This window comes from Leuresthes tenuis, unplaced genomic scaffold (assembly GCF_036924035.1).
Source record: "Leuresthes tenuis unplaced genomic scaffold, fLeuTen1.0.hap1 SCAF_9, whole genome shotgun sequence".
NCBI classification, from domain to species: Eukaryota; Metazoa; Chordata; class Actinopteri; order Atheriniformes; family Atherinopsidae; genus Leuresthes; species Leuresthes tenuis.
Window position 1 is genome coordinate 33,616,599 of NW_027325363.1, and position 288,358 is coordinate 33,904,956.

Genomic DNA, 288,358 nt, shown 5'->3' on the forward strand with positions numbered 1-288,358 from the left:
ATTTCATGTTCAGTACTTGTATAGTTGCGTTTCTTTAGTTGCACTGGCACTGACTGATTGATTTGATTTTTTTTTTTTTGAGACAGTGAAAGTGGTGATATGATAGCCACAATTTTTTTGTTTTGTTTTTTATACAAGACGTGAGTTGTGGGAGCTTTCGGGAGTCTGTTTCAGCCGGTCGGACATTCTTTGAGACACAGCTGAGCTAAGTTTGAATGTTAGTTTCAGCAGCATAAACTACCATGGTTACTCAGTTGGCATTCAAATAAGCCATGTTGGTGAAACGGAACTCTCTCTTTAATGAGCCAGACTTATCGATATAAGCGAGGCTTTCTCTTAATCCAGCTTTGTGGAACACCTTACTGATTCCTGCTCCACCTGTCCACCTTAGCCTTACAATCACTCTCATGCTACTCACCTGCCTCGCTCTGCATTTAAACCTCCTCATGTCATCCCTCCAGTGCCAGATTGTCTGTTTGTGTTTACTCAGGATCCAGTGTTTATCACAGCCTTTGAACCACAGAGTGTTTTGCCCTTGTTTCTGCCTCACAGATTTCTGCCTCAGCCAAGACCCCTTCGGATTTTGGACTTCTGTCTTCTCGATGACTAACCTTGCCTGTCCTTGGACCTAGCCTCCTTGCCTGCCCCATACTGTAAGTCTGGATTTCAGTTATTTCTTCAAAGGAAGTACTGATCATTGTTTATGGACCAGCTGGTTCCCAGTCCTGGAGTTCATATCGCATTACAGATCCCGTTACTCAGCCTGTCGCTTAATTGTGACGTCATCACTAACCTCTCTGTTTACCTTCAGTGAAAGCAAGCTAACCACTAGCCTTTCCAAGCTCATCTACTCTTCCGATACTCACCTCATCCTCCGTTGGATGACACCTCTGGAAATCATTACCTCAGGAGTCACATCCCCAGCTGTGTGTCAGGGACCTCGGGACTCAGGACACAGATGCAGGGTCTTTTCAAATTCAAAAAGGTTTATTTTGATAAACACAGCACAGCAAGGCAGGGCAGGATCTCCAAGCAGAGCAAAATAATCATGCTGTGGAATACCTAAGCTCTCTCCTCAGTAACTATGGCGGAGGACGAGCGCAGCTATGAAAGTTACAAACATAAAAACTCTCTGCGCTGGGAGGAAAACAAAAGGTTATGAATGATTTAACAAAACAAAGCCACGCTCTCCTAACGAGGCGGATTTAAACAAAGGACGCTCTCGAAAAACAGAGGCACTATGAAACTAAACAATGACTATAGGCATACCTTTAACAGCAGCACAAAGATCTTTACGAACAAACACAAATCGGTCCACTAATGGAGGTTTCTATGAAACATTAACCAAACCAAAAATCTCTCCAAACGGGAGGAACAAAACAAGGCTATGAAACTTACCGTAATAACAAATAAACTATGGCTATGAATAAGAATGAATTACAAAACAAGATGGCTCTGCAGGAGGATCGCTTCACTGCAGGCTCGTGGAAACTGTGGCTGTGAAAATTATGGCTCAAGACAAAGGCTGGTAGTGAAGCTGTGACAGAGACAACATACTGGCACAATACAAGGGAAACGCAGACTATCTGAACACATGGGGGACCAAGTGGAAACACTTGGGAATCAGGGAAGACAATTAGACGCTTGACAAGGGAGGAAAGGCAAGATACCTGAAATGAGAGGGGAAAGTCAGTGATTTTTCAAAATAAAACAGGAAATGACGAGACAAGACATGAAACAGAACGTAAATCGTGACACTGTGGTTTTACCACAGAGCGAGAGGACGAGATCCAGGAAACTGAAATGCAAATTACCCCTTGTTGGAAATAAAACCGTTAAGACTTTTCATTCTGTGTGGCGTAATTCCAGTCTGAGGTCACTGGTCATTTCAGTACAATCTGGCCTCAATGGACTCGACATCCACTCAGGATTGTCATATCAAGGTTGAGGCTACAATTATGAAACTAGAAACAAATGTCCAAGAGATGATGTCTTGACTCCAAGCCATGTCTAAAGCTTGTTTTATAGTTGATGCATCGCCCACGGCGCGTGACGTCAAAATGACATATTTCCGCCTGGCGCGCGCCATAAAAAGGCGGCACGGCCCGTAGTTTGCGCCACTCAAAAGTTGTAACTTGGCACACAGAGAACAACAAACTGGATGGACCAATTCAAAAACAGGCTCAGCGAGGAAGTGCGTCTGTACAGGCACCTGTACGACACTGCATTGAAACAGCGTAAGCAAGTAAAACAGCAAACTGATCTATTATATTGTCATGATCCCCGAACACTTATTTTTGTACCTCGTCTTGTCACTTCCGGTTTTATTTTGAATGTTAACTTCTCTTGTTTCAGATAACTTGCCCTTCCTTCCGTGTTATGTGTCTGCGTGTCTCCCCTGATTACCCAAGTGTTTCCACCTGTTCCTGTCACGATCCGTGAAAGCACAGGAGGCAGATGCAGGGTCGTATCAATAATATGGTTTTATTTAACAATGATCACTGATAATCTCTTTGCAGAGCAAAACAATGGGCTATAAATTCCTAACACACTCTCCTCAATATCTATGGAGAGGAGAGTGCGACTATAAAACTTAACAAAAGCTCTCTCCCCGCTAGGAGGACAAAAACAAAAGCTATATAAATGTTACAAGTTAAACTTTCTCCTCTCCGAACCGTCAGAGGCACTATTGAAATCTAATAAAGCAAAAAACTCCTAATGGAGTTACTATGAACCTTAAGGGTATAAACAAAGAAACACTCCACTAATGGAGATACTACAAACAAGGATACTACATCACTCGGATTAAATCTATGACTATGGCAAACTTTACAACAGAAAATCACTCTCAAAGAGGATCGCATAAATTAACAAGATCTTAGTACTCAGCCTGTGGTCGCTGTGGAGACTAGAGTGAGCACGCTTAGAAAGACAAATTCAACACACTGGCAACGAGACAAGGGGAAGACACAGATTAAATACACATGAGGATCCCAGGGAAGCAGGTGGAAACATTTAGGGTGATCAGGGAAGACACTCAGACACATGACACGGAAGGAAGGGCAAGTTATCTGAAACGAGAGGGCTGGTTAATACTTCAAAATAAAACAGGAAGTGACAAGACAAGGTACCAAAAAACTAAGGGTGTTTACGAGACCTGACAGTTCCCCTTGGATCCTCATGTGTTTATAGTCTTCGTCTTCCCTTGTCTCGTTGCCAGTGTGTTGTACCTTACAGTCTTCATCCGAGCCTCTGAAACCTCTAGATTCTTGACCATTGCGGTACTCAGTATTTTGATCCTTTGTTTGATCACTGAAGTCGAGCGTATCTCCTTCAGAGTTTTCATTTGGTAAATGTTTGTGTAGATTCTCAGCTTAGCTTTGACTAATTTTCATAGTCGATTTTGGTTTCCTCCTTTTGAGTGATTTCTGTTATGTTTCATAGCTCCTCTGTTATAGGAGTGGATGCTTGATTTTTGTTCTTTGTTGAATTCTGTTGTTCCTCCATTAGAAGGAGAGTTTTTCTTTTTTCCCCTCTTTAGAAGAGTGTTATCAAATTTAAATATTAATGTTTTCATAGACCTTTCGTTTTCCTCATAGAGTGGAGAGACTGTTTTTTTTTATTAAGTTTTATACCAGCATCTGTCACTGCGATAGTAATGGTGATCAGTGCCTTAGTAATTTTCATGTTTATTTCTCTGTCCGGAGACCTGCTAAGAAAGTTTATTTAATAAACTATCTTATTCTGAAATTGATCCTGCGCCTGTGTCCTGCCAGTTTCTGACATGCATCCTGAAAGGCAACAATAATTCCCAAGATTGTCCACTGAAGCACACAATTTCATAACAAACAAACAAAAGGGAACACAATACACTTAAGTCCTATAACAATATTCTAAGTACTATATCAGATTATACTGGTGATAACACACCTATTGAAATTTCAGCTTCTGCAGGATCATCAACTATTATGTAAGTAATGGGTGACAATGCTGATCATTGATGACAGTGTTACTCTTCCTGCTCTTGACTGGAGCATTGGTTTCTTCTCCACTTTCGTCATTATAGAGTAGTTAGCGGTGACCTCCACGTAGCAGCAACACCTCCGTGACGGCCAAGATTGGAACTACTGGCACATCAACTCACGCCACTATATATGGCCGGCACGACACTGTGACGTCATCAACACCGCTTGCGCTGGCCATCACGGCCGACCAATCACAGCGAATTACGGGCAGTGACGCGCTTTCTTACCCGCCTCCTTGTTTGTGTGTGTAGCAGTAGCTGCATGGAGAGCCGTGGCTGAAAGCCAAACAGAGGAGTTGGTCGCTACAAAAAATTCCACCTCCATTATATGGAATTGGTTTGGATTTTCTGCAACTGATCAAGCGCAAGTAAATGTAATTTGCAAAGTTTGCACAGAAACGGTTTGCAGGTCGGGTGGCAACACGACAAACCTGTTCAAACACTTGAAGAATTTATCTGGCAAAAGATATGATACTGTTCAAGAAGGTAGAAAAGGAGGGGTTTGAACGTCTGCTTCAAGTAGTTGACCCGCGGTACGAGCTGCCCAGCCGAAAATACTTCTGCAACACTGTCTGTTTTTCACTTTTCAATTTAAGATTGTGAGAAAATCAAAATCGTGATTTGATAATCGCGATATGATATTTTTGCCATATCGGCCACCCCTACCCTGACTGCCATTAGGTACCTTGATGAGATCCTCAGACCCATTGTGAGACCATGTGCTGGTGCAGTGGGTCCTGGGTTCCTTCTGATGCATGACAATGCTGGGCCTCATGTGGCTGAAGTGTGTCAGCAGTTCCTACATGATGAAGGCATTGATGCTATGGACTGGCCTGAATGTTCCCCATAACTCAATCCAATCGAGCACATCTGGGAGATCATATCTCGTTCCGTCCACCAACGCCACGTTGCACCACAGACTGTCCAGGAGTTGACTGATGCTTTAATCCAGGTCTGGGAGGAGGTCCCTCAGGAGAAGATCTGCCACCTCATCAGGAGCATGCCCAGGTGTTGTAGGGAGGTCATACAGGCTGGTGGAGGCCACACACAGTACTGAGCCTCATTTTGACTAAATTAAATACATAACAATAAATACCTGGTGAAAGGCAGACATCTTCATTCTTGTACTTTGTAAAAGTCATCTCTCCGTACCTCTTTTTAAACTGGTTAATGTTTGGACATTCCTTAAGTTCCATATCCAAACTGTTCCATAGCGTCACTCTACATATAAACACACAGAAACTTCTTCTTGTCGTACGCACGTTAGAGTCTTGTAATTAAATGTTCCCCTTAAATTATAACCCCCTTCCCTTTCAGTGAATATTTTTTTAAATATTTCTTAGCAATAAATCATTTTTATCATTTTTGTAAACATTACTTGTGCAGTCTGTAATTGCACAAGATCTTTCAATTTTAATAGTTTTGATTGTAAGAAAGGATTTGTATGATCCCTATATCCTGCCCCATGAATGATCCGTATAGCTTTCTTTTACAGAATAATTAATGTATACATATAGTACTTGCATAGTTATTTCCCCACACCTCTGCACGGTAATGTAAATATGGAAGAAGAAGTGAAGAATAGAGAAGGCTGAGTGATTTTATGATTTTTATCAAACACCATCTTTGCTTTATTTAATACCGCGATATTTCTTGACACTTTAGTTTGGACATACTTAATATGTGATTTCCAGCAGATTTGTTTGGCTATTGTTGTCACAAGAAATTTAATTTCATTAACTCTTTCCCTGGTAACCCCATCCAACTTAATTTCTATTTGTGTGTTAGTTCTATTTTTCCCAAAAAGTATCATTCTTGTTTTCTTCAGATTTAAAGATCATTTATTTCTATTGAACCATACTCATCTGTATTAACCTCCCTCATCAGAATTTGAACATCAGTGCCAAAACAAAAAATATTGGTGTCATCAGCAAAAACACCACCCTTAGCACTTTTGATACATTGCATAAAAAGTGAAGGCAACAGTGGTGCCAGTGGTAACCGGAGCAGTCGGGTGTGATGCTCAGAGTGGGAGAGGAACAACATCAGAGATCTGTGTCCAGAAAAGCGCAGTGTCGTGTTGTGTTTGTTTCTAAAATATAGATAGGATAGGCTTCAGCAAGCCTGTCGCCAACCCAAATCTGATTAGGTAGGTATAGAAAATGGATGAATGAACGCAGTTTTGTCCGTGTTGTACAAATACGTAAATTGCAACATTTTCTCAAAACAAAAACAGCACACTTGAGATTTGGCGTATACATATCCTGCCGGCGTTGTGAATAAATTTATGTGAATAAATGACACATCATTTTGAAGCACTGCTGTTCTCAAGTAGTGTCCAAATGCATCAGCATCTCTCTGGTCCTACCCAGTTTCGTGAGTGAGTGAGGTAGGGAGTGAGGTAGGGAGTGAGTGAGGGAGGGAGTGAGGTAGGGAGTGAGTGAGGTAGGGAGTGAGTTAGTGAGTGAGGTAGGGAGTGAGTTAGTGAGTGAGGTAGGGAGTGAGTGAGGGAGTGAGTGAGGTAGGGAGTGAGTGAGTGAGGGAGGGAGGGAGGTAGGGAGTGAGTGAGTGAGGGAGGGAGGGAGGTAGGGAGTGAGGTAGGGAGAGTGAACATTTCGAACACAACTGGCTGATGCACCCACGTTTGTTAAGGATATACCGTTTATGTGGCGTAGCAGTGCAGCTTTACTGTATGCCCAACAGGGGTAGCTGGTCGACCTCTCAGCTATTGTAATGATTCTTAGGAGCTGGACAGGGTGGTGGTAGCGGAAAACCCGTTTACGGTTGCCCCTTCTGTTTCGAGCTGCACCATTTTACCAAGGCGCTAACGGTGCTCTGTTTGCTTAGAGAACAGTGAGTATTTGTTCCTTTTAACAACATATGTGCTTCCAGTGAGGCGACACAAATAATCTGAGAGCAACAGTGTCCAGCAGAGAAACATTCAGGCGGGCTCGAAAGGATAATTGTAACAAGACCCCTGTGTCTTGTTACATGATTCGTTCTTCTTCTTCTTAAAAAAAAACGAGAGCATAGAACTAAGGCAGTGTATTGGGCCAGTTATGCTAGTTAGCAATTTAGATCACTTTTTGGAAACCAACACAAAAGCATTAAGAGTCGCTGTAAGCGTTTACTTAAGTAGCCCGAAGAGTGGAACAATAACCCATTGTTTTTTTATGTAACCAGATCCCGACGGTAAAATCATACAGTAGCTTAGCTAGCTAATGTAGCCGAAAAGCGACACCGATTGAAGCCCTGCATTTTGTCATTTTGAGGGATTTCATACATTTCTAGAACGGTTTTGGTATTGTTTTAACATGTGCTGCTAAAATAGAATAACATATTATGAGGTAAATAGCGAACACAGTCTCGTTCTAACCTTCTCTAAACCGGTCCACATTAATGTGAGAGATGCTGTCGTTTTTTAAAAGCTTTGCCAGAACTTCACGATCTCAGTAACGGATTAGAACAAAAACTTAAAAAATCTGAAAAATGTGTCACTGGATCATTTTCTGGACAACAATACTATTTCTGGTGTAAATTATAATGATTTGTGTTTCAGCTATCCGGTCGCCATGGTTTTCCAGTTGACCATAGATTCATCATGTATTCATTTCTGAAACTACTTTAATGAGTTTTTTTACTTTACCATGTTGCAATATTGGTATAATGTGTAATTTGCCATTTTCATTGCAGTTTAAATTTTCAAGTTATAATTAGAACTAGAAAACATTAACATTAGCACTTTTCTGATATATTTATTTAGTAAATTAGTCACAAAGAAGACCCACAACAGATTCTCAGGTGAAATAATTTAAATATTGTACAGATAATTATGCCATGATAAAGGATTTGGTTCATAGTACCCAAATACTTCATGGTATATCTTGGCAGAGTGCTCGTCTTTCAACTGGAAGGTCAGGGCAGCGATCCCTAGCATGTCCATGTGATGAATTGTTCTTGGGCAAGAGATTGAACTCAACATTACCCATAATATGTCAATCATTGTGTGATTGTAGACAAAAAGTTTAGCATAGAAGTGCTGTATGAGTGTTTGTTTGGATGACTGAATAAGAAACGCATGTAAAGCACCATAGAACTTAGACAAGGTTAAAAAAAATGTTTAATGTGAAATGTTTATCAGTTTTATGCAAGAAGAAAGATTATTTAATAGTTTGGGGACTATAAGTTTGACAATAGCTGATGCAATGGTTTAGGTGTTGCTATCACATATATTTGATGTTTTCTCTTATGATTTTATGAAAGAAACTAATTAAACATACTTGATTGTTCCAGCCAAGATAAAAGAAACAACTTTCTCATCATCATCACAGTTACAACAATATTATTGGATGTATACTTACAAAAGAAAAAAAATGAAACCCATGATATTGTCACATCCATTAGATTGAAGTATATTTAGTTATTATTTTATAAGTAGTAGTTATTTTTAACTTTGTTAGTATATATTCCTTTATTGTTAACACTGTCCAGCAATAAGACTTAAAAAGTGTTCAGTTTGATATTGTTTGTTTTTCCTGTCTCCTTCCAAATTTATTTTCCCCATAGGTCACAACAAGCAGACCTGACCATTGACCTTCAAATTGTGTAGGAAAAATAGAACCACGTTAAACGACTCACCATGTTTAATCTGATGAAAAAGGACAAAGAGAGGGAAGGGAACAGGAAGGACAAGAAAGACAAAAAGGTGAGGATGTCTGCAGCAGAGCTGCGCAGCCTGGAGGAGATGAGCATGCGGCGAGGCTTCTTCAACCTGAAGAGGGAGGCCAAGCGTGAGTCCAAGAACAAACTGGAGATATCCAACCCTATTCCCATCAAAGTGGCCAATGAGCTTTCCCTCACTGACATTGAGTCAGATGGCTTGAGTAACCGAAGCAGCATAGTCCAGGAGGACCAACTAAGTGCTGCTAGTTCCACTGATGACTTGAAAGGTGAGGGTGGAGGTGGACACGATGGACTCCGCAGCTCAGTGCGTGATCGTGTGACACACTTTGGTTCACTTGCCAAGCAGAACTCCACACAGGTGGGTCAGATGATTAAACGTTTCTCCTTCTCCCAAAGGAGCAAAGAGGAGAGCCCTTCTGAGGGCTCATCACCATCTGGGCAGAACTCTGCTGCCCCATCCCCACAGATGGAGAGCAAAGTTTTCAGTGTTCTTCACAAGCACAGTCGAAGGCTGACAACAGAATCAACAGAAAACCATAAAGTCTGCATCCCTGAGGTGGTTCACAAGACCTTTCTTGCACAATTGAAGCTGCCAGCTGTGGTTGCACCGAGTGCACCTGAAACGCGTGAGCTAGAACTTCAGCGCCGCAACACTGGTGACTTCGGATTTTCTTTGCGTCGCACGACCATGCTAGATCGTAGCCCTGATGGAGGAGTATACAGGCGTGTGGTCCATTTTGCTGAACCTGGTGCTGGCACGAAGGATCTGGTGTTGGGGCTGGTGCCAGGGGACAGACTGGTGGAGATAAATGGACGAAATGTGGAAAACAAGAGCCGGGATGAAATAGTTGAGATGATTCGTCAGTCAGGAGACTCGGTTAGACTGAAGGTGCAGCCTATCCTGGAGCTGAGTGAGCTGAGCCACTGCTGGCTGAGGAACACTGAGTGGCTGCGTAGGGAGACCAGACATGTAAGCAATTCATTCACTTCTATTCAGAGATAAACTTTGCTCTGTCTTGATATTTTGTTAACTGAGTTTAAATCTAAAACATTTAATTGAACAGCCTAAAAGGGCCATATTGGTTATTAGTCCTTTAGCACCTGTGCTCAAGTTGTACTCAGAACAGTACTGTGGACTTGTACTGGTCAACATCTAAGATTAGGTCTCTTGGGTCGGTTTTTGTGCAGGTACTGATTAGTTTATGATGTTACAGTGTCTCATTATGATGTAGGAGGTGATGCTTCAGGAATGCCGGTAAAGGTGCCAGTTACAATAATTGAAGTGTTTATTAACTTAAAAGATAAGATTGATGACATCATAAATTATAGGAATTGATTTTTGACATGATTTTTCTTACTTCCAGTCTTGCCTTTGTGTTATGAAGCTTTATGCTTTTCTTTGCTGAGATACATTATTTTTCAAGTTTACTGTAAATTCTGTAATAACCTTAAATTGCACAAAGAATTCTGGTGTGGAAACCTTACGGTTCAAACATACACACAAAGTATGAGATGTCATTCTGTGTAGTTGTAGTTAACCATGTGTCTGACCATAATAGGAACGGTGATGAAAATGTTTTCCCCTCAACTGCCTCTTCTTTCATTGTAACATGTCCATTCTTTTGTACAAATTCTCACCTCCGGGATGGCATTTTGAGCGAATATTTTAGTTGTGACATCATCATTAAACTAATGTTAATGTAGAAAAACTTAGTTTTTAGTAAAATTGTCAGATAAATGAAATATTAACCAAATGAATGGAAAAAAACATGTTCACTAGATTACTTCTCTCGCTCTCATTTTGGAACATAATTGAAGATTTCTCTTTATTCACCTTAAACCCAGAAAAGCCACCAAATTCACTCATCAGCTCTAATAGGGATGGTACTATTTTCTCAGACCCGAAAGAAACATGATAGTGTCATCTGCAAATAATGCAATTCGATGTTTAAAGCCACCTGTATTAATACCACGTATTGTCGGATGTGCCCGTATTGCCAATGCCAGTGGCTCCATCGCTATTACAAATGGTATAGGTGAGAGTGGTGACCCATGTCTTGTGCTGCGAGATAACTCGAATGAGTGGGAAGTCACGTAGTTTGTGCAAACGTCTGCAGCAGAATCAGCAAACAGAATGTAAATCCATTTTCAAAAGTAGTCCCCGAATCCAAAACGTCTAAGCACTTCTAAAAGATATGGCCATCCTGTCAAACGCCTTCTCAGCGTCGAATGATAAAATGGCAGTGTCACCCTTTGTTAGCATGAATTATATTAAGTACTCTCCTCACATTATGAAAACGGTTCTTCACAAAACCATTTTGATCTGTATGTATATTGGATGGCAAGAGCTTTTGCTATCATTTTTACATCGGAGTTCATAAGAGAAATTGGTCTTAGGTCCACATTCAGCCGGTGGCTTGCCCGCTTTCAGAATGAGTATGATTAGAGCGCTTCGCAGTGACGGCGGAAGGTGGCCACGCTCAAATGCCTCTACGTTCATTTTTAATAAAGGGGCTATCAGTTTGTCTTTGAATAGTTTATATATCTATTGGCAGCCCATCGGGCCCTGCTGCATTTCCATTTTTCATGTTACAGATGCCATTAATAATATCTGCAGCTTTATCCAACCGAAGCTTTGTGTCTTCCAAATTTCCAATCCATCTTGGAAAATATTCTGATCTTTAGGTTCCGCTGGATATTTCGATTGGCAAAGAGTCTTGTAAAATGAAACAAAAGTTTGGTTATTTTCCAAAGGGTCTGTTGTAATAACCCCTTTTTCATTTCTAATTACATTTATAGCTTTCTCTGTATTTAGTTCTTTGATTTGTCAGGCAAGCAACCTATTGGGTTTTCCCCCTTGCTCATAAAAGGTCTGTTTAAGTCTTAATAGGCTATCTTCCGTTTTTTGTGTGGAGAGTTCTTCATATTCAGCCCTAAGGGCCAAAAGTTTTTGTTTAGTTGGCACCGAATTATCAAGGCACACCGCTCTCTCCATCTCTCTTCTTTCTGTGTCCAACTCGTTAATTTTCTGTTTAAATGTATTCAATTTGGAACCAGTGTTATGGAAGTTTTCAATCGCTTCCTTCCTAATACCTCTTATGAGCAATGAAATAGAGAAACTTACTTTTTCTGCCGGCCGGCTAAGTTTTTATTCTTCGTTGCAAGGAAAAAGATCAGTCCACACCATTCAGCGGCAATGGTATGAAAAAGATACAAACAAAAGAAATACAGAGCATTTATACCTGAGGAGGGGGCTTTGTTCTTTAGATGTGTAACCACACCTCCAGTGGGGGGCAGGATGCAGTCTTGATGATAATTAAGAAACAGGAGGTTAAAACAATTATCTTGTCTGAGTGTTAATTAAGAGGTAAATAGTTTAAAACACTTAGCGTGTCTGGGTGATACAAATGGTTAATGTGGATTGGAGAGTCTGTCAGTCCTGAGACATAAAATTTACCATCACACCAGTGAAACTTATCATTTGGCCTCGGATATACTTTAAAGGCCTCCCACCTAGTGGACGCTGAGGTCTGATCCGTATCAGTTGTAAAATATCCATCTATATGCTCACCCACAAATTTAATGAACTCAGAATTCTGCAGCCACCTCGGGTGCAAGCGCCATGTATTGGCCTTTTTGGGTAACTGGGATCCACTGTAAAACAATGAGGAGGGGGAATGGTCTGACAGAGCCGTGCTATCGTATTGACATCCAGATATATTGGGCAGCAGGGATCTGGAAACAAAAAAAATAATCTATACGAGATTGGGTTTTAAATGATGATGAGAAGCATGAAAATTCTCTTTTTGTCGGGTTTTGCACTCTTCAGGGATCACAGAAATTCAGTTCGTCTATAAAGTGTTGTAACTTCTTCCTACTGTGAGAGTGTGAGGTATCCACCCCAGAGGAGCAATCAAGTTTTGGGGACCAGTGTGCAGTTAAGATCCCCTGCTATCAAAACTGTACCAGGAAGGGTGGTAATTAACAGAAACAGAAGTTCTCAAAAAACGAGGGATTGTCATCATTGTCATCACGTTAACCAAGATAATATTCTCAATCAAAAGTGTACCTTGTACCACCAAATACCTGTGTCTGAAACAGTATTATTTACGTGAAATGGCACCGATTTGTGGATCAAGACCACGACTCCTCTAGAGTGGGATGAAAAACAGGAAGAGAAACCTGGCCTGGCCATCTCCTACACACTTTCAGTAGTTTGTCTTTGAGTAAATGGGTCTCTTGAATTAAAACAATTGAGGATTGTAGTTGTTTAAGCCAAGTGAACCTGCTTCAATTTGATTACCGTAAATTATAGAGCGCACCTGAACATAAGCCGCACCCTCTAATTTAAATTTGATTTTAATTTAGGCTGTACCAGATTATAAACCGTGGGTGTCCACATTGTAATATGAGATATTTACACAGAAAGATGTTACACGTGAGGATTTCCGAACTTTTAATTAAATGTGTATGGTAACATAAACAAATGCCTTTAACAAACAGTGCCTGTAACACCAATGGTTTTAACTTAAATACCTATCAGTACGTGGCGTAAATGCCTTTTTTTTTCGAAAAGTGCCTGCAACACTGCTGGTAAAAAAAAAAATTTAAAAAAAAGACAGTAGCCTACCAGGAAAAGTCATTGATTGCCTTCTTCATCTTCCTCCAGAATTGAACAGCCTCAGAACTTCGTCACTCCCTTCAGTCTCTTCGTTGTCACTCTCACAATCTCATCTCAGATTGATAGCCTTTAATTTAAAGCTGCATCATATGAATTTCTTTGTTTGTTTTCCATGTTGAGGGTGAGTACAAATGACAGATTTACAATAATTCAGTAGTGTAAGTGTGTTTGATTTATCGTACAATTTCATTGGACCACTGTGAACTATTCGTTAATTTTATTGGTCTAATGTTACGAGGCAAAATGTTTTTGGCGGCATTAAAAAAAAAAAAAAAGAAAAAAACATACATTAGCCGCACCGTTTTATAAGCTGCGGTGCTCAAAGCCTGGGAAAAAAGTTGCGGCTTATAGTCTGGAATTTATGGTTCTATGGTTCAGCATTTAATCACTGTTGGAAGAATGTTCAAAATGCTCTTTGTGGCACCATTTCTGTACAGAGATGAAAGAATCCTCCAGTGAGCTGTGATGCTTTTCACTTTTTAGATGAGGAGTGTGTGGAGGAGAAGGGGTGTGAGTCAATGAGTGAAAGTGTGACGTTTGTCCTCCGTTTGACATCTTATTTTATTTACTTTACCATCAAAGTGTAATTGAGTGTGCTCAAGTGCTCTGACAGCCTGGGGGAAATATTGATATCTAAATTTCAAATGCTTTAGATCTGTTAAATGTAGGTTTTTTTTTCTGCGCTGCAGAATCCCATACTTCCTTTGAGAGTGGTAGTACATTTCAGTTTGGCAAAAAATAGTTAAGATTTTAGAAAAGTTATTCATATGTGTGTGTGTGTGTGTGTGTGTAAATACATGAATATATATGTATCTATTGTATCTGTATCTATTGAAACTTATTTAATTTGTTTTATTGTCTGTGGTATTCTGCTTATCTTTTGATTTTTGTCAATATAGTCATGCTCACATCAAGTTCAATCCACTGTTTATCATGCTTGTCATGATAGATACATTTGCTGTACTTGTACTTTCAATTCTATTTATGTCAGGGTTGATAAGTGCGTTAACATGCAGTTTGAAAATATAAAAACATTTACTGGTAAATTTGGTTGGGTTTTATTAAAAACTTACTACAGGAATGACAAATGAGAGAGTGAGAGAGGGGGGTTGAGGTAAAAGCTGTAAGAAGCCATTTTCCCTTTGCTTAACTGGCTTCCTTGAAGCAAATAGAAAACTGACCTCTCCCTTTAAGTTTCATTCTGGTATTTGTGGAATCTGGTCTGGAACAAATAGGCTACTTCCTGACCATGTCCCCCTGACATTTGCTCTTATAGGAAGTGAAATTAAGTCTTGAGGATGAGGAAAATAGGAGGGGTGGGGGGAAACCTTGACTAGATGTGTTTGTATGTGTTTGTAAGTATTTTTCTAAAAGAAATAAATATAATTTTTACATCTATTTGAACTATTGCATAACTTGATCTGAAAGTCTTGTTCCAATAAAGGATTTGACTGGTAGCATTTAAAAGGCAGAGACTTGTATGACAAGAACATTTGGGACATCCAGCCACATTGTATGTATATTTGTCAATGTTTATATAACTTATACACAATTTTGTCAGCTGCATTGTAGATTATGAACCTGAGAGCATGTGGCTTCATCAATTTAACTTCCATCTTTACTTCTGTATTCTTCTTGGACTCTCTGTGGTCTGAATGTGTCAGTCAGGGTATTGCTCTGATTTGTTGTCTGTCAATATTAACATTGCCTTTTAGTGTCATACTGATGTGTTGTGTGACTTATAGGGGAAGTTTTTTTTCTTTCTTTTCTGGACCTTATTTCTGGCATAAAATATGTTCATCCACTCACCGATAACAGTTTGGTGAAAGTCGGTGTCCTTCGGACGCTTTTTAGATCACTCGAGATCTGTGTATATATATAACGGGAGTGAACGGGGCAGAGACAATGCAGCCTCTAAATAAGGCATTATCTGTCTTTATTTCACCAATACTTTAAGACGAATGAATGAATGAATGAATGCGAACTATTGCACTGTTAGTTCAGAGCTGCCATGTTGTTGTTATTGGGGGCTTATCGGGGATGACGTCATTGACATCCACGTCATCAAAATCTGATAAATAGTCTGTCATGTTGCACAGAACTAGCAGTAGCAAACTCAGTGTGAAGATAGCCGACCGTCACAGAGCACGGAGTACATAAGCTGTACTCTTAACACCCCTCTACCCTGCTTTCAGGCCATAAAGGCAGCCGTAGCTCAGGAGTAAGAACAGTTGTCTTCCACTCGGAATGTCCGTGGTTCGACTCATGTCAAAGCGTCCTTGGGCAAGACACTGAACCCCATGTTGCCATACCAATGTGTCCTTTGGTGTATGAATGTATATGATAGAGAAAAAAAGCACTGTGTAGCCTGTAAAACAGCATAGACTAAGACGTGCTATATGAGTGTGAGTGAATGGGTGAATGTGGCATGTAGTGTAAAAGTGCTGTGAGTGGTCAGTGACAGACAAAAGTAAAGATGGAGATTAGGGATGCACTGAAATTAATTTGTTTGACCAAAACCGAAAATGGGGAAACACCAAAAGAAATTATTACGCCAGTTTTTGTACCATTGCTGTAATGGCTGGGACCTTGTGTACTTACCTCACTAAAGTCAAGGCATTGCAACAAAAATGTATATTCATGCTTCAAAGAATAAATCAATGACAAAACTATAAAAATATTTATTTAGCACTGTATGCTGACATTCCAACAATGCACAATATAAAGTAAAATAAAATACAATTCTAAATCAAATGTTTTACTTGGCCCCACTCCTGAATAGCCTTCAGGCCTATTACTGACTGTCAAAAGATGAAATTAAACATGACACAGCAACAATATACACAGAAACAGCACTGGTGAAAGTTACCAATGATCTCCTCTTAGCCTCTGATAGCGGACTTGTGTCTGTGCTTGTCCTGTTGGATCTCAGTGCTGCATTTGATACGATCAATCACAGCATTCTGTTACAGAGACTTGAACATGTTATTGGGATTAAAGGAACTGCATTAGGCTGGTTTAAGTCATATTTATCTGATAGATTCCAGTTTGTTCTTGTAAACAAAGAATCTTCCTCTCACACCAGGGTAAGTCATGGAGTTCCTCAGGGTTCTGTGCTTGGACCAATTCTTTTTACATGCTTCCATTAGGTAACATTATTAGACAGCATGGCATAAATTTCCATTGTTATGCTGATGATACTCAGCTGTACTTATCTATGAAACCAGATGAAACCAATAGGTTGGTCAGACTACAAGCCTGTCTTAAAGACATAAACACCTGGATGACTCAGAACTGTCTGCTTCTAAATTCAGACAAAACTGAAGTCGTTATCTTTGGACTTGAGCGTTTCAGGGAGAAATTGTCTAGTTATATCTAGATTACTCTAGATGGTATTTCCTTGGCTTCTAGTTCTACAGTGAGGAACCTTGGAGTTATTTTTGACCAGAATTTATCATTTGACTCGCGTATAAAACTGGTTTCTCGGACTGCCTTCTTTCACATTCATAATATTGCGAAAATCAGGAACATCTTGTCTCAGGGTGATGCAGAGAAACTAGTTCATGCATTTGTTACTTCAAGATTGGACTACTGTAATTCCTTATTATTGGGCTGTCCCACATATTCTCTGAAAAGCCTCCAGCTGATCCAAAATGCTGCAGCCAGAGTTCTGATGAGAACTAACAGGAGAGATCATGTTTCTCCAGTTTTAGCTTCTCTTCTTTGGCTCCGTGTTAAATTCAGAATAGAATTTAAGATTCTTCTTCTCACATATAAAGCTCTTAATGACTGAGCTCCATCATATCTTAAAGATCTCATTGTAAGATATTTTCCTAACAGAGCACTTCGCTCCCAAACTGCAGGTTTACTTGTTGTTCCCAGAGTTTCTAAAAGTAGAATGGGAGGCAGAGCCTTCAGTTATCAGGCCCCTTTCTTGTGGAATAAGCTGCCAGTAAATGTCCGGGAAGCAGACACCCTCTCTAACTTTAAGATTAGGCTTAAAACTTTCCCTTTTGATAATGCTTATAGTTAGGGATGGTTCAGGTGACCCTACAACATCCCATGGTCAAGCTGCTATAGGCTTAGACTGCTGGGGGGGTCTTATGTCACACCTTTCCTCACTCTGCTCTCTTTTTCCCCCTTTTATTTCGTCATATGACATGATGTACATTTGGCATTATTGTTGTCATTAACTTGTGTTTATCTGTCTAACAGGTATCCTTTAAATAGTGTCATGGTGTTTGTTGTCCCCTCGTTTCTGTCTTCTCAAACCCCAGCTGGTCGAGGCGGATGGCCACCCTTCCCGACTCTGGTTCAGCCAGAGGTTTCTTCCTGTTAAAAGGGAGTTGTTCCTCTCCACAGTTGCCTCAGGCACGCTCAGGACTGGAGAATAGACCGAAGGATTTAATTGGCTTATGATTACAATAAATTGGATTCTTAATTGGCTTGAATTGGACTATGTTATTTAAGTGCCTTGAGATGACATTTGTTGTGATTTGGCGCTATATGAATAAACTGAATTGAATTGAAATATCCTCTCGCATAAAACACAAAGTGCATTAATGCCTACAATAAGAAAAAGTGTGTATAGTGTGCATTCTTCTCAAAATCAGCATGTTGATCAGGATATTGCTTTGCTGATCCACCCCTTCTGGAGATTTCGGCGTTACATACTTTATAAACGGCTATCCGTGGGTCTTTCTCTGAAATATGGAATTATGCTCATGGCATTGAACTATTAGCTGTGAGTTTCTGTCCATGTTATTCATCTGTATCATTTTAGAAGTGGTGTATATTTTATCCTAAGCTGCTGTCTGTGATGTCATCAGCAGTCATAGCCAGGTTACAGACACTATACCCCAATACATTCATGGCAATCTCTGGAGATTTCAGCCACACGTCCTCCTCTACTACACTTTCAACTTTCCAAAACTTTGTCGATAACTGATCTAGAGAAAATAGAACGTTTAATTTATTTTGTGACATGCATACAGTTCCAAAATTATGCCAAAATTTGCTTCTGGAATGCACTCTGTGAGCTGCATAAAGATGACAGCAGTGCCATGACTCACTGTGTGACAGGCCTGTGCATCTGTGTGGAGACCTTTATTCCTACAAGGACAGTGAAGTGCTTCCCCTATAATAAGCTCTGAATATTCATTGACCAGAAAAAGCTGCTGAACATGAAGCAGAAGTACTAGAGCAGGGGTGTCCAAACTTTTTTCATGGAGGGCCACATGCAGAAAAATATATGAAAGGCTGGGCCACTCACTAGAGATGAGGTTTATCGCCTCACCTCTAGTGTATAGTCAGTGTATTAAATTTAACAAAATCCATCAAATTTAGGTAGATTATGCTTGATAACTGAATATGCTTAAAGGAAAAAAACCTACATCACAACTTTACATTAATGGATTTTCATTTATTTTATTTTATTTGTTTCAAAAAGGATTGTCAGCTCATTTGCAGCAGCCTTAGATTGCTTCTTAGTCAGGATGGTGACTCCTCTTCATAGCCCTGTATAATGGGTGAAAATAAGATATTGATGCAGTTATTAAGTTATTATTAATACGTTATTAAAGTTGTTCACACAAACTAAAGTTTGTTAGAAAATGTTAAAAACTTAAATTGTCTGAAGTAATTAAATAATTGAGCTTGTGAACACATGAATACTGTATGATATATTTTAAGTCCCCTTTAATAGGAACAGAGTTGCACTTAGTGGGAGCAGTGATGCTGCGCTTTGGACTGAAGGATGTCTGGCAGGTCAGGAGTGAGTTTGGTGGTTGAGATGCGAAGGACATCACGGAGGTGGCTGTCGGTCATTTTGGTTCTCAATCTGCTTTTGTTCAGAGTTAACAGAGAAAACGTTTGCTCACATATGTATGTCGAGCCGAACAGACTCATCATCCTTTTTGCGTGACGTCGCATCAGAGGAAACTTGTCCTTTTCCAAGCTCTGGTAGAAGTCGGGTAGGGAGAGCAGCTGATGCTGATTCTTCAGAGAATCATCACGCTGCATTTCGATAAGCTCCAATTGCAGACTCTCTTCCACTTCTTCTGCGTCCATTACAAAGGGAGTTGAGAACAGCTTGATTTCTTTCTCAATGGTAGAGAAATCTTGGAAACGCTGACTGAATTCTGTCTTAAGAGATGTGAGCACAGACACATATTTTTCCTTTTTTGCAGAAAGGTGGGCGTTTGGAAAACCACACTTGATTTCGGACAGCGTGGGGAAGTGCGCAACATTGAAGTTACGCAATTGTGTCTCAAAGAGACAGAGCTTCGCGCGGAATGCTTTCATGTGCGCGTACAGCTGTGGCACAAGCTGGTCTTTGCCTTGCAGGCTCTTGTTCAGTGTGTTAAGATGACCAATGAGATCAACTAGAAATGCCAGGTCTGCCAACCACAGAGGGTCACTTAGTTCACGGAGAGGTTTGTCCTTCTCTTTCAAAAATTGATCAATTTCTGATCTCAGGGAATAAAACCGCTGCAGCACGGAGCCGCGGCTGAGCCAGCGCACATCACAATGGTATTCAGCATCAATATCAGTTAAGAAAGCTTGAAATTCTCTGTGATAGAGCCCCCGTGCTCGAATTATGTTCACAGTTTTCACAACTGTATTCATCACATCATCAAGTTGGACTGTCTTGGCACAGAGGGCTTCTTGGTGGATGATTTTAACAGCCTCACCTCCACTGTCCCGCACACCATTGAGGCCACTCCTTTGCGCTCGCCTGTCATAGCCGGAGCCCCATCGGTTGTAACTCCACACAGCTTGTCCCATTTAAGATCCATCTTGTCAATTGCATCTGACACAGCTTCAAACATGTCCTTTCCCGTTGTTGTGCCCTTTAGACTCCTCAGATCAAGCAGCTCTTCCATAACGCCAAAGTTATCATCCACTCCTGGCAGAAAAATCAGCAGCTGCGCGGTGTCTGTAGCATCGGTGCTCTCATCACATGCAATCGAGTAAAAGTCAAAAGTACAAGCTTTATGTGACACTTGGTGTTCTAAGCTAGCTGACAAATCTTCGATTCGCCGCACAACTGTGTTTCTGGACATGCTCACGTTGTTAAATTCCTGCATCTTTTCTGGGCACATCGTTTCTGCGACTGTGGTGAGGCACTGTTTTATGAAGTCACCATCTGAGAAAGGTTTCCCGTGCCGCGCAATGAGTTCAGCTACCTTGTAGCTTGCTAATGTGGCAGTTTCTTGTATTTTGTTAGCACGGAGAAAGCACTGCTGTTGAGCGAGCAGGCTAGCTGCCATCTGCTTAACTTTCTCTTCTCGATCTGCTATCTTGCGTTTCTTTGGTTCTCCCATTTTGGTCACTCGTGGCAAATGTTTTCTTTTATTCATTTTATTTAGTGGAAAACCTGCTGTGTTGAAGACTGGCGCTCCGCCTAGTGTTGAAACTAAGAATTACAACACAGTCCAGTGCAAGTTTTATGTGAGGCCATATTCAATTATATTTTTCAAACTTGCTGCGGGCCAATAAAAAATGGACCACGGGCCGCAGTTGGCCCGCGGGCCGTAGTTTGGACACCCCTGGACTAGAGGAAGGGAGACAGAGAATTACTGAGGACTATTCAGAAACACTTTATAAAGAACATAAGAGAGAGCAAGGAGGTTAAGATTAAAACACGGCACAACAACATGAGGGATGTTTTGTCAGGGATGAAAAGATCAGACTTCAAGGAGAAGGGGAATCGGGTTAAAAAAAAAAAAACTGCACTGAGCCATTGAGCCAACCATGTTTTTTCTATAAGCCAAAAGCTCAAAAATCCCCTCTCCTGTTTGCAGCTACACAGAACTCACATCCTCGCTGTATCCTCAACTTCCCCGTCACACTTCTACAGAGTCACACGGCAATGACTAAATATCAGTTGCCTAAACATCCCACATCGAAAAAATCCTGGAGAAACTTATTGTCTGGTTTGACTAAACATGTTGCAGGACTTCCTACAGTTTGCTTATCATCCTGGGTTGGTGTTGAACATTCTGTCATCTTTTTTCTGCAAGTTTTCTCTTATCTGGACAAAGCAGGCAGCAATGTGAGGATTTTGTTCTTTGATCACTCTTGTGCTTTAATACAATTCAGCCTGCACTGTTATGAGAGAAGCTCCAGAAAATAGTGACTAATTTGTTCACAATCGTCTGGACTGATATACTGAGAAACAGACAATTTGTGAAACTGAAGGCTTGTCTTTCTGAGACGTGGTCAGTGGTATAGGAGCATGACAGCAGATTTTACTCCTACAGTTTCTCTTCACTTTGTCCATCTCCATCTTCCAGTACAACTCAATTTTCTGTCCTCTCCAGAAACACTCTTTTCTGGTGTAAGGTGAATCAGTGATGGTTAATATGTTAATATTCGTCGGTTGCTACGCGCCGGCCATATCGGCAGCAAGTCTGTGTAGCTCTCAATTTTGTTCGTCGTTTATATAATTATATGTCATTTTCAGTTTTTATCTAATCTGATCTTTTTACTTACATTTCATTTTATTTTTTATTTTTTGACAATGTGCACTGCCAGCAATACTAGAGCAGTGTTCACAGGAGAAGAACTGTTGGCACTGTCAAGGATTGGTCGCGGAATGAATCATCCAATTCCGACCGAGCTAAAAAAAAAAAGCTGTACCATGGATGCAGAGCTGGAGCAAAACGAAAAGCAAAGAGGGACAACAGGAGGTGGAGGTACAAGCCTTTTCTGCCCTCGTGATTATGGGAAACACTAACTCGCTACCAAGCAAGTGTGATGAGCTAGAGGCGCTTGTGCGGAACCAACGGCTGTATAAGGAGAGCAGTTTGATCTGATTTGTCCAGACATTGAACTGCTGTCAGTTGGTTTCCGGGTGTTCTGTGTGCCCAGTACATTCCACAGAGGACAGCACCGACAACGGCGTGTCACGCCATCCATAACGCTGTTGCTAGGATACAGACTCAGCATCCTGAGGTATTCATTGCAATGACAGGGGATTTCAACCACGTCTCTCTATCCTCCTGCCTGACTGGGTTTGTACAGTCTGTGGTCTGTCCAACACGTGGAGAAAGGACATTAGATCTGTTTTATGCTAATGTGAAGGAGGCTTACAGGGCAGTGTCTCTTCCACCACTGGGTAGATGTGATCACAGCATGGTCTATCTACAACCCACATACAGACCTTGTGTACAAAGACTTCCTGTTACTACCAGATCTTTCAGGAAGTGGTCACCAGAGGCGAGTGATGCATTGAGAGACTGCTTTGATGTCGCAGAATGGGCTGTACTGAAGGAAGAAGAAATGGACACTGACATGGACAGGAGGGTCACCACCATCACTGACTACATTAACTTCTGTAGGGACACTGTGAATACAGTGAGGACTGTAAGGTGCTATCCTATTAATAAACCGTGGACCACCAGTGACATCAAAGATCTCCTGAACCAGAAAAAGATGGCGTTCCAGAACGGGGATGGAGAAAGGCGGAGGAGTGTAAAATGGGAGCTTAAAAAGACAATACGTCGAGCTAATGTGGAGTACAAGAAAAAGATAGAGAGACAGCTGGAGAACAATAACACCAAGGAGGTGTGGAGGGGCATGACGACCATCACTGGATACAGACTGAAAAACTGTCAGTCTGTGGAAGGTGATGTGGACAGAGCCAATACTTTTAACCAATATTACAACAGGTTTGATAGTGAGGCTTTTTCCACCTCTGCTGCTGCTCCCTCCACCCCCACAGCTGCTTCCTCTATACTGCTTCCACTGCCCAGCTGTACTTCCACCTCAATGGAAACTCGCATCGCCAAGCCTCCTCCTCCGCCTGACTGCACCTCCACCTCTGCAGCAACTCTCACCAACAGGCTTCTTCTGTCCATTTGTACCTCCACCTCTTCGGCAGCTTCCACCACCAGGTCTCCTGAGTCAAGCTGCACCTCCACCTCTGTGGCAGCTTCCAGCACTAGACCTCCTCAGCCCAGCTGCTCCTCCACATCTGTGGCAGCTACCACATCCAGACCTCCTGAGCCCAGCTGCACCTTCACAACTGTGGCTGCTCCCACCGCCTGGCCTCCTCAGTTCAGCTGCTCCTCCACCTCTGCAGCAACTACCACCACTTACCCTCCTCTGTCCAGCTGCACCCCTACCCCCATCTCTAAAATTGATAGCAACATCACTCCTGTCGTCGTCCCTCCGCTACAACCTCTTTGTCTAACGATAGAGGAGGTTGGAGCTGAGCTCAGGAGACTTCAGTCAGGGATGGCTGCAGGCCCAGATGAAGTCTGTCCAAGGCTTCTGAGGGACTGTGCTGGTCAACTAGCAGCCCCTCTTCATAGGCTCTTAAATATGAGCCTTCAGATGGAAAAAGTCCTGGCACTGTGAAAAACGTCTTGTCTCATACCAGGGCCCAAATTAGGGCAACCGGTGGAGCTGAATGACTACAGACTGGTGACTTTGACAGCTCATACCATGAAGACCTTGGAGAGACTCCTTGTTCGTCGCATTAGATTGCAGGTTGCTGCGGATCTTGACCCCCGAACCAGAAACACATAGGAGTGGAAGACGCGATTCTGTACATGCTGCATCGGGCATATGCTTACCTGGATGTGCCTGGTTCATATGTGAGAATCATGTTCTTTGACTTTTCCAGTGCCTTCAACACCATACGGCCTCCCATACTGAAAGACAAGCTTCTAGGTATGGGTGTGGCCCCCTCCCTGACATTGTGGAGTATAGACTTCCAGACCACAGTATGTCAAGATAGGGAGATGTGTTTCTGGAACACAAGAATGCTGTACGGGGGCTCTGCAGAGTACCGTTTTGGCTCCTTTTCTTTCACCCTGTACACATCAGACTTAAGGTACAACTCAGAGTCCTGCCACATACAGAAGTATTCTGATGATACGGCTGTTGTGGCATGTGTGCACGGTGGACAGGAGAAGGTGTACAGGGACCTTGTGGAGTCCTTCAATGGCTGGACCAAAAATAACTTTTTGCTCCTGAACACTACCAAAACCAAAGAGCTGGTGGTGGACTTCAGGAGATCTAAAACTCCATTCCAGTTAGTCTGCATTGATGGAAGGGAGATAAAGACTGTTCAAACATGCAAATACCTGGGGGTGATGCTGGATAATAAACTGGAGTGGTCTGCCAACATAGAAGTAGTGTACAGGAGGGGCCAGAGCTGTCTCTCAATGTCTGGCTCAGGTCCTTCAATGTCTGGAGTGACATGATGTGCATGTTTTATCGCGCCATCATTGAGAGTGCACTGTTCTATGCTGTTGTCTGCTGGGGGAGTTGCACTACACACAAAAACTGTTGGCGCCTGGACAAACAAGAAGGTCACCTTCTTGTTTGTCCAAAAAAAAAGGCCAGGGGCCTCATGTACAAACACTTGCATGAATTTCCTACTGAAACATGGCGTACGCTCCAACCAAAATGCCCTCCAACGTACAAAAATATCCGGATGTATCAATGTGTGCGCTTGCATGAATCCAAGCACATTTTGTTTGTACATCCCAATCCACGTAGAATTGAGCGCACATGTCGGAGTACCCGACTCCTCCCTGTCCACTCCCCTACTTAAATATGCAAATCATATTTAAATGAGCCCTGCACTTGCGATTCCCCTCTCTGCACGATCAGAAAATAAAGAATAAAGAATGCGTAAAACGGCAAAAAGAATAACTTAACGGAAAGTGAGATGGAGCAAACATAAGAGGAGTGGGTGGGAGAGCGTGAGCGAGGCCTTTAATGCTGAGCAGTTGAACAGAGAGTCGACACAACTATGGGTGACACTGCTCTCTCAAGGGTGGTGGGTGTGGGAATGTGGGTGACTCTGATTACCCCAAAGGTAAATACCTATATTTGTATAACTCACAACAAACGTGTTCATACAGTAACCTAGAGCAGAAGTGCGCCATGGAAAAGGTGAGACTCATTGAGACATTTCACAAGCACGGGGTTATTAACATGTGCACACAGAGATGATCAGGGGCTTGTTAGAAAGATCTTAAGCTGTTGTTTAACCAAGTTACTAACAGCAAGTTACTAACTTTAACCACCAACTATGATGCTGTGAAGACGGGATATAAATTTTCTGCGCACATGGTCAATGCATTTCATGAGGAATAATATTAGGACAATTACACGGATAAAGTTACAGTGCCAGCTTGTTCCCAACAATGCTGTTACTCAGAATGTATGAGTTGTGCGTTGAACCAGGACACCCCCACAATGTTAGTTAAGTGCATTTAGGCATCACAAATGATCTGTACATTGATGGAATGGAATTGCTTCCTGTTGACATACACAAATTCATCCTGTGATGGCGCTTTTATAGCAATGTGTGTGCAGTCGATAGCACCGATTACATGAGGAAAACCGGCTATCGCTGCAAATTGCGCGAATTTGATATACCTGGCTGAGATGCGGATAATCCCGTCCCACACGGCTGGCATGGCATGGCTCGGCTCAGGGTCGACTGGCACAGTCCCTTTGAAATGCCCCGGTTGCCAGGAACCCCAACGTGGTTATCTGCTGTATGGGAACAGGCAGCGCATGGCTCCTTGCTGTGTTGCGCTCCAACGCCGGCCGCAGCTCTGCGCATAGCTCCAGAAGGATTGCCCTCAAAGCGGCTGATGAGCCACTTGTCCTCATGTGCCAACAAATCATGTCTGTCTCTAAATACACACTCTCTCCTTATTGCACCATTTGCTATGTCTTCCAACACCGCTAAAGCAGCCATTGTTTTTAATAGTATGCATTGCACCACTTTGCGCATACTTTTATATTCACTCTAACTGTAATTGCAGACACATGGGTGTGTTAATAGTTTATCAGTTATAATTGTTCATGTGTCTCAGATGTGCACATCGCTCATTCTGAGGACAAATTGTGTTTAAATTTATTCATTATAACAGTTTCCCAACATCATCTGTAAGTGCTACTCGACTAATTTGAATTTTCCCCACTGGGGGATGAATAAAGTATTTTTCTATTCTATTCTATTATTAGGGATGGGAGACATGCTGTGCATGTGAGCTCTATCAGCATAGTTTTGCATCATATGAGGCTGTGAATTTGTGTGAAAAAACATTGGTTGCATTATTTTGCTCCTAACTTTCTCTCTGGGACATTATTATACATGTAAGCATATCCAAAATCACTGCATAGACGTAATGTTTTTGCATGTCTGGCACAAGTATCTCTTCTGGAAGGATTAATTGACAGTTCCCCTTGGCTGTTGAGTTTTTGAATAATTGATCATTTCCCCGGATGCTGCTAAGAATAGCTAAAAAATATTTTAAGTTTGATTTGGTGGGCATATTACTCTTAAGTGGCAACGATCCTCAGCTGTCAACAAAGACAAATAAACAGTGTTTGCCTACCATAGTGGCCTATGTTCATTCTTGGTTAAACATGCAAGAGTGTATTAAAGAGTGTATTATAAAAAAAATTATTTTAACATTCCTCTTAGCCTTGGAAATGATTTTTTTGAGTATGTTTGTAATGTAGTGTGTTTACATCCGTCATTTTAGCTTCTAAATAAGCTTTACCCTTGAGACCCAAAAAAGAAGTGTGGTTGCCAGCAGTTGTGGATCATAGTAGCAATGGTGGTCAATTCAGGGACTTGATCAGTGTTTCCTTTCCAAGCAAGTTCTTTCTGTCCCCCTTTCCAAATAGGAAAAAACAATGGATGAAATGTGTTATCCCTTTACAAATGGGACTTTGACATTAACAGTGTCACCATGGCAGCACGGAACTTAAATAAAGATATAAGGGGATACTTTTTTCTTAATGACTCTCTGAAGTTGGAAGTTTTGGATGGCTTGAACGCAAAGTTTTACAGTTTCTGATTGGTGATCTGGCTTCACAGCCGCTCTCTTGCCCATGATATAGTCCTTATTTATTATACTTGTAGTCACTCCCCAACACAACTTCAGCTCACTGCATTTTACACCTCTCCCTTCCAGTCCCACCCTCTTCTTTAAACTACACTGTTTCCCACCCAACAGAATGCCATGGAAGCATTTTGGCTTTGGGTACATTTTTGCAAAGTTTTCTCTGATCTGCTAGCTCCATCTTGTGGTCAAGGAGCAGAGTTGATGGAAAAAGGAGAGGTTCAGAGGTGGTGGATATCCACTGTATAGGCATATGTGGGTGAATAGTCTAATGCTTGTTTGAAAGGATTTACATAAACTTAAGTAGTGACAAACTGACTATTGTATTTACATTTACCAATTATATTGTTTTCATTTACGCTTAACTAATTTAAGTTTTATTGAATTTCCTTCTTATTGGTCACAGTATTTTATACACATATACACATATATACACATATACACTCAAGTCTGCATGTCTCTTGCCTTTCACTTAGGTCATCTACACTTCAGTCAGTCTTGGATTTGACTGGTGACTTCTCAGAGATGTTGTGACAAGGGTGTTGTAGAACTGCTTCACTTCCAGCAAAACATATTGTGTAAACCATTTTTTATGAGTCTTTCTGGGATAGTCTACCATCTTTTTTCTTTTCGCTTGTTTGTTTCATAGTCAGCTTTTATTTATTTATTTTTCTTCCTGAAGGGAGTGTGTCACAATTTCAGGTTTCATGGCATAGTTAGGGTTGACATAACTTGATAAAGTACAGCAAACAGTTTTAAAACTTATTATTTTTACCTAAAAAGTTCAAATGGTCAAATCATACCAGAGATGTTCACAAATTTGTCAAGTTATTCTGCTCATTAAAAGTGTGTTGTATGGAGATTAAGGTTTCAGTAGAATTTATAGAACATTGGCCTCACAGCCCACTTGCAACTGGCCAGCTTCCAGGAGTGTAGAATGTAATGGCAGCCTTCACGTCACTGTAGTTACAGACTTTTGTCCTGATGTGATAGTTTCTGTATTGTCTCCGGATATATATCATAGTCCCCAAACACGGAGAATAACTTGGCTACTACTACTTAAAAAAGATAAATAGAGTATAGCTGATCAGTCTAAGGGAGTTTACACTCAAATCACATCCTCCCATTTACACTCATACAGCATATGATAGAATAGTATGGAATAAACACAATAAAGCCAAGGTGTACCTCTTATGTGAGAGAAAGCCTGGAGGGTATTGAAATCAACATTTTAGTGGACTCAAGATAAACAGAATCATTCATCAGTTCTGATTATCGCATGTATGTTCCCTCTCCACGCACACAACCAATAAAGTGGCGACGGTGACGACTGACCATTTACTAAATCTTAAAGACCAGGACATTCAACTATTTTTGGTATGATGCGTGGGGATTCTGTATGATTGTTTGAACAGTATAATAGTTAGACTCTCACCCACTTCCCAGGGTGGATGACACCTGAGATGCACTAACAGACACCCTCTGGTTTAGCACTTTAGATTTTTCTAATGGATAGATGGATGTTGCAGAGGAAGATGAAGAGAAAACAACATTTCCGACAGGCAGGGGCCTCTATTAGTGAAATGGGTCTCACCTTTTCCCCCTGCAAGGTTTCAACGTATAATGGAGCTAGTGCTTAGAGACTTGCCCTGGCAAGTGTGCATGGTTTACCTGGATGACATTTTGATATACAGCTCCGCATTTCACGAGCACCTTTTCAGTCTATGTGAAGTGTTTTTCCAGATAAAGGCAGCAGGCCTCAGACTGAAATCTACCAAGTGCCACCTGGCATATGACCATGCAGTGTTTCTTGGGCATGTTGTCTCCCACCATGGCCTATAGCCAGACCCCCAAAACACTGGAAAAGCTAGAACCTGGCCCCACAACCCAACAGAAGTAAGAGCGTTTGTAGGCTCGTGCTCTTATATAGATGTCTCGTTAAAGACGTTGCCCAGCGTGTGGTTCCGCTGCATCGGCTTTCTTGTCAAGACATATAATTTGAATGGACAAATAAATGCAATGCTTTACAACGCTTACAAAGCTTTTGAATTGTCAGTCGTCACTATGCCTGACTTCAATAGCCCTATTAAAATATACACAAATTTCTCCTTGGAGTCAGTGGGAGCTGTGCTGGTGCAGGACAAGGAAGAACTGGAGTGAGTGACTGTGTATGTCAGTCAGTCACTCTCCCACCGAAAGGCACTGGTCCACATTAGATAGAGAGTTGTCAGCCATGGTGTGTGCTGCATGTCAGTTCAGACGCTATTCAGTTCAATGCAATTAAATTCGATTTTATTTATATAGCACCAAATTGCAACAGATGTCATCTCAAGGAAATTCAGAGACACAATCCAATTCAAGCCAATTAGAATCCAATTCATTGTAATACAATCAAATCAATGAAATTCCAAATTAGTGCAATTCATACATGAAAAGCCAGTAAAAAAATGGTCAAGCTAAGGTAACCAACTGATTGCACTGAAACTTCTCTTTGATCCAATCCCCTGTCCTGAGCGTGCACGAAGTGACTGTGGAGAGAAAAAACTCTGTTTTAACAGGAAGAAACCTCTGGCAGAACCAGACTCAAGAAAGGGTGGCCATCCACCTCAACCAGCTGGGGTTTGATAGGACAGGAAAGAGGGGACAACAAGCACCATAACACCAGACCAACACAGGTTAATGACAACAACGTCATATGTGAGAAAAAAAAAAACAGAAAAGAGTGAGGAAAGGTGTGTCATGGGAGGTCCCCCAGCAATCTAGGACTATAAGCATAACTGTAGGATGCTTCAGGATCACCTGAGCCACCCCTAACTATAAGCTTTATCAAAAAGAAAAGTTTTAAGCCTAATCTTAAAGTTAGAGAGGGTGTCTGCTTGGGACATTTACTGGTAACTGATTCCAGAAGAGAGGGGCCTGATAACTGAAGGCTCTGCCTCCCATTCTACTTTTAGAAACTCTGGGGACCACAAGTAAACCTGCAGTCAGAGAGCAAAGTGCTCTGTTAGGGGAAAAAAAAGAAGAGATTTTTAAGGTATGATGGAGCTCGGTCATTAAGAGCTTTATATGTGAGGAGAAGAATCTTAAATTCTATTCTGAATTTAACAGGGAGCCAATTAAGAGAAGCTACAGTAGAAGAATTACAGTAATTCAATCTTGAAGTAACAAATGCATGGACTAATTTATCTGCATCACTCTGAGACAGGATGTTCCTGATTTTAACAATATTACGAAGGTGAAAGAAGGCAGTCCTAGAAACCAGTTTTATATGTGCGTCAAATGATAAGTTATGGTAAAAAATAACTACAAGGTTCCTCACTGTAGAACTAGAAGCCAGGGAAATACCATCTAGAGTTTGCTGGACACCATCTAGACAGCCAGCAGTTGAAGGATGACTTGCAGCTAAACATGCCATCACTGGTCCAGAGAAAAGTCCGACATCCAATTACCAGGTTTTTTTTTTAAACCAGGGTGAGTGGGGAAAATGTATCTGAAATGTGAAAAGGTTAGTGGTAAACCACAGGCTTAACTTTAGGCCTAAGCGTCCTCTCCCAGCCTGGGATCCTGGCTGCTCGGGACAAACTGAGGGACAGCTAACATGGTTCGCTACCCTGTAGCCAGTGGCTTGCTATTGGGTGGTTTTCAACGATGCAACGCAGAGATTCCAATTCAGATAACCTTGCCTCAAAAACTACTAAAAGACTACATTTATTACACATACCCTTATCGCTAAAGGAGGCAGAGGAGTGACTCAACATATGATACACTGCACAAGAGAAGACAGGAGATGAAGGGAGAGCGCTTGTAGCCATGCTAAGCTAGAGAACCAGAGACCTCTAGTAAAGTGAAAATGTGTCAGAACATCAAACTGTCTGGTTAGCTGGTAAGGGTCTAAAATACAAGTTGATTGTTTTGAGCATAGATTAAGCTATGATTTTAACCTCAGAGATCTTGACAGGACTGAAACGATCTGAAAACAAATCAGGTTATACAAACACTTGCTTGATGATACATCTGTGACAATATTGGAAAGGTTTTAAAGAATTTTCTCTTTGATAGAATCAGTTTTATTGGTGAGGAAGCTCATTTATTAATCACTACCAAGAGTTAAGAGTCTTATTTTTTTAGATCACACCAGGGTTCAGATCAGGTCACTGTTTTAAGTTTCCACTTTTGAATTTGTGTTGTTTTGATCAAATCCCCTCTAATCCCTTGATTTTGACTTAATCATTATATTAGTTATTGTTTAGCTCAACGTCTTTGTTGCTGTTCATCTCATTTGTGTCTAATCTCAGCATCTATCCTCTCCTTGCTGTATGTTACATTTATCTCTTATTCTCATCTCTTCCATCACAGCCTATGACAGCAGAACAACCAACATGGCATTCTCATCTCCCTTTTTCTTCTGGGAGCAAAAGGGAAGTCTATTTGGAACTTTTTTTAAACCACTCTGACAGTGCATGGTTTTACACTCAAATTTACAGTTCAATTAACATGTAAGCATTTAGATTGTCTGGTTTTTGCTTATATCTCACACACACTCACAAAAAAAATCTAAGGGTTTTTAGGCTGCATTTTGTTTCAATTTTTGCTAGACTTCGTACTAGCAATACTAATGCCTTTGCTTGCCTCAGTATCTTAAGTTTTGAAATAGTTTAAGTGTTTGAATCTAAAAGTAGAGATATTGCATTTAAAAACAGCTTGTGGAGACTTGCATATTTTGACTCCGGACCCATATGTGATCAACAGCTTGATGCCGAGTAAAGGTTTTAATCAGATTATGATATGATTTGCACTTAGATCAAAGAAGAGATCAAGCCAGGCAGAAAAAGTGTAAGTAAATACTGTCCTTTGAGAGATTAAAATCAATTTTCTTTCTTACTAAATTCCCCAAATAATGATTAATTGTTACAAGGTGCTGTAAGCTAACAGCAGGTACATAGTGCTGGAGAATAATCTAAAATGGATTCACACATGAAGAGTGTCTCAGATGTTTGTACACAGTTGCAGGTGTGCTTTTCAAGAATTCTTTCATTGCATGCAATTTTATTAAACACATTTGTCCTGGAACATACCTCTGTGTCAGAGGAGCACTTCATTCTTGCAAAGGCCTTTAATAATAATAAAAGAATAAATTAGAACTTATTTAACTGGATTATCAAAAGTGCATATATGATTTTGATAGCTTTTGTGGAGTGAAGACCCCATCCCCATGCACCTGCTGCAGTCTTTGGTGCATGTTTAGTGTCTTTGGGGATTCCTGGCTGGGAAACCACTGGATTGAACCACTTACTGCATTTTCTTAAATAAGGCTGAGTGGTATTGGTGGTTGGCCCTAATTATGCTTGCACGCTGTCTATTCAACATATTCTGTTTCTGATCAGCTGAGCCTATCAGGACTTGTCAGATTTGTAACACACCTCACTGCTGGGCATTACCTGTGAATGGATTGATGAATGTACACTATATTATCAAAAGTATTCACTCACTCATCCAAATCAAATCAAATCAAATTTTATTTATATGGCACCTCTCATACCTCGCTACTAAATATTCCACAGTCAACTGTCAGTGGTATTATAACAAAGTGGAAGCGACTGGGAACGACAGCAACTCAGCTAAGAAGTGGTAGGCCACATAAAATGGCAGAACAGGTTTAGCGGATGCTGAGGCGCATCGTGCTCAGAGGTCACCAACTTTCTGCTGAGTCAGTCGCTACAGACCTCCAAACTTCATGTGGCCTTCAGTTTAACTCAAGAACAGTGCGCAGAGAGCTTCATGGAATGGATTTCCATGGCCAAGCAGCTGCATCCAAGCCATACATCACCAAGTGCAATGCAAAGCATCGGATGCAGTGGTGTAAAGCACGTCACCACTGGACTCTAGAGCAGTGGAGACGCGTTCTCTGGAGTGACCAATCACGCTTCTCCATCTGGCAATCTGATGGAGGAGTCTGGGTTTGGCGGTTGCCAAGAACGATACTTGCCTGACTGCATTGTGCCAAGTGTAAAGTTTGGTGGAGGGGGATTATAGTGTGGGGTTGTTTTTCAGGAGCTGGGCGTGGCCCCTTGGTTCCAGTGAAAGGAACTCTGAATGCTTCAGCATACCAAGAGATTTTTTTGACAATTTCATGCTCCCAACTTTGTGGAAACAGTTTGGGGACGGCCCCTTCCTGTTCCAACATGACTGACACCAGTGCACAAAGCAAGGTCCATAAAGACATGGATGAGCCAGTTTGGTGTGGAAGAACTTGACTGTCCTGCACAGAGTCCTGACCTCAACCTGATAGAACACCTTTGAGGTGAATGAGAGCGGAGACTGTGAGCCAACATCTGTCCAACATCAGTGTCTGACCTCACAAATGCGCTACTAGAAGAATGGTTGAAAATTCCCACAAACACACTGCTAAACCTTGTGGAAAAGTTGTCCTGAGGTGCTGAAGCTGTTATAGCTGCAATAGGTGGGCCGACGTCATATTAAACCCTATGGATTAAGAATGTCACTTAAGTTCATATGTGTGTAAAGGCAGAAACTAGCTCAGTTTAAATCACAAAAGTACTAAATAAGTGTATAAAAGCCATCACATTAATTTTTTTATCCATGTTGCAACATTCTAGATAGACAGCAGGCTAATAGCAGCAGAATCAAATTTACCAAATAAAAACACTTTAGAATTTTTAAATGCTTTTTAAATTAGCGGAATATGTGGGCACTTTGAAACTTTGTGGTCTTATAGATTTGAATTCTTAATCAGATAATATTTTCAGATAGTACTGTGTTTCAGCCCAATCCTGCAAGCATCCTTCTGCCTTTCTGCTACTGGCACATTGCTTATACATTACACATTATTTGTGTCCCTTTGACAGTTTAAAGTAACTGAATTTGTAAACGGACCTAAAATCCCAAGAACCCTTTTTGTCACGAGGTTCTACATTGCAAAGCCGTTTAAACTTTTATATTACTTTTAGTGACCATGCTGCTTTTTTGTGACCTTTATTTCTCTTTTTTTCTTCCCTCTTGCCATGCATTACTCATCCTGCTTTTGCTTGCTGTTACTATCTATGTGCCAAGGCTGGAGCCAGCAGTCAGTATTTCGTCTCCTGTCTCAGCCCCTTTCACTGCGGCCCTGCAGCCTCAGGGCCTCCCAACCCTCTTCTGGGCCTCCTGGCTATAAGTTGTTCTTGTGTGATTCGTCAGAGTGTAAGAGTCAGAGTCACAGACTCCCTTGAACATTCAACCTTTTTCTCTGACTGAAATCTTTACAAAATGTGTAGTGGGCTGCAACACGGTTTCCTGTCACTAATGTCATAGACAAGATCTGTCGATTTTATATGAACTTTGATTGAACCCTACTTAGGGCTGGGTATCAATCAAAATTTTTTCGATACCGATACCAATACCAGTACCTTCACTTCGATACCGGTTCCTGAACAACACTTTTTTCGATACCAATTTTATAATATCTATTCTAACAAAAAGGAAATTACAATTAAAATAACAGTACAAATCTTCTGTCTGTCCGTCTGTGGGCGTAACCACATTTTCCTGCATGCGGCAAAGTGTAACGTTAATACAACCAATCGAGGGTCGCATCATCACTTCTTGATCACGTGATTAATCTCTGGGTACCGAAACTTGGCACCGAAAGACGAGGCATGTTTTGATACTCTGTACTACCAAAGCATTTCAGTCGATGCCTTAAAAGAACGGAAGTAGGTACCCAGCCCTAGCCCTACTTTGTATCACATCAGATTGCAGGTACTTTTTAGAGAAGCATTTCATTATCATGGCTTTCTCCATTAAAAAAAAAATGGTCCAAACTTATTTATTTTCTTATTGATAATTGAAATGTGTCTAACTATTATTGGAGATAATTGTGATTATGCTTTTTTTTTTTAAATCACTTACATTCACCTGTAATAACTGGGAGTAAATGATAAAAAAAGAGTAATTTTTCCACATTGTTTTCCATCCTTTGATCGAGCTGCCTGACTGATAGAGTTCAGGCCCTTCTGATGATATTTTTTTTGTTTAGCCCACCTTTCTGCTGTGTACATTGCATCATTTTTTTGTTTAGAGAACCTGCAAGGCAAGCGGCCATGTGTTCAGTGTTGGCTATTCCTCACAAAGCTTACGCAAAGGATGAAATGACTAAAAGCAGCTCAAATCAAGCAGCAACGCAGACCTGACTTATGGATGAGCTGATGAAACACTTACTTTTGCTGAATTTTCCTCACAGTTTTCTTTTTTGCTTATAGTATCTTTATTTAGGTCAAACTGTTTCCCTGAAGTTATATGTTTGAGCACAGAAATTAAATACTGTTCACATTGTGTTTCTTTGCCTCATATTTACATCTTTAACTCACAAATTCAAGTGTCAGCTTTCAAAAGTTTTTTTTAGCTATTTGTTACTTATCATGCTTTTAAAAGTGAACAACACAACAAAACAAGCTTTTTTTCTGCTTACGATCTTGGTGATTATGTTATGTTGCATTCCTGTGTGATAGTGACTTTCTTCATCTGGTATCTCTGTAGGAGTTATGTGGCTGAAGATTATGTTTAGATATTCCCAGTTAGGGCTGTACACTAATCATACGATATGATACACGGCATTCAGGCAATGATTCAATACGATTTTATACGATTGAATACTATTTAATACACATCATTTTCTGAAAGATTTTAAAGGGACAGTGTGATTTGACTTGAAATGTCGCTGTGGGACTGGAGCACCAAACATCGGCAGACAAACAGAAACAAACAAACATGCCCCAAACGTGTCTTCAGTGTACGCAGACTCATGTTTATGTTGTGAATGTTACATCATCAACCTGCTTGTTTTACTTGCTAAATACCATAAACACAAATCCAAACTCTTTAATCACAAACCATCTTTTTAAACTTTTGAGAAGGAGCTCAAACAATACATTACAACAATCTTACATTCTGTAAATAGAAAAGCCATCAAAACCACCGAGCTATGCACTTTATATAACATTTTTAATAACTAATTGATCACTGTTTTGTATAATGTGACCCCCCTGGCATTGTTTTGTATTATGTTAATGTTCTGTGTTTTCACTAATTGTAACGTCTGACTTTTCAATAAAGTTTTCTAAAAAAAAAAATTTTTAAATCGATACCCGTGGCTGAAAAATCGATACTTTATTGGGAAACAAAATACTGATATATAACGCGGTATCGATAAAATCGCTCAGCCCTATTCCCAGCGCACTAATATGATTAACCTCAAATCAAAGTACTTTATTAATCCCACAAGGGGAAATTCTCTTGATTCAGCAGCAAACAGTAAGAACACATAATCAAGTTATATTATAGACAACAAAATAGAGGATAAGCCAAAGAGCTATGTACATAGTATAAAAATAATAAAAATAAATATATATTCACAGAATAAAGTAGTTATGAAGCTGTTTTTTTAACCGTTCTTTGTGACAGCGGAGCTGAATCAGTCTGGAGAATGAGCTCCACTGTCCCTGCAGTGTTTTATGGAGAGAGTGGGAAGGATTGTCCATGATGGAGAGCAGTTTGTTCAGTGATCTGTTCATCACTGACTCAAACGTCTCCACTTTCAGTCCAATACCTGTGCCAGCCTTTCGTATCAGTTTGTTGATCCTGCTGGCATCCCTTGGCCCCGATGCTGCTCCTCCAGCAGACTACAGCAAAGTAGATGGCACCTGCCATCATAGACTGATAGAAGATTGAAGGATCTGAGCTTCCGCAGGAAATACAGTCTGCTCATCCCTGTTACTCTGTTACTCATTTTGTTTTGTTGACCCACAAACACAAACAGAATTCCCCTAAGATCCTTTGTATCAGTGATTATGCTTATGAGGCGCTTATGAGCTTTCTGTCTGACAGATATGCTGAATCAGAATGGCAACAGCTCTTTATTCATTGGGAGATATGAAGTGTTCAGTTATGGAGATGATACCTAGTTGTATCTGTGTGCTCTTTGTTTTTGTTGCTTATCTTTGTGTATCTGTATAATATGTTGATGCATCTATAATTTTGACCATGACTTCTTCATGCTGCCTAAATCTCCAGGAATCAGTGGAAGAGGATAATTTCACCTTCCCCTTGGCACCTCATGATGCAGCTAAGCAATCCCAGGTGGCCCGCACTGTCTGACTGTGATTAAACCACACCATCAAATGATCACTTTGGCTGTGCTGTGCTCTGTCCCTTGTCTTCCAAGTTTCTTTTTTTAATTGTTTGTTTGACATGAGGATTTAGTGTAATTAAAATAGTAATGTGTTGTGATGACTTGTTTTTGGGTTTTATTTTTTCATTTATCTATATATTTCAACCTCTGCTTAAATTTTTTTGAGATTCCGATACAAATAGCATCCTACTTCATTTTTTGTTGATTTTTTGTTCACTTGATCCAGCTAATTCCTGGGGTTTTGTTTGTAGGGTTGCCCTCCTCACATCCCTAAGGCTGGTGTGTTTTGCCTGAATCTCCTCACCAGGCACACTCATTCCTGTAGTACTCAGTGAACCTCTTGGTCATTATCTTGACAAGCTTTTCTTTTGTAACTTTTGTTCTTTCAGGTGAAGACAGAGGAGCAGATTGCGGCAGAGCAGGCCTGGTATGGATCAGAGAAAGTATGGCTTGTTCACAAAGATGGCTTTTCCCTGGGTGAGATAGGATTTTATTTTTTACTTCTTGTAACATAATCACCTTTATTAACATGTTTGAGAATTTCAAATTTCACTTTTGAAATATGATAACTGGTATGGTTTATTATTATCTTCAATTTTATTTCTGAAAGACTTTAATGTAGTGGTCATCAAGCTTTCTCAACCCAATTCAGTAACTCAGCCTCTTTCAGTCTGCCAACTGAAGCATTTAAGTGAAAAAGACAACACAGACTACTTCCAACAATATGGACTTTTGTGAAATCTTAATATCATGCAAACATACAAAAAATAAGGCCATTGTATGAGTTGGTGATTGTCTGATATTAACAGACCAAAGACAGACAATACTCTCTCAGCTGAACTGTCAGTTCAGTTGTTTCTTGTTATGTTTTTCCATTAAGCATTCAGGTTTGAATTACTGCACTTGTCATTTTGGGGCTGGTGGCAGTAATTAACCAATTAACCATTAACCAATCAATATGCAAGAGTTCATGCTTCTTGTTCAATATTGTTAATGGAAAAGTCTTCAAAGAACGACAGTGAACAAGTCAGTGCTTTCTCACCTTCCCCCAACTCAGCCACTGGACATCAGCATGGAGAATAAAATCACTGTAGCTCCTCGTGATTAAGTGGGGCTGAAGTGCTTTTGCTCATATTGAGATAATAAAATAATAATAAAACCAGCAGTTTCATTAAATGAGAAAAGTCCACAGCTTTTCTACCAAGGTTTGGTCATTTACGAAGCTAGAAAATCACGGTCATCAGATGATGTTTTTTCCAGAGACATTTTTAAAGGTATAGATATCCTCACCTCCTTTTTCTCTTCTTTGAGTGCAAAATAATGAGGTGCTTTTCTTGTTGAATAATTGAAAACCATTCTGGCTAGTAGGCAGGCAGGTGGGCAGGTGGTCAGGAAGGCGGGTGAACTGAGACAACAACAACAGGCAGAGGAAGACCATATATGGAACAAGGAAAAACCTCCAGTATGGACAGGAATAGACTTTGACAAACAGACCAACTAAACTCTGGCCTGAGTGTTTCTCTATCGATGAATGCAATGATCTGGTGCCTCATGTGTGGATTTCCTACTTAAACATGACATATGCTCAAATCTAGAAAATGCTGTACGCACAAAAATATCCAGATGTATGAATCTGTGCGCACACATGAATCCAAGCACATTTCCTTTGTACATCCCAATCAACGTTGAATTGTGTACACGTTGGAGTACTCGACCCTCCCCGTCCACGCCCCTACTTAAATATGCAAATCATACTTAAATGAGCCGTGCACCTGCGATTCTTCTCTCTGCACGATCAGAAAATTTAAAAAAAGAATGAGTAAGACGAGGAAAGAAAAACTATTTCACGGCAAATTGAAGGTGCTACTCTCTGAAGTGGAAGCATGCAAAAATGGGCCCTTTGGCACGCTGTCCTCCAGCATAAGCAACAAACTCAAAAGAGGAGTGGGTGGGCGAGGCTGTCAGAGAAGCACACACAAGCAGAAGTAAAAAAAAAGAAGTGGTCCGATATTAAGGTGGATGTGAAGCAGAGAATGACTGCCCACCGCTGAAGTGTGGCCAAAACAGATGGGGGGACAGGAGAAGAGGGGCCCACACTGTTTGAACAGGCCCAACTATGGGTAACTAGTGCAGAAGGGGAAAAGGTGAGGCTGATTAAGACATTTCACACTTTAGGCACGGGGTTATTTACATTTGCACAGAGACGATCAGGCGCTTGTTAGAAAGATCTTAAGCTGTTGTTTAACCAGCAAAAAACAGCAAGTTACTAACTTTAACCACCGACTTGTAATGATGCTGTGAAGACAGGAAAGAAATTGGGGGCGCACATGCTCAGTGCACGTCACGGGAATAATATTTCCGTACATTTCCATGGTCATTTCGCTCTTGATACATCTGAACGTTGCTGTGAAAACTTTTTTGTGAGTACATGAGGCCCCTGGTGATGAGTGGAGATGAGACTCATGAAGATATACTGCCAGGCTGATGAGGAGATGAGCCACAGCTGCATTGGAAAGCCTGCCAACAATGTCATAATTCTAGACTGATTCAATATAATTATGAAAATTGATGGATAATATTCGCTAATAGACATATAAGCTCAAGGTACTTGTGCATCTTGAAAAAAAAGACAGCAGTACAGGTACATGTTTGTGTTTGTGTTTGAGTATTTTAGCTATTATTTAAAAATCTGTGAGTGCCTTAATTCTGGTTTTAATACTTTCTTTGTCTCAGCTTTGAGACTGAATGATTCCACAGTATACTTTTTACATTACATCTTGTCTTATCCAGAGAGTTCAGTCTTGGCTGCACATGTCTCTGAAAATCTGTGGTGTTTGTGTGTGAAAATGACTGGTGAATAAGTCTGTCACACTTCGAAAAGGATGAGCTGGAGTTTTGGAGGGTTACAAAGTGGCTTGCAGAAGAGGCAACATAATTAGGAAACAGGTTAAAATATGTTTAATTGAATGCTTTGCAGGGAAATAGGTTATACATGCGAACAGGTTTAATCTAAGATAAAACAGGCTGGATTCAGATGGTATCTTTTTTTCTATTTAACCAAAGAAGATTAACTATTCAGTTAAGGAAAAGCTAGAACTTCCCTTCTTCAGAAAAATATATGATTACGTACGGGCTGCCAAACTGTCTTGTGACAACAGAGAGTCAGAGTTTCAGAGACTGGCTTCACAAAGCAAGTACCATATTTTGCGCACTATAAGGCTCACCTGATTATAAAGCGCACCCTCAATTATGGGGTCCATTTCTGTCCTTAACCCATACATAAGGCGCACCTGACTATAAGGCGTACTATTACCTAATGTTCTCTGATTGGTTTATCGCTGCCAGCACACGTAGTGTATGTATTACGTCCCTGTGAAAGAGGGAAATGGTCCGATGGTCAAGGACAACATCGTCGGTCGTTTTTACACTTATAAGCTGCAAATTGGTCTGCATCACCCATCTCAGACTGAAGAACAGATTCTCACTGGGACATGGGCAAAAGTATTAATGATGACACGATTCAATCGTTAAGTACGAGCTCGACACAATCTTTGCCCCATTCAGAGTGAATGGCTGGGATGCACCTGACCCTGGATTCACACCAAACGCAAAGCGAGCGACGGAAATGGCCAGTTGCCATTCTTTTCCAATTCCTGAGTGAAGAGGCGCGGCAAAACTGAATGCGGCGGTGAGTGGTGCGAAGGGAGAGCGGTGAGTGATGCGGAGGGGGCTTAATGCCCCGATAAATGCTCGGCGCTCCCCGCGGTAAATTCAAAATGGCGGTATCCGTGACAGATTTTGGAATCTGGTGCACACATAAAGAGCACCGGATTATATGGCACACGGCCGATCTTTGTGATCTTTTGTGATCTTTGTGAATATTTAAGGCTTTTAGGTGCGCCTTATAGTGCGGAAAATACGGTAGTTATTTGCAGCTGTATTAAGTTATATTTCATTGCACAGTATATTGGGACTTTAATTTACCAGTTCAGATACACATAAGAACGGACACTTAGAAAAGGCTAATAGTTATCTGTATTTTCTCTTCCCAGCTACTGTAATTAAGACAGAGGCTGGCTCACTACCAGAGGGGAAGGTGAAAATCAAGCTGGAGCATGATGGAACAATTCTGGACGTGGATGAAGATGACATAGAAAAGGTAAGCAGGAGATGGTAACAACTTGTCACAGTCCTGCAGGTCCTGCTGTATGTTGTCATGAAATCACTGTACAACAGTGTATTTCAGTATTACAAGATTACCGTTTCATAGTTTCTCAAAGAATTTCACATTAAACCTAATTATTATCATACAATTGTACGTACTATATATTTAGTGATATAAACATTGTTATATGTACCCTGATGGAAAAAGTTTGGCTCAATTTTTGAAGGTATATTGAAATTTGACATTGATAAACAATCATTCAAACAAGCTGGATTTTCAAATATGGTTAATTTATTGCCCATTTATATTTAATTAGCACACAGAATTTACATTCCCCTTTTCTCTCTCAGCATTACTAATGATCCTTATTTGATAGCTAAATGCTTAAGCCTGAAAGTTAATATTGTGCATGGATCATCGTACAGTATCACTGAACCTTAGATGAGCTTCAGTTTCATCCGATATGCTATGGCTTCTCCCTGAGAACAGTTAGTTTCTTATGTTCGTACGTTCACTGTCATGCTGGGTGTTGGACAGCCCACTGCAAGTGACCAGAGTTTATATCGTTCGGTGTGTTTCAGTAGGAACCTGTTGCCAGGTACCTGGCAGTTTAATGCACTAAATGAAAACACAATAAAACTATCCTTCCAGTCATACCAAAAACACACAGCTCTCTCTCCCTCTGTGTAGATATGGTTACTGTATTGAGCACTCTAGCAGTGTGAGTGATCGCTACCAGCAAGCAGTTCGTTCTCATCAACAGTAATGGATATATACTGTGTTATGCTGTGTAGATATACACAGCATAACTCTAAGTATCGCATTTGTACCCTTTGCTTCTGTGTTTAAACATTTTGTATATGTTACCATCGTTAAATAATTGCACTCTGAGAAGTACATCCTGTTGAAACAAGGCTAATAAACTACATATGTAACAGTAACACACAGAGACTGATGAATGGCATTCAATGCAGTGAAGTCACCACATGATCAGGCAAATGTGACATCGCAGTGTTGTTGCAGTGATAACAACCTCGTAATACACTTTATCCACAAAACTACGAAAGGTCTTTCAGAGGGATGCAGCACTCTTGAAATTGCTAAGATATTGGGGTGTGATCATAGAACCATCAAACGTTTTGTTGCAAATAGTCAACAGAAACGTTTTGAGAAAAAAACACGCAAATGAACTGCTAAGGATTTGAGAAGAATGAAGAGTGTCACTACCAGGAACCCATAACCTTCCAGTGCTGTCATATTCCATAACTGCAACCTACCTGGAGTACCCAGAAGTACAAGATGTTCAGTGCTCAGAGACATGGCCAAGGTAAGGACGGCTGAAACCCGACCGCCACTGAACAAGACACGTAAGCTGACGCATCAAGACTGGGCCAAGAAATATCTGAAGACAGATTTTTCAAAGGTTTTATGGACTGATGAAATGAGAGGGACTCTTGACGGACCAGATGGATGGGCCCATGGCTGGATCAGTAACGGGCACAGAGCTTTACTTCGAGTCAGACGCCAGCAAGGTGGAGGTGGGGACCGGTATTATTAAAGATGAGCTGGATGGACCTTCTTGGGTTGAAGATGGACTCAAAATCAACTCTCAAACCTACTGCCAGTTTTTAGAAGACTCTCTCTTCAAGCAGTGGGAAAGGAAGCAGTCTGCATATTTCAAAAAGACAATGATTTTTATGCAGGACAACTACTCCACTGTGTGGCTAGCCAAAATATGACATGGCCCCCTTCCTCACCTGACCTGAACCCAGGTGAGAACCTGTGGGCAGATTTCCAGTGAAGGAAAACAGTACACCTCTCTGAACAGTGTCTGGGAGGCTGTGGTTGCTGCTGCACAAAACGTTGATCGTCACAGATCAAGTAACTGACAGAGTCCATGAATGGAAGGCTTATCACCGTTACTGAAAAGAATATTGGTCACTGATTTTAATTTCTAAATGTCAGAAATTGAACATTTTGAATTGTTTGTTTATAATTGTCATTTAAACAGATGAAAAGAAGAAAATGAGATGGAAAAATGTGTTTTTGATTTAGTTTTGTAATAATTGTACACATATAAATATTCTCCGAAGGAAGCCAAAACCTCACTTTTACTTATCATTTATTCATCTTTGAGGTTTATTAACATTTTGGATTAATCGACAGCTCTGTAATTGTTCTTTAATACAAATAATCCTCAAAAATATCACTTACCTAATGATTGTACCTGCAGTGTATTTCTAATTACTGTTTTTTTTTAATTTGCCAACCATTACATCTGTATTGTTTTCAATGAAATCTTTTCTCCATGTGTAGGCTAATCCTCCATCATATGACCGATCAGAGGACCTGGCTTCACTTCTTTATCTGAATGAATCCAGTGTGATGCACTCCCTGAGGCAGCGCTATGGAGGCTACCTTTTACATTCCTACGCTGGACCCAACATGGTGGTTATTAACCCTCTCAGCACACCCTCCATGTACTCCGAGAAGGTGAGTAATAGACAAGTAGAAGCCGCTTCTGTTGTCATCGTAGCAGTATAAAAGTGTTTATGCCCATTGGTTGGGGGGGGATTTGTTCATGTATATTTTTTTTGTTCTAAGTTTTAGATCAAAATCAAAGATTGAAAGTCCTTCAGTGTACCTCCTGTTCAGCTGTCGGCAAATGAAAAACATGAAAGTGAATTTATGACACACTAATGTTGAGGCAGTTTTGGAATAACATTTTCTTCCTTCATTTTGCAGGTTGTTTTGGAAGAGTCAGTACAACATTATCTGTCATCAAACACATAATAAATGGAGGAATTTAAGCATGACAACTGCCACAAATGTAGAATAATTTCCAGAAATGTTAGTTTGGTCGCACCTTGGTCAAATTCAGGGTTTACAGATGCCACTAATAACACTTCTTTGTTATTATATTTGTCATTTCTTCCCTGCTGTATGTTTTTTTCTCCACACCCTCTGTTTCTGCATCAACAGGTGATGCACATGTTCAAAGGCTGTCGACGGGAGGACTCTGCTCCTCACATCTATGCTGTGGCTCAGTCAGCCTACCGCAACCTGCTCACCACCCGGCAGGATCAGTCTATTGTGCTGCTGGGAAAGTCTGGCAGCGGAAAAACCACCAACTGTCAGCACCTGGTCCAGTACCTTGTCTCCATTGCTGGTAGCACAGGCAAAATCTTTTCTGGTGAGCTTTCAAAATGAACAAATGGGAAGACACCTGAAAACACTTAAAATGCTGAAATTAAAACTGGAATAATGAAATTGTAAAATTTGCAGTTAAAATAAGAGAAAACGGAAACCGAGTTAAAGATGTACTTTAACCGATTAATCAATACAATCAAACAACAGATTACTATAAGCTTTGTCATGCCCAGATGCACCAAAAAGCCTTGGGACATCATGATGCCAGGTCCACAGGAAGTCGGCCATTTTGAGTGGAAAATGCGTTTCGGTGCCATTTTGTCCCGTTTCCACACCTCGCAAATGATCGAACTCCTCCTACAGATTTCATGCTACAGGCTTCAAACTTGGCCAGGTTACTCTTCAGTCATGGGGGACTAAAAGTTGCGCACATCTTTTTCAAACCTTAAAGGGTGTGGCCATGGTGAAGCCTCAAAGTTCGACGACTGGCCTCTGCTCGCCATGAAACACAATGAAGCTTATAACTCCCACATAAATGATCCAATCTACCCCAGACGTCATAGGCTGCACTTGGGCTCCACTCATAACTTGTGCATACATTGTCCAGTCTTCACCAAACTTCATAGGCCTGCCCGGGACTCTGCCCTGACTGCGTACATTTGCGAATACTGACACTCACCTAAAGCGCCACGTGCTGGTGGTGGGAAACGCCACTCTGTTTCCACACCTCACATATGATCAAACTCCTCCTACAGATGTAATGGACAGATGTTCATTACATGTACAGATGTAATGGACAGATGTTCATTACATGTACGTGGACGTGCGCACGTGCTCGGGCCCGCTCATCGCTGCTTGCAGCTTTAATATTTATATTGATATTTATCAAGTAACATGCTGTGTCTGACCACTCATCACGAGCAATGCTGGAACAGTATTAATTACTAATATAAATACAAATATTAATATATAAGTATTTTATCAAATGCATCTGAAGTTGAGAGCAGAACTTTAGATTCAAAGGAAATCATTGATAGCCATTTTTCCTAAACAAATCCACTGACACCAAACAAAGAATGAAAGTTTGTATTTATCTTTCTTATGACACAGCTGAGAAGTGGCAGGCAGTCTACACCATTTTGGAGGCTTTTGGCAACAGCTCCTCTGCTATGAACGCAAATGCCAGTCGCTTCTCTCATGTAGTGTCCCTGGACTTTGACCAGGCTGGGCAGGTGGCCTCTGCCTCCATCCAGGTAACTCACCCGCGCACACAGCTGGCTAATCTGTAGTTGTCCGATACCTTTTCTATACTTACAACATCATACCTTGATATTTTAAACTAATTTAAATGACAGCCATTGAAATCTTTTGATAAACTTATGTTGTCTTCTCCTGATCAGACAATGTTGCTTGAGAAAATGAGAGTGAGCAGACGACCTGAAGAAGAGTCCACCTTTAATGTCTTTTACTACATGATGGCTGGAGCTGACAGCAGTCAGAGGTGACTCTTCTGGTATTCTTATTTTCATTAAATGTATTCTCTCTCTCTCTCTCTCTCTCTCTCTCTCTCTCTCTCTCTCTCATATACACTATATTTTCAAAAGTATTCACTCACCCATCAAAATGATTAAATTTAGGAGTTCTAATCACTTCCATGGCCACAGGTGTATACATGCAAGCACCTAGGCATGCAGACTGCTTCTACAAACCTCTGTGAAAGAATGGCTCGCTCTCAGGAGCTCAGTGAATTCCAGCATGGTAACGTGATAGGATGCCACCTGTGCAGCAAGTCCAGTCGTGAAAATTCCTAAATATTCCACAGTCAACTGTCAGTGATATTATAACAAAGTGGAAGCGATTGGGAACGACAGCAACTCAGCCAAGAAGTGGTAGGACACGTAAAATGACAGAGCGGGGTCAGCAGATGCTGAGGTGTGGGGTAGTTTTTCAGGAGCTGGGCTGGAACTAATCTTAGTTCCTGGAACTAAGGGGACAATATCATGCTCCCAACTTTGTGGAAACAGTTTGGGGATGGCCCCTTCCTGTTCCGACATGACTGACACCAGTACACAAAGCAAGGTCCATAAAGACATGGATGAGCCAGTTTGGTGTGGAAGAACTTGACTGTCCTGCACAGAGTCCTGACCTCAACCTGATAGAACACCTTTGAGGTGAATGAGAGCGGAGACTGTGAGCCAACATCTGTCCAACATCAGTGTCTGACCTCACAAATGTGCTTCTGGAAGAATGGCCAAAAACTCCCATAAACACACTCCTAAACCTTGTGGAAAGCTTCCCCAGAGGAGTTTAAGCTGTTATAGCTGCAAAGGGTGGGCATATTAAACCCTATGCGTTAAGAATGGGATGTCACTTAAGTTAATTTGTGTGTATATATATTCATATGTATATTTGTATTTATTAAAAACAAAATAACTTTTACATAATAACTAGGGGTGTGACAAGATCTCGTGCCATGAGATCTCGCGAGATTAAACTCGACGATATTTCTCGTCGGGTTAAAAATCTGTTTCGCAAGATTTGTGAGCTATCTAAACTTCTATTTGTGACCTGTGGGGGCAGTAATGCGTCTTTGCTGCGTCTAGCCTGCCGGAATCTAAAGAAAAGAAGAGGAGGAGGAGCAGGAGAGGAAGCAGCAAGCAGCCTCTTGTGTTTATTGATTTATTTAATTTGGGTGGTGTGGGAGCAGACACAGACATTAGGTTTTGGGGGGGGGGGGGGGGGGTAGCATCAAGTGGGAAGCTGCAGAGTAGTGTGTAAGACTACAACGTGGGATGGATGCCGTCTCTCCTCATCAGACCAGGTTTTCTCCAGAGAGATTGCCACTTATTTATGTAGCCCACGTTGTTTGCTGGACACCATCTAGACAACCAGCGGTTGAATGAGGACATGCGGCTATACTTGTCATCACTGGTCAGAGTTGGTAGGGGTCCAGAAAAACCGACGTGAATAACTATTTTACCTTATTTACATTTATCCTGAGTCATTTGAAATTTGATTCTTCATCATCCGCTCTGGCCCCTGGAATACATTTGACTATGGTTGTTAGTGTCTCTAATGCCATGTTTCTGACTATATAAATATGTATATTTTTTAAATAACCTTTATTTCACATTAATTTATAGAACACATAAAGCAGTAGTGCAGCAACAAAAGAAGCTGGGCAACCATCACACTGAGAAACGTTTCTGACTATAGAGCTGCCAGTTACCAGGGTTTTGACGTCAGCAGGTGTGTCGCTGAGTGGGGAAAATCTGTTTGAAATATGGACAGTTTGATGGTGAACCACGGGCTTGACTTTCGGGCTATGCCTTCTCTTTCCAGCTAGCCTGGGGTCGCAGCAGCTCTAGTTCTGCTAAGGGGCAGATAATGGGGTTAGCTATGCTAGGTGGCTCCGCACCGACTAAAGGGACCTGGCTAGCTATCGTGTGGTTTTCAACTGTGAACCAAACTTCCAGGTAAACCCGACCAATTAAATATTAAAATCAAATTCCGTCCTGGTGCCCGTTTCTGGTTTCCCGTAAATGGTATTATAATGAAAAACACAATAACCAGTCAATTTTTCATTATTTGATTTTTGAAAATTGAAAATTGAAAATGGAAAGAACGGATGATACCCTGATTCACGGATCTAATTACAACTGTGAAGAGCCATGTTCCATTATTGCAAATTAGATTTTATATGCTGACTGAAAAATGAATGCCATGTTTACTGTGGTCTGTACTAATGTGTTTGTTGGTTTGCAACTCAAAAAGGAGTTTTAATCTTTCCACCAGGTTTGTGGTAGCTGGAAGATGCATCACATAGATACAGATCTTGCTGTCTCAACTGAGCCAGATTCACTTCTTTGACTCATAAAAATTATGGGGCGGCTGTAGCTCAGGAGGACGAGCAGTTGGCCACCAATCGGAAGGTCTCTGGCTTCCCCCGGCCACATGTTGAAGCATCCTTGGGCAAGACACTGAAACCCACGTTGCTTACTGATGTATCCATCGATGGGTGAATGTGGCATGAAGTGTTATAAGCGCTTTGAGTGGTCAGTTAGACTAGAATCCATTTCTAGCCCCCCCCCCTTCTTTTATTATCAAAATGTTAAAGATGCTGTAAAACAGCAAGGACACTGTTGATATTTATTTTTTATTTTGTATTACAATGAGTACAACAGCTGAAAGCAGGATTAAACATTTCACAAAAGAACTAATTTTTTTGTATGAATCTTACTTCTCTTCCAGAACAGAGCTGCACTTTAACCAGTTTGCTGAAAATAGTGCTTTTGGGATCTTTCCAAACTCAAAGGTAATCATACTGGACTGTTAAACTGCTTTTTGTTTACTGTTGAAGTGGCTTACTGTCAGGAATCAAGTTTCATCTGATCTGATTTGATATCAAGCCTGATGACAAGCAGCGGGCGTCGCAGCAGTTCATCAAGCTGCAGGCAGCGATGAAGGTGCTGGGCATCTCTGGTGAAGAGCAAAAGGTCCTCTGGCTTATCCTGGGGGCTATCTATCACTTAGGAGCTGCAGGAGCCACTCAAGGTAGGAATCTAACTTGCAAATACATATACATACATACACATGTACATAACTGAGGTGTCAGTGAAAAGCTGGCTTCATTCAGGTGGCTGCATTTTAAAATACCTGCATGAAGGATGTTCATGTAAAACTGATTTACAAGAGAGTACACAAAAGACTGGACACAGCTTTTGCTGTACCTAGGTGAGTTGCAATTATCTATACTCACAGTCAATTATCATGAAATGCTTTAGCTTTCCAAAGGTATGTCACATGCGCAGCCACTTATACACACTCCATGTGTCCACAAAGTTGAGTAGAAAACAGCTGAGGACCACTGACAATCTGTTTCAGCAATTAAAAGCTTCATTGTTTCTCAGAGGTACTCTGGTGATGTCTGGCACATCACAAATGATTTATTTTATGCTTTCCTTGTATCACGTCTGTAAGCCAAAGGAACTGAGCTTATTGAAATGTTCCACAATAAATGCAGAAATCTGGGACATGTTAATGTCTAAGTGATGGTAGGTTACTGAATGTATTAGTGATTTTACGGAAACATCAATTGACCTACTGATATTCTGTTTGTGTTGCTCAGCCAACTGTGTGACTTAGGCTACGTGTTTATATCAACACACGGCAAGCAACTGAGATTTGATCTCAAATGGTCACTCAACACGTGAGGAGGGATTGTAACGCTAGGTTAGGTTCCACGTACTTAGCACCAAGCAACAGGTCTGATTTGAGTCTTTTTGTAGTCAAAACACAGCTCAAGAATCATTTACTCTCCACTGATCTAAAACAGGGGAATATGATTACAGCATTTCAGACTTCACAGTTCTCTTAATATGTCTTGGGTTTCCATTGTTCGTCACTGCTAGTTTTAATCCTCTCTTTGATTGCATGCTTGGATGTTGTCCTCTGTCAAATGCAGAGGGAGATGAAGATAATGTAAACAAAAGAATAGTCCTCTTTATAGTCTTTCTTCTTTGTGTTTCATTCATCATGCCCCTCTCTTTTGTCATTCTCACCCTTTTTGTTCTGTACAGTGATACTGATGCCAGAAGTTTGCCATCTCTTTAAACTTCTGTTTAAAAGTCTGAGCTTCTGCCTCACTATTCAGCATTCTCAGTCAAGCACATGGAAGCTTGTTCATTTATTTCTCATTTTAGTGTTTTGGCTTTCTACAGGAGAATAAAGTTTTCCTAGCTTACCCAGTTTTTGTTTGGCTCAACTCAACTTTATAAAAAAGTAACACAAAATGCTTTACAGAGCAAAAGCACAATTTAGACAGCCAGGGCAAAAAGGCTGAGGAAAAAAATGAACACCATTAATGAAAGTAGTTAATATGCCAGTAGAAGCTAAGGTTGTAAGTATACAAAAGACAAAGAAAATAGGTATATTAAAACAAGTAGATCACAGGCATATCAATATATATCAATTAGTTAAGAATAGACGTTTTTTGTACATTTTTCTTGAACATTAAGGGTGGTTTAAGTTCTTTGATTAAATTCTCTTCAAATCTTTACAGGGAGCCATTGTAGAGAGGTTAACTAAGATGTGATCTCTTTTAGTAGTACCAGTCAGTACTCTGACTGCAGCATTTTGTGTCCCAGGGATTTACTTGGACCTCTTTAATGTGAAAGTTAAAAGACAAATCCTGGTGAAGAAATTAATCCCAATGTTCCTCACAGTTGAAGTAGAGGGCAAGGAAATGCCAAGAGTAACTATAGCGGTAGACAGTGTCTCAATGCGTTTTTTCAAGTAAAAAATTATGTAGGAAATTACAGCTCATCCAGGCCTTGATGTCTGGAATGCAAGCTTTAGTAACTTTAGTAACTAGTTAGTTTAATCAGTTAGTTTGATTGATGCATGTAGCTGGATTTCATCAGCATGGCAATGAAAATGTATATCATGTTTCCTGATGATATTGCCCAAAGGTGACATGCATAGGGAGAACAGACAACCCCCCCCCCCCAAAAATGAATTCTTCTTTCTTTCTGCCTCTTCTTTTTCTTTTTTTTTCCCTCTTCTGGCGTTTTTTTAACTTTTGATACATGGGGGTTGGCCATCATGTGGCCAACCCCCATGTGCCTGGGCGTGTAAAGCAGAAGTTTTATTTCTAGTGTTAAGAGTTTGATAAAACAAAGAAAAATTTCTCCACTCTTTTGTCTTAACACAAGATCTGAGAATTTTCTTGAAGAAAACAGTTCTCGTTCCGAGGTAAAGAAAGAGTGCGTGGGTGGTCTGTTTCTTGTCCTCTCAGATGAAGGGGGGAAAGGTGTCAAGGCATTCCTTGATTCCCATGTCCAGGAAGGGAAATAAACATTTGGTCTGCCTTAAGACCCTCACTCTACCTTCACATCAAAGGGTTATTTAGTTTATTCACTGATAGCTTTGCTAATTGGTACCAGGGCGTTAATGTCCTCCAGATAAGTCATGACAAAGATAAAGATCCATATTAATCCACACCTGAGTTTGATACAAACCAGTCTAAATTAGTACCCCTTATCCCAAAAAAATGTTTAAGTCTTTATAGTAAGACGTTATGGTCGATGGTATCAAAAGCTGCACTGAGATCTAATAGGAACAGCACAGAGTCAAAATCATTATCAGAGGCCATAAGGACGTCATTTGTAACTTTAAGGTGCATGGCCCATTAATTGTTAATACCAGTGGACTGTCATTTCTGACCAAATTGTGCAGCACAACAATGGGAAAAAACGGAGAACCCCCATTTTATCACAACCTGGCTCATCAGCTCTGACAAAAACGGGAAAGAACACCAGAAAGCCTATTAAATAATTCTGTTTCAACGCAAAAATCGTATGAAAACAACCATCAATTTTGGTGTGTTGAGTCAGTACAAGCAGACATGTAAAGATGGATGAGTGAGCATTGTGAATGGCAATTTTGTTCTCAACAAAACCTATTCTAACAAAGACCAAAAGAAATCAGGCCCTGGAGGAGGAGAGTAGTGAGAGTGCTGTATTGGATGCTGGGACTTATATCCTATGCTGTCAGGCTCCAGGTGCTCCAAATCTGGATGGACGATTCAATTAACCGAACACATCAGCCATCACAACATATATACACAGACACACGTGTGTGTGTGTGTGTGTATCACAAACCGATCAGCCATAACATTAAAACCACTGACAGGCAAAAGTGAGCGCTACTTCTCATCTTGATCCACTACATTGTTCTGCTGGGAAAACCTGCATCCCGGAACTCACATGGATGGCACTTTCACTCACTGCCTAAACATTTCTGTAGACCAATCACCCCTCACAGCCATACAGTATGGCACCACGTCCTGCAAAAACAGCTGAGCTAAAAAGTATGGAAAGAACCTGAGGTGCTCTATCTTCATTATATTTCATCCTCTGGCTCTGACTGCAGGATGTAAAGTTTTAAACGTATTTTTCTTTTCAGTGGGACGTAGGCAGTTTGCCCATCATGAGTGGGCCCAAAAGGCAGCTTACCTGTTGGGTTGTACCCTGGAGGAGCTATCCTCTTTGATCTTTAAGCATCAGGCCAGAGGACTACAGCACTCCACCTCATTCAGAGGAGGACCGGATGATGCGGGCCAAGGCGACATTTCAGGTAAAAGCCTAGACTGCAGCATCTTAAAAGTAACACTAGACGATATGCCCCCTTTTGCTCTTTGATTCTCCCTACAATTGTGGGATGTAACACCACTGTCTTGTCTGAGCCCTGCACTCGTAAAGCCGTACACATGGCTGTGTTACCATGTTGAAGAACCACAAAACTGAATTGAAAAGCCTGCAAAAATGTCTTGTGACTGTAAAGCAAAATATCGTGAGCACCTCGGTTCACAAACTTCTCTGGTGTTGCTTTAAGTTGCTTTGATGTTGTCTTTTTGCTAAAGTGATTTCCAATATCTGATATGATGGGTAATGTACACTTTGTTTATCTACTGGTTTAAAGTCTAATCAAATGCCATTTTAGCATTATGACACAGATATAATCCTTCATTTTTTTATTGTAGATTACTAGCAGGCCTTCAAACATCTATGAAGAATCATCATTATCTGCTACATCAAGAAGAAAGCCGTGACATTCTCTTGCACTTTTGTGATTCACATACATACAAGGTCTAGTGACCACACACGTGAAATGAAAAAAGGTCACTCTGAAATGGAATGCAGTGGTAGTTTCACCTCACCTTTGAATGATTTTAGGGTATTAAAAGATATAAAAATAGATTTGTCAAGCCAAGCTGCCATGAGCACAATTTCCTTGTAGTATTTTGAAAACGTAGCTTTTAGAAAATGAGCTATTAGGCATACAGATTGCTAGGGTCACTATATTTTATCATTAATCATCAAATTTTTGCACTTGCATGTGCATACATGCCAAAATGTTATTCAAAGTTATTTTGTCTTTAATTTCCTTCAAAAGTCTAAAATAACTAAAGCGTCTTAAAGTAGACCTAGTTAGGGTCAGTTTGAACACACCGAAGCCTGCAGGTAATCTATGATATGATCATAGATATAATATCATCTCATATGATCTATGATAAAAAAAAATTAGCAATATTACTGCGCCCTAATGCCAAAATGGCATTTGAGTCAAATCTGAGGGTTAGGGTACAGATAAAGCAAAAGCTCCTTGAAATGGACGTAGTTTTTTATGAAATATCACCATGAACAGATCAGTTTCTGATAACCTTTCCAAGCTTGCTAATCATTTTTAATAAAAAAATAGCATTGTTCCTGTGCAGTAATGGCAAAAAGGTAAAAATGTACTTGTTTGAAGGGGACATAAGTCGGGCCAGTCTGAACAAAAGTCTAGTCACCTTTTAAGACTTGGTAACAATCCGTGATCAAATAAAAGGCTTTTACTTGTGCAACAGTGTGAAGGTGGCATTTGAGCATATTTTGTCTTAACTGTTTTCCATAGGTGTACACTTAAATTACAAGTTCAATTACAATTACAAGGAAGGCTGATGAATAAATCTGAATAGGGTAATGGTTGGTCTAAATGAGAATTTAGATATATTCTAACGTCACGTATGAAGGCTCGTTACTAATCCATCATCAAAAATTAGGATTTTTCTTTAAACATAAGTTTCCTTTCTCCAAAATCATACAATTAAATGTTTGGTCTGAACAGAAATTAAGAGAAGGCATTAGTAACATAATTATTTTATTGCTGTTTGGTCATTCATGATGTATTTGTCAGTCAGTTTTGACTGACAGGGCCTCACCACTCTGTTGTGTTTCAGCAATGGAGTCCAGGTGGCCGCTACAGTGAATATCAGCTGTTGTAGGGTTGTTATGTTTTGAGAGAAAACACACAAAAGATACACACACACTTTAGAATTATTATTATTTATTTATTTTAGCAAAACCAACTTGTTTATAAGTGAAATGAATGATATGAAGACTGCAGACCCATGCACTGAATCCACTGCTGCTGCAGTTTGACATCTTTAGATGAGACATTAAAGCTTAAAGAATCTGATTTCATGTTGGTACAATGATGTTTTTCTAAATCAGCTGCACCAATGCTGAATGGGAATATCTTGTATAGGTGGGTAGTCATTTGTCAGGTCTGACTCTGAACTGTAGACTCTTGACATCTTCTGTCTTTCAGGCTCAAAGTGCACAGCTCAGGAGTGTTTGGAGGCTATGGCATCTGGACTTTACTCTGAGCTTTTCACTCGTGTCATCTCCCTCATCAACAGGTAAAGCCTCAACGTGTACCTAAGATTCAGACACAAAACTTGGCCCTCGACAGACACTGAATTGAATTCAGTTGAATGTAGTTGCAATGACTAAACCCAAAAAGGGTAATTAGATTTGCTGGGGGGGTCAGCAGGGATGATGGGGGTCCTCCAGAGTTCAACAGTCAACTGTGGTTCTGCTCTTAATGCTCTGCAGCCTCCTGCCTGAGGGGAGGGGGACAAACAGTGTGTGAGTGGGGTCCTTCATGATGCAGGAGGCCCGCTTCCTGCATCTGGAGGTGTAAATGTGGTGGTGGATAGGCTGTGTCCTACAGTCTGGGTTTCTCCTGAGAAAAGTTCATGCATTATAAACTTTGCATTATTCTGGTGTGGACATGAATTGTGAAAGTGTTCTTAATCATATCTTACAATCTTGAGTTTTTTAGACCTGGAAAGATTAAAAATTGACTGTAAAATCATTGTAACGTTGTTTATATGACTGCCTGAATACCCTTGGCTTCACTCGCTGTGCTGCAGTGGGGCTTCACTCTCTCCCTCACCCTAGTCTTCAGCTTCTGGCTGAGATGGATTACTTTCGTATCTGACAAATTTACCACATCTCATCAATAATAGGAATTATTGCATTTTAGCTGCCTGTCTACACTCTTTCACCTGTCTTGTCTCTCCTCTTCTCGCACTCGTTTTGAAAAAAATTGCTGATTTTACGTTTCGCCATACCTGCAAAACTGATATTGTTCACTAATACATATTATTAGGATAGCACCTTACAGTCCTCACTGTATTCACAGTGTCCCTGCAGAAGTCAATATAGTCAGTGATGGTGGTGACCCTCCTGTCCATGTCAGTGTCCATTTCTTCTTCCTTCAGTACAGCCCATTCTGCGACATCAAAGCAGTCTCTCAATGCACCACTTGCCTCTGGTGACCACTTCCTGAAAGATCTGGTGATAACAGGAAGTCTTTGTACACAAGGTCTGTATGTGGGTTGTAGATAGACCATGCTGTGATCAGATCTACCCAGTGGTGGAAGAGACACTGCCCTGTAAGCCTCCTTCACATTAGCATAGAACAGATCTAATGTCCTTTCTCCACGTGTTGGACAGACCACAGACTGTACAAACCCAGTCAGGCAGGAGGATAGAGAGACATATAGACATATAGGTTGAAGTCCCCTGTGATTGCAATGAATGGCTCAGGATGCTGAGTCTGTATCCTAGCAACCGTGTCATGGATGATGTCACACACCGCTGTAAGTGCAGTCCTCGGTGGAATGTAAACAATGATGACGACTGTATATGGGAACTCTCTGGGCACATAGAACGCATGGAAACCAACTGACAGCAGTTCAATGTCTGGACAGCATACCCTCTCCTTAACGGTCACATTGCGGGGGTTAACCCATCTCTGAAATACTACAATACCTCTGCTTACCGCTCGTACTCAGGTCATCATCTGCTCGTACGGCTGTGAAGCCGGGTATGTGCACACACGAGTGTGGTGTGTTGTCGTTCAACCACGCTGTGTTGTTTTTGACAACCATCTTTTGCCTTTTGTCTTTTGGACTAAAATGCTTATTAGTTTTAGTCAAATTTTAGTCACTTCTATATGTGATAGTTTTAGTCGACGAAAAGTGAAAAAGGTTTTTAGTCTAGTTTCAGTCAGTTTTAGTAAAAAAAAAGAAAAATAAGTATAGTCTTTTAACAAATTAATTTAGGTCAATAAGCAATGGAGATTGCTTTTGGACAGTGTCACACATGAGTTGTGAAAATAACTGATCTATAAATTCAACACATTGCAACACTTTTTGTAATTACTTATTGTAATTATTTTCACCAATAATTACAATAATAAAGGAATGGTTTTAGACATGTAAGGTTTCCACCCAACGGCAAATACTTTCTAATCTAAGGATTGTGCATTACACACAGATAAAGTGGTAACAGTGGAATCAATGGTCATTACTCCAAAAAAGCCAAAAACAATAACATTCTACTTCGGCAACTGTGGCTTTATTTTTCAGAATTTCCTAAAGTACAATGAACATACACATGCCCCAAATATGAGTGACAGATGAGGAGCACATATGCTCAACTTGGTCTGCCAGATGCATATTTTTTGTAAGAACAGACATCATACAAACCCACTCTATCTTTAACTTAAGCTAATGAATTGACGTTAGCATAACAAAGCTAATTTTAGCCTGAAGTTAGCAGCCCATTTGCGCCAGGAGTATGTGGAAAACGAAAAAATATCCTTTTGGCGAGCCTTCAGGTGCCACTTAAGGTTTGTCGTATTTTTTCCGCCTACTTTGTTGCCACATTTGCCACTGTGTCTTGTCACAATACACTCTGTTTTATTATCTGCTGGGTTATATTTAAAATACACCCATATCATCTCTACGTTTGCGACCACCAAGCCACTGTGTTGAAACTGCCGCCATCATGGTCCAGTGTCTGTGATGAGTGACAACAGTGTGACGAGTTGAGCTTGTTGTGCGCTGCATGCCAGGTGGTGGGCGTGACCAAACAAGGAAAGGATGCAGCAGCAGATACTATTTAGGTTTTAATTGACAGATTACGCGCACAATAAGCAGAAATGCCATGCATTTTAAACGTCTGACAGACCACCCACTAACATTTACGTCCATTCTTGTCTCGTCTCGTCAACGAAAACTCAAACGTCTCGTCATTTTTTAGTCATCAAAGAGCCATGTTTATTTTGTCAGCGTGTCGTTATCGTCATAAAAAAAGTGGTGTCAATGGAATAATTTCGTCATCGTTGACAAAACAACACTGCAACCAGGACTCAGACAGACAGATCAAACTGCTCTCCTTATACATCTGTTGGTTCTGCACAATCAGCTCAAGCTCATCACACTTGTTTGGTAGCAAGTTAGCGTTTCCCATAATCACTGAGGGCAGAAAAGGCTTGTACCTCCACCTCCTGTTGTGCCTCTTTGCCTTTAGTTTTGCTCCAGCTCTGCATCCACGGTACAGCTTGTCCAATCTTGGACAGTGCCAACAGCTCTTCTCTTGTGTACACTGCCCTACTGGTAGCAGTGCACATTGTTAGAAAATAAAAATAAAACAAAATGTAAATAAAAAGGAGATCACTAAAAATGTTTAGATTAAAACTAAAATGACATATAATTATATAAATGACAAACAAAATTCGGAGCTACACAGACTTGCTGCCGATAAGGCCGGCGCATAGCAACCGTAGTAGTAGGAGTGATGCTCCTGAGTGTTGCCTGACTTGAACCTCTGCTTAAGCAGGCCATCTTTGTTTGGTAGATTTTCAGTCCTTTTGGGGTTTTGCAGTACTTTCTGCAGATGCAGACTGCTTTCATTATTGTTTTTCCATTTGATTGGATTGGGTTGCTCAAGCTTTTTTTTTTTTTTTTTGCTCTTTTTGGTTCATTGGCCTCCTGTTATCCTAGGGGGAAAGTCAGTTCCATTATGACCACCTGTGTGGTGTGTACTGATGTCAATATCAAATCTGGAATAAGTGCAGTTGTCATGATGTCCTCTGAGAACTTTAGCTGTCTTCCCAAGTCAAGCTGCCAGTCAAACTGCCAGTCCTGAGCAGAGTAAAGTATCCTTCCTGAAGAGCTGAATTAATCAACTGAGAAAATTTTAAGAAAAAAGTATTGACTATAATCTCATGTTGCAACTTGAAATGTTGAGCTCCACCTCCATCCATTACAGCAGTGAAATTTTTTTTTATTACATTATCAAATACATAATATTATGGTATGTTGTGTATGTAATAGCATGAAAGTCACTTTTTCATTGAAGAATTGAAGAAGAACTTAAGCAACTTCTTTTGGTTTGGTCATTTTTGGTACTTTTGCTTCAGTGCTTTAGCATCTAAAATCATGAAACATCTGTGCAAAGAACCTTTTCTGTGTTCTAATGCTGCCACAGTCCATGTAGTGTATGGACTCTCTACTTACTATAATGGTGTTGTGTATCCACTTCACAGCTAAGTTTATTTTGAATGGAATGATCTGTTTTTATAATTGGTCAACTGACACTTTGTCCCAGATTTTAAAGCAGTGTTTAACTATGATAAAAAAAAACCTGTTGTATGCATCTTGCACATGCCCAAATCATGTCGCTTAAAACTATCTCCTCTTCTCTTCATTTTAAAGAAGGGCTGGGTACAGTAATGCGTTATTTTTGCGTTTACTAATGAATTCATTATCGCCAACAATTATTTGTCTCCCATTAACGCAGCTTTTATTATTTTTATTGTAAACGTCTGTTGCTCACTGGCTTTTATGCTGAAAAAGTCCATCGTGAGCAAGCCTAGTATGTTGCTTACTGCTGCGGTGCTCACAGGAAACAGTCAGAAAAGAAAAGAATGGCGCTTGAAGCGGGCTAAACGAACATGGTGAAGGTTACGGAACTTTTACATGGCCATTTTCATTTCAGATGGTGCAGTCGACAGAGCCGGATGGCACATGGCGTCTGTCTCACTTCCCATTTCTCTGACTTCCTATTTCTCCAACCATACATTTTTTAATTTTTGCGTCCATTAGGCCGACTTTCTATTTCTCAGACTACCCAAAAGTTCGACTTCCCATTTCTCCAACCATACATTTCTATATTTTTTCGTCCATTAGTCCAACCTCCCATTTCCCCGACTTAAGTATGCCCGGCGATAAACGCGATGAAAGAATGTAATATTTGCCCAGCCCTACTTTAAAGTTATGATAGTTCATTCCATGTCTTGAGTGCAAGACACATTATTGTACTCTACAGCACTCTCTATAATGTTTCAGACAAAGTCATATTTTTCTTTGTCAAGTCAAGTCAAATTTATTTGTATAGCACATTTCATGTACAAAACAATTCAAAGTGCTTCACATAAAATAAAAGCATTACAGTGGGGAGTGGAAGAAGCATTAAAAATACATAAAATAATATAAAGAGAAAGAAATTAAATAATTAGAACAAAATTAAAATCATTAAAAACAAGCAACAGTTTAGATTAATTTAAAAGATTCCGTGCAGATTTCATGCATAGACACATGAGAAAAGAAATGTTTTTAACCTGGATTTAAAAATGTCTACATTTGGTGACAGTTTAATCTCCACTGGCAGTTTGTTCCACTTGTTTGCAGCATAACAGCTAAATGCTGCTTTTCCATGTTAAATCTGGACTCTGGACTGGACCAGCTGACCTGAGTCCTTGGATGTAAGAGCTCTGCTGGGTTTATATTCTCTGAACATGTCACAGATGTATTTTGGGCCTAAACTGTTCTGGGATTTGTAAACCATCAGTAGGCGATTCTGTGACTGACTGGAAGCCAGTGTAAAGATTTTAAAACCGGTGTGATGTGTTCAGATCTTTTAGTCCTGGTTAAAACTCTAGCAGCAGCGTTCTGGATGAGCTGCAGATGTTTAATCCTCTTTTTGGGAAGTCCAGTTAAAAGACCATTACAGTAATCAAGTCTACTGGAGATGAACGCATGGATGAGTTTCTCCTGGTCTTTTTGGGAGAGAAAACCTTTAATTCTGTTGATGTTTCTGAGTTGGTAAAAAGCTGCCTTGGTGACAGCTTTGATGTGGCTGCCGAAAGCCAGATCTGAGGCTATCAACACTCCAAGGTTACGGACTTGGTCAGTGATTGTAAGGCCCCGAGTCTCAAGATATTTACCAATGCTGACCCTCTTCTCTTTGGTACCAAACAGAATTATCTCAGTTTTGTCTTTATTTAATTGTAGAAAATTCTCTCTCAATCAGGTGTTTATTTCCAGACACTGACACAGTACATCTGCTGGGCTGCAGTCGTCTGGTGACAGAGACACATAAAGTTGTGTATCGTCTGCATAACTGTGATAATTGATGTTAAAGTTCTGCAATGTCTGACCCAAAGGGAGCATATACAAGTTAAACAGAAGAGGTCCAAGAATTGACCCCTGGGGGACTCCACAAGTCATGGCCACTCGCTCAGATTCATAGCTGCCAATTCTAACAAAATAACTCCGACCTTCTAAATAGGACCTGAACCAGTTTAGGACCGCTCCAGAAAGTCCAACCCAGTTTTCCAGCCTGTGCAACAGGATTCTGTGTTCTACAGTATCAAACGCAGTGCTGAGATCCAACAGAACCAGGACTGAAACATAACCAGAATCAGTATTCAACCTAATGTCGTTTAATACTTTGACCAGAGCTGTTTCAGTGCTGTGATGATGTTGGAAGCCTGATTGAAAGTTATCGAGACTTCCACTTTCATTCAGAAAGTCGTTGAGCTGGTTAAATACAACTTTCTCAACAATCTTGGATATAAAAGAGAGATTAGAGACAGGTCTGTAGTTGTTCATCATAGAGGCGTCTGGAGTTCTCTTCTTTAGGAGTGGCCTAATGATAGCTGTCTTTAGTGATTTGGGAAAATTGCCTGATGCCAGTGAACTGTGAACTATTTGTATGATTTCACTTTCTACTGAGGTAAAAACACTTTTTTAAAAAGTCAGATGGTATCATGTCCAGAGTGCAAGTTGTTGATTTCAGATGCCAAACTGTTTTCTCTAGGATTTTTAAACCAGTAATATTAAATTGTGACATAAAGTGAAAGTTAGTTCTAGGTTTTAGAGACATATTAGTTTTCTTGTTTTTCAACCATAGCAAACAGAGTTTGAGAATTGTTGGCATTCTTATTATAATCATTTCAGATAAATGCAGGCTTTGTTTGAACAGCTCATAGTGAATCTGAAGCTTTGTTTTCCTCCACTTACGTTCAGCTTTACTGCATTCTCTTTTCAGGTTTTTGACCGTTGTGGTGTTTCTCCATGGTGTTTTCGGTTTGCTTAAGGTGCTCTTGATTCTTATCGGTGCAACAGCTTCCATTATATTCAATATTCTTAAGTTGAAATGATCCAGCTGTCCGTCAACCGACTCTGCGCTCATAGTTACATAGCTATGGCCTCCCTAAACTGAGCACTTGTTTTCTCATTAATGTACCTCTTCTTAACTGAGAAGCTGGTTGTTTGAAGATTCTGAGTTATCAATAAATCCAATAAAATACATAAATGGTCAGACAAGGCCAAATCAATAACCACAACAGAAGAAATATCAACACCTTTAGAAATGACCAGGTCCAGAATGTGACCTCGAAGGTGGTTTGGTTCTGTTACATGTTGCCACAAACCAAACATGTCCAGCACAGAAGAAAATTCTTTGGCATTACCAGCTGTCATATTATCTATGTGAATGTTAAAATCCCCGGTGAAGATGAAATGGTTAAAATCAGTAGACAATAATTCAGAAAATTAATCAATATCCTGGAGCTCTGTAAATGATTAAGAGCAGAATTTTACAAACATCCTTTAGAATTAAACTAAGATATTCAAAAGAAGTGAAATCACTGAATGAGATCTCTTTACACTGGAATGTATCTTTAAATAAGGCAGCTTCTCCCCCACCTTTCCTCCCATTTTGGCATTTATCCATAAAACTAAAATTTGGGGGTGCTGTTTCATTAAGAACAGTAGCACTTGTGCTTTCTGTTAACCTCTTAACAGTCGGGCAGTTTTTGCCTGCAACTCCTAAAAAAAAAAGCATACCCAAAGTAAATTGAAAGCTGTTCTTGAACCTCTTGGAGTAGAGGCCCGGTTGAGGACTCTTTTGAAAGAGAACACTGAATTTTCACCCACAACAGACAGAATCTCGGTAAGTGCTACCGACACAGAGTAATATGAGCTCGAATACAGTGAAAGAGATGAAATTTTATGTCTGCCAAATTTTTCTTCCCAAATATGTCCTAAAATGACTTTAGCAAAGGGCTGTAGACTGAAAAACACTTCAAATTTGACTGTAATACAACAAAAAATTTGTATTTTGTGTTTTTCTAAGGATAGGAAAAACTGTGCCATTTGGAGAGCCTTGAGAAAAAAGGCTTCCTGAAACAAATTCCTAAATGCTTCAGGAATGCCAGATCAAAATTGAAAAGGGTTAGATCAAAATTGGATTAAACGGGAAACGCTCGTTATCCGTTCTTTCCATTATTCAGGACTAGCTAATTAGATCAAGTTTATGTGGTGATGTGAAAGAGGATGTGGTGCCATTCAATTAGTTTGATTATTTATTAACCAAGTAAAACCAAGACTTTTTTACAAACTGGCTTTTCTCTCAGAGCCTTAGTGTCGGTTTACAGTAAAGGGCCATTTTAGAACACATGGCACATATTATTTAAGTATTTCCAAGATAAATAGAACGTGTAAGTGCAATATATACTAAAAAAATCATCACCATCAATGTCACTGTAAACAACAGGCTAATAAAATAAAATAGAAATTAAATCTTGGTCACCTAGGACCATCCTGTCAGCCTGGGGAAAGGAATACAGTAGATATAATTGGCCATATTAGGTCATTAGAAAATGTAATATGAAACTCACTGTAAATTATGGGGAAAACCGGGTCTACACTGGTCCAAATTTAAAAGTCTGACAGTGTATTAAGCCAGACGTCAATATTTTGAACACATGTGGCCTATACTATATTACTATACTATACTACTATACTACCATCAGTCGTGGGACACTTGTACGGGGCGCCACTAAGTAGGGTCAAAACCCAGAAAAAAACGTGATTTCATCCTTTAAACTATAAGCAAGACCAAATCTGACCAAACAGATGTGCTTCCCAACCCCAAAACCTATCATAAGTCTGAAAGTTTCCTGGCCACAAATTAGAGGAAACACATTCGAACTCCAAAACATATAGCGCCACTGTGTAGGAAAATTTTGTACAAATTGTAGTTTTTAATTCGTGCTTCCGGGTTTGGGTCAGGGTTGCAAAATAAGGGTTTAAAAAAACATATATCTGCGCATTCTTCAACTGAAAAAGTATAACCCTAACGTAAGTTTGTCGTGAGAAAAGCTATTTTATGAAAACATAAAAAAATGCTACCGTATTTTGTGCACTATAAGGCTCACCTGATTATAAAGCGCACCCTCAATTATGGGGTCCATTTCTGTACTTAACCCATACATAGGGCGCACCTGACTATAAGGCGCAACTTATTATAAGGCGCATGCTAGTCTACAAAAAAAAAAAAAGGTCATGGAAGTAAAACAGTGAGTTTTTCTTAAACTTTATTCTAGTATCTACTATTATTCTACTATTTAACAATACTCACATTATTTTTTATCATTCTTCTGTCACAAATCCATCAAAGTCCTCATCTTCTATGTCTGAATTGAACAGCTGGGCAATTTCGCCATTATACACGCCAGGTTCGCTCTCATTTTCCCTCTCATCATCGTCGGAGCCAGTCTCGCCAGGTGGCTGTTCAGCAATGATGCCGGTTTTCCCAAAAGCTCGGACAACAGTTAAAGTAGATACCTGAGCCCAGGCATCCACAATCCATTCACATATGGTGGCGTGACTCACCCGGCGCTGCCTCCCCGTTTTAGTGAAAGTGTGTTCCTTCTGTCATCCATCGCTCCTAAGCCGCTCGTAACTTCACTTTCAACGCCCTGTTTGTCCAGTGGTTGGAGTTCTTTTGTTAGTCCTCCCGGAATGATGGCAAGCTCCGAATTAGTTTTCTTGACTTGGTTTTTCACAGTAGCGGTGAGATGTGCGCGCATGGAGTCGCAGCTCAACAGGGACGATGATGCTGAAAAAAAACATCCGGTATCTTTACATACACTTCTCTCAGCCACTCACTCATTTTCTCCTCGTCCATTCAGCCCTTTTGATTGGCCTTAACGATGACTCCGGCTGGAAACTTTTGTTTTGGCAGTGTCTTCCTCTCAAAAATTACCATGGGTAGTAATTTATCTCTGTTACCATGGCAACCAAGAACAACAGTGAAAGCCAACTTGTGGATAACATGCTGGTCCCCTTCTTCGCCACAGTATGGTTAATGGGGATGTCAAAGGTGAGGGGACCTCGTCCATGTTGGTGATATGATTGGGCTGGATCCTTTTTTCGGTTATCTTGTTTATGCAGTAGGTGCGCAAGATGGCCAGCTTGGACAAAGAGCCTTTTCATAAAACGAAAGCACCAAGACGGACCTCCGTCAAAGTTTTTGATGTTCTCCCGGCTGTTCTTTGTTCAATGACCCATTGCTCAAGTTGGTCTTCTAACTGTGGCCACCTCGCTTTGTTTCTGCCGAAACTCAGTTTGGTCTTTTTGACTTGGCGCAGTTCATTTTGTTGTTTCCTCCACTTCCGTACCATAGATCCATTGATCTTGAATTCTCTCGCAGCTTCTTTATTCCCATGAACAGCCGCGTAACTGATAGCCTGCAGTTTGAATTGTGCCTGTAAGCCTGTCTCTTTGCTGGTGCCATTTTCGGGAGTCCTTAGACAAATAAATATTGTTTTGCAGGATACCGGTAGTATACCTACCAGAGTCTCTGATTGATTTATCGCTGCCAGCACACATAGTGTATGTTTTACATCCTGTGTCAGCGGGAAATGGTCCAGTCAAGGACAATGTCATTTTTACAGTTGCACAAAAGTGAATGTGGAGGTGAGTGATGCAGAGGGGGCTTAATGCCCTGATGAATGCTCGGTGCTCCCGGCAGTAAATTCAAAATGGCGGTATCCGTGACAGATTTTGGAATCCGGCGCACACATAAGGCGCACCGGATTATATAGCGCACGGCCGACTTTTGTGAAAATGTAAGGCTTTTAGGTGCGCCTTATGGTGCGGAAAATACAGTAATTTAGACATGATTCCTGCCACTCTTTTTCGTTGACGGAAAGGAGCGTTTTCAATAGCTGAAATGAATGGAAGCCATTTTTCACTGCAGGGAATTGCGCATGCGCACTGGTTGCTCGTGTCATTGGATATTCGTAGAATAATGCACTACAATCTGTACATAACTTTTCGTACGTTTCCATACGAACCCTTTCATGAGAATACGTTGTTTTGGTAGATGGTGGTCGCTGGAGTCCTAGCTGGGATAGAGACATCCTTTGGAGACTTTGGATGATGTGGAGTAAAGGGTCTGTGTCCTTCACTCTTATCTGTACAGTCATGTTTGTTTTTTTCATCCTAACAGCATGACGTAATCTGCATTCGGATGCACACCATCAGGTCTGAAATGCTCCTTACAGTCCCAAAAGATATTGAAGTTATCAATGAACTTAATTACATGAGTGATGCATGTGTTCAGGCCAAGACGTCTGCTGAAAAGTTAAATTCCTTTAAACCCACAGTAGAAATGGGGCCTGAGACACGGTGTGCTCCATAGTGACACAGTCTCTCCAACAGCAGAGAAAAGTCTTTCTTCAGGATCTCAGAGCCAGTCTTCCTTCTCAGAATATCAAAAGACCCTGTGTGGACTATACGCGCATTCCCACTGTAGGAACCTTTTTCAGTTCCTATAACCTTTTCAGTAATAGGGCCGTTTTTTCGCGCATTCGGACATACAGGAAGTAGGGACCACGGCCCTCGGTTCCTATAACCTTTTTAGCTCCTTCTCCGAGGCAGGGTTTTTTTTGGGTTCCATAGGAACACATATGACGTAGGTGTTTGGTGGTTGGTAGCTGCGCCCCTTGTCAGATTTCCGCTTCTTGTGGCCCTGCCATTTTTAAAAACTACTGCTGCTCAGTGTGAAATTCTAAATCTAACACTTCAGACATGATAAAGTACACATTCCAGACTTTAGTCGCTTTCATTTCTACCATGTAGAAATTACAACACTTTTTATATATAGTCCCCCTTATTTCAGAGCACCATAATGTTTGGGACAAAGTAATAGCAAGTACATTAAAGCAGTCATGTACCTTTTTGCATGTCCTTGACACGCAATTACTGCTTGAAGCATTACTAGGTGCTGAATATCTTTTATAGTGATGCTCTGCCAAGCATTTACTTCAGCCATTTTCAACTCCTGCTTGTTCTGGGGGGTTGTCAGATTAAGTTTCTTCTTCAATATATAGAAGGCATGCTCAGGTGGATTCAAAATAGGTGACTGGCTTGGCCATTCAAGAAATATCCATTTTTTAGCTTTGAAAAACTCCTGTGTTGCCTTTGCAGTATGTTTGGGATCATTATCTTGTTGCAGGATGAAGCGCCGTCCAATAAGTTTGGACACATTTACTGGAACTTGAGAAAGAATGATACACACTCTGTCAGATAGTTACTTAAGTTTCTTGATGACATAATGGCCTGGATGGCGCTTAACCTTCCTGAAAAATAGAGCAGGGATGGCTTTCAGTGGCACCATTGAGACCCTCTCTGTAGATCTGGGTCACTTGGCCCAGTATATCAGATCAACCATGACAAATCTTAGGGGTAAAGTGGACCCTGATCTAAAGCTTGACAACCAGATCACGCCAGTTGTTAAATCAAGCTTTTTCAGTTTGAGGCCGCTGACCAAAATAAAGCCAATTCTTTCAAGGCTGCACTTTGAGACAGTAATCAATGCCTTTATCAGGCGTGGGGGGGTTAGTAGGGACTCTGTCGCCCATCAGATGGCTCGGATTGCCGCTACCCGTCACTGGCACACGTAAGCACAAGTACATTTCCCCCATTTTAGCCTTACTCCACTGACTGCCAAAATATTTTAGGATCCACTTTAAAATTCCTGAATGGTCTTGCCTTGCCCTACCTCTCTGAACTGCTACACCTTTATACACCTTCCCACTCTTTTAGGTCAGCTGATCATCTACTCCTGACAGTGCCTAAAAGTAAACGTAAGCTCAGAGGGGACCAAGCCTTTGCTGTTGCAGCTCCACACTTGTGGAATGATGTGCCACTGCATAATAGACAGGTTTCTTCTCTGTCGGACTTTTAATCCCTGATAAAATCTCATCTCTTGTCTTTGGCTTTCTTCACCCTGTGACTTCTTGACATTTTTTTATTTTATGTGATCTCTATTTTAGTGTACTTTACTGTTTTTATTGTATGGCTGCTAATTTTTACCTATATTTTGTATATTTGAATGCTCCTTCCGCTAAACTACAGCCACCCCAGCAACTTTTAGATATGAAAAATATTATCCATTAGCATAACGATGATAATGAATGGACATAGGCTAATAAGGTTTCTCAGAGGAAGTCAACTCAATGTGTTTGCACTTTGCAGCTTCCCAGTATCAGAGCTTCTTTACTCAATCATCATGATATATTTGTGTCACTCAGGGCTCTGAAATCCAGTCAGCACTCTCTGTGCTCCCTTCTGATTGTGGACACACCCGGTTCTCAGAATCCACGCCTGGTTCAGCAGCAACGGGGAGCCACATTCGAGGAACTCTGCCACAACTACACCCAGGAGAGGCTGCAGGCACTGTTTCATGAACGCACCTTTTTCCAGGAGCTGGAAAGATACAAAGAGGTGCAACTTGGCATACAGATAATTGCACTAGATAAAGCTAACAGAATTATATACTAACATAAATATCTACTCTTGCTAAATTTTATTGGAATATTGGATATTGGAAAATATTTAACATCTTAGATTTTTTTTTGGCAGTTGCGTGCAATTCAATTGGAAATTGATTGATGTTCATATCAAATCAAATCAAATTTTATTTTTAATGGCACCTTTCATACTTTAAAAGCAACACAAAGTGCTTCACAGAGGCTAAAAACAACAATGATAGAACATACCAACCCACCCACCCCCATAAATACCCAGAGAGACACGGAGACAAACAGACACACACGCACACACACACACACACAAGCCCAGACCCACTGCACCTATCAGACAGAGACATGGCCGGGCACCCAGACCTAAGGCAAGGAAAAAGCCACCGTGGGGAGCCGACCACATTGAGAGGACTCCTGGCCCATGACCACAGGGAGCGCCGCCACAGAGACAGACAAGAGGCAGACAAGAGGTCCGTGCAGAGTCCTCCAGCCACCCGGGCCAGAGCAGCACCCCCCTCAGTGGACCAAAAGCAGCTCCCAGTGTGGTAGGCCCCCATGAGGAAACACTGGAGCTAAAAACTGAAAGACTAAAACAGAAAAATAAGATAAAAAGGTGTAAAATGAACCAAATAGATAAAAAATCTTTTCAGCTCATATAGTTGAATTGTCTAACTAAAACATGGAGTTAAAACATATAATTAAAATGATATAGAACAAAAATGAAACATGATAAAACGTTTGATTAAAAGGAATAAAGAAAATCAATATAATCAAACAAAAACCTGATTAAAAAGATGAGTCTTGAGCCTCTTTTTAAAAACATCTAAAAACGAGTAAAAGAACCTTGAATTGATCCTGAAATGTACGGGGAGCCAATGGAGCGATTTTAAAACTGGTGTAATGTGCTCCCGCCCTCTGGTCCTCGTCAGCTCTCGTGCGGCTGAATTCTGGAGTAGCTGAAGATTAGAAATACTCTTTTTTGGAAGTTCATAACATTTCATGAAATGGGACTATTACTGCTATCAGTTGAAAACTTTCCAATCAAACTCTGAGTATTATCCTGGAAGTCACTTTGTACAACTAATAAAGCATCTTGACATGAATGTACACATGAATACTGTTTTCTGCACATTGACGTTTAGAAATGAATGGTGCACAGTCACAGAAAAGCAACTGTTGAACACACAAATTGTATACAGATGTACACTTAAACAATCTAATCTTGAGTCCAGTAGTGTCTGTTTTCTTGATAGATGTGAATAACATCATATAGGGTATACTAATTATCTTATCATCTACTTGTAAAAGTCCTGTAGCTTACTAACCAAAGTCTTTATCCCCTCCTGCATCTAGGAAAACATAGAGGTTGCTTTAGATGACATAGAATCCAGTACTTCACTGTCTGTAGCAGCTATTGATCAAGCCTCACCCCAAGCTCTGGTAAGCAAACTTCACAACTCTTTTGTGTTTTTACATAAAACCTGTAATGACAATTTTTTGTTTTTGTTATCAGCATATCTTTTGTGCATTGAAGTCTTGAGAAATTCAAGCCCACGCAGAGTGTGGAATTGGGGATGTCCTGCAATCTGTCTTAAGTGGTTGAAATATTGAGGTCTGCCAGATTACTGCATGCCTAACCTTGCACTACTCCATGCTTGGTATAGTATAGGTCCATTCTCACGTTTTTGTTTAGAAGGAGAGTGCAGTTGCCACCGCACCTCATATAAAAGCCCCTTAAACCTTCAAGACATGCTGCAGCTTCTAACTTTCTATGTTGGGAGATCATTGTAGATCTAAGTAAAGCCAAATTCACTGCATACTCTTTAAGTTACTTGAATAGGGACTTTGTCAGATGATGTTGTAGATGCTGTAAAATCAGATCACTACATCCTGATGTGTACTTCCTTATCTTTTTTGTTTTGCCCTGGATTGTGGCTCTGACCTGACCCATGGCCTCACCTCCTCTATTGATAGGTCTTTAACAGGCATGTGCAGAACTTAAGAACAGGCTGTTGTAGACAGCAATCTCATTTGATACTGATGTGTTGGATTATCGAAATATCTAAAATATTCAGGGCAGTAGCTCCCTGAGAATTGGAGTTGAGGAACACTGTTTTACAATCTCAGCCTGGGGTGAAACTCTATGCATGGGGAGGAGCCCTCTTGTCTTGATATAAGTGGCTTATATCTCCTTATTGTTTATTTGTGTAGGATGAAGCATTCAACAGTAGCAAATACACAAATGAATAGAAATCAGATTGAATATAAAACACAGTGAATACATTGAATATAACACCTGTCAAAGCCTGTCAATACAAGACCCAACAAAAATGCCTCTTTGATACCCCTTGACTGCAGTTATGTTGCCTGGGTGATATTCCAATATCAGTCCTGTATATCCTGGTACGGTGGAGTAGTGAGTCCTGGCATTCAGTTTGATGTCATTCATGTCGAGGCTGATGATTGCCCCACTTCGGAACTGTTATCCATAGCCATTCTTTTTGGTGGTCTGACTGAGGGGATTCACACCTATGCAGAATAGCAGTGGAGACAGAGTATCTCCTTGTTACAGTCAAGAGAAAACACCCTCATTAAATTATTCTGTCTTGTCTCAGGTCATAATAAAAATCATCTGTTCCTGTTCAGTAAAAAACTAAAATGAAGAAAACATGACATTTTACATTGTATCTATTACTTTCACTAAAATTATGCAAAAATTAAGTTCACACCGTGATTCGGTAGCTCGTAGGACCACCTTTAGTATCAATAAAACAGTTTTCTGTATGATACTATCTTATCAGTCTCTCACATTATTGTGGTTGATTTTAGGTCCTCTCCTCTTTACGATATTGCTTCAATTTATTGACATTTGTGGGCATTTCTCTTATGTGCCACTTTCTTACGGTCCTACCATAGTATTACAAGGAGACTGACGTTTGGAGTTCTTTGACTGGGCCATTGCAACTTCTAGATTCTTTTTTTTTTTTTTTTAAGTTAATTTCTTATAGATTTGCTTGTATGCTTATGGTCATTGTCCTGTTGCATTACTCAGTTTGGACCAAGCTATAGCAACTGGAAGGCGTTCTTCGATTTGACTCTGGAATTAGCAAAACAAGTCCAAATTGTTATCCCTCTGATACCTTTCTAGACAGTAGGTATAAGGTATTTAAACTGATATGCTGTTTGTTTTCATCAAGCACGACACTGTGTATAATGGACAAACAATTTTGGCCTTGTTAGTCCGAACGACATTGTTCCAGAAGTGTTGTGGTTTGTTCAAATGCAACTTTAGAAATCCACGTCATGCTGCTGTTACTTTTAGAGAGAAAAAGCTCTCTCCAGCTAACTGCACCAAGTAAGCCATGTCTGTTCAGTCTTTTTCTAATTGTATTGTGATTCATTTTAACATTCTAACCATGGCCTAAAATGTTGAATTTTTTTTGCAATTTTTTCAACACTGCACAGTCTGATCCTGGGGTAAACTTACTGGGCTGTCCACTCCTGGGAAGACTGCGTCTGTGGTCCATGTGTTCCACCCTTAATATTTCTTTCTGTAGAGTGATCGATTCAAAATGATTTGGAAACGGAAAATCCCCCCACACACCTGAATGTGCCAAATCAGCAAACCGCCAAAACTTCTGCTCTTATAGACATGGCCACACTTGATTATTATCACTATAATTGAAATTGATTGGTAGTACCTGGCTACTGTCCTGTGGAAGCAGTAAGGGTGTACTTATTTTTTTTTACACATTACTTCTTCATTTTGGCTTGGTTTCTGTTACATAAGTCACGATGATATATCATGTATTTTATTGTCACCTGAGGTTGTCTTTATGTATTAAGACCTGGTAAGAGCCAGATGATTTTTATTTTGTGTTGATTCATAAAAATCCTAGAATTGAGAGAGGGTATGCTTTCTTTTTCACATGACTATATATATTGCCTTTGATGGCAACCAGTGCAACTGGCTTTGCATTGGCCTAAGGAGCTGTCTTCCACAGTCCCACTTATTTCATGATGAAGCCTCTTTAGCATTTTACATGACACTTGAAGGAAAAAAAGAATTGTTGTGTGAAACTTGAAAAGACCTTGCTGAGTGCTAATCTGTGGAAGCAGGGGTCCTTGAGGATTTCACTGTTTCACTCTGGTGCACCTGACATCCAAGCTTGAGGCTACTGCTTGAAGCTGTCAAATATCCACTCAGCTTGGGAAATCTTCTTGCTTTTTCTCTTTCTTGTTTCCTTTCTTTTTTTTCCAACCATTTTTATTAATAGTAATATTAAGATAGAAGATCAGCAGCTCATACTTAAAAATGAAAATATAGGCATGTCATACATTTATTTGGAAAGTGAACTGACAATGTGTCCGTCTGACATCAATCACAGTTGGCTTTTGCCCCCAAGCCCCCCCTTTCCCATACCCCAGGTGCCCACTTTTTTCACGATCTTCCATCTTATCTTATTAGTGGGGATGCTATCATTTTTTGGATAGTGGGGATGCATCCCTTTGACCTGTCATCCTTACTCCCCCTCGTCTTAGCATCTCTGTTGTATCTCAACAATCTCTAGTTGCAATACCAGATTCCTTTTCTGAAATTAGAACACAGGGCTAGAACTTGTTTCTTTGTTAACACATTATCATTATATACACTGTCCAAAAAAAGTCACACACTCTAATATTTTGTTGGTACACTTTAAGCTTTGATTATTTTATTGTAAGATTATTTTGATAAGCATATACAATGTCAAAACATAGATTTCTTTTCTGAACAAAAAAATATTTTTGAACACATTAATTTGCTGAACTAAGACCAAACAAGACTGAAGGAATGAGATGCTATTCCTTGCATCATTGAAGGTTGAACGAGTTTTTACTACCTGGAACATATTGATTACTACGGTATTTTTTTTATGGGAGGCTCTTACTTATGGATACATACGTACCTATCCTGATGCTTGAGAGATCGGGCTTGATACACAGAACATTCCAAATCACATGGAGTGTTCCTGCAACCTGGAGTGTCACTCCAAGCAGATGACAATATATTAGTGCTGTATACACTAATCTCATGATATGATACGATACAATACAGGGCATTCGGCCAACGATTCGATGCAATTTTATACGATTCGATACGATTTGATACGATTTAATACACATCATTTTCTGAAAGATTTTAAAGGGACAGTGTGATTTGACTTGAAATGTCGCTGATTGGACTGGTGGTGCGTCCTTTGAACCGGAAGGACAACACCGCCAGACAAACGGAAACAAACAATCATGTCACAAACGTGTCTTCAGTGTACGCAGACTCATGTTTATGTTGTGAATATTACATCATCAACCTGCTTGTTTTACTTGCTAAATACCATATACACAAATCAAAATTCTCTTATCACAAATCTATCTTTTTTGAGAAGGAGCTCAAACAATACATAACAACAGTCCTATATTCTATAAACAGAAAAGCCATCAAAACCACTGAGCTATGCACTTTATATAACATTTTTATTAACTAATTTTTCCCTGTATTGTATAATGTGACCCCCCTGGCATTGTTTTGTATTATGTTAATGTTCTGTGTTTTCACTAATCGTAACATCTTGACATTTCAATAAAGTTTGCCAAAAAAATAAATCAATACTTGCGGCTTGTCAGGATCGTGGAAAGGTAGGACCCAGATGCAGCTCTTTTCCAAAAAATCAAAGGTTTATTCAAATCAGGGAGCACGAACAAAAGGCGCGGCAGAGCCAGATCATCAAAAATACTTAAACATGAAAAACACTAAACAAAACAAGGCTATGGAAAAACAACACTATGAATAAATACTGTGGCTAGATTAACAAGGCAGGAACCAAACTTATCTTTCTGTGGCGTGGCATGAATGGATAGTGAGGATTCTGCAGTGACTGAAAGTAAACCAGGAAGCTAAATACTATGAAGGGAGTGATCAGTGACATGAGGTACAGCTGTGAACAATTAACCAGGTGACTTGAGTGAACTGAACGTGACAGGGGAAAAACATGGCTAGAACAAAACATGGTTAAACATAAACTGTGACATGACATAGACTGTTACAGAGCAGACTGTGACACGGCTGAAAAATCGATACTTTATCTGAAAACAAAATATCGATATACATCGCAGTATCGATAAAATCGCCCAGCCCTACAATATATAGGAGTCCCCTGTACCTGGGGCCAACATGATCTTTACACCAATTGCGGTGGCAGCTATCGAGTGGCTTGGGGAGATTGCTTAAACTTCACTCAAACTTACCCAAGCTAACACTACTTCTGCCCCTACTCTTCAAACCCTTCTCTACCCCCCCCCCCTACCTTCATACCTATACTTTTAACATAAACATCTCAGGGTGTGCAACAGCAAGGTTTCCTCATTGTTGTCACATTTTGTATCTCAAAATTCTAAAGGACAGCATTGTAGTAACTCAGGGCATTAGAGTCTCAAATGCAGTCCAGTCTTCTACAAGGAATAGCTTCAATGACACAACAGCACATTCTGCACCAAACATGTTTAATTGGAACTTGCCCTGCTTAATTAACAGCTGGATTCATTCAAATGGCCACAACCCTCAGTTTCACATCCACTGACCTACTTGGACTCAGTCCAAGTATATAACCACCTTGTGGCCAATGTGTCATTTTTCCAGCTTGAGGTAAGTGCAGGTGCTTGAGCCAGCTGTGTAAATAACTCTTTATCAAGTCTTATTGTTTGGGCTGCCCAATGAATTTTATATACAAAAGAGAAATGATGATAACTAGAACTTCAAGGCCCCCATTTGTGGCTGCCCCTCCCATGAGTTCCAAACCGCAGCCGCTTCTCTCCACACCAGTCGATGACCAGTCCCAAGGCAGATGCGCCAGAAGGGAGCCATGAGTCTGTGTTAGTGCAAGCATATACATGCCTTTAAAGGACAAGAAAGTGGGGCATAGGTAAAAGGAAGCCAAAATTGTGGGGCAATGCAAGTTAGGTTACCTGAAAGTTTCGCCTTTTTAAGAAAAACTCTTAAAAAAAAAAAGAAAGAAAAAAGAATGTCCTCATAGTGGACTTCATCTCGGTCTGTCCTCAGAATGTACTAAATAAGAGAGAGTGTGTGCATGGTAGAGGTCTTTAAAATAATAATAATAAAAAAATAATTACACCATTGCATAACTAATTCTAAAAACAACTCTCATATGATTTGGACAGGGCAACTCAATTACATAATCAGGTGGGCCAGATTTTCAGACAAAAAAAATGAATGGGGCCAGAAATTGTCAAATAAATCAATAGATAATAGAAAACGAATTTATGTTTTGAAAAATAACCAAAGTTTATTATTTCTTTTTCTTTTGAATTTAGTCAGATCTGATAAAGGCAAAATAAAAATGCACATACTAAAATAATGAAAATGCCAATATATTTTTCCCCTAACTTTTGTCATTAAAGGGTAATATCAAAGTACGCACACCACAAAGTGCATAAAAAGACAATAGTGCACAAAATTAATAGCATGCAGTCTTTCACTGTTTCCGAGTCTGTAAATGACCTTTTCTTCTTAGCAAATATCCACGAAACTCAAAGGGATGCAGCTGTAGCTCTTTCTTGGGCTGTGCAGGGCCACACTATGGTTATACAGGTCCTCTTGTAACATACAATCAAACCCTGCACTTTAGCAGCCCTCTCCCGTGATTCCTTGGGAAAGTTTGCGCGGAAAATCTGGTGTTTCTCGATGTGGTGCCTCCGCACATTGTAATCTTTTAACACGGCCACGCACTCATTACATATTAAACACATCGGTTTTGCATTTGAATGTGACGGTAAAATAAACAAGTGTTTGTCGGTCCAGGCGGGGTTAAATCTACGTTTTTTGTTGTCAATTTTTGGGGTGGAAAAAGACATGCTCGCAGAACGCTAATTCTACTCGTACAACTTCAAAACACAACAACATGCTGCTTTATGGGTTTAATGTTGCTAGGTAACCCAGTGTTGCATTCATTGTCCATACCAGTGTTGTTTTCGTCAGCAATGACAATGACGAAATCATTTCGTAGAGATGACATATGGGTGTATTTTAAATATAACCCAGCAGATAATAAAACAGAGTAACCAAAATAATAAAACAGTGTATTGTGACGGGACACGGTGGCAAATGTGGCCACAAAGTAGGCGGATAAAATATGACCAACCTTAAGCAGCACCTTAAGTCTCGCCACAAGGATATTTTTTCAAACATAAATTACAAGTTCTGTTAACATATCGTATACATACAATGTTACTCGACAATTGGCTCGTGATAAATTTCATCATAATCTTATGAATGAATAAGTTTTCCGCATACTCCTCCTGGCGCAAATGGGCTGCTAAATTCAGGCTAAAATTAGCTTTGTTATGCTAACGTCAATTCATTAGCTTAAGTTAAAGATAGAGTGGGTTTGTATGATGTCTGTTTTTACAAAAAATATGCATCTGGCAGACAAGACCAATTTGAGCATATCTGTTCATCTGTCACTCATATTTGGGGCATGTGTATGTTCATTGTACTTTAGCAAATTCTAAGAAATAAAACCACAGTTGCTGAAGTAGAATGTTTTTGTTTTTGGCTTTTTTGGAGTAATGACCATTGATTCCACTGTTACCACTTTATCTGTGTGTAATGCACAATCCTTAGATCAGAAAGTATTTGTTGTTGGGTGGAATCCTTATATGTCTAAAACCATTATTATTTATTATTGTACTTATTGGCGAAAATAGCCGATCTGCAAGCTCACAATGTGTTGCAATGTGTTGAACTTATTACTGTGGCCCTGAAGTGCAAATCACAACGGCAAAAGAGAAAACGCAACGACATTAACCAAAATGGAAAAGTTAGGTACCCTCGGGCGACATGAATCAACGCTGTTTGGACTTGTGGTGGTCCGTCTTTTTAACCGGAAGGACCATGTTTTCAAAATATGAGCACTGCTAGTGACAACGTACGCACTGTTATTAAAGAATATTTTGATGCGAATATCCCATCTTACATGCTGCTTTATCTCTCAATGTTAACAAAAAGATCTCAAAAGATGTTGACAAGATGTTATTAAACGTTATAAGGAGGAACAAAAACCACTATCTTGAAAAGTCTGTAATAATGAACTCATATGATAATAGTGTCCTTAACGTTTTAGATTTTTACACTTTAAATAATACTTTCTAAATAAACAATCCAAGTTGTGTCTTGTTTCTGTACTTCTGTGCTAGCCATGGTTTGTCCATTACAAACACCTTGTTTGAGCACAAGGTGGTTCATAAGGACCTGGTACCAGGCCAAAGGTCTGATGACTTCGTAGTCGTGTCATCAGACATGCAGCCGCATGTCTTGGACACTCGGGTGAAGAGAAGGGCAGAACTGTCAACCGATCATCACTTGGTGGTGAGTTGGATCTGTTTGGGGGGGGTGAGACTGCTGGACAGACCTGGTAAGCCCAAAAGAGTAGTGAGGATGAACTGGGAAGGTCTGGTAGAGGCCTTGTGGACGAGGTCTTCAACTCCACCACCTGGAGAATTTTCCTCACATACCTGGGGAGGTTGGGGACATGGAATCTGAATGGACCATATTCAGGACCTCCATTGTGCTGGAGTGAGAAGAGTTGTGGCCTAAAGGTTGTTGGTACCTGTCATGGTGGTAACTGAAGGAGGCCTTTCGGGCTCGGTTGTCCCAGGGGTCATCTGAAGCAATTGATAGATACTGAGAGGCTAAAAGAGCTGTAGCATTGGTGGCTGCTAAAGCTAAAAGTCAGGTGTGGGAGGAATTCAGGGAGACTTTGGCCTCAAGGATATTCTGGCAAACCATTCGAAAGGGACTCAGAAATGGAAGTTTGTCCTTGATCTGGGAGGAGAACAGCTGACCCAAACTGAGGATATTGCCAGGCGGTGGAAGGAGCACTTTGAGAATCTCCTCAATCTGGCTAGCATTTCCTGCATTGAGGAGGCAGAGTCAAAGGACTCGTGAAGGGAAGACTCGTCCATCATCATAAAAAGCTTCCCAGTGGCAAAACGTCAGGAGTGCTTGTTGACCCTGAGGTGCACCACCAACAATTCGTCCTGAAATTTGATCTTGATCTTTCCAAAAATGAATTAAGAGGTATAAAAATTATAAAAGAATAAAACCAACAGCATAGCTGCTGCCTGAAAAATACGGCTTAGTAAACAAAATGGTGAATGAACAGCTAAGCCCAGATGCATGCATTACTGACTGGATGGAGGTCAGGTCCAAATACTCCCTGATTTTATAACAATATAAAAAAAAGCATTATAGTCAACAATTTACCCTACTTATTTTGAACATTTAGACTGCCCTGATTGCGTACATATGTGCATACTGACACATGCCTATAGCGCCACCTGCTGGTGGTTGGAAATCATATCATCATCGCAAGGTCATGAAACCTGGCACACGCGATCAAGCTGACGACCTCGTATGTATGTAAAGAATATAGCGCGTGGCCAGAGCTAAATGGCTCAGTGGCGCCCCCTACGAATTTTCACAAACCCTGATGATGATATCTTCATATACATGCGATTCTCAAAGCCTGCTCTGCACTTGACGGACAGCTGTGCTGTGTGATGCGTGTTGCCCGACGTCCAACGCCTACCCCGACGTGCGCATGTGCTCGGTCCGATCATCGCTGCTTGCAGCCTTAATTTTCAGTTGTATTTTTAAATAATTAATTTTATTTTCCTATTTATATATTGATTTTACTGCTTACTCTGTAAGAATGTCAGCATGGCAGTATATTATTTCCTTATTTCATTCACTCCACTCCAGTTCAAAACTAGTCCAAACTACTTCAGTTTCGGTTCTTATTTGTGCTGCCTTTTTTTTTTCTGGGTCTGTCTATTCACTGGTTTTAATGTCTTTTCTTGCTGCTCTCGGATCTGCTGTGCTTAAACAAAATGTTTTTGCCACCTTATCTGGTGTTGTGTCTTAATTATTGAATTATTTTATGATAATAATTGTAACAACAATAATAATAATAGTTAATTATAATGAAAATGTATCAGAAATCAAGAAAGCTAGCTAATAGCTATTTTACCTATTTTTTACTTTTATTTATCTACATAACAGCATCGAATTATAAGAATTTACCTTATTATACAATTAACAAAAATTAATTACATATTTCGACTTGTAAATTGATGCTAGTATCAGGCATTAGTGTGAGGATGGCATAACCTAAAAGCTGTGTGATAAGATATAGCTGGGGCGGTTACAGGCGACATTTAAACTTTTTTGACAGGATAGGCTGCCCAATACCTGTTTAAACTTTGTTTTTACAATGATCTAAAGATTACATAAGATGACATAAGATTTTTTTTCAAATCTCTATCCTCGAGGTGAGGAATTTTTCAATTTGGATCTCCGAAAAGTATTTGTTATATTTGCCACTGTTTGTGTTCATCACAGGTGCGTTCTCTGGCCAGGACAGAAGAGGCTCGAGGCCTTTTGTGGCTGATGGAGGAGGAGGCTGTTCAGCCTGGAGGTTCAGAGGAAACTATGCTGGAGAGGTTTTTTAGTTACTATGGCTATGCTCAAGGAGAAAACAAAGGTGAACACTCAACCCTTCCACTGCCTCTTAAAGTAATCCTCAGTTTAAGGAAATAGACAGCACTAGCCATGCTCCTGATGCTTCATGGGAAGAAATACTTATTTTGTTTTGCAGGAGCCAATCTGCTGTTGCAAGGAGCAAAGCCCCACCTATTCCTACTGGGTCATAGCCATGGGACTGACTGGGTGGAGTACAATGCTCAGGGTTGGCTGAGTCATGCCAAGAGTAATCCTGCTGCCCAGAATGCTCTCACATTGCTGCAGAACTCTCAGAAGTATGATCACTATGAGCAAACACATTACAATTCAGTTTATTTTAATACTATCTAATGTGACAAGTGATCGTCTTTTTTGTATAGATAAGTTCCTTGTGTCCAACTAAGTTATTTGTAATGTGTAAAATGTCCAGATGACCATGTAATTCCTTAATAGCCAGGAATCCCTGTAATTCAGAACATTATTATAGAATATCAAAATATGAAGGGTTGCATTTATATTTATATATAATCATATATTTGTGAGTGATTAAATTGCTTGTGGAAGGAAACCAAGCTTTGGCTTTGAAATAGAGGCAAGGGTAATGTGCATATTCATTTTACATGAATATTAAATTAGGCAAAATTGTAGAACTAAATGTAGGCCATTTAAAAGTCATGTAGGCGTTACTTTAATCAGTAAAAAAAAACAAAAAAAAACATTTTTCAAAGTATCTAGTTGTAAGGGATTGATGCATGCCTGTAGGGTTAAATTAAATTTGGCTATCCACCTCTCAGATGGCTTTCCTTTTTCTTCTCCACTTGTCTAGTGTAAATTGTATGGCTTCAGTTGTTTCAACAAAATGTCACCTAATTGTTTGATTACAGCAGTGGAAAATACAGCCATCTATATGCTCTAGTCAAACAACAATTAACAATACAACCTTGGTCTTAACATTTCTACACTGCATGAAATATTTGCATTTATTTGGTTACATCTGAAACAGCAATGTGTCAAATTATAATATATTTCTGGCTACATTGATGTATGATCTACTTCAGTATGGCACAGCTAAAGACAAAATTGTATTTCATAAGCAAAAAGCTTGTCCTGCGGTTTTGAGGAAGTGGTGCTTTGTGCTTCTCAGTCAAATATTTACTCATATAGTGCTTCTTAATCTATGAATGCAAAACTTTAATCCTCAATTAAACACACATTCAAAAAGAAAAATAAATAAAATAAAAAGATGCTGTTGATGCACATTCATGCAAATGACATTCATCGTTTTATCACCACAGGAAGAACATTAGTGGAATGTTCATGGGCCGGTCCAGCGGGGCCACAGTGTTATCGGGCTCGATTGCAGGTCTTGAGGGCACCTCCCAGCTTGCCCTGCGACGAGCCACTAGCATGAGGAAAACTTTCACTACAGGCATGGCTGCTGTCAAGAAAAAGAGTCTGTGTATCCAGATCAAACTTCAAGTGGTGAGTGCAGAAGACAGTACTTCCTAAAATGACCTTCATGTTTAGCTTTCTTTATCAACACTTCTGAACTGGGCACTTATGAAATGGTTTACTGCAATCCGTTTCTTTTAGAATTTTTTTTTTAAATTTTAAGTAATCCCATAGGGGAAAGCATCATTATACTAGTTGAGTCAAATTATTACATTACTTCCTGCTGAGACGCTCTGATTTTATAACAATATAAAAAAAGACAATATTCAACATTCAAATTTCGAAACCCATTTTACTCACAACTGGATTTAAACATCCCTCAGTTATCTGGTAGGAGTTTGTGGGATTTAAACCAAACTAGAGGCCAATCTATGTTAAAGAAGGGATGGATTCTTACCGTATTAAGTTGTATTAACACAACAAACACTGTATGGACAGCAATGTTGACACTGAAATGAAACTGGCTGACTCATTTTGCTTTGGATGACGTTTGATTCAGGTTGCTACATCCTTTTGCTGGAGACAGAATTCCTGGAAGGCGATAAAATGTCCAAGACTTTTCAATTTTTTGACTTCTCGATAATTCAGTTAATGTGTTGATTTTACCTGTATTATATTCATATCAACATATCCATTTTTGATTTTCTCAGTGCAGTTAAAACCTTATGCACATTCTGTGATCTTTGTTGATAGTATTATTGGGAAAACAGAATGTTTCTTTCTCTTTAACCCAGTCAATGTAAGAAATACTGCTTGAATATATCACTTGCAACAGTAGTGGTAAATTCTGTGTGCAAACTGCAAACATTTTCTTGACCTTTCTGTTGATTTTTGATGACAGGACATTTATGACCAAATCTTACCCTATTATAGGTTTTTTCTTAGTACACAGATCTTGGTGACATTATGGAACTGCCATCTTACCTCCACCTGACTTAAATTTGAACAGAAGTCTAACGAACCACAGTCACTGAAAACTTTGTTTTGGAGTTGAAGAGCCTTAAACATTGGAGTTTCAGCTCCAGTAGGCTACATGCAGATCTTTGGTGGACTACCATGATGTGAAAAGAATACTACATTATACTACAAGAAGGAAGGTACATTGAGTTGTTGCATTGACTGTTTTGTAAACAGAAGTTTTGTTTGTATCATCCTTTTCATTTTTAGGATGCTTTGATTGACATGGTGCGTCGGTCCAAGGTTCACTTCGTCCTCTGCCTCTTGCCTAAAGCAGAGGCAGTGGGAGGAAGTGATCTGCGTGCAACAAATGGAGATGGCCCTGACTCAGGCCTTATGACTTTGGACATGGGTCTACTGAGAGCTCAGCTCAGAGGATCAAAGCTGCTGGATGCTCTACGTATCTACAGACAAGGTAACGAGATGTAATTCTGGAGTGCTTAATAATTTTATAAAGCTCTCTCTGTTCATTTATTTTTATTTGAATGGATTTAGGAAAAAACATCAAGCAATCTGTTTTACAGATGTGTACATATGTCAGTTTATAGATGTACCACTTATTTTTACAGTTTGATATGTTCTGCTTTGATTTTGGAGCGGCTTGTCAAGTCTGAGAATATGACCCACTGATGTTATAGTAATGTTAAAGTTTTATTTGTGATTGTACTTTTTTTTAAGGTCAATACAAAGCCATTTTATTTGAAGTCCAGTGTAATCCAATTATAATACAGTTCAGTATAATCCAATTAATCAAATTTACTATAATGCCAGTTCATAAAAAGTTGCATTGCCAAAAGAAAAATAGAAAAAAACAATCTCACAAAACTCACAGAAAATTTTCCTATTTCCCTTTTGGAGCTCCAGGCATCACAAACAAGCCTGCAGTCTGAGAGAGAAGAGCTCTGTTGGGGTAGTATGTAACTGAGGTCTTTAAGATATGTCACTGTATGGTCTTTGGAAATAATTCAGGAGGCTGAAGATTATCTGCAAGCATGCTTTGAGTGCACCACATCAGATGAGTGTGTGACAGATGACATTAACTTTTGTGTGGAGAGTGTTATTCCCAAAATGACTGCAAGGTGTTTCCCCAATAACATTCTGTGGATCACAAGTGACTTTTAAAAAGCTGACTAAATATGAAAAAGAAATCCTTCAGGGAGGCAGACAGGGAGTTACCCAAGACCTCTGTAAATCTGTGGTGGAGAGTTCAATCTGCTTTGCAGCCATCTGTTTGTCAGCATTATCAGGGCCAGTGAGTTAAAGAAACAGAGCAAGCTGTTAAGGGAGGCTGGCTCTGTGACAGGCTTTGGCCCTCCTTGGTTTGATCCTGTAGAACCTCCTGATGCAGTCTTTATACTCAGAGACCTCCTGGTTTGGACCATCAATGGCCACCTTACAGCATACATCCAGGTGCCTCTCCTTAAGTCTGTTGCACAGGGGTGTTTTTATCTCCAAAAAAAGAGAAAAGTTCATGCATTATAAACTTTGCATTATTCTGGTGTGGACATGAATTGTGATAGTGTTCTCAATCATGTCTTACAATCTTGAATGCAGAAAATAGCCTCTCAACATCTGCTGAGATGTATTTCTTTCGTGTCTGACAAATTTACCACATCTCATCAATAACACCAATTACTGCGTTGTAGCTGCCTGTCTTCAGTGTCGAGCGTAGGGTCATGTGACAATACATTTCCTGCCTAGTCCAGTATAACAATTCTAATTAACAGTCAGATGACCACTACAATTCAACAGTAATGATTTAATCTCCTTCTCAAAATCACCATTTTCACAGATAAATTAAACGAACAATTTTCAATTCAATTCAATTCAATTCAGTTTTATTTATATAGCGCCAAATTACAACAAATATCATCTCAAGGCACTTAAATAATAAGAGTCCAATTCAAGCCAATTGGAATTCAATCCATTGTAATCATAATCCAATGAAATCCAATTAATTCATTTAAAAATAATCCAAATAATTCATATAGAGCCAATTCAAAAACAATATCCTAGCTAAGGAAACCAACAGATTGCACCGAAACTTGTCTTCAGTCCAATCTCCCGAGCGTGAGGTCATGACTACAATCATGTCACATGTACATAAAATCAATTGTGAAATTAAACAGGGGGAAAAAGAGAGCAAAGTGAGGAAAGGTGTGACAGATGAGGTCCCCCAGCAGTCTAAGCCTATAGCAGCTTAACTATGGGATGTTTCAGGATCACCTGAGCCATCCCTAACTATAAGCTTTATCAAAAAGGAAGGTTTTAAGCCTAATCTTAAAAGTGGAAATGGTGTCTGCTTCCCGGACATTTACTGGCAGCTTATTCCACAAGAGAGGGGCCTGATAACTGAAGGCTCTGCCTCCCATTCTACTTTTAGAAACTCTGGGAACAACAAGTAAACCTGCAGTTTGGGAGCGAAGTGCTCTGTTAGGAAAATATCTTACAATGAGATCTTTAAGATATGATGGAGCTCGGCCATTAAGAGCTTTATATGTGAGGAGAAGAATCTTAAATTCTATTCTGAATTTAACAGGGAGCCAATGAAGAGAAGCTAAAACTGGAGAAACGTGATCTCTCCTGTTAGTTCTCATCAGAACTCTGGCTGCAGCATTTTGGATCAGCTGGAGGCTTTTCAGAGAATATGTGGGACAGCCCAATAATCAAGAAGTACAGTAGTCCAATCTAGGACTAGTTTCTCTGGATCATCCTGAGACAGGATGTTCCTGATTTTGGCAATATTATGAAGATGAAAGAAGGCAGTCCTAGAAACTTGTGCATCAAACTATAAATTCTGATCAAAAATAACTCCAAGGTTCCTCACTGTAGAACCAGAAGCCAAGGAAATACCATCTAGAGTAACTATATAACTAGACAATTTCTCCCTGAAGCGTTTAGGTCCAAAGAGAACAACTTCAGTTTTGCCTGAATTTAGAAGCAGACAGTTCTGAGTCATCCAGGTCTTTTCAGATGAAACCTATTGGTTTCATCTGGTTTCAAAGTACAGCTGAGTATCATCAGTATAGCAATGGAAATTTATGCCATGCTGTCTAATAATGTTACCTAATGGAAGCATGTATAAAGTAAAAAGAATTGGTCCAAGCACAGAACCCTGAGGAACTCCATGACTTACTCTGGTATAATTGTTTATTACCAGATGAATAAGGATCTCACTAAATTCTGTGGAAGCTGCACCTCGCTTCTGAAGTTTGCCATCATCCCGCTGATTTACCGCGCTAAACAAGCCTTTTTTTAAATCTGCTGCTGGGGTGATATTTTTAGTGCCCCAAGACCATAAAATTCTGTGACACCGATTGGCCAAATATTTATTAATTTACCCTGGTAACATTACACGATTGGATGTTTGGTTGCACTGCTGGGCCGCTCTGACCAGCGCCCCATGACAGAAACGATACGAGTCTGTCTTTGGAAATTCACTGGTGAATGAATGTCGGTAGGTGAGAAATGTAGTGTATATAATTCATATTGCATGAAGGCACACACTAGTGTATAAAGCGACATTTTTAACCGAATTTGTATAAATATATTTTATATTTTTACAAATATTAAAATCATCAGGGACGGTGGCGCCCCCTATGGGCCGACCGCCACAGGTGTCTACACTCCTTCACCTGTCATGTCTCTCCTTTTCTCGCACTTGTTTTGTAAAAAATTTACTGATTTTATGTTTTGCCATTCCTGCAAAACTGATATTGTTAATTAATACTGGTAATATGAATATATGTAGCATCTACTTCTTGTTCCTGTTGTCTGCGCAAGCTTCAACTGCTTGTTCTATGCTTGCTTTGCTTGTTTTGTTGATTTTATGCTGATTTGTCCCTTTTTTTCACGTAAGCCTACCTGCGATAGCTTCTGCACACTTATAAATATCTGGGATTAAAGTGTTTTTAACAGAAACAGCAAAATTTTTTATAGTTCTTTATCTTCAGCACACCGTGTGTGTGGCCTACACGCAGCTGAAGCCTGATTTACAGTGTCTTGGCACCTAGGAAAGGTGCTAACCGTTAGGCGAACTAGAAGCAAGATGCCTCCCTTCTCCACAGATGACTACTACAGCTTCCTGCAGAAGATTACAGTACTGGAGATGAAAATTCATCGCTTTGTGGAATTGAAACAACCTTGCCATTGATTCAAAACAGTGGAGATGAGCAAGCTAACACACAGCTAAGGAGCACAGATAACACAACCAAGAAAGCAGACTCTGTGCATTGTGATAAATCATTGAATAATAATCCTCCAGGGAACTGTCTCGGTGCAAAACCAAAAAGTAAATCATGTCTCCTGGAAGTGGGAGGCCTTCACTTCCTACGAGACAGAGGAGCTCTTCTACCCCTGTACATGGGAGGAAACAGGACTGGACATCTGTGAATGGGAAGGTTAACAACAAACCTCCAAAACAACCGAGTGTGAAACTGCAGATTTGCTCCACTATCGAAGGACTCTGGATCTCTATTGGATGACCATCCATCCCAAAGCAGCAAGGCAAGGACTGAAAACCTGTTAAAAAGTAAAAGGCCACAGGAAAAGCTAGAGGCTGGGCCTGAAACTCTGATTGTGGGTGACTCTGCCGTAAATGATGTTCAAAGGATGTGCGGTAAGAACACTAAAGTCCTCTGCTTTCCTCGGGATATGGTTAACAATCTTAAGGAGAGAATTCTTGAAATTGCAGATGACTATCCAACTGTGACAAGCATCGTTCTGCATACAGAGTCAAACGATATGTCCAGTCTGAGGTTCTGAAACGGGACTTTGTTGGATTATTAAACACAGTGAGCTCGCTGAATGCACCTGTATTCATCAGTAGGGCTTTAGCGATACACTAATCTCACGATACGTTCCGATACACGGCATTCAGCCAACGATTCGATACGATTTGATACTATTTAATACACATAATTTTCTGAAAGATTTTAAAGGGACAGTGTGATTTGACTTGAAATGTCGCTGATTGGACTGGTGTCCTTTGAACCGGAAGGACAACACCGGCAGACAAACAGAAACAAACAAACATGTCCCAAACGTGTCTTCAGCGTACGCAGACTCATGTTTATGTTGTGAATGTTACATCATCAACCTGCTTGTTTTACTTGCTAAACACCATAAACACAAATCCAAATTCTTTAATCACAAACCATCTTTTTTGAGCTATGCACTTTATATAACATTTTTATGAACTATTTATCACTGTTTTGTATAATGTGACCCCCCCGTGACATTGTTTTGTATTATGTTAATGTTCTGTGTTTTCACTAATTGTAACGTCTGACTTTTCAATAAAGTTTGCCAAAAAAAAAAAAATTTATACTTTATTGGGAAACAAAATATCGATATATATCGCGGTATCGATAAAATTGCTCAGCCCTATTCATCAGTGGACCTGTACCACCCGTCAGAGGAGGAGAGGAAAGATTCAGCAGGTTGTTAGCACTGAATAAATGACTTTTTTTGGCATTAGAAAATTTTGGGAACACAGGCAACTTTTTAAGGCAAAAGCAGGGATGAAACTGTTCACCTCACCATATTTTATTTCCTACGTCATCCATCTGTGCTCGGGGCCAAGGCTGAGATAAACAAGGAGTTATCTCATAGAGAGGAACAAACAAATCCAAGCAGAAACCTTGAGGAGGAACTCCATCTGCCCCACCTGAAAACAGCTTCGGAAAGGAGAGACATTATAGGCAAGAGGAGGGGTCTTTATTTGCTTCCAACCCTCTCAACAGCACTAATGACCAGGACCAGGGACCAGGACCAGGACCAGGACCTTCCCCAGCCCCCAAAACCCCTGACAGGTCATTAAGCTCCTCACCCTCCCTTTCTCCCTCTTCCCCTCACCTGAAATTCACTGAGCAGATGATGGAGTGGGTCAACTCTGGGCTCAGATCTACCCCCCAGCCCAATCCCTTTTTGTCCCCCATAAACCCCCCACCAGAGAGGCCAAAGTGTTGTCAAGTGTTTTTGTGGCTGAAAATCAAAGGTGGCCCTTAACATAGTTTTGGCTCTCCTTCTTTTGCAGATGGTGTAAGTCTAACTTTGGTGTTTTTGTGCTGACTCTGCTGTTCTGTTGCCTCCCTGCCTGCAGGGTATCCAGACCACATGGTGTTTTCAGAGTTCCGCAGGCGTTTTGATGTCCTAGCACCACATCTGAGCAAGAAGAATGGCCGGCACTATATTGTCACAGATGAGAAAAAGGTGAGTGGTTGGCAGACTTGACTTCGTGCTTTGCAGAGCTGTTGTGAGTAGCTGGAGAACAACTTGTTTTGATGGAAACTTCTCTCTCTCTCGAGCATCTATGAGAATCCTTGAATTATTATCAAATTATTGATATTAATATTTATGCTTCTTTTATTTTGGACTTAATACAAGAAATACAGAGCTTTAAACTAACTTATCCTACCACATAGTTTGTTGCACACCTGTTTCCTGTTCCTTGGCGATAACAATCCTGCATTGGTGTGCCTAATTTAATAGAAAACAAATTGACATTACCATGTCAATTCAATTCACTTTATTTATATAGCGCCAAATGACAACAATTGTCATCTCAAGGCACTTCAGTGATACAGTCCAATTCAAGCCAATTAGAGTCCAATTCATTGTAATCATATTCCAATTAATTAAATTCAATATTAGTCCAATTAATACATACAAAGTCGATTCAGAAAACTATTTCCTAGCTAAGGAAACCAACAGATCGCACCGAAACTTCTCTTCAGTCCAATCTCCCGTCCTGAGCATGCATGAGGCGACTGTGGAGAGAATCGTCTATACTGAGCAACACTGCCCCATGATTTCTGGTGGTACCACCTCATTTGCTGCATTTGGGTACGCATCTGCAAGGTCTCTGAAAACGTACCAAAATATGTACGTCATGAATGCAGAGGGCGGACATAAGGCGTCTCTGTATGTAGCGTTGAGCATGAATGAGCTCTTAAAACAATGTACCTATTTACATAGATAAAATGAGCATAAATGAGCCTTAAGGCACCTTGGGTGAGGTGTGTTTATTTTTGATACTGATACATGTTGCTATGGAAATAAGCTAGCATTCTTTGGGCAGTCAGGATATGTGGTCATGCTTATGTACAATAAGGTCCAGAAAAATCTGGAGTTGTTTTGGTGTTTCTATCTACTCAGTATATTCTGTTGGTTTCCAGGCAGTGGAGGAGTTGCTGGAGTCCTTAGAGCTGGAAAAGAGCTGCTTCCACATGGGGCTAAGTAGGGTGAGTGGTCATGCACATTCTCATGCACACTTCAAAGAATTGTGACCATAAATGCTTCCTCTTAAATCCCCATCAGGGCCCTTGCTGACCTCAGCTGTAGAGAGATACATTTTTTTTAAAAAGGCAGATATTTAGATATTTGTAAAGAACTATTGTAGTTGTCATTTTGTTTCTGTTTGCTGCTATTGCAAACTCAGCATGAGATCCATTGTAGAAATTATGTTGTAATCAGCTAATTGGACCTCTTTTAATTGAAATCCTGATCAATTTCTACATTACTATTACAATTTATTTAAAAATGCAGTTAGTTTAAATAGCACTATACAGAGATAGCTTGTCCTTTTCAGATTTACTCTGACAGGTGTTTTTTTGTGCCACTAACATAGGCAGTCTTGGGTTTAAATGCAAACATCTTCTCATACTTATCATACTTGGATAATTAGATTATGTTTACCAATCTTCCAAAAAAGTTTTTGTCTTTTTGTCTCATCTCCATTGTCTCCATACATGAGTCATGGTGTATTATTGTTTTAATAATTTTTTCTGTTGTTTGGGAGAGTCTCATCTTGGCCAGCATCCCCAGCAGCCATCAGAAACTACTAATCACCTGGAAAAGGACAGGCTGATAATTAGTTTATTAGATATGTAAATGTATTTGGAATAAGAAAACCAACAGTGAATGCCTTCAGCTCACAATTTGAGAAGTTTCCTGTTTTCACTGATAGTTTAACTTCGATTTGGAGTTGTTGTTCATTTTAAGTGAGGATAAAATTTCACTGAGAACTTTGGTTGCTCTGTGTATATTTCTTTTTAAAGATGATTTACTTATTTGCAGTTGAGACACAAAGATCTTGCTTTCTAAATATTGTAATTTTGAATAAATTTAAAATGTGCTCAACTTTATCTTTCTATCTAATTGTAACAATAGCATATATTTAATAGCAATTTACATAGCAGCAATACAATCTACCTTTGGGGATTGATAAGATATTATTGAATTTAACTGAACTGAGGTGAAGTGAATTGGGTGTACACCAGTGGGCTCAGCCAGCTAGCCCACTAGTTGGCTTGCTCACCTGGTTGAGAGGGCACATCTGTGATGAGCCCCAGCCAGTAGCTCATTACTGCATGTAAATGCCTTTGTCTTTGTCCCTGTTTCCTGTCCTCAATCTACTTGAGATAAAGGTCATGAAATATAATAAGTTATCAGAAAAAAAAACTCTCCCTCTCATCCTGAAGGTTTTCTTCAGAGCTGGAACTTTGTCAAGGCTTGAGGAGCAGCGGGATGTCCAGACCAGGAGAAACATCTCTCTGTTCCAGGCTGCCTGCAGAGGATATCTGGCCAGGCAGGCATTCAAGAAAAGGAAGGTGAGGTTGCTTCAAAGCGTAATTTCACTGTGACCTCATTATTACTGCAGACTGAAAATATTCTTCAAATACTTCAATAATAACCCATTTGAGAAATTCCTCCTATCTGGTGATGTACATGTGGTAATTGCACAAAAGTATAATCATGTTATTTTCTTGCTTTTCTTTTTTTAACACAACTTCAGATGAACAGAAAGACATCACACAATTATCTATTTAACAGAAACAAAGCCAAAATTCCAACACTATAGAAAACTATGTATGCCCGTACTGCTTCCATAGGGATTACATGAGTAACTCGCACCTTGCTGGGCTGAACGCACACACTCGATTAATTGATCAACATTAAGGATGACCACCTCGATAAAAGCAGAGGTTTGAACAGCTGGCCTGATGCATTCAAGTGTATTAACACAGTGAAGTAAGACATTAGCAATTATCTTAGAGAAGCAATCGTGACTGACTTTGAGTCTGAGAGGGGTCATGAAGCCATTCCCAAACCATTGTCATCTGTGCCTTGAGAATTTAGTGGCTAAGTCTGAAGTAAATGAGATCTTCAGGCTTGGAGCGGTACATCAAAGTGTAAAAAATATCACTTATTGTTACTTCTAGCTCTGAGTGTGTCCTCAATTTTAGCATGCATATGTGTTCCAGTGTGGATTCTGATCATATATTTTAAACTTTGGTCTGAATGAAGAAAAACATTTTGAGCCATTACAACTTCATCTTTCAAGGCAAATCCTCAAAAACATAATGCACCTGGAGGTGCTTTAATATGCTGCAGCTTTAATATGAATTTGTTTTGCAAACACAGGACCTGGGCACTTTGCAGTCATCGAGGTAACCATGATCACATTTTTTAAGTATTTATGAGTCAATAAGTCCATCAGCTGAAATAAGAGAAGAATCAAGGTGTTGGAGTGACCCACTCAAAATCCAGACCTCAATCTGATGGAGGTGCTGTGTTGGAATCTTAGGAGAGCTGTACATAAATCTCAATTAACTGAAGTAACGTTGTAAAGAAGAGTGTTCTTCCACAACAATGTGACACAGATGACTTAAAAAATTAGTTCAAGTGGTTGCACTGAAGGTGGTTCTACAAGCTATTGAATCATGGTGTGTACTCAGTTTTTCACAATCTCCTTCTTTTTAAATAATTACATGGTGTAATATGTCACATGTTGCTGTTCATGTGAGATCGTACCATTCTGAATTTTTCAAAGACCACTGAAGGTGCTTTCACACCGCAAATCACTCACCAAACACATTTCTGCAGCCCTTTTTAATCTATGTAGTGGATTTTCTCTATCATACATACACCGATAAATGCATAAGAAGCAATGTGTTCAGTGCCCCAAGTACACTCCAACATATAGGCTGGAGAAGCCAGGGACTGAACAACCGGCCGGTCTCCTGAGCCATAGCTGCCCCTTGAACTGGACCATCTTGAAATTGCCCAGGAGGAGCAGGCTGATTTTTCTTTCAGTAGGATATGTTGATTACCTTGTTTGGCTGCTGCCAACTGAACCCAGATCATTTACAAAAAGTGGTTGGATAAGATCTATGAGTCTTCTCTTGAATTTGAAGGTTTTATAATACTAGCTATTAACTTGACCACACTCAGGAAAATCAAAGTGCACAATATCCATGTTTTCAAATGCCTAGTTCAAATATGGCATATTGTAAATAATCTTCAAATATCTGCTCTGTACTCATGTTACTGTAGCAGAGTCTCCTTGTGGCAAAGTCTCACATGGCAGTCTCCTCAGTTCTCTTGCGGTTACAGTGAGAAATGCATTATATTTCTCTTCAGACACGATGTTCTTTTTTCTGCTGACATTCATTACATATTGTGCTTTATGCAGTCTTGTCTTCTTTCTAACTCATTTTTGTTTGTTTGTTTTATCTATGTGAGGCAGATTCAAGATCTTGCCATCCGCTGCATCCAGAAGAATATCAAGAAAAACTGTGGTGTCAAAGACTGGCCATGGTGGAAGCTCTTCATCATTGTCAGACCTCTGATAGAAGTGCAGCTCACTGAGGAGCAGATCCGTGGCAAAGATGTGAGTTTACAGACAATACTTACACATATACACAGCGAGCAGATAACTACATGTCAAAGAGCATGTTGTGAAAGATGTGGATTTTGAGTTTTTCTATGTGTAAAATTTCATATTTTGTGCATTTTTGGGGAAAGTTGCCTCGACAGTGCCACCTATTGTGGCAGCCTTGTCACTGCAGTTCTTTAAAATTCATGAAACACACACAACTTATCAAGACTGACAAAAATCCTTTTGGAGAAAAAAAAACAAGCAAAAGTTGTCCATTTTGGTTCAAAGAAATCAATTTAATCAGAAATCAGTTTTGCTGGGTAGCAGTGGCGGTTAGCACTGTCGCCTCAAAGCAAGAGGCTTCCCGGTTCAACCCCACTGTCCAAAAACATGCATGTTAGGTTAATTGGTGTCCCTAAATTGTCCCCAGGAGTGAATGTGAGTGGTTGTTTGTCTTGTTTGTCTCTGTGTGGCCCTGTGATGGACTGGCGACCTGTCCAGGGTGTCTCATCCCAATGATAGCTGGGATAGACTCCAGCCCCCCCCATGACCCTGAATTGGATTAAGCGGGTATAGAAAATGGATGGATTTGATCATATTACTCTGAGAATTTTGTAGTTGGACTTATTACTTTGACATTGTTCACCAGACCTACTTCAAATGTGGTCAGGAGTGCGAGTCCGTTGCGTCATGGCAAATTTTTATGTCAAGTCATGACCACAAAAGTCAATGTAAAATACTCCGAATGGCAACATATTTACAGGGTTTTATCATTGTTGGTCCCTCAACAGATCTATATGCATATTTATTTCCTGACCACAGGAAGCAACATGCTTTATAACATGTTCATAACAGCTTATGAACACTTTGCTCCTCACATGTAAAGGTTGGTCAGAATATGCGTAAGCCTTTCATGATGCAACTGCATTCAAACTGTGCCTTTTCACCAAATGCTTCGCCATGAAACAGAAAGTCCTCATATCTGACACAGACAACAGTGAGTGTTCATCAAACTTTGCATTTTTGATGAATGTTACATCCTGAACATGAAACCATTAAAATATTCTGTAAGCGTGACAAAATTTCTCTATATCACCCCCTAAAACAATTAAAGAACTCCCACTTTGTTAACTGACTGGAGGAAATTTGTCATTCACATGTAACCTATCAGGATCTACTACAAAGCCTGTTGAGCTGTACATTAAATCAAACAGAAAGTTGGCCATTTTAAACTGAAGTCTGCATTAAGTCCTTTTTTAGGTATTAAATTTGAACAAACTCCTCCTACACATTTGATCATATCAGCCTTAAACTTGGTTAGCATAAGCCCTTGTTATTAAAATAATTAAAATAACTTTATCTTTCTTAAAAGGGTTTTGCCTTATCAGAATGATACAAAATTTGCAGGGTTTAATCACTTTGGCACTCTGAACAGATCTGTTCAAATGCCAAAGTCCAGACCACCGACAACAGGTCACTGATAATATTTTTTAGACTTTAGCTTACTGCTTCTGAACCATTAACTCTTAATATTTTGGCAGTAAGTGCATGAGCCTTTCATGATGCTGTTTTGGTAAAATTGTGTTTGTGCTCCATACATATCTATGGCAAATTTGATACTTGCCATGAAAGTCAAGTATATATAAGTCCTTATAGCTAGCACTACATCCACTCTTCATCAAACTTGGCCTGTTTCATGTAATGTAACTATTAATGCCCTTTTGTTCTTACCAGGGCTGTTAGTATGAAGGATGTGCATGCAAACCATATGCAGCTGCATACAGAACTGAGACAAAGTAATTCAGAATGGATGAATCAAACAGGACCATTGTAGGATAACGTGTAACTTTTACAGATGCATACTCTCATGCAGTAAAACAAAATGTTACAAACACAATACTTTCTTTAAAAGTTCTTTTAAAATGATTAAATGAGTGTCTGAAAAAAAAAAAGAAAGATTTTATGCTGTGATGTGCATGTTATAATGAAAGGCACAATTTCTATTCGCATTAACACATTTATTTTGAATCCCAATTTAAATTTTAGGAAGTTGGGTACACAACATTACCATAAATATTAAATCCTCTTTCCACAAAAAAAAAAGATCTGGAATTATAACTAATCTGGCTCAAGCTTGCTTAAGCTTAATTATTATTTATTTATTTACTCATTTATTTTTATAAAATATTTAATTTAATATTTCTATCAGATTAAAAAATGAGTCAGTTATTAGTGTAACTACTCCATCCACAACATGTATGTCTGTATTCAGCTCCCTCTGTATATTTCTTCTCAGGAGGAGATCCAGCACCTGAAACAAAAGCTGGAGAAGATGGAGAAGGAAAGGAATGAGCTGAGGCATAACACTGACCGACTCGAAAGCAGGGTAAACACACATATAATTACTTTGAATAAAAAAATGATTCATTTCTAGAAACAAAATGTAAATGCTCTTGGAGAGGATTTAAGATGGCACCTGCAGTGTGCATGTTGCATTGTGTTTCAGGGTTGTTTAGCTTACAGTTTACCTTATTCTTCTATTTGCTGTCATAATGTCCCTGCTTGGCTGATTTATGATCTCCAGTAACTCCTTAACATCGGAGCAGCTCACAAGATGCTTTTGAAGCATGGCCTAGGAGATCATACCTTCCTCCTCCATTCCGCTGTACAGGTGTCCTATCCCTGATGGAAGTGTATCTCCTACACACGGGAGCCTACAGCCTCAGTAGAGTTGGCTCGACATCACTATGTTTCAATTTTACCCACATAAATGAAAAATTAGCTCATGCAGATCTTTTGACTAATTATTTGAGGGTTGAGGTTTTGCAGTCACTTGTAGTACTACAAGCAGACTTAAAATTCATGCTTTGATTTTTCTGTACGAGTTATCGAACTGTTCACGGGCGGATGGCGAAGGCGGAGGCCTGGCCGTGCGATGCCTAGCTCATGGGATATAGGATGTTTTGCTGGATACTTTGCTGGCAGGGAAAGAGCTTGAGTTGGTGTGTATGGTTGGGCAATACCAACTAGATATAGTTGTACTAACCTCCACACACAGCGTGGGCTGTGGAACCAGAACCATGTGTAGTTGTGTCATCGGCCATATGTCTTGGACGATCAGGTGAAGCGAGGTATAGAGCTGTGAACAGATCACCACTTTGTGGTGGGATCTGTTGGTGGGGAAGACTACCGGGCAGACCTAGTAAGCCCAAATGAGTAGTGAGAGTGTTGTTGGTGATGGGCGACAGAGTGGTGGGGGGCTTCTTCTAAAATCCACTGTCTTCTCCACAGTTTTGAGCATGTTCAGCTCCAGATTGTTCTGACCACACCAGCAGACCAGCCGTTCAACCTCCCGTCTGTAGGCAGACTCGTCACAGTCCTGGATGAGGCCGATGACCATTGTGTCATCTGCAAACTTCAGGAGTTTTACAGACGGGTTTCTTGAGGTGTCGTCGTTGGTTTAAAGGGAGAAGAGAAGTGGGGAGAGCACACAACCCTGGGGGGCGCCAGTGCTGATAGTCCGGGTGCTGGATGCTCCCCAGCCTCACCTGTCAGTCAAGAAGTTTGTAATCCACTGACAGGTGGAGGAGGGCACAGTAAACCAGGTGAGCTTGGTGTGGAGGATGTCTGAAACGATGGTGTTGAACACCGAACTGAATTCCACAAACAGGATCCTGGCGTGCGTCCCTACAGTGTCAAGGTTTTGCAGGATGTAGTGCAGTCCCATGTTGACGGCATCATCCGCTGACCTGTTTGCCCGGTAGGCAGGTAGGTCTTTAATGTGTGAGAGGGGGAGAGGTGTGAATGTGTCGAATCTGCAGTAAAACATATTCAGCTCGTCAGCCAGTTGATGGTTCACTGCAGTCTTGGGGGATGGTCTCCTATAGTTGGTGATGTTCTGCAGACCTCTCCACACTGATCAAGTCAAGTCAAGTCAAATTTATTTGTATAGCACATTTCATGTACAAAAGAATTCAAAGTGCTTTGCAGAAAATAAAAGCATTGCAGCGGGGAGTGAAAGAAGCATTAAAAATACGTAAAAGAATATAAAGAGAAACAAATAAAATAATTTAAATGAATTAAAATTATTAAAAACAAGCAACAGTCTGATGCCAGGTCGTTGGCTGAAAGGCTATTTTTGATCTTTTCAGGGTTTGTTACATGTCCTCACAAATGCTGATTTATGATGTCACGGTATCAGTCAGTTCATGCAGGTCTGAGGCTGCAGCCTCAAAAACACTCCAATCAGTGAAGTGAAAGCAGGCTTGTAATTCTATGGAAGCGAATCTTGACCATAATTCAAATTAAAATGCATTTGCAGAAATGCTTTTTCATTTTAAGAATGTGGCTGCATTATTTGACTCATAAATTAAATTAATAGTCAATCATCCTATTTGCATTTTAATTTTCTTCTTCAAGAATGCTCAATCTTTCACTTAATTAAAATGAAAAGGAAATAGACATTTGAGATTTAATTTTCAAAATATGCCCCAGCAAATAGATACCAAAATTAAATTTGAAATGGAAAATTTTCATTTTAAGAATGTGGCTGCATTATTGGACTCATAAATAAAAATTGTAATCAATCCTTCCATTTGCATTTGCATTTTCTTCTTCAAGACTGCACATTATTGCTTTTTCGTTTTCATGGTCTGCCCGCAAAGTACTGCCCATGATTCGAAAACGAAAAAGCAATCTTAGCGGCACAGCAGAGTGACGTCAGCTCTTCTTCAGCTCCCTGCTGACCGAGCTACCCATCTTGTTCGGTAGGGGGCGGTGTGCACATCTGCATTACATTACATTGCAAATGTGCCGGGAAATTGATTGAATTGCCGGGTGTTTAGAGGACGCATCACAGATCATGGCGCTCCCTCAAATTGTGCAAACACTGTTAGAATTAGCTGAGCAGGTAGAATCTAATAATATATCTGGGTCTGATGCCCGTGGCCGAGTAGAACAAGTCAGAGAGCTTGGCTGCATGCTCTGCCGTCACAGATTTACACATTAATGACGTTGCCATAGTAAACTCTGTTCAGTCCTGGAACGGCTGGATGATGTGGAGCCTCAAATGGGACGAGGACGACCAACCATCAACATCCTGTTCGAGTCCATTGAAAATTATTTATTAAATGGTTTAATAAAGGAAATAGCAGAGCCGTTCGGCATAGGCTACCAGACAATCTGTCGGAGGATGCAAAGCAACGGATTGATGTAGCAGATTCCTTATTACTATTATTTGTAAAGGGACTGTGTTCACGACTAAACTTAATTGTTGCCATTTGATGCTTTGTGCCAAAGTTCTAACCTGATCATTGTTGATGTGACTGTCACTAAAAATAACTTTTATAACGTAGATCAGCGGGTCCCAAACTAAACGATCAGCGGCACTCCCTTCTATGTCCCAACCGGGTTGATGCACCCTCAATCCCCCAGACATTAAGAAACCGGGCGGTCCGCTGTTCATTCATGGAACGGAGTTTTACGTCCCATAGTAATTCCACTTTGGCGTCATCGGTCCATCCCCTCACCGTCTTGACCACAGGCTTATCAGATTTCAGCTCCTGTAGGTCAGGATAAGATGAACCATGCAGTGATCAGAGAGAGCTAAAGGCTGCAAGGGTAGACAAAGTGGTATGAGTCCTTTAAAACAGTGTAGTGGTCCAGAGTGTTAGTGTCCCTGGTGGGACACTTAATGTGCTGTTTATATTTTGGCAGTTTGTGGCTGAGGTTTGCTCTGTTAAAGTCCCCCAAAACAGTGAGCAGAGAGCCCAGGTGTTTTTGGTCGGCCAGGTGTTGTAACGCGTCAGTAATACAGGAGGGAGGGATGTAGACTCCTACCAGAATAAATGAGGAAAACTTCCGCGGTGAATAAAACGGTTTACAGTTTGTGAAGAGTGTCTCCAGGTGAGGACTGCATGATTGGTTTAGTACACCACCAACCCTTGTTAATGTAGAAGCAGGTTCCACCTGCCCTCGTTTTGCCCGTGAGCTCCATTACGTGGTCCGCTCAGTGCAGGTGAAATCCAGGCAGGTGGAGAGAAGTGTTCGGAATGTGCTCACCGAGCCAGGTTTGGGTGAAGCACAAGGCAGCAGATCTGTTACGGCCCGTGTTGGTGGTGTTGAGGAGCAGAAGCTTGTTGGCCAGAGAGCAGACATTGGCCAGGTGAATAGACGGGAGTGCAGTGCGAAACTTCTGCTGTCTCAGTCTGACGAGCACACAGGCTCGCTTCCCCCGGTGTCTCCGACGTCCTCGGCGGAGTCCAAAGACAGCTGCTGCTCCTCCGACAAGTAGCTCTGTAAAACTTACCGGGTTGATGAAAACCGATTAAAAAAACTTTAATGGTGGTTATTCCAATGTTTATGAGTTCTTCTCTGGGGTATGTGGCCGGAGAAGGAGCACAAAAGACACAACAAATGCGCAAAAACGTAAAAGGTACGAGAGAGCGAAGTATTGTGGCAGCCGTCTGCGGCGACATCTTCATTCACAATATTCCTTTAAAATGCACAAAACATTTATCTCTTATCATCTTACCATTGACCACATAGCTGGCATTACTGCAGGGAGCTCTTTTCAGCTTAACTCGCTGCTACCTGCTTCACCATCACGTCTTACAAGCTGTTGTTTGCCCATTTTTTTGTCCAAGATGTCCAAAATGCTTTGTTTATAACAAACTGGAATGTACTGCATAATTATGACTTAAACCAGCCTATTGGATGTCCTTTAATCCCAATAACACGTTCAATCCTCTTTATGCCTTTTTAATCAGGGACTGATATACCTTCTTTGTGCATTGTGTCACATGTGAAAGTACAAAGGCAGCACGGAATTTAATTGATCTGCCACTATGTGCCTATGAGCCTGTGTGTGCTTACACATGTCAAGCCTGCATTGAGGAACTCACTATCACTATCGTCGCTTAAACTGATTTTGTGGCATGTTTAAGTACGTATAGATGCAGGTCTGAGCCTCCTCTATTAGGCATGTATGAATTACAAGGAGGAACATCAGCGGGTTAAAAAAAACATCTTTTTTTCGACTATAAGGTGTAACCGATATTTGAAGGAGGATGTTCTCAACTCTACTTAAAAGCACAGACATTCCAGATAGTTCATATTGTCAAAGTTACACGTCAGTACAATGTATATTGCTTTAAACTTGTGTGAGACTGTATGTTTGTTCCATCAGATCACAGAGCTATCATCAGAGCTGGCTGACGAACGGAACACTGGGGAGTCAGCCTCCCAGCTACTGGAGGCAGAGACTTCTGACAGACTCCGTCTGGAAAAAGACATGAAGGACCTGCAGGTAGAATATAAGAGCTTTTTACTCAAAACAATTCATTCCTGTTCCTGTTTGTAGATGTGTGGCCTTTACTTTCTTCATGTGTATGCAGTAAAATTGTTACCAGATGACTCACATTATAGAATTTATCACCACTTTTGGTAAGATTTGTGATCATGTAAGAACAGCTTAATTGTTTTTTTTTCCTTTGGAAATAGTGTTTTAATAGCAATCATTGTGACAGCTTTTTTCAGCTAAGTAAATGTCACATCTTTATGGGACCCAATAAATATGACTTTCAGTAGACAAAAACATGTTGACATGTCATTCATAACATTAGATTTCCAAGTCAATTCAAGCCATATGTATGTGAAGCTTGCTATAAGTGAAGGCATGAAGGCAACATCTTAATCATCAGTTTTACTCTAATGCCCTTTATGTATGGATGCTCCCTAATGCCAATTGCTAAGGGCTCCAGGGCTGTATTAAATGGTAATGGGGACAGTGGATTAGGCTGGTGCAATCTTCATTCTCGGGATATTGGTCTGGACTTGATGACTGTTGAACTGCATAGTATCCTAACCCAATTTGTAATTTTTTTGCAAAATCAGAACTTTCCAAACAGGGTCGTACACAGGGCCCAAAAATTACCGAGGTCATGAGTCAGAACTTCTAGCCAGATTCGGGGGCATGCTCCCCTGGAAATTTTTTAAATTCCGTTATTTAAATCTGGCCATTTCAGAGCCTTAAGGAGCAAAAACAACATAATGACTTTTAGGCTTATTTGTTTAGTTTGTGATCAGAGAACATCAGACTCATCCTAAATGATTTGCAAATGAGTTGCACTGTAAAACTGGAGAATGAATTTCATCAAGTCATGGATTAGGAATAAAAAGGAATAAACTGAGAGATAATATATACAAATGCTTCGTATTTCCTTCAGTATTTAAAATAGATACCCAAGCCCTATTAAACGATCATGTTGATGATAGTGCCTAAACTGTTCACTCTTGTAAAGGAAAACCAGATTTTGAACACATTTCTATTATAATCTTACACAATACTTCAATTGTCATGCATTATACATCTGACTTTTAAAACGTATACAGGTCTGGCATAGTCTCTTCCTTTTATAGTACCTGCTCTCCCTCTATCACTGCTCCTCTTCTTACTGCTTGGCCCAAAGATGAGCTTGGTTTGGCTCAGCCTTTTCCTCCCTACCCTGTTTTCCCTTTAGTGAAGAATATAAACACAGTCAGATATTAAACTGATAGAAATGAAAACATTACGCCATTTCAACATCATGAAATAAGACGTGTCAGAAATCTTAAAAAACCTTGAGGGCGGTGCAGAGCTTTTGAAATTTGAGGTAAAAATGGGGCATTCTGAGGCTTTTTGAAGGACCATTACGGTGTCTCATGAAGTAAGGGCAAGTTACCACAGAACATGATTTATTATTATTATTTTGAAAATTAGCCGGATGTTTTATTTTGTTTCTGTGCACGACTTCCTGTGCCGCACGATCTGCGCTGTGTAGTGTTGCTGTGTTGTGCTCCGGCAGATATATAGAACAGGTTCAACATCCAACATTGAGAAATCAACACTGAATAAACGTTTCATTTTCAATCGAAGAAGTCGCTGACATTTCAATCGCAAAATGAATGTTGACTCAACCGGTGGAAATTGATTGACGACTGGTACTGACTAAGTTAACCAAAATTAAACTTTGATTCGATGTTTCCTTGCTATCTGAGTAGTACGCTGTGCTGCAATGAAAATATTTCCATATGAAGACGCATTTTTTTCTCACAGTCATCCACCACTTAAACTGCTTTCCACCTACATTTTTAGCCTAATATGCTCCTGTTCCAGTGACTGGTGTGACTGACTGACTGACTCACTAACGGTAGCGGTAACAACATCAAAGCCCGACTTGCGTGTGGTAGTTACCATAGCAACAGTGCATGTAGTTGATGACGCGCAGCACGTATGCCCAAACTGAGACACTTTTTTTTATTAAACAATCACGCTACTCTTGGCTCTTCAAATATAAAATCACCAGAATTTAAGCAAAAAATAAATAAATACAGAGGACATGACATCGGTGTCCTCAGTGGTAGTTACGGCCTTGTTTCCAAGTATTGAAACTGGCTATGCCACTTTATTTATTAGCATCTAAGGACAACATGGATGCTGACTCACACTTACTGACAGCATAGAGAATTTTATGAGTATTACAGACATGAAACAGAACGTAAATCGTGACACATAGTTTAGAAGAGCGATGGGCCTATAACTTCCTGAATCACTGTCATCCTTCCTTTTTTTCAGTAAGACACAAACAGACTCTTTGAGGGGAAAAAAAAACAAGCAGGTTTTTCCTGAGATTATCCCAAATTATTCAAAGCAGAATATAGGCATTATAAAACTCTGGACCAAACCGATCCAGGCTAGCTGTCTTTTCAGTGGGGAAACACTTTGATTGCTTCCTGTATCTCAGCAAAAGATCTGAATCCAACTTGTCCCTGGAATTTGCCTTTAGCTGTGGGAAACACAGCCAATTAAAAAATAGATCTTCTTCCTGCCTGGCTGCTGATTGAGAGGAATACATTTCTGAAAATAAATTTTTCATCATACCTTATTTAGATTTTATTTTGCAGATAGCTTATTTTGCGTCCTCTCCCTCTAATTATCTTGCCAGCAGCTTGTGTGATGTGTTGCCCTTTTCAAAAAGTCTGTCTCAGCTTAAGTAATAGATTACCAATTTGTTTTCTCAAGGGTTGTGATGAAGGTCATGTTCACTAGAGCTTTTGCAATTATCAAAATTGATGTGTTTTCTCTAACTTCTTCTCATCCCCATGCTCTGTTAACGGCAGTATGTGTTTGCTAATGGCATCATTATTATTATTATTATTTCTTCTTCTTCTTCTGTTCTACCTACAACTTATTTAAAGTCATAGGTATTGCTTTTGTTCAGATGTTAGCTGCAGTTGAATTTTTGATATTGTTGGGTTTTTTTCATATTTTAACCAAAAGCACCATTAAGTGGTAGTTTTTCATTTTAAACATTTCCATTTTAATAATGAAATCAGCACTTTATAGTCTATATTTGGCTGTTTTAGCTCTAACGCATGAAAATCTAAAGAACATAATCATGTTTTTATATAGATCACCTCTTTTACTCTTTCAGGTCAAGTTTGACAGCATGAAGAAACAGATGGAGTCCATGGAGATGGAGGTTATAGAGGCTCGACTCATTAAGGCTTCTGAACTCAATGGAGAAATAGATGATGATGACACAGGTCAGACACACTCCTACACACAGACCTGATTTGGACAAAATAATAGTACACTGAGCTCAAAAGTAAATCAATCTGTTCAGATTTCTGATATTTATGGTATGTGGCTTTGAAAACAATGCTGATAAGTATTCGAAATATCAGGAGACTGCAATTGCTACTGATTATATATTATCTCAAAACTACGTGGATTTACAAAGTTACATTAGACTGATTTATCTGCATTTATCTGAACTGATTAATAAGAATGTCAACAATTCTCGAACTCTGTTTGCTATGGTTGAAAAACTCACAAATCCTCCTCAAATGCAACTAATTTGCTAACTTTTTTAGCCGAAAACTCAAAACAATTAGACAAAACATTCACGCCACACAGACCAAGAAAACTAAACTGTGTCTAAAACCTAGAACTAACTCTGACGTTATGTCACAATTTAATATTGTCGATTTAAAAATCCTGGAGGAAACGGTTTGGCAGCTGAAATCAACAACTTGCACTGTGGACATAATACAATCTGACTTTTTAAAAACTATTTTTACCTCAGTAGAAAGTGATGTCATGCAAATAGTTATCAGCTCACTGGCATCAGGCAATTTTCCCAAATCACTAAAGACAGCCGCCATTTAGCCACTCCTAAAGAAGAGGACTCTAGACCCCTCTGTGATGAACAACTACAGACCTGTCTCTAACTTCTCTTTTATATCCAAGATTATTGAGAAAGTTGTATTTAACCAGCTCAACGACTTTCTGAATGAAAATCAAAACTGGACATTATCCCACAATGCATGGAGAAGCGTCTCCACTTCCTTGTTACATTTCCAGCCTTTATTGTCCTGGGTTAAGCCCATTCTAAACAACTCATAAGGTCTAAAATAGTACCTGTGTACAGTTTTGTAGTGAATGAATTTATTTCTAGTATCCCTTGTAGCTCTTCTCACATTTGAGATAATGTCTTGCATTAAGTCCTCGTCAATATCCTGATCAAAATCTTTTTGACATTTTAATTCAATTCAATTCAATTCAATTTTATTTATATAGCGCCAGATTACAACAATTGTCATCTCAAGGCACTTAAGTAATATAGTCCAATTCAAGCCAATTGGAATTCAATTCATTGTAATCATAATCCAATTAATTCATATAGAGCCAATTCAAAAAATTAATATCCTAGCTAAGGAAACCAACAGATTGCACCGAAATGTGTCTTCAGTCCAATCTCCCGTCCTGAGCGTGCCTGTGGCGACTGTGGAAAGGAACGACTCCCTTTTAACAGGAAGAAACCTCTGGCAGAACCAGACTCAGGAAGAAACCTCTGGCAGAACCAGACTCAGGAAGGGTGGCCATCCGCCTCGACCAGCTGGGGTTTGAGAAGACAGAAAAGAGGGAAAAGAGGGGGGAAAAACACCATAACGCCATTCAAAGGATATCTGCTGGAACAGGGAAACATACGTTAATAACCACAATAATGTCACATGTACATAAAATCAATTGTGAAATTAAACAGGGGGAAAAAGAGAGCAAAGTGAAGAAAGGTGTGACAGATGAGGTCCCCCAGCAGTCTAAGCCTATAGCAGCTTAACTATGGGATGTTTCAGGATTACCTGAGCCATCCCTAACTTTTAGCTTTATCAAAAAGGAAAGTTTTAAGCCTAATCTTAAAAGTGGAAAGGGTGTCTGCTTCCCGGACATTTACTGGCAGCTTATTCCACAAGAGAGGGGCCTGATAACTGAAGGCTCTGCCTCCCATTCTACTTTTAGAAACTCTGGGAACAACAACTAAACCTGCAGTTTGGGAGCGAAGTGCTCTGTTAGGAAAATACCTTACAATGAGATCTTTAAGATATGATGGAGCTCGGTCATTAAGAGCTTTATATGTGAGAAGAAGAATCTTAAATTCTATTCTGAATTTAACAGGGAGCCAATGAAGAGAAGCTAAAACTGGAGAAACATGATCTCTCCTGTTAGTTCTCATCAGAACTCTGGCTGCAGCATTTTGGATCAGCTGGAGGCTTTTCAGAGAATATGTGGGACAGCCCAATAATAAGGAATTACAGTAGTCCAATCTTGAAGTAACAAATGCATGAACTAGTTTCTCTGCATCACCCTGAGACAGGATGTTCCTGATTTTAGCAATATTACGAAGGTGAAAGAAGGCAGTCCTAGAAACCAGTTTTATATGTGCGTCAAATGATAAATTCTGGTCAAAAATAACTCCAAGGTTCCTCACTGCAGAACTAGAAGCCAGGGAAATACCATCTAGAGTAACTATATAACTAGACAATTTCTCCCTGAAGCGCTCAGGTCCAAAGACGTAAACCTTTGGTTTGGATGCTTGACATTTCCTTATAAAATACAGAGGCAGAGTGTGGATTATGTGGAGAATTAAGGAACTCCTCTACCCTTTTTATTTTCATTTTCCCTTCTCAATCCAAAAACAGACCTCACAATGCTTCTAAACTGTAAATACCTCGAAAAATCCCTTTTCAGTTAAATTAAACTGTTCATTCGCCACCCGTTTACCATAAGAATACCGTATTTTCCGCACCATAAGGCGCTCTTAAAAGCCTTTAATTTTCACAAAAAATGGCCGTGCGCCATATAATCATGTGCACCGGATTCCAAAATCTGTCACGGATTCCTCAATTCCATAACTTTGCTTATATTGAGAAATCCCCCAAATCCTATGTACTCTGGCCAATGCCCACTGAGAATGTTTTGAAATGAAGTTTCCATCTCCTACCTGACTTTCTGTATTCTTCTTTGACGATAGTTCCACAACACCAGATGGATATGCAAGTACCTCTTCCATCTTAACCCATCTACGATTAGTCACGAGTACACCAATATCTTGCTAACTTATTCATTTCAAATGCTGAGCTGTGCAGTTCCTCAATCCACCACTGTCTCACGAAGCCAACATGTCTTTAGTCTTATTCTGGGCTTTTTTCCATTGCATAAAAACTTTTCTGTTTTATCAACCTCCATTTGTTCTTAATTTTCTAAAATAAAGGGGACATATTGATAGCAATTATATTTTCCAGATCAGGACACAATCTGATACCTAAATATTTCATTTCAGTTTGGACCCACTTAAACTGAAATGTGTTTATTGTTAACTGACTGCATCCTTTAGATATCGACAGGTACTGAGATTTTTCCCAATTTATTTTATAGTCTTACAATTTCAAAAAAGAACCTACTGTAGATCGTGTTGGGAATATTTAATAAAGGATCCTCAACAGTCATTGAAATTTTGTCCGCATAGAGGAACATTTTGTATTCTTCTTCCCCATGTAGAATCCCTTTAATCCCTCTCAGATCTTATTGCACTGGCCAGGGGTTCCAGAAGTTATATAAAGAGCAGGGTGGCTGAGAGGATCTACTTGTTTAGTCTCACGTATTAAGTTAAAGAAGAATAGTATCATTCTATTTGTTATTACCACTGCCCTTGTTCATCCAATAAAGCCATCTCCACTACCACATTTTTTTTAGTATAGCACAGAAAACTTCAACCACCCTATCAAATGCCTTGTGGGCATCCAAAGATATGGTGGCTATTGCTGTGCTCTTTATCCTTTTTGACAATTAAAGAGATCAGAGCTTCACTGAATTTATTTGGTAATTTACCCAGCGACTGCGACTGTAGCTCAGGAGGAAGACCAGTCGCCAACCAATCGGAAGGTCGGTGTCGCTTGTCGAAGCATCCTTCAGCAAGACACTGAACCCCATGTTGCTGTATTAGTCTGTGAGTGAATGGATGAATGTGGCATGAAGTTTTAAAAGGGCTTTGAGTAACTGGAAAAGCATTATACAAGTACGGTCCATTTACCAAAAAAAAGATTCTTTGTACACCTCTGTTAAGATGGGTGCCAGTTTATCAATGTAATATTCTGAAGGAACTATCTGAACCAGGTGATTTTCTCGCTTTCATTGATGAAATTGCACTTTTGAGTTTGTTTGCTGTTGTGGATGATCTAACACTTCCTTCTGCTCCTCTGACATTCATGTCACTTTAATCTTAGGAAAAAAGCATCATATTCATTCATATAGCCTCAGATTTATATAGCTGGTTATAGAAAGACACAAACACTTTGTCCCCTTTGAAAGCTTTGGCTGTAAAAAAATTTTTTCTTGTTTCTGATGAGAACTTGATCCTTCAAGCCGGCTGGCAAAAAGGTTCAGTTTATTACAAAAAACAAACATGCTAATACAAATGGTCCAATGAGTCAGACCAAAATAACATCTGTAGGGTTTTACATCAGCGTCAAAACAGGATCTTCTAACGCAATTGTGTTGCGTCAAAGCTCTGAAGTAAAAACCGACCAATGCAGGAAGAATTGGTGGTGATTTATACCTGTTGAGGAGTGGCATCTAGTCTAGGTGAGAGTTGTGGGTATGTGTTGAGTATGAATGAGACAATAATAGGTGTGGGGAGGAGGAATGTCTGGGGGTATTCTGTGTGTCTGCATGCAAACGTGTTCGTGGAGGGGGCTTTGTCTGGTCTGATGTCTTGGTCTGACCAGACTGTATGGCACCAAGGACTGAAAAACCACCAAAATCCAACACCTTTATTATTTTAAACAGCTGATCTAGCTTAACCAGCTTCTTTTTGGTGCAAAGCTTGTTTCATAGTTGACGCGTTGCTAACGGCGCGTAACGCACCTGACGTCAAAATGACATATTTGCGCCTGGCACGCACCATGAAAAGGTGGCGCGGCGCGTAATCTTGCACCAGTCAAAAGTTGTAACTTGGCGTGCGTGGAGAACGACAAACCAGATGGACCAATTCGAAAACAGACTCAGCGAGGACGTGCGTCTGTACAGGCACCTGTACGACACTGCACTGAAACAGCATAAGGACCACCTCAACTCCCATAACTCGTGGACGGAGATTGCCAGAACTTTGGGGAAAGAGAGAGAGTTCTGTAAGAGTGCGTGGAAAAAGCTATGGGACAGATACGTGAAAGCCTGAGGCCTCGATAATAATTCCAAAGTGTGTCCATTGAAGCACACTATTGCATAACAAACAAAAGGTAACACAATACTCTTAAAAGTCCTGTAACAATATTCTTAGTACTATATCAGACTATAATTGTGATAACACACCTATAGAAATTTCAGCTTCTGCAGGATCATCAGCTATTATGTACGTAGAGGTGAGAATGCAGATCATTGATGACAGTGCTACTCCTCCTGCTCTTGACGGGGGCATTGTTTTCTTCTTCACTTTCGTCATTGTAGAGTAGTTAGCGGTAACCTTCACGTAGCAGCGACACCTCTGTGACGGAGAACTACTCTTGCAACTACTGGCGCGGCAACCATACTGGGGCCTTAACTGTCTGGCCAGCAATTTGCTAGATTTTTCCTCACTCTCATTGTAAGTAGTTTTAAGTCTGAATAATGCCATACTCTAATTCATAGAGTTCATAAATTCATAAATGTTGTTTATTTGAAATTCCAATTCAAACATACTTGTTTTAGTAGTAAGTCTGTATGTTTCTCAGCCATTGTCTTTAAGTTGAGTCTCTAAATCTTTTAGTCATATTTGCTCTCTCTTTTTTCCCATATAATGTTCTATAGTATTCTCCTTAATATAAGCTTTGGAAGCTTTCCAAACTGTCCCTATCCTACCTGTTGAACCCACATTCTGCAAGAAAGAAATGGAATTCTTTTTCAATTTGACTTCTGAATACTGGGTCCTGAAAGAAAGATACATTTAATCTCCACCTACCTCCTTTATTACCATCTGGCCCCATCATCAAGCCCAGGTGCGCTGTTGCATGGTCAGTCAGTGCTATAGGTCCTATTGTTCGGTCATAACATTGTGTACAAGGTTCTTACTAACCAAAAAATAATCTATTCTGGAGTGTGATTTATGTTTATGAGAATGAAATGTATATTCTCTCTCTCTCTTTTGTGTTAACAAGCTATATACACTACTTTGCATTTTACGTGATTTTTGAGGTCAACAAATGAAGCCAATTAAAGTCAGTTAGTCTTGGCGTCATTGTCACGTCATCATTAAACACCAAAGCAGTTATTTATTCCTGTCGTTTGCTGTCACACGAACGTTTAGCTACAACAAAACCCATCATTTTGAAGGACAACATTTTTACGATGGTTTAGAAAGTGACTTCTCACTGGTATAACAGTAGTAAGCTTCATCCTGCATAATGTGCTCTAGACCATCTGAGCAGTTGTAAAGAGGAATTTTTTGTTGTTGTTGTCATTTCTTCTTAGGAACAAAGTAGGCTAGTCAGGCGATCCAGCACCAAACAGCTATAGGACTATGTTGGGTTTTTGCTAGTTTTTGCCAAATCACCAGCCAGTATTTAATGAAAAATTCTTGACCTTTTCATAGTGGTTCTATTTTTAGATGCAGGGCTAGGCGTGCACAAGTATTTTTCACACAGATGGGTACAAGATAGTGATCGACCGATACAGGTTTTTAAGGCCGATTATTTTGACATCAGTCTTAACCGATCCCCAATATGTGCTGCCAATTTTTTTTGGGCTGATTCTTGAAGCCGATATCGCTATCGGATATCGAAAGTCTAAATTTAAACAAAAAAGAAACATTTATTAACAAAACAAACAAAACATAGCAACAAACAACAGTAGCAAACAATGTAGAACATTTAAATATATAACAACAGAAATAAACAGTCTTAACACTTAAATGTTTTTGCACTTTACATAGCAGCATGATGCCTTAGTGCCTTAGTGCAAATGACCTTTCTGAGAAGATTTGTTAACAATAATACAACAAAAAATTTTTTTAAAAAAGAAATGTGAACAGTCGCTAATGCACTAACCCACTAATTAATCGGCAAACGATCACATGTAAAACGCAAATATCGGCACAGTACAAGATATCATGAATTGAAATTCTGCACATCCTTTTCATGTGCACATCCTCAGTGTGAGAGCATAAACCTCCACAGCTGGGCTTTTTGTCCCGTTTTAAAAAAAAAGTACAGTCTAAGGTATCCTATAAGTACATTAAAGCATCTAAAACAGACTGTGAATGTGCTTATGTAACAGGAGGGGAGTGGAGGCTGAAGTATGAACGAGCCGTCAGAGAGAATGATTTCATGAAGAAGAGACTGCAGCAGGAGTTTGATGACAAGTTAGAGATGGAGCAACAGAACAAACGGCAGTTTGAGAGGAGGGTGAGTGGACACATACAGAACTACCTGAAAATATACAGATTTGAAGTGTCATTGAACTGAATGAAATCTACTTCTTCAAGTTTCTACCCTAATTAACTGATTAGAATTAGAATTAACTACATTTTTATGAATATATGAATATTTTGTTCCAGGATATTCTTATAGATAGATGACCAGGATTATATTAAACTACGTAATTAATGCTTAATGTCTCCGTTATTCATTAGGAAGCTGGCTAAGGCAGCTAGGCTAATCTTAATTATTATTGATTATTAAGAAATAGTTGAAATAGTTGTTGGGTCTTTTTATTCGAGATATTGTGTTAGCTGAATTAGACTGTTTGCTTTATTCTTTTTCTTTTTTTTTTGCTTTAGAAACCATGTCTCTCTACATTACAGTAAAATATTACACCTGTAAACCTGTGATAACGCACGTTTATTGACTGAAAATCATTCCAGATGTCACATGAAGTTGGCTGATAATGTCAATCATTTACAAGGCTGTCATCAGAGCGAATAGTTGGCATGTTGATTTGATTTTCTTTTTCTTTCTGTGCAGATTAGTGACTTACAGGCAGATAATGAAGAATCTCAACGTAACATCCAGCAGCTGAAGAAAAAAACCCAGAGACTAACAGCTGAATTGCAGGACACCAAGCTTCACCTGGAGGGACAACAAAGCCGCAACCATGACCTAGAGAAAAAACAAAGGAAGTCAGTACACATACAACTTTGCAGTCATGTTTGTTGGTTGCCACAGACGGTGCAAGTCCACTGGATTTGCTATAGCAACAATTATAACTGTAGAGAAAAAACACGAGTATTCCAGTCTGATATTAGCACCATGCCAAGAGAATAGGCAGGTCTGCAGCTTATTTGTACTTTTTTTTTTATTGCTGAATAAGCATGTTTTAGAGTTAAAAGGGAACTCCGGTATTTTTAAACCTAGACCTTATTTCTGGCATGAAATACGTTTATCTACTCACCGAGAATAGTTTGGCAAAAGTCGGCATCCTTCGGGAGCTATTTAGATAACTCGCAATAGGCGTATATCCATATAACGGAGTGAACAGGGCAGGGACGATGCAGCCTCTAAATAAAGCATTATCTGTCTTTATTTCACCAATACTTTAGGCTGAATGAATGAATGAACGTGTGCTATAGCTCTGTTAGCACATAGCTACTGTTATGTGTACTGTTATCTGATTTTTCTTAAAATTTCACATTAAATGTAACTTTCAAATTGTAATTTATGTAGCAATAATTGTGCTACATTAGCCTGTTGTGATGGTGTTATTAATGAGTGAAGTGTGTGGGTGTACATATGTCCATGTTTGTGTGTAGGTTTGACAGTGATTTGAGTGTTGCCCAGGAGGAGGTGCAGAGGGAGAGGAACCTTAGAGAGAAACTGGCTCGAGAAAAAGACATGCTGAGCACAGAGGTCTTCAGCCTACGGCAGCAGCTGGAGGTGTGTGTCTGTGGGGTTTTTAATTTTTCAATTGAATGTATTTGTTTCATTTCTCCTGTCTACTGGTACAATAGACCATATCTATTACACACCAGTCTTACGGAATTAAGCTTTATTAATTTAGAATATATGAGTTATATATATTATATGTTGAGGAAGAAAAAGTACATTGAAAATAAGCAACAAGAAATGAAAGAAATACTATGACTACTAATACTACTACCACTCAGAACAGTAATAATAACAATAATGATAATCTTCATATTTTTCATTTTGTCATTATCATCATTACTATGATTATTAACATCATTATCATTATTGACAACAATTCAGAAAGTAAGAGTTATAGCAGAGAAAGAAGCTGGATTGAAATCTTCCGAGACTGCCTTGAATGCATTGGGGTGCTGTGTTTGTAGCTTGGTAACAACTGAGCTGATGACGACACACAGCATTAGAAGACAACACAGACTTAATTGGCAAGCTCAGTTGTTGGGCAGTCTGTGCAATTTTCTTTCTTTCCGTATTGGCAACTAAACAGAAAGCTATAGCCAACAGTAACACATCCAGGGTTGCAACATCCATTTACAAACACCCAGATCTCTTCACTCATATCAGATATATATATATATATATATATATATATATGGTTGTTTCATGCAAATGGATATTATATTCATTATATTATATTATAATATAATTATATATTATTATATTATATTATATTCATTCTTGCAACAATCCAAAACAAATTTACTGAAAGCGTATGATGGCAAACTCAAGCCCAACAGGCAACATCAGAATGGTATATTGATCTAAATGTAACACTCTTTTTCCTGTGTAACGTTGACAATTTAAGAAAATTGTCTTACACATTATAATTTGGTCTAACCTTGTCGCAGGTAGAGTTGTCCTGGCGTCTCCGTTGCAAACGACACTCCGAGTGGTCTGTCTTTGGCTGGGGATCTCTGCACCCTCACCCTACAGCAGCAGCTCAATGTACTCTTGTGATAACACAACTGACGTAGACAATAAGGCAGATAGCTATGGTCCTGTTAGAGAAGGAAGGTATAAGAGGTCATGTTTAAGATAAACCTGTCATTCAAAAGACCCTTTTCTTTATCCATGTTAGCTTGTCATCTGTAAGATTAGGCTTCATCTCCTCTTGATTATCCATTCTACAAGGCAGACCAATGTTCACATTCAGAGAATGTGCCTACATTAATCTTGCGAAAAAAAACCCTGCATATAAATACATATATGTGAAAAGATATACAACACCTTGGTGCATAAAGACCTAAACTTTGACAAGAAATATAGTCTGCTCTGCTCCTTCTTGTAGACAGCCTTAGTGTTGCATTTCCAGTTCAGTTTGTTGTCCAGATGAACTTCCAGGTATGTGTCATCCTCTACCATTTCCAGCTCTTCTCCCAGGAAAAAAACGGTGTTTGGCTTATTCCAGTTCCTTCAAAAATTTACAATCAATTCTATGTCAGGAGATGGTGTTCATACCATGCTACAATGTGGCTGACCAGTTCCCCATACTTGTCCTCTTGTCCATTGCTCTTGCTCCCCACAACTGCAGAGTCATCTGAGTATTTCTGGAGATGACTACTCTGAGTTGTACTGGAAGTCTGAGGTGTACAGCGTGAAAAGAAACAACAAGAGTACAATCCTTTCTGGTGCTGCTGTGCTGACCACCTTCTCTGTCTGTGAAATAGTCAATAATCCAAGTGGTTGCGGAGGCATTCACTGCTATTTTCTGGACCACTTTTTTTCATAACGGTGCTAGGGTAACTGCATTTAAAACACTTTAGAAATCAAATAACATGATTCTCACCATTCTTCTTGCTTTGTTCAGATGAGAGTGGGCTTGTTAAAGCAGATAGATGATTTAGTCTTCAACCCCAACCCTAGGATGATAAGCAAACTGTAGTGGGTCTTGAAAGGTGTTTACTTTCTTACTGAGGTGAGCCAATAACAGACTCTCCAAGACCTTCATGATGTGGGATGTTAGGGCAGTCAATCTGGAGTCACCAAGGAAACATTTTCTTCTTCTTTTGGCCTCTCCCCTTTTTATCAGGGGTCATCTCAGCGAGTCGATCTTGCATCATCGTTTTGGCACTTTTTACGCCGGATGCCCTTCCTGACGCAACCCTCGCTATTTATCTATAATACACTGACTCGTGCTCCCCAGTGGCTGGGCACCAAGGAAAAATCAATTAGGATTTTTAGAAGAGACTTTTATTATCATTGCATACCAGGTTTTTGCAGCTTGTATGGTCCAGGGGAAGAAGCTGGTGTGAGACTTAATTGACCTGAAGTGCCACCCAGAGGGCAGCCAGTCAAACAAGTGATGGGCAGGGTGGGAGAGGTCTCCTGTGATGGCCCTGTGATGATCTCCAGCAGGATCTGGACAAGTCATCCAGGGAGGGCAATGATTTTTTGGGCGGTGTTGATGACCCTCTGCACAGACTTCCTGTCCTCAGCTGTAGAGCCAATGTACCACACACCCAGACAGTATGTAAGTACACTTTTGACAGAGGAGTGATGGAAGCCCAGCAGCAGCTTGTTGTCCTGGTTGCAGGAGTGCAGCTGCTGCTGAGCCTTCGTCACTAGGGCCTTGTTGTGGTGAGTCCAGGAGAGGTCGCCAGAGATGTGGGTGCCCAGCAACCTGAAAGTGGTGACAGTTTGTCATAAGGCTTTTTAACAGTGACTGCTGACATGTTCTTCTCACATTTATTTATTTTATTTATGTTTTAATATATAATCATTGTAAATATTTTAATTGAGCGATATGACAATTTGAATTAAATAAAGTATTTTTCTATTCCTCTATTCTATTCTAGTTTCCATTTATGAAGAGGGAAGTGTGGGTCTTGCCTGTGCTTCCTGAAGTCCATAAGTTATTTTCTTTTATGGAATTTCAAAATCAGGTTGCACCAGAAGGACAGTTTCTCTACCTCAGCCCTGTATGCTGTCTCATTCCCTGAGATGAGTTAAGATGTCTGGTGTGATTGTATTGAAGGCAGAGCTGTAGTCCACAAAGAGCATCCTCACATAGCTCTGCCGGTTCTCCAAATTTCTCAGTTCTTGTTGTGGAGAAATGAGTAGTTGGACTCGTCATGGGAGGCTCTTATGGGGAATTTATTGAACAGACATGTACCTTGCAGCATGCACGGAAATTCCCGATGACCTCAGTTTGTGACATCCTCTTATACCTTCCTATATCACTCTGTGTGTATGTGACCCAAACCCAATCTCTATTCGGCGCCTGCTGGCTGAGGACGCTACTGCATCTTCGTCATTATCTAGACAGCGTTCATTCGGACCTTAAACAACATCTGGTTCAAGCAGTGTCAGCACACAATATGTTGTTCAAGCCATGTCTCCCACATGCTTTGTGCAGGGTTATGGTGTCAGGGTTATGGTGTCAGTGTCCTCCGTGGACTGGTTTGCTCTGTAGGCGAACTGGTGGGGGTCAATGAAGGGAGGAATGTAGTCCCTTATGTGTTGGGAAACCAGTTGCTCCAAGCATATCATGACTACAGATGTGAGGGCTATGGGTCTGTAGTCCCTGAGGCTGTTTATGGCAGTTTTCTTGGGAATTGGGATGATGGTGGAGGCCTTCAGACATGTAGGTACAGCTTGGTTGAACAGCTTGATGTGGATCCTTGCCAGCTGGTCTGCTCATGCTTTGAGCTTTGGTCCAGCAGCTTTCCTGTGTTTCACTGCCCTCAGATTTTTCCTCACCTCGTGTTCCTGGAGAGAGAGGGGAGGAGTGTTGGAGTCTTGATGAGGCAGTGTGTGCAGGTGTGTGTTGATCTTGAGACAGGCAAAGAAGTTGTTCAGCTCCTCTTCCCATGTGCTGTTTTAGCAGCTGGACGATGAAGGGCTCTGACCTCTGTAGTTGGTAATGGCCTGGATGCCCCTCTACATCTTCCATGGGTTGTTGTCTGTTAGATAGCCCTCCATCTTCCTCCTATCCGTCTCCTTTGCTTGTTGGATGCCTCTTCTCAGGTTGGCTATGGTAATGCTGTACAGAGCTGTCCCTCTTACTGAAGGCTGAGTTACGAGCTCTGACCAAGTACTGGACTTCACTTGTCGTCCAAGGTTTCCTGTTTGGAAAACCCCGGATGCGTTTGTTGACTGTCACATTTTCCATAGCAATGTAAAAAAGGACAATCTCAGTGGGTGTCCCGAGGGCCTGATATTTAAAGATGTTCCACTCTGTGCAGGCACAGCAGTCCTGTCGCTGAAGGAAAGCATTCAGAGCTGATCTTTAGAACTCTGGGGCTGATACCAACTGGACCTGCAGCCTTGTTCTGGTTTCCTGATGAAAGAAGGCAGCAGGTGGAGGCAGAGGAGGTGTCCTGATGTAAAGGGAGATATTACACTGTGTTATGACCCATGACGAATGTGAGGGTTGACTCTGCGGAGTTTAGACACGGAAGAGATGAGTACAGGTAGGGTTTGAGCTCCGTGTAGCAGGAGGCAGGAGAGGAGCATACCAAGTGTTATTCTGAATTTAATCTACTGAAAAACATTTTCATCTCATTGACTGTGTCCAGACCCCTATAAGTCTGATCTCATTTCACCTTTAAGTCTGTGACCCCTGACAATGCATCTCACACATTGGTCTGTTAGTGCTTGCTTTCTAGCTTTTTTCTATAAACTTCCTCATCCTCTCGTCTTATTTGTTAGCTTTTCTGTCTTTCCCCGTCTCTCTCACCATGAAGGCTTTCTTTTTCATGTACAGTGGCTTTTTAAGGTCACTGGTGATCCAGGGCTTATTAGAGACCAGAGTGCAATACAGTTTGTGGCCTCAAAGGACCATTTCAGAGTTTCTTTAGCTTTCTGATAAAAAAAAAAAAACCTTCCAAAAATACTTTTTGATCACTGGTTTCTGCTGGACAAGGGGTCTGTATTTTGAGATGAGGAGTACTAGATTCTGATCTTATTTAGAGCAGCTATATATATCTCTTGAACTGGCATAGAATAAATCCAATTTTAAAATTCTAGGTTTTAACCTTCAGAGCATTACATGGTCAGGCTCCATCCTACATGGTAAATGGTAAATGGACTTGTACTTGTACTTGTATAGTGCTTTTCTAGTCTAACTGACCCCTCAAAGCGCTTCACTACATGCCGCATTCACCCCACTCACACACACGTCTTAGGATACATAACTACGTGCTTTTCTAATCATTCATACACACATTCATTCCCCAATGATACACTGGGAGGCACCGTGGGGTTCAGTGTCTTGCCCAATTCCGATTGGTGGGCGACTGCTCTTCCTCCTGAGCTACAGACGCCCCTGGAGCAGTGATCTGATCCAGCCTTACACCCCAGCTCGGGATCTGAGGTCTGTGTATCAAAATTTGCTTACGGTGCCACGCACTCGCTTCCGGACCAGAGGAGACCGATCCTTCCAAGCTGTTGTTCCCAGGCTTTGGAACGATCTTCCGCTCTCTTTGCGTTCGATGGTGTCTGTTGACAACTTAAGACATATTTATTTGTTTAGGGTTTGTTTAGTTGTTTTTGGGCTGATATGATTGTTACTAAGTTGTCTTGGCCTTTTTAAAATTGTATGTATTTCCTGTTTTATTGTTCTGCTGTAAAGCGCTCTGTGACCCTGGTCTGTGAAGGGCGCTGTGCAAATAAAGCTTACTTACTTACTTACTTACTTACTTACATGAAGTCTGGCTGCCTGTCTAATCGCGGTTGCTACACCAATATGAGGACATACTAATATATTAGATAAATAACACAAATATTATCTATATATTTCAATATCATCAGCCCAAAATGTGTCCTAAGGGGCTTAACTCTTTGCATGGTAAAAACTTCCTCTATCCTTAGAGCCTCATCTTCAAATGCATTTTGCAGAATAAGGAAGTAAAATGCAACTTGGGTGGTTGTTCAAAGCACACAACAATGGGGGCTATGATTCTATATGAAACAACCTGCATTCCTCCCCACAAACAAATATAAGATAAGATCACATATAAGATGAGATGAGATATAAGATAAGATGAGATAAGACAGGATGGGACTTTATTGATCTGCAAAGGGAAATCCATCCATCAGCTCACAGAAACATGGTGAAGCATCTCACTACAGACACCAAAGGACCTGAGGAAATACAGTCAGCTCTGTCCTTTCTTGTACAGAGCCTCAGTATTCCAGGAAAAGTCCAGCTGGTGGTGTAAGTGGACACCTAGAAATTTGTTGGTCTCCACCCCCTCAATGTCCACATTATGGATCGACACTGGCTGAGGAGAAGGCCTGGTCTTGCAAAAATCCACCACCATTTCATTGTTCTTCACTGTACTCAAAGCAGACATTTCCCATCTCTCCACTCTATGAAGGCTTCTATCAGTTTTCTGTATTTAACTTCCTGCCCATTCCTGATGCAAGGCACAAACGCCGTATCATCTGAATACTTCTAGATTTTGTAGGATGTGGAGTTATAAACAAAATGTTGAATACAATGAGCAGGAAGGGGGCCAGGACATTCCCCTGCAGTGCCCCAGTGTTGCTCGCTACCGTGTTCCCTTCCTGTCAGGTAGTATGTGATCCAGCAGGTTACAGAGGGGTCCCATTTTTTAAGTTTGAACCAGAATCATCCAGGTGGGAATAGACATGACGAGCATGCACAGGACTGCATCCTCTTCACTGAGGTGTTCCATGTACGCAAAATGGAGGGGGTTTTGAAGTCTGAGTACCCTTAGAAGTAGCCTTTCCAGAGTCTTTGGGATTTCCAGTGTGAGAACCCACAGGTCTGTAGTCATTTATCTTGCCCAAATGCACAACGTTGGGCACTGGGACAAGACATGAGGTGTTCCACAGGACCAGGACCCTCCCCAGCTGTACTCTCTGGTTGAAGATCCTCTGGAAAAGCACACACAGCTGGTCAGTGCAATTCAGCTGATCAGAGCTGATTTTTCAAATCTGTTTAAAACAGATTGAACTTTCTGGCTCTGTCCACACCAACATCTGTGGTTTGGCAGTTGCTGCTGTTGTAGCAGTAATGTTTCTCACCCCCCTCCAAACCTCTGGTGTTGTGATGCTGCAGCCTTCTTTCCAGCTGTAGTTGTCCCTTGTTTGGGGCGCTTTCTTCTTCAACTCATGTTGCAACTCCCTGAGCCTGACTTTTTCTCCATTTCTAAAGGCTTTCTCAGTCTTGTTCAGAAGAGCTTTGATGTTGCTGGTTATCCAAAGCTTGTTGTTTGGGAAGAAATTAACAATCTTCATTGGTATGATAGTGTATCTGCAGAAGTTGATGTAATCTGTAACAACATCTGCTGCCTTATTGTAGTGTCTGATACTTAAGAGATGTTCGATAAGAGCGTCAGGGACAGTGTGTGTCCCAGGTAAGAGATGCATATAGTCAAACGTGGACATTTTGAGGAAAAACACATTCCTCAGTTAGTGCATCCAGGGGAGGCTCACCAGGTATGCATACATTATCTTTTGACTATGTGCCTGTCGACAGGAGCACGCAGCATCTTCAGGGTTAGGGGAAGGTTTTACCCTACTTAACAGGAGCAGCACCCACAGTGAAACAGAGATTGCACGGACTTTTGGACTGAAGATCTCTCCAGATTTGAGGCATTATTTATGTAATTCTGATACAGACCTGGTTGGTAATAAAAGCTTTCTGTGTTTGACCAAGTCAGCAGAGTGCTTCCTGTACCATCTACACATAGGCTGCTTGAAGGCGACCATCCCTCTTACACCACACTATCAATAACACTGTTGGCACTGCAGCCTCAGTAGGATATTGCAGTGCATGTACTCGAAATAGTCCTTATGAGTCTCACAGGTTGTCATCTGATTTACCAAGACAACATAACATAACAAGCAACAACAGAATGGTATATTGATCTAAATTGATCTCTTTTTCCTGTGTAACGTTGACAATTTAAGTATGTTGATTACATATATAATACAGAATGTCTAGCTACATTTAACTAACTGATTAACTGAGTTGATTTTGCTCATCCTGCCCTCATTTACGTGTTTCTTTACCACATTCACAATGTGAATATGGTAAAGAAACACGTAAATGAGGAGTCCCTTATGGTAAAAGTCCCTGTTGTTCCTTTATTTCTGTTCTGACTCAAAGCATCTGTCTTGAAGGACAAGGACCTTCAATTGTGTGCTGCTAACCTGAAGTTGGACCAGCTTGAAGCCGAGCTGCAGGATGTCAACTCCCAGGAATCCAAGGATGATGCATCACTGGCTAAGGTTTGTTTGTGTGTTCATTTGTTTTCATGTTTTTCAACTCATTGTTTAACTATTATTGTGATTCATATGCTAGCTTTGTTGTTGTCTATTGTTTGTACAGGTTTGAAGGTTCCAGTATGTTTACTGTACTTGCTGTACTTAGAGTCATGTTACTCTCAGGGAGACTGCGACACAGACTGCGGGCGCAGCCCAATCCTTTAGTCCATTGGTGTCAAACTCTGGCCCGCGGGCCAGATTTGGCCCGCAGTGTAATTATATTTGGCCCGCGAGGCAATTTCAAATAAATATTAGATTTAAAATTTTGGCCCACTGTGTATTTGAATTTGACACCCCTGCTTTAGTCCATTATTCATGGCTGTAGTGGGTCATGTCAACCTGGCATATGCCTCCAGGATGAATAAAGTTGTGTTTCTTAAAGAGGAGCGTTTTGTGGCTGAATTTATTGTAAGTTTCACTGAACAGCGAGTACCTGCAGGTCTTATCGCTTGCTGTACATGTCACTATTTCTGGTGTTTCCCTATTTATTCCCAATGAAGCACTGAAGCAAGAGTTGTAGCGCTTGGGGAAGCTTGCAGTCTTTTTTTGATCTATTGGTCTTAGTTTCAAGAGCCAAAGGCTGAAGAATATTCAGTCTCTTAGGAGACAAGTATTCATGGTTTTAATCTCCTCATCACAGACTCTTTATGTCATTCAAGGTAAAGCATGGATAGGGTCATAACATGGTGTGTGCTGGTACAGGTACCATGAAATGTTTTGAAAGTGGGAATCTGGGTCACAAGTGGGTGGCTTGCCCACATAAGCTGTCTGAGGACAGCTCAACCCAGGCCTTGCCTTTGCAGTCAGTGACGCTGCACCCTGAAATTGATCCCTGATAATGATGCAGGAGAGGGATGTATTATAGATAGATTATGTTGGCACAATCACCCATAAATAAGCTGAGAAAAATACTGAGATCTGCCATCATGTTTCTGCCTCTGAGTCTGACCAAGGTTCAGCTGCTGGTGCTGCGTTGCCTACAGCTGAAGAAGATGTGGACTATTGGACTATGCCACAGACTCTGATTGCACCTCTTTCAGTTTAGCAGTCATATCGTGGAAATCAGTACGTACTTGAGGAAAACAATTATTTTGTTGATGAAACTATTTGTAAATCAGTGAAAGCTTCCCTGATGCAGAATATTTATTGAGTGTTGACTTTGCAAAAAAATGTTGGTACTGTTTTGTTGGATGAGAAGAAACATTTCTTCTGAAAAAACTTATCTGAGAAAGCAGCTAAGGCCGACCAAAGGAAAGGGATTAAAACGTTTAAGGCTTCAGAAGTAAAGTCACCATCTGCCATTCATACGTCAGGTGAGGGGGAGCTTTTTCGATATCATTGGTGATTGGTATTAAACAGCTGTGAAAGGTGGATGTACTGTTTTTGCAGGAAACACATACTGACAAAAGAAAATGAGGTAGACTGGGATTTGTGAAGGAGGGGCCAGTATTTTTTGTCACATGTAACCAAGCTGCTGGTGTTGCTATTCTTTTTTCTTCAAGGCTTTATGGGTGTGGAACATAGTCGTTAGAGCATCAATAAGGAACGTATTTTTCATTTTTCTTAACATTTATGCTCCAAATCAGGGTGCAGAAAGGCTTATTATCTTTTATGAAATAAGATATTTCTTAAAGCAGTTTGACTAGAATGATTGTGTAGTGATGGGGACTGGAACTCTACAGTCAATTTAATTTTAGACAAAACAGGAGAGGAAGCTCACTTACAGTCACCTACCACTTAATCTCAGAAAGAGGCTGTTATGCTGTTTTATTTACCCAGTTGGTTTCACTGACCATCACCTAATTACTTTGGATTTCCGTGTTTCACCAACCACCAGGTGCAGTTTATATTGGCACTTTAGTATGAAGCTTCTGCAGGACAATTATTATTGTCAAAATGTAGGTTTTCTGTAGAATTTAAGGTGGTTAAGGCTCAAATACAAGTTATCTGTCAACAATATACCAATCAGTTTTGAATTTATATATATATATAACACCAAATTAGATTTTCCTCCACTGGAGATAAATAAAGTATATTCTATTCTATTCTATCATTCTACTGTGAGTTAAAAAATGAGAATTTGTATAAGGAAGCTTTCTTTTTGGTTCAAATGGGTGGGGGGGATAAGCTGCCCAGTAATTGGGTAACATTGAGAGTGTTTGCTGAGGTTATGGTGTCAAGTTAGAATGAGTTTTCTGGCACAGATTCATCCTCAAGGGGGTATTGGTAGTCTCTGTACAAAGGCCCCGTTGATAAATGGATAGGCAACCTCCAGTGGAGGACTGCATATGGGGCCATAGCTACAAACAGGTATCTGGTACATCTCATAGTTGTCCTTTTTCTTTAGTCTCTTCATCTATGGTCCACAATATTCTGCAAAGAAAAGATCAGAGAAAAAATGAATTTCCTTTCAGTTGAAAACTGGGAAACTTGGTGGGCATGGAGGATTTTACATAGATTGCTTGCGACTCAACTCTGGGTAAAGTTTGAGTTTTAAAAGCTTACTAAACAAATGTTGTCTTTATGAGTATTTGGGCTGTTTACATTCTGATATGATAACAATGTTATTATAATTATTACTATTTATGGAATAGTAAACTGAAGAAAATACTGACAAAATAATATTTTTCTTTCTTCATTCCTTTCTTTTTTTACCTGTTAGTCATCCAGTCCAATTACAAGAATTCAGCCACCAAGAAAAGTGAACTTGTTCTATGCCTTTTACCAGTATTTGATATATATGTTGATGTGTTATTCAGATAAGAAAGCAGCTTCGTGACATGGAAGCCAAGGTCAAAGACCAAGAGGAGGAGTTGGATGAGCAGGCTGGCACAATCCAGATGTTGGAGCAGGTATAAACATAGGTCATAGGTCACAGTGCTCTAGGAAAAAGCTGCATTTGTTTTTTGATCACACAGGGCAGATGATGTCTTAAACAACTAGTATAGAAAGGCATATTTTGTAATAACATGCTAGTTACTTTACATTTGCTTTGTTTTTTTCCACGTTGATAAAACAATAATAGCCTTCATTTGAATAAACATTGATATTTCACTGCATTTCAAACTATTGAGTTTCACTGATTCCTTTTACTCCCAGTTTGTTTAAAATGTACCATTTACTGCTAACTAGCCTTAATTCTTTCAGGAAGTTGTTGATAGGGTAAAACAAGCTGGAGAGATTTGCTGGCGTGTAAACTTTCCACTGTTTATCTGATATGGAAGCATCACTCTGCAACACTTCAGTTTCTGTATCACAGTGACTTCAACAGAGGGAGGTTTTTTTCTCTACCGCTGGCATCATACTAGTTTCAGTCGTCAAATTCTATTTCAGAGGGAAAAAAACTTTCCACTTAGCTACTGAATGTTTCACCATGTTCATCAAGTAGTCGTTAATTTTGTATAATTTAGTTATTTCAAACACAACAGAAACGGTGAGGTAAGAGGCTAAAAACAACTCCATAAATTTGATGGTAGTCAAAGAGCTGGTGATAATTCTGTATAGCTTTGAGCCAACACAAGGAAGACCTCTTACTTTACATCTTTACTATATGAATAGCAGACCAAGGGTTGAAAATCCACACAGCCAAACCTGGAGCGATCTGTGTGTTTCAGGCCAAACTACGCCTGGAGATGGAGATGGAACGTTTGCGTCAAACCCACTCAAAGGAGATTGAGAGCAAAGATGATGAGGTGGAGGAGATCAGACAGTCCTGCAACAAGAAGGTCAGCAGCACTTTTATTTAACAATGCCATTTAGTGTGCTTATGAAACTAGAATTTCTAACTCAAAGCCAGTATCATGGAAAAAAAGATACTCGGTACCATTTTAGATGTTTTTAATAAACAAGCCTACAGACTACCTTTGTAAAGTTGTAAACTTGAAAATAATAGAAGTACCAGCACTTCAGTGCAACACTTTCAATTTTTTTAACATTACCAATAATTTATTTCAATTATTTTAGATTGATATTGTTTTCAATTGGTTCCAAAATAAAATGCAAATCAGCTGACAAACTTTTAGAGAGTTGAAGTGTTGCAGAGAGACGTGTGTTTGACTTTCTCAGAGATCACCATAGACAGATTGGGGTGTTGTTTCCGTAGCTTGGCAACAACTTATCTGGTGATGTCATACACAGCCTCAGCAGGTAACACAGTAAACATGGACAGTAACTCAAAGCCAACAGCTCAACATCTGGGGTGTAGAGACACTCCTTATCAGTAACATCACCAGGATTATATAATCTGTTCTTAACAAGCACTGAAATACTGCCACCTTTGCTTTTGTCACTAATTCTGATGTGTCTGTCTGCCTGTATAGTCTGAAAGCTGAAAAGCGACACGTTGGAGTCGTTAACTATATAAATGCTACATAGTAAATCACCACTGCACCTGGTTCTGGACAGCGTCAGTAGACATTTCTCTGTGAGTGTACCTTTTGTCTTTATGTTATTATGCGTGTGTGTATGTGTAGCTAAAGCAGATGGAGGTCCAGTTTGAAGAAGAATATGAAGAGAAGCAAAAGGTGCTGAAAGAGAGGAGAGAGCTTGAGTCGAAGCTTCTGTCAGCGCAGAGCAAGGTAACGACACTGTACACAATGCAATGGTTTTATAGAATTTGGTGGCATTTTGGATACAATCTGTAAAATCTCCCATCTGCTTACCTGCAACAACTCTCTTCATTGTAAAACCTAAGGTGAAGTCAGGGACTATGCAGCGTCCCAGTAGAGGTGTGTGTAGAAATCCCTCTGTTAGCTCTCCTGTAGCTGCAAGTAGCCACATAACAGTAGCTATGAGCTAACAAAGCTATAGCACACGTTCATTCATTCATTCTTCTTAAAGTATTGGTGAAATAGAGACAGATAATGCCTTATTTAGAGTTTGCATCGTCCCTGCCGTTCACTTCATTATATGGATATACGCCGATCACAAGTTTTCTAAATAGCTTCTGAAGGACACCGACTTTCACCAAACTGCTCTCGGTGAGTAGACAAAAGTATTTCATGCCCGAAATAAGGTCTAGGTTTAAAAATACCGGAGTTCCCCTTTAAAGTAAACGGTGTTACAGAACATAAAGTTACACTTGTTATGTGCATGACTGGATAGTAACAGATTGTTAATAGTGTTATTTAATGTAGCGCATTACTGCTGTTGAATTATCCAAGGGAAGATATCAGGGTGTAATTTGTACTGATTGGTTAATATATTAACTTTGCTAAATACAATTAGAGAGCCCAGGGAACTGATGAAGTTGAAACTGTTGTCCATTTTGGAGGGAATAGGGTATTAGTGTGCCATGCTCCAGTGAAACCATATCACTTTATTACTGTATATTCTCACGTGGATCACAGTGGACCCAGGTAAAGTTCTAATGTTGACACATCCCCCCCATCACAGTCTTGTTTTTCATGTGGCTGATTCTGTCTTCTCTCTCATAGCTAATAAACACTTATTAAGATATAAAAAAACTATGTCATCTTACATATATTGTTGGATTGAAATGTATCATAAATGCTCAATTTGTGACTAGAAAAAGGAACACTCATGAAGATTTGTTTGGAGCTGAAACCATAACAAAAGATAGATAAACTGCTTTTTGGAAAATGTATCAGTCTGTATTTCAATTTTTTCATAATTGTGCCAAAATGTTACCGTTTAACCTCAAGTAAGGATTGTTTTGTCAAAAAACTACAGCAATTCTGCTACATATATTCTGCTATATAGCACATGTATATGTGTGATAATATATCACGTGTGAAACACAATTTAAGGGCTTATGTCTTTAAATAGTAAAAAATTGTCTCCCTATTTTCAATTTACCCACTAAACCTAAATGAACCTGTCTCTTAGGTGAGAAACAGTGACATTGAGACTGAGAAGCGATTAAGGAAGGACCTGAGGAGGACCAAGGCTCTCCTGGCTGACGCCCAGATCATGTTGGACCACATTAAGAACAGTGCACCCAACAAGAGGGAAATCGCTCAACTCAAAAATCAGGTACAGCTGCAGAAATGCCACTTCACTGATCACCCCAAACATGTAAGAGTTGTTGAAAAGGCAAGGCAAGGCAAGTTTATTTGTGTTGCACAATTCAACAACAAGGTGATTCAAAGTGCTTCACAGAGACATTAAAACAGAAGAAATAAAAAGCATGATTTAAAATTTAAACAAAAGAAGGAAATAAGAACAATAGATAAAATCAGAAAAAATTATATATATGAAAGATAAAATCAATAGTTAAAACATGATTCCGTTTTGAAACTCAAGCTTATTCAAATGCAGCTGAAAATAGATGTTTCTTCAACCTGGACTTAAATACACTGAGTGTTTCAGCTGATCTGAGGCTTTCTGGGAGTTTGTTCCAGACATGTGGAGCATAGAAGCTGAATGCAGCTTCTCCATGTCTGGTTTTGACTCTGGGAACTGATAAAAACGGATCCAGATGACCTGAGGGGTCTGGAAGGTTCATAGTGGGTCAGGAGGTCACTGATGTATTTTGGTCCTTGACCATTCAGAGCTTTATAGACCAGCATCAGAACTTTAAAGTCTATCCTCTGATGGACAGGCAGCCAGTGTAAAGACTTCAGAGCTGGACTGATGTGCTCCACTTTTTTGGTCTTAGTGAGGACTCGAGCAGCTGAGTTCTGGATGAGCTGCAGTTGTCTAACTGACTTTTTAGGTAGACCTGTGAAGATGCTATTACAATAATCAAGCCTACTAAAGATGAATGCATGGACTAGTTTTTCCAGGTCCTGCTGAGACATCAGATCTTTTAGCCTTGATATATTCTTAAGGTGATAGTAGGCTGACTTTGTTATTGCCTTAATGTGTTTGTCCAAATTTAGGTCTGAGTCCATCACTATACCCAGATTTCTGGCCTGGTTGGTAGTTTTTAGATTTATAGATTGAAGCTCTGTGGTGACTTTCAATCGTTTATCTTTGGCTCCAAAGACAATTACCTCAGTTTTGTTTTTGTTTAGCTGGAGGAAGTTGTGGCACATCCAGTCATTAATCTCCTCAATGCATTTTCCAAGGGCCTGTACAGGCCCTCTGTCTCCTGGTGACATTGTTATATACATCTGTGTGTCATCTGCATAGTTATAGTAGTTTATTTGGTTGTTTTTTATAATCTGTGCCAGTGGGAGCATGTAGATGTTAAACAGAAGAGGTCCCAGGATGGAACCTTGGGGAACTCCACATGTGATTCTTGTCTGCTCAGATGTAAAGTTACCTATTGACACAAAGTACTTCCTGTTCTCTAAGTATGTTTTGAACCAGTTTAGTACAGTTCCGGAAAGACCAGCCCAGTTCTCCAGTTGTTTGAGTAATATATTGTGGTCAACTGTATCAAAGGCAGCACTGAGATCCAGTAAAACTAAGACTGACATTTTTCCACTGTCTGTATTCAGACATATGTCATTAAACACTTTGGTCAGAGCTTTTGGTCAGAGCAGAACAAAAAGGTTTGTTGAAAAACCACAAAGCATTTTGTATTGAGATATGAATGTTAGATTTGACATAAATTCAAATATACTCGATTAGGTAAAAGGCTTGAGACTGCTCAACAAAATTGTACCTGCCTTGTATGGAACTGAATGACACCTCATTCATTCTAAAAAGGAAAATAGTTTCATTATTACTTCCGATAGTATGCAACGTGGTTTTTATGAGAATAGTAGGGAAAATTTATTTTTTATAGATTTATATTTACCTGGAATGAGAATTTCTTTGTCTTAGTTTACTTTTCTACTGGTGAGGACAAAGGAATCTGGCGTTAAACATTTTTGGGCCTTAATTTGAACCAGGTTTCACAGGGAGCCATTTCTTATCCGCACAGTAACCCCCCCTTGATAACTGCTGTGGATTATTTAAAAAAAAAAAAAAAAAAGAAAACTTAAATGATCAGCATTGCAAAAAATGTGCTGTAACTAAGATAATGTCAGTCATTTTCTGGACGTAAGACGTAAAAAGAAAATTTACTAGGTTGTCATTGATGGGGTTTTTCGTTCTTACTAACGAAGTCCCACCTTAAACAGAAAGAACCACACAAGAGATCAATATAAAGTTCAGCTTTTGCAAAAGGGGAGAGCCGTCGCTGCTTCAGCCACAGGTTTGTATGTGTCTAAGCAACCTACAACAATCTCCGACTCCCTCATTGCAGCAGCCTGGTTTTATTCAGAGATAAGAAAGGGGGAAGAGCTTTACAAAACAAAGGGTTTCATAGAAAATTCAGAACGTCGGTCGTTTACGTATGCATTTACGTATGGAGGCACATCCCATTATTGGTTTGTAGTGTAAACTCGGGTGAACTCGGTTGACCTATGGAAGACTCCATCCTGAGGCATCTCTCTTTGTTCACAAGCACCCTCATTTCCTCGCCACATGACAGGAACTAATGCAGTATATGTCATATAAGATATATATGGTAAAGCGTAGGAAATGCAATTAAAGCATAGCAATACAATTAAAGGCACAGTAAGGTAATTGTAACACAGGGTATATCATGAGATAAATGTTAAAAACCCAACAGTCAACTCCTCCGATTTTGGGTATGCAACCAAGAACAGAACTTCTGGTGTGCTTTGCTGATGACTTGGACATCTTTAGTTAGAGCTCCAGTGAGATAACAACAGCAGACTTCTCATTCAACTGGTCTTGTTTGACACATTGCTAGATGAGCCAAAATAAGTGGGCTTCATAAGAATATTTCTAATGAATATGTGAAAAAGTAAGAGATTCAACCGTATTTAGATTTTTTTCATTTGATCTTATTTTATTTTCTTGTTCCATTCTTTTACCTATTTCATTGTTACACATCCTTTTTTCATTTTCATTTTTTTATTTCATTGATTTATTTGACAGGGACTGTTCACATTAATAAATACAACTGCAAATGCACCAGAGTTAGCCAAAAGGCTATTTTTCATCTGTAGTCCCTGGACCGATGTTACAGAGTCACCCTGAAAATACAATATAAGACTGTAACAGCATTCTGTGAAACATGAGACTGTAACAGGTGGCTACAGGCAGCAAAACGTCAGAATTTCCCAACTTTTTAACCATTTTTTCAAATGAATGGTAAGTATCCAGTTTTTATGCTTCCTGGGACTGAGTTCCAATCGAGTGCAGCTTTTACAGAGAATGCAGATTGGCCCTATGGACTTTTTGTGTATATATATAGTAAGAAATATATATATAAAGTTAGAAATGATCTGCTCAGCTACCAGTTTCTATGCAAACTTTTGACACTGTAGGTAGAGTAATGGTTTTGGTCTATAATTACAGATAGAAGAAGTTTCCCCACCTTTGAATGTTGAAACAACAATGGCACACCTGCAAACACTCTGAAATATGAGTGATCAATGATTTAATAATTTGATTAATAATTTTAGTTGATGTTGCACTTCGGTCTTGAGGCATAACCACATCCATACCAAAGATATCCTTTGCTCAGGATGGTCACTGCAGCTATCCCTGATTCAGAGAGATTCCCCATGCTGAACATTTATCTTCTCAGGTGAGAAACATTGTGCAATGCCAGCTACAAAATTAGCGAGCAGTTAGATGTCTGGTTAATTTTTTTAACTGGTGCTAAACATTTTTGGACTATCTCTAATCCACTACCTTTTCTATGAAGAAATCTCCCTTAGCTTTCCTTAATTTCTTGACCACCTTATTCCTTAATCACACAACAGAAAGGACTTTTTTATGGGCTAACTTAGTTTTATTAGCAGTTTTTAAAGCATGATCTCTTTCTTTCATCAGTTTTAGAATATCTGCGTTTATCCAGGGAATAGTTTGGTGCCTAATTTTACAGTTAAAATATTCTCTATTGTTTTTGGTTGTTTTTGTATTTGACAGTGTTTTTCTTATAATAATGCAACTCATTCAATCTGTTGAAGAGCATTTTCAATGTTCTGCTGTTTATTTTTAGGTGATTCCTAAAACCTTATTTTAATTTAAATCGCTTTTTGGGTCGTTTTCAGGCCACCAAATGTTCACATGTTGACTATTCACTGTTAGAATTCTTACAGTTTGCATACACTGTGCACAGTTATTGTATATTATGCAATAACCACCCACCCACATTCTATTTTAGTATTCTTATTCTATTTTATTAGTTTTATTCTATTTTATAATTCTGTTCCATTTTATTATTATTCTATCTTATTGCTGCTGGAAGCTGTGTGTTACAAACAATGACAATAAAGAGATTCTGATCAAAGTTGTGGTCACAAAGTTATCATATTAAAGGATTTTAAAATCCTTTTGAATATGTAACTTTGCACACTTTTACATTCACAAATATGTTACATATTTTGGGGGGAAATCTCCAATTGGCATTACATGACCTCAGAAGGCCTTGATGGAGGACTTGTGTATGTCAAATAAAATCTTTTCTAAGCACAGACCCTGATTTGCCTCACTTCAAGCTTTAAGATTATACAATGTAAGTCATGCCTAACAATTAACTTTCCAAAGGAGACGTCACAGTCTGAAAAAAGCTGGTCCAAAGTACATGTTTTCTACAAAGAGAACCACAAATGCATTCAGCACGAATTACTGGAACCAAAATCAGCTGAAAAAACCTGGCAACAAGTTGATGCAAGCTGATTCTGATCTGATACATTTTCTTCTATATCTGTCTGCTCCAGCTTGAGGAGTCTGAGTTCACCTGTGCTGCTGCAGTTAAAGCTCGGAAGTCCATGGAGATGGAGATTGAAGACCTGCACATTCAGATGGAGGAAATATCTAAAACAAAGCAGACGGTTTGTACACACCTGTGCATGCTCCCCGCAGCCTTCTGCACTGTTTCTAACAAGCTTTCTAAAGTCACACAACCACATATGGTATGATATATGTGGTTATGATATGATATGATATGGTATAATATGGTTTTATCAGTTTTATAGCTGTTGATCCAACATTAGATAGCAGGAAAAACCAATGCGGTCAGTCACACAGGAAGTTTTTTTCAAGGCTGAATCCTCTGCACTGGTAGCAGTAGATATGTCAAAATATTGCCAGGGTTAGAGAATACACCTACTGTATTCCCCAGAGCTTATCCTACATGTGCTTTAACTTATTTCTTCACTTTTCCACAATATATTTGAAAAACAATCTTATCTTTTTTTTTCCCCCTTGTCCTGTCCAGCATTATGGCAGCAGAATTGTAATCTGATTACCTTTTATGCCAAATAGATTTGCTTTGCCAAGGGAGGCTTTATGAATGTAAAGCTCCCCTTGATGCCCATCAACTGCTTATTTATTTATTTTTGTTACAATATTTAACATGTGATAGTGCCGAACCGGACCGGGGGACAGGGAAAGAGGAAGAGAAAAGAAAAAGAAACGGAACAGAAATAGAAAGAGACAAACAATGAAAAACCAGACAACCAGCTGCTACACCTGTAAAAACAAAACGGACGACAATCCACGGCCTCTGTGGGGAATCCAGCCTTAGAGCCACCAGGAGCCCCTGAAAGCAGACAAGCAGAGAAAAAACAAACACAAAAACAAGCACAAGTAGTGGCAATCGCACACAACACTACTGTGGATATAGATGACCGAAAACCACAGGATAGCACATCAAATGCTTAGCGAGCTGCTACTGGGCTAATGAATGTGTGTGTGTGTGTGCATAAACATGCAATACACATGGCACAGGTCCTACATGATAACCGTGCTTTAGTTATGAGTGTATAAGTGTACAGAGCCACAATCCACAACCCCCCCCCCCAAATCCATATTTTCCAACGCCAGCAGTTTGCTGTGTTGTTAGGCAAACATCAGATAAAGAGCCCTGCTCTTTTTGTTTTCTTCATCCCGCTCTCTTCAATTTATTTTGTGTACGGTCAAATAATTCATTAAATTAGTCGTGTTGCTGGCCTTAGCAGCAATGACTTTTTGGCATATATTGCATCGCGCACTATTGACATCAATCTTGGTGAAATGGAGCCACGCTTTTGACCCTGGTGGCATTTTTTAACCGGTTCGACGACACACACACTACAGATACGCAGATACACGTGAACCCGTCCGTTAATACAACCAATCGAGGGTCACATGATCAGTTCTTGATCACGTGATTAATCTCTGGGCACCGAAACTTGGCACCGAAAGACGAGGCATGTTTTGATACTCTGTACTACCGAAGCATTTCGGTCGGTGCCTTTTTTTGAGCTTTCCAAAATTGGATCAATTGCCCCTAGAAAAAATGTAATTGATTTATGCAATGCAAATGTAAATTATGCAGCCCCTCTGCCTGTCTTCCATGAGAAAAATCAGACTACAGAGTAATACTCTTTGATCGAGGTGATACTCACTTCCACGTGTGCACGCATTGCTCAGTGGAAATCTGTGATCAAAAAAACTTTGAAGAGATGCTTTGGAGCTACAGACTGAAGTGTACATTAGCACCCTGTGACACATGCAGGGGGTTAGAAGAAGGGAAGCAGCTGACTGTACTTCTTAAGGAAGTTTCTGCATATCTGCCATAAGTCTCTGGTGGAGCAGCAATAACGGAGCAAGTGACTCAAAGAAAAACAACAAATTTAAAAGGAACCCCTGCAAACAAAGCGTTATTGTCCTATATGATCAATGCTTGTACCAACTATATGAAAACGATGTTAAAATCTCTCACAATATCTTAATTTGTATAAAATTGGAAAAAATATTTTCACTCGTAGGCCGTTGTTGTTTATGTCGCAATCCCGTGTGGGTAGTGACTTCACAGCGTTGCAACGGGATCGGTCCCTACGGTGCAAAACCATGTCATCTGTGCAACCTTTTCAATTTGAACCTGAAAGAGACGTAAGCGAGGAGGAGGACACTGAAGATTTACGGACTGCTGTGTTGACCGATCGGGTGACTCATCCGTGGCCGTGCCCGATGGTTCGCCATCAGAGGCTAATCTGCAGGAGTGGGTTGTTGACATCCTCGCAGGGGAACATTTAGCTTCCCCTGCCGATGGCGTTTCCTTGAGCGGACTTCACTCGTTTCACCAGGGCACATGCCGTGCCTACAATTTTTTTTGTATAACCGGCAGCACCTGTGAGCTCTTTCATCAACTTAGGTCGGCTAAATGCATCAAATGTATCTTGAGATAAGTGGTGAGAACACAGGCGTGGGTTCTTTGGACGTCCACAAGCAGTTTCCCACTCCTTTCTTCTCTTCTTGTCAATTGGAACGCGGTGTATGCTTACATCACTCCCCTTGTTTGTCTTGGATTGAAAATTACACCCAAAAGCAGCACAATGTGGTATTATTGCGGTTTTCCTCATTCCTGGAAGCCAATGAGTAAGCAGCGAAAGTGACTCGGCTCAAGGCACAAAGCAACGAATGTACATCATCAACTCAGCAAGCGTTGCACTAGTAAAACAATGGCTACGCCCGTAGGTGACAATATGTGTTATAAATGGCCATTTTTAAAGAAATAACAATTTTTCATGATTTTTTAACAGCACATTCTAGTATAAGGCAAACTTTAAAGCATTAAAGCTTTAAGAGACTGCTCTGAGCCCCCTGAATGTGCAAAGAAGAACATCCCCAGTTAACTGAACTGAGTGTAAGATAACATTTTCCCACGCGAGTTTTAAAATACTGTAGTATGCTGTACAGATCTTGGAAAGCAGTTGTATTGTAATTATTTTGTTTATTGAAATAGGAAAAGGAGTATAATGATTATAAGATTGTTTTGTAATGGTGTCTTTGAGTATGGTGTCCTTTTGCAGTGATTACAGAGTCTGCTTGAAAACTAAGGCTATGCAGACTCATGACAAAGACAGTATTTGCATAGATGGAGATTTTTATTTTCATTTACTGCACCCTCTGTCACATCTTATGCTCAAGTTCAGCAAAGATAAAATCATGCAAAATCATTTTAAGATCGATTGCCATCTTTGCCTTTCTCTCACTGTATTTGCAATGTTTGGAGGAAATTGGAATGACAGACAGCCATGGCAATCTGAAAGTGGGAAAGTAGATAAATAGATAGATAGATAAATAAAACAAAGATGATTAGCCTGAGACTGCACTGACAGCTATGTTAGTTGACAGTTTGATGCTGACAACTAATACTTTTTTTAAGTGTCCATCGAACCATCAAAGCATTTATCATTTGCCTCATTCAAAGCTTTCATCAGCCAGTAAGACCAGTGGTTGGTTTATATAAAAACGAAGATGAGGAAAGTAGATGAATTCACCTCAGGTTTCAAATTGATATTTTTAGTGGCTGAGGTACACCTTTGTAAGTTTCAGAAGGGGTTGATGTTATTTGTGGTAATTAAAGGATAAGATGTTCCACAAGCTTCTTAACAACATGGACAACACTGCACATCCTCTGTACTGATATAGTGTTGTTTCATGATCATCTTCTACTATGCTGTGATAAGTACTGGTACTAAAGGAAGTCGCTCCCAGACTCAAAAGCCTTATATCATGACTCTCTATAATAGCTATTTATGATCTTTTTTTTCTTTTGGTCGATGATATTTACTATGACTTTGTAATTTTCCTTTGGCATAAATTAAGTTCAATTAATCCAATATATATATATGTTTGTATTTTTTATTTTATGATGTGCCAAATGTTTGACTCTAGCCAGGCCAATTAACACATTTTTCTCAAGTTCTGCCATAATTGTTCTAACTGTTATTATTGTATTTTGTCTGTTGTAAGAAGACACAGCAATATAATGATGAGCAAATTGGACCATTTACACATGTTTGTGTTGCTTTCCGTCCTTCAGCTGGAGGAGCAGCTGAGCCGACTGCAAAGGGAAAAGAATGACTTGCAGTCCCGGATGGAGGAGGACCAGGAAGACCTGAATGACCTAATGAAAAAGCACAAGGCTGCTGTTGCTCAGGTCTCACTGCAAATAGTTTGATACATATTTGCACAAATCTATCCTCGATAGCTGAGTTACTTTTAAAGTATTTGGTGAGCTCTTTGTAGAGGAGCAGAAAGTGAAAAGGAAACTGGAGGAAAAGAAATTCATCAGCATTAGAGAGTGATCTGCATCACTTGGTTCTAAATGAATCTATCCTTTCTGTGTTAACTGAAACAGCTCATTACCTGGTGGGGCCCTCTAACAAAGCTGTTGTCCCAGATGTTTTAACACAGAAATCATATTTACTTTCAACACTTTTATTTGGTGAGAGAACACTACTATGGTATACTTTCTTCTGGACTGACTTGGTTATGTTGGTGTTTGAAATATTCAGGTTTGTTTTTTAGGATTTTAGTTTCACCCTATGTCTAATCTCTATTGTATAGTTGATTGTGTATTTATGAAAAATAAATTAATATTCAGTCTTCCGTCAAACAGAGTGAAGACTGAAGAAAATAAATGTCTAATATCACCTGATCTAAAGTTCCTTACTGTGCTTTGTGGTTTCAGTTGGCTCAGAACACAGCTCAAATCAGCAACCTGCAAACCCAGCTGGAGGAGACCCTCAAGGAGAAACAGGAGATTCAAGAAAAGGTTAGTCATTATAAAGAAAAGGAGAAATGTTAAGTTGTGGACAGAGTCAAAAGCAGACTGTTTGCTGTTGTAGTCATACTTCCTCTTCATATTAGTTCTGCAGACAGCGGTTCCTGATGCCCTTACATTGTGAGAGATGGGTGGATAAACTTAGTCTTCAAACTGTAACAAAAATTCAGAGGGTGATGATAAATTTTCATTGTTATACATTGTTTGAAAGCAGCAAGCCTTTTAACTCTATATGTGCTGCATTTATTGAAGATATGACGACTGCAGTAAAACTTTACGTATTGTTTGTGTCTAAAACTCTTTATATCTTGATATCAGTGTGAGATTTTGTTTAGTAGTTCTTGTATCTTAAAATGTAGAATTTTCAAATTTTCTTAGAATTCAGAATTCATTAGGCTCAAAAAATGGATAGATGATCAGTGGTCTATTGACAAATATAAGCGATAATCATATGGATTTACTCTTGATGCGGAATTGCTGTGGCTACATTTGATACATATGGTCAACTTGGTTTTATAATTCAAATGTATTTTTTCATTATCTTGGCTGGCTACCTCTGCATTCATCTTTTTTCATCTCACAGTAAATAAAGCTTGTCAGGTTTAGTTATGTAACAGATTGAACCCAAAACTAAACTGAACCACTGCTGCTGAGGATGCTGTAAAGTGTAAATGAATACACTGGTTATTGTCAAGGAGTAGGACTGGCTCATCAGTGTAAAGGTACTCTACGTTATGTAGAAAAAATTCAACTATAGCTGATCAACAAAATTGAGAAAAAAAACAAAAGCATTCCTGTGATGGACCTATCCAGGGAGTACTCTGCCTTTTGCCTAATGGCAGCTGTGACCTATGATGTTACATCCTGCCACGTATGTATTATGTAGCTAAGGATACATCTGTAATACTTTGGAGTTAGAATGCATTTTACTATAATACCACTGTGTACCAGTAGATGGGGCGTGAGTCCCCACAGTGTGTACTCTGCTTTTGAGGCAACAGAAGAAGAACAGGAACCCGTACCAAACGCAAACAAAGCATAAAGCCAAGTAGAAGTTTGTGAAAAGGACAATAATTACAAGAGTGGTGGAAGCTCCTAACCACAAAACATTACCTTTGCCACCACCCCCTCCATAAAAAGCATAATGGGAAATGTTTACATAGCATTGAAAAACTGATACAATCGTTGAAGGAAAATTAAGAAGCTCATAAGGACAGAAAGTATGAGAATGCTAAAAACAGATGCTCCACTTTTTGTGATAATGTGCTTTTAAACTGAGATTTAAAAAGAACGAAACTATGATAATATTTTAGTGAATAGGTAGAGTTAGAGGTAAAGTAACATCAATATGTGTATATTTTGTCGAAGATGCAAATGCTCCAGAGCCAGTTGGAGTTCCAGGAGCAGTCCATGGTTGAGAAATCCCTTGTCAACCGTCAGGAAGCCAAGATCCGCGAGCTGGAGACCAAACTGGAGTTTGAAAAGACACAGGTCAAACGCTTGGAGGTGAGACTAAACACAGGAAGAGCTGCTGGTAAGAGACATCTGAAAGAGGCTGGTGGGAGTGTTAAATGTTCTTGTAAGTTCACAGAACAACTCCAGAACCAGACAGTCACTGCAGTTCAAAAGGGTAAAAGTGCTACGACATGAATGTACATACACTACATAACTTGATGCATCTTTACTTTATTATGTTCCTTGTGTTACTTTCAATTAAAAGTATTATACTTTTTTCATTGTGGAATTAGTTTATGCTGTATTTGAAATGGAATGATAAAGGTTCTGATCTGCACACTCAGAGAGAAGCAGTCACTCTTCCACTGATAGGACGACCATTTTTTCAGTTTTGCAGGATCAGTTTTGTAATTACTAGATGTAAAGTGTGTTGTCTGAACCATCTTTTTATTTAGAGCTTCTGGTGAATAACTACCAGAATTATAGTCATTCTGATTTTTGGCTGCCTTTTTCAGACCTCATCAGCATTTAAGGAGACATATTCCTTCCGCCGCAATCTCCGCAACCTGTCGCCCACCCGCTTCTCCTCCGTTGTTGCCTCTGCTCTTCTGACCTCCAGCACATTCTCCTCCCTTCAGGTTAATGATGCCACGGAGTCCCTTTGCTCTACACTGAGCTCATCTCTGGATAGTCTGTGTCCTCTATCCACCAAACCCTCCCGATCCTCCCAGTCTCACCCCTGGCTTATTGATACTCTCCGAGCGTTGCGCACCAATCTCAGAGCTGCCGAAAGGAAATGGCACAAGTCAAAAGATCCGGCAGATCTAGCTAAATTCCAGGCGCTACTGTCATCATTCGCATCCAGTGTTACTGATGCAAAAAAGTCTTTCTACATTAACAAGATTCATAGTACTACTGACACCCGGAAACTTTTTTCCACCTTCAAAACTTAATCCTCCGCCTCCGCCACCTGCTACCAATCTAACAGCAGACACCTTCGCCTCATTTTTTACTGACAAAGTGGCAGCTATAAGCAAACAGTTTATCGAACCCGTTACCACAAAATCCGCATGCAGAAGTCCTACTGCATCATTTTCCTCATTCACCCCTCTCGCTCAGAGCAGTGTATCTAAACTTCTCACATGTAGCCGTCCTACTACATGGCCGCTGGACCCCGTTCCTACTAATCTTCTCCAATCCATTGCTCCTACTGTAACTGCAGCCGTCACGCATGTGATTAATGCTTCACTGACATCGGGCACATTTCCTACCACCTTCAAACAAGCTCAGGTTACACCGCTGCTCAAGAAACCTTCCCTCCCTCCAACTCATGTGGAGAATTATCGGCCGGTCTCTCTGTCCTCTGTACTTATCCTGGCCGACTTATCGGCTGCATTTGACACTGTCAACCACAGTATCCTTTTGTCCATACTCTCTAGCATGGGCATCACAGGGAGAGCACACTCCTGGTTTGAATCATACCTCACTGGTCGGTCATTCAATGTATCCTGGCTTGGTCACACTTCTGCAGCGCACCACCTCGCCACAGGGGTCCCCCAAGGTTCAGTACTGGGACCTCTTCTCTTTGCCATATACACCAACTCACTGGGACAGATCATCCGATCACATGGCTTCTCATGCCAATGTTATGCTGATGATACCCAGCTCTATCTGTCATTCCCACCTGACGACCACACGGTCTCAGCACGAATCTCAGACTGTCTCTCTGACATATCAACATGGATGAAAGGCCATCACCTCCAACCTAACCTCCCAAAAACTGAACTGCTTGTCTTCCCAGCCAAACCAACCATACACCACAACATCTGCATCCAAACTGAATCCCTATCTCTTGCTCCATCAAAGGTTGCTAGAAACTTGGGTGTCATGATTGATGACCAACTAACCTTCAAAGATCACGTTACCTCGGTTGCTCGTTCGTGCCGCTTTGCATTACTAAACATAAGAAAGATCAGACCATACCTAACCCAACATGCCACCCAGCTCCTGGTGCAGGCCATGGTCATCTCCCGCCTTGACTACTGCAATGCTCTCCTAACTGGTCTCCAGCCTGTGCTGTGAAACCTCTGCAGATGGTCCAGAACGTGGCGGTGCGTCTGGTCTTGGATCAGCCTAAAAGAACATGTCACCCCTCTGTTCATTGAGCTCCTCTGGCTACCCTTAGCCGCCCGCATCAAATTCAAGTCACTGATGTTAGCCTACAAAGTGCTTAATGGAACGGCTCCCATCTACTTGAATGCTCTCACAAAGGCTTATGTCACAACTGGGTCCCTCCGTTCGTCCCAGGATTGTCGTCTAGCAGCTCCTACACCACGCCTAAGACAATCCAATCTCTTTTCATGTGTCGTCCCACGATGGTGGAATGACCTACCGAGCGCTACCAGAACAGGGGCGTCCCTGTCTATCTTCAAGAAGCTCCTGAAAACCCAGCTCTTCAGAGAGCACCTCCTATCCCAGCACTTACCTTGTACTTCCCTACCCCCTCTATCTTTGCACTTTATCTTTCTGCACTTCCTTCTATGCCTGCACCCTATCTCTACTCTGTCACCTCTGACAGAGTCGGACTCCTGGGTTCCTTCCATGTAGTTTATTGTTAGCTTTTTATATAGCTTGTTATATCTTCATTTGTAAGTCGCTTTGGATAAAAGCGTCTGCTAAATGCATAAACATAGACATGTTGTTGTACCATTTCTTCACAAGCTGACACATTTCCTGAAGTCTTTATTAAAAAAATGTGATGTGCTTAATAACAGAATAACAGAGAGATACTGTATACTCCCCTTTTTTTCCTGTGCAGCATTATGGCAGCAGAATTGTAAACTGAATACCATTTTATGCCAAACACATTTGCTTTGCCACGGGAAGCTTTATAAATGTAAAGTTCCCCTTGATTCCCAAGTACTGCTTATTTTATTTATTTCTGTTACAATGCTTAACATGTAACAGAGCCAAACCTGACAGGGGGACAGGGAAAGAGGGAGAGTAATGAAAAAGAAACAGGAGAGAAATAGAAAGAAACGATCGGAGAAAACAATGATAAACCAGACAACCTGCCGCTACACCTGCAGAAACCAAACAGAAGACATCCCACGGCCTCTGTGGAGAATCCAGGCAGAGAACCACCAGGAGCACCTGAAAGCAGACAAACAGAGAAAAACAAAACAAGAATGAGCCAGCGTCTAAATTGTTGTCATCGCTTGATAATCTTGATTTAAGTTAATTGCTAATGAAACTCCTGTTTTCTGTTTTGTTCTTGCTTTAGTTATGATAAATTGTGTTCCATCTGTGTTTTGACTGTTGACTTTGCTCGTTTACAACTAACTGTGTGTCTTTACTTGTTCGTATAGCTATGTTCAGTAAAATTCTATTTTGAAAAAAAAGGAAAGAGCTAAATAAATCGCGTGCTGGTGGGTGTTGCACACCGGCGGTTGTGACGCATATTTTGAGTGACAAAAACGTCCGTTGACATTTAATGTTACAAGATCACCATAATCCTCAAATTTAGAATTACATTTAAAAAACTAACAAACTAAAATAAATTGAAATTAAATACTTATTATTTATTCACAGCAGAGGGATGAAAGAGTCACATGCGGCTCCGGAGCCGCTGGTTGCCGACCACTCGTAAAAAACACACCAGATTTTTTATTTTTTATTTTGAGGTGGTACACAACCAATCGTATGCTGTCAAGCACAGATAAAATGTCCCTTTAAAAAGTGTAATAAGTTCATTTTTCTGGTTGTCATATTCATATATTGTCTCGTGGTAGCAGAGCCCAGTCAGTACGAGTGTTACCGGGCGCTCACACCAAAAGCATCCTGAGCGACCGCAGCGGCCAGCTGCCATTCATTTTCAATGTAGGCTGGCGTTGTGAGTGGCGCTGCACATTGTGAGTTGTGTGTGGCGCAATATGAGCGTTGCGAGGACGTGAGCGACGCGTCGAAAGTTGAGAGAAGCTCAACTTTATGCAAATGAGCAGCGACGCGACAGGACGACAGCCAATTGTGGGCCGATCTGGATTCCGAAGGCAGATAAAAGACGGAAAAGAGCAGAAAAAAGGCAGAACGAGAGGGAAACAATGAAGGAGAAATGTCAACAGAGACAATCAAAAATTATCCAGTCGGAAATTGCACTGGAACCAAACATCATCGAAGCGGAGCTCTTGAATCAGCCGGTGAAGTTCTCTGTGGAGAGGCTGGTTTCTCAGGACGTTATGGACCCAGATGGACCAACGGCAACGGGCCCTTGTTTCCAAATATGCAGATGCAACACAAAGAAGGCTGCCCAGAGTGCGATCCATGGTGAAAGAGGGAACCGATGTATAGATGGATTATTATATGACTTCTGTTTGTTCGCTTTGGTCGTTCGCGTTTGGTGTGCAGCGACTGTAGGTGGCGCTGTGAGCGACCACAGGCGATTTTGGCGCTTTTGGTGTGAGTGCCCAGTTAGTTTAAGCTTGGGGTGATAAAACTGCCGTCCTTCATGGAATTGATTTTACAGCGCTGATTGGATAAATTTGTACCATACGTTTGACAATATGATAATGCTATTGGCTAATCTGCTACAAACCCCCGGCTCCTCTGGGCAATTTGCCCATGCCCCAGGGCTGAATTGGAGAGATAGTGGACATGCAGGAAAAGCAGATTTTACACTGTAGTTTGTATTTTTTTTAATTAAATTTTACACTATGCTACTGGGTAAATCATTATTATAAACACAAAAAATTGAAATTTTGAGGTAAAATTAGGTCAAATTCTTATGAATGATGCTTTCTGTTGGGAGCGCGGCGCCCTCTATTGGCCAGCCGCTGCTGAGGACAAGTATAACCCTTACTTAATTGGTGAATTGTTCACTGGGTTGGTAGATTTTGTTGCAACTAGCTTACTGAGGACCTGCCACTGCTATTGAGGCACAGACTAGATATAAACTAACAGTAGATCTAAATAATGCTGAATATTTTAAACATGTTAGCTCAGACTGCAGCTCAAGACGTAGAGTGGTCCTCTTTTATTCAAAAGGTCACTGGTTCAATCCAGTGACCTTCTTTGTATCTTTGGGCAAGATACTGAATCTATACTGTATCACAATATTTGAACTTGTGAGTTGCTTTGGATAAAATCATCTGCTGTAATGCAAATATGCTTTTCAGTCATCAGTACTTACTAGGCTCCACAGAAGCAAAGTGGTGCATAAATTTATCCTAAAAAGGCCTGAGTGATATATATATATGACGAATATATATGACGAATATATATGACGTTTTGAATACCTACTTTATTTCCAAACTTTCTGATAATCATGTTTATGTTTTTTCCCCCATCACACTTAAACAGTAATTCTTATATTATTTCAGGTACTTTGTGTTAAATTATTCCATGAAGTTATTGTCCAAAATCCATATCCATGATTTAGAAATCTCAGATATGATGTTATTCTTCTCCTTAATCTGCTTTTCCCAACATACTGTTGAGGTTAAAAATGAATTATATACTGACTAAATATAAACTGTCTTTCTTGCTGTGCAGAGCCTTGTTGCTCGTCTTAAGGAGAATTTGGAGAAGCTGATGGAAGAACGAGACCAGCGGATCAACGGTGAGAATCGTGAGAAGGAACAGAATAAACGTTTGCAGAGACAGATCCGAGATGTCAAGGAAGAGATGGGTGAATTGGCCAAAAAAGAATCTGAGGCAAGCCGCAAAAAATATGAATTGGTAAGGATGAAACAGAGTGAAGAAACAAATTAGTAACAATTATCAGTGAGCAAACAGTGTAGTCAAACTCTTCAGACTATGCAGCATTCATCTGCAGCCAATCAACATTACTAAACCCATCAACCTTTGATTCCAAACAGCTGACAAGTTGATTGTGTTTCACATTTCTTAAAAGGAAATGGACATTGAGAGCTTAGAGGCAGCCAATCAGAGCCTGCAGGCAGATCTAAAGCTGGCCTTCAAAAGGATAGGTGACCTCCAAGCAGCCATCGAGGATGAGATGGAGAGTGATGACAATGAAGATCTAATCAACAGGTACAGACCATTTGTGCAAATCAGGGTTCAGCTCAAGTTTTTAAAGGTTTATTTGGAACAGAATAATTTATTTTTCATTTTGGTAAAAGAGGTGCCGACTTTTAAATTTAAATTTCAAATTATAAGATCAGACAACGCCATTTATACCGATGTTATCTGACACTTTTATGACCTGCAAAGTCAAGCCAGTGTATACTCCACCCCCAGCTTTCCCTTCGTCAGCAACAAACTGAGGGGCGCTTGCTTACATCTTCTCCTCATTGTCAACTTAACAAATTTGTGGTATTATAAGAATAAACAGTCTTACATGTGGAGATGTGTTGGACAAAACATAGCTAAATTCCATGGAAGAGAATTTTCCCATGAGAGTGTGCATGCTCTCTTCCTCCCTGGCCTCTCTATGCCTGGCAAAGCTGCAGCTCTATCTGACCTGTGCATGTGAACTAACATTCACATGCACTAACATTCACATGCACATTCAGAGTCATTTTACATGGAAGCCAATGTCAAAAGACAGATTCAGTCAAAGGAATATTTGCCTTTTCTCATCGTTTCAGATCCTTTCCAAAGACCTGCGTGTTTAAGCACATTTTTTGAAAAGATCATTGTATATTCCCTTTTCTGCTATACTTTTTTCAAAATGTAAATAATTTTGCTGCCATGATGACTCACAGGGGTCATATTTCTGCTGCACTACTTTCCACAAAGTTTGTTTTGTGATATGACAGGATTGATATCAGCGTGCGGGCTGCATGGTGGTGGTGTGGTTACCACTGTTGCCTCAAAGCAAGAGGGTTCCATGGGAATCCCGGCAAACTCCTTTCTGTGTGGAGTTTGCATGTTCTCCCCGTGCATGTGTGGGTTCTCTCTGGGTACCCTGGCTTCCAATTTTGTGGTGGTGTTATAAAACATCTCTGCAGTGCCCTCTGAAAAATGTGGAAAATTCAGCCCCGCCCACTAAAGTCACTTATCTGGATGATATTTGTTACAAATATGAAACCTGTTCCGGGCTCAAGCTGTCAAGGTGTACAAAAAAGCCTCTTCGAGCCACATTCTAAATCAAACAGAAAGTGAACCATTTTTAATAGAAATCCAGTTTCAGCTGGCCTTTTTTTAGGACTTACATTTTAACAAAGTCCTCCAACACATCATATTTTATCATATCACTCTGAAACTTGTTTAGTATAAGCGTCAATCCCTTATCGTTAGAGGTTATCAAACGTTTTACACCTTGTGAAAGGGTGTGGCATTGGTAGAGGCTTGAACTTTGAAGACACCTCTCCACACAGACAGGATCTTCGAATCCCTGGTACTTCATCAACAACCTCAGACTGTTTGCGACACTGGTACTCCGTTCTGAGCTCACTCTCAAGCACCTCTTCGATTTTGAACCCTCTATACACACGATGCTTGTACCCTTGGTAGCCCGTTGACATCTTTAGGCATATACCCTGCCAGCACCATAGCCCCACCGACTGACAGCAGGAACTCCCATTTTTAATTAATGACCTACAACTTCTGTGAATGTACCACTCAAAATAAAAGTATTAGAACAGGTTTAAACCATTTATGATGTTTTTTTTTGTTTAGATGAGGACAAATAGTATATTTGGCACCATAAAGCAGTTGTAATGAAGAATCAGTTGCGGTTATTGCAGCTCCGAACACATTCTAAGGTGCAACCCTGTTGAACCTTGTCTGACCTTGTAGGTGATTTTTGCCATCAGGGCATTTTGTGAATAATATCGTTCTGGTATAATGGTACATAATGCTGTTGCTGAAGCTTGTATCTTGTGGTACTGCTGTTGTTGAACATATTATCATTATTTATTTAGGATTCTTCCTGTTAAATGACAGTCCTTCACCATGACATAGAAATTTGATGTTACTCTGAAGTGTAGTGCATATATATATATATATATATATATATATATATATATATATACATATACACTACTCACAAGAAGTTAGGGATATTCGGCTTTCGGGTGAAGCTTCAGGATGAACGTAAAATACTCAGACATCCAGCTGACATCATACTTGAGCAAGGCTGCCCTGTAAAAGGCTGCCCACCACTGCTGTGTATGGCACCTGCCTCTTAGTGTGTGACCCTGTGCATGTGCATGACTACGTGCAACCTATGACTTGAGTTGTGAAGTTGTGAATGCAAATAAAAAAAATCTTATCCTAAAAATCATTTTCTTATACAGGTACACTAAAAAAAAAAAATCAACCTACAACACAACCCATAAAGACTAACCAAAGAAGAACAGAACACATACAGATCACACAGCAACCCAGAAAAACCCCGGGAAAGCTCAACAGGTGTTCAAGAAATCAGGAAAACAAAGACAACCTTAAAGACTCACAGACCGTCACTGTAACAGCACTATTCCATCATTTTAGCTCCACAGCTCTGTTATACCAGTTTTTCACTCGCAGAATCCATCTTTAACCTCTGAACGTCAGCCGTCTGTCACTTTAGGGACAGCTTTAACTTTTCTCTCTCACACATCTCAGACCCACTCACCAGACTGAGAGAAACAACTTGCACTTACCTTCATTGTACTTACACAGAATACACCCATCAAACCTGAATAATTTCAGCAGCCCCCCTGTGCAGAGGAAATAAGAGGCTCCGAGGGCAAGCCCACCACCTTCTGCTGTGTTCTTAATTTGAAGAAATCCCAGAAGCTGTCCCACTGAACCTCAAACATCTGCCGCTTTAAATAGTTAGAAGAAAACATACCTGCGACAGACTTTCACAGCTGCTGGGGCACAGAGGACTCACTCAGCGTGGTTCCAGAAGTCAAGTTCGTCGGGGTCACTATTATGCTGTGGAGAAAAGAGTAGTCAGACTCACCTTTGCAGCCTCTTATGGGGAATTTGTTAACATAGAAACATATTACATGGCAGCATACACCGAATTATTGACGACACAGTTTGTGAGATCCTTTTATACTTCCTGATATCATTCTGTGCATACATGGCCAAAATCCAATCTCTGACCATGTCTTTCACTGTCTGAGATTGCCTCAAAATCTTCCGTCATCACCTTTACAGAAAACATTCTGACCCTAGATAATATGGGGTGTGAGCAGCCGTGCTCCCTCCCACAAAACCTCATCACAGAAACATTATTTAATAAAAATTAGATTTCTGAATGCAACACAACCAGTTAAAACGTGCCAGAAGATGTATATATTCTGCTACAGTCCCACAAAAACAGTTTTTCGGTCTGCAGGTGTTGTAATCAGCCATGTGAGTCATTGGAATATATACTCTATAAGGCTTTCTTTTCCACTCTGTATACAAGATCAGAATGAGGTGGCATGCTAAGGGATCCTAAAATATGATTGAAGTAGTACAGCGAGTTTGCCAAAGGGAAGAAGAAAACTGGGTTACTGCAGCATCTGCTGCCACCTCCACAATTACTGAAACATAAGCCTCTTTTAAACCTCATTTAAGTTTAATGTACTGTTTTTGACATGATTATTGTTTTATCTGTTGTTCTTATTTTTTCTGTTTTCTTGCATGTTCTTCGTTTGATCACCACCACTGCCAGTTTGCAAGACATGGTGACAAAGTATCAGAAAAGAAAGACCGAAACGTGAGGAACTTGATCTCTCGTTTTTTGTTTATTATTTTATTCATTTGCTTTTGTGTGTTTGTTTCTTTTTCTTCACTGGAAATGGTGCAGCATTCTACAGTCATCAACATTTAGAAAATAAGTTTAATTTTGGCCCATCCCTTCTGGTTGTTGTGCCTTAAAAAAAAGAGTTCATATTTACAGGAACCCTTCTGTCTGTTGTATTTCTTCATGAAGCAGTGATACAAGAAATCAATGGGAATGGCAAGTCTTCCTTTTTATGTGGGCTGGCTAAGTGATGGTGCATCATCAACAGTGCTCAAAGAATTTCACGTAACCCTCTTTCACACCCCTCTTCATTGCATGCCATGACATTTTGATGTGTATGAATAGCACTGCTAATATGAAACTGAAACTCCATTATAAAGCAACCCTCCTGCTTAATACTAGTCAAAATATAATGTCAGCTCTTTTCTGCCCGTGTTTAGAATCAAAGCTGTTTTGATACGTTTTGCCATCAGGAAATAGCTCTACTCAAGAGTCTGCTTACTCTGCTTGCATTTATATATGACCCAACTAAGTGCAAGCCATTTACTGTAAATTCCAGACAATAAGCCGCTACTTTTTTCCCAGACTTTGAGCACCGCGGCTTATAATATGGTGCGGCTAATGTATGTTTTTTTCTTTTTTCTTTTTTTTTAATGCCGCCAAAAACATTTTGCCTCGTAACATTAGACCAATATAATTAATGAATAGTTCACAGTGGTCCAATGAAATTGTACGATAAATCAAATACACTTACACTACTAAATTATTGTAAATCGGTCATTTGTACTCACCCTCAACAAGAAATGCATATGATGCAGTGGGTGACGAAGTTCTGAGGCTGTTCAATTCATAAACTGAAGAAGATGGTTTTAGTGCGCAGGAGGAAGATGAAGAAGGCGATCAATGACTTTTCCTGGTAGGCTACTGTCTTTTTTTTCTTCTTACCAGCCGTGTTACAGGCACTATTTGAAAAAAAAGCATTTACGCTGTATTTGTGCGTTACTGATAGGTATTTAAGTTAAAACTATTGATGTTACAGGCACTGTTAGAAAAAAAAGCATCTACGCCACATATTTGTGCGTTACCAATAGGTATTTAAGTTAAAACCATCAATGTTACAGGCACTGTTCGAGGGAAAAAGCATTTACGCCACTATTTATGTGTTACTGATTGGTGTTTAAGTTAAAACCATTGATGTTACAGGCACTGTTCAGAAAAAAAGCATTTGCAGCATGTATTTGTTTATGTTACCATACGCATTAAATTAAAAGTTTAAAAATCCTCATATGTAACATCTTTCTGTGTAAATATCTATTAAAATGTGGACATCCGCGGCTTATAATCCGGTGCGGTTTATACAAGCACAAAGTGGATTTTCTTTTTAAAATGAGAGGGAGCGGCTTATATTCAAGTGCGTGCTATAGTCTGGAATTTGCGGTAAATAGGTATTAAAATCTTAGATAGTAGTACAAACAACTCAAGTTTTCTATCTAAGCAGTGAATGTTGTACCTGATTGACTTCGTTTTTTCTTCTTTTCTTTTTTTCTTTTTTTTTCGAAAATTTAGTATTTTCAGCTTTGCTTAAGTATACAAGCTCTCTTTAGATCCGCGATTCCCAACTGATCTAAAGAGTGGGTCGCGGACCCGTTTTCAATGGGTCACCAGGCTCTGACAGGAAAAAAAATTCAGAAAAATGACCATGCTTTAATTCTGAAGGGCTCAGAATGCATGCTATTCACACTCCTAAACAGTAGATGGCGATGATACCCTGTAATGCTAATCGACTCCCGCCATTTCACAGATTGAAGAAAAGCTACAAACACAGGTATGACATTGACTTCATAAAATATGGATTTTCTTGCATTGAGGACAAAAGGGGGGAACGACCTCTGTGCACTTTTTGATTTTGAATTAAAATGCAGCCACTTGAGTGTTAAAGGGAATTTTTCCTCTCTACTGTCAGACTCTTTTGTTTGCTTTTGTTTATCGTTAAACTTTAACTTTGTGTGTATTGACACACTGTGATATTTTATTTTATGTCAGGCTCAAACTGCAGCTTGTTTTCATTAAAGAAATTTGAGAAGCTAAAAATTTTCCTGGGTCGCAAATGATGGTGGGTCCTGAAGCCAGACCAGTTGGGAACCACTGCTTTAGATTACTGTTATGGTCTCTTTTTTTCTTTTACTATTATGATACAATTTGCTCGAGCTGCAAGATTTTAAATTTTTGTTTTTGTTAAACTAGTCACATAGAATCAACACCACATTCCTGGATTTCTAAAATGATGAAGTTTATATAGTGTACAGCTTTACATTTTAATATGTTGAAATAGCATGTGGTTTTACTTTCCTTCATTACTGTTGTTTCACATTTGTATGACCTTTGTTCTTGTGGCTTGGGAGGTGTATATTCTTGAAAACACAATTTCTAAAGCAAAATGAAAGAATTTTTAAACCTTTGACTCCATTTCTCCCGGTATTTCAGTCTAAATTACTGTTAAGGAGAAAAAATGAAAATCCCAGCAATCAGGCTTTAAAGAAAGCTCTTTAAAGCAACTACTAAACATCTACATAAATGAAAGCATATTAAATATGAGCTATGGATTGCCCTTCTGAAAGATTCTCACTTGGCTGCCCAAGACAGGGGTGAGCACAACGAACCTTAGCAACAGATTATGACCAACATGAGCAACCTGTTGTTGCAGCAGAATATGCAAGAACCTGTGAGGTCTGAGGATTCACCAGACCAAGACGGGCTCCACAGGATGGAAACAAGTTGAGCAACACAGCACTGCATCAAGGGAGACAGAGGAGGAGCTGGGCCTGGAGTCACCTCAGTGTCCAGAGCTTCCACACTGCCTTGTCTTGTGGCCTGCCATACACAAGGAGACTGAGTGGCACCAGTTTGATGAGGACATTGAGGCTGCCCTCGAAGTATCATCAAGAGAAAAAGCGGACCAGCAACTTCAGCTGATGTGCACCTAATTAGGCATCAAGCATCCAAAAGTCAAGAACAGCACGGTAAGGCCTATTCGGCATGAGACCAAGATCATCCAGCTCAGGTATGAGCTGAAGTCTCTGAAATCCCAGTACAGGATGGCAAGAGAGGAGGATAGACCTGCCCTGACAGAGCTTAGAGACATCATAAGGCAGAAGCTGATTTCCCTTAGACACACTGAGTGGCACGGGAGAAGAGATAGGGAGAGGGCCTGCAAATGGACTGCCTTTATTAAAAATCTCTTTAGGTTTATGGAGAAACTGCTGGGGCAGAAGCAGAATGGGACCCTCTCATGCCCAGAAGAAAGAATCAACCAACATTTCTGTGACACTTACAGTGATAGTAGGAGGGAAGAAGATCTGACCTACTGTAAAGAGCTAATTACTCCACCTGAATCCTCTGTCCTGTTTAACATCAAGTACCAGACCATTGCAGAGTACAGTCAAAGCAGCAGTGCAGTGCAGTGCCATACAAAGTATTTAAACACTGCCCGAGACTCTTCAAGGTATAGGGAAAAGGTAGCCAAGCAGTGGAGATATGCAGAAGGTGTTTGGATACCAAAGGAGGAGCACGCCAGTGACATCACGCAGGTCTGTACCATCTCCCTGCTCAGCATGAAAGGGAAAGTCTTTTTCAAGATCATTACAAACTGTTATTGATGAATTCCCACATTGACTGCAGGGCAGTAGTGGGACAAGTTTCTCTTGTGGTAAATATTGCTGAACGATTTGAATGTATAATGTCATGTGTGTGGTCGGTGCCCTGTTTATGAGGTGTATGGTAGAGGAAAAAAGGATTTGGGGCTGTGACCGCATACTGAAGTGGCCCAAATTGGAATTAAAATAATCAGATTTCATGTGAGTTGTGCTGCTCCTTCTGTCATGAAAAAATCAGATTGCATTCCAGTTGTAATATCACCTGGGCAAAACTTTGGTCAGAGCCAGCAAGAGTCAAATTTCTGACCCAAAGCTCTGTGGATGATGTCCTGCCAAGTCTAGCAAACCTGCATTGTTTTTTAATTTTATTTCATTAACCTTATATAAGCTACCAGAGTACAAAAGATAAATAACTAGTTAAGTACATGTGCAGACCGCCACTGACTGTTTCAACAGCCTTCCTACAAGTAATTTGAATCCCTTAGTGAAATACAGCTTCAGCTTCTGCTGGAGCCTGTTCCAGATTACAGGCGCAGCGTAGGAGAACGCCTTTTTGCAAAATTCAGAACGGACTGAGGGGATGGCAAATGTGATGTAGTCCAAGGACCAGACACCACTATCAGACTGTTTTCGTGTCATGTACACACGTGGACAAAATTGTTGGTACCCCTCAGTTAAAGAAGGAAAAACCCACAATTCTCACTGAAAGCACTTGAAACCTACAAAAGTAACAAATAAAAATTCATTGAAAATTAAATAATCAAAATCAGCCATTACTTTTGAATTGTTGATTAACATAATTATTTAAAAAAAAAAACTAATGAAATAGGGCTGGACAAAAATGATGGTACCCATAACTTAATATTTTGTTGCACAACCTTTTGAGGCAATCACTGCAATTAAACGATTTCTGTATTTGTCAGTGAGCGTTCTGCAGCTGTCAACCGGTATTTTGGCCCACTCCTCATGAGCAAACTGCTCCAGTTGTCTCAGGTTTGATGGGTGTCTTCTCCAAATGGCATGTTTCAGCTCCTTCCACAGATGTTCAATGGGATTCAGATCTGGGCTCATGGAAGGCCACTTTAGAATAGTCCAACGCTTTTCTCTCAGCCATTCTTGGGTGTTTTTGGCTGTGTGTTTTGGATCGTTGTCCTGTTGGAAGAACCATGACCTGCGACTGAGACCAAGCTTTCTGACACTAGGCAGCACATTTCTCTCCAGAATGCCTTGATAGTCGTCAGATTTCATTTTACCTTGAACGCATTCAAGACACCCTGTGCCAGATGCAGCAAAGCAGCCCCAAAACATTGCTGAGCCTCCTCCATGTTTCACCGTAGGGACAGTGTTCTTTTCTTCGTATGCTTGGTTTTTGAGTCTATGAACATAGAGTTGATGTGCCTTACCAAAAAGCTCCAGTTTGGTCTCATCTGTCCAAAGGACATTCTAGACAAATAGATACCAGTGGGTGCGCATGGAAAGTGAAGACCAGTCTGTGAGAGAGTACAATATGCAGTGATGTGTGAGGAGTTTACAACCAGTTATGAATCTCAAAGCTCCGTGATATGCAGCATCCAGCAGATGTAGGGAGTGAGCATAAAAACAGTGTTGTTCATACGTTTTCTGGGATTAAAAGAAAAACAGGCTCTATTTCTAAAGAAAAAAACCCAGCTTTAACTTAATCAATGTTCAATATGACATCTAAAAGAAAGGCGACCATCCAATGTAATACCTAGATATTTATAAGTGGCCACAGACGAAAATAGATGATTTTAACTTAAACATGACCAAGAACAAGCAACCTACAACATATCCTGCAGCCCAAACTAGCATTGCTTGCACAAACACAGATTGTTGGGGTCTAGTCACTCCCCAGCATGCCCACTATGCCTTGGAGCACATCTTGAACTGCTGCCATAAGGTATTGGGAGAGGGGAGTTACTGATTACATGACCAACTGCTGAAGTTAGTAGCTGACACCATTTGCCCTGTGATCCAACAGAGCAAACATCATCTCCCAACAAAGCGCAATATTACCTTTCTTAGGGCAAGGGAAAAGACGCAAATAGCATCTGAGGCTAGCTGAGGCTCCTGACTGGCAGTTGAAGGTGTACTTGGGAATACAGCTGAAGTTTCCAGATCACATTGCTAGGACTGTATTCAGGTCAAATCTGGTCTTATCATCTGATTGCTCCAAACATGCAGTCCTCTTGGAGCTCACTGTCCCCTGGGGAATTCAGATAGAAGAGGCCAAGGAGTGCAAGAAGGCTAAATATTTGGAGTTACTGCAGGAGGACTGCAGAAGATATGGGTAAAAGGCCTGCTGTGAGCCTATTGAGGTGGCATTCAGGGGCAGTCCTGTACACTTAAGCATTAGAGGGGTCCATGAAAGAAAAGCCACAAAAAGCTTAACAGAGGCAGAAGAAAAAGCTTCAAGGTGGCTGTGGATCAAGAGGGGGGATCCATGGTATAGTGTGAAAATTGGACACAAGCTGGGGACTGATCACTCCCAGTTGAGTCACCCAAGGGAGGGTGTCTGATGATTTGAGACCCGAAACACCCTGGGTCCATGACTGATGATGTGTCCCAAGTAGCACCCCTACTTACAGAATATCCATCCATCCATTTTCTATACCCGCTTAATCCGGGTCGGGTCGAAGGGGGGCTGGAGCCTATTACAGCAGTCAGGCAAGATCACATCACAGGGCCACACAGAGACAAACAAAACAAACAACCATACATTAACTCCTAAGGACAATTTTAGAGTCACCAATTAACCTAACATTGGACGGTGGGAGGAAGCCGGAGTACCCGGAGAGAACCCACGCATACACAAGGAGACCATGCAAACTCCACACAGAAAGGCCCCAGGTGGGGATCGAACCTGGAACCCTCTTACTGTGAGGCAACAGTGCTAACGACCACACCTGTGCAGCCCTACTTAAAGAATAATTCATTGTTATTATTTCTAATTGAAAGTCACTATGAATAAAGATCTTTGTTTTCACATATTATTTCAGCATTTGAAATTTGATGGATATTTATTTGTATATACTGAGTTAAACCACAAACAAATATGAGCTAAGAGCTACTAAACAAAAGTACTGCTCACTGGATAAACTGTGGCTGTCTAGAGAAGCAGTTATTGCACAATCAGCTGTAATTGCACCGTGATATAGAGGTATTATTCACGTGGATGTAATTGGCTGAAGCCCTTTTTTTGGAATTGAATTGATCCATCCATCCATCCATCCATCATCTGCCGCTTATCCGGGGGTCGGGTCGCGGGGGCAGCAGCTTGAGCAGAGAAACCCAGACGTCCCTGTCCCCGGCCACTTCCTCCAGCTCTTCCGAGGGGACCCCAAGGCGTTCCCAGGCCAGCCGAGAGACATAGTCTCTCCAACGTGTCCTGGGTCTCCCCCGGGGTCTCCTCCCAGTGGGACGTGCCCGGAACACCTTCCCAGGGAGGCGCCCAGGGGGCATCCTAACCATGTGCCTGAGCCACCTCATCTGACGCCTCTCAATGCGGAGGAGCAGCGGTTCTACTCAGAGCCCCTCCCGGATGACTGAGCTTCTCACCCTATCTCTAAGGGAGAGCCCAGACATCCTGTAGAGGAAACCCATTTCGGCTGCTTGTATTCACGATCTCGTTCTTTTGGTCACTACCCACAACTCGTGACCATAGGTGAGGATGGGAACGTAGATTGACCAGTAAGTAGAGAGCTTCGCCTTCTGGCTCAGCTCCTTCTTCACAACGACGGGTTGGTGCAGAGCCCGCAACACTGCAGACGCCGCACCGATCCGCCCGTCAATCTCACGTTCCATTCGTCCCTCACTCGTGAACAAGACCCCGACATACTTGAACTCCTCCACTTGGGGAAGGATCTCATTCCCGACCCGGAGAGAGCATTCCACCCTTTTCCGGCTGAGAACCATAGTCTCGGATTTGGAGGTGCTGATTCTCATCCCAGCCGCTTCACACTCGGCTGCGAATCGCTCCAATGAGAGCTGAAGGTCACGGCCTGACGACGCTAACAGAACCACATCATCTGCAAAAAGCAGAGACCCGATTCTGAGGTCGCCAAATCGGACACCCTCAACGCCCTGGCTCCGCCTAGAAATTCTGTCCATAAAAGTTAGGAACAGAATCGGTGACAAAGGGCAGCCCTGACGGAGTCCAACCCTCACCGGAAACGTATTCGACTTACTGCCGGCAATGCGGACCAAACTCTGGCACCGGTCATACAGAGACCGAACGGCCCCTATCAAGGGGTCCGGCACTCCATATTCCCGGAGCACCCCCCACAGGACTCCACGAGGGACACGGTCGAACGCTTTCTCCAAGTCCACAAAACACATGTAGACTGGTTGGGCGAACTCCCATGCACCCTCCAGGAGCTGGTCCACTGTTCCACGGCCAGGACGAAAGCCACACTGCATCTCCTGAATCCGAGGCTCGAGTATCCGACGGATCCTCCTCTCCAATACCCCCGAATAGAACTTACCAGGGAGGCTGAGGAGTGTGATACCCCTATAGTTGGAACACACCCTCCGGTCCCCCTTTTTAAAGAGGGGGACCACCACCCCAATCTGCCAGTCCAGAGGCACTGTCCCCGATGTCCACGCAATGCTGCAGAGGCGTGTCAGCTAAGACAGCCCTACAACATCCAGAGCCTTGAGAAACTCAGGACGGACCTCATCCACCCCCGGGGCCTTGCCACCGAGGAGCTTTTTGACCACCTCGGCAACCTCAGCCCCAGAAATGGGAGGCCCCGTCTCCGAGCTCTCCGACTCTGCCTCTTCCGAGCACGTGTTGGTAGGATTGAGGAGTTCCTCGAAGTACTCCCTCCACCGACTCACAACATCCCTAGTTGAGGTCAGCAAAGCCCCGTCCCCACTGTAAACAGTGTTGACTGTGAGCCGCTTCCCCCCCCTGAGACGCCGGATGGTGGACCAGAATCTCTTCGAGGCCGTCCGGAAATCGTTCTCCATGGTCTCACCGAACTCCTCCCAGGCCCGAGTTTTTGCCTCAGCAACCACCGAAGCCGCGGCCCGTCTGGCCTGTCGGTACCTATCAGCTGCTTCCAGGGTCCCACCGGCCAAAAAGGCCCGATAAGACTCCTTCTTCAGCTTGACGGCCTCCCTCACCACTGGTGTCCACCAGCAGGTTCGAGGGTTGCCGCCACGACAGGCACCAACCACCTTACGGCCACAACTCCGATCAGCTGCCTCGGCAATGGAGTCACGGAACATGGTCCATTCGGACTCAATGTCCCCCACCTCCCCCGGGATATGGTTGAAGCTCTGCCGGAGGTGGGAGTTAAAGCTCCTTCTGACGGGGGATTCTGACAAACGCTCCCAGCAGACCCTCACAATACGTTTGGGCCTGCCAGGTCTGATCGGCATCCTCCCCCACCAGCGGAGCCAACTCACCACCAGGTGGTGATCAGTTGACAGCTCCGCCCCTCTCTTCACCCGAGTGTCCAGGACATACGGCCGCAAGTCCGATGATACAACCACAAAGTCGATCATCGAACTGCGGCCAAGGGTGTCCTGGTGCCAAGTGCACATATGGACACCCTTATGCCTGAACATGGTGTTCGTTATGGACAGTCCATGACTGGCACAGAAGTCCAACAACATAACACCACTCTGATTCAGATCGGGGGGGGCCGTTCCTCCCAATCACACCCCTCCAGGTCTCACTGTCATTGCCCACGTGAGCATTGAAGTCCCCCAGCAGAACGAGGGAGTCTCCGGTAGGAGCATTCTCCAGTGCCTCCCCCAGAGACTCCAAAAAGGGTGGGTACTCTGAACTGCTGTTTGGCGCATAGGCACAAACAACAGTCAGGACTCGTCCCCCCACCCGAAGGCGGAGGGAGGCTACCCTCTCGTTCACTGGGGTAAACCCCAATGTACTGGCACACAGCCGGGGGCCAATAAGTATGCCCACACCTGCTCTGCACCTCTCACCACGGGCAACTCCAGAGTGGAAGAGAGTCCAACCCCTCTCAAGAGGACTGGTTCCAGAGCCCAAGCCGTGCGTCGAGGTGAGTCTGACTATATCTAGCCGGAACCGCTCAGCCTCGCGCACCAACAGAGAGGTGACATTCCACGTCCCAAGAGCTAGCTTCAGTAGCCGAGGATCAGACCGCCAAGGCCTCCGCCTTCGGCTGCTACCCAGCTCACATAGCACCCGACCCCCTTGGCCCCTCCCACGGGTGGTGAGCCCGTCGGAAGGGGGACCCACGTCATCATTTCGGGCTATGCCCGACCGAGCCCCATGGGCACAGGCCCGGCTACCAGGCGCCCGTTGCCGGGCCCCACCCCCGGGCCTGGCTCCGGGGGGAGGCCCCGGTGTCCCATATCCGGGCAAGGGATCACGAGGTCCAAATTTTTTGTTCATCATAAGGAGTCTTTTGAGCTGTTCTTTGTCTGGTCCCTCATCCAGGATCTGTTTGCCTTGGGTGACCCTACCAGGGGCTTGAAGCCCCGGGCAACATAGCTCCCAGACTCATTGGGGCACGCAAACTCCCCCACCACGATAAGGTGACAGCTCAGGGGGGAATTGAATTGAATGTAATTAAATAGTACTTTCTTGATCCCAAAACAGGAAATTAATCTGTGTTTTAAAAAAAAATCAAAAAAGTTTTTTCGAATGACTTCTTCAACTTATTAAAAAAAAAAAACATGCTCCTACATAGTGTTGATCTCTACAGGTTGAGATGTTAGGATAGCATCAGGCTCTGAGAGATGCATTGGCATCTTTTATTCAGAATATATATATTTTTTTTAATTCGTATTGAAAAAATTTAGTCAGGTGAAATACTAAGTTGACATTGTTTCAGTTCTTTCTTAATTTTCAAATTTTGTTAGATTTAGCTCCAGATGTGTTGCTACAACATCTCCAAAGTTTCTTTGAGGGAGTAAAGGTTTATTTGATCTTGCACAACAAGCAGGACCATACATCTAAGAGTTAAAAGTTGCTGTCTTGGTTACATAGATACCTCTTTTGAGCATGTTTGTTTACTGGGGCTGGTTGGGCTGGATGGGCTGTCATTTCATCCAGAATAAATGCTACGGTCACCCTTTGCTTTTACACTAACACATCTATTCTTCTGTGTCCGGTTCCACAGCCAGTGAGAACGACAGGGATAGTTCTAGATGCGCAGACCCTGATTCTAAACTAATATTCCTTTAATCTTATCCTTTCCTCTCCAAATGGCTGTATGTGAATGCTGTTTTGGCTCAGTTAATAGCCCTCTTTGCCATCTCATCTCTCCTTTGCTTCCCCACTTATTTTCATTTCTCTGACTCCTTGCCAGTCAGGGGCTTTCAGACACAGACTCTGAAGATGAGGATTGCACAGACTCAGGGAAGTCCTGGATGTCCAAAAGCAAATGCTTCGCCAAGAACCTCTCAGATGACAGCAGTCTCAAAGGCTCCAGGTCAGTACAAATACTGTAGCTATTACTATGACTTAAAGAGCAGTCTGATTAAATGGTTTTACATGATCTGAGCCTGTGTAAATTAAGCTATGTTAGTGGGTTACTTGGGTTCAATGAGGGCACTTAGTGATATTACTAAATTGTAATTATTAAAAAAAAGTTAAAAAGACCCATTCTTCATCCTTCACAAATTAGTGTGCCGCCCTCAAGGAGATACAGCTGGCCAGGGGCATGGTGGTATAGCCTCCCAGAGTGACCCTGAGAGGATAATGAATGTATCTGCACGGTTCTTGCTCAAATGAGTTATATCCAACTTTGAAAAAAACAACAATGATTTTTTTAAATCTCTATATGAGTGAATATCACTGTAGACTTGAAGTTACTGATTCGTTGAGTTAGCTGACAATGTAACTTGTTATTGTAGTTTCAAGTTAAAGTAACTAACTGGGCAGTTATTTTCATTTAAACCCAGTGGCAAATATGCTAAGCAAGTAAGGGTGGAAAGAGGATAAGGAAAGTGTTTAAAGAGGACAAAGAGGAAGAGACAAACAGGCCAGTGGCACTGATGAGCTCATTGAATTAAAGGGAAAAAAAAGATCCAACCTCAAATTTGTTGGAGGCAAAGGAGATGCCCCATTCAACGCCCACAAGGGGATTGCAGTCAGAGGGTAATCTTGCCTTCCAGAAGTCAAATCCAAACCCTCAGATTTTCATGATGACACTTACTCAGTGAGCACTGGCACAAATTCCCAGGCAGTGGATTACATAAATGATAGAGAATCAGTATGTTTCCAAACTGATTCATAGGCCAACATCAGAGTCAGGAAAGGTATGGTAGTTACCTAGTTGATAACTAGAATATCAAATATGTCCGTCATCACAGCTATTTTTATTTTTATTTAATAATTATAGGTATCCATTATAGGTAAATACAATACAAACAGTACAGTTTTACATTGTCTTGTCAACACACTACAGCCCCACCCACAACCAACCCCCCCAATGGAAGGGAGACAGAATAAACAAGCAAACAAACACATATCAAGCGAACAAACAAATGAAAAGAAAGAAAGTGTAAGTTCTCATGATTTCATAATGATTAATTAATGATTAATGATTTTAAAGAACTTATTTGTTGGCCCTCGAAGGAAATATTTGATTTTTTTCTATTTTTAGAAACATCGACATATCCTGGAGCCATATTGAGGGCTTTGGTGGTGATCTTTTCTTCCATTCCAATAATATTCTTCACCTATCAAGGTGGCAAAAGCGATAATATTTTATTTGCTCCTAAATATTAAGAATACACCTTCTGATATGGGGTTATAGGGGTCCTGTATTACTGTGAGAGTCAAAAAATAGTCAGTATTATGCCAATGGAAAAGAATAACAGGACGCTTTATATGAAAATGTACAGTAAACTTCCCGGGCCCTGTCCTTCTCTGTGACCAGTGAACTGACAGCATATTCACACACGAGTATGACGATACAGAATACGCTCATCCCATTGGTCGAGGAGGTACAGGGTGAATGTTCTGCTTTTTTTCTATTGTTTTATATTAATTTATACAGTTTTAAGTTAAGCAGAACAGGTTTCTGTTTAAGAAAGATACTTGTTTTATTCAGTTGTTGCTAGAAGACATCTTCTGTTGGGGGTAGATTTGCTGCTGAAGAATCTGTGGTAGATGCTAGTGTGTACCTCAGCTCATCTAGGTTGGTGCAAGGACGGCCGTTCTCCTTTTTCTTTTGGCCATACAGGAGGAGGGCAAAGCAGGCAAAGCTTCTTCTAGGCTTCCAGACAGTCCAAACTTGGCCATTTCTTTTAACTCAGTCAGATGGGTCTTCAGTTTTGTGAAGGCATGGGGACAGTTTTAGGAAATATCACAAGAAGTTACTTTTTTCAAGTTACCTACTGAACCTTTAATATATCATAAATAAAGAGAAGCACTTACCTCAAGTGACTTACTTTGCAGTAACATTGAATTGGTCAACATTCTTCTCACCATTGATAATGGGCTTGGGACTGGACATTTGATTATGTCAATAAACCTTTGTGCAATTCTTCCAAGTTCACCAATTGCTGCACTTTGAATTGTATCAAATGTCTTGTGAAAATAAAGCATTCTGCTAATGTATGGGTTTTACAAATGTGCATTACTCTAGCGCTCTTATTCACAATGGTCTTATGATCACTTATTTTATAATAACGTTGGCTGCTTATTCTTCCCCACTCCAGCCCCCCTGGCCAAAGGCGCTACTTCGGTGACAGATCTGATGAAGAAGGGAAGGAAGAAGCAATAGAGGAAGGCATGGCAACTCTAGCCTCGTACTACTCTAAATATTGATACAGCAGTCATATGAAAGACGATGATAAGGATAGGTCTAACAAGACCGCAACGCAGTCCTCACTGTCTGTCATCCCTTTGAAATGCACCCACAGTCAACTGTGACAGTTTCTCTTGCATGCTAAGCTAACCACTTGTTGTCAGTTGGACACAGTCACACATAGAAATGCTCAGAACCTTGCATTACAGTGCAGACTTTTAAAGTCACTGCAACTGGTGCCACAAGCCCTCACAGGATTAGATCATAGTTGCATGAAAAACAAGGTATTTTTGATCCGGCACTTCTCAGTCTTATGTGCATCCAAGCAGCAGTTGTCCGGTTGAGCAGCCATCTGATTTAACTTCCATAGTAATTGTAACTAAACCAAAGAACTTGATGATAATGGATTTTTTTTCTTTCACTCTTTGACTGTATTGGTCCCTTACTTACACATAGAACACTAAATAATACAATTTCCCATACTACAATGTATTGCCAAAGCTTTTGTAATAACTGTGTGCACATAATTTTCCTTGTTGCCACTTACATACTAAATCCTAACAAAGAACCAGCTCTTTCATCTTTTTTTTTTCATTTTTTGGGACAAGTGCCATTTTATGCACATGCACATGGACTCCTCTACTGATGAGGTGCTTCATGAGTCACTGCACTGTAAATTAAAATGTGTTCTCAAAATCACGTGCTTGCTTGTTTTGTCAGATTTTTTATTTTTTTTGCAGGTTACCTCAACTACTGCAGCTGACATACTTTTCGCTGACTTTATGAGGTTTAAGCATACCTTTGTGAAATGTTTTTGTTTTATTTGACTAAGTACTTACCAGATTTATTTGCAATTAAAATACTTTGGTTTTCTTCTGTCATTCATACATTGCTGTTTTTAAGATTTGTGTGCTTTCATTTTTTGAAAGAATGGACTTCACTTTCTGTTTTTGTGTTTATTACAGGACCACTGAAAATATGTGCCCTCAAAGCTTGCTAAAGAAATAGCTACGACTGTATTAAAACTAAAAGTTTTTTCTTACTATCACAGGATTTAGTCTTACCTAACAAGCTACAATATTCTGTGCAGGATCCACAGGAAAACCTTTAGATGTTTATGTTTATGCATTTAGCAGACGCTTTTATCCAAAGCGACTTACAAATGAAGATATAACAGCTATATAAAAAGCTAACAATAAACTACATGGAAGGAACCCACGAGTCCGACTCTGTCAGAGGTGACAGAGTAGAGATAGGGTGCAGGCATAGAAGGAAGTGCAGAAAGATAAAGTGCAGAGATAGAGGGGGTAGGGAAGTACAAGGTAAGTGCTGGGATAGGAGATGCTCTCTGAAGAGCTGGGTTTTCAAGAGTTTCTTGAAGATAGACAGGGACGCCCCTGTTCTGGTAGCGCTCTGGAGGTCATTCCACACATGAAAAGAGTTTGGATTGTCTTAGGCGTGGTGTAGGAGCTGCTATTCGACAATCCTGGGACCAACGGAGGGACCGAGTTGTGACATAAGCCTTTGCAAGAGCATTCAAGTAGATGGGAGCCGTTCCATTAAGCACTTTGTAGGCTAACATCAGTGACTTGAATTTGATGCGGGCGGCTAAGGGCAGCCAGAGGAGCTCAATGAACAGAAACCTCTGCAGACGTGTGACGTGTGTTCTTTTAGGCTGATCCAAGACCAGACGCGCCGCCGCGTTCTGGACCATCTGCAGAGGTTTCATAGTACAGGCATTACAGCATTGCAGTAGTTAAGGCGGGAGATGACCATGGCCTGCACCAGGAGCTGGGTGGCATGTTGAGTTAGGTATGGTCTGATCTTTCTTATGTTTAGTAATGCAAAGCGGCACGAATGAGCAACCGAGGTAACGTGAACCTTTGATGGAGCAAGAAATAGGGATTCAGTTTGGATGCAGATGCTGTGGTGTATGGTTGGTTTGGCTGGGAAGACAAGCAGTTCAGTTTTTGGGAGGTTAAGTTGGAGGTGATGGGCTTTCATTCATGTTGATATCCATCCATGTTGTCAGAGAGACAGTCTGAGATTCGTGCTGAGACTGGGTGGTCGTCAGGTGGGAATGACAGATGGAGCTGGGTATCATCAGCATAACATTGGTATAAGAAGCCATGTGATCGGATGATCTGTCCCAGTGAGTTGGTGTATCAATGTAGCATTTGCAGGGTGCTGAGGAATGCTTCATATCGATGCTAGTAAAAAGAAAAGGACTCACGCACATTAATATTGACTGCATAGCTAACATTAAGGTTGCAGCTCGTACTCTGGTAAAAGTTCAACATTCAACAACCGCATAGTGTCAATTTGCTCCTGCAAATGGGCTTTTCTGTGTGTGTTCGTATAATTTCTGACAGTTGTGAGTTCATTTCTGGATAAACAAACACGGAGAACCACTTTTCCTGGTTGTCAAGGTGGGGGACTTCTGACCATTTGGTTAGTTGTCTGAAAAGTGGTGTTAGAGACAACATTGCCACCCTTCTTAAAAGAATCCTCTGAAAAAAGATGCTTTCTCTAGTTATGACATGTGGCTGTATATGCTCTCTTCTCACAACGAGGGGAGAAAAATTTACTGGCGCTCAAAAACAACACTTTGTAGACACTGTTTAAATTAAGAAATATATAATATAAATCAATACAGATGTCCAATTTTAAATGTAATAATGTCTTTGTTAAAATCAGTTTCAATCAGTTTTGTCCAGTGGGAGGAAGTTATGTGTTGTTCATCTTTCTTTACAGTCTCTGAGTAGATCTGGTGTTATCACAGCTCTGGGACCTCTTGGTTCCTCTGGAAGACAAATATGTCCAAGACAAATAGAATCTCAATAGGAAAAAAACAGTAATATCCTTAACTATGGCAGGACAATAATAATTTTAGTATATTTCAAAGATGTGTATGTATAAATTGGCTAAACTGCAGTTCAGACTGCAGCAGAATATAGAGCTCTTTAAAAGCTGTCAAAGTGAATAGGATTTTATTTTTTAATTTTTTTTATATTTTGGCATGCTAGTGGCGTTTATTCAACAGCATGTAGACAGGACAGGCGACAGAGAGAGTGGGGGCAGACGTGCAACAAAGAGCCACAGGCCATCTAAACCTGGGCCAGAGGTGTTGAGGAATTGCAGTCGCTGTACATGGGGTCCTTGCTCAACCAAATGAGCTATACATGGCGACCTTCAAATATGATTTTGTTTAAAAAACAAAAGTCAGATTCAACCAAATTTGAAATGTGCAAATTCTAAACACTGCTTATGCAAGAGCATATTAATAGTGTTGAAGTGTACCAAGAAAAGTGACACAGCTAGTCTGAAAGAAGAAGGCCCCTGTACATCAGTTTCACAAACCTTGTATAAAAAGTTAAAGAATTGTCATGTGATAGCTTCTGCCTTGCCTGTCTGTGCCCTCAGTCATCAGCATCAGTGGTTTGCCATTGATTGCTGATTTGTGTATATTTGAGTGTCAGAGTTCACTAAAATTAAAGTTGGATTTTTTAAGCAGATTCACTGATCCCACCCGACTGAATCAGTTTTTGTTTTGCTACAGGTTCAGTCAAAAGCTGTTCAGTCAGTATTTATGGGGATGATGTTTTGTGTGTTTAAACTTTTGACCAGCAAAAAAAATAGGAACCCTTATTTCCATAGTTGCTCAAATGCACGACACACCCATGTAATCACCTAATTAGATATGTTCCATAGTTATGTAGCATAATCACTATTGAATTAAAGAAACCTCAATTACAGGGACACCATCCTTTGACAGAATGAAATATATTATAATTCATCTTAAATCAAACTTGCGGGATTTTTCAATAGTTCTCGTTTGAATTGACCAAAGTTACATAAAGTATGGTGACCAGTTTTGAGTCTGAAAAAGAGGATACCTCAGCGGTGGAACTGTGTGAGATATTTAGTGTATCGCATGTGGTACCATGACCATATGAATGCATACAAATGTGTCCCCAGTCAAGGGCTCTACAGTATGATAATGAGCTTTATTGGCCTTCAAGAACATTGTCGCCAATAGGCCTACTGTACACTGAACTTTTCAACTGAATCTATATTGGCTCCTTTCTGCAACATGAAAAAACAATTTGTCTCATTTCTTTTTTTAGCCAAAGATTAAATGAAGTGGAACTGTGGGAAAAAACATTCTTTCTGTTGCATTCAGTCATCTTTCAGTGGAATGCTTTAATGTACTCCAAGAACATAACTTTTGGCCAAGTGTTTTTTTTTCTATGCAATCTTTGTCCATTTGCAATAACAATTGAAAATTAAAGCTGCAAGCAGCGATGATCGGACCCGAGCACATGCGCACGTCGGGGTAGGTGTTGGACGCCGGGCGACACTCATCGCACAGCACAACTGTCCGTCAATTGTTGAGCAGGCTGTGAGTATCCCTTGTGGATGAACACATCATCAGGGTTTCTGAAAATTCGTAGAAAATTCATCACTGAGCCATTTCGCTCCAGCCACATATGATATTCTTTACATACCAGGTCGTCAGCATAGATGTGTGTGCCAAATTTCATAACTTTACGATGATGATATGGTTTCCAACCACCAGCAGGTGGCACTATTGGTGAGTATCAGTATGCGCATATATATACGCAGTTAGGGCAGAGTCCCGGGCAAGCCTATGAGGTTTGGTGAAGATTGGACAATGTATACACAAGTTATGAGTGACTTTGTGTTTTGTAGTGAGCAGTAGCGAGTGGTCAAAGTTTGAGGGGCTGCCACTGCCACACCCTTCAGACTTTGGAAAAGATTGTCCTAACATTTAATCGCCGATGGCTGAAGAGTAACCTGACCAAGTTTAAAGCTGTTACCATGAAATCTGTAGGAGTGCGATCATATGCGAGGTGTAGAAACAGTCAAAACGGCACCAATTTGTATCTTTCACTCAAAATGGCCGACTTCTTGTGGACCTGGCACCATGACGTCAAGAGGCTTTTTTTTTGTGCGCCTGGGAATGATGAAGGCATGTACCAAATGCTGTCCGGCTACTCAAAAGTTACCCCAATGACACGGGTATTTAGAAAATTTGTAGGGGGCACTACAGAGCCATTTAACTCCAGCCACACACGATATTCTATACATACATATGAGGTTGTAAGCATGGACGTGTGTGCCAAGTTTCATCACTGTGCGATGATGATATGGCTTTAAACCCATAAATGCGATCACACGACCTTAGCCGCCCCGCCACGGCCACAACGTTTGGACTTTGGAAAAGATTCTCCTAACTTTTAATCCACCAAGGCTGAAGAGTAACCTGACCAAGTTTGAAGCTGTTAACATTAAACCTGTAGGAGGAGTTCGATCATATGCAAGATGTGGAAACAAAGTGATGTTTCCAAGCGCTAGCAGGTGGCGCTATTGGTGAGTGTGAGTATTCCTCTCCTGTTACTCTCCTCTCCTATTTCTTTCCTCTCCTCTGCTATACCTCTTCCTCTCCTCTGATCTTTCTCTCCTCTTCCTCTCGTCTGCCCTTCCTCTCCTCTCCTCACATCTCTTTCTGCAAAAGACAAGTGACAGGTATTGACAATAATGGTTCAAGCCCGTGTAAAGTGAATTCAGTCATTTTCTTCTAAACACATTAAATAGGTCATAAATGTATTTCTCAACAATGTGTAAAAAACATTTCAACCATTTAGATTGAAATTGTGGAGCGAGGCTTCACAAACTGTGTTCCAACATTTCTGTGTCAGGATTTAATGGGCGGGTCTGAAATCACCGCCATTTTACGTAACACGGCGGTGTTTAGCTTAAACCCGCCCTCGCTGCTGTAAGCACACTATTTCATAACAAACAAACAAACAAAAGGTAACACAATACACTTAAAAGTCCTATAGCAATATTCTAAGTACTATATCAGACTATAATGGTGATAACACACATTGAAATGTCAACTTCTGCAACTTCTACTCCTTCTTCACTTTCGTCGTTGTAGAGTAGTTAGCAGTAACCTTCACATAGCAGCAACACCTCTGTGACGTAGAAGATTACAACTACTGGCACATCGACTCGCGCCACTATATATGGCGAGCCATCGCGTCAACCTTAACGAACCTAACGGAGCTAACTGGTAAACGGTGCCTTGACTCCAGTACTCGCCAATATGGTATCGGAATTGGAACAACTCTAGGTAAAACGAAAGAAGTGTGAGACACAGCTTTGAAGTGACTTACTTAGTTGATTAACAACACTACAACTAAACGGATTCTCACTCTGCGTGATGCTTAGTTTATACTCCTCCATAATGTCGACGTGACGTCGTCATTGAGCATTCGAAGTTCTGCGTCCAGGGAACACGTTGCTCTGCAATTCACCATGCAGGTAGGGAGGTGTGGCTGTATGTTTGTGTGGTTTCAGGGGTTATAGCCGAATCCTTGCTTTTTCTTTTGGTCACAGTTAACAACAATAAACAACAAACTTCTTCGCCGTATACAGCCATTAAGACTGGAAAAAGCATCTGCCGGAAATTACGTTCTGAGTGGACAAATCACAGCCCTTAAGGCCCGTGTCTACGCAATGTGTAGTTAGAATTTTTTGGACGTGCATGTCAGGCTACGACGAAGGGGTCCACGTCCACGAAATGACGGAGATATATAAACTACGTTTGAGTGTTGTGCTGGAAAACGGTCGGGCTGCGGAGGGATGCAGGTACAGAGGAGAAGTAGCAGGTGAGAAGAGGATGTTTGTTACTCTCCAAATAAAATAACTATCGAACCTTTGACAGCGAAGGGAGACGAACTGATGACCAGGGAGGAGGGAACTGAGGTTAAAGGTCAGGGCAATGGCAAAACTGAAACCAAACAGAAAAACACAAAATACATAGATTATGACAATAATAACATTTTTTACTGAAGCAGTATAATTTTCCTTTGGGGATTATTAAGTAATTTACTGAGTTTAACTTTATCTATTTTTTTCTTTTTATATGCATTTGATTTATTATGACTCTTATGGTATGTAAGAACAGTAAAAACGATTGCTCTCTCTTATGTGCAAAACAGTAATGAATAAAATGAACCTCAATTTAGGAGACAATCTCACAGGAGCATTTTCATTTAAGTGAGTTCTTTATTGATCAATGGGTAGAAATACCACAAGCACAGCTGAAATTTTTAAATTCTTAGTCGGATTAAGGTAAACATTGTTGTAGTTTTGAATGTCCCCCACTGTTGGATGAATAAAGTATTTTTCTATTCTATTTCTAGTCTGTTCTATTCTATTTATGGTGACAGTTTCTTTCAATCAGAACATATTTGCAACAATCCATTTTACTTTCTTTTACATGCACTAATATTTTGTTGGACTACCTTTAACTTTGATTATGGCAGGCATTCTGATATCACATCTATCATTTCTTTGTGAGTAGTCATATCATATCAACACATATAAATCTATTAGAAGTCTATATCTAACTATTGTCATGTGATAAAGAAAGAACTACCTTTTTAAATTATTATGTATCAGATCATAATAAAAGACAGGGCCATCTTTTCCTAAATGCAAAACAGGCACTGCACATAGTGCCCCATAATGCGACAGGGGATTATGTGCATTGCAGTGTCACCAGTGATAACCAGTAATGAGGCCCTATGAGAGGCTCCCCCAAGCCACTGCGATACCCACATATGCCAAGTCACATCCGTTCAGGCAGTTTGAGAGGAGAGGAGAGAAAGGAGGTGTAAGGTATGTCATTTACCAAACTGCACACACTCGACATGTGACCAAAACACTGCTCAAAGCAGGGCACTACTGCAGCTGAAGCTATATGCCCATCAACATTTTGAATCTAACTTAATCAACAGGCAAGGAAAATTAAACAAAAAGCCTCTTAGGGTTCACTCAAAGGTGAGTATGTTGTTCAGTCCACGTAATGGATTCAGTCCTATCCATATGCGGGCTACTGGAGGTGCAGCTGTTATCATTGTGCAGCATGCAAGATTAGTCTCAGCCGTTTGACTTGTGTTTCACAAAGAATTATACAGAGGCTGAGTTAACAAAGGTGTTCATCATGTGCTTTCAATCTTAATGCAGTATTAGAAAGCTAACTGTACTCAGGCATATTTACCATACTGACATTAGTGGTGCAATCTTTTAAGCTCTTAGCTAGACAATCAATCTGTTCTTATGAACTATTTCTTTAAAAGTGAGAGCTACATTTTCTTAACGTGGAATTAGTAACACGAACGAACAGCAGGCAAAACATATATATAGTTTGATTGTTTCTGGTGCTAATCATGAGGATTATCTCTAACAAGATTATCTCTAATAGAATAAGGCTCCATGAGTATCCAGGCGCAGCCCTATAAAGATGATTTGGTGTTTGCCTGGAAACGTCTGATTTGGAAAGGTGAAAGGTCATAAGAGGGCACCTCTCCCAGGATGAGTTCACAAAGAAGCTTGCCAATGATTGGTCCAAACTTGAAACCATGACCTAGAGAAAAGAAGTCATCATTTAAAAAAGCGTGTACACATCAAATTACACAAAGAAACGAGAGTAAATCATCCCTATATGTGTGTTGTCTCAGTGGTGGAGATAAACATCTTTAGTGTTACAACTCGGTCCCTCCGTTCGTCCCAAGATTGTCGTCTAGCAGTGCCTACACCACGCCTAAGACAATCCAAACTCTTTTCATGTGTGGAATGACCTCCAGAGCGCTACCAGAACAGGGGCGTCACTGTCTATCTTCAAGAAGCTCCTGAAAACCCAGCTCTTCAGAGAGCATCTTCTATCCTAGCACTTACCTTGTACTTCCCTGCCCCCTCTTTCTCTGCCTGCACCCTATCTCTACTCTGTCACCTCTGACAGAGTCGGACTAGTGGGTTTCTTCTATGTAGTTTATTGTTAGCTTTTTGTATAGCTTGTTATATCTTGATTTGTAAGTCGCTTTGGATAAAAGCGTCTACTAAATACATAAACATAAACATAGTGAGGAGTATTCTTTAATACTGTGCACAGGGTCATACAGCTTACATGCTCAAGATGGAAGACAAAGAACAAAGAAACCATTTGCTTTTTATTCCCAAATTAACATGCAGAACAAAACATCTATCTTCTGGCTTTGTTTTTCAATAAATGGTTTCCTTAAAGGTAATTGCACTTTTTGGCACCTGGTTGACATATATCAACACATACTTATCTAAAGTAAATACCATATTTCACAGCATCAGTGTGGTACAAGGCATTAACCAGGTCTGGCTTGTCCAAATATACTATTATGATCTAATGGAAAATTACGAAAAATAGTGTATTAAGGGGTTAATATTGATAGTGATAGTAAGTTAATGATTAGTCTTAAGCAACAGTTGACAAAATGGAAATCAGGCATTGTTTGTCACAACCTGATTCCTGCTTTACCTGCTTCAATCCTAATCATGTCCATCTATGCCTTGCAATCACTCTCATGCTACTCACCTGTCTCTCTTTGTATTTAAGCCTCCTCTTGTCATCCCTCCAGTGCAAGATTGTCTATTGCCATTTGCTCAGTGACCCAGTGTTTACCACAGCCTTTAAAACAAATAGAGGTTTCCCCTTTGGATTTTCACCTTCGGATTTATTTCGGACCTCAGTCTTCACTTTGATGACCCTTACTTGTCCTTGTACCTTGCCTCCTTGCCTGCCCCAAACTGTAAGTCAGGATTCCAGTTATTTCTCCAGAAATAAATACTGACCATTGTTTATAGACTACCTGGTTGCCAGTCCTGGAGTTCATGTCGCATTATAGATCCCGTTAGTCAGCCTGTCACGTAGTTGTGATGTCATTACTAACCTCTCTGTTTACCTTCAGTGAAAGCTGACCTTTGCAAGCTTGTCTACTCTTTTGCTACCCACCTCTTCCTCCGTTGGATGACACCTCTGGAAATCATTACCTTGGGGGTCCTATCCCTAGCTGTGTTTTTTTTTTTTTTTCCTTCCAATGAACTCCTCTTTGACGCAATATGACCAGAACGAGAGGCAGCTTGTGGTTTATTTTCAGTAAGACAAGGCAACTGAATACATTATTGATTTTGGCCTTTCAGAGGAAATGATGGATTAGATAGCAACACGGGATCCATCCAAGACCCTGTAAAAATTGCAGTCCTTGGCAACTCGTATCAATCTTCATCTCCGAGAGAGACACAGAGAGAGGGTTTATTCAAGTTTTCAGTCCCACCATTCCTATTCTGCAATGGTCAGGTCTCCACCAGCAGTTGTTTCCACGCCCCTTCACCTTGTCCCTCTGAACCTGAGGAAGAAGCCATGCAACTTGGCAGAAACAAATTAACCCCACAGGAGCGACTTAGAAGGTTGCAGAATCATCTGTTTATACTGTGGAGGTGAGGCACACATTGTTTCCAGCTGTCCGCTAAAAGTCAAGTCCCCATAGAGATTTCAGTCCACGAGTCTGGCTCAATAGAGAACCGGATGTCTCTACTACACAGGTCACTTTTCAAATCCAACAAAAGTCCATAAATGCATTTGACTCAGGAGCAGACACCAAATTCATGGATCAGGGCACAGTTAAGAAATTCAATCTGACAATGAGAAACCTCAGAGAATAAGGTCAAGTATTTCGTCATGGTCATGGTCATGTACTACACACTGTTACCACTATCGCAGAACCCACTCAGGTCATAATTTGAGACAGGTCTGGTTGGTCTTATCTCCCCCTTTTCTACCCATGCTAGGCTCAGATTATTTTTTTTGTGGGAAAGAAAGATGGCACACTAAGACCATGCATAGATTATTGAGGTCTCAATGACATTACTTACATTATAGAACCGGTATCCACTCCTGTTAATACACACCCACTGAGGACAAAATGAGTAATTGGCAGCTCTATAGTTAGAAACGTGGCTTTAGCAACACCAGCGACCATAGTCAAATGTATTCCAGGGGCCAGAGCGGGTGACATAGAATCCTATTTAAAACTGCTGGCTAAGGATAAGCATAAATACAGTAAAATAGTTATTCACGTCAGCGGTAATGACACCCGGTTACGTCAATCAGAGATCACTAAAATTATTGTTGCATCGGTGTGTAATTTTGCCAAAACAATGTCGGACTCCATATATTTCTCTGGACCCCTGCCAAATCTGACTAGTGATGATATTTTAAGTTGCATATCCTCCTTCAATCGCTGGTTGTCTAGATGGTGTCCAGCAAACAACGTGGGCTACATATATAATTGGGAATCTTTCTGGAGAAAACCTGGTCTGATGAGGAGAGACGGCATCCATCCCACTTTGGAAGGAGCGGCTCTCATTTCTAGAAATATGGACGAATTTATTAGTCCAAAAAATGACATCCCAGGGTTGAGACCAGGAAGCAGAGTTGTAGTTTAGTGTGAGTGTGTGTCTTTGTATCTGCGTGAATGTGTCTTTGTGTGAGTGTCTTCCTGCTGGAGGTATAGTCCTTGGGGATGTAAGGCTCTCAGTCCTGCGCTTGGCTCATGGTGGGTGAACAGCACCCGGCAGGACCCTGGCTCGTCGCTCCATGGCTAAGGGGACCTTCCTCTGCTGTCTGCTCGTCTGGAGCATGGCTTTCTTGTGATGGGCTGTCAGGTTTCTCTCTTCCTTACCTTATCGGGATTACTGGTTGCTCGGGTCTGGGGGCCTTTACTGTCTGCTACTCATTTCTGGAGTGGGTGTGGTTGCAGCCCCGTCCCTTATCACTATACACAATTCATGTGGAGCCTTTGGCATATAATTGAAGCACTCACATGCTTCCGCATATGTGTGCACAAGGCTCCCTAGTATAATGTGACTTTTGGCATCATAATAATCATTAACTACAGTAATTTTCCTTCTCATACAGTTTATACTGATGATGTTGTTGCTGTTTGATCGTTCATTTATTGTGTTTTTTTCCATTTATGTTTCTGCAGGTGCTCCTGACGATCCTATGCATTGCTGCAGTTTGCTTACTTGAAAGTTGATGTTGAAAGATGATGAAATTATGAAAGTCCCCTTTCTTCTGGAACAACACGGCAGGTCAGGCCTTTTCCTTACCCAAGCAATCATTTACCTCAGCTCCCAGCCTTCACTCCCCAGATCCATCTCATCAGTTTGTTGTTGAGGTTGATGCCCTGGACACAGGCGCTTCTTTTCGTGGCGTTTATCTGCCGCTGAACGCAACTATGACAGACAATCGAGAACTATTAGCTGTCAAGTTAGCACTGCAGGAGTGGCGGCATTGGCTCGAGGGGGCTGAACATCCATTTTTAGTTTGGACAGATCACAAGAACGTAGAGTATTTAAAGACTTAACCCTCGTCAGGGCAGGTGGGCACTATCTTTAGGACGTTTTAACTTCACTCTTGTTTATAGGCCAGGCTCCAAGAATACCAAGCCTGACGCCCTGTCTCGTCTTCATAAGAACAGGATTGACCTCAGTTTGGAGAGTTTCATTCCCTCCAACATCAGGCTAGCAGTCACTCGACTGGGATTGGAGTAGGAAGTCACTGGCATTCGTAATAACCACCTGCCAATTGTCCTCACAATCGACCGTTTGTTCTGGACCACCTTATTCCCAAGGTTATGAACTTTTGCCACGATTCTAAACTGTTCTGCCACCCAGGTATCACTAAGCCACTGTCAATAATCAAGGGACGTTTCTGGTGGCCTAAGTTACGAATAAACGTCAAGGAGTACATTGCTGCCTAGGTCAAGTCTTCACGTCAATCCCCTGCGGGCTCTTACGACCAATTTCTCATCATCCTTGCTCCAACCTTTCATCACAGGTTTGCCCGTCTCTAAAAATCATTCTGTCTTTCATCCTCAGACCAATGACCAGACTGAGTGGAAAAGGAAGCTCTGGGCGCTTTTGGTTAGTGACCCCACCAAGTGGTCTCAGAACCTACCATGGGAGTATACACCCTAAATTCACTCCCCTCCAGTGCCCTAGGTCTGTCACCATTTTATGTGGTCTATGGATACCAGCCACCTGTGTTTTCCTTCCAAGAGAGAGACACCAGCGTTCCTTCTGCCCACACATCTGCACTCCGCTGTTATTGGACTTGGTGTAAGACCCAAAAAGCCTTCATCAAGACTACTGCAGTCTATGCTCGGGCAGCCAACCGAGACACATTGCAGAACTATCAAGTTCAGCAGAGGGTCTGGCTCTCGACCAACAATGTTCCCCTTCACCTGGAGAATTGCAAACTGGCCCCTCACTTTATGAGACCTTTTCCTATCTTCAAGGTGATTAATCCATGTGACTTTGCGACTCAAGCTTCCTCGGACCCACCGAGTCCACCCCACATTCCATGTGTCCAAAATCAGCCTGGTGGTCCGTCAGGAGCTGTCCCGAGAGGAGGGGGTAATGTCCCGACCTGATTCCTGCTCCACCTGCCTTGATCCTAATCATGTCCACCTGTGCCTTGCAATCACTCTCATGCTACTCACCTACCTCTTTCTGTATTTAGGCCTCCTCTTGTCATCCCTCCAGTGCCAGATTGTCTGTTGCCACTTGCTCAGCAATCCAGAGTTTATCACAGCCTTTGTGTTTTGACCTTGTTTTCTGCCTCACGGATTTCTGCCACAGCCTAGCCCCCTTCGGATTTGTGTCTGACCTCTGCCTTCACGTTGACGACCCTTGCTTGTCTTTGAACAGTGCCTCCGTTCCTCAGAAGAAATACTGACCATTGTTTATAGACTACCTGGTTGCCAGTCCTGGAGTTCAAATCGCATTATAGATTCAGTCACTCAGCCTGTCCCTTAGTTTTGAAATAATCACTAACCTCTCTGTTTACCTTCAGTGAAAGCAGCCAAACCACTAGCCTTTCCAAGCTCGTCTACTCTTCTGATACCTCTTCCTCCGTTGGACAACACCTCTGGAAATCATTACCTTGGAAGTCAAGGTAAGCTGTGTTTTTTCCGTGGAGCCAGAGGACGAGACCCAGGAAACCAGTTTGCAAATTACTCCTTGTTGGAAGTGAAATTGTCAAGACTTTTCATTCCGTGTGTCATGTAATTCCAGTCCAAAGTAAATGGTCATTACATTGTTAGGATACAACTTCAATGACTAGAGAACTGAAGAAACCAATTTTTTAAAAATACTTATAAACAGTAGTTATTCTCATACATGGCAAAATACAGTTGAAGTGTGACAGTAAATACTAACATATGAACAGATATAGATAAATATTTTTCTAATTTTTTCAAGTTGTTTTGCGTTGTATTATGATGTACCTGAGAAGCCTGCCCCAATGACAATATTGCTGTAGGTAGGATGATAGTCCAGAACAAAATGACGGTCAGGCGTTAGCTGCAGGAACAACAAAAAATTAAAGGTAAACAAAGTCCAAAAGTTAAGATAGCATGTCAAAACATGTTATGTCTTCTGAGAAAAAACATTTTGCTGACTTCAAGTAATCAGGGTCTAAACATCACAACTGAGAATTTATATATCGATGAAGATTCTCAGTCATCCAGGTCATGGTAACCATAAATTTCACCTCTCATCTGAAAGGCTTCTTCAGTTCTAAACTAGATGATGGGGAGTAGCAGCTTATAACAGAGAGGGCTGTTACAGCCACATGTGTCAATGAGGTTTGATAATTAGTCAAACGACACATTGAAATTGACTATTGAAATACACTATACATATCATTTGAACATATTACAACTGCAGCATTCACATTAACATAATGTATGTGTGCGCATGTGCATATATACACTTGACTTGTTCTGTTCAGTTTAATTTATATAATGCCCAATCACAACAAATGTCATCTCAAAGCACTTCACAGATAAAGTCTAATTCAAGCCAATTAGAGTCCAATTCATTAAAATGCTATCATAATCCAATCAAATGTGATTGGCTAAGGAAACCAACAGATTGCATTGAAACTTCTCTTTGATTTTATCCCCCATCCTGATTGTGCATAAGGTGAAGGTGCAAAGAATAAACTTCCTTTTAACAGGAAGAAATGAAAGAAGAAACTGCATGGAAGAGCCTTGTGTCTACTAGCGCAGGTTTTTCTAAGCTTTTTCTGCTAATTTAATATCTGCTGCTAAGAAAGTGATTGAAACTCATCCGTGGGTGAAACCTGTTGTCTAGTGAAACCTGTTGCATTTGTGTTTATGCATTTGTGCATAATGGTCTCGGATGCGATATCAGAAATCAATCAGAGTAATCGGGGGCTGTGAATGGCTAGTCACTGCCCTCTCTGAAACCACTCCTTGGTTAACTCTCAGTGGGTGGTCTCAGCCCAGTGCAATCTGCTAATGCGCAAACTGCCAAGTCCAATTGTGAGCATCGTACTTACACAGTAAGGGGTTATGGCTAAAGCGTCAGCCCTCGTTTGAAGACATTCTTGGGTAAAGACTGATGTGTCTACCTGCGCATGTCCAGCGAGAAAGGCCACTGAACAAGGCAAACCTGTCCTACTTGCCATATCCATGCCACTCTTGCCCCACCATCTGTTTTTTAAATGTGCCTCAATCCCATTCCTGTATTCTCTGGCTTGCGTAGAAGGTTTCACGCAAACAAATGGTACCGCAACTTTAATAACCTCCGTTCTCTAAAACACATTTCATTCTGCGACATTCCCTTTGGGGCTATGGAATTGCCTATCGGCAGTGAACAAAACAGACTTCATTACTGCATATGCCAACCACCTGTCACTTGACATCCTGGCTCTCACTGAGACCTGGATTAAGTCCAAAAACAATGCTACCCTGGCTGCACTTTTGACCACCACACATTCTCCCACATCTGGGACATCTGGGCAAGGTGGTGGAACGGACCTGCTCATTTCCAACAAATGGATATACAAAAAAATGAAAAATCTACATGGTTGTCATATATCTCCCACCAGGACAACTCTGTGACTTTCTAGATTAACTAAACACCTTGCTCTCTTCCAGCCCTGAGCATGACTGTCCCATAATGGTCCTTATGAGGACCAGTTGTAGCTAATGAGCTACAACTGGACCGCAGTCCTCCAACTCACAAAGCTGGCAAAGAGCTCGACTGGACTGTGCCAGACCCTCTCTGTCACACTTCTGCCCTTTTCTGACCACTATTTTATTCACTTCAGAGTGAGTCTCCCGGGATAATCCACCCCTATGGTTTCCCTCTGCTGCAATCTCGGTAACCTGTCGCCCACCCACTTCTCCTCCCTTGTTGCCTCCGCTCTTCTGACCTCCAGCACATTCTCCTCCCTTGAGGATAATGATGCCATGGAGTCCCTCTGCTCTACACTGAGCTCTTGTCTAAATAGTCTGTGTCCTCTATCCACCAAACCCGCTTGATCCTCCCAGTCCCATCCTTGGCTCAATGATACCCTCCGGTCGCTGCGCACCAACCTCAGAGCTGCTGCAAGGAAATGGCACAAATCAAAAGATCCTGCAGATCTAACGAAATTCCAGACACTACTGCCATCATTCTCAGTCAGTGTCACTGATGCTCTCCACATTGACAAGATTCCCAGTACTACTGACACCCGGAAACTATTTTCCACCTTCAAAATTCTACTTAACCTTCCACCTCCGCCACCTGCTACCAATCTGATGGCAGACACTATTGCCTCATTTTTTACTGACAAAGTGGCAGCTATAACCAAACAGTTTAACGAACTGCCCTCACCCAAACCTTCTCAAATCAAGGGTGCCACTAACTCAGCATGCAGAAGTCCTACAGCATAATTTTTTTCATTTATCTCTCTCATTGAGATCAGTGTGTCGAAACTTCTCATATCTAGCCGTCCTACTACACGCCTGCTGGACCCTGTTCCTACTAATCTACTCCAATTCATAGCTCCTACGGAAACTGCAGCAGTCACACATGTGATTAATGCTTTACCAACATCGGGTACATTTCCTACCACATTCAAGCAAGCTCGGATAACACCAGTGCTCAAGAAACCTTCACTCCCTCTGACTCAAGTGGAGAACTATCGCCCGTTCTCTCTCCTCCTGTTTCTGTCTAAGACCATTGAAAGGGTGGTCTTCAAGTAGGTCACAGAATACCTCTCACAAAACAACCTCCTTGTTTACAATCTGGGTTTAAAAGTGCTCACTCCACTGAAATGGTTTTGTTGGCTGCGACAGAAGTTTTAAAAGAAGCCAGAGCAACAGCTAAGTCCACAGTACTTATCCTGCTCAACTTATCGGCTGCATTTGACACTGACACCACCTCACTGGGTCAGACCTCCGATCACTTCTTTTCATACCACTGCTATGACGATAGCCAGCTCTATGTGTCATTCCCACTTGACGACCACATGGACTCAGCATGGATCTTGGCCTGTCTCTCTGACATATCGAAATGGATGAAAGCCCATCACCTCCAACTAAATCTCTCTAAAACTGAACTGCTTGTCTTCCCAGCCAAACCAACCACACAACATCCAAACTGAATCCCTATCTGTTGCTCTGTCAATGATTCATGATTGATGACCAGCTGACTTTTAAAGATCATGTTGCCTCTGTCACTCGATCATGTCACTTTGCATTGTTAAACATAAGAAAAATCAGGCCATACCTAACTCAACACGCCACCCAGCTCCTGATGCAGTCTATGGTCATCTCCCGCCTTGACTACTGCAATGCTCTCCTAACTGGTCTCCAAGACTGTGCTGTGAAACCTCTGCAGATGGTCCAGAACGCAACGGCGCATCTGGTCTTCAATCGGCATAAAAGAACACACGTCACCCCTCCGTTCGTTGAGCTCCACTGGCTACCTTTTGTCACCTGCATCAAATTCAAGTCACTGGTGTTAGCCTAATGGAACGGCTCCCATCTACTTGAATGCTCTTGCAAAGGCTTACGTCATGACTAGGTCACTCCGGTTGTGAAAGGATTGTTGTCTAGCAGCGCCTACATCACGCTCAAGAAAATACACGAAGGTGGGATGATCTACTGAGTGCGACTAGAACAGGGGCGTCCCTGTCTATCTTCAAGAAACTCTTGAAGACCCAGCTCTTCAGAGAGCATTTCCTACCCTAGCACTTACCCTGTACTTCCCGACCCTCTCTACGGCACTCTCTTTCTGTACTTCCATCTATGTCGGCAATCTATTTCTACACTGTCACCCCTGGCACCTCTGACAGAGTCTGACTTGTGGTTTTCCTTCTATGTAGCTAATTATTAGCTTTGATGTTATCTGCATTGCTATATCCTCATTTGTAAGTCACTTTTGATAAAAGTGTCTGCCAAATGCTTAAACAAAAACAGGAAGAAACCTCTGGCAGAACCAGACACAGGGAGGGTGGTCATCTACCTTGACTGGCTGGGGGTTGAGAGGGCTAAAAAGAGGGGATGACAAGCACCAGAAACCTGCTGACACAAGTTAATGTTTGATCGCGGAAATAAATGATGTCGGCCAGAGACAACTTCGCCATCAAGTTGCGACCAAATCTGCAATGGCAACAACTCCAAAAAGAAAGATCCTAAACATATTTGGAACAGGACACGAATGTAAGTTTTATTTTATTTTATTTTTCTTTCTTTTACAATGCAAAACTGTCTCTAAAATTTGCTATTTGGTGTGAACCAAAGGGGAACTATAAAAGTCCAGTCACTTTTGCGCAGTTTTGCTAAACCACCTCCTGGCCATGTGCATTTGTTTACAACAGAGCCGGCGAGTAATCAATTAAAAGACCGGTAGATGACATTTTAAGCTATGTTGTTTTATATGTGACTTGTGGTACTATCTGTGAGCTACAACAGTAGACCTTGCATGAAAGTGCACCGTTTTAGCTGTGGGGAGTAATAGATAGTAACAAAGTAATAAATACCTCTGGGGTAAGTTGAGACACCTGCCCCATACACTAAATAATTTAATTATGTGTGTATGTCGTAATTATTACATCACAATTAAATATGTTTATGATTAAAACAAATACTTTCCCCGAAAACAGACGCAATTCAATTAAAGTATAATATAACTGTGTTGATTTAGTGATCTTGACAATGAAAAGTGAATCTTACCCACTCTCTCCTAATTGGCATGCACCCAATTTTATTTTAAAATGTCACACTGTGGTTGACACTCTTTTCAGACACTCTTTGACGATGTCAGCCCCGACAGAAAGAAGTATCCACAATGCTGAAATGTGTAAACTTACTGTTTCTGAAGAAGACTTATGGACAAATATTTGTTTTATTGATTTTCCAGTGTGTTGTCAGTCTATTATCATTGGTTTGCTTTATTTCTCATTTTGCAGTTAGGACTTGTTCTGAGTCAATTATTATTTTTTTCCCCTTTTTTTTCTTTCACCTTGCCTTGCATGCAATTAGTGGCATTGCACACAGTGCACCTCCTCATATTTGCTATATGAGCATGCATGACTTGACAATGGCTTTGTTGCAGTCCGAAACGTCAAATAAAACTCTTTGCATTTGGAGTTGAGTGTGCGGCGTTCTCCCTTTATCCATATTTGCTCCTTCACCAGCACCTCCATAAACTGTGGTGTGCGTTACTTTCACTAAAAAAAACCAGACAGACTAACACAAGTTATTGATACCTCAATAAATTGCACAGGCAGTTACAATTTCAGTACACTAAATTACTTGTCAAAACACTTAAAGGTTTTTGACAACGCTTGAGTTGATGCCGTTTTATATGACAACGTTTGAGCTGATGCCGTTTTAAATGACAACGTTTGAGCTGAAGCTGTTTTAAATGACAACGTTTGAGCTGAAGCCGTTTTATATGACAACTCTTGAGCTGATGCCGTTTTAAATGACAACGTTTGAGCTGAAGCCGTTGAGTCTGACATTTGTTTTTATGAAGCCTTTTCGTGCGAGTGTGACACCTTTTCATCTGAGGAATGACGCTGAAGACTGATCCTGAGGATGTCCTAAAATGTACACCGTACAGGAGGATAATGTTAGCATTAATGAATCAACTCCCTCTAACTTTTAAAATGTTCGCATTCCTAGACCCACAGGCAGAGGAGAAGGAGTGGCAGCTATCTTCAAATCAGGGTTACTAATCAGTCCCAGACACAAGATTACTTTTTACTCTTGTGAATCTCTGAGTCAAAGTTTTTCCCAACCAAAGTGGAAATCAGAAAAACCTCTTCTACTTGTTGTGTATTGTCCACCTGGCCCTTATTCTGAGTTTCTATCTGAACTCTCAGAGCTTTTCTGAGTTAGTGCTGAGTATAGATAAACTCATTGTAGAGGGTGACTTTAATATTCATGTAGATATTGAAAATGACAGCCTAAATATTAACTTTATTTCTACATTAGATTCTACTGGATTTTTTAAAAAGTGTTCACAGACCTACTCACTGCCTTAATCATACCCTTGATATTATGCTGATTTACGGCATTGAGCGTGAACAGTTAACAATATTCCCTCATAACCCTGTCTTTTCTTGCCATATTTGATAACTTTCTAGTTTACATTTCTTAACTTGATAGCTTCTGAGAAGAAATTTACATACACTTTTCAGCACTGTAGCAAGACTAACAAATATTCCGAACTCTGATGAGCCATGTATTCCTTTAACTCTCAGTAGTAATGATTTCTTGAGCATCTTTACCTGTAAAATTGTTCATCAGAGAGATGAACTATAGTAGTCTCATCAAGTACAACAGCTTTAGAGTGTCTTTAGAGCAGTGTTTCTCAATTCCAGTCCTCATGACCCACCGCCCTGTGTGTTTTCGATGTTTCCCGCCTCCACCACACCTGATTCAAATGAATGGCTCCTTATCAGGCCACGGCAGAGCTTGATGACGAGCTGATCATTTGAATCAGGTGTGGTAGAGGAGGGAAACATCGAAAACATGCAGGGCAGTGGGTCATGAGGACCGGAATTGAGAAATACTGCTTTAGAGTGTCTTTAGAACCTGATTTTTATTTAGATTGTTTCTGTCCAGTTGATCTCTCTGAGCTAACAACAGCAAGAGTCTCTTCTAAACCATCAACTTGTATTTTAGACCTAATCCCAACCAGACTGTTCATAGAGGATTTCCCCTCAATTGACACTTCCATATTGGATCTGATTAATCTGTCTTTGTTGACAGGATATGTACCTCAGACTTTTAAGGCTGTAATTAAACCTTTACTTAAAAAACCTACTCTTGATTCAGAAGTGTTGGCTAATTATCAACCTATATCCAATCTCTATTTTTTGTCTAAAGCTGTCAAAAGAAAAAATAGCTGCAGCTCAACTTTATGATCATTTACACAGAAATAATCTGTTAGAAATGTTTCAGTCAGGATTCAGCACAGAAACAGCACTGGTGAAAGTTACCAATGATCTCCTCTTAGCCTCTGATAGTGGACTTGTGACTGTGCTTGTCCTGTTGGATCTCAGTGCTGAATTTCGTACAACTGATCACAGCATTCAATAACAAAGATTTGAACATTTTATTGGAATTAAATTAACTGCATCAGGCTGGTTTGAGTGATTTATCTGATAGATTCCAGTTTGTTCTTGTAAATGAAGAATCTTCCTCACACGTTGGAGTAAGTCATGGAGTTCCTCAGGGTTCTGTGCTTGGAACGATTCTTTTCACTTTATTTTCACACGCTTATATATTTATATATTTGGTAACATTATTAGACAGCATGGCACAAATTTCCATTGCTATGCTGATAATACGCAGCTGTACTTATCTATGAAACCAGATCCCATCAAATCAAATTTTATTTATATGGCACCTTTCATACTTTAAAAGCAACACAAAGTGCCTCACAGAGGCTAAAAACAACTGATAAAACATGCCAACCCTCCCACCACCATAAATACCCAGAGAGACCCCAGCACCCCTGTCAGTGGACCAAAAGCAGATCCCAGCGTGGCAGGCCCCCATGAGGAAACACTGGAGCTGAAAACTGAAAGACTAAAGCAGTAAAATAAGATAAAAAGGTGTAAAATGAACAAAATAGATCAAATGCTTTTCAGCTCATATATTTAAAACGTCTGACTAAAACATGGAGTTAAAACATATAAGCCTTCAGCTGATCCAAAATGCTGCAGCCAGAGTTTTGAGTTTCTTCAGTTTTATCTTCTCTTCAATGGATCTCTGTCAAATTCAGAATAGAATTTAAGATTCTTCTCCGCACATTTCTCTTAATGACCAAGCTCCATCATACCTTAAAGATCTTGCAGAGCCTTTAGTTATCAGGCCCCTCTCTTGTGGAACCAGTTGCCAGTATATGTCTAGGACGCAGACACCATCTCAACCTTTAAGATTAGGCTTAAAACTTTACTTTTTTTTACAAAACTTCCAAAAAAGGAAAGTTAGGGATGGCTCAGGTAACCCTGAAAGATCCCATAGTTATGCTGCTATAGGCCTAGATAGCTGGGGGACCTCTCACAATACACATTTTATTCACTCTGTTCTATTTTTTCTCTATGTACACATAACATGCTGCTGTCATTGACTTGTGCTTCTCTTTCTCAGTCGGTATCTCTGGCCTGGTGTCATGGTGTTTGTTGTCCCCTCTTTTCTGTCCTCTCAAACCCTAGCTGATCGAGGCGGATTGTCACCTTTCCTGAGTCTGGTTCTGCCAGACGTTTCTTCATGTTAAGAGGGAGTTTTTTCTTTCCACATTCACATCTTGCATGATCAGGACAAGGGACTGGATTGAGGAGAAGTACACTGTTATGTAAGAAGCTCCAGAAAGTGCAGGTTGATGCCTCCACAACCACCTGGAGTACTGACTACTGATAGTCACAGACCGCAGTTTGTGAGACTGAAGGGTTCTGTGTCTGAGAAGGTGGTCAGCAGCACAGTAGCACCACAGGGGAATGTACTCTCATTGTTTGTCTTCACTCTGTACAACTCTGATGACTCTGCAGTTGCTGGGTGTATCAGTGATGGACAAGAGTACAATGACTTTGAGGCATGGTGTGAAAATAATCATCTCATCCTATACACAAACAAAACAAAAGAGATTATTCTAGATTTTAGGAGTAAACCAAATACTGTCTCCATCCTAGATGAAAGGGTGGAGGTGGTTGAGGAAAACAGACACCTGGCAGTTTACCTGGACAGCAAAATGGACTGGAAGGCTGTTTACAAGAAAGGACATAACAGACTGTACTTCCTGAGGAAGCAAGGGTCCTTCAGTGTCTGCACCAAAATATTGTAAATCTTCTAGTATGTAATGGAGAGTGCAATTTGCTCTGCAGCCATATATATATATATATATATGTACATGTATAAAATGAGAGATGAACAGATGGATTGAGGCTTCATCAGCATTATGAGGGTATTGTAGTGAAGAGAGAGCTACAAAGGTGAAGCTTTTGATTTACCATCTACAATTCTTACACTCAATGATGGACACAAGATTTGATTGAAAGAATGAGCTTGCCGATAAGACTTTGATATAGTTTCTGAACATGCTGTCAGTTTATACTAACCATATGTCTATTATTCAAAATCTATACATTTTTTCTTCTTTCAAATCAAGGCAACTGAATTGAGAATATTTGTTTGCCTTTCACGGTTGTTGATGCTCACATGTGCATCCATGGCAGTCCTGAAACAGTAGAGCTTCCTTGCATGAAAAATCAATTTTCTAAAATACACATACCGTGTACATGCAAGTCTCCACCACGGCAGGTTCAGGGGTCAAGCATGGGAAACATCGGTTGATGCAACGCTGAAGAATATCAATATCAGACCTGTCTGTCTGTTGGTCTCTCTTATCTGGATCGGTCTTGCTGCCCATGTGGTAGCATATCTGCACACAGGTGACAGTGTCAGTATTTTTCATTTATAAAACAGTAAGTTTGCCAATTCATCCTATCTAACAGCATTAGTTACATAACTTTGTTTCCATAATAATGCCATTCAACTCTTATTGTATTTCATGATTTAAAAAAAGTTCTATTCAAGTTTCCATTCTATTTAATACTTGATATGAATTATATTGCCACGGCATAAGTTGTTGCTATAGATATGTGTTGTTATATATAGCTAAGAAAATAAAATAAGAATAACTGATGATATCTGACAATACCTCATGCTGTGTTGGCAGATTGCAAAGGTGAACTCTTTCAGTAGACAAACTCAAAGCCAACAGTTTTTAAAAAAAGGGACAGAACAAGCAGCACTAATAATTAAAAAAAACAGCTTTCACAGAAAAAGCTCAGTAGAAAATCTCAAGAATATAAAGAAAAGACGCCCTGTGATAGACTGGCGACTTGTCCAGGGTGTATCCTGCCTCTCGCCCAATGACTGCTGGGATAGGCTCCAGCCCCCCGGTGACCCAACTGACGGATTAAGCGGGGATAGAAAATGGATGGATGGATGAAAAAAATTAAACAGGCAGGTGCACCACAAGCATTCTTCTTTATTTACCATGATTGATTGAATATTAGAGATGCGTGATATGTCATGCAGTGACAAGTGTTAAGATATGTGTCTCCACCACTTGTGTAGGTTCTGACTGCCCACTGTAAAAAATCCACTCCAAACTTCAAAAGGTGCATCTATTTGGTGCTCCTGATCCAACACTACAGTCTCACCAGGAAACTAGCGTCACAGCGGGGAGTTCCCCTCTCTATACCCTGGATAGATTGTCAATCTATCACAGGGCAAACTTTTGCACCAATATGTACACATGGTAGAAAATGGTGTTTTTTTTACTTTTTTCTGAGTTCTGCTTTTAAAAAACATCTTAGCAGATGTTGTATACATTCTGAATGGTCCATACACTGAACCCTCTTGTGAATAATGAAAAGAGGGATGACCTTGTCGCTACCCTTTTCAAATTTCTCCAGAAGTGTGACTTCTTGATAACCCACCATTTTGCCAAAAATAAAACATCAACCTCAGGACAAATTCCACTACTAATCTCATGCTGAGATAGGACGACTGATTTCTCACAGTTCACTATGAAGCAGTGTTACAGTGTATACGATTCAAAGAGTTATCGATAGTCTTAGCCCCATTTTTAACTGAAAAAAATAACCCTATGATTCTCAACATGTATTGTAATCAACATATTCAGACCTCACATATTACTTTCAGGTAATTTTCTGCAACTTTAGAGATATGGTTTAAATGAGTTTGTACCAGTTTGACCAGAAGGATGAAAATAAAATACACGGAATAGGCCTTTACTGGAATGAAAGGGTGAAATGGAGATGATAGATAAGTCATACTTGTAACGTGCAGAAAAGGAAAAATTCAACTTAAATAGTATTACATGACAGAAATGGCATGCAGTGACAGATTTGGCCTTGGATTTTAGTTAGTAATTACGTCAAGATGTACAGTGTAATCTTGATATATCTTTGCATTTCTCTTTATGACTGGTGTTTGTGGTTATATACGATAAAACCTTTTGCTGTTTGTTAAAATTTTGCTAACTGCTTTGTACTCCTGAGGAATCTAATCTGAAAAACTAATCTGTTATGCAATGTTCTATGTGAACATTACCATTAAACACAATTCAGTAAGAACATAACCACACACAAAGTACATTATGGCTACATGCCTCTATCTTCTCTCTGTCAGTGCAGACCGACTGGCATGTCTTAGATGCCACAACAGCCGAATCATCAGAATGTATAGAATAGAATAGAATATGATTTCTTTATTGTCATTGTACAAGTATAACGAAATTAAAAAAACACAATCCCTTTAAAGTGCATTGTTAATAAATAACAAAAAATGAAAATAAATAAAAAATAATGCATAAAAAAACACGAGACAACATACAATCAACATAAAAGAAAAACATTTTGCAGTATTGCACGACTCATTAACAGTGGTAAGAGATAAGAATCTCGTATTTTTGCTGTACTTAGTGAAGTTTTGGCTTTAGCATAAAAACTGTTTTTTAGCCTGTTTGTCCGTGCTTTCAGTGAATGTTGTGAATGTTGGTAGCCTTCCTGAGGCAGCGGGAACTGTACAGATCTTCCAGGGTGGGGAGAGGGCAACCGATGATTTTTTGGGCCGTGTTGACAATTCAATTCAATTCAATTCAATTTTATTTATATAGCGCCACATTACAACAATTGTCATCTCAAGGCACTTAAGTAATATAGTCCAATTCAAGCCAATTCAAGCCAATTGGAATTCAATTCATTAATTGTACCACTATGACAACCCTCTGGAGCGCTTTCCTCTCTGTCACTATGCAGTTGCTGAACCACACACACATACAGTACGTCAGGATACTCTCTATGGAGCAACGGTAGAGGGACACCAGCAGTTTTTGATTGAGGAAGTTATTTCTGTGTACTCTCAGGAAGTACAGTCTCTGTTGTGCCTTCTTGATGGTGGTTGTGGTGTTGATGCTCCAGGTGAAGTCCTCCTCTATGTGGACACCCAGATAGCAGAAGTCTGTCACCCTCTCCACCTGTTTTCCCCCGATGAACAGGAGCCAAGTGACTGTTTTGCTTTTCCTCCTGAAGTCTATGACCAGCTCCTTGGTCTTGGTGGTGTTCAAGACCAGGTTGTTGTCTGAGCACCACACTGACAGCTGCTCCACCTCGTCCCGGTAGGCTGACTCATCCCCCCAGAGATGAGCCCCACAATAGTGGTATCATCAGTGTACTTTATGATGGTGTTGCTGGAGTGGGCAGGGGTGCAGTCGTGAGTGTACAGGGTGTAAAGTATGGCGCTCAGCAAACATCCCTGAGGGGAGCCGATGTTCATGCTGAGGGCTGGGGAGATGTGGTGGCCTACCTTCACCCTCTGGGAGCGGTCAGACAGGAAGTCTTTGATCCAAAGGCAGATGGAGTCGGATATTCCCATGGAGCCAATAAAGAGAAGCTAAAACTGGAGAAATATGATCTCTCCTGTTAGTTCTCATCAGAATTCTGGCTGAGAGGTGGCAGCTACTGAGGTGAAGGTGTAGTGAGGCAGCAAGAGTAGTGTGGAGGAAGCAGCTGTGGAGGGAGCAGCCGCAGAAATGAAGGTGTGGCTAGGTGGAGGGGGCGGTTTAAAAAGGAGCAGCCAAAGAGGTGGAGCTGCATCTAGGCAGAGGAGGCAATGTGGTGGGAGCAGTCGCAGAGATGGAGATGGAAGAAGCAGCAGCAGAAGTAGAGAGAAGAAGCCACACTGTCAAATCTGTCATAATTTTGGTTGAAGTTATTGGCTCTGTCCACATCACCTTCCACAGAGTTCTTCAGCTTATAGCCAGGGATGGTCCTCATCCTCTTCCACATCTCCTTGGTGTTATTGTTCTCCAGCTGTCTTTCCACCTTTTTCTTGTACTCAACCTCAGCTCGACTCAGTGTTTTTTTATGCTCCTGTTGTACAACCCTCCGCTTTTCCTTACCCTAATCCTGGAACGTCCTCTTCTTCTGGCTCAAGAGGCCCTTCATGAGTGGTGATTTGTTAGGATAGCACCATACAGTCCTAACTGGAAGCACAGTGTCCCTACAGAAGTTAATGTAGTCTGTGATGGTGCTGACACTACTGTCCAGGTGCATGTCCATTTCCTGCTCATCCAGCAGTACACCCCATTCAGTGTAATCAAAGCATTCCTCGCCTCTGGTGATCACCTCCTAAAAGATGTGGTGGTAACAGGAAGCTTCTGTATACAAGGTCTGTATGTGGGCTGGATATAGAACATGCTGATCAGATCTTTTCAGTGGTGGAAGAGACACAGCCATGTCACCCTCCTTTACGTTGGCGTAGAACAGCTCTTGTGTCCACACGTTGAACAGTCTACATACTGTACAAAGCCAGTCCAGCAGGACAGAAAAACATGATTGAAATCACCTGTGACTGCGATGAATGCATTGGAGGGCCGGGTCTGTATCCTAGCAACAATATCATGGATGACGCCATACCCAATCGTACGTACCGCCCTTGGTGGGATGTAAACAACAATGATGACTATGACTATCACCAACTAAGAGCAGTTCAATGTCTGGACAGCATACGTTCTCCTTAACAATTACATTTAACTGGAGATAATTGTAGATAGGTTAACCAGAAAAAAAACAGTTCAGGCCATCTTTCTGATATTTTGTTAAAATCACCTTTAACAAAAGCCTTTCCTGAAAAAATATTACATTTTACTCCATCTGTCTTTGTCTCCCAAGGACTTGCTTTAATTGCTCCATTCCATCTGGTTTAATCCTCTCACATTCCAGCTAGTTATACAAATGTTGTTGTTAATAACCATATTTTGGATTTCTTTTGCTTAATGAAAGTACAGTGTGTTGGTCCCCCCAAAAAAGATAAACAATGAAAAAGAAAAAAAAATCTTAAAAAACAATTTAACAAAACCCTGAACAGTATATCCCAGCTGCTTTGTCAAAGGTTTTCCCAAAACAAAACACATGAACAAATCTGTTAGTTCTAACCAAACACATTTGTTTGTCTGATCCTTAAAACATGGCAATGAAGCAACATGATGTGAGCACCTCTACGTTACTTTCATTCAAAGCCGGCTCACTAAAAATATAGGAAAAGAAAATAAGCCGACAAGCAGTTCCATGTCCATCATTCTAAAAGTCCCATTTCGGAACAGCCATCGGCTGCAAGTGTAGGAATAATCTACAAGTGCGAGTGAACCATAAATTCTCAAAATACCTCAAAATTCAATTTAGAGCACATTTTAGAGAATGTCAATGTTGCTGTATGCAATGTCTTTATATGTCTTTAAGTATTTATATGTCAGGGTCTCTAAAAATTTAGCAGTGAGATTTCAAACCAAATAGAGAAATGTTTAGATTTCTGAAGCAGTTGATGTTGGCCTGATGATTTGTATTTTCCACCTTAGGGACCGACTTGAAGGCATCGGTGACTGTCAGATGAGCAGGGTACTGACACTCACAACAGAGATTCATTGCTTTTAGCTGGGTCTTCACACTCAAAGCGCTGCTGCCATTGTCGGGTCCCTGCCAAGATCAGGAAAGGAGTTGGCTTGTTGATAACCATAACGTATCTCTTTGACCTTGAGTAGCAGAAATGGTCTTCTCTCTGTCTCTTTAGTTTAGAAATCTCATAATGACTACTTGGGGTGGAGGAGTGATGTGGGTTTAATTGTCTCAACTTCCCAGGTAGGCCAATTAGTTTAAGGTTGGACCGTCTTCTATGAACTTCCAGCTTAATTTATTTTATTTTATTTTTTATTGTGAACTGTCTCCAGAGTATTTTCAAAATCTTTAACTTTATGCTGTAGAGAGATAATCTCATCCTCAATATGGGAGATCCTCTGCTCAACTTCTCCAATCCTTTTGGAACTAATTGTCATGTCTGGTTTAATGCCTCAAATCAAATGTCACTGGTTTGTTTAGAGTTCTCCTTCAGGGAGTGGGTGGTATTCAGGATTTTGCCATTGGTTGACATGCTCCTGGTAGTTCAGTTTTTTGCCTCTTTTACGTCTTTAGCTTGGTGGCAAAGCATGTTTGCACTATCCATTTCTCTTTGTGACAGATGATTTGGTGACTGCTCATTTTTCCTATCTATAGATGGCATACCCCATTCTCTGGAGTGAGAATCTCTAATCTCTAATTAATTAGATGGCATACCCCTCAAACCCCAGCTGGTCGAGGCGGATGGCCACCCTTCCTGAGTCTGGTTCTGCCAGAGGTTTCTTCCTGTTAAAAGGGAGTCGTTCCTTTCCACAGTCGCCTCAGGACGCTCAGGACGGGAGATTGGACTGAAGACACATTTCGGTGCAATCTGTTGGTTTCCTTAGCTGGGATATTATTTTTTGAATTGCCTCCATATGAATTAATTGGATTATGATTACAATGAATTGAATTCCAATTGGCTTGAATTTGACTATATTACTTAAGTGCCTTGAGATGACAATTGTTGTAATCTGGCGCTATATAAATAAAATTGAATTGAATTGAATTGAATAATCTCTTTTAAGATGCAAGTTTATGTCTCCACTAAGTTGTCTACGTTGTTGTTGCTTTTGATCCAGAAATGTATCTGTGTTTATCCAGAAGTCTGAAAGACAGCTGAGCCCTAATGTCTTAAATGTAGCACCCCATAACTGGCAGTAATCTTCAGAGCTTTAATTTGTACTAACCAATCAAGACCAAACAGTAAATAAACTTTTCTTTTCCTCAAATAGGTGAGGTCCCACACTACACTCAAATCCTTTGTTAGACAGAAACTAATTAAGACTATAAACAGAACCTTTAATAGTTAAACTAACAACAACTAACAGTTAAAAAACATGATAAATAGTTTCCTAAATAGAATTTGGAAATCATAAACTCCAAGATAATTAAAATAGCAGAAGTGGCAGATTATGGATGATGATGAAATATAAACAATTATGACCATCTAGGTCTTCCTCATAATGTGAGCAGTAGCTTTCCTCAAACTCTGACTCGTAAGGGCATGGATAAATAAAAAACATCCCATAGTGTTCTGAAGCATTTGGTACCAGGATATTGGGAGGAGATCATTTGGGCCCTATGGTTTGTGCAGTGGGTAATTTGTGGATTGAGTTTGCTTCCCATAGATCAGGGGTGTTAAACTCCGGTCCTTGAGGGCCGCTCTCCTGCAGGTTTTAGATGCTTCCCTGCTTCAGCACACCTGATTCAGATTAAATGGATCTCTTCAAAAGAATGTTACATTCTGCACAAACCAACTAATGAGGCATCACTCTGAATCAGGTGTGTCGGAGCAGGGAAATAGCTAAAACCTGCAGGACAACAGCCCTCGGGGACCGGAGTTTGACATCCCTGCCATAGATCAAATCCCATCTGCAGAATATCTGGGAAGCTTGGAGGTCAGGTTAACAGCTAAGACTTGTTGCTGTGATCTTTGAATCATTCTGAAGCAGTTTTTATGAGGCCCACTGTTTTTCTTTTGGGAGACGCCCCTACTGTGGAGGTCTGCTGTTGTTAAATGGGGGGATTTTACTACTCTAAAAGATGTTTAGGTAGTTGGTTAGTGTCAAAGTATCATCCATGTGATTGTCAAATGCAAGTTTTTCCAGTAAAAAACTGCACTGTAATATTATTATCCAATTTACTTGTTGGCAATTTTTTTATTGTTGTGGCTGAAGTTGTAAAGTTGCAAACTGAATGCAAAAGAAGATCACTTAGCCCACCCTTTCAAAAATGTAAGATAAACTATGGTAGTTGCTTAAAATACCTGCTCTAGATTCAGTAGATTGATTTGTCTGTTCTGACTACCTAAATGAAAGGAGGCCCTTGATCTCTGTAAATATGAATAGCTTGTTTTAAGCCAACAAAATTACAACAATTTGTATTTCCCCCTGATCTACTCTAATGAAATCAGTCACAGATATCATATTGCAATTCTACCAGTAGATTGTAACACTATAACTTTTCATGTGTTCATGTTAACTTTTCAACTTTTCTTTTTTAGTAAAAAAACAAAGACAGGTCTCTTTTGATTTATAGAAAAATCTATATCTACGTTGGAGTGCACACCATAAAAAATGTGGCTACTTGAAAGTAAGAAAACAAGTGTTCTTATGAAGAAATTCTCCAGTGTGTTCCTGTGCCTTATAGCAACCTGTGTTTGGATAGTTGAACAGAAAAAGCAACTATTTGTTTCAAATCAGGTTAAGTTTACTTTGTATAGAAAAATGGTTCTCTTTTCTTCTTATCACACTGGAGCGTCTTATACTCTCTAATACCTTCATCATTCCTGGGTACTCATTGGATGGGAGGCCATAGATGTGTTCTTTGGACTCTTCACTTTCAGTCAATAGGAAGCAAGGAAAGTGGCGGTTTAAGGCATATGATCCGGGAACCTTCTCCTTCCAGTAGCACACATTGATCTTGATCACCTGCAGTGGCATAACCAGAAGAATCATTAGTACCAGCCAATTCCCCAGATATGAGACTTTCACTAAAGACCAAATACTAGACCAAATAAATAAAGCAATTCTGAAGCATAAAACTTAGTTCACATTATGTTAGCTGAATTTACTGATTTTTTCAGAATGTAACCTAACAAAAACAACTATAACCTAAGTCTCTGTAAAATAACTTTCAAATAAATGTCATGCAAATTTTGATAATTGTTGTGTGTTGACTACATTGAATAAGATGGATATAGTTTTACTTATGTCTAGCTACATTGTTAATTTTGTACATTTTCGTATTGTTCATCTGATAAATAGGACAACTTTTTCTGCAAGAAGCCCTAAACTTGAGTAAGTATACTCTGACATAAAATCAGCACCTTTGTATCAGCACAAAAAACACCCATAGTGGATAAACTTTAATATTAGCATGTAAAACACCTTCTACCCCATCCTTTTAGTGTAATGAACTAACAAGACATACATCCATCCATCCCCAAGTATCATAAAAATTCAGACAGAAGTGTTCTGGCAAGCTGTTGCTGTACTTGCTTTTCCACCAGTGCACTCAAGCATGGAATTCTCCAAGCCCCTAGCCTGCTGCTTGTCTGAATAATGAAATTCCAATATCAGCCCCAAATTCTGCATCCTTAAATTTATCTCCTTTTTTTCCTACCAATTTCTCCTTTCAGATTGTATGACAGATTGTAAAATGACTGACTGCTTTACAGTCTCAGGCCCCTAAACTATTTAAATGTGGAGGAGAAATAGGTCTACTTTTCTAGTTGTACATTTAAAGGGTAGCGCAGGGAAGGTACCAGTAGTGAAAAGATAGAGATGTAGCATTGGGTATAAAGCTGAGGCTTCTCGGCAGTGTCTGGTGACATGAAATACCAGTCTACTATAAAATCTGGGGTTTCACAATAGATTCACATTAAAACATATAATGTAGAATCTACTTTGTGTATTGGACATAATTTACATACATATATGTAAGTACACAAAATCTTCCCACAGATAAACTTGTAGATTGCAGACCAGGGTGTGCTTAAGGTAACACAATAAAGTGAACATATTATGACAAGACATGAAATCTTGTCATAATAATTTTCTTGCTGCAAGATACTTTGATGGATTGTGTATCGTTTTGATGGATTTAGATGGATCTAAAATTAAACTTCCCTGTTATAATATCTAATTTTACAAACATTTGACATTTGTGTCATTTTAAGCTGTCTTTTGACTACTGTTAGGTTAGGTGGGCATTCAACTTGCTTATAGCAATATGATTGCTATGGTGATCCTGATCTGTGACAATCTTAACCCAACAACTAACTGCAAACTCAACAAAAGCTTAAGGTAGCATTGGTAAAGGTTAGCATAACAATTGAAATAAATAGCACGACCTTAAACTGGAGTGAAGCACATTTTTGTCAATCAACCAGCAAACCTTACCAAACTAATATATATCTTGAAATTGATTGATCAAAAGACAGCATTAATTAATGGTAATGCAAGGTCTAAAACTATTTCCAGCTGCATTAAAGAAATTGGTACTGTGTATAACAGAATCAATTCTCTACATGCACCTCCCTAAAAAATGCAGCATAGAAAAGACAGAATGTTTCTAAAATAAAAATCTAATGCTACTGGTAACACTATTTTAATTAGCAATGGTGTTTATTTTGTATTTATAACGTTGTTAAATAATTTCTATAGACTACATACAAGCCATTGTTTTGCATGGACAAATATGCCTAGATTAGGCTAGAAACCTCATGCTTCATCAGATCATCCTGAAAATGTGATTGCAGCTATATATTATTTTATATATATACACATGTGACATAAAATTTGAATACCTCTAGTGGCAGCTGTAAGCCAGTTTGGACCAGCAGTCTATTGGCCCAGGGTCCAGCAGTGATCACCACACTTTTAGCTCGATAAACATGAGCAGAAGTTGACACTGTGACAAAAGGGCCAGGCTTGATTTCAGTTACCTTCTCTTTGTCTCTTATGACCCCACCCAATTTCTGAAACAGACCCTGGGAGAAGAAAGCAACAGTATATTTACAAATGAAAATAAAAAATGTATTTGTTTTCAAGAGTTTCAAACACAAGATGTCAAAGGTAGGAAATAAAACATGCAGAATTAGCAGAGAAGAAAATAAATTGAGATTTTTCAAGATGGCAAATGGTAAAGCTTTACACACTCTTGACTCTTAAACAGTTTCATGAGTTCATCACCTGTAGACAAGTCAGTTATTGTCGTAGCCAACTGAACAATCTTTCCAGTCCAGTAAAACAGACTTAAATATAAAAAAGCACTGCTTTTTCTGATCATCTTCTGTCTGTTGCTTTTCTGTATACTGATAGAGACCAGCAACAATTTATTCCTTAAAATTCATAACTAGAATAAACTATAATTAGATTCTAATTTAAGGCACTAAATATATTAGATCATCCATTTTTTGCATGCTTCCATCGAGTTAACCATTTACTACATGATCTCAGATGTTATTGTTATTAAGACATTGCCTCAAGTTAAGTTCATTGCCTCAAGTTAACATCACTGGTAATAGACATGAAGGTCAATGTATTTTCAATCAAATAATTTCAAACATAATGGTCAATTTTCTAAGCTTGTGTATTGCTCAGAAAAATCAACAAAATACTTTTGGAAGAGCCTTTGAAAGAGATGCCTTTCAAATGTGAGGAACACTAAAACTCATTGCATTTATACAACAGGCTGTTGTCTTTGATATTTGAATAGATAAGATTCATATTAATTGCACTAAATGAAATGGAAAGATTAAATGGAAAAAAAGCAGGTTATGACATTGAATTTCGTTTTGTGCACCTACTAGAATTTAGTAACTTTATAGGTAACTTTACTCAAATAAGCTAGAAGTAGATAACTAAGATACCCTGGCAGAGGCCATAGCATCCGATCCTGAAAGTAGCAAAGCTTATATTATTCAAGGTGCGAGTGTTGTACCTGTACAGTCTTGAGTGCACGGTCAGCATACAGGACTCCAGCACTTACATCGACCAGAGCGCCATCACCCTCAGTCAGGTTGACATTTGGGATATGTTTGCTGAAGTTGTCACGGGTCAGGATCACAACAGGAACCTTATTCTTTTGCAGTGTATTCTTAAACAGCTGGTAATTCTCACTCTTTTCTGGTCCCATAACCAGGAGTCCCGTTTTTCTGAGTGGACAAATCAGGGGTTATAAATGTGGCCTTTTGGAAAGGTGACATAAAAGCCTTACCATATCCATATGTCACAGCTATGTAATAATATTTCTACATTGAATGAGTAGTAAATAAGAATATCTAAAAAAATAAAGACAGCAAAGTCAAAATCAGAGTTTGGATACAGATTATCAGTTTAGCCATATTCTTAAAGGTATTTGTGTGAACACATCACAAATGAAGACTGTATGCGACCTCACTTATGACAATATAATACAATAAATAAGAAGATGTGAGACAGGCCTCAACTCTGACAACGTTCAAATCCAGGCTGAAAACACTTCTATTTAGCTGTGCATATGACAACTGGAAGTATCTTATCTGCACTCTTCGCTTTTAATTTAATTAATTGATTATTCTTTTTCAGTTTTATGGAATTATTTTATTTGCCTTCTTGTGATTTTATGTAGCTATAAAGCACTTTGAATTGCCTTGTGTACGAATTGTGCTCTACAAATAAAATTGCCATGCCTATTGCCTATATTACCAAAAGTACTCGCTCACCTGCCTTTACACACATATGAACTTAAGTGACATCCCATTCTTAATCCATAGGGTTTAATATGTTGTCGGCCCACCCTTTGCAGCTATAACAGCTTCAACTCTTCTGGGCAAGTTTCCACAAAAATAAAAGACTTATAAATAAATACAATAAGTTGGAATAAGGATAATAAAAGGAATAAGAGGAAATCTAAAAGTTAAAGTTAAACTAAAAGTTTGTTTCTAAAAAGTATTTAGACGGAACCTATCAAATTAATAAATAACAGATATCTTTCACACCAGCATAAAGCATCGTCGGACCAGGTGTCATCTGAAAATAAAAGATTCATAACTAGAAGCCTGATAAGGACCGGTGTGGTGATTAAAACAAAGAGCTCCAGCAATATCCCCGTTTTGCGAAAAAAGAAGCCATACCCTCATGATTGTCGCATTTTCTATGATATAAGAGCAAATCATTTCAGTGTGAAAGCCCAACGTTCTGCCATTTGTTGATTCCTAAACTCTATTCCCTAGTGTTCCATTTGCATTTGAGAAAAGAAGAAAAATCTAGTTTAGAGCAGGCTGCTCAATAATTACCCAACAAGAGCTGCCTGTGATCCCAAAAATACACACATGCTCACACAGACACAGCTGGCAAAGTCACAGGAGCGCACACACACAGATGCAGCCCCAGTTACACAGACAGATTGCTGAGAAAATAAAAGCATGCACACACATAATTACACGGTAAAGACTATACATATGCACAAAATACTGTATATTCTCATGCCAGTGTCAAAAGCAGAAACGCAACAAACCAGTAAGGATGTAAAAAACAGAAGTAGAATATTAAAAAGTGTGGCTGATGCTGGGTCTATCAACATGGGTAACTTAAATTAAAGTTGTAGCATCAAGTAGTTTGTCTGCATGAGTTACAGAAAGTAACTGCCAACATTTTCCTGGCGATAAACCTAATTCACACTATGTTACACACGATGCGTTGCATACTCTAGCATAACAAACCAGCAGCGTTCCGCAGCAACACCAGTGCAGTCCTGCTCTAAGATGGTGAAAGGAGAGAAGCCGCAAACACAGCGCGCACATCAGATGCCTCGTCTGCTTATGATTATTTATGGGAATTTTATGTACTGTGTGCAAAAGATTCCGACAGCAAAAATCTAACATTTCTGTGCAGAAATGTCAGCACGTCAATCTTGTCAACTTCTGATTTGAAAAGTTGTGTGGGGTTGAAAAATCTATCCAGTGTGAGCAAATATCTGCAAGTCCTTGACAACCAAAAAAAGTCATTAGGAAAGGGCAAGACCCCCTGCCAACAGCCCCAAACGATACAGATTTCCCAACAACAGGTAGAAAACAAAACCATTTTTATCCTTTGTCCTCCCATCTGGTCCCTGTGCATATCCATTTTGTATGATAGAATTTAAGGTCTAGTATAATTGATTTAATTGCAAGACACAATAAATCCGAAATCGCCTCCAAATCTGAGACTATGGTTCACAGCTGGAAGAGGGTGGAATGCTCTCTCCGGGTCAGGAATGAGATCCTTCCCCAAGTGGAGGAGTTCAAGTATCTCGGGGTCTTGTTCACGAGTGAGGGACGAATGGAACGTGAGATTGACGGGCGGATCGGTGCGGCGTCTGCAGTGTTGCGGGCTCTGCACCAACCCGTCGTTGTGAAGAAGAAGCTGAGCCAGAAGGCAAAGCTCTCTACTTACTGGTCAATCTACGTTCCCATCCTCACCTATGGTCACGAGTTGTGGGTAGTGACCAAAAGAACGAGATCGTGAATACAAGCAGCCGAAATGGGTTTCCTCTACAGGATGTCTGGGCTCTCCCTTAGAGATAGGGTGAGAAGCTCAGTCATCCGGGAGGGGCTCTGAGTAGAACCGCTGCTCCTCCGCATTGAGAGGAGTCAGATGAGGTGGCTCAGGCACATGGTTAGGATGCCCCCTGGGCGCCTCCCTGGTGAGGTGTTCCGGGCACGTCCCACTGGGAGGAGACCCCGGGGAAGACCCAGGACACGTTGGAGAGACTATGTCTCTCGGCTGCCTGGGAACGCCTCGGGGTCCCCCCGGAAGAGTTGGAGGAAGTGGCCGGGGACAGGGACGTCTGGGTTTCTCTGTTAAAGCTGCTGCCTACGCGACCCGACCCCCGGATAAGCGGTAGATGATGGATGGGTGCAAGACACAACACTATAATTTCCCTACCACCAGCCCTGATTATGTCATCATTACAGCAAACAGAGACAACTGATATATTTATTTTGGCTAAATAACTCTGAATCATATCTGAGGCAAGAATGGGAAGAGTGGAAACTATGGATCAAACTCAGTTCAAGGCTGCATATGAATCATCTCTCTCCCACTTCACTGTACCTTGTTATACAATGAAAAACAGAGCCATGAGGAGTATGAAAAATACTGGGATGAACTAACATACCAAAGACCATTTCTCATCCAACACAAAGATATCTATGTGGGGCCATAAGGTGCGGCAGCACCTGTCAAGCTCCTTAATGGCTTGCAAGAATGGTTCCAAATCCTGGATATTTGGGTTGGCAACAAAGTAGAGACTAGAGATGTATTGCACACTGTGCCTCACTGGAGGCGGTGGTAAAAGCCTTGAAATCGCTAACGGTGGGGCAAAGGCCTTCCTTTTTGGGGATGGTGGGATACAGCAGGCCCTGGATATGTTACTATGCAATAAAGACAGCTCCATTGAGAGCTATGCTACAGGCAGTGGGTCAAACTAATTACACAGTCCACCTGATATGGATGGAAGAAGCAGAGGGTGCATTCCAGGTTTTGACTAAATATACGCAGACAGCCCTGCACTAGCTAAACCAGAGTATGGTAAGGTGTTCCACCTTTTTGTTGTGACATTCTCATGGACAAGACAGAGGAATCCGGTAAAACCAAGGGAGGAGGGGTATGTTTCATGACCAACATTAATTGATCCAAGGAATATCTTAGTCCTGTCGCGTTCCTGCTCGCCCCAGCTTGAACACTTGACGATCCTCTGTCATCCCCTCTACCTGTTCACATTATCTGTTCACATCGGTCACCATTGTTGTGGTTTACATTCCACAACAAGAAGATACGGGCCTTGCTCGGGCTTTACTGCTTTATCGTGGCTGGGGATTTCAATATGGCTAATGTGGTAATGAGGCGTTAACATGCTGTATCACTGTTATTCACAGTACAAGGATGGCTGCAAAGCCGCATCACCACTGGCTTTCGGCAAAGCAGACCATACCGCCATCTTCCTCATGCCGGAATACAAAGGCTAAGAATGGTAGCCCTGTCAACAACAGAGGTCAGATGCTGGTCTGCCCAATCAAGAGGCCATACTGCAGGACATGCTAAGTGACGTGGACTGGGACATGTTTCAGGAGAGCTCAGGTGATGATGTCTGTTTACAGAAGTGGGTAAATGGAAGCTTATAAATTATATTGTCCCCATGGTGACTGTGAAGGCCTTCCCTAGAACCACGGCCTACACTGATGCTGCTAATGCAGACCCGCATACTGTCCATCTCAGAGCATGACATGAGGAGACTTGTGAACATCAGGAAGGCTGCCGGCCTTGTTGGAGAGGCCGACATAGACCACCAACATCTCCACCCTGGTGAAGAAGGTGAGGCAGCGCCTGTACCACCTCAGATGATGAGACGATCATCACTTGTTATGGCAGCTGTATTGTTATGCACAGAAAAGCTCTTCACAGAGTGTGCGTTCAGTACGAGATCAGCACTGCTCATCCTGCAGGAGATCCACACCAGGCCGTGCACGGCCAGAACCAGGAAGATCCTAAAGGACATTCACTACCCAAAAGATAACCTTGTTGAACCAACTTTCAACCTCCTACATGACACTCATGCCCATATTTCTGCTGATACAGGTGTGCCTCATTCCATCCACCACGGTGTGAAATGGCTTCCGACAAAAAAAAAATCCAAAAGGCCATCTGCCACCTTTAATCTCTGCAGTGCGCTAGATTCTTGCCCCTCGCAGGTCCACAGGGCAGCGACCAGCTCTCAAAACGCCTCATTATCTGCCACGTCCATTCTGATGAAATCCTTCTGTCAAGTTTGGGTAACTTGACTTGATTTGACTTGACAATGACAGTGAGGATTTTGCAGAGTGCATGGGGGAACCTGGAAACTTAATACTGAAGGGAGGTGATTAGTGACGGAGTGCAGCTAAGGGGGAAAGCACAGGTCAAGTGAATTAACTTAATGACAGGGCAAGGGAAACCAAAGGAAAACATGACAAAACCAACCGATGTGACAGAGAAGCTCTCATAGTCATTTTGTATTACCCTTTTATTGTCATTGTCATTGCTACCAGATGCCATCAAGAACATGCACGAGCTAGATCACTGCTCACAAGCTCAAGTTTTGAGGAAAGTACAGAAAGTTTGGTGATTCCCGTAAATGTCTGAAGTTTTTTACACATCCAATAGCTAAAATACCAGTGTCAGAGGGACCCTTCAGACACACCATGATGGACTATGTGGATATGTTGAATCGCGTGCAAGGTAAATGCTACATTTTGGTAGTAGTTTGTCGTTTTAGGCGCAGATTAGAACAAGAAAACAGGATCACTAAGAGGCAGCTAGGTTTCTCTGTAAAGAGTTTTTTCTACGGTTTGGCATTCCTGACTCTATTTTTTCTAACAATGGTAGGCATTTTTTATCAAATGTGATCTGAGAAATGTTCAAGCTGATAGGTGTTAGGTAAAGGTTTGATTGTGTACAGTCTAGGGATGTAACGATATGGAAAATTTGATATCTCGATTATAGTGACCAAATTATCACGGTTAATGATATTATCTCAGTATTCTTAATTGCTGTGCAAATGTCCAAAGAATACATACAATGAAATCATTTCATGAAATCTTGTGATTTTCTTATCATACTAAAACATTTGAAGCCAAAATATTATCAAAATGAAACTTTCACATTAAAGGGGCAAACAACTGGCACAGAAAGAGAGTTTATTTTGTAATTTGAAAACATTTTGTTCATACATAAGAAGTGTGTGTGAATGAGAGGAGTGCCTGTATCATAAAATGAGTGCGTGTTCTTGTGTGTGTGTGTGTGTGTTGGGCCAACACTGTGAGCAGTGAAGTAAATTAACACAGCGTTTTATTTTATTATTTTTAGTACAGACAGCATAACTTGCTGTCTATATCAACTCACGTTTTTAACTCGCTATTATAAATATCACCGTATGTTCTTCCTAATGTTAATGAACATGTTTACATTATTTTACACTGCTAGTAGACGTTTCATTTGGAGACACTTAGCTAACACGGCTAGTAGCTGCTCAGCTTGTAGCTGCTAAGTGTCTCAAAATGAAAACATTGTTCCATTTTAGGAGGATAGATACTGCTCGAAGCTTGGGAGACTTGGATAAGGCTGTTATTACATATCCCGATAATCCACCGAGATAATGACATTAATCTAAACATAAACGGTAATCTTTACTGCGTAAAATTTCACCGCACTTTACCTTAATACGGTAACCGTTACATCCCTAGAACAGAAAAACTTCTGTTTATGTATAAAGCGCCAAATCACAACAAATGTCATCTCAAGGCACTTCAGTGATATAGTCCAATTAATTAAATTCAAAATTAGTCCAATTTATACATACAGAGGTAATTCAAAAAACAATTTCCTAGCTAAGGAAACCAACAGATTGCACCGAAACTTCTCTTCGGTCCAATCACCCGTCCTGAGCATACCTGAGGCGACAGTGGAGAGAAACGACTCCCTATTAACAGGAAGAAACCTCTGGCAGAACCAGACTCAGGAAGGGTGGCCATTTGCCTCAAAAAGCCGGGGTTTGAGAGGACAGGAAAGAAGGAACAATAAACACCATTCAAAGAATACCTGTTGAGAAAGAGTACAACAACAAAAATAATGCCAAATGTACTTAATGGCATATGAGGAAATAAAAAAGGGGAAAAAGAGAGCAAAGTGAGGAAAGGTGAGACATAGGAGGCCCCCACAGCAGTCTAGGCCTATAGCAGCTTAACTACGGGATGTTTCAAGGTCACATAATCCATCCCTAACTATAAGCTTTATCAAAAAGTAAAGTTTTAAGCCTAATCTTAAAGTTAGAGACGGTGTCTGCTTCTCGGACATTTACTGGCAGCTGGTTCCACAAGAGAGGGGCCTGATAACTGAAGGCTCCGTCTCCCATTCTGCTTTTAGAAACCATGGGAACCACAAGTAAACCTGCAGTCCGAGAGCAAAGGGCTCTGTTAGGAAAATATCTGACAATGGTTTCTTGTTCAAGAGGAGCAAGAAATTCCACAGAACTCAAACAAGGTAACAGGAAGTGGTTAAATACATCTTACCGCAAAGTGTCAACCACTGAATCAGTTTGGATCAGGCAGACATTTTGAGGACTTCAACAGGACAGTAGAAAAACTGAGCTATCATGCCTTGCTATCAGGGTTGTCAAAGTTGGCCACAGCTGTGATATGGCACATTCGTCACAGAGCATGACAGAGGCTGACATATGGTAAACACAAGTCGCAGTTAGTCATAGTCATAGTCAAAAAGGGAAAATTGACAGCTGCAGAGTGAGAATCAACACCTGCAAAAACTATTTTGCTGCACTACTGCACTTCATACCAGTTCAGGAGAAACTCTGTTGACACTGCAGGATCAAAAATCACAAAATAAAGACATTTCAACTGTCACAGTTTATTTTCAGTTCCATGTCTTGTCTTGTCATTTCCTGTTTTATTTTCATAATCTTGTCCTCTCGTTTCAGGTAACTTGCCCTTCCTCCCGTGTCATGCGTCTGATTGTCTTCCCTGATTCCCAAGTGTTTTCACCTGTTCCCCTTGGTCCCTCGTGTGTTTAAATAGTCTGCGTTTCCCTTGTCTCGTCGCCAGTATGTTGTCTCATTTTGAGCTTCATTACCAACCACTTGCCTTGTCTTGTCTTGTCTTGAACCCACAGATTCCACAAGCCTGCAGCGAGCGACTCTCCTGCAGTGCTGTCTTGTCTTGTAATTTATTCTTGTTCCATAGCCTTAGTTTATTTATTGTAACAGTAAGTTTCATAGCTTTGTTTTTCCTCCGTTTTCAAAGAGCGATTTTTGTTGTAACCATTCCTAGTCGCCTCCGTTAAAGGAGAGCTTTTTGTTATTGCTAAAGTTTCATAGAGCCTCTGTTTTATTAAGAGTGCGCCTTTGTTTTATTCCGCCTAATTTTTGAGAGCGTGTCTTTGCTTTGTTAAGTGTTCATAGCATTTCTGTTTTCCTCCCAGTTCGGAGAGATTTTACGTTTGTTAACTTTCATAGCCGCGCTCCTTCTCCACCATAGATACGGAGGAGAGCGATTAGGATTTCTGTAGCCAGTTCCTTTTGCTCTGCCGGGAGATCGCCCTGCAGTGCCGTGATCTGCTGTGTTTATTTAAATAAAACCTCTTTGGAACCACACGACCCTGCATCTGCGTCCTGAGTCCCTCTGGTAACTGACATCAACATCTAATAAGTAGATTTAAACCGGTAAGAATATCATTATGATGATGAATTATCCAGACCAATTTGTACGCTTTGCAGAAATGATCAATTCAAACATTGACTTTGTAGCATTGCTGTTAAATCCCATGAGTACTCAGTAATATAGACATATGTGGGCCACATGGGAGACCCTATAAAAACAACACGTACATGATAAAACACTAACTTAGTGAATGGATAACCAAAAAGATATGACTGAATGATGGTATAAATTGGGTAAAAGATGAAAACTCCATTTTGTTATAAAATAAGCTATTATATTTACCAAAATAAGTAACCACAATACTATACCAGACAAAGTATCACGGTTCCGGGTATTATTGCGATACTGCAGCCTTTATTTATTATAATTATTTTCATGATTGTAAGTATTTGTACAAGTTATAAATACTTATTAATTGTATGTTGTTATGTGCATGATAAACATAATACTAATAGAAATAATCGACCTAGGATAACAAATCCACTGTCTTTTAAAAAAAATCTATTTGAGAATAATGCTTCTTCTTCAACATAAAACATAGAGGACAAAATACAATAAACAGGAACTAATTCCCTGTGAAAACTATATGTTTATGTATTTTCTAGGTGCTTTAACATCTTTTAACTCTTCATTCTTCAGCCTGTACACGGAAAATATAGCCTAATATTAGCCAATTAGAAAATAAACAGGAAATACTAACCTGGTATTTGACATATAAATCTGGGTGACGACACTGCAGGTGTTTTATGAGGTTGGATGTGTTGCCTCCTTTGGCTCCTATAGCTTGGTGGCAGCGCCTGCGCAGTGGACGGCCATCGTCTATTGCTTTACCACCTGTGCCTTGTTTAAACCCAAAATAGTTACAAATGTGGCTTCTGGAGTTTTTAAAAAAAAAAATGTATTTGTAGTGCCACTAACATGCTGCGGCAGACTCGCAGCTCGGGCCCGGTGCTTCTGCCATGGTAAGTGTGTGTTGTCTCCTGCCTGTGACCGCTATGCGCGCGTCTGGGCGAGACAGAACTTCAGTTTTGAAGCGAATTTCTATCGAAGTGGAGCTGTCTACATGGAGTTCGTTCTAGTCGTCAGAAACACACGAACAGCCAATCAACTAACATATGGGCGGACCCAGCATGCGGAAAAAGCCTATCATATCCCGGAGGCCACCAGTAACAGGCAAACAGCCAATCATTCAGCAGTTGTGTAGTTCGGTTGCAGTGATTGTCGCGTGGGAGTAGCAAGCGGTGAGAAGCCGCGAGGATGGTCGAGGCGGCCGCTGTGTAGCGGAAACTGTATATTAGTATAGTAATCCACAGTAGTACCATCATGTAGAATTTCTAATATAGTAAGAACCGTAACGATTTGGCACCACGGAGTACCGTGGGAATCGTGCAACTCTATCAGCTATTACTCTAAAACCCCTACAAGGGTGGGTAAAATACAAGTCTTTTACAGATCATTATTTCATAATATGTTTAGTTGAGACTTGTCTCTGAGATGTCTCAATAAAAAGTCAATAAACATTCAAATAACAAATAAACACACAGAAAAGCCCCATCTGGGAATTGAACTGGAACCCTCATGCTGTGAGGTTATGGTGCTAACCATCAAACCACCATGCAGCACAGTCAAGGAAGGCGTCCCACTCAGACCCATTATCAGCAACATCTACTCGGTCACCTATAACATTGTTAAATACCTTGCCTTCATCTTAGGGCCCCTGGTAGGAAACACTCCGCATTACATACAGAACTCCAAAAACTTTGTGAAGAAGATGTCCCCAACTGAAACCACTGTGTCCTTTGATGTGACAAGACTTTTTACTTACATACCGATTTCAGCTGCAGTGGAGGACTGTCGGGAAACGGCTGCTACAAAATGACTCACTGAATGACAGAACCAACTTCACTCCAGATCAGATCTGTGTCCTGTTGAACCTTTGCCTCTCCGCCACCAATTACAAATACAATACAATGACTGTTTCTACAGTCTTTGCCATGGGATCTCGAGTGTCCCCCATTGTGGCTAATGTTTATATGGAACAAGTGGTAAGCAGAGCACTGAGATCATACAAAGGAGCAACATCAAGCCCTTGGTTCAGTTTTGTGGACGACCCCTGGGTCAAGATGAAAACTAAAACTAACGAAGTGGAGGCTGTCATGGAGTACATAAACTTGGTGGACAGAAACATCAAGTTCACGAGGGAGGATGCAAAAGACTACAACTGCCTTTTTTGGATTGTGCCGTGCACATTGAAGAGGATGGAAGTCTTAACACTGAAGTTTACAGGAAACCTACACATACTGACCAGTACCTGCTTTTTGACTCACATCGGCCACTATAATACAAACTGGCTGTCATCAGAACGCTATGGAGAGTGTACCTACGAAGGCTGAGGGAAAACAATGGGAACATTAAGACTCCAAAAAAGCTCTTCAAACCTGTGGATACCCAAACTGGGCCTTTGTCAAATCAACCAAGACAAACGGACCAAACCACACTGGTAGAGAAGCTAAACTCTTAGCCCAGTGTCTTGTCCAAGGACACATATAGTCCAGGGAGGCCAAAAATCAGACAGCTGACCTTCCGATTGCCAGATGACTGCTCTTTCCCCTGAGCTCTAGCTCAAATTACAACTATGCACCACTACTTTTTCATTAATAAATAAAAGCAGTTAGGTAAATCTGGATTCCCTTTTATTTAGTGATTTTAAAAAAAGCTTAACTGTCTAACTAGAAAGACTGCAACTTTACAATACCAGTGTCTGAACAACCCACCCCAGTGCTGTGCTGTTCTATAATATAATATATAATCTATTTTCAAGTAGCTTTACTCACAGAGTCCTTTACATGGGCTTTAGTTTGGCTGCCGAGTGTACATAAAGTTATTTCTCTGAAGTGATTTTGATGCATTGCCATGGACTATCTCTGTTTCTTGAGAATGTAATATGGGTGTGGTTTGATATCACAAATTATTACCCTGAGACACACAAAATGAATGAGCAAGGACAAAGTGAAGGACAAAATCGTGTTCCATATTCATAAATATAAAAACTGTCAAGGAGTGATTTGATGATGCAGGAGATAATGAAAAATGCATGCATGTATGGCTCATGCAGATTGAGTTTCTACTTTTGTGCATACATAGCTCCTTTTTATGTGAAAAATCTATGTCTGGACAAGGCTTTGGTTTTATTCAGTTTAATAGGTTTTCTCTCTTTGCTTTTCTGCAGACTATATACCTGTAAAGTTCAACACCTGCATCTCTCTCCAGCTGAGCCCACAACTCGTAGCATTCCTCCATCATCCGAGTGTAGAAGTCCTGTTCATAGGCCTTGCGGATGATACGAGTCTGGCCATGTGAGCTCCCTCGGGTGTGGGGCAAAACAAACTGTGAAAGAATATTATATACAGTAACTCTGACTTGAGAATAAAATACATAAAAATCACTCAAGTAAGTTGCCATCTAAATGGGTTGTCTGGTATGAAGCAGTTGTGGAGTGTCACAAAGTAGTACTCAAGCGCTACCCTTAATTCTGCTTTACTGGCAAAGTAGAAAGTTTTAATTTCCTTTAAGATTTATGCATTAAAATTTAAGGCTCAAGAATAATTTTATTTTATATTTTTAATATAAATCTAAATGCAATTCAAAGGTTTACGAAAAACTTTCTTGTACTAAATGACTCAGTTTTGGTGCTAATGTGTAGATTAAATTGCAAGACCTTTACATACAGTAGACAGATATTAGGCTCTCTTAACATGTCAAACATATTAAGTATATATACAGTGTAACATCAAATGGTCAAAATACTCCGTACATCAAACTTTTTTCTTTTTCAATAATTCGCCAAACAAAAACAGCTTATACCTCTGAATAAGTATGTGTCAAGTGTAGAGTGATTCTGCCAGGTTTATCATACCTGAATATCACTATTATCTGTAATGTCTAAATTATATCTGAAGGCACTCTAACTATGTTTAAACAAATGATCTCAAACTAATTACTATTAAGTAGCAACCTCACACACAATGGATAAGAATCAACCAGGTCAAAAGACCCCATCCCAAACTGAGTCATCTGCACATCAGTCCTTCACCATAAGAGATTATTCAAGGTATTTTGAGTGAAGAACTAAATCTATTCATTCACACACAAAATGGACAAAAACCATTACCTGTATGGCCCTTTTCTTAACAATGTAAAAACAGTACTTTACAAGAGAGCATACGTTCAGTTCAAGTCTGACGAACATTCAGAAAACACCGTAAAAAAAAAACATGAATAAATGTGTCATAGCGTAATACAAGACATAAGGCAAGAGAATTTTTAAGGAGGTATTTGAAAGACTTGGTATGCCTAAATTCAGTAGGCAGAGTTCAATAAGGCGAGTCCAGCGCTGTGAGACTTACATATTTCCAGCTCAAGAAAAGAAAGCTGTTGATGCTGGGCCAGTGAGCTCTTCTGAGAATTCACAAAAAAGTCCATAGCTAGAATGTGTGACAGAACTAGCAACATAACTGCTTCTCTCTGCTGTCTGGAGCTTGCTATCAGAACCCATTTGTCGAGATAACCTAAAACAATTCATTAATACCTCTGCCTATGATAGCAACTACAAGACATGTGATTCGACACATTTGGTAAAGGTGCAGGGAGCAGGTGACAGACCAAAAGGTAATACCAGGTATTCATAGACTGGGCCCTTAAATGCAAACCTCAGAAAGTGCACGTGCTCCAGCTGTATTGCTACATGAAAGCAAATATCTGTGAAATTGACTGTTGCAAGCTTTGCCCCCAGACTGATTTGTTTCCAAATGCTACCTGAGTGTTGTATGTTCAAAGGTGTAGTGCACTCACTATTAAATTAAGGGAAAACAAAAACTCTTAATATAACTCATAATATAACTGTTCAGAATCAGTCTCACAACGCTGCTCAGTAGTTCTAACTTCAATTAACCTTAGTTTTTTGCTAATTTAAATGCCAAATATTTATTGCAATATTGGCTAAAATATAGAATAAACTAAAACATAAATCTTAATTTGCAAGCAGAAAATGTGTCTATTATGAAAACCGAACTGTACATTAAATATGTATTGTGAAGTGTGTGGTGAGTTATGATGTATCAAGCTTATGTCACAAAAATTGTTATCTGACACACCTGTTCCAGCAACAAAGTCTTCTTGTTCTTTTTTGCCAGATGATAGGCCGTGAAGGAGCCCTGAACGCCAGCTCCGATCACTATGCAGTCAAATACTCCATTTATCGACATACTGGCTTAATTCAGTATTTGCGAATAATAGTCACACACAGTTTGCGGCTTTTGTATAAGCTCAAAGGTCTACCCAACAGAACAGAACGTGTCATATTTCAGCCCAGAGTAATGTCGGACAGGTACAAGTGAAATGCGTAACATCGAGCAAGTTTCATCACTTACACTGCTGAAAGTTGAAGTGAAGCATTTTTTTCGTTATTGTCAGAAGTGAAGACATAAAACTTGGATATGATTTGTGTCACAACGTGGGGACAATATGGATATGAATGGGCAAAAGTGTCTGCCAGTCTAACAACGGGGAAAAGAGACACATTCATGATACTGAAGCCACAGGGAAAGGACGAGTCAACTCATGCGCAACCTAAATCTCTATTGGGTGGAAGCGTATTTGTGAATTTGTATATCTCGGTCAGGAATTTGTTGCCCGTTCTCTTGAAATAAGTCATCGGTCAAGACGTGTTTATGTAAATTTTATTTTTGGTTGGAAACATATTCATGATCACTAATTCTGAAAAAAAAGCAAATACCAGGATTTTTTTTTAATCTGACATTGAAATCAACACAATCTTAAGTGTTGAAAATCAATATGTATGGAGTACTAAATATGCCTACTTATTCATATTTTCACTTTTTTTTTGCCTGGACTCAAAGACACAGACATCAGCAAAGCTAAATCCCACAGTACCAATGTTCTCATCATAGTTTGCAGCATTATTGTCTTTTTTGTTTTTGAAAGGAGGGATTAAAGAAAGAGAGGGAGTGATGAGAGAGAAAAGGAGAGAGCTTGAAAAGATAGATGCCAATAGCCAAAAACCAGGTAACCAACTGCTGCATCTGTGGAGATTAAAGAAAGCAAACTGTGTCCATACTTCAGATCAACTGGAGCACCTGCAGAAACATAAGTGGAAAGAAACACACAACAAACAAAAAAACAAACAGCAACAACATGACCAGCAGCAAGTTTATGAGAAGGAAAATCTCTGTAGTTAATGATTATTATCAAAGCCAAAAGTCACATTATAAAAGGGGGGTGAGCATGTGAGTGAATAAATGCTTGTGCATATGTGTGTGCCAATTATATGCCAAAAGCTCCACATGAATTGAACAAATTTACCTGCCCTATTGTGATATTGCTGTGTAATCCAACATAGTGTTTGATTTGGAGATAACATCAAAGGAGGGATTAAAAGAGTCGAGGGCACTTTAAAAATGTGTCATCCAACTTCTATTTAACTGTAGAAACCTTGAGAGGAAAATGCATTGCAGCATATAAAATGACAACATTTCAAACAGACCAGCTTTATCGAAAACACTGTTATTCAGTGTAAAAGCAAACAGGTCAAGCTGTGCCAAAATACCAAGGACCTAAGGACTATTATTAGATTTTGTAATACATGTATGATATCTGTCAGCATGTAAAACTGATCGACCTGATGCTGGCGCAGTGGGTCAATAATGGTATGGTCTCTCCAGTTACAACTGGTCTTTTCTGGTATAATCTCAGCTGACCAAAGTGCACCTGTTATATAACCACAGATAGTTCATTGGTAATTGATTTACAGTCTCAGTTGCAGTCCTTCACATATGAAAAAAAGAATGATATAATTTCACAGCCCAATATTCTGAGTGTTTTTATAAAAAATGTTTTTTTTTAAATATTTGGTAAAACTAGATCATACAGCCTACAACTTAATTTGTAATTTCCTAACATTTGCCATGAAATTACACTGAACCCACGGTATAATTTCATAATATGAATCAGTACCTGGATGCAGATATTTCAAAATGAAAACACTTGATTTATTTAAATAATTCAAAACAAAAGCGCTGCTGAGCCGGAATAAAAAAAAAAAACTATGAGAAAACTTTACAAAACAAAACCTGACTATGAAAAACAAAAGGACAAACCTGACTTGACGTGGATTGCTGTGACATGGCATCAGTGAAAGTGGCATGAATGAAGGTGAGGATCTCGCCCTGAACATGAAAAAACCTGGAGAATAAATTTTGAAGGGAAGTGATTGGTGAGTGAAAGCAGCTGGTGGGAAAAGCAGTGAGTGAAGCTGATGGCAGGGCAGAAGCAACTGAGGAAAACATGGCAAAAACTAACCAGGAACATAAAACATGATAAAATTAACAGACATAACAAGTTCTATTTAGGACTTAAATGTAGATACAGCGGAATAATTAGTTGGATTTCAGTGTAGAGTAGAAACTGTTGTGGAGAAAATGAGTGGTCGGACACGTTGTGTCAGCCTCTTATGGGGAATTTATTGAACAGACCGTCACAGAGACATGTACATTTCAGCATACACGGAAATTCCCAATGACCTCAGTTTTGGGACAACTCTTTATACCTTTCTATATCATTCAGTGTGTACGTGGCCAAAACCCAATCTCTATTTGGCACCTGCTGTCTGAGGATGCTACTGCATCCTCATCATTATCTAGACAGGGTTCATTCTGACCTCAACAACATGTTATTCACGCAATATGTGGATCGAGAGGCAAGGTACAATATGTGGATCAGAGTCCAGGCTTCGCTCTCCCACAAAACAAAGTATACTTTAAGCATTTTCTAGATACTAGGTATCTCACTTAGGTAAGTGATATTTTAGATGTAAGCGTAAAAGGATATTTTTTTAAGTATTATGTAAGTACTGTTTAACTATGAGGTACTTGTATGAAAGAGGAAGTAAATGCAAAAAAGTATTTCTCAAGAGTGCCTTTAGATTTAACTGTTAGTATTTTCTAAGTACTAGGTATCTGAGGAGTAAAGCATTGGTACAACCTGCAGAACCTAAAAAGCAATTATGGTAAGGTTAGTTGAATATAAGGTGCTGTTGTTGAATTTAGTTGGATTTTATTAGCTAAGCTAGCAGCCATGCTACCACCAACCATACGCCGTATACCTTCAGATTTAATTAGTTTTGGTGCTCATATTCAGCTAGCACCCGGTGGACATTGTCTGTTGAGAAGTAATGAAAGGAACATAACACAACACCAAACTACCTCACGTTTGTGCCGTTATTCTAAAGTCAGATAAGTATACATCCTGTAATGTTTGATAGTGGTTTTGTGGTAATTTGTATAAATTGTGTTACAATGAAGAACAGTTGGAGGCAGTATATATTTTTGTTGAAAATGCTAAATAAATGTTTAAATTGCGGAGTAAATACTTTAGCCTGTAACTTTAAATTACAGTTAAGCTTTACAAAACAAAAGGTTGCATAGAAATTTCAGTGCGTGTGAATCTGTCCAACATTGAGATATGGAAACACATGTGCAACTTCAGAGTGTGAGACCTTGACGATTATCATTCAAAAAGATACATCTACAAACTAGTTTGAATCAGGCATTGTGCATTGTAGTTTGAACTCAGTTAAACTCAGTTGACCTCCGGAAGGCTCTGTCCTGAAGCATCTCCTTTGTTCATACTTACACACACACATTTCATCATCACATGATTAGAACTAATGCAGTATAAGATCCATACATGATCACACATGATTTTTATGGTATAGCATATGAGTGCAATTAAAGCACAGGAATATAATTGTAAAACAGGGTATATCATGAGATAACAAGATAACAACTTGATACTAAATACTCCAACAAGATTCTTTATCAAAAAAATTGTTTCTATCAGAGAAAAGATTAATGGAATCCTTCCCACTATTATCACTGATGTATCATCAAGTGCAGCAGCTTTAGAAGTATCTTTAGAACCTGATTTGTATTTAGACGGCTTCTGTCCAGTTGATATCTCTGAGCTAACAACAGCAATAGTATCTTCTAAACCATCAACTTGTATCTTAGACCCAATCCCAACCAGACTGTTCAAGGAGGTTTTCCCCTTAATTGACATTTCCATATTGGAGTTTCAGTCAGGATACAGAGTGCATCTTTCACAGAAACAGCACTAGTGAAAGTTACCAATGATCTCCTCTTTGCCTCTGATAGCGGACTTGTGTCTGTGCTTGTCCTGTTGGATCTCAATGCTGCATTTGATACGATCGATCACAGCATTCTATTACAGAGACGTCAACATGTCATTGGGATTAAAGGAACTGCATTAGGCTGGTTTAAGTCATATTTATCTGAAATATTTCAGTTTGTTCTTGTAAATTAAGGATTTTCCTCACACATCAGAGTAAGTCATGGAGTTCCTCAGGGTTCTGTGCTTGGACCAATTCTTTTCACTTTATACATGATTCCATTAGATAACATTATTAGACAGCATGTCATACATTTCCATTGCTATGCTGATGATACTCAGCTGTATTTATCTATAAAACTAGATGAGCCCAATAGCTTGGTCAGACGACAAGCATGTCTTAAAGACATAAACACCTGGATGACTCAGAACGGTCTGCTTCTAAATTCAGACAAAACTGAAGTCATTATCTTTGGACCTGAGTGCTTCAGGGAGAAATTGTCTAGTTATATAGTTACTCTAGATGGTATTTCCTTGGCTTCTGTTACTACAATGAGTTATTTTTGACCAGAATGTATCATTTGATGCACATATAAAACAGGTTTCTAGGACTGCCTTCTTTCACCTTCATAATATTGCCAAAATCAGGAACATCCTGTCTCAGGTTGATGCAGAAAAACTGCTCCATGTATTTGTTACTTCAAGACTGGACTACTGTAATTCTTTATTATTGGGCTGTCCCACATATTCTTGGCATTATGGCATTAACAGCATTAACGGCATTATTATCTCCACAAAGAACAAAATGGTGTAAACTGGCTGAAATTTACTCTACAAAAAGGGCAGTTAGCATCAACTTCAGAAAAAACACATTCAGCGTAGTTCCTGCCATCAAAAATCACAGCTCACTTTCCACGTGAAGCAGGACTACAAATTCAGTTGTCTGTACTACAAGTTTGGGTCACCGTGACATCTTCTGTTAATTTGTTTTTCGCTTTGTAACTGTGTTTTGCCAATTGTAGTTTTGTGTTTTTTTTTAAATGTAAATGTGTTTCCCCAAAATTTTTTTTTTTTTGCTAAAATGTCATTTTTTATGTGAATTTGTTTCCTAAAATGTAAATCGGTTTTTAAAAATTAAAATTTGTTTTTCAAAAATAAAATTTCAAAAATTGTGTTTTTTGAATTGTAAATGTGTTGCACTTCTCAGCCACCGTACAAAACCCTTTCATGATGTGACCTTATCAAATTTGTGTGTTTTCACAAAACTTATACCTGGCATATTTCATGCCTTGCCATGAAACAGGAAGTCCTTATATCTCAAGCAATTGACTTTGTGGAGAAAAGAGTGGTCAGACTCACCTTTATAGCCTCTTACAGGGAATTTATTAACAGGAACAACATAGAAACATATTATAAGACAGAAAAAAATATACGCCGATTATGAATTATGTAAATCTTCAGAAGGACGCCGACTTTCGCCAAACTGTTCTCGGTGAGTAGATGAATGTATTTCATGCCAGAAATAAGGTCTAGGTTTAAAAATACCGGAGTTCCCCTTTAAGATACATGAAAGAGCACTTGTCCCTGTTTTTTATTTCATAATGATGATATTTGATATAACTCTGGCCTAGCCTATAGGTGTCCAAAAAGTTTTTTTTTCAATGCAACCTAGCTTAAATCTTTTCAGTTCAGAACAATCAAGTGTGTCTAACTTAAAAAGTACACTACAAACTGCAAAAGGGCTAATTGATTATTAGAGATTTTAAAAAATTAAATAAAAAAAGGGGAAGAGAGATTAAAGCAATTTCTAGTTGATATCTTTGTTTAAACATACTTTCCATAATAACGGTCAGCCTGACAGACAGGAGAAAAGGTTAGATACACATTTAGACAGAAAATGGCTTTGAAGAACTGTGGTTTTGAGATTTAATTGACAGGAATTAATGAGTCATTACCAACTTTGAGGTCAATACCAATAGACCCACATAAGAGAAAAAGAAAAGAACAACAGTTGGAACTTGGTCTGAGAGTAAGATCTAACTGAATATCAGCTGAGCAGCATCTCAGTAAATAACGAATCACACATTTTAAAAGCTCCAAATACTTTTTCAGATGACAGATAACATCCAAACCACCCTGCTGCTTCATAATATTCCCAATTTAAGTTTTTATTTGTTCTGGTATCCTTAGCTTTGTCATAAATGCGCTCACCCTAAGATTATCTCATCTCAACCCTGCTTCCTTCTTCTCTCATTCAGCCCTGAGAGTGAGGACAGTCCAAATAATACATTTATCTAGATTCTGAGTGCTGGATGATCATTGGCCTATACTTTAAGAGTACCAGAGTTACATATAGTTATTTACTAGATGAGTTCACAATAATAATAGGACTTAATTTTTTTTACTAGAACAATTCTTATTTGGGTTAACCCTAACCTTATTAATTTAAGTATTTTAAATTTAATTTGATCAGGAGACATGGATAACCTGAAAACAGCTTTTCAATGCAAGTATATTTCAAATCTTTTCTCCTTTCACAGAAAAACTCTCTGAACAAACATGTTTTACAAACTGAGACTTTATGATTTCCACCTGAAGCAGGTCTGAGACCAGACAGTCAAACCATATGACATATGTGAAAATATCAGGATTTAAAAACAGTAAGGTCAGACAGTCAAATATCAAACAGTTTCTTATCATCTTAAAGCAGTAAAGGTTAGCCCTTATTGCTTTAGAGATAATTTACATGACTTTTAAAATTTAGCTAATCTAAATACTTCTCTGATTTTTGCTCAGTGAGATCACTTTTCATCCTGACATTCAAGCGCAGATGGTTTTTAATTACCAAGTTAAGCTGATACTGTTTCTAAATTTGAGGTTAGCTCTACTGCAACAACAATGTTGAATGTAGATGTTAAAATGTAGAATTGAACTTGATCCTAATCCTAAAGGAATTGATATCATATTCATCAGAGATCATATTATCTATATTATTTATATAATTTCATTGTCAGATCTTTAAGAGCTTTGATAAAGAAGTTATTAAATCTGTTGACAACCTTTAAAGAAACAGAGATGATGTTTTCACCAATTCTGAGTTAATATTTATCATCAGTATTTATATTTGATCTCATTAAACCATTTATCTATTTAACTGCAGCAGACCTATGAAACAATTAATCTGTCCTCTTAAAAGAGTAGCAAAGTGTTTTACAGAAAGGTTTAAAGTGAGTTAGATCATTGGGCTATTAACAAAAATACAGCAAAAAGGAGACAGATGTCACCAATAGCTTTCTAAAAGAGGAAACATTTAAAGGCTGCTGCACTCATAACAAGTCAAGTCAAGGTTTGTTTTTATGGTGCATTTAAAAACAGCTACAGTGATCAGAAATATGTACAAGATGAACAAAATATGAATATTATTAGCAGCATTAGCAATTCTAAGCCTGCAGATAAGTATTAAAACATTGAATAAAATAAGTGAAATAGAAGTAAAAACAGTGTTTACAGTTAAAGAGATGCCACTCAACCAGATTAACAAACTGAGAAAATGATTGGGTTTTAGAAAGTTTTAAATAATTAGAGGGGCCTAAGAGAACCATACCAGGTGTGCCAAGGTGAGCCAGCCTCTGAAACGTGCAGCGAGAGACCCGGTGGATACTTGGGCTGGGAAAGACTTTAGAATGGAAATAAAATATGAATATTGACATCCAATTGGACACCTAACAATTTATCGAGGAGAGACATTTTTTATAGAAAATAAAAAAAAAAATCTGGTGTTCTCCCCAGAGTGCAAATTTTGATAAAACAATTTAAACAAAGCTTCCAATGTTAAAGCAAACAGAAACAACAAAAGTTTTGCATTAAAGGTTTATTGCTGACATTCTCATGCCAGCACCATAGTTGAGAGGAATCCTTCGAAGGACCCCTCCTCAGGAATTATTTTTTATTTCTATTTTAGATGTGCACAGTATATACACATTGTGCCAGGGGAAAGGAATGGAAAGGACAAAACAGTTGATTACTTCATGATGAGTATCAGTTTTCAATACTCACTAAATCCAACACCTACTAAATATGCTGATCCAAACATATTCTTATAGATTGGAAGAAGAGTGAGTGTGAGGTGCAGAATGTGTGAGGATGTGAATGGGATGACTTAACGTTTTATTTATGTGTTATGGTTCATTAGAAAAGTTACATAACAAATTACCTGGGTTGTTTAATCTGGTGCACTTAAGTGAAACAGAATATACTGAAGGCAGAGCTGCTCTAAGTAAAGTAAAGCACAGAGCTTTGAATTGCACGATTAAAGGTCTAATTTATGTCAAAGCTAAACAAAAAGGATCATTCACAATTTATCTAACATTCCAAAACTGCTCAGAACAAAGAATATTATTTAAAACAATAATGAGAAGAAATGTGAGCGTTTCAAAGCTGATTTGGGCCCTTAGGTCAAAGCATGCATGCAAGGTAACAGTGATCAATAACCAACCAAGGTTAGCATAAAAAATAGATTATGAATTAAGATAAATAAACAAATAAATAAAACCTTTGTGTTTTTATTCTACTCTGTATGGAAAAGCTGTTGTTGCATGACGTGATATAAGCAACTCTGATGTCACACTGTTGGTACCACATGAAGTGATTGAATTGGAGCAGAAAAACTTAATGCTGATCCTGAACTGTCTGTGGATGGCTCAGCATCACCAAACACAGCCACTGGTGAGGAGAATTTAATATTAATATTAATAATATTTAATATTAACGCTGAAATGTTATCTAAACTCTCTGAACTGAATCAAGAGAGGGCAGACAATATTTATCCTAAACAGTTTAATCTGTTACTCATTGAGAAAAAACCTTTTAGCTATACTGTATTTGATATCTGGTAAAACTAAGCCACAAATGGTGATAAAAAAAAAGTAACCCAATTCAGTAGGTGAAATGCAAATTTTATAGAGGCAGACATAATTATCCAATTATATATTTGTCACAATCATGCTTGGCTATGGTGTTTGTTTGGTTTCTGGGTCTTAGGCAGGGAGGAGCAGGTTTTCCCGGAAGCCCGGGTGCTGTCTGGTTCAGCTCCTGCACTCTCTCCTGTTCCTCATCTGCGTTCGTCGAGATGCCTTCTTTAGGATCTGCAGGAACACCCAGTCTTCTCCAGATTGTCTCACTACTTCAGTGGTAATTCGCCTGACTTCTGTACTTCATGTTTAGAATCTTCCTTTGTGCATTTACTTTGTTCTTCTGTGTTTCTATTGCTGATTCCTTCACTGCTCACCTCGCTTTTTATTTCCAAGTATCCTGTTCTCCTGGATCCACTCTTGTCTTTTTACCCAAAACTTCCAGTGTCATCGTCTGCTCTTGGGTCCTTTAATGAGTCAGCAATACATTAGCCGTGACAATATTTCTCTTTGTTTCACAGGTATGTAAACCTCTGAAGGAAAAATTGGAGTCAGGTGTTTTCAATTAATTGGATGGAAAGTGTGTGTTGTGGGGATTGAGTTTGGAGTTTGGATTTTACCTATTCATAAATGGCTCGAGAAAATGTAGTTCACTACTGAAACTGAGTAAGTACTGTCTTGATGACTGTCCTACCCTTTAAAATGACTTGTCCGTTCATTGAGGAAAACAAAATGAAATGAGAGCAGCAGGATGTCAAAATGATCTGCATTAATTTGATGGTGGCATGGTAGAAGAAAGTTTTTTAGCCCTAACCATAATCACTTTGAACTTATCATTTCAAACTATAATCAAGTAGACTTATTGCCCAAAATAAAATCAGGGAGTGTCCTTATATGATGCTGTATATACGTGTCAGATGGGTATGAACAAAATCGCATGCATTAATGTGATGTTTTAAAATAAATCTATTTTAGCCCTAAAACACGTTTTCTAACACTAACCATGTGGATTTCTAACTCTGACCAAGTGATGTACGACTTCAGATAGTAATGTCTCCTTAATCCTAACCATTCATATTTCTATTTTCTCCTCAGCCCAGCCAGCAGAGTATGTTGAGCACAGATTAGATAAGAAATTTGACGAGAAGTTTATTATTCCTACATATACTTAATCTGCACAAAGTGAATAGGCTTAAAAAATTATTTTTGCGTACAGTATTTCTTGCATAGAAGATGAAAAAAAAAGCCCTCACTTGTAATATTCTCACACATTCTGAGTCAAGTTTATACAAACAACTATAATTGATTTGGTCTGTATAGAATTGAGGTAACATGAGAGATTCCACAATTATACAGTAAAATTAAGAAAAAAGAATAACAGTCCATCAGTACTTTAAAGTCAATCTTAGAGTATTTATTTCACTGTTATTAATTATTCTCTATAAATCAGAATTGCATATGAATGCATCTGTATCATCCGAAGCACAGATTTTAGGTTAAAATGTTCTCTATTCTAACTTTAAAAGGAGGAAAAAACAGCCCTCCTCTTGTGGCCCCCATCTGACTTGTTGGCTCAGCTACTTTACTTGATTAGAAATATACCTGACCTGGGAAAGACATACAGGCAGGAGTAACCACAGAAAGCTGCAAGGTCGAAAGAGCAGAACACAACACAGAAAACCTGTAGCTACTGTACAGGGCAACACAGCCGTAAGGCTGTCTGTCCAGCCAACGGAAAACAGTGCATGAAATGCAAGAAGTTTAATTATTTCGCCAGGCCATGTAAATCCAAGCCCCTAGCACAGTCGAGTTCTCACCGCAAAACAGGAAACACTGTCAGAGAAAAGACCGATGTTTATGAAAAAGAAATAGAAATAGAAGAATACTTTATTCATCCTCCAATGGGGGCAATTCAAATTTGTCAAGTAGCTCAAAAACAATTATAAAAAAATTATATTATATTAGATTATATATTTTTTATATAAAAAAATAAATTTACAATGATTGTGTATTAGTCAATAACAACAAGATGAGCCTCTCACTGCAGCTGCACCTCTGTCCTGCCAGGATGCTACGGAGAGGATGTTTATTATTCTCCAAAACAGAATATAATTTCCTCCTCACTTGTTGCTCCACCACAGCACTGACAGGGTCCAGCCTTCTGCCTACAACAGAACTGGCCTTTTTCACCAGTTTGTCCTGGCGCCTACAGTTTTTGTCTGTAGTGCAACTCCCCCAGCAGACAACAGCATAGAACAATGCACTCTCAATAATAGTGTGATAAAACACGCATTTCATGTCATTGCAGACATCGAAGGACCTGAGTTGTCTCAGGAAGAAGAGACGACTCTGGCCCCTCCTGTACACTGTTTCTATGTTGGCAGACCACTCCAGCTTATTATCCAGCACCACCCCCAGGTATGTGCAGGTCTGAACAGTCTCTATCTCCCCTCCATCAATGCAGACTGACTGGTATGGAATTTTAGATCTCCTGAAGTCCACCACCAGCTCTTTGGTTTTGTTAGTGTTCGGGAAAAAAGTAATTTTTGGTCCAGCCATAAAAGGACTCCACAAGGTCCCTGTACTCATTCTCCTGTCCACCGCGCACACATGCCACAACAGTCGTATCATCAGAATACTTCTGTATGTGGCAGGACTCTGAGTTGTACCTGAAGTCCGACATATACAGGGTGAAAAGATAAGGAGTCAAAACAGTACCCTGCGGAGCCCCAATACTGCATTCCAGTGTTCCAGAAACACATCTCCCCATCCTGACAATCTGTGGTCTGTCTATAATCCATGATCTCTGGGAGGGGGCCACACCCATACCTAGAAACTTATTTTTCAGTATGGGAGGCCATATGGAGTTGTAGGCGCTGGAGAAGTCTAAGAACATGATTCTCACATGAACCACGCACATCCAGATAAGCATATGCCCGATGCAGCATGTACAGAATCGCGTCTTTCACTTCTAAATAATTCTGTAAGGCAAACTGGAGGGGGTCAAGATCCTCAGCAACCTACAATCTCATGCGGCAAACAAGGAGTCTCTCCAAGGTCTTCATGATATGAGATGTCAATGCCACCAGTCTGTAGTCATTCAGCACCACTGGTTGCCCTAATTTGGGCACCGGCATGAGACAAGAAGTTTTCCACCGCACTGGGACCTTTTCCATCTGAAGGCTCATATTGAAGAGCCTATGAAGAGAGATTGCTAGTTGACCAGCACAGTCCCTCAGAAGCCTTGGACAGACTTCATCTGGGCCTGCAGTCCTCCCTGACTGAAGTCACCTGAGCTCAGCTCCAACCTCCTCTATAGTTAGACACAAAGGTTGTAGCGGAGGGATGACGACAGGAGTGATGTTGCTATCAATTATAGAGATCGGGGTAGGGGTGCAGCTGGACAGAGAAGGGCTAGTGATGAGAGCTGCCACAGATGTGGAGGTGCAGCTGTGCTCAGGATGCCTGGTGCTGGAAGCTGCCGCAGAGATGGATGTGCAGCTGGGTTCAGGAGGTACAGTGGTGGAAGCTGCTGCAGAGGTGGAGGTGTGGCTGGATTCAGGAGGCCTGGTGATGGAAGCTACAGTAGAGGTGGATGTGCAGCTTGGCTCAGGATGCCTGGTGGTGGAAGCTGCCGCAGAGGTGGAGGTGTAGCTCTTGCTCGGCTCTGGAGACCTGGCGGTGAAAGCTGCAGAAGAGTTGGAGGAACAGCTGGACAGAAGAAGCCTGTTGGTGAGAGTTGCTGCAGAGTTGAGGTGCAGTCAGATGGAGGAGGAGGCTTGGCGATGCGAGTTGCCATTGAGGTGGAAGTACAGCTGGGCAGTGGAAGCAATATAGAGGAAGCAGCTGTGGGGGTGGAGGGAGCAGCAGCAGAGGTGGAAAAAGTCACAATATCAAACCTGTTGAAATATTGGTTAAAAGTATTGGCTCTGTCCACATCACCTTCCACAGACTGACAGTTTTTCAGTCTGTATCCAGTGATGGTCGTCATGCCCCTCCACACCTCCTTGGTGTTATTGTTCTCCAGCTGTCTCTCTATCTTTTTCTTGTACTCCACATTAGCTCGACGTAGTGTCTTTTTAAGCTCCTGTTGTACACCGCCTTTCTCCATCCCCTCTCTGGAACGCCCTCTTTTTCTGGTTCAGGAGGTCTTTGATGTCACTGGCGATCCATGGTTTATTATTAGGATAGCACCTTACAGTCCTCTCTGGAATCACAGTGTCCCTACAGAATTTAATGTTGTCAGTGATGGTGGTGACCCTCCTGTCCATGTCAGTGTCCATTTCTTCTTCCTCCAGCAGTACAGCCCAGTCTGTGACATCAAAGCAGTCTCTCAATGCATCACTCGCCTCTGGTGACCTCTTCCTGAAAGATCTGGTAGTAACAGGAAGTCTTTGTACACAAGGTCTGTATGTGGGTTGTAGATAGGCCATGCTGTGATCACATCTACCCAGTGGTGGAAGAGACACTGCCTTGTAAGCCTCCTTCACGTTAGCATAGAACAGATCTAATGTCCTTTCTCCAGGTGTTGGACAGTCCACATCCTGTACAAAGCCATTCAGGCAGGAGGATAGAGAGACGTGACTGAAATCCCCTGCGATTGCAATGAATGCCTCAGGATGCTGAGTCTGTATCCTAGCAACGGCATCATGGATGACGTCACACGCCGTTGTAGGTGCTGCCCTCGGTGGAATGTAAACAACGATGATGACTGTATATGGGAACTCTCTCGGCACAAAGAACGCACAGAAACCAACTGTCAGTAGTTCAATGTTTGGACAACATACCCTCTCCTTAACAGTCACATTGTGGGGGTTAACCTATCTCTGATTAAAAAACAGGATAATACCCCCGTCTTTCCGCTTACCGCTCGTACTCCGTCACGATCTGCTCGTACAGCTGTGAAGCCGGGTATGTCCACACACGAGTCTGGTGTGTTGTCGTTCAGCCAGGACTCAGACAGACAGATCAAACTGCTCAACTTATACAGCCGTTGGTTCCGCACAAGCGCCTGGAAGCCGCACTGGATGGCTGGCCTGAGACAAGGTCACATTGCCCGCCCAGTATTCAAGGGTTTTGGAATAACAGAGATGAAATCTCAGAAATCGATGGCATCATGAAGATGAAAAGATCATCATCCCCCGTAAGCTCAGAGACAACATGATAGAGTGCATACACTCCAGTCACATGGGTGTGGAAATGAGCAAAAACAGAGCAAGTGACCTCCTGTTCTGGCCAGGCATGGAAAAGGTGATCGAGGCAGCAGTGGAAGCCTGCAGTGTGCGTCAGGAGCAACGCAACGCAAACCCCAGAGAGCCCCTGTTGTCACATGCTATCTCAGACAGGCCGTGGCAGGTGATAGGTACCGACCCATTTACCTGGAACTCCAGAGACTGCATCATCCCTGTAGATCTGAAAAAAGACCCCTACCTGTATAAACATCAGAACTAGGGGTGCGGCCGCACCTCCCATCCGCCCCTTCCGCACCCCATCAGCCTCCCTACCCACTCCATAAAGAATCTGAATTTAAACTAAATTTTTCTGACTTGCATTTATCTCTTTCATATAATTAATGCATAGATAAATGCATAGAACTACATCTGACTTTTGTGTGACGTAGCCTAAACAAATAAAAGAACATGACTTTTGTTTTGCGGGCATTGTTGCTTTGTCTTGATATGCTCGTGCGCACTGTTGTTTTGATCTGTTGGTGTTAGCTTAATGTCACAAGTTCAATAAATACAAAGAATTCTGATTTCTTTTAAAACCTCCTGACTCTGGGCCAGCTAAATGTCCGTGAGAGACAACTCACAGTGTGACACCTGAACCATGTATGCCGCCACCACCACCAAGGGGACAGCAGCAGGAGCAACAGCAGCAGCAGACAGCCTAAAGACCTGGCTGCGGTACTCCCTCCCCAGTGCCACCCCGTGCTAGCCAAGAGGCATCAATATCCTTCAGACCATTGCAGGATTATAATTGCCCTGTCAAGAAGTTTAGCAGGGAGAACTTTGCACACTCCTGCAAGGCCGCCTGGTTCAGACAGTGGCGGTGACTGAGATACATTGTGGACAGTGATGGCATTGTGTGTGGTGTGTACAGGTCCGCTTTCAAGAGTAAGCTGGTCGTGTCAGAAACCAAAGGTACAAATAATCCTAAAATGGCTTGATTTAGTTATCAAAGTTTAGTTTTCTTAACAATAAAGGTCCATTCTAGTTCTCTTATAACTGCACGCTATTATAAAGTAACTTCAAATCAAATCCTTAATTATTGACAAGTGTGCATGTTTCCCCCACCCCTCCCACCAAAAAACCCACCCCTCTCCGATATCCCTGCCTACCTGCCGGAGCCTGCTGGAGTATTGCAACACACCATTGGACAACCTGAAATCACCAGCACAGTGTAGAGAACTCAAGTGTGGAATTTAATACAAACTTCAGACTTTAAATGACTGCAACATTCTTTTGTGGGGATGGTCAGTGTGGAAATACCAGATGGGGGATTTCTACATCAAAGAAGAGAAATTTACAACAACCTTTGCCCATATGGGTATGTACCATAAATTTAGGTGAATGCATTAATTACTTAGTACTAACTAAGCTGAACAAACAACGGACCCTCTAAGGAGAGTATTGGAGAAAACCAGACCAGGACACTTCTGACCATATCTGGGTCAAAGTAAACAATGGTGATAGTTTACCCTAATGCTGATCCAAGTCAGCTGCATGGAGCTCTCAAAAGGATCTCACCCAGAATCACTTTTTAGCTGAATCTTGAAACTGTATTAAATGTGATTCATAGCTTTGTACAAGTTCTTTCATGTTCTCAGTGATATCACAAGCTGCATTTTAATACCTTTTTCATGATCGTACGTGGAACGATATGAAAGAAGTAATTTTTTTGGAAAATGACTAATCAGCTTATGGAGCCACATTGCCCCTTAGTGGTCCGTAGTACTGAATAGTTAAACCCAAAATTAAGTCAACAACTTGCATGTGATGTGACATTTATCTGAAATAATGCAGCTGTTAACCAGTGCCTCCAGCTGTTTCTTATTGTATTCCGTGTTTAACACAGGAAAATAACATTGTTTGGTTCGTTATTCATAAATCACAACTTTACAGATATCAATCTGAATGTTGAGATTCATAATCATTGTGTTATGTTGTTTTTGATGTCTTTATATCCTAAATGTATGCTATATCTTTAACCTTTATATCTTAACCAGTTATGGTGTTTTTAGAATCCTCTGAACAAATGTTTATGAGACGGAGGAATGCAGGAGTCGAGTTGCTTTGAGGCACCCTCGTTGCAGGTCTCCTTACAAAACACGCCCAGACAGACGTCACAACAGTTTCAGGCATACCATTGGCTGAAAGTGTAGCGTAAGCCCACGTCATGTCCCGCCTCCGCAAATCAAACTCTGGAAACTGGAAAAGTCAGTTCAGTAGATGAGAACAAAATATAGAAGAAAGTAGAACAGAAGAAGATGAAGAGCAGAGGGTTTTAAGATTGATGGAGGGAGAGTCTTTGAAAATGGCAGGAGAGGTAGATGAGATGGAAGAAAAAGGTCTGAACAATGACAGAAAGAGAAGAATGTAGTAGAAAGATGCATTTTGCGTTTTTGTTCGTCCGTCATCCTGTCTCCCCTCTATAGCACGTTTTAAACACTGCTGCTGCAGCATCCTCACCTATTTGCTCACCAAGAGAGCCAGCGTTAAACTTGTCAACCTATTGCCTATTGCTTGTCAACCTATATTGCTGCTCGGGTCAATGTGTAAGTTTAAATGTAGATGTCTTTTGCAATCACAATAATATTACTGGGGAAAACTACTTGAATGGTAGCTTATTCATTTATTCAATTTAGGTGCAATCCCACGGGGAGAAGCACACTTGGCAGCAGCTTAAGATGAAATATAAAAACATTGTTCAAAGAGCTAAGACCTTTGATCATGTTTTACACTGTAAAGTAAATATTAAGTGGCCATTTGACTGTGCCGTTTTATCCCCAACCTAATGCTGTTTTTACACACATAAATGTCCTCTCATCTACAATCATGTTCTGTTAAATAATTAATAATATAATTAACACAGATGTCTACTCAGCCAATAGAAAGAAGGCAGATGCCCGTAAAACGGGTGGTGGCCCTGCACCGCCACCTGTAACGGAGGCAGAGGAGCTTGCTCTAAGCCAGAACTTTCAGGAACTTGTGACATATTTTGTTCTGAAGTCTGTTTTTGTCTCGTCATTTTCTGCTTTATTTTGAAATATTAACTTCCCTCTCGTTTCAGGTACCTTGCCATTCCTCTTGTGTCAAATGTCTGATTGTCTGCCCTGATCCCTGAGTGTTTCCACCTGTTCCCCATGCTCCCTCATATGTTTAAATAGTCTGTGTTTCTCTCTGTCCTGTGCCAGTGTGTCGCAACTCTTGTGTTCTTCACCCTCGCGCCTTGAAACCCTTGTGATATTTCCAAGCCTTGTATCCCAGAGCATGTAGTCGAGTCACCCTCCTGCAGAGCCTTTTATTTGTAATCTTTTCCATAGTTGTACTACTAGTCTAAGTAATTTTCATAGCCTGATTTTCGTTCCTCCGTTTTTGGAGAGATTTTTGGTTGTTAAAATTTCATAGAAACCTCTGCTAGTGGAGCGCTTTGATTTAAGAGCTTCTTTTGTTTATGTCCGCCTCACTAGGAGAGCGAGAGAGTTAGCCTCTCTGTTTTCCTCCAAGAGTGGTGAGAACCTTGAACCACTCTTGGAGGAAACCTTGTTTGTTCATTTTCATAGCCGCACTCTCCTCAAGTGTAGTTATTGAGGAGAGCGCTTCAGGAGTTTCACAGCCGTTGATTTGCTCTGTTCAGGAACTTCTTCAGTGGTTGTGTTCCAATAAAGCACCTTGTTCTGAAACTCCCTGTATCTGTGTCCTGTGTTCATCTGGGCCTTGTCAAGAACATTGGAATGCCAGTGGCTGAGGGAAACCCTGTAGGGAGCTCATCCTCCGAGTCCACCCCCCAAGATACAAGTGCCTTTAAAAAATGTAATAGGCCTATATATGTCTTTTTAAGCCTATTCATACAAATATTTATTTGTCTTTTATATTTGTCTCCATAGCTGCTGGAGATTATTTTGCTCCATTTGTTGGTAAGCTATGTGTGACTCTTCCTCTGGAAGTCACTTGAGCCTGATCATGGAGCATCTCTCTGACAGGTGACTCTGCAGGTGAGCACAGGGGTGTAGGTGTTTGCTCGCTCACCTGTGTGCTCTCTGTCTCATCTGGCTGTTGAACAGGGAGGAAGGTTGGGCGCAGATGGCGTCTGTTCCTTTGCAGTGTTCCACGGTCTGTCTGGATCAGGTAGGACCTTAGTGTTGTGTGTGGTTGTTGAATTGTCCTTGCTGTCCTCCATCCTGACTCTTTGTCAAGTTTCACCATCACACTCTCCCCTTGACTGAGAGGTGGGAGTGCTCTTATGCCATGGAACCTGTTGTAAGTGCGTCTGTAGTTCTCTTTCGCTTGGCATCTGTTTGGCATCTGGCCTGACTGTGAAGTCAGGCCACTTTGGAGTGAAGACTTTGTTGACTGTGGGCACGGTCGTCTTAATCTGACGACCCAGCATCAGCTGTGCAGGGCTGGCACCAATGGGTTGTAGTGGTGTGGCTCTGTACAGGTCAGCCTGCTGAAGAATCCTTTTTGCCATTTTAACTGCTCTCTCAGCCTCACTGTTGGACTGAGGGTAGTAAGGGCTGTAGGTGATGTGTTTAAAGTCATAAGCCACAGAAAAACTTTGAAACTCCTTACTTGAAAACTGTTGTCCATTATCTGTGTGTAGCTCCTCTGGACATCTCCACCTGGCAAAAATGTTATTTGGTCGTGTACAGGTGGTCCCGTTATTCATGTCAGGTAGGTGTGCCATTTCCAGATAGCAAGAGAAATAGTCAATGACAATCAGATTTGTTTTCCTTTGCATATACGCAGACGTCTGCTCCGATCTTTTGCCATGGCCTTTGAGGTAGCAGTGTTGTCATCAGAGGCTCCTTCCTTTGTGTTGGTCTGGTTTGCATGTATTCAGGGCACTTTGTCACCAGCTCTTCAATCTCCTTTTCCAGCCCAGGCCACCACACACTCATGCGTGCCTTCTCGCGACACTTGGAGATGCCCTGGTGCCCATTATGCAAACGGTTGAATACGTCACCTCTCATACTGTGTGGGATGACAATACAATCTCTATACAACAGAAGTCGCTTTGAGGTTGACAGGCTGTTGCCCCTTTGGTTGTATACTTTGGCCAGTCCTGGGACGCTACTCGCGTGCTTTGGGCATCCCTGGGTCACCAATTTGCTCATCACCTGCAGGTCATGATCTGCGTTTGTCTCCTGCTTGATCCACTCCAGTTTGCAAGGTGACACAAGCCATACTGTGTGAGCTGTGTTCTCGAAAACTCAAACATCACAGGTCAATTCTGATATTTCACTCTGTATTACAGGTAGTGGTTGTCTGGACAGTGTATCAGCTACTGTCAGTGTTTTCCTCGGCACGTATTCTGCGGTGGGGTTGTATCTCATCAGACGCATGAGCAGGCATTGGCACATCAGGGGAACTGTGTCAAGGTCTTTCTTATCGATCAGTGGGGCCAGTGGTTTGTGGTCTGTGTGCACTGTGAAGCTGTCTAGTCCGTACAGGTAAGTGGAGAATCTCTCACAGGCCCAAACGACTGCCAAACACTATCTACCTGCGCACAGCACCTTTCTGCATCGGTCAGTATCCTGGAGCAAAAAGCTACTGATTTCTGTCCCTTGTCATGAGCCGCATTTGGACAGAGACGTTCTAAGAACGCAGTTCTAAGAACTGTCCACCTTGAATTTTGTTATAAAAACTGCCCTTCCCCAGGGGAACTGTTTCATTTTGCATTCGCACATGGGTTGGGGACCTTGACAGGGACTGATGTGACGCAACCATCTGCGACAGACGTGTTACTTTAGCGCCACACTCAACAACAAAACAAAACCCGCGAATAGTAAGGAGAGAAGAAAACAACACCACCAACAAGCTAATATGGAGAGCGAGGAGGCCACAGTGTTCATGGTCTGCATGACGGTGATATTAATCATGGACGATCACATCAGGCGTCTAAGATCGAGGCTGGAAGAGCACACAGTGAGAGTCAGGAAACGAAGAATTGAGCAGCGGGCGATACTTCTTCGTTTCATGACGGAAAGAAGGAGAGCAGAGCGCCGCAGACAAAAAAGACGACATGTAAGTTTAACTTAGTGAACATGCGCCGGTTGTGTCCGTGTCGTATGAGTAAACATTTCAGACAAGGGGCGTAGCTACCAGCACACCACCCTGCCCAAAGCTGCTTGCATCTGCATTCACTACTGTGGGTTTGTTTACATCGTAGAATGTCAGTGTAGGTGCTGTGGAGATGAGTTGTTTAACCTCGTTGAAAGTAATGACTTGTGCTGTGTTTCAGATCCATGTAGCGTCACTTTTCAGCAGGTCGTTGAGGGGTTTTATCACCTTTGACAGGTTGGGCATGTATCTACCCAGATAATGAACCATGCCCAGGAACCTCCAAAGACCTGGCATGTCACCTGGCGGCTGCAGCTCTGTGATGGTGCTTACTTTTGAGGGGTCAGGCCGTATGCTATCTCCATCGATGCGGTACCCCATGTAGTTTAGCCGTTTTTGGCGCAAGCGGCACTTTCCGTCATTGAGCTTCAAGCCTGTGCTCTCCAGGATCTGCAGGATGTTCTGGAGTCTCCCCTCGTGTTCCTTCTCGTCCTTAACGTGGACGAGAATATAATCCGTGGACACCACAACCCCTTCCTGGCCTCTGAACAGCGCCAACATTTCCCTCTGAAAAATCTCCAGTGCACTGGAGATTCCAAACGAGAGCTGCTTGAAGAAGTACCTCCCCATGGGCATGATGAATGTGGTCAATATAGTACACGGGATTCTGCCAGTTGTGTCAGTATTGCAACTGGCCACAATATGGCTGATATTAACAGCCATATTGAGCCTCTTCAGGTCAACCCAGATTCTCACATCAGCTGTTCTTTTGAGGATCGGCACCATTGGAGCACACCACTCCATTAGTTCTGTGACCTCCTCGATGATGCCATACGTCACCAGTCTCTCCAGTTCTGCTTTGACTTTGGGGAGCATGGGTGTAGATACTCTCCTTGCAGTGTTGATGCTGTATTGTACAGCATCGTCTCACAGGCATATTTTTACAGGCTCTAGCTTCAAGAGGCCCACATCTGTACCAAATATGCCTTGGATTTCATCCACTCTTTTCACCAGTCCCATGGCCATTACGAACACTATCCAAGAGGTTGCTGCAGCTGGATGTTCTGACCACATGGATGATGAACTTGTATTTCCGGCCTTTGTACTTTGTTAAATCCGTGAACTGTCCTTGACCATCGAGTTTTCCTCCAGGGCTGTCAAAGTCCATGTCATCTCTTGCTAACTGGGGCGGGTGTATGAGCTTGTGATAAGTTTCATCTGATATCACACTGGTATCAGCACCGGTGTCAACCTTCAAGGTTACAGAAGTGTCTCTGATGGTTAGTTTTACAGTCCATGGTGTATTGAAGTCTGCAGTGTAGGTGTACTTTGTTTTGACCACACCTAGAAAATGTCTGCCAATGTGATCAGCCTCTTGCCCCACTATGGTTACTTCATTCACTCCAGCAGAGCGACACGTGACAGCAAAGTGCCCAATCTGCTGGCAGTTCCTGCACTGCACCTTTCTTGCTGCAAGGGCTGCATGTTTGGGGTGATCCTAACCACACCAGACGCACTTGATCTGTTTCCCCTCTCCGACCTGTGGTGTGGGAACTGCCGTGTCTTTTCGCCCTTCCTCTGTGTTGATGAGAGGGACTGTGCGTGCATGCGGTTGAACCACTTCAGTGAGGGAGCTAACATCAGCCAACTAACTCAACAAACCAGCTAACTTTAACCTGCTGGCTAACTTGCCCCTTAACCTGCTCCGACTGTCTCACAATCTACACTGCTCTTTCCAGTGTCAAGTCCGTTGTATACTGTAGTTTTTTCCGATAACTCCTTGTCCACAATCCCGATGACCAGTCTATCCAGAATATTCTCTATTTTTGCTGGACCAAACTGACAGGTCTCGGCCAGCTTGTAGAGGGTGCGAATATATTCCTCCGCCGATTTGCTGTGCTTTTGTGCTCCGAGGTAAAAATGAGCCTATTCGTGGATAACATTCACTTTCGGTATGAAGTAGGTGTTTAATTTTTCCAAAACAGTGTCATAGTCATGTTCATCTTCCACAAACACAAAAGTTTTGAAAACTTGCTCAGCCTCCTTGCCAAGCGCATAGAGCAGTGTGCTAACCTGTACATCCCCAGCTTCAATGTTAAGTTTCGTAGCTGTACGGTACCACTGAAACCGTTTCTGCCACTCCGGCCACTGCTCCGGTCGAGTAAAATCCAGTTATTCAGGAGGATTAAACTTAGCCATGATCCACTTCTGAGTTGCTTTACTTCTGACACCATGTAGATGTTATCGCTTGTTGAATAACTGACAGCTCAGGATTACTTCTTGTCGAGGCTCTTTATTTTACCAATTCTCCTGTGACACACACACCGCTATTCTATCGCCTGGAACTCCTTTTATATCGGTCCCGCAAAACATGTGAAACCCAAATCAGTGCGCATGTAAACATACATAAAACAGTCCATGAATACTACACTTTTATGACAACAATGGTTGGTAATGTTGCAAATGTAAGGATGGATTAGGTTGTGTATGCAAATGATGGACTGTGACGTGAAACAGTACCACTCAAAAAGATAATTGTCTGGAAATGCTAAAACATCTATGCGCGGTCTGATAACCATCTCCCAACAAATATTTAATTCTCTGCGCAGTAATGCTGCACCTTCATCCACGGGATCATTGTCAAAAGGATATGCCATGTTCGTGAAAAAATTCGCCTCCTACTGTGCCTAATGGACTTCTAGAACTAGAAGAACTAGGCTACACCAAAACTCACCTGCTAACTGTATGAATGAATGAGGAAATCAAATTGTGTGTGGCTGACAGAGGGCGGAGACAAAGAGAAACTTGAGGTTAATTTAAAAAACCTGGTCCTGACCAAGTTTGGTTCATAGAGTCAATTACTACGGTAACTGACCAAGAGCTTAAGTAACCTCTCTCTCTGAAACAGGCTAGAGTTACCCCTCTTTCTCTGGTTTGAGTTACCTCCCTTTGTGAAACGGAAAAGAATTTCCCTCATTTCAGGGTTACTAAACTCAGAGTTTTCACTAAACTGTGCTGTCAAGCCAAGACAAATTATTGACCATTGAAAGCACTGCCCTGTTAAAAAAAAAAGAAAAAAAAAAGAACAAGGAACAGAAGGAAAATGCACAGTAATTGTTATTTTGATGAACATTTAACTTACCTGTGGATATTGCACCTGTGAATTTGAAATTGAAGTTGCACTAATATAGTGAATGTTATTGATCTGATATAACCTGTTGTTTTCATTCCAACACGTTTACTGTGCAACAGTTTACACAGGACATTTTGCACTTTATTCAAGTTTAAGTATTGCACTGTTCCAGTGATATATGCTGCTTGCCTATTTGCTATTTCACTTGATTATTTGGATATATGTTGCGTTTTTCTCAGCTAATGATATTGATGTGGCTATTGGATTTTGCCTTACAGGTATGCTACCTCATATATGGGAACCACTGTCTTTTACTTAGGAAGAGAGATGTAACATACTGTGTTCACGCCATTGAATTGAGCTGTTGACATAGTTCCGTGAGACTTTGGACCGGGATGCATTATGGAACAGGAGATCCAATATGGCGGAATAAATAATAGTACTGAAACGGACACACTGTTGTGTTTATTGATAGTGTTTATAACCAACCCAAAGGTAAAATAATACGAGGGATGTCAGGGCTTCTCTGCTCAAGCTGCTGCCCCCATGACCCGAACCCCGGAGAAGGGGCAGATAATGGATGGATGGATATATATATATATATATTAGAACCTACGTAGTGGATTCAATTATAACACTGATTTCAATGTTAGAATCAGCTCTTTATGTTTGAACTATAAATGTATTATTGAAATAAAAACTTGAATAAAAAGGTGTGTGTATACATAGGCAAAGACTTAAAAATGTCACTTGTCAGTAGATAATGTGAAAGATACAATACAATCTCTCTTCAGCAGCATCTACTGCAGATCTTAGGACAAAAGGAGCCTCTCTTCATTCCCATTTCCCTACTCCTCATCCGATGCACTGAGCTCTATCTCTACTTTTCAAAATAAGTAAAAAATAAAATCACCAGTGACTGATGAAAGGACAAGTTCCCCAGTGAACCACTTTAGATCATATTCTAAATTTTTCTTTTCACATCTTAAGTCTTATTTAATATAGTTTACTAAGGAGCATCCCTGAGTGCTTTCAATGAAGGCACTTAGACTTGGTTCTTAAAGCTTCACTTCTCATTTGCAAGCCTTTTCAGTGTTTTCTGGTAAATGTTACAAGATGGTGGAGTTGAAATTGCTGAAAAGGAACTACACAAGGCTTCACACGAAACTAATTTATGCATGAGGCAACTTCTGCCAGATAAGTAATAAACAAATTAGATAGTTGATTGCTTTATCCTTTTCTAGATTTTGTGGAGAGTGAGATTATTTGTTGAAACTTCTTGATCGCTCTGGCTTCAGAAGTGTTGTTGTCATAGAATAAAGCCTTGGCATCCCTCCACAGCAGTTTAACAATCATTCATACTTGACTACAACATTTTTATCTGGGTACGTAAATAACTTAAAGATGGCAAAGACTTTAAAGGCCACAAGGATAGCCTGGTGGATGAGTAAAACATGTGACCTTAGTAACTCGAAACATGTGAATAGCTCAACAAGAATGCGCATGCCTCAAACCCATCGCAAGTCAATTCAGTGCAAGTTCCAGTGCTGGTTCAAGACTAGAGCTAGGGGCAGTTCTAAGTTGGTTGATAAAGAATCTGCTGAGAACAGGTTTGGTTTTCCTCTGCCAGAGAGCCATACCATTACGTCACTTTAAACATCTCTTCCTGTACACATCTGAACCTTCATCTTTTATTGATGTTATTGTGGTATTGATAGTATTCTAAATTTCTATAAAGGAACCACAGTGCAGGGAGACTGTTCATCTTCACAGATAGCGGTGAAAGTTTATTTTTCCCTTCGAGCAAATGTCTTAATATCAACCTAGCAATATTAAAATGCCAAATGATATTTATTAGATCAACATTGTCATGCAACACTGTCATGAAATCTATTGATTCTCCACATTCACAATCATCATTTATGGCAAGTGACAGAGAATTGAGCCAAATAGATATCCCGACCACTGGAATCCAGACTCAGAAATGTGGATTTGCAGTGAACACTTTGTGTTTGTATGTTAGATTTCTAAGTAAAAATCATTACTTTACATAAACAAGACAGACCATAGATGTGATAAGCTATTTAGCATCTCTGAATTATTGTCCAGAGCTGGAGAGAGTACTGACAATGGAAGTTCAAAAATACTTGATCATCACGAGATTCATCTCTCTCGCTCTTGGGACGTGGAATGTCACCTCACTGGCAGGGAAAGAGCCTGAGCTGGTATGTGAGGTGGAGCGGTACCAATTGGATATGGTTGGGCTCGCCTCCACACACAGTGTTGCCTCTGGAACCAAACTCCTGGAGAAGGACTGGATTCATTAATACTCTGGGGGCATTGCGCGGGTGTGGGGATACTCACAAGCTCCTGGCTGAGCACCTCCGTGTTGGAGTTTTCCCTGGTGATCGAGAGGGTCGCCTCACTGCAGCTGGAAGATGCAGGAAGGAAGGTTCTGACTGGGGGACTTCAATGTCCATGTTGGCAATTATGGAGAAGCTTGATTGGGAGGAACGGCCTCACTGATCTGAGTCTGAGTGGTGTGTTGTTTTTGAACCTCTGATGGACAGAGCTGTCAACTGGTCACCACCTGGTGGTGAATTGGATCTGTGGGTGGGGGTTTGGGACATGGAATCCTGTTGGACCATGGCCTATGCTCAGCACCTCCACTGCTTTGTGAGTTGTTGCCTGAAGGTTGTCGGTGCCTGTCATGGCGGTAACTGGAGGATCTGCTGGTGGATGCCAACAGTGAGGGAAGCCGTCAAGCTGAATAAGGAGGCCTTTCGGGCTTGGTTGTCCCAGGGGTCACCCGAAGCAGCTGACTGGTACAGAGCAGCTAAAAGGGCTGCAGCATTGGTGGTTGCTGAAGCTAAAACTGTGTGGGAGGAAGCTGGTTAGGAAGCTGTCGACCCACCTACACAGAGAGGAGTTCAGTCCAAGATCACACAGCTTAGTGACCAGCCTGGAGGGGACTATGGTGTTAAATGCTGAGCTGTAGTCCACAAACAGCACTTTCATATAATTCCCCATCCTAGTGTCCACATGGGAAAGTGTCTTGTGCAGCATGAAGGTTATGACGTTGTCGGTAGATCTGTCTGGGCAGTATGCAAACTGCAGAGGGTCCAGGGTGAGGGGCAGAGAGGAGGTGATGAATGTTTTGACCTGCTTCTCAAAACATTTCATCACCACAGATGTGAGGGCTATGGGCTGATAGTCATTGGGGTTACTGGGCTGGGTTGTCTTTGGGACAGGGACCACAACAGATTTCTTAAAGCAGGTGGGAATCACACATTGAGAGGGAGAGGTTGAATATCATTGTAAACACCAAGCCATTCAGTCTGCTGTCCGACTCAAAGCGTGCAAAGAAGTTGTTGAGCTCATCAGCCAGCGAAGCGTTGGCTCTTATCGCGGTTTGGTGTGTTCCTCTGTAGTCCGTGATGGTGCGTAGTCCCTGTCTCAGTGCCCTGGGGTTGCTCCCCTCCATCTGCAGCTCCAGTCTCGCAGCGTTTAGCCTCCTTCACCATTCACCGGACAGTGCGGGTGGCTGCCCTGTATGGCGTCATGTTTCCAGAGACGAGTCCAGAATTGTAGACAGCGGTGTGGGCTCTCAGCACTCATAGCAAAAACTGCCCCTGCATGTCCCAATCTGCTGAATCCAGTGCACCCCGCAGAGTGGCTTCTGACTGATCAGTCCACCGTGTCACTTCTGACTGCAGGAGATTCCTACTTCAACTGTCGTTTATATTTAGGCATGAGAAAGATGGCACTGTGGTCCAAATTGCCAAACGGAGGCAGAGACTTGGCCTTGTGACCATCCTTGAAAGGAGAGTAACAGTGGTCTAGAGTCCTTTCTCCTCTGTTGGAGCAGTTGATGTGTTGTTTAAACTCTGGTATCACCTTCCTCAGGTTAGCACGGTTAAAGTCCCTGAATTAGCCAGTTAAAGATGCTGAAGTCAGTCCTTAAAGTTGAGTCCCTACTGAGCTCCATTGCCCAATTCAGCTAACAGCATATGAACTAAAAATCATTCAGGAACTTTGTGAGGTGTTGTCTCTGCTGTCAGGCAGAGAAAGCTGTCACATGAAGCTTGGTTATTCCTTCTGTTAGAGGACTGAGACATGCAATCAAATCTTATCACTGCAAAAAGTTGAGTCTGTATGTCCAAACATCAGTGCCACCTCTGACATTAGTACTCAAACAAGGAAACGCCCCAGACTCTTTTCCTACATGGAGACTCAAACAACTGCTGTCCCAATTGACACAGCCTCACAAGTTCCCAGTTTACTTGAGTACACCATGTTTGACTGAGGATGCCAATCCTTTATTGTCCCGGAAAGAAAACCAAAACAGTTTCCCAAAACTAGCTGTACTTGCATGTAAATATCTGGCCATACCTGCTGCCTCTGCACCTGTTGAGAGGATATTTAGTGTTGCAGGCAAGATAATCAGACCAGAACGATGCCACCTCAATGACAAAACATTTGAGGAACTGCTGACCATTACATGCTACACCTTTACTCTGTAAAGAACTTTCATAAATGATAATTGCATTTAACAAAACATTTTCATTTTATTACTTGGATATTAAGATATTGCTAATTATTCAATATTAAGGGAATGTATGCTTAATGTTAGTGTCTATACTTCCATTTGGAAGGAAAATGCATGTTAAAAGTATCACATTCTCACTGATATGTGAGAAGAAGGAATTTCTCTGAATTGCAATGAATTCAATTCCATCCATCCATCCATCATCTACCGCTTATCCGGGGGTCGGGTCGCGGGGGCAGCAGCTTTAACAGAGAAACCCAGACGTCCCTATCCCCGGCTACTTCCTCCAACTCTTCCGGGGGACCCAGAGGCGTTCCCAGGCCAGCCGAGAGACATAAATTTCTCCAATGTGTCCTGGGTCCTGGGTCTCCTCCCAATGGGACGTGCCCGGAACACCTCACCATGGAGGCGTCCAGAGGGCATCCTAACCAGATGCCCGAGCCACCTCATCTGACTCATCTGAATTCAATTCCACTTCCTATAATTCCAATTCAAATTCAATTCAACATCCTGTAGGGCGGAGTCAATTCAAATTCTTTCCTTAAATTAAATTAAATTCTGACATTTGAATTTTGTACTTCCCTGGTACAGGAGCACTTAACAAGTTAAAAATAACAAAAAACGGTGAGCTATAAACAAACATCGGGAGCAGGTACAATGACAGCCAACCTCACCGGTGCCATTTTGAGCGTCATTGTCAAAAAATACATAAATAAAAAATAAAATAAATAAAAAAAACTCAGTGTGAAAACTCAGTCAGAATAGGGAGTTCTGTGGTTAATCCGCAGCACAATGTCAGTTAACTTTATTACAATTGCCAGTTACTACTTGGATTTTGCTCGCTAACATGTGGACTATATAAAGGTTGATTGAACAACAATTTGAGAGACTGCTGTGCTATTATACTAACAGGAATATGGCTGAACTTGGCTGTCCCCGATGAAGCCGTTAGCTTACGAGGGATAACAACATTCCGGCCGGTTAGGAGCCAAGCTAGCAGTGGTAAAGTCTGTGGTGTCGGTTTATGTGAGCACTAACAAAAGTGCAACAAAACAGCAGTGGTCTCAAGTCAGTGCTCTCCTGACTTAGAGCTGCTTACTGTAAAATGCAGACTGTTTTGTCCCAGAGAATTATTATCATCATAGCTGTGTACATCCACCTTAATGTGAACACAAAGGAGGCCCCAAGTGTTCTGTATCAGACCATCAGTGTAATCCAGGCCCCTCCTGAGCAGAGAAGGTGGGGCAGGTGAGGATTTGGCCTTAGGAAGCCAAACGAGGTCTTACTGAGCTGTTTTGAGTGCACTGCCTGGGACATGTTCAGAGCTACTGCCACTGTTAATCAGCAGACTAATGTGGAGGAGTATGCTGCATTTGTGATTGCACAGAAGATCTCTGATGAGAAAGCAGTGAATCTCAATGTGGTTGACATCCACAAAACCCTGAGGAATGTATGGAAGGCTACAGGCCCTGACAACGTTCCAGCAACTGTTCTTAGGGAGTGTGCTGACCAGCTGGCACACATCTTTATGGACATCTACAATACCTTGCTAGAGCAGGCTGTTATTTCAAGTCTGCCACTATTATAGCAGTGCCCAAAAAAAAAATCTACCGTCACATGTTTTAATAATTACCATCCTGTTACACTAACTCCTATAATGATGAAATGCTTTGAGAGGATGGTAAAGGACCACATCATCTCTACACTGATTCCTGTATTTGACTCATTTCAGTTTACCTTACCGCTCCACAGAGGATGCCATTTTCTCTACTTTTCACCAGAGCTTAGCACATCTAGAAGATAAGAACACTCATTTACAAATGTTGGCTTTAGTTCAGTATTCAATACGATTATCCCCCAGCAGCTGGTGAGCAAGCTGAGGCCCCTGGGTATCAGCTCCCCATGTGTAACTGGCTGCTGCACTTCTTCACTGACAGATCACCCCCTCTGTCTCCATGACACAACAGTGGTGGGTTTCACTAGGGAAAACAACAATCTGTTCTATAGAGAGGAGGTGAAGTGATTGGTGGACTGGTGCAATGACAACAATCTGATCCTGAATGTGGAGAAGAGCAAGGAGATCAGCGACTTCAGGAGAAAACAGCTCAAACTATTCGTCATTGGCAAGAGTGCTGTGGAAGTACTCCGCAGTACCAAATTCCTGGGGGTGCAAATAACTGACAGTCTGGACAGGTCACTAAACACCCACTGGTTGAGTGTCTGTGCTTCCTGCACCAGATGAAGAGAGTACACCTTTCCCCTCCCATCCTCACCTCTTTCTACCGAGGCACCAGGGAGAGCATGCTGACCAGTTGTATCTCCAACTGGTTTAGCAGCTCCAAAGTCTCAGGCACAAAATCATTGCACAGTGGTGTGGACTGCAGAGAAGATCATTGGGACTTCCATCCATCCAGGATGTTGCATACAAACGCTGTGTCATAGAAATATTGCAGATATTACAACAACATCAAAATAGTTAAGCACAGCATAGGTGATCAAATTGTGTTTGTATATGTATGATGTACATGTGTTAGTGTAACAATTTGCCCTTGTTTTTATAACTGACTTGAAGAATTCACACAGCTCAACTTTGAAGAAAATCGTATATGTACTTTTGAAACTGAAAATGAGAAGTTACCATTACTTTTTAAGTTCAGTATGTTTTTAAATTCTGCAAATATATAAGAAAATAATTACTTCTGCATTTTAGATTTTGGCAGGTGCAGATATCCTATAATGAGAAAAAAAATGTATAACTGTAATACCACAGCCTCTTGAGACTGAAGAAGGCTTTAAAAGTATTCGATAATTGAACACATTTTGCGTGTAATGTGTAATGTACAATGATTACAAGTGAAGGCAAGAGAGAGACCAAAGCAAAGCTGAATGGATTGTTCAGAGATACCAAAAGCTTTATAATGCACACTGGCCATGGTGCAGTGGTTTCACAAAAACAAACAAACAAACCAAAAGACAAAACTGTTGATGCCATTAAGCCTTACAGCATGACAATGTTTCTGTCACAGATTCAAGCAGAGCTCAAGCAGGAAAAAGACCCAAATGCACGACTTGCAGGAAACAGTAAGAGTTCAGAGTATTTAATAACTAAAGGTGCCCACAGGGATAACTAAAAATCACAGCAATGCTGGAAAAACTGATATTTTTGTTTGTTGGAAAAACAAACAAAAAAAAAAAAACAACCATAAAAGAAACAAGCATATAAACAAGCAATAAACACAAAGAAACAGATAAACTTACACAAAACAAGGTACAGAGCAGAGGCTGAGTCACAACTGGAACAGAGGTGAGACCAATGAGCATTAATTATGGAGAAAGCTGACAGAGACAGAAAAGGGGGAAACAGGAAGCTAAACGAGATGCCACAATAAGACAGGAAACAGAACACACAGGGATGCAGATGCAGAAATGAAAGTATGATGCATTTGTTTTTGTTCCCTTTGATGTAAGAATACTTTTTCTTCTATTCTCAGGGGTCTGCAGAAGCCAGCTATCATTGTCTTCTAACTAATCATATGAAAAGATCCTGGAGAATCTGTGTTGGACACCTCCATTTAAGAGACAGGGGAGTGTCAGTGTCAGCACACTCAGCCACCAGTGGAAGATTGAACCATCACAGCCACATCTAAAAGTCCTTTGTTCTTAGTTTTTATTTCAGACAGTTGTCAGTTCACTTCCATCATCATTTCTTTAGATTGTAGACAGCAGCATAGATGCATTATCCTTATACTCACAGCCAAGCTATGCTGTCAACGTGGATCCCTATGGCGTAGTCTGACTCGCACCTCCAAAAAATCCTAACTACATGTTGCGTTGACGCGGACCGCAAGGGCTGTGATTGGTCCGCTCAGAATGTAAGTTTGAGCAGTTGCTCTATCCTGTCTTAATGGCTGTATACAGCGAAGAAGCTCGTCAAATCAGCCCGTTGACATTCAAAAGTATCGAAAGTGCATTTGTTCATCCAGGTCCCTCAGTGGGTGAACCAGTGTTGTAAAATCACCTGTTCCCAGCCTTGACCGGTTTAGTGGTCGTACAGACCACCTGCACAAACGTCTTCTCTGTTGCCTGCGCTTCAACATTCCAATATAAGCATTTTTTCCTTCAATATTGATGAGCATAACTGCAAATACAGCTGCTTCACCTCGGTTGCCATTGTTTACTGTTGTTAAGTGTGACCGGAAGAAAAAGCAAGGATTCGGCTATTACCCTTGAAACCACACAAACACACTGCCACTCACCCCTAGCAGCATGGTGAATTGCAGAGCAACGTGTTCTCTCGATGCAGAATTTTGAATGCTCAATGACGGCCTACGCCGTCGACGTGACGCAGAAGCATAAACTAAGCTTAATATAGGATGTATTTTGAGAAGCGATTGAGATGTGTCAATGACGTACGAGGCCTCATGAAGCGGCAGTACCACGTGACCGGTTCAGGAAGACTTTGCGCATAATTCGAAATATAAGTGCCAAAAGCTATGGATCTACCCTCACGTTGTGTGGATTTAGAATTATGGTGCAAACTTTATGTTCATAGCTAGCTGTAGCTTTGTTATGGAGCCAGCCAGAAAGAGGAGATTTTCTCCTGCCTGGGAGAATTTTGAGCTGATCTCTGCTAATAAGGCAGGCACACAATAATAATTGTGTGAAACAGAATATAAATACTTAATTAATCCCATAGGGAAATTCTTGTACCATAGATTCAAGAACAGAGAATGAATAGCATATATGTTAAATATAACAAATAAAATGATATTAATTACTATTAATATTATGGTGGATGACATAGTGAAGCCACTTCATTTCAGTCACCATCTGCTTTACATTTACTGTCCACTTGATGACGGAATCAAACAAATTGCACCATGAAGCTGTGGCCCATTTTTTAACTGCTCGGATGGAAAGCTTCAGTGCTTCATGAGGCTTCATCTTGTCCTCAACAAACACCTAAGACAATAACAAAAAACAAACTGTACCATTACACTGGAGCAGGACCCAGACTGACGATGAAAGACCATGGGAATAACGATGGAGAATCTGACCAAGAATGGAGACACTGGGAGTTTAAATATTGTGGGGAGAGTGATTAGTGAATGACAGCAGCTGAGGATGACTGAACAAAGGTGAAGGGAGTGGAGTTGATGGGGAGAGGGAGGGAACTGAGGAAAGGTGAGAAAATAGCAAGACTGAGAATAATTTTTTTTTTTTTTTACAATACACAGATCGATTCGTGACATTACTAATCAGTCCTAGACCCAAGATTACTTTTAGTTCTTTTGAATTTCTGATTCTCCATCCAAAGTGGAAATCACGAAAATCTCTTCTACTTCTTGTTGTGTATCGTCCACCTGGCCCTTATTCTGAGTTTCTGTCTGAATTCTCAGAGTTTTTATCCCAGTTAGTGCTGAGTACAGATAAAGTCATTGTAGTGGGTGACTTTAATATTCATGTAGATGTTGAAAATGACGGCCTTGATATTAACTTTACTTCTATATTAGATTCTATTGGATTTCCTCAAAGTGTTCACAGACCTACTCACTTTCTTAATCATACCCTTGACCTTGTGCTGACTTATGGCATTGAGAGTGAACAGTTAACAGTGTTCCCTCATAACCCTGTCTTGTCTGACCATTTTTTGATTACTTTCGAGTTTACATTACTTGACTATACAGCTTATGAGAAGAAATTTACTAATAGAAGGTGTCTATCAGAGAATAATGTAACCAGAATTAAAGAGTAAATTCCATCATCCTTTTCCTCACTCAGTGTGCAAATATTACAGAGGACAGTTACAGAAACTTTACTCCAGCAATACTTGACTCTCTTGTTGACAGCACTACAATTTAAATGAGTGTAACATTTGACAATGTTGCCCCTCTGAAAAGGAAGGTAATCAGTCAGAAGAGGTTGGCTCCTTGGTATAATTCACAGCTGCGTGCGTTAAAGCAGACTGCAAGAAAGCTGGAGAGACGGTGGCGTTCCTCTAATTTATAAGAGTCTCAATTAGTCTGGAAAGATAGTTTAACAACGTATAAGAAAGCCCTTCGTAAAGCTAGAACTGCTTATTATTCATTATTGATAGAAGAGAATAAGAATAATCCCAGGTTTCTTTTCAGCACTGTTGCCAGGCTGACAAAGAGTCTGAGCTCTGTTGAGCCATGTATTCCTTTAACTCTCAGCAGTGATGATTTCACAAGGTTCTTTACCAATAAAATAGTTTCTATCAGAGAAAAGATTAATGGAATCCTTCCCATTATTATCACTGATGTATCATCAAGTAGAGCAGCTTTAGAAGTATCTTTAGAACCAGATTTGTATTTAGACGGCTTCTGTCCAGTTAATCTTTCTGAGCTAACAACAGCAATAGTCTCTTCTAAACCATCAACTTGTATTTTAGATCCAATCCCAACCAGACTGTTCAAGGAGGTTTTCCCCTTAATTGACACTTCCATATTTGATTTGATCAATCTGTCTTTGTTGACAGGATATGTACCTCAGACTTTTAAGGTTGCTGTAGTTAAACATCTACTTAAAAAAACATACTCTTGATTCAGAAGTGTTGACTCATTATCGACCTATATCCAATCTCCCTTTTTTGTCCAAAGTTCTTGAAAAAAATAGTTGCAGCTCAACTTTGTGATCATTTACATAGAAATAATCTGTTTGAAGAGTTTCAGTCAGGATTCAGAGTGCCTCATAGCACAGAAACGGCACTGGTGAAAGTTACCAATTATCTCCTGTTAGCTTCTGATAGCGGACTTGTTTCTGTGCTTGTCCTGTTGGATCTCAGTGCTGCATTTGATACGATCGATCACAGCATTCTGTTACAGAGACTTGAACATGTTATTGGGATTAAAGGAACTGCATTAGGCTGGTTTAAGTCATATTTATCTGATAGATTCCAGTTTGTTCATGTAAATGAAGAATCTTCCTCACACACCGGAGTAAGTCATGGAGTTCCTCAGGGTTCTGTGCTTGGATTGATTCTTTTCACTTTATACATGCTTCCATTTGATAACATTATTAGACAGCATGGCATAAATTTCCTTTGCTATGTTGAAACTCAGCTGTACGTATTTATGAAACCAGATGAAACCAATAGGTTGGTCAGACTACAAGCCTGTCTTAAAGACATAAAGACCTGGATGAACTGTCTGCTTCTAAACTCAGACAAAACTGAAGTTGTTGTCTTTGGACCTGAGCACTTCAGGGAGAAACTGTCCAGCTATATAGTTACTCTAGATGGTATTTCCTTTGAGAATTTATCATTTAACATGCATATAAAACAGGTTTCTAGGACTGCCTTCTTTCACCTTCGTAATATTGCTAAAATCAGGAACATCCTGTCTCAGTTTGATGCAGAGAAACTAGTCCATGCATTCGTTACTTCAAGACTGGACTACTGTAATTCCTTATTATTGGGCTGTCCCACAAATTCACTGAGAAGCCTCCAGCTGATCCAAAATGCTGCAGCCAGAGTTCTGATGAGAACTAACAGCAGAGATCATGTTTCTCCAGTTTTAGCTTCTCTTCATTAGCTCCCTGTTAAATTCAGAATAGAATTTAAAATTCTCCTCACGTAGAAAGCTCTTAATGACCAAGCTCCATCATATCTTAAGGAACTCATTGTTAGATATTTTCCCAACAGAGCACTTTGCTCTCAGACTGCAGGTTTACTTGTGGTTCCCAGAATTTCTAAAAGTAGAATGGGAGGCAGACCCTGCAGTTATCAGGCCCCTCTCTTATGGAACCAGTTACCAGTATATAACCGGGAAGCAGACACCCTCTCTAACTTTAAGATTAGGCTCAAAACTTTCTTTTTTTATAAAGCTTATAGTTAGGGGTGGCTTAGGTGACCCTCAAACATCCCATAGTTAAGCTGCTATAGGCCTAGACTACTGGGGGGGCTCCTATGTCACACCTTTCCTCTGTTTGGGCGGCTGTGGCTCAGTGGTTAGAGTGGGTCGTCCAATATCCGGAAGGTTGGCAGTTTGATTCCCACTCTCGCCACTCAAAGCTGGAGGGATTTCAGTCCACCTCCTTTCAATGGCAAAGGTGTCCTTGAGCAAGACACTGTACCCCCATGTTCCCTGGGTGCTGTGAATGAATCTGACAGACAATGAATCTGGTCTTAATCTTTGCTCTCTTTTTTCACCCGTTTAATTTCTCAAATGACATTATGTATATTTGGCAAAATTGTGGTCATCAACTTGTGTTTTCTTGTCTCAGCAGATATCCTTTGAATGGTGTTATGGTGCCCGTTGTCCCCTCTTTTCTGTCTTCTCAAACCACAGCTGGTCGAGGCAGATGGCCACCCTTCCTGAGTCTGGTTCTGTCAGAGGTTTCTTCCTGTTAAAAGGGAGTCGTTTCTCTCCACAGTTGCCTCAGGCAAGCTCAGGACGAGAGATTGGACTGAAGAAAAATTATGGTGCAATCTGTTGGTTTCCTTAGCTGGCACATTGTTTTTTAATTGGCTCTGTATGTATGAATTGGACTAATTTTGAATATATTTAATTAGATTTGATTGGATTATAATAATAATAATGTATATAATAATTACAATGAATTAGACTCTAATTGGCTTGAATTGGACTGTAGAGCCTTGAGATAAATTTTTTTTGTGATTTGGCATTTATAAATAAAACTCAATTGAAATGAATATGTGTAGATAGTCATTTTAAATGAAATTTTAACTGGCAGAGTTGAGAATCCAGTTGGCCAACAACTCAAACTACAGGGCCTTGCCTCCCTCTGCTGGTGAGGGCAACAAATTACCCATCATCCATCAGACAGAAATATCCTCTTCACCAAGCTGGCTATAAATCTTAACTTAAACGTTTGCCTCTGAAATTAAGTGGAACAGTTGTGCTGTCACTGTGATGAAGCTGGAAGTGGGTGTTTGTAGTCAAGGTAATTGGAGGACTCAAAATCAAGATTGAGAAATTAACAGTTTTCTTGATCTGAAACTTTTTTGTGCAATGAACTGACAACTGATCTACTAAGACAGTTTAGTTATTTAATAGTTTTATCCCTCTTTGGTTTCCTTACTTTTTCTGCAAATAACAGAAAATGTAAATCTTTAATTTTTACACACTTGAAGTTGTTATATTTTGTTGGACAATACAAAGTTCTTTATGAAATAAAAGCTCAAACTAATGTCATGTACCTGAGGATGCCAGGTGTTGGATGCTGCTTCTGGCCAGCCAATGCAAAATCTTCTTATTAGACATAACATCTATTCAATATCCCTGAAACATTAAGAAACATGTTACATTTATACAAAAAAATGTGGTTTATTTTGCAGGTAGTTTAAATGATGGACAGATCTCACTTTTCTTCACCCACAACACAATCAAGAAGTCTTGCAAAAGATGATCTGGCCCCCACACATAGCCTTCATTTGAACATAAAGACTTGTGTCAAAATTAAAAGAACTACAGCAACTTCTCTTGTGCTAGAATGACTTTATATGGACAAATACTTTGAAAAATTACATTACATTAAAGAGTATTATATTTAGAAGGTACTTATTTCTTTCCAACATCAATTTTTTATTTATTAATGGGAATGTATTCATTTGTCTTCCTGGTCGTGTATAGTATGGCTGTTGTTCTAAACAAACAGAAAAAAGAGCACTGGATTTTCATAATGATTGACAATGAGTAACAGCTGAAACCAATCCTGGCCACTGAAACAGATAAAAAAACGGTGAAAATGAAATAACGACGTGACAAAAACAAAAAACCAACTTACCAGGCCTGTATAAAATGGTATATTAGATCATTATATACAGATCTAATATGAATCTGGACGAACAGCTTACGCCAGTCATACTGAGATGAAATTGAAACGTAAGGAAATCCAAAATAAATCAAGCTAAAGCACATTTGCACCGATTATTAGGTAGGAACAATATATACAAAGTGCAGCAATAGTTATAACGTTATTTAAAAAGCACTTTTACATAACATTGGAAAAAGTCACGGTGTATGCCACAATCAACCAGGACAGGCCACAGTAATAGCTTACGTCGCATGCTAAGGACCTATAGCCAAGTTAGAAGCGTCAGTAACAGACATTGCTAGCTCTAACAAACAGTGCTTGTCTCACATGCAGAAAAATTGCAGTAGTTTTAATTAATATAAGAACAATTGTAACAGGGGCAGAGATATCCATTACGATAATTATAGAACAATGGCAGCCGATAGATGCGATAGCCTAGTAATTATATCAGTTCAAATGCGCATGCGTGTCGGGTGGTTCGCGGTTGCGCCAACTGGTAGAGGATGTTGCTAGCAGCCAGTGTAGATGCACAGCCTTTTTCACAACAATAACATCAACTAAATTTGCATCCCTACATCTCTGATTTGAGGATTAAACATTCCGAACGCTCACGTAAGCCTTGCTTTGGACCGCGACACGCCGAACTTCCTCCTCTATTTTTGCTTACATCTTCTGTTGATAATGGGAGCCGATGGGTTTACAGATTTACAAGGCTCCTTTTTGCAGGAGCAGAAACAAGAATCATGGCTGGCCAGCTAGGCCGCAGAAGGATTTTGTAGCAAAGAGCAAGAATATACAGGTCCTATGATAGTGGATGTAAACTCAGTGCTTGTCCATAAAATGTGGTGTTAAGAAGCCAGGGTTCTAATCGCAAAATAACGTTTCATTTTTATTTTCTATTTTGGGCCAACAACATAAGCTCGTGAGCCAGCTAGGTTCACAACCTTGACTGGTTAACGTCTTGGCTTCGTTAGCCACTTTAGCCAGCTAACGATAGCTAGCAACGCTTGGCTAGCCACCCGCTGGCCAGAAACATTCGGAATTAAAAATTTCGTGCAGGATTTACACTCACTGCCGTGTGCCCCAAGGTACTTGTAGCGCAAATTCCTTTTGCAACGTCTACTCTTGGATGAATGTGGGACAAAATGGAGACCCCGACGATTGTGTACGATTTGGATACTTCTGGGGGCTTAATGGAGGTGAGGTTACTATTCTTAAAGGCCTCGGTTAAGTGAAATATTCGGTTTTGCTTATACTTTATCTTCTTAATTAATTGAACTGGTTTTTTCGTTATCAGTCAGTCTTTTGTCAAGCACTTTTGGTTTGGGTTGATAATGGAGGGCACAAGTTGAGCACTCCCCGAGCTCAAAGTTGCATATATTCCAACTTTTTGGGTATGATGATAAACAATCATGATAGGCAACCATGATCATATACTAAAAAGCTTCACTACTTTCTCAGCAAATCCAAACACTACTTGCGCCTCCGAAATCTGAAGACGTAGAGAAGAGGAGTCGGAAGTTGGTAAGAGACGTCCGGAGGAGCGGTAGGGCCACCAACCACGACACCTGCGACAGCTGCCGGGAGGGAGGCGATTTGCTCTGCTGTGACCACTGTCCTGCCGCTTTTCACCTTCAGTGCTGGTAAGTTACAGTAAGCGCCATAAGACGGAGGCAGTGCTTGCTTTCGAAATCTGCATACTGAATGTACATCAGTAGAGAAAAAGGGAGGTTGTGTCAGCTGCACAAAATGCTAATCTTTGAGGGTCTTCCGTCATACACCTAATGTAGGAATTAAATTATATGTCAGTGAAATTATACCCAGGCAGCTTTGATACTTGCAACATTATTCAGTTTTACCAGGAGCATGTTTTCACGTTTATTCCTTTAATTTTTGTGTTCAGCGATCAACGGTCATCCTGCATCCTAACATACAAATAAACTGAGGAGGGCAGTAGAGAGCGTAGCATTGCAGTTTACAGTGACTTTCTTTTCTGTATTTCCCGGGGAATTATTTTTATGCCGCTTTAACGGAACACATCAGCATAAAAGAGAAGACAACTACTGAAGCCCTGTTCCCGCTGTATTTTTGGTGGTGGTACGCTTCTCAAAGTCTATTTACTTTGTTTTAGTGAGCCATGAGAGAAAACTGTTTTCTTTTGAGCAGCATAATATGCTATGTGGTATCACTCTTAATACGAAGATGTCTTTACTTGCTCAGTTTATGTCAATGTTAAGTTGATTCGTTGCTGACAACAATGGCATGTCAATCAAGCATACAGGGCTTTATCGGAACGTGTAAGTTGTAGCTTTGCGTCAGAAAGGGGATTTACAAAAAAAAAGAAAAAGTCTGTCCTTCCCTCCTGTCGAGGCTTCAGTCAGTAGAGCCAATGCTGCTAAAAATGGAGTCGAGTCTGCCTGTGTTTACAATATGGCGACCTCCCTGCGCTCTTTATCTGTTCCAGCGCCATCTTACCAATCTTAAGAATTCGACGTTGAGAGGATAAAAGGTCCATGAATAACACAAACGAGACTTTGAGTCTTTTTCTTAAACTGAAACAGCTGGATGTTAGCGTTTGTTATCCAAATGGCGTCTTGTAATGTGTCGGTGTCGATCGGGAAGGTTATATTCAATGCCTGCTTGCATTATATGTTAACTTCGCTATAAGGAGGAGTTGCGTTCAAACTGCCACCTGGAAACGACAACAGTTTATCCTTATTTGGTCAGACTGTGGAGGAACTTATTGTTGTAACTTGTAGTTATGCATGGACAGGCGTTGCTGTTTAAATGAGTATCTCTCTGGCAGACTGACTTGATTATTGCTGCTGATAAATGTGTGATTGTTGGCTGAAGATGAGACTGGCTTGCCTGCATTTGTCAAAAAGAGCAATGCTTGTCATCATATTTATTTTTTTATTGTTATATTAGCTGTTCATGTCCTGGGTGATGCAACATTTAAAAAGCTTTTTCAGTCTCATTAAATTTAACATTTAGACATTTTGTAATTGTCATTTAACCAGTAGCATGAATTCTTTTGTAAAATTAGTTATTTATGAATGAATGTATTTCTCAGATGTAAAAACTGTTTTTATGCTAAGGTTAACAGATCACTTGTTAAAAGATCAGTGTTCACATGTATTGTAAACCAGTTTTCACTCCACTAGGTGGAGTTGGATAACTAAATTTACTGAATGGCATAAGGTCGAGTGCATTACTCGTGTATTAAAAAAAGAAAAGAAAATATCCTTTGCATGAAATGAGTCTTTATACTCGTGAAACATATTCTGCATGTATAGACAGTGGTAAGCGACAAGATATCAGCATTTTGATTGACTGATATATTTATTTTTCTCTCTCATCATAGCAACCCACCTCTGAGTGAAGAAATGCTTCCCCCAGGAGAATGGATGTGTCATCGCTGCAATGTTAGGAAAAAGGTTAGTTGCAGATGTTGTCTTTTAAACTCTGTATATATGCTTTCTATCATTCTTAACTGCAGCTTAAACAGTTAGTTGAATCCTTGATTTCGAATGTTTTTACTTGAAATACAGAATAAGTAGTATTTAGGAGAATCCTAATTTAGTGTTTTATGTTCCATGTATGACAAGTCCTGAAACAATGTACTCTTTGTATAATACAGAATTTGATCTGTTTTTGTTGCTGCCAGAAGCGGGAGCAGAAGTCTGAACAAACCAATGGCCTACCAGAGAAGTCCTTATCTAAGCGCTCTTCATCTCCTGCTGTGGAGCTTGAGCTCAATGCTGGACCATTGCGGCTCGATGGCCTGCCTCCAGGTGCTGGAGCGGCAGGTCCTGGTCTACGAGTGGCTCAAGTTCGCCTTTTGGATCGCAGGACCAGCAGTAGACCGAGCAGCAGGCCTGGAACTCCAACATCCAACACTTCATCCACCCCGACTCCATCTGAGGAACAGAATGATGGAGAAGAGGAGGCAGCAGAGCCTGAGGATGATGTTCAGGGAGCAGACCTTGAGGGTGCTATGATTTCAGCCCCAACACCACGCCTCCTGAAGAGGCCTTTTCAGCTCCTCATAGCAGCAGCAATGGAGAGAAACCCCACACAGTTTCAGCTGCCCAGTGAGCTCACATGCACCACTGCACTGCCAGGTCAGTCAGCCATTATCCCCAAATGTGTCCCAGCAATACCACACTGTATTTATTTCATGTAGTATTTTATAGTCAATTTACTTAATTAATTAATTAAAGTTAATTTGGAATTGTTCTTGTGGATGTATTTCAGTTAATAGCAATGAATCTGAATTGCTGTTCATTAGTAATAAAATCTGTTGTGGAATGTTGACCATTTCAGATTTTGGAAATATAGCCATTTTCACTGCACAGAGACTTTATGACTGTTGCTGGTTACACCTGCAGCAGGAGATTCTCCACCAGGGATGCATTCTCACAAGAAATGCCCTATAGCAACACCTATGTGTTGAGTACAGGTGATGGGGAATAATTAAAAAAAGGATTCAGTGGAAAGTGCATTGTTTTGTATGCAATGCCCAGAGTGGCTGATGATACTCTCTGCCTTTGTAGAATGATGACGTCTGTGTTATCGTTGCTACCTGTATTTTAATGTATATGGAACATGCATCAATTGAAAGCAACATAAAGGTCAGCAGAAAAGAGTATGAAGGAGCAACTGTCACCAGGATGACTGTCTGCTGTATTTACACATAGATGACTTGACAGTCTTTGCAAGAAGCCGTAAACAAATGACGTGAACATTTGTTACTTGTATTTAATCACTCTGGAACATGTCTATAAAATTTCAGGGCTGCATACGATGTGTAAAAAAAAAAAATGTCCCAGTATGGTGTAAGTAGCTCCAAGTTTAACTGTTTCCCAAATGTAGCTTTGTGGTTTTTGGCTTTCCAGGTAGCAGTAAACGAAGGAGAAAAGAGGAGCTTCTCGGGAAGCCGTTCAGGAGGCCTCAGCATGAACTGGATCCTAATGGCTTGGTTCCTCTACCAGTCAAAGTCTGCTTTTCATGCAACAGGTTAGAGTCTAGTGTCTATAAAGAGAACTATGTACACAAATGAGCGATTTTCTTCTTCCATTCTAATTGCCTTGAAATTGTGTTTTCTCTTGCAGGAGTTGCAGGTTGGCACCGCTCATTCAATGCGATTATTGTCCACTTCTCTTTCACATGGACTGCCTGGACCCTCCTCTCACAGCTTTACCTGCTGGCAAGTGGATGTGTCCAAACCATGTTGAGCACTTAGTGGTAAGAGGCGTGCTTTGGCCTCTCAGTTGAATACTTTTTGTCTTTGATAATGGAAGTTTTTCTAATTACATGTGTGTTGTACTGTTCAGCTAAATCAAAGGAACCTGAGTCTGTCCAGGCGCTGTCAGCTCTTTGACCAGTTCCAGGATCGGATGTCCCAGCACGCTGTAAAATTGGACTTCCTCCGTAGAGTTCATCGGCAGAATGCTCCCAACAGGCGCACTTCTAACCAGCAAAACAAGAGGACCGTTAAGGTAGACCTCTGCCTCGGTGTGAGACTGCAGACCTTCTTAGTAGCAGCATATTGTTTTGTTCTTCTCTTCCAACATCTTCTGTGCGTTGGTGCATGGATTGAAGTTGGGAGCTGATGTATGTTTAACTTTAGTGATTATACAATTATTAACAGTTTCTCAACTCTGTTCCTGTGTATTGACTATGCCTGGCTTTCCCTCTGGCTTTATACTCATCCAATGAAACCATGACTACCTTTTTTTTTTTTTAAATGGAAAATGTTCGGAATCTTTAAAAAAAGATTTAAAGTAAGGAACCAAGTGGAAAGTAAGGAAACATTGGAACAATAAACATGTGGCGTAGCCTGATGAGAGACAACAGGATGAGTTTTGAAATATGATGGTCAAGCAGTTATTTCTAACAATCATTCTTTGCCAAGGTGCCAGATGCCATCAAGTCACAGTACCAGAATCCTCCACCCATACTGCTTCCTGCCGGGATGCGTCAGTTAGAGTTGGTTTGCAGCAGTGTTCCAGACCAACAGCCCTCAAAGCACTTCACCACAGAAGCTGAACAGCACGAGGTTGGTTCATCAGATGCCAGTTTAAAAAATAAAAAATTCAATTCAGTCGTCACGTTAAACTAGGGCTGGGTGATGTCAGAAAAAATCTAGAATTTGATTATGCTGTTGTTACACCTCTCCCATGTACCTGTCCTTGTCACATGCAAGGCATAATGGAGCGTGCCCACAATGGAATAGAATAGAAAAATACTTTATTCATCCCCATGTGGGGGAAATTAAAACTAATAATAAATAATAATGAAAGTTCTTCCTTCTCTATGCCTGCAGTGGGCGACTTTAAGTTTGTATGCCTTTTGTTAGGTGCTTTCTTGAAAGAAAGTTACTTTAAGGGTCCAAAAAGGCTTAAATGTTGCAACACACAAAAGTGTAACTTGTATTCAGCATATCTGTGCATATCGAGTAGAGGGATTGATGTAGAATGAGTATGTGGGCCATTAAAGACTGAGAAAGAGTGCTGAATAGATGCTCTGTATGCAGCTCTACAGTAAAAGAAGAAATTGTATATGTCAAAATACACAATTACCAAGAAATTTGTGTATATATACATATAACGCAAGTATATGATACATTTCAGCCACTACCCAGCTTTTGTGCCTGTCGTTGGGTCCACTCTTCTTTTTACCCCCCATCAACATTCAGTTATATTCCCTGCTGATAGCTCAATCAATGCTTTGTGATATTAAATCAAATCTAGAGATAGTTTCATCCGCCCAGCCTTACTTTTAACAATGGCTATATATATATACAATGTATGTAATGTATGTATGTCACCTTGAATCAAAATTTTTTATGTACTGTTTTGGACAGTGGCTTCAAGATGTCATTGCACTCCAGTGCAGCATCATGCGACACCTGTCCATAAAACAGAGGGCTGGATCCACAGCTGAGTTGGACTGTGACCTAAAAACCAATATAAAATCATGTGTTACACCAGAGGAGACAAAAACTCAGCCCTCAATAGGAAGGACTTCTTCGTCTGACCCCTGTTCTAACCGCTGCAGTATACTAGAAAACTCCCAAGAGGCTTGTCTTGCCAGGGACATCCCAGTAGAGTTGGGTCTTTGTACATGCAGTACTATACCGTGTCAGAACTGTAGGAAGCCCAATGGACCACTGACAGAGCTTCAGCCTCCAAAGGCCAACGGACCTGTAGACTCTATGAGTGCTTCAGACTCCTGCAGGCAGGCTGAGCTGCAGGACAGATTGAAGCCTAGTACAACATCACCAGACTCAGCCCCTGCCTCAGGGCTAATGAACCACAAAGGAACAGAAGTGTATAAAAAGGATCCTGAGAGCACTAGAGAGGTCTGTCCTCAGAAAAACCACCCCACTGCCCCCACGATATGGCCCCACAGCAGCCAGCTGAACCACAGGATCCAAACAGATCTCCAGGGAGAGTGTATGAGCAGCGATGAAAAACCCCACAACAGTTCTCTTTCAGACGCACCATCAAAGGACAACCAGGAGCACGACTCCACAAAGCTGGGGACATCATCACCAATTCCCGGTACTTATTCCCATACTTTGTTATTGAGCTTTGTTATCATGGCAGTCTTAGATTGCATTAACATTTGTGGAACCCTAAGATCTTTGGGTTATTATATTCTTTTGTGGTTAGTCTTAGAATCATTTTGAATCATGAAAATGAAAGAATTGGTACTAAGCAGCTATTTGGCAAGAGGTCATGTGATTAGTGCTAGGAATAGTTTGAAACCAGCCCTCACCTGTGCTTCCAAGTGGGGGAAAAAAGTTGTTGCAGTTGTAGAGACAAAACCTGGAATATTATCACAGACCTTTTTCCTCAGATTAATTTCATCGTCTTACATTGTTTTTAAAGAGCACATTTTGCTTCACAGTCTTGCTCATTATTAACTAGGGATTATTGTCTCCTAGACTGTAATTTCAAAAGTAGTAGATATCTATGGAGTTGTTCAAAGTAGAAATGCAGCAATTGTGACGTTGTTGGCCAAATCTAACTTTTCTTTTTCATGAACAGGAATTGTCAATATACAAAAATGTGATGTTTCAAAGCCTTCTATGACCGTAAATAACTTTTACTGCACCAGATTAGACTGCCTTGAAATGGTAAAGAAAGTACAAAATACTGTATTCCATTAGTATTACAACACATCCTACTTCTATAAAATCTGGACTTGTTAAGTAGTGTCAAATGAAATATTCTTTTTAAAGTGTTGAAAATGTTTAAAGTGTTGTGAATAAAAACTTATCATTCAGAGTAAGCTCTTGTAGATACATTGAGGCAAATACCCACTCTTAGAGTTTAACTCGTTCTCCACAGACATAAAGGCCGGTCCTGGACTGATGGACACACTGCTGCCCAGCGCTCTGTCGTCTTTGGAAAACCTGTCAACCTGCATGAAGGATGGAAAGGAGGATGGGGGTGAGTGTGCTCACTTAATTGCGATGAGTGACAATATTAAACCACTATGCTATTGCACTGCAGCATAATTGCCTTCTTGTGGTTGTGTGTGTGTGTGTGTGTGTGTGTGCATGATGTGCAGGGATTGAATTGGACAAGCTTGATACAGAGATGATCAAGCTGTTGGCCTATCAAAGGATCCAGCAGCTCTTCCCCCCCAAAGTACCCAGCACTCCACTTCTCCCAGCCATCAGCACCAGCTCAAAAATCCCATCACCATACCCCGACAGTAAGACACTGTTGTTCATCAACCCCTCTTTTTCTGCTGTCAGAATTGATTTGAATGGAGTCTTTCATATTTAGAGAATTTTTTTTTTTGAGGCTTAAAAGCTACACCTTTTCTCCAGGTCAAAAGAAGGTGCAGGCCCGAGCTGTCTTCTATCCTCTGACAGGGAAAGGAGGAGCTGTCAGTATGTGCTACAGGACATTATACATAGGATCCGGTAAGATGTGCTGACAGCATCACAATGACATACCTCCTGTTGCATTCTCTGCAGTCCACTGAATCCAACATCACATTTTTATTATGTAAACCTGATAATTTATTTATTTTTATTGAGCATTTATAATACAAACATAACTACAGAACACGTAAACAGAGAGAACAGAAACAAAACATAACAGGTTGACCAAAAAAAAACAAAACAAAAAACCCCACCCCCTGGAGAAGACCCGCATGGAAAATATCACGAGAATCCTGCTATGCATATAGGAGACCGAGTGTTAAGTTGGATTCGCATTATCGAGGTAAGTTGCGTCAACAAATGTTGGTGTGTTTACACTCCATAATGTAAGAATAATTTTTTTCGCTATTATAAGACCATAAAAAATAAAACGTACTTTGTTTTAATTTTTTAAAGGTTTCAGACACCCCAAGTAAGGGTAATAAGTAAGGGTTCTGGCTTTATCACAAACCTCATATCATCAGACATTATATTAAAAACACCAGACCAGAAAGAGTCAATTTTGGGACATAGTGCATAACTATGAAGATGGGTTTCAATGGAAGATTTGCATTTATCACATATAACTACATATATACTTCTGGATATATATTATATAATATTTCCTTTGTGTATAATTTTAAATTGAATAAGACAATGTCTTGCCCTGTGTGAACAGGTGTTGATCTTCTCAAGGGATCTGTCCCATAGATCATATGTGATCGGTTCGCCAAATTCTTTTTCCCCATTTTCATCTATGTATATGGGCACAGGAGATTATCTTAATGACAGGAGATTATTATAGAGGCGTGTTATCAATTTAGGTTAATTTATTGGCAATTTCAGACAGTCATCTATTAATGTTTTTGATTCGGTCTGAAAATCCTCCAAATGTCTACGTATATAGTCCAAACCAAATTTCTGCTGTAATTGAGAAAACGAGGTTAATACACTTTGTATATACAGATCTCCAACACATTTAATACCTTTCTGATTCTACTTAGAAAAGGCTCAACCCAAAGCAGAGGGGGCAAAAGTGGGGTTTCTATCTATGGGTAATGGATTTGAGTTTATAACTGGATTTGATTAGTTTCCAGATACAAATCATGTTATGAATAATAGGATTGTTGTTATATAATAACCTACTGATCTTAGTTGGCGCTAATAGAATTGTAGCCGGTGAATATAGATGGCATTCCTCCTGTTCCATCAGTAGCCAATTAGGTGGGGACTTTGTGGTGTTTAGCCAGAAAATAAAAGTCTAAATCGCTGAAGCCCATTAGTAAAACAAAAAATTTGGACGTGCAGAGATATTTTTTTTTTTTTTAAGGAATATTGGAATATTTTGAAATGGATATCATAACTGTGGGAGTAAGACAATCTTTACCGCATTAATTCTTCCGATCATCGAAATTGGGAGTGCATCCCACAACAATAACTTAGAGCGCAGTTTTTCTATCAAAATTTTGTTGAAAGAGAGAAGTGTACTGTCTTGACACTTCTAAACCTCAATGGGTGAAATTTCAAGTCTAATACTTGGAGCCAGCGGCTCGATAGCAAGAGCAAAGATTAAAGGGGAGAGGGGGCATCCCTGCCTGGGTTTTTGTAGATGAGTTTAGTTGGTGAGAAAAAAACTGACTCTACTGAGAACTTAAAATGAGTATCACCACTAAATCTGATCAAACGCCTTTTCGGCATCAAGCGCAAGTATAACGAGATTGGAGTGTGGGTCTCTTCTTGTGTACATGATAATAAAGAGGCAGATTGAAAGTAGAGGTTCTGTTAGGTACACGCACCCCCATTTATACAAATGCATCTATCATCATGTATCGCATGTACCTGGGAGACACAGAGTAAACACAAATGCACTCCCCAAACCTGAACGTCAATTCTACCTTTCAAAGTAGTTTTAATTTCCTTTTCTAACCAACACATCTGATGCAGCATATACACATAAAAAAAAAAACTGGAAATTATTTAAGCCAAATTAACATATCTCCTTTTTTTTTCTTAATTTTTCCTCTTCCCCTCCGCCATCTAAAATTGAAATCACCTTTGATTATAATCTGACAGGGTAAGCATCCAAGAATTAGTCTTAAGTCCTAGAAATAAACATATAGCTGCTTAAACGTAGCTGTAGTTTTAGAAACGAGAGGTAAGAGTAGGTCGCATTGGGCAACGCACTTAGATATAAAGCTGAATCTAATCGTAGAACTAAACAAAATGGATAAATGAATAACGCTTACACTGAGAAAGAGAGATTCTTGTTGGATAATAACAATACAGTATCTGCTTTAGAAAGGATACAGTGTAGTAACCCACGACTTTCACACCTTGCATGTTTGTTCACACGTATACACACTGGTTGTGTGTGTATCTCTGCAGTTTTTTTTTTTTTTTTTTTTTTTTTTTTTTTTTTTTTTTTTTTTTTGCAGTTTTTGTACTAATGTTAGCCACCGAGGCTAACTAGCCCACCGCAGATAGAATAAAAACAATTCCTGAGATCCATGTTTTATCAGTCCGCTGCAGCTGTAGATGACCTAGACCAGAGAGTCGCTCCGCATATTCTTCTTTTTTTTTTTTTTACGTCTGTGAAGGATGCCTGTGTGCCATTGTGTGTGACCACGAGTCTTGCGGGGTAAAGTATGCCTTGTTGCGCAATAGCTCCCTGCCACGGTTGAATAGAGCCTTTTGCTTTGTCATTGTCGGGGAATATTTGGATCCTCTTGCCTCTGAAGTAAAGTTGCTTCGCTGTGCTGGCTTTCCGTAGAATGTCCTCAAGCACATGATAATAGTGTAGCTTCAGGATGAAGGGCCTGGGGAGCTCTCAAGGGTCGGGGCTTCTCTGGAGGGTCTGATGCACTTGGTCAATAAGTGGCTTCTCATACAGAGATGGCACATCTTTTAGCAGGTCAGCTACGAAGTCGCGCAGCCTGGATCCTTCTACCCCCTTGGGAACTCTGATGATTCTAATGTTGTGCCTCCTAGATATGCCTTCTAAATCCTCACATTTTTCAGTCACTTTCCCCACTTCGGAGTCTTGTTACCTGACGTTGGAGAGCAGTAACATCGTCGGAGTGGAGTGAGGCTGACTACTCCAGCTCTTTAATAGTCTTCTCGTGCGAGGCCGTAGCTCCTTAAAGTGTTGTAATGGATGTCTGAATTTCCTTTTTAGTTGTAGCCAGCTCCTCTCTCAGCTCAGTGCAAACAGTTTGTATGCATGCATCTATGGAGGCACATATATTGTTCCTGATCTGAGTGACTTCATTTTGCAGGTTAACAATAGCAGCTAGTATTGCACGGTTAGGTAGGTCCACCTCGTCACTCCGGTAGAGTTGTGTCACTCGGGTCCTAGGGCTGGTCGGGGCTGCTTCTTGTTGGTCGTTTTTCTTAGTTTTCCCCCTTTCTTTTAAATTTATTTATTTTATTTTACATTGGTCTTTATAATGCACTTTTGTGTATCTTCTTGTGTCGTTCCGAGGATCTTAAGTGCGGATTTACAAAAGTTTAGTGTCTTAATAGAGATAAAGTTATCAGAGCTCGCGCGAACACGTTTTACTCTTCTATTGCTCAACAGCACCCCTCCTGATCATTTTGTTTGATCAGCATTATCCAACACTATTCCACTAATTTGGGAAGCATAATGCTTTAGCTGAACTTTAAAGACAAATTGAGACAAAACAAGAATGCCATTGCAAAAGGGAGTGGTGCAGAAAATAGTTTCGAACCATTCAGTGGTCACCAAGGTTTAAGAAGCTTGAAATGGCCCCCTGGAGGCCTTTGGTGTTTGGGCCCCCGGTACCTCACAGTGAACGGACTGCAGTCTTCCTTCTTTCCTACTGACACATCACTCCATTGCATCTCAGCAGTCTTCTCATCGACACTGAGTTGGGACTCGGCGTCATCCTTTGAACAGCATTGAGTGAACTGCACTTTCCAACACTGCAGAGTAAAGTCGAAGGATAAAAGGCGTCTGCCTTTTTGGGGGCTCAGTTTTTGCTGTGTTGTAGCTAATTCTACAGCATTGAAATTTAAAGAAGCATTATCTGCACATTTTGCTAAAAAGTACGTTTTCTGCACTGAACATTAAAGTCATCTTCTGACAGTTCCTTTCTTTTTCCTCTGCTTGCGCTCAGACTTTTTTTTAAATGAAGTAGCGTACTTGTGACCACTGCATGGACAGTAAAGATTCCTCTTTCTCAGACCACTGTAACAGGTGACTCGTACTGAAGTGGTGATGTATTGCATTAATGGTGATTGTTATTAACCAAGCTTTATTAATGCAATGCAACACTGTAAAGCCACAACTCACTAATTTGGTATTTTTCTTTTTTCTCCACAAAGGTGCTGACATGGATGTGTGCCTTTCCAACTATGGTCACTGCAATTTTATTTCGGGGAAACACGCCTGTATTTTTTACGATGAGGTAAGAGCTTCCAAGTTGTCGTAATATGCCTCTGTACTTTAAAGTAATTCTGCAGAATAACTGTGTTGTAGACTTGATCTAATTTTTTTTCTTTTTCTTTAGAATACCAAGCATTATGAGCTGCTCAACTACAGCGAGCATGGTACCACAGTGGACAATGTGCTTTACTCGTGTGACTTCTCTGAGAAGGCTTCACCATCTGCACCTAGTGGCCTGGTGGCCAAAGTCCAAGGCATTATCCGTGAGTAACTGTTTGGTTCAATTTCATTGAACTCTGGTCCGTTTGCCCTGTTAAAAAGTACTCCTAGGATAATAGGTTTTCACCTTTTTTAGTACACCCAAATGTTCTGAAGAGATGTTGTATAGCACTTTTCTGGTCAGCCTGTTCACTCAAAGCTCTTTCACACTACATGCCACATTCACCCATTCACTCACATAGCATGCTACGCAGTGCTTTGTTCTACTGTGGGGGTCAATGTGGGGTTCAATGTCTTGCTCAAAGACACTTCAACATGTGGCCCTGAGCCGGCAGTCGAACCATCGTCTGTCCGACTGCTGTTCCTCCTGAGCTACAAAGCTGCAGCCACAAAGGATATGCCTGTTCATTCTTGCTTCTCTGGGATGCCTTTTCTCTCCTCTGTTTGAATGTTAGGAATTAAGATTAAATCACTTTCCAAGTCACTATCATAGGGACACAGAAGTGTGAAGATGAGGAGGCATGAAAGGAAAAAAAAACATGAGAAAAGCCTGAAATCTGAAATCGTGAGGCCTGAATGGTGCTGGAACTAAATGAGAGAGCAGCAACCATCAAGGCTAACTGGGATAGACCCCTATTTTGGATGCACCGATCCAGCTTTTTTGATACCGATTCCGATATCTAGGTCTTTCATATCGGTCGATTACCGATCCGATACCATTGTTGAATTTATAAACTGTACACCTCACTATGTGGAAGGCTTCAGGTTTGACTTAAATATTTGCTAACTAAACTTAAATTAAACAAAATAATAGATCTAAATATAAGTAATGAACCGTTGTTTATTTGTTACTAAAATGTGTGAATGAAATAAATGAAATAAGTTAGAAAGGAATTTAAACAAATAAAACAGAACACTGAAACAGAATAAGTAGCTTCTTTTTTTTCCAGAAAAGTTTTTACATTGAAAATGTACATTCAACAACGCTGTAGACTGAGCTAAAAGTAAACCTCAAGGTAATGAATAGAACAATTTAATTGAATTAAAACACAACAGAACAACAATAAAAAAAACCCAGAAACACTCTTTGAAGGGCTGGGCTGTGCGGGGCTGAGCTGGACAGGACAGGTCAGGGGCTGGGAAGGGCAGGACCTGCTTAGGCTGGACTGGGCTCAACGGCACGTTGTGCAGCTGTGGTCAGAGCCAGTTTATCCAAATAACGCTTGTTTGCACATTTGCTCCAACGTGGTGGGAGAAGTCCAGACCAGCCGCACCTGTAGCGGAGCGGCGGAGCAGCCCAGCCCAGTTCTGCTGAGGTCACCTGCAGTCAAAACTTCATCGTCATACCGGTAGAAGAACACCAGCCGATTAATTTACCTGCAGCTTTTTGGAGATTAAGCGCGGACTGGATAACTTCATTTTGGAAGATAAATGTAGGTCTCATAGATGAAAATAAACATCTGTGGCAGCTACGTTAGCTTATTTGAATGAAAAGTGTAAAATGTAAATAATCCGTGTGCAGAGAAACAGACAACAACACGTTCTAATTTCTTTTGCTGCTTTTGCACCACTGGTAGCTGTATATGTATGAAAACATACATGCTTACACACTATATGTATATATTTATATATATTGTAAATATATATAATTCAGTGCCTCTCAATTGGAGAAACATTGTATTTCATGTAGATTTACCTTTTTTTTTTTTTTTTTTTTTTTGGTTTTTAACTGTACAGTCCATGGAATTTGTGATACTGTGTAGAGTACCAGAAGTTTTGTGATTTAACAAAAACCTGTTCTTAGTCTGTACTTTCCGCTGTAGTCCATCTGTAAATAGCAGATTTTATTTATTTATTTTTTTTAATGTACTTGTTGAGAAGTATTAATAAAAAAAAAAATTTTTTTTTAAAAATGGATCCGATCCGATCCATATATAATCCATATAAAATCTATGGAGAGTGGGAGTTAAATAAGTGCAACTGCAGGTAGTTGGATCTCAGGGCCAGCAGTTTGTTACTGTACAGGAAGTGCCCAGCTGAAAAATCAAGTTTGAACATTTACTGCAACATCCTCAATGGGCTTCTGAACAGTGCAGTTAATTAATTTAAAAATGAAGCATTGATTCAGATGGCTTGGGGTGAAACTTTACCGGAAACTCAAAAGGCAGCTGCAGTCCTATAGTTGTGTACGGTTTGTATTATTCCCATAAAGTAGGCTGGTGTTCGTTTTTGTTCTGTATGGTCAGGTTGTTTCTGTTAGTTTTAGTCAGTGAAGTCTTAGTCTCTCATTTATATAAGTGGTTTGAGGCATCAGTCTATAAAGTCTCTCTCTCATATATATATTGTAGAAGAACTGTTAACACCAGATAACTTTCCGCTGTAGTTGATGAGGAGCGTTTTTGACTGGTCCAGTATGTTTGTTAGCAGGACTACTTAAAAGTTTATGGACAGATGCACGAACAATGGCTTAACTTTGATTCACCTGAAATGCATATCTGGATCTGCATCCAAGATGTATTTTAAGAATTCTTTTTACTAATGCAAGGTAGGCCTCACATTTTACACCACATAGTGACAAATCCATATAAAAACGAGTGATAATAAAATATCTGACTTTATATTTTATCACTAGTTCAAAATCCTAAATATGGTTTAACAAAATTAGAATTCTATACTTTTTAATGAAATTGAAAATTCCAAATCAAATGGTCTTTAAAAGAATGGTGTTGTTGGTTTCATTGTCATCACTGCTGGTCTGCTGCTTAACTTGTGGTGATGGGATTGGCACATTGTACATTATTTCTAATTGGCTGTCTGTGTTCTGTGTGCAGGTCGCAGTAAGAAGCGTCAGCAAGGCGAAGGTCCCAGCCCTGCTGTGGGTTTGTTTCCGGTGGGTGGAGTGATGAGCTGCCAGCCTCAGGGCGGTGTTGAGCCATCATGTAGCTGTAAGGCGAGCAGCTCCAGTCTGATTGGAGGTAGTGGGGCAGGATGGGAGGGCACAGCCCTGCTCCACCATGGCAGCTATATCAAACTTGGCTGCCTCCAGTTTGTCTTTAGCATCACTGAGTTTGCCAGTAAGCAGCCCAAAGAGGAGCAGACTGTTACGCCTGCTGCCAGTTGCACAAGCACCATCCCCACCACCAGTTGCGTGGCCAGCTCCATCCCCACGACCACCTCAATACCACCACCCAGCACTGCCACAACGAGCAGCCCTTCCAGCCAGGATGAGGCTGACATTGAAACTGTCCCTTCCCACCAAGTGCCCGTGTTGCGCTCCAACTCTGTTCCATGACTGGCACAGGAAGCATCCTCTCCCTCCTTTTGTTTTGCACCTTCCAAGTCACATTGAAGGGAAAACTGCACAGCTGGTTGGTCAACAGGGAAAAGTTTATTTTTCATTTTTAATGGTTTATATCTTTGCATGAACTTGAAGTACTATTGACAATCTCTTGTTTGTGAATGACTGACAGTAACCTTGAGTTCACTTCAGACCATTAGGACTTTGAGCGAGCATTATTTATCTGGGCTCAATCTTTCTTTTTGCCAGTTTATTAGTTTTGTGTGATGTAACCTTAATATGTCAGTCAGTCCATTTAGCACAACACTTTTTATTTTGTAGTATTGAATTCCACACGTTCTAATTTCTTTTGCTGCTTTTGCACCACTGGTAGCTGTATATGTATGAAAACATACATGCTTACACACTATATGTATATATTTATATATATTGTAAATATATATAATTCAGTGCCTCTCAATTGGAGAAACATTGAATTTCATGTAGATTTACCATTTTTTTGGTTTTTAACTGTACAGTCCATGAAATTTGTGATACTGTGTAGAGTACCAGAAGTTTTGTGATTTAACAAAAACCTGTTCTTAGTCTGTACTTTCCGCTGTAGTCCATCTGTAAATAGCATTCTGGTTTTAGCACTCATTTTAACATCATGTGCTGCTCTGTATATTGGCAGTCTTTGTCTTTACCTGCTTGTCTGTTAAAACCTGTAAATACAGAAAGATTTTCTAATAACAAATTCAGTTCATGTTCTCTTATTTTCAGCCTCTGTAGCTTGACTTTGGATTTTGTCGGTTGGTTTTCTAAATGCTTGAACTGGTAAAGTTAGGTCCTGAAAGTGGTTCTTGTTTATGTTTTAAAGGTACAGTAACTTGAGTTTGATTTATAATATGCTTACTGAGACCATTAAGTCTCAAATACCAAATAACTACATAAAAAGTTCCAGCCCTATATTTAAGATGGTGAAAGGGTGTTAACTATAGGAATGGCATGGAAATAGCTGTGTTTCCACTAGAAGGTTGGTAAATTCATTGTTTGTCTCTGCATTGGCCCTATCTTGGACTGCTGATCTGTCCAAGGTGTAGCCTCCTTCTCACCTGATGGCAGCTGGAATAGGTTCCAGACCTAACAGGTCAAACGGGTATAAAATTAATCAGTAACTTGTAATGGTTCCACTTCCCTCACTGATCGTTCAGTACTTTTAGAATCGGCTGATAAACGGAAGACGATCTCCATGAAAGGTTTACCAAAATTTCCTTCACATTCCCTAGAAGATGGAACAAAAGTGAGCTGTTTTGTCCCAACAAACATACCTGCTGTTGCTAACACAGCCGACACCACTGAAATGTCATTGTGACTTATATCGTCTGCCCTGGTTGTTCTGCCTTGCTGTAATTTGAGAACAGGCACGCCCAAACAGGAAAAAGGTGTGTTTGTTGGAATGTGTGAGCCCAAAGCACAAATTGCTCCAACTGCTAAAGTGGAGCTCATATTCTATGAGGCTCAAAGACCGGAACAATGTCTACCCTTCTACTGGTCGTGGGTGTTATTATAGGAGTTGCTTACTTTTACCATCAAATTGTTGTAAAGGGAAAGAGATGCATAAGCAAAGCAAAATTGCACGGGAAAACTATGATTGTGACCGGTAAGTAAGTGCTCTGGTTCGGTAACAATGGTGTCTTGCTTTTTCTGTTTGCTTTCCAATCCAAATTCAGAATCCACGTAGAATTAAAACAATTTTTTAGGCAGCAACACAGGCATAGGGAAGACTACAGCCATAGATCTGGCTAAAAGAGGAGCCAGAGTGATCCTGGCTTGTCGTTCTAAGCAGAGAGGAGAGGCTGCTCTTGAGGAGATAAAAAGGGTGAGTTTTTAAAGGTTATCTGTTTCTTTCACATTAAAAAGAAGATGGGCACACTTGCTGTTGCAGAGAAGTTTAATATCCACCAGAAGTGTGCTTATATTTGACCACTCAGTGTTTGATGTCTGTTGCAGGAGAGTGGCAGTAATCAGGTGGTGTTCATGCAGCTGGATCTGGGTAGTCTTATGTCTGTTCGCAGCTTTGCTACGACCTTTCTGAAATCTGAAGCAAGACTGGACATCCTCATCAACAATGCGGGTCAGACTGCTCATTGTAACCTAATAACATGAATCCAAGCATTGTCAAAAAGCCCTGTCTGGAGGATTCAGGCCATGTCAGTCCTAATGACTCATTTGGAGTTTTCATTGTTTTAGAGGCATCTTCCCCCGATAATTTTAGGCATATATGTATATTCCATTACTTTATAACACATAAACTATTAAGTGGTAATTATTAGACCAGAATTCCATCATTGACCACACAACACTGAAGTTGGTGTTCCAGATTTTTTTTATTGTTTTGGTACACAGCCTTCTTTTTTGCTGCTATTTCTGATGTCTCTGTCTGCCAATACCATCTGAATCCATGTAGAGAGGTGTTTCAGTGTAAGCTCCTGCAGCTATGTTTCAGGGAAATGCACAATACTGCAATTTTAGTATTCTTGTTGTGTCCTCATGAGCGAGATTTGCTCGTGATTTCCCATCAGGAAGACTTAGTTTAAACTTCCTCCTCCTCATTCTCCATCTCGCTCCTGCCTCACATCCACAGTGTTTCTCTTTCAATAATTCTTATTAATGATAATTATACAATTTCCCTTTCGGGAATAAAATGGGTTTTGGAAAGCTCAGTCAGCTCTTCCAATGGCACAGTAACTCATCATTACGTGAAAAAATGTCAGAAGTACAAGGAGAAATCTCTCCAGCAGCACAGCTTTTGATTGTTCCATCTTTTTTCTCCAGGTGTTTACCTGCAGGGCCGAACAGTGGATGGCATAGGATTGATGTTTGGTGTTAACCACCTTGGTCATTTCATGTTAACCAACCTTTTGCTGGAGCGACTGAAGGAGTGTGGACCAAGCAGGATAGTTAATGTATCATCCATGGCACACAACTTTGGAAAAATTGATTTTGACTGCCTGAACACCCACAAAGCTCTTGGAGTACGGGAATCATTTATGGAAGGCCTCAAGGTTTATGCTCATAGCAAACTGTGCAACGTCCTCTTCACCCATGAACTGGCCAAGAGACTGCAGGGAACCAAAGTCACCTGTTACTCCCTGCACCCAGGTTAGAAGTCAGAGAATGTAACCATTAAAATCACAGAAAGAAACACTGTTACCATAAAGTGGGACCCAATGTAAATGTTTCATACCTTTCAGTTAAAACTAGGACAGATGAAAATGAAAGAGGGTTTTAGGTCGGTAGTGGAGGTGGGTTAGCCCACTACTGTGGTTCGAACTGAAGATTATGGGTAGAGGATGGGAATTCTTACTAACTGATGGTAATATTTGTTGTTCGATTTCTTTCCAAATAAGGAAAAGCACTATGATGAGGTAGATTTAATCATTGTAAGTCAAAGTAGAACCAACCACTTTTGCCAACCATGAGTAAGAAAATCAAGCTACAGGTAACAAGTGGAAAGGATATGTCTGGGCCAAATAACAAAATCTACTTTATGTTTTTGCAGGAGCTATCAACACAGAGCTGACCAGGAATGCAAGCTCTGTTTTTCTCATGCTCTTAAGGCCAATAACTACATTTTTTTTCAAGAACACTGTCCAAGGTTGCCAGACCAGTCTGCACTGTGCCCTTCAGGAGGGGATTGAACCTCTCAGTGGGCGTTACTTCTCCAATTGCACTGTGAAAGAAGTCTATCCTAAGGCCAAAGATGATGCTGCGGCAAAGAAGTTGTGGGAGATCAGTGAGAGACTGTGTGGCCTAGCGTAAAAAAACAAGAAATAAATGCAGATTATGTTTATAACACTGACCTCCCATCATTTCTTTTAGATATTAATTATAGGCCGTTGTATGAATGTCTTATCTGGCTTTGCATTTTCAAAAAAGAAAAAAAGGTAAAATTAGGATTAGGCAACTCAAGATTTAGATTTGGTAAATCCCTCAATACCTAAACACTGTTGTGTTTACATATTCATTAGATGTCTAATTGTAATATGCTGTAATGATGAAGACATAATAAAAGTAATGATAATCAGTTGTTTATGTATTGTATATTTTTATTTAGAAATGTCTATTATACATGAACAGCTAATTTGCTATTGTTGCGTGAGAATTCTTTTAATGTCTCAGAAGGGGTTCTAAAAAAGCAACCTCTCACTGTAAATAACTAGTTTACTCATTTGAAAGTTTCTACTTTTACAAGTTTAGATGGGTGGGGAGATTTTGATCAATCAATCAATCTTTCTTCATAAAGCACCTTTTCAATTTAGATGGTTTTAAAAAGCAAGAGATATTGCTAATATTGTTCCTTAATATATTAATATTTGGAAGGAAGAGCACTAAAAGAGCATATTGAACCGTCATTATCAAGTTCAAAACAATTAGGTTAGATAATAATAAATGCCCCAAAAGACTGTCAAAGTACTTTTTATGTTCAGGTATCTTACCTGAACTTATTTGAGGAATGGTGACATCATTCAGAGAAAATTATAATTGCCTGAACAAGTAAGAATGGTAAATGCTCCATGGCCATATAGTGTGTATTAACCTTGTTCTACAAAGTGCTTTACAATGTATTTCCCACAAACACTCATACAGCTCAGCTTATTATATATTAAATGTACATATATATATATATATAACTCCAATGAACTCCACACTATGCATAAATTGGTTTTTCATGGCTGCAACCCATATACTCAAAGCTGGTCCTCATCCCACAAATGCATTTTTCTTACAAATGTGGCAATGGGAGACAAACAGGCTTTCCAACAGTATAAGAACAAGAAGCATTGCTACAACAAAGAAATAATCAATCAAACACAAATGATTGATGTTTTTATATTTACATACACTACCACACACTACTTCGAGTTGAGCTTTGAGTCTTCCTCCTATTACTCCTGCCAGGTCAGGGACTACACTTATCTGACATGTTTTGCTGATAAAAAGCTCATGCCAAATAGAGGGCTATGAATTAGAATAATTCTATTATGAGTAACAATTGGGCCTCTCTTACCAGAGGATAACAAATACTCATCAACATATAGAATATGAAATCCTAAAATTGTCAGCATGGCACTCTTCCAAAGACTTCAGGTTGTCTGTGCCAGAGTTTGAACTGCTGAAGTGCAGAAGGAATTATGACAGGACTTTGATTTAGGTGCTGCATTTTTCTTAGTGTTTCTGTTAATAGAACAAGATTAAAATGGGTGTGTGACTTGATAATGAGATGGATACACCTAAAAACATACACAGTCCTTTGACAAAGATTAGCCAGTGAACTATGACCTGGTTTAATTCCATGGCTACACAGACGGTTGTTTCAACAAAGAAAGAACTTTTCTGCTGTTGTGTTCGTCACTGCCCTTAGCTTACGCTTTTTCTGGGAAAGGTTTTGTACATTCATTATTGGGAATAAAAGATCTTTGAAAGACACATCAACATTATGCTTCCAGGCTTTATGAGGACCTTCCACATGTCCCTGTAGCTATTTTGGTTGCCCAAAGTTTGCCTTCCTTCAACATATGGAATGGTCTGACAGCAGAAGTCTGCAAATAACAGAAAGCATTCTTTCTCTTTTTGACAATGTAGTTTTTGGCAAAGCAGCATGGACCTTCAGATGAGCTGATACAATGCTCACATCAAGGCAGACACAATATCTGATGGAAATGTGGAGGTGGGTATTATGGGGGAAGGGGGTGAGTGGCTGATTTATGTGGATTATAATTCATTTGATGGGATTGGTTTATAACTGGACTGTATCTTTAGAATTATGGTGATATTACATTTTTCTTGAATTGGCACTATTTAAAAAACAGAACTGAATTGGATTACACCTTTTTTCACAGCTGCTCCATTTTTTTTCAAGATAACAGACCAGTAAAACCTAATGGTTGAGTCATGATGACTAAGCTGCTTTCACTGATGTGATTGTGTTTCCTGTGAAAGTCCATGGCCAGATAATTCAAATTAAGATGGATCCAATAAAGTTGTGCTGTGTGCTTTGTGTGTAATAGTTGTGGAATGGCTATGTAGTTCACATGGTGAACAGGTGTCATTTCCCTACAAATGTAACCATGAGTTCATGGCATACTATGCTGCAAATAACAGGCTTCAAAGCAAACACTGATAAAGAGTCTCTTGCTATGTAGAACAACTGCTTTTCTGTACTGGTTACTGTATTTGCATTTTGTCATCTGAACTGATACATTAATACATATCCATATCTTTATGTAGTTAAATTGGTTTAGCCCGGTGTTGATATTTATATAGCACTTCTTTGAAAGACTAACACGTCGCTGACATCCCTTCTCAAACAATTTCACCTTTATTCATGCAAGTTTCAAGTGAAGATTGACCCGCAGGAGGCTTTAAATCAGTATCTCTCCACTATTCAGTCAGTACTGAAGTTGTCTCTTTGTTGAGAGGTGAAACATACCTAAAATGTTGTTGCTTTAAACTAAAGTACCTGGAAGTACCATGACATGGAATGGTTGTTGAGTTGAATTTATCATGTGCAAACAAAACTTTGTTGGCTGCCTCCACAATGATGACTCAAAAATTAGCATAAAAGCAATAAAAAAATTAGTTAGTGTAACTCTCAAGTGGATGCTGCTTAAGATGTCTGAGAAGCACCATATTTCATCTATAAACATCAAACAAGTAGAGACAGAAAATGATTCAATTCAATTCAATTCAATTTTATTTATATAGCGCCAGATTACAATAATTGTCATCTCAAGGCACTTAAGTAATATAGTCCAATTCAAGCCAATTGGAATTCAATTAATTGTAATCATAATCCAATTAATTCATATAGAGCTAATTCAAAAAAATTAATATCCTAGCTAAGGAAACCAACAGATTGCACCGAAATGTGTCTTCAGTCCAATCTCCCGTCCTGAGCGTGCCTGTGGCAACTGTGGAAAGGAACGACTCCCTTTTAACAGGAAGAAACCTCTGGCAGAACCAGACTCAGGAAGGGTGGCCATCCGCCTCGACCAGCTGGGGTTTGAGAAGACAGAAAAGAGGGAAAAGAGGGGGGAAAAACACCATAACGCCATTCAAAGGATATCTGTTGGAACAGGGAAACATAGGTTAATAACCACAATAATGTCACATGTACATAAAATCAATTTTGAAATTAAACAGGGGGAAAAAGAGAGCAAAGTGAGGAAAGGTGTGACAGATGAGGTCCCCCAGCAGTCTAAGCCTATAGCAGCTTAACTATGGGATGTTTCAGGATTACCTGAGCCATCCCTAACTATAAGCTTTATCGAAAAGAAAAGTTTTAAGCCTAATCTTAAAAGTGGAAAGGGTGTCTGCTTCCCGGACATTTACTGGCAGCTTATTCCACAAGAGAGGGGCCTGATAACTGAAGGCTGTACCTCCCATTCTACTTTTAGAAACTCTGGGAACAACAAGTAAACCTGCAGTTTGGGAGCGAAGTGCTCTGTTAGGAAAATATCTTACAATTAAATCTTTAAGATATGATGGAGCTCGGTCATTAAGAACTTTATATGTGAGAAGAAGAATCTTAAATTCTATTCTGAATTTAACAGGGAGCCAATGAAGAGAAGCTAAAACTGCAGAAACATGATCTGTCCTGTTAGTTCTCATCAGAACTCTGGCTGCAGCATTTTGGATCAGCTGGAGGCTTTTCAGAGAATATGTGGGACAGCCCAATAATAAGGAATTACAGTAGTCCAATCTTGAAGTAACAAATGCATGAACTAGTTTCTCTGAATCACCCTGAGACAGGATGTTCCTGATTTTAGCAATATTACGAAGGTGAAAGAAGGCAGTCCTAGAAACCAGTTTTATATGTGCGTCAAATGATAAATTCTGGTCAAAAATAACTCCAAGGTTCCTCACTGTAGAACTAGAAGCCAAGGAAATACCATCTAGAGTAACTATATAACTAGACAATTTCTCCCTGAAGCGCTCAGGTCCAAAGAGAACAACTTCAGTTTTGTCTGAATTTAAAAGCAGACAGTTCTGAGTCATCCAGGTCTTTATGTCTTTAAGACAGGCTTGTAGCCTGACCAACCTGTAGGTTTCATCTGGTTTCATAGATAAGTACAGCTGAGTATCATCAGCATAACAATGGAAATTTATGCCATGCTGTCTGATAATGTTACCTAATGGAAGCATGTATAAAGTAAAAAGAATCGGTCCAAGCACAGAACCCTGAGGAACTCCATGACTTACTCCAACGTGTGAGGAAGATTCCTCATTTACAAGAACAAACTGGAATCTATCAGATAAATATGACTTAAACCAGCCTAATGCAGTTCCTTTAATCCCAATAACATGTTCAAGTCTCTGTAACAGAATGCTGTGATCCAACAGGACAAGCACAGACACAAGTCCGCTATCAGAAGCTAACAGGAGATCATTGGTAACTTTCACCAGTGCCGTTTCTGTGCTATGATGCACTCTGAATCCTGACTGAAACTCTTCAAACAGATTATTTCTATGTAAATGATCACAAAGTTGAACTGCAACTATTTTTTCAAGAACTTTGGACAAAAAAGGGAGATTGGATATAGGTCGATAATTAGTCAACACTTCTGAATCAAGAGTAGGTTTTTTAAGTAAAGGTTTAATTACAGCAACCTTAAAAGTCTGAGGTACATATCCTATCAACAAAGACCGATTGATCAAATCCAATATGGAAGTGTCAATTAAGGGGAAAACCTCCTTGAACAGTCTGGTCGGGATTGGGTCTAACATACAAGTTGATGGTTTAGAAGAGACTATTGCTGTTGTTAGCTCAGAAAGATCAACTGGACAGAAGCTGTCTAAATACAATTCAGGTTCGAAAGATACTTCTAAAGCTGCTCTACTTGATGATACATCAGTGATAATAATGGGAAGGATTCCATTAATCTTCTCTCTGATAGAAACAATTTTATTGATGAAGAATCTCATGAAATCATCACTGCTGAGAGTTAAAGGAATACATGGCTCAACAGAGCTCGGACTCTTTGTCAGCCTGGCAACAGTGCTGAAAAGAAACCTGGGATTATTCTTATTCTCTTCTATCAATAATGAATAATAAGCAGTTCTAGCTTTACGAAGTGCTTTCTTATACGTTATTAAACTATCTTTCCAGACTAATTGAGACTCTTCTAAATTAGAGGAACGCCACTGTCTCTCCAGCTTTCTTGCAGTCTGCTTTAACGCACGCAGCTGTGAATTATACCAAGGAGCCAACCTCTTCTGACTGATTACCTTCCTTTTCAGAGGGGCAACATTGTCCAGTGTTGTACGCATTGAAGCTGTAGTGCTGTCAACAAGAGAGTCAAGTTCTACTGGAGTAAAATTTAGGTAGCCATCCTGTGTCATATCAGCACATGGCAGTGAAGAAAAGGATGATGAAATCAACTCTTTAAATCTGGTTACAGCATTCTCTGACAGACACCTTCTATATGTAGAATTCTTCTCAGAAACCGTGTAGTCAAGTAATGTAAATTCAAAAGTTATTAAAAAATGGTCAGACAAGACAGGGTTATGAGGGAACACTGTTAACTGTTCACTCTCAATGCCATAAGTCAGCACAAGGTCAAGGGTGTGATTAAGGCAGTGAGTAGGTCTGTGAACACTTTGAGAAAATCCAATAGAGTCTAATATAGAATTAAAGTTAATATTTAGGCTGTCATTTTCAACATCTACATGAATATTAAAGTCACCCACTACAATGACTTTATCTGTACTCAGCACTAACTGGGATAAAAACTCTGAGAATTCAGACAGAAACTCAGAATAAGGGCCAGGTGGACGATACACAACAACAAACACAAGAGGTTTTTGTGATTTCCACTTTGGGTGGGAAAAACTGAGAATCAGAGATTCAAAAGAGCTAAAACTAATCTTGGGTCTAGGACTGATTAGTAACCCTGATCTGAAGATAGCTGCCACTCCTCCTCCTCTACCTGTGGTTCTAGGAACATGAACATTTAAATAGTCAGAGGGAGTTGATTCATTAATGCTAACATGATCCTCCTGCTGCAGCCAGGTTTCTGTAAGACAAAATATATCAATATGATGATCACAAATCAAATCACTCACTAACAGAGACTTCAAAGGGAGAGATCTAATGTTCAGCAAACCACATTTAATAGTTTGATGTTTTTGTTCAGTTAAAGTTTTTGTTTTAATTTTTTTTTGCACAAGAGGATTTGCTCCTTTTGTGTTTTTTGATTGAGGGGGGGGCAGCATCAGGTGGGAAGCCGCAGAGAAGTGTGTAAGACTACAACTCTGCATCCTGGTCTCAACCCTGGGATGTCATGTTTTTGGATGACTAATAAATTCGTCCATATTTCTAGAAATGAGAGCCGCTCCTTCCAAAGTGGGATGGATGCCGTCTCTCCTCATCAGACCAGGTTTTCTCCAGAAAGATTGCCAATTATCTATGTAGCCCACGTTGTTTGCTGGACACCATCTAGACAACCAGCGATTGAATGAGGACATGCGGCTAAACATGTCATCACTGGTCAGATTTGGCAGGGGTCCAGAGAAACCTACGGAGTCCGACATTGTTTTGGCAAAATTACACACCGATGCAACATTAATTTTAGTGACCTCCGATTGGCGTAACCGGGTGTCATTACCGCCGACGTGAATAACTATTTTACCGTATTTACGTTTATCCTTAGCCAGCAGTTTTAAATAGGATTCTATGTCGCCCGCTCTGGCCCCTGGAATGCATTTGACTATGGTCGCTGGTGTCTCTAATGCCACGTTTCTGACTATAGAGCTGCCAATTACCAGGGTTTTGTCCTTAGCGGGTGTGTCGCTGAGTGGAGAAAATCTATTAGAAACGTGGACAGGTTGATGGTGAACCACGGGCTTGACTTTAGGACTATGACTCCTCTTCCTGACAGTCACCCAGCCACTCTTAAGTCCCGGCTGCTCGGGATCTGCTCGGGGACGACTAACAGAGCTAGCTACGCTAGGTGGCTCCGCACTGACTAAAGGGGCCTGGCTCGCTATCGGGTGGTTTTCAACAGTGCAGAGCCGAGCTTCCAATTCAGATAACCTTGCCTCCAAAACTACAAAAAGACTACATTTGTTACATGTACCATTACCACTAAAGGAGGCAGAGGAGTAACTAAACATCTGACACACGGAGCAAGTGAAAGCAGGAGATAGAGGAAGAGAACTGGTAGCCATGCTAAGCTAGAGAACCAGACACACCGCTAAAAAGTGAAAAATAAAAACTAAAGATCTGTAAGAGTGAGCGTTAGAATATAACAAGTATGGGATAGAGTTAACTATGCAAGATGTGTAAATTATAGGGAGAAATAAGGTGATTATTAGTAGTTCAAGAAGAGCGAGAACTGTCACAGTGCACACACAAAGCAACAGGAAGTGATGCAATACGTCTTACCGCAAAGCAAAGCCGTCAGCCACTCTCATCAAATGATGTGACTTTGTGCTTCTGAGGTATGGTATAGGAGGACTTGTGCCGAGTCAAACCCTGCAGTGTAGTAGAGGGCATGTGGGTATTCTCACTTTTCCTGTGATTTGCTTTTCATTACAGATAACATCCCCTCACTGTGGGATCAGCTGTTTACTATAGCGGCGTGTGTGAAGCTGTGGTGACACAGACAAGAAACATAACTTAGCTTTTAATCCAAAGAGACTGACTAGAGAAAAGTATAGCGTAGTTACTACAATGAATGAGTAAGGAACAGGCTTTTGGTTTAGAAGAGTTTTGGGAGAGATAGCGACTGAACACAATAGAGTTCTGGTCTTGTCAGCAGATGAACAAAAATTTATTTGTAAATCTGTATTCACTCTTAAATATGAACCTATTTTTGTAGTCATTAGTCATGCACACAAATGAGAAATCCGTAATTTCCATCCATCCATCCATTTTCTATACACGCCAATCTGTCTATCCCAGCTGTCATTGGGTGAGAGGCGGGGTACACCCTGGACAGGTCGCCAGTCCATCACAGGGCCACACAGAGACAAACGAGACCACCACCACACACACCCTCACAATTTCAGAGACACCATGTTTTTGGACAGTGCCGGAGTACCTGGAGAGAACCCATGCATACACGGGGAGAATATGCAAACTCCACACACACAGAAAGGCCCCAACTGGGAGTTGAACCTGGAATCCTCTTGCTGTGAGGCGATGGTGCTAACCACCACACCTGAAATCAGTAATTTATGTTATAAATTCCATACCGAATTCTCAAATGACTGTATGGAACAAGGAAGTGTATCGGTCTCAGCACACTGTTTTGCCCACAAATTAGGCTTTTTTTTTTATGAATCAGTGTGGTTTTATGTATGATGATGATGATAATGATAATAATAAATGCACATTACTGCAATAAAATAGAGAGGCGGTGGTGGCCACTTTCATTTAGTGTGTTTGAAGACTTAAATGTTGTTGCGTTTGTGAATGAATATAGACTATATTTTGCCAAATAAATCTTAATGTAGGTTAACACTGCTACTGTTGCACCCTTAGGGGAACAGGTGGTTGTGTCATTTCCCTCCAAAACCATGTTCCTATCTTCAGGAAGTAATTCACTGTAATTCACCTGTTTTCACCCATTTGTTCCAAACAAGGAGAGACGGATCACTCTGTTTATTTGTAAACCTAACCCTAACCCATATCCCTACGATACTCAAATATTGACAGCTTCTTTCCTGCAAGTTACATGATAATTTGGCTTGAAAAAAAAATTATAATTAATTTAATATTCTCAATATTTTTTTTTGTGGTACATCTTGTGCCCAATTTCAGGCCTCCTAGTTTAGAAATAAACCATGGAATGGTTACACTTTGACAGGGTAAAATCAGCTTGAGTGCGTTTTACCTGTCTTAGTTCAATTAACAGAATTATATCTTTAGACAAAGTTTTAGGAACAAAAATATTGCATTAGCTAACACAAGTGAAACTACAGTAGGTGGGAGAAAAGAAAGGAAATATGGGGCGTCTCCTGATGTTGACCAGCTGGTGTGGACCACAAGCTTTTTCTCAAAACACAACGATGTAGTCGGTTTCTGATTTGTGAATTGAATTAATCATACAGGGCTTTTTTGGCATGCAGATCATCCTAGACCACATCCTGCATGACCAAAAGTTAGAATGGAAGTGTTTTTTCCTTGATTTAATAAGTCAAATGGTGTGGAAGTGATTTTGACAGGACGAGTCTCATCAAAAAAATCCAATGTAGTAGGCCTATAGAGCATAGTTGTCACAGTTCATCCTTCCTGTCTCCCCTCGTATCCCTCTGCCTCAGTTATTGTCCACTCACCTGCCAGCTACTCCAACCTAATCAGCCCAACTACACTCACCTGCAAGCTCAGCTGCAGCTCATTCCCTGCAGCTTATCAGCCCTGCATATAAGCCTCTCCAGCACGCTTACCTTTGACAGATTGTTCTACTGCATCCATGCAAGACTTTCCAGCATTCATGGCCTGCCTAATTTCTTGTTGCTGACGCTGCCTGCCCTCCTCGTCTGCCTCCTGGTAAACTTACCTTCCTTCTGTCTCCGACAATGTGCTCTGCTTCAGGGTCTCTGGCATCTGTCTGTTTTCCCAGAGACTGTGTGAGGGCTATTAGCTTTAAGATTGGACTGTTTGCTGAGTTTTGCTGTTGTAAAAATAAAAGTCATTACCAATGGTTCCTGATTTCCAGAGTGCTGCTTTTGGGTCCTAAATACACCAATTACAATATTAATGGTTGGCATGTCTAATACTAGGGTTGAGGGTCTGCCACGGACACATCTTTTAGAATTTAGAAAATTCGATCACAAATTTTAATCCCCCATGGCTGAAGAGTAAGCACACCAAGTTAGAAGCCGTTAACATTAAATCTGTAGGAGGAGTTCAATCAAATGCGAGGTGTGGAAAAAGGCAAAATGGCACCAGTTTCCATGTTCAACTCAAAATGGCCGACTTCCTGTGGACCCGGCGCTATGATGTCAAGAGGCTTTTTTGTGCATCTGGTCTTGACAAAGGTGTCTACTGAATTTCGCCAACCTACACAAAACTAAGCCTAATGGCAGGGGTATTTAGAAAATTTGTAGGGGGCGCTACAGAGCCATTTTCCTCCAACCACACACAATATTCTTTACACACATATGAGGTCGTAAGCGTGGACTTGTGTTTCATGACCTTGCAATGATGATATTGCTTTAAATCCACAAACGCCATAACACAATCTTCGCCACCCCGCCACGGACACACCCTTCAGACTTTGGAAAAGATTCTCCTAACTTTTAATCCCCCATGGCTTAAGAGTAACCTGACCAAGTTTGAAACCGGAGCAGCTTCTTCCCCACAGCTGTCACTCTCCTGAACTCTGCCTCCTGACATCTGAACAACAGTGATGGACTGTATCCCCATACACACACCAATAACACATGGACTACTGTATAGATAATCTACTCCTGTTCATAAATACTCTCCCATACTTATATTCTTTTTTTATAGTCTGTTTATACCCCTTCATATTTATAACCTGTTCATGATCTGTGCATTCATAGCCTGTATGTACTTTTACTTGCAGTTATAGCATATTCATAACGACTTTACTGTACATTTGTATCATATATATATTTTATTTTTTTGCTAAAGCATTTCTGGATGGATGCAAACTGCATTTCGTTGCTTTGTACTTGTGACATGTACGATGACAATAAAGTAGAATTCTATTCTATTCTACATTCATGTTCTTATTTGACAAATAAATCGGACTCCACAAATAAATTACTCCACAGTTACTCAGTATTTGAGTAGTTTTTTCACCAAATACTTTTACCCAAGTAATTATTTGGATGATTACTTGGATGATTGATACTTGAGGAGCCTAATATTGTTCAAAATTAAAAAAATAGTCTTATTTAAGTACATTTTTGTCTACTCTACCTGCCACTGGTAGGCCAATTGTTAGTGTCATTGTTAGTAGCCAAGACAATCAAATAATAAAGGAAATTTGTAAATAATATTTATATTTTCAGAAAAAATAGGCTCAAGGGAAAAGTATTAAGTGTGATCCTTTTGCACTTACCAGGTCTTTCTCTTGAGCAAATAGGAGAGATTAACTGTTCTAATTTTCTTTTGGAGCATACCAGTTTCATCACAAAAGGCTCTTATCAGTTGTATGTATGTGTGCACGTTTCACTAACAAAAGATCCCAACAATAAGATGCATTTGAAGTAGTTTATTGTATGCTGGAGAACCAGGTGATACAGGAGTGATAGACTGTCATTCCAGAGGGAGGGATGAGGGTGAGATTAGTCATGGGACTGTGACCCTGCCTGGATTTTGCCTTCTGTCTTCCCTTTGTCTGTGCATCTACCTGGTTTTGGACCACTCTTTGTGTTTTTGACTCTTTGTTTTGATGTGGAAATAGGATGTATTTGAGGCTGTATCTTGGTCTGTTTCTCAGCTGCTGCTTTTATTTAATAATCTATACTAATGTAGCCTGTTTTATTCCCAAAGATGGAAAACTCTTCTACAAAAAGAAGGGTAATGTTACAGATGTGGTGTGTGGGCCCGATAAAGCTGAAGAAATATTCAAAGACTTTCATGCCAGCAGCACTGGGGCACACTGTGGGCAAAAGAAAAACCTGGGACGCTTGGCAGGCAGTTTTACTGGCCTGGCATGTCAGATGACATTGAATCATGGGTAAGTATCTAAAGTCACCTATGACATCCTTAAGTGCACTATAGTTTTAATATGATGATTTTACAGCTGATGTCAGTCTGAATCTATATTCATGTGGAGGGAATTGTAGACAAGTGAAGAGTTACTCTGCCTTTATACAACTTACAGTTTACACAAATTGTTAAGGCAAGAAATCCTCCTTCAGATTTATTGTTAAAAAAAATGCTTCAGGTAATCTATTAATCTGCACAGAATTTCACCTTCATCCCATCTTTTCATTCAGGTGGCACAGTGTGTGGAATGCCATACCCGTGGAACCGCGATAAGGGAGGAGAGAACATATACACCAATCATTGTAAAATATCACTATTATTTTCCAAATTCAACTCGTGCTTGTATGTTTGTTTGTTTTTTCATTTTGGCTCTGTGCCCCATTTCCCTCCCGTGTTCCGTGTTTGCCCCTCTTGCTTCCCTCTCAGTTTTTTTTATTTCTTTGCTCCATCAGATTATCCTCATCTGTCATCTTGTTTAGCTTTCTGTAAAAGTATTTTTGATACACCTGCCTTGTGCTGTAATATTTGACAGTGAAAATCACAACATATCTCTAATTGCATTCTTCCTTTCTCTTTTGTGTAGAGAGTAGTACAGTAAAAAAGTATTTGTCTTTTAGGTAACACATCCTTTTCAGCTGGTTGGCATGGATCTGGTCGGGAAGCTGACCAAAACAGAGGATGGGAACAGCTACATTTGGTTCATGATAGATTACTTGACCAAATGACCACAAGCCTACCCTTTATGTTTATGTATTTAGCAGACGCTTTTATCCAAAGCGACTTACAAATGAAGACATAACAAGCTATATAAAGCTAACAATAAACTACATAGAAGGAACCCACTAGTCTGACTATGTCAGAGGTGACAGAGTAGAGATAGGGTTAACACTAACACCTGCAATATTCTTTCTATAAAAAGAAGCCTTTGTGCCCCCTACCACCCCCAAACAAATGGTCTGGTGGAAAAAATGAATGGAATCATACAAAGCTAAGTAAAATGCAGTTACATATTAATTATATTTTCTTGCATAGGGCTTGCTTGCATGAAATCTTTTTAAATTTTCACCATCTCCTCATATTGATGTGTGAATATTTAGCAAAATATTATTTGAAGGTCATCACAAAGTGACATTCAACAAATATATACATGTACAGATACCCTTATTCTAATAGTTTTGCAAATACTTTTAAGCGGTTGTAAAAAATACAATTCTTTTTCCTGTTGCATTTCAGAGCACTTAGAACACTGGTGGGAGACAAGCCCAATACGTGGGACAAACACCTGGATGCAGTGACCACCAAATTTTTACCGTTTTATTTGATGTTTGGCAGGGAAGCCTGCTACCCATCACAGGTCCCCGCGGAATATATGATATCTTCTGTTGTAACTAGTAGCTTTCATTTATAGATTTCAGATTTCAGAATTTTTACAAGTATGATATGTTTATGCTTATAAAACTCTTTTTAAAAAGGTTGACAGTAGTGTGGAAAATTTGGTGGAAAATGATAGCCCCACAGATGACATCCTCCATCTAAGTGATGCCTTGCAGGCTGCTCGAGATGCCATAGCAAATAGAAAGAAGACCAAAAAGGGCAAATTGACACCTCCAAATTTCAAGGTGGGTGACAAAGTGTGGAAGCAAAATTTAAGGAGCCAGCAGCGAAAGGGAGGAAAGCTGGACCCTGATTATCTGGGGCCTTTCACTGTTGTGGCACTCCAAAATAAAAGTGCAGATCTTTCAAATGAGGAGGGTTGTATTTTTAAAAAGATCCGCACTGATCACTTAAAAATTCATGTGGAGGGAATGCCACACCACCACAGCCACCCCTGCCTCTACCACCTCGGGTTCTTCTACCACCACAGCCACCCCTGCCTCTGCCATTTCGGCTGCCTCTATCAATACAGCCACCCCTTCCCCTGCCATCCCTGCCTCTGCCACCTCGGCTGCCTCTACCACCACAGCCACACCTTCCTGTGCCACCCCTACCTCTACCACCTCGGGTTCGTCTCCCACCACAGCCACCCCTACCACCTCTGCTGCCTCTATCAATACAGCCACCCCTTCCCCTGCCATCCCTGCCTCTGCCACCTCGGCTGCCTCTACCACCACAGCCACACCTTCCTGTGCCACCCCTACCTCTACCACCTCGGGTTCGTCTCCCACCACAGCCACCCCTGCCCCTACCACCTCTGCTGCCTCTATCAATACAGCCACCCCTTCCCCTGCCATCCCTGCCTCTGCCACCTCGGGTTCTTCTACCACCACAGCCACCCCTGCCTCTGCCACCTCTATCAATACAGCCACCCCTTCCCCTGCCATCCCTGCCTCTGCCACCTCGGGTTCTTCTACCACCACAGCCACCACTACCTCTACCACCTTGGCTGCCTCTGCCACCACAGCCACCCCTACCTCCTCCACATCCTTCTCAGCTGCCACTAATAAATGCATGTTTTATGTAATAAATTAAAGTTCACAGGACAGTATATTTGGGTAGACATCTAATTACACAAATGTTTAGCAGCTCAAATATCATACACAGTTAATCTGTCTCAGATGCAGTTGATTTGGGCAAATTCTTTAAAGCAAAAAAAAAAAAAAAAAACTCAGCAAAACTTTGCTGTCTATATGCATTCAAGTATCTTCCCATATTCACCTTTTATCTTGGTTTTCTACTTGGAATCAGTCTGTGAAACTATACTTAAGTATTCCTGATCAAATACAAAATAAGCGTTCACAAAGGCAGTAATTTATCCTAATTACAAAAAAGCTCTGCTTAATGAAAAATGTATCTTGTATTTTATTGCCTGTGTTTTATGTATAATGAATTATTCCCAGTCATTATGATGAACAATCAAAGTCTGCTCTGGAAATCGAATCTATTCAATATAGAACACATATAACAGAAACAGAACAAAAATAGAAACAAAAACCAGACTAGACCAAACTAGCTGCTACACCTGTAAAAAACAAAACAGACAACAATCCATGGCTTCTGTTGGGAATCCAGCCTTAGCGCCACCAGGAGCACCTGAAAGCAGACAAGCAGAGAAAAAACAAACACACAAACAAACAAAAACAAGCACAAGTAGCAGCAATCGCATACATCACAACTGTGGATATAGATGACCTGAGACGACATGATAATACATCAACTGCTTAGCGACCATGCTACTGGACTAATGAATGTGTGTGTGTGTGTGTGCATAAACATGCAATACCCATGGCACAGGACCTACATGATAACCGTGCTTAGTTATGAGTGTATAAGTGTACAGGGCCACAATCCACAGCCCCCCCAAGCAATCAGAAGCAGGCAGAGAGGGCCACAAGACCCAGGCCACCAGCAGCCCCCACGGAGCACAGAACCCAGGAAGCCCACCGCAGGGACAACCACGCATCCACCCAGAAGACTGCAGAGGAAGCCCCCGGACAGAGTCCCCATAAGCATAGGGCAGAGGCCCCCCGGAAGCCAGGGGCAACAGCCCACCGACCCCGCCAGGCCCCAGCCGCCCAGACATGGGCCGTGCACCGGACCCGGGCCCCAAGAGCCTAAGCGCCCCCAACCCCCCCGGCAGAGGCCCCACCCGATACCTGAGAGGGCCAAGCGCCCCAGACAGCCACACAGTGGGTCAGCGCCTGCCCCAGCGCCCCTGGCCAAGTGCCCTGGGAGTCAAGACGTGCCCACAGGTGGGTGAAGTCACGAGCAGCGGGGAGAGGCACCGCACAAGCAGGCCAGGCGACAGCAAGTCCCAGACCCAGGCCCAATCATCACCACACACACTTGCATGCCCCATACATCCACACGTCCTCAACTCCGCTGGGGTGTAGCGCAGCGGGCACACCAGTGGGGGCCAGCAGCCACCCAGCCACCACAGACCCCGAACCAGCAGAATAACTAATTAATCCTCCTGGCCCCTCCCGCCCCGAGCAGCAACCAGGAAGCAGGGGAGTGAAAAGACCCCTCCCCTCACCCTTCTGGCTCTTCAATATTTTCTAATAGTGAGCGATTAAAATTGAGGGGCAGCCAACCTTGTAGAACTGGCAGCGCGGCCCTCTGGGCAGCCTAGATACCCAAAGAGCCCCGCCCACCAGATGCCACTCAGTGCAACCACCCCCCCAAGACCTAATGTGTGTGTATGTTTGATAAGTAGTGATGTCTAAGGTGTAATTAAAACAGGGGCGGGGAACTGCAGAGTGCAGCCAAGGGGACCACCTACGTGGCCCCAAAACCCTTCATGTGCGAGTGTGTTCTGTGTACAGGAGCCAGAAGGGAGAGGGGTATGGGGATATAGACCGGGGGAGAGTAGCTCCCCCGGAGAGGGCAGCCAGAGACTGGCTGCAATAGGCATCCCCGTTACCTGGGACCCGCCACAGGGCAGGAGGGCCTGATGTCCAACAGGCTCGGGGCCTGCGGCAACCATATTCCAGGAGCTACTGTACCCCCAGAAGGTACCCATCCCGCCCCACTCAACCCAACCCCACCCCACCCCAGAGGACCTCTAAAAAAACAAACGAACAACAACAAACAAACAAACAAACCACCCGGTCACACCAGTCGCAGCAGCGGACATATTGGAGGTCCTAGAGCAACAAGCCCGGCACCAGGACCTGCACCAACCCACCCATACTGCGGCGTGTCCAGGGCAACCCAGACCCCCTAGGCACAGGCACGCCCGAAGCCACACAGCCCCCCCCAGCACACACCCAACCGCCCAGAGCGACGGGACAGCAACCCACCACCACCACTATGTGATAAAGCTAATCAGTGGGGACCAGAGAGAATGAAATTCAACCAATTGATGTTTTGAGGAGGCAGACATTGTTTCCATGCTAATATAATCTAAAAGAAAATTTCTAAACTGGTTAATACACAGATTGTTCTTCGCTTTCCAGTTAATGAGAATAGTTTTCTTTGCGATACATAACACTGTGAGGATCATGTGTGCTAAGCTAATTTCCACGTTGATGTTGTCTAAGTCACCCAGTATGCATAGTGTGGGGCATGCAGGGATGCTACACTTTAGCCATGTTGATAGGTCCGCACAGACTTCAAGCCAGAGCTTCTGGACAGGCGCACAAAACCCCAAAGCGTGTGCATAATCATCATGTGTTATCTGTGCAATGTGAGCAGATGTTTGACTGTGTTAGACCCATCCTGAACATCCTTTGTCCTGTATAGTGTGTTCTATGAAGAATTTTGTATTCTATGAGCTGTAAATTAGGATTTTGAGTCATTCTGAAGGTGTTCAAACATATTTGTGGCCAGAAGCTATGACTAGAACTGATGGATAGATCTGACTCCCATTTTGAGGATGGTAGAGACATTGTGTCATCTATCTTAGACAATAATTTATATATTTTTGATAGTAGTTTTGGGGTGCAGATGCTTAGGAATTCTGCTACCGTAATCGGGAGTTGTAAGTCTGGTTGGTGGAGGATATATTTCTTTGTTATTATAGACTTAAGTTGTTGATATTCTAGGAATTTATTGCTGCCTATCTCATGTTGTGATATGAGATCATCAAATGTAATTAAATGTCCATTTTGGATTATATGTTCCAGATGTTTGATTCCTTTGATCTTCCACAGAGTAACGTTTAGCATTTTTTTGTTTTGCAGGATGTCAGGATTGTTCCAGATGGGTGTAAGCTTACATGGGACAAGTGAAGACTTTGTTATTTTAAGAAATTCCCACCAGGCTGTCAGAGAGGTGCTGATGTTAATGCTTTTGAAACATTTGTGATTTTTTACGTTTTGACTAATAAGTGGCAGGTCAGAGATTTCCAGATTATCACACAATGCTTGTTCTATATTTATCCATGGTTCATCTATTGGGCTAGGTTTAAACCATTTTGATATATATTGTAACCTATTGGCTAAGGAATACTGCTGAAAGTTAGGTAAATCTAATCCACCACTTTCCTTGGTCTTCTGTAGGGTTTTTAAACTAATACGTGGTGGTTTGTTTTTCCACAGAAATTTGGAGATGCATGAATCTAGTGACTTAAACCAAGTAGCAGATGGTTTTATGGGGATCATTGACAACAAGTAGTTAACTTTTGGTAGTATCATCATTTTCATGGTTGTAACTCTACCCATAAGTGATATAGGTAAGGACTTCCAACGAGAGAGATCGTCCTCTACTGTCTTTAATAATTGCACATAATTTAGCTTTGTTAGCTCTGAGAGCCTGGAGGAAATATTTAAGCCTGAGTGAGGGAGAAAGTGGGCAACCCTGTCCTGTACCTCTCTGCAGACTGAAGCTTGGAGAGGTTTGATCATTTGTCTTGACACACGCATTTGGGGAGCTATATAATAACCTTATCCAGTTGATGAAGTCTGACCCAAACCCGAATTTGTTTAATGCTGCGAATAAAGATTTCCAGTTCACTTGATCAAATGCTTTTTCTGCATCTAGAGAGACGATTGTGATTTCCAAGTTGTTGATGGTAGAATAGTCTATGAGATTAATTAGCCTGCGAGTGTTAGTGGATGAGTGTCTACCCTTTATAAAACCTGTCTGGTCAGGATGTATTATAAGTGGAGTTATTTTTTCTATTCTTTTGGCGAGGGCTTTACAAATTATTTTGAGGTCTGCATTTATTAGAGATATTGGGCGGTAGCTGGATGGAAGTATGGGGTCTTTTCCTGGTTTCTGTAGCAGGATAATGTTAACAGAGTTCATGTGTGAGGATAATCTGCCATTCTGCTTAACTTGTAATACCATTTTGTGAAATGTAGGTACCAAAACAGTCCAAAATTCTTTGTAGAACTCTGCTGGAAAACAATCTGGTCCTGGGGCTTTGTTACTAGGCATATGTTGAAGGGCTTCATGGAGTTCTTCTATTGAGAGAGGTGAATCCAGAGCCATTGTCTGTTCGGTTGGTAATTTTGGAAGGTTGATATTACTATGAAACTGATCTATGTTACTGTCTGATGGATAATTTTGTGATGAATATAAGGTTTTATAGAAGTCCCTAAAAGCATCGTTGATTACATCAGGGTCACGGGTGACATTTCCTTTTGAGTCTTTAACAGAAGTGATTGTTGTTTTCTCTTTGTTTCTCTTTAGTTGATTAGCCAGGAACCTTCCAGATTTATTGCCATGCTCAAAGTTCTCCAAGTGAAGTCTTTGTATCAGAAACTGTGTTTGTTTATCACTAATTTTGTTTAATTTAAGTTTAGCTTTTCTTAGTTCATTCAGTGTGTGTTCCTCTTTGGAGTTACCGTAGACAACTTCTAACAGTTTAATCCTGAGTTCTAAATCTGATATCCTTGAACTTTCCCTCTTTTTCTTATTTGATGAAAAAGAGATTATTTTGCCTCTCATAACTGCTTTTCCGGCTTCCCAAAGAGTACAAGCTGACATTCCTGGCAGGTCATTATTTTCTAAATATACAGACCATTCCCTTTTGAAATAATTAATAAAATCAGGGTCTTTTAGTAATGATGTATTAAATCTCCAATTCCTAGCTGGTGGTGTAACTCTGTTATTCTTCAGTGTGATAGAAACTGGAGCGTGATCACTGATAGTGATGGGGTGGATTTTGGTGTCTGAAATATCCCTCATCAAGGAACTGCTAACTAAGAAATAATCTATTCTTGAATATGAGTGGTGTACAGGTGAGAAGAAGGTGTATTCTCTAAGAGTGGGGTGGTGGGAGCGCCAAGCATCACAAAGACCAAAATCTTTCATATACTGTTTAACAATATTTGTGGACTGCCAGTTCCGCTGACTTCCTGAAGTACTGAGTCTGTCTACTCCTGAGTCAGAAACCATGTTAAAGTCCCCTCCTAGGATGAGTGTGTTATCTGAGTGATCAGAGAGTGAAGTGAAAAAAGAGTGAAAAAATGAGGGGTCATCCACATTTGGACCATATATATTTGCAATGCATAAATTCATATTTTGAATAGATAAATTAACTATTAGAAATCTACCTTCTGGATCTATAACTGTGTTGTTTACGGTGAAATTTACTCTTCTATTTATCAGAATGGCTACACCTCTTTGTCTGGAGTTGTAACAGGCTGAGTACACATGAGGAAACTGTGCTGTGGTGAGAACATCAGCTACAGTCTTTGATAAATGAATCTCCTGTAATAAAACAATGTCCGCCTGTAAATCCTTCAATTTATTGGAGATTTTTAATCTCTTCTCCCTGGACCCAGCTCCATGCACATTCCATGAGATAAACCTCAGCGTGGACATGCTCAGACTAACGCAGTGAGTGCTGGATGCTTGCTAAAAGCATCCCGTGCGTGTGTGTGCATATATGCTTCCATGAACATGCCATTGTTGGTGTTTCAGTTGTCAGTATGAGCTTGCTACAATATGTACGCGCGCTGTCGATGCTGTGTGGAACTTGATTATGTGCTCTGCTCAAAACTCTATGTGCGCCGTGCTTGTTAACATTACTTATTAAGGTGGAAACGCAGCGGGTTGGGGAAGAAAGACAGAATAGAAAAACAGTGCAAAAGAGTGGAAGTGTGAGATAGAAAAATCAAAAACGAAAACAAAAAAACACCCAAATAAACAAATATGAACTGCATATATCCTATGCTGGTGAGACTGGCAGTGAGCTATATATTTTGGCTTGATAGATAACTGTGAATTGGATAGATTATTTCATCTTACTTATGTCATCTACAGTGAAATGATTCATACAAGTTAACGAATACAGATCACCTGGAGTTTAGAAGAGCCAAGGAGTGGTTTCCTGGTCGCGGTACAGCTGCCCGTTGATGAATAATTTATCCACCGCGATGACAGCTCGGGAGCCTCCTTCCATGAACTTTCTCCGGATGGGGAACAGAACTCTGCGTCTTTCCAGGATTTCTTTGGGAAACTGGTCGTTGACGCTGAAGTCTGTTCCTCTCAGCTCCCTGCCGCGTCCCCTCACCCGGACCTTCTGTTGATAATGCTTGAACTTGGCCACAATCGGTCTCGGTCGGCGGGCATCAGGCCTCTTCCCTCCCAGGCGGTGGACTCGGTGAAAAGTAATGTTTTTCACTACATCTACTGGAAGTTTCAGTTGATTTTGGATGAAATTTTTCACTGCGAGTTCAGGATCCTCGTCTGCCTGCTCCGGGATTCCAGAAAACACCAGATTGTCCCTCATACTACGAGCCTGGAGATCAATAATTGATTCTTTTATCCTCTTGTTCTCATCAGAGACCCGGCTCATTCCTTCGGTGAGTGATTTCACCGATCCTCTGAGGGCTGCGTTTTCTGCAGCCAGCGTCTGCACCTGTTGCTGGCTGAACACCAACGACTCCCGTAATGCCTGGAACTCTCTGTGTAGAATTTCTAACAGAGACATACGGGCGTCGAAG

General features: G+C 40.6%; 4 protein-coding genes across 7 annotated transcripts; 3 read left to right on the plus strand and 1 right to left on the minus strand.

The window, feature by feature from the left end:
* Window positions 1-8,586: 8,586 nt before the first annotated feature.
* Window positions 8,587-160,768, plus strand: LOC140314791 (unconventional myosin-XVIIIa-like). Of its 2 annotated transcripts, XM_072393153.1 has the most exons (41): window positions 8,587-9,677; window positions 37,850-37,937; window positions 41,513-41,619; window positions 43,942-44,118; window positions 44,608-44,818; window positions 45,886-46,028; window positions 46,176-46,276; window positions 49,027-49,090; window positions 49,185-49,329; window positions 52,741-52,911; window positions 54,928-55,018; window positions 68,125-68,317; window positions 69,709-69,795; window positions 79,808-79,949; window positions 80,064-80,223; window positions 81,223-81,409; window positions 82,547-82,751; window positions 88,440-88,549; window positions 89,515-89,580; window positions 90,820-90,948; window positions 92,868-93,011; window positions 95,296-95,385; window positions 100,186-100,305; window positions 103,472-103,583; window positions 110,626-110,753; window positions 111,312-111,466; window positions 112,097-112,220; window positions 120,366-120,473; window positions 123,269-123,361; window positions 124,124-124,234; window positions 124,982-125,086; window positions 126,357-126,503; window positions 131,162-131,275; window positions 135,256-135,372; window positions 135,907-135,990; window positions 137,368-137,505; window positions 143,002-143,187; window positions 143,363-143,502; window positions 147,068-147,112; window positions 158,115-158,237; window positions 160,474-160,768. In XM_072393153.1, exons 1-41 carry the CDS (start codon window positions 8,664-8,666, stop codon window positions 160,580-160,582), a joined length of 6,084 nt encoding a protein of 2,027 aa, XP_072249254.1. In that variant the 5' UTR covers window positions 8,587-8,663; the 3' UTR covers window positions 160,583-160,768. The 2 variants fall into 2 exon arrangements, with proteins under 2 accessions (XP_072249254.1, XP_072249255.1); XM_072393154.1 differs by lacking the exon at window positions 147,068-147,112 and having other exon boundaries at window positions 8,591-9,677.
* A 95-nt stretch (window positions 160,769-160,863) lies between these two features.
* pipox (pipecolic acid oxidase) lies at window positions 160,864-208,840 on the minus strand. 3 transcript variants are annotated; one of them, XR_011917165.1, is made up of 9 exons: window positions 208,696-208,840; window positions 206,781-206,929; window positions 195,256-195,469; window positions 194,120-194,302; window positions 192,087-192,239; window positions 184,077-184,226; window positions 174,761-174,836; window positions 167,308-169,023; window positions 160,864-166,092 (listed from the first exon to the last, which is right to left on the minus strand). XR_011917165.1 is itself a non-coding variant. In XM_072393157.1 (9 exons), the coding sequence occupies exons 1-8, from the start codon at window positions 208,804-208,806 to the stop codon at window positions 169,775-169,777; spliced, it is 1,074 nt and encodes a 357-aa protein (XP_072249258.1). In that variant the 5' UTR covers window positions 208,807-208,840; the 3' UTR covers window positions 169,007-169,023; window positions 169,743-169,774. The 3 variants fall into 3 exon arrangements, 2 of the variants coding, with proteins under 2 accessions (XP_072249257.1, XP_072249258.1); XM_072393157.1 differs by lacking the exon at window positions 160,864-166,092 and adding an exon at window positions 169,743-169,812 and having other exon boundaries at window positions 169,007-169,023; XM_072393156.1 differs by having other exon boundaries at window positions 160,864-169,023.
* A 38,069-nt stretch (window positions 208,841-246,909) lies between these two features.
* phf12b (PHD finger protein 12b) lies at window positions 246,910-264,023 on the plus strand. The gene is made up of 15 exons (XM_072393155.1): window positions 246,910-247,620; window positions 247,883-248,064; window positions 249,786-249,858; window positions 250,089-250,545; window positions 251,320-251,440; window positions 251,536-251,668; window positions 251,758-251,922; window positions 252,339-252,482; window positions 253,290-253,989; window positions 254,782-254,883; window positions 255,005-255,151; window positions 255,270-255,365; window positions 259,710-259,792; window positions 259,895-260,033; window positions 262,821-264,023. The coding sequence occupies exons 1-15, from the start codon at window positions 247,555-247,557 to the stop codon at window positions 263,279-263,281; spliced, it is 3,069 nt and encodes a 1,022-aa protein (XP_072249256.1). The 5' UTR covers window positions 246,910-247,554; the 3' UTR covers window positions 263,282-264,023.
* A 718-nt stretch (window positions 264,024-264,741) lies between these two features.
* LOC140314788 (dehydrogenase/reductase SDR family member 13-like) lies at window positions 264,742-267,275 on the plus strand. Its single transcript, XM_072393150.1, has 5 exons — window positions 264,742-264,929; window positions 265,030-265,148; window positions 265,280-265,403; window positions 266,105-266,431; window positions 266,832-267,275. The coding sequence occupies exons 1-5, from the start codon at window positions 264,803-264,805 to the stop codon at window positions 267,089-267,091; spliced, it is 957 nt and encodes a 318-aa protein (XP_072249251.1). The 5' UTR covers window positions 264,742-264,802; the 3' UTR covers window positions 267,092-267,275.
* The last annotated feature ends 21,083 nt before the right edge of the window (window positions 267,276-288,358 follow it).

What these genes read in the sequence shown, in the direction of transcription:
- LOC140314791 (XM_072393153.1), top strand. Translation starts at nt 8,664, where the DNA reads ATGTTTAATCTGATGAAAAAGGACAAAGAGAGGGAAGGGAACAGGAAG. An exon ending in GGGCCAAGGCGACATTTCAG is followed by an intron (nt 52,912 to 54,927) that starts GTAAAAGCCTAG and finishes TCTGTCTTTCAG; the next exon opens with GCTCAAAGTGCACAGCTCAG. An exon ending in AAGACATGAAGGACCTGCAG is followed by an intron (nt 100,306 to 103,471) that starts GTAGAATATAAG and finishes TTACTCTTTCAG; the next exon opens with GTCAAGTTTGACAGCATGAA.
- pipox (XM_072393156.1), bottom strand. Translation starts at nt 208,806, where the DNA reads ATGTCGATAAATGGAGTATTTGACTGCATAGTGATCGGAGCTGGCGTT. An exon ending in AGACTTTGTTGCTGGAACAG is followed by an intron (nt 206,930 to 208,695) that starts GTGTGTCAGATA and finishes ATTCTTTCACAG; the next exon opens with TTTGTTTTGCCCCACACCCG. An exon ending in TGGAGACTTGCATGTACACG is followed by an intron (nt 174,837 to 184,076) that starts GTATGTGTATTT and finishes TTGTTCCTGCAG; the next exon opens with CTAACGCCTGACCGTCATTT.
- phf12b (XM_072393155.1), top strand. Translation starts at nt 247,555, where the DNA reads ATGTGGGACAAAATGGAGACCCCGACGATTGTGTACGATTTGGATACT. An exon ending in CTTCTGGGGGCTTAATGGAG is followed by an intron (nt 247,621 to 247,882) that starts GTGAGGTTACTA and finishes CTACTTTCTCAG; the next exon opens with CAAATCCAAACACTACTTGC. An exon ending in GACATTATACATAGGATCCG is followed by an intron (nt 255,366 to 259,709) that starts GTAAGATGTGCT and finishes TTCTCCACAAAG; the next exon opens with GTGCTGACATGGATGTGTGC.
- LOC140314788 (XM_072393150.1), top strand. Translation starts at nt 264,803, where the DNA reads ATGTCTACCCTTCTACTGGTCGTGGGTGTTATTATAGGAGTTGCTTAC. An exon ending in CTCTTGAGGAGATAAAAAGG is followed by an intron (nt 265,149 to 265,279) that starts GTGAGTTTTTAA and finishes TGTCTGTTGCAG; the next exon opens with GAGAGTGGCAGTAATCAGGT. An exon ending in CATCCTCATCAACAATGCGG is followed by an intron (nt 265,404 to 266,104) that starts GTCAGACTGCTC and finishes TTTTTTCTCCAG; the next exon opens with GTGTTTACCTGCAGGGCCGA.